A 274,433-nucleotide genomic window follows, 5' to 3' on the forward strand; every position below is an offset into this window, starting at 1 on the left:
TTTAGTAAATTTGAGGAAAAAATAGTACGTTAATCAGTTAAGGCGTTTCGATTGTATTTGTAATCAGTGCAAAATATCTGATGGAAATATTTTATGCATCTGGGTACCTTCTTCATTAACCTAGTTCTCAACATTTATTCTACTTCGAAACAGCATAACTCAACCCTATCCGATCCGTAGGCGTCTTAAGCACGTCCTATACGGTCCCGTCAACAGACTCAATACCGCTCTATCTTGATAGGCAACACAGATAACACACACCGACCCCGCCGGCTGGGTCGAGGTCCCTCATTCGTACCAACACGTCGATGCCTAGGCCATGAATGCACACGTCATTCCTCCCTCCAGTCGACGACAGCGTCCTAAGCCGAGGTCCGGCCTCACAGGAGGCACTCTTAGGACGCGCGTATTCTGAGCCCTTAAGTGGGTTCTAAACACTAAGCTTGAGTAGTTTAGCTCGCCTACTACGCCCGGTGACGCTGTAGAGGTCATTAGGGCCAACAGCAACACACACAAAAAAAAGCATAACTTAGTATTGCTGTGTACACCACGCACAAGGGACATAATATCTTAGTTAGCTTGGTAGTACGACCCCTTACCAGGTGGCCTGAAAAACCATAAAAATATATACTTCCGAATTTAGTTCAAATTAATTGACCCATTGTATAATTATTATTAAAAAAGTATATTAAGACGTTTAGTACGTATATAGCAGTATTATTCTATTGATAATTTAATTGTATTACTATATACCAAAAACTTATTAAATATAGGTAATTATAGATCATAAAATGCTATTATCATATAAAATTGTATGTGCAATGTAACAGGATGAGGGGTTTTATTTAGTTCAATAGTTATTTTTTTATATTTTACGAAAGTTTCAGTAGAAAAGTTCTTATATAAATACAATAATTTATCCTTTATTTTTATTTTTAACTCTATCGAGTTAATCTGAGGTTGGTTTAAATGAAATGCTAATTTAAAAACTTATTAATTAATAAAAGTCGTTGTTATTTCAAGACACTATTTAAAGGAATAAGTTACAAGAAATTAAAGCGCTAACTTTGATAGCAATAGCAATAAAAACTAATTAGGTTTCGGGAATCTTGGTGCAAATTACAAGACAAAGTTTAATTAAATGTATGATTTATTTTTAACAATATTATATTATCAATTAAAAATTATTTTCGTACATTTAAATTTGTAAATGATAGATGAGAATATACAATCGAAACTCCTGGGTAACATCCCGGAGTCTAGAAGTTAGAATAAGAATAGAACCCGTGCCTCGAAAAGTACGTAAATCCATTGGTCCTGCGCCTCAACTATTTTCGGTTGTGTTGCACTTGTCGTCCTATCAGATTATGAGAGTGCGTGAATAAAGAGTGTAACTGTGTGTGCGCCCAAAATGGTGCACCATAATATGTCCTGCGCATGTGGCCCAAATCAATCACGACATAATCATCAGCACCATCGAATTTTTTACTTTAACAAAAATCAAATCCATGTAATCCAAATCAAATTCAAAATAATGAATCTTATAGTTTTATGAATGATTCAATCAATTACGGACGATTTTTTATTATACTAGTTTTAAATCAAAAGACCATATCATGAGTTTATTTATAGTAGATTTTGATTTTAGCCTATAAGACTGCAGATCCATTTTTCAAATCAAATAATGTTAAGAGACAAATCAAAATTTAAATTATTATTAAAATTGTACAATTATATACAACATGCTAATTAAAGCATTATTATTATTTTTATTATTACATTACATTAGCAGCCTGTAAATTTCACACTGCTGGGCTAAGGCCGCCTCCTCTCCCTTCGAGGAGAAGGTTTAGAGCATATTCCACCACGCTGCTCCAATGCGGGTTGATGGAATACACATGTGGCAGAATTTCGTTGAAATTAGACACATGCAGATTTCCTCACGATATTTTCCTTCACCGCCGAGCACGAGATGAATTATAAACACAAATTAAGCACATGAAAATTCAGTGGTGCCTGCCTGGATTTGAACCAGAAATCATCGGTTGAGATGCACCACTGGGCCATCTCGGCTCTTTTATTATTTTTACAAATAAGAAATATATTATAATCGCTTGCTTGAATGTTACTTGCTATAACTTAGTTTAAATATTTTGATAGTATATTTTTATGTTCGTATTCTGTTATAACTGAAAGATTGTATTGAAGCTTAAATTCTGTATTTAGCCAGAGAAAATATTTTTTATAAGCATTTATGAAAATTTACTCTGAAAGAATATAATTCGATACTCAATAAAGATATTAAAATATTTTTGAGTTATATAAAAATAAGAGGCTGTAATAAACTATTAGCAGATACATTTTATCATTAACATTGGAAATAAATATATAAATAATAATTATTAAATACTTTTTATATCTGTCAAACAATTTGTGATTCGATAAAATTTCATTTTCATTTATATTGTGTAGTTATTTTTTATGATATTCATTGAATTCGTTTTTTGTTTTTTCTTTTATTGGGCCGTGTAGTTTGTTTATATTTATTGGTAAAATGCATTGTTATAATATTTATGAGTATAATTGTAAATTCTATATAGATTATATGTATATAGATATCATTGGAAACCTATTGAAAGTATATGAAAAAAATTCAACGTTCAAAAATTGTGTTGTGTTTTTAATCATCATTAATATACTTCACGGCATTTAACGTAATTGTTAATTTTAAAGCACTACATTTTTTTAAGAGTCAAAAGTATGATATAGATCAATCGGTCGAAAAATCTAGGTTTCCTTATAAAAACACTTAGGTATTTAGATATTGTTTTACGTATAGTTTTTGGTTTAGTTTGCTCAATACAATGTCGTTATTAAAGTTGAAAAAGGTAATGCTATAAAAAAGGTTGGTATAATTTAAGGAGATATAAACTCAGTTTGGATTTTTTTTTGAAAAGTTTGAACTATGAAACCTTTTACATGCGTAGTTCGAATTTGGTGTGGTTTAAGGCATTCGACGCAATTTATGAAGTTAAAAAAGTTATTTATTGCTAACAAAGACAAACATTTTTTAAGTTATTTGAGAAAACGTAAAAATATTTTTTTATTTTTCAAATAGATCAGCTTAACCGTTTGACTCAAAAATGTAATCAGTTCTGTTTCGATGAACCCTACGGAACGTTGTTTCGGGGATCTCGGGGTTCTTGATATATTGTACGATAAAAATTTAAACACACGCATATGGGCGGACGTCGAGCTGTAAATAGTCAAAATGGCTTGGATCTCAAAATGTGGAGATCTGATGGGAATTTGTTTTCGAAAATCAAGATGAAAACAATAAATTCAAATATTTTTAAACCTATTTTTTGCCAAAAACCGGGAAGTTAAAAAAGGATAACAATATCGATTATACTCAATATTTATTCACGATATCGTAAACGTTTTTGAACTTATTTTAAGGAGTATTTTCATTGAATAATTATACGCTACGTATCACTCAACGCTCAAGAGGTTTACATTCAAAGTTGATGAAAAAAATCCACTTTGAATTGTAGAATATGATCCTGAAAGCAAGATCTATACGATCCTTCCTATGCGAAGACATTGATATTAAGAAAGCTGATTAGTTATTGTATGTATTTAAGTAACAATTATTTGAAATAATATTTATTACCAATTAATATTTTTATTATGAATGGGACAAATGTTGACGCGTCGAAGCGCTATATAGTAGCGAGTTTCACCAATATGGAAACTGTAATTTTCAAGATACTTAATTAGTCGAACTGTATCACGGTCTATTAAAGGCAAGGTATCCGTTTCTATAATAAAATTCCGCAGACTTTTTAACTTTGCCGTTTCATAAATTCAAATCATTTGTAAAAAATACGTTGGTGAAGAAGGTATATTATTCGATACAAGATTATATAGATGATAAAAAAGCGTGGAGTTGTTACTTGTTGACTTCCAGGCAGGATATATAACATACATATATATATAATTGTATTTAACTAACATTACTATATTTTTAGATGTTGAAAAAGATTAACTACTGAGTTTCTTGCCGGTTCTCCTCGGTAGAATCTACATTCCGAACCGGTGATAGCTTCACTTAATATAGTTTGTTAAAAGACGATTCAAAAGTTCTTGTAAAAGCCTACTTGAATAAAATATATTTTGATTTGATTACTTCAAACACATACACTAATATGCATTTTTATTAAGATTATGGACGTCTGCAATCTACAAATATCATAAAATACTAGGGCCACGGTTACTTAAACCGCTAAACTTTTCGAGTTATAACTTCATAATCGGTAATATATGTGATAAATGCTTTACTTTATTTGACAAATAAATTAATATAGATTTATAATGTAAAGCTTAATATCTGGTTTTGTTAAATTAAGTTTGTTCGAATCATATTTTCAGTTGGATTCGCAGATGATTTAGAGAAACCATTAACTAAAGCGGGAAGGATTAATTCTCTATTTCCAGAGCTTTGTATATGCTTTAGTTCTGTTGTATTTAGTTTGAAACAAAAGTAGATCAACTGGGGATACGCTGTAGGGAACTACATTTGACTATTTATTTCGGTAGATGTTTTGAGTGCAAAATTTGTACAACATTTGGATGAAGTTTTGGCTGTTTTAATGGCTAAGGGGATATTTGTGCAACAACAAAAAAATACAAAGTACATTTGTACATATAATTCTTATACATACTTTTTTAGTATCATTTTTTATATCCGCATATCAAACAATATATAAAAAAATACTTAAAAACTAACTGCGTCATTGAGTTAGTGGCATCCTACATACAGAGTCAGTTTTCTACTGAAACATAACGAAGGTTTTTCAACAACTTTTTATTTAGTAACAGTGTATTGAATTTGGGTACATTTTCTTGCTTTGGACCCAAAAATAGTTAATTAACAAGATACTAATAAAAATATGAAAATAGTCTACAAATAAACGATCGATAGTCTCAAAGGAATAACTGACACTGATATTTTTATAATAAAAATCAGAAACGTTAACAGTCAGTTACGTTTGTTATAAAGTAAAATGTATTTTATATACAGGAGAATAACTGCAGCCGTAGTAGTAAATAGTTGGATTTCGCTTTAAAGGAAGGACCCGAAACCTAATTCAGCACCTTCAATGCAGTTAGGTAAACATTGAGTTTCATTGAATGCAGGTTTCCTCACGATGTTTGCGCCCTCGCCTTATCTGACAAGATGAAACGTAGACAAATATACAAGCAGAATCATATAATTATCACAATAGAGTTCATTTTATAATTTTTATTAGCCCGTAATGGAAATTGGTTTCAATATATTGAAATTTTTAATTCAATTATAAAGTTTAACACTTATTTTTTTTTTAGTCAAAATTATACCAACCGTCGGTTTGAAAATTCCACCTTCCAGTTCTGATTCGTATCAACAAAAATTTTCTTTTTGTGCTCATTTTCATAATCAGTAACAACTTAAAGCAATATTTGCAGTTCCAAATTGTATTAACATCTAAAAAATAGAATTCTGACTCGAATAAGCCTATTTGCTAATTTTCCAAAAAATTCTCAACTTCAATTATCATTGTAAATTTCTCCAGATAAATTTGTTAGCATTCTTTTTTATGGGTATTAAGTTGTGGGAAACCTTATAAAATAACTACGTGAAACAAAAATAACGTTACATGGATTAATAAAATATAACAAATGTAATTATAAACGATGCCATACAAGAAGCCGTAACGAAGCAGAAACGTTGAACTAGTATATCGTTGATGATGTGGATATTAAGGCCATTATATGGCTAATCCAACATCAAAATTGCTAAACGGTAAGGTTTCCACTTGACGCAAATACTCGGCAAACAACAATAAATCCTGGTTGCGAGCCCGGATGTGCTATCTCGCTACAATGCAACAATGAAAACAGAACTACAAATTCTGCGAACTTTGTAATTTAAACTGCGTGAGACATTATGAAGAAATATAAGCGTAAATGAAACCACATCAATTGAAACTGTTATTTATATTACGTTGATACAAAATTGTTAAATTAATTTATGTATTTTTTTTTCATTTTAACATCCAAATTTTTTTTTAATCCATTGTATTTTTATAGAACTCCAAAGTATTGGCTTTAAGATAAGTTATGAGTAATAGGTATCCATTTGGTTAGACGGATTGCATGAAGACGTAATCTCCACAAAATATAATGATACCACATTTTTGCTCCCAAGGTTGTTCCCAAGGTTGGTGGCATATTGGCGATGTAATTTTTTTTAGGGCGTCAGTGTCTATGGGCAGTGGCGACTACTTAACATCGGGTGGCCCTTTCGCCTGTTCACCATACTTATGCTATAGGAATATATTTGAATTATAATATAAATTACTTAAAATTGATAATTGTATTGTATCTATCATTATATTTGATTTTTGTATTTTGTATGATGTTTGCTGTCACTGTTAAAATAAAATAAATAAATGTCTGAGTATATATTTCGTAATACTTGTTCGTTAGAAGCAATCAAAGAGAATAGAATCAAAGAAATTAACAAAAACAAACGGTTTTTTTCTTTCACAAATATTTCATCAACATGCAATCTTTGAATTACTTTACGCAGCGTATTTTAGTATTGTTTAATTCAAAATAAAACACGTTCCGTTCGTACGGCTTTTAATTAAATTTTTATCCAAGTCAACGTACGTGAAATACAGCTAAAATGAATTCCCCTCAGCAAGATAATCCTCAAGTGGAGTGTGAGGCTTAAAAAAATCGACAACGGATTTATAGGTTCAACCCTCCAGTTAGCTAGTAAACAATCGATGAATTATTATCACTCGGTAGCAGGCTTCAGGCCAATTCACTCACCGAGTTGAATACAAAGGAAAATATTCACCTGCTATTATTGCTCACACGAGTTATGAATAATTCAAAATGTGAGCGCTCTGATTTGAGCGATGTTTCGTTGCTTTTGCAAATTTTTTTATTTTTTTTTTTTGTTGTTCATATGCGTGGGCTTTGACGAAATACTGAGAGATGAAGTCTTATCACGCTTTATGTACTACATTGAGCTCATGTGCTTATTGTTTTAACAATTCGATAAAAAAAAAATCGAACTTATTATTTCTTGTATTTTTTTAAATATACAATTGTATTTATACAGATGTGTATGACCTTTAATTTGTCATCATCATCAGCCCGCATTCGTCCGCTGCTGAACATAGGCCTCTCCAAATGCACGCCACTGTGGTCTTTCTTGGGCAACTCGCATCCAGTTCCTGCCAGCCGTCTTGCGCAAATCGTCACTCCACCGTGCCTGAGGACGTCCTACACTACGTTTGCCGAGACGCGGTCTCCACTCTAGAACACGTTTTCCCCAACGGTTACCGGTTCTACGACAAATATGGCCGGCCCATTGCCACTTCTTCCACTATGTCGATGACTTTGGTTCTCTGACGGATCACCTCATTTCTGATGCGACCCCTCAGAGATACTCCGAGCATAGCCCTTTCCATAGCACGCTGAGCGACTTTAACCCGGTGGACCAGCTTTGTCGTGAGTGTCCACGTTTCGGCTCCGTATGTCATGACGGGTAGGAGGCACTGATTGAAGACTTTCGTCTTAAGGCACTGTGGGATCGACGATATGAAGATTCGTCGTAACTTCCCAAACGCTGCCCAACCTAGCTGAATTCTTCTATTCAACTCGTCTTTAAAGTTGTTTCTACCTAATTGCAATGTCTGCCCGAGGTAGACATATTTTTGAACAACTTCGAGGTCGGTACCGTGTATCGCAATCGGTTCCGGTAGAACATGTTCATTGAACATGACCTTGGTTTTATCCAAGTTCATCCGTAGGCCGATGCGCATAGACGAATCAGCCAGCTCATTCAGCATTTGTTGTAGGTCCTGCAGCGTTTCTGCCATGATGACGATGTCGTCTGCGAATCTCAAGTGAAATATGTACTCGCCATTGATGTTGAAGCCACGCCCTTTCCAGTTCCGCGTCTTGAACATGTCCTCCATTGCATTAGTGAACAATTTGTGGGAAATAACATACCCTTGTCTCACTCCTCGATGATGATGGTTGGCGATCGCAGGACGCAACTTCTCGCACCGGTGACGCTGCTGCCTGTCACCGGCCTGTGGTCTTTAGCTACGCCTATTTTTTTTATGGTTATACCGCCATCAGTCGGTCGCCAGAGCCTCGTTTGCTGGTCGGCAGGATACACCACGGGCAGGTGAGGTTGGCTTGGGGCGCTAAGGTGTAGTTTGCGCCCCCTTACATCCCTTTTTTTTAATTTGTATATTATGTTATTTTAATTATTTTTTTTTGTATTTATTGTAGTATTGTTGCATATTATTTCTTGTAAGTTTCAAACACTCTACTGTAAAGAGAATGTTTTAAACTTACCAACTTTGAAACTTCTATTGTTAAGAGTTAGTTCTACCACGCAGCCGGCTTGCGGGTATAAACGTCCATTAGTGAATATAAACATACGTGATTCGTAAGTTTCCGATGTACATATCAACAATAAATGAATAAATATTATTTAAAATTTCAAAAATAGAACAAGTCTTGTTTTTTATTGCGATTTTTTCTTCTTTCGACATATATTACGTAGGTTACATTATATTAAAAAATAAAATACTGTATTTGTTAATATCCGATGAATAGGCTTATTTTATTTGTATTAAGCTAGCATAGTTTTTTTACGTTAAAGTTAGGCGTGCAAATGGATCACCTCATGGTAAGCGGTCACCATCGCCCTTATACAACGGTGGTGTAAGAAATATTAACCATTCAATTTTTAAATCGCCAATACTCCACCAATCTTGAAAACTAAGATATTATCTCCCTTTTGGCTGTAGGTACACTGGCTCACTCACCCTTCAAATCGGAACAAAACAATATCGATTATTGTGGGGGTTTGATGAGTGGGTAGTAATTACGCAAACGAGCTAGCACAACGTCCTACGACTAAGTAGAGTAGATTACGAAAAATACGTTTAAAAGAAATTGGAACGAGTTCGAAAATTAAATAATTTTCCTGTTTTGTGTTTCGATGTAAACAAAAAAAAAAGTCAGAGTTATATGTATGTATGTATTTATACATGTATTTGTATTAGTTCACAAAGTGACTTCAAGTCTCTTCGACTTCATGACAGTGTCATCATGTTTGGACGTATAACGTGATATGTGGATGTTATGTTTATTTTCAAGTTTCAAATCCGCTATGGACGTGGACATTGACGAATGGTTGTGGGACAAAAAGGCTTATGTCATGTACTTTATACTAGAGAGAGTACGGTCTGACGTGCGTACTAGTTTACAACACAGGAAATGGGTACCATATTGTATGGTAACGGATATACAGCAGCGACAATTCGTAACCTTTGTGAAGTAGTACGTCGAGTTTAAAAGGCAATGCCATTTTTTATGAACGATGAAATCTCAAACTTTTTTATTTCGTAATTTATTTAGCAAAAATATTGTTTGTTTTGATATGACAACTAAACATACATTAAAAATAAACTATATGTGTCGTAGTGCATCCCTATTGGGGATAGCGTTCTAAAGAATTTGTTTTTGCTGTATATTTAATATTACACGATTAAATAATAAAAAAAAATGACAAGAAATAAAATTATTACGCAAAATTTCGTGTGAATCAAAACAATAACAATAACACGTAGAAAAATAGGGAAATGTCGCCTGGAGGGAGAATGACACTACTTCCTTACAAGTAAAAGAACTTCGGTCCACTATCTCGCTCACAATTCAAACCGAAACACAAAAGTACTAAGCAGGCAGAATATAAGGCAGAATATCTTATAAGTAGGATACGGATTTGCTTAAACCCTACCACCAAGTAAAAAGTAGGTCCACTAAGTAAATTTATCAATTTAAGTGTGAAATGTTAATGATAGAGTGTTAAGTGTGATATTTTTAAGAAATCTAAATGTGTCTAATAAAAATTGTGACACGTATATACACTTGGAAATAAGCTTCTATATATATATATATATAGAATCAAGAAGAATTTTTAAACATAGGTTACCGGATATAAGGGCAAAAGAGCCACCTCATAGTTCCATATATCGCCAATACGCGACTAACCTTAGGAACTATGATGTTATGTCCCTTTGACGACTCACTCATGCTTCAAACCAGTACACAATGATCGTATAAAATATAGCCGTTTGGTTGTAAATCATGCAATGTATAAATACCAGCTGTATTACACCCAGACGGACTTTTGTCGCGATATCTCCATTTTAAATTAAAAGTGCTGAAATTGACCATAGATTAATCATATCAATGAAGTGATAATTAAGAGATATTTTGATGAATCAATACTACAGAATAAATAGGGAAATAAAACTTCTTTTGTGTAAAACTCCTTTGTATTTCAAGAGGTTAATAAAAAAAAAACGAAATCAATTTATTATTACATCGTTTATTTTACATCTCTTATAAACTAACATTTTATATTCTAGAAACATTTCATACTGTTACGATAACTTAAAAACATTATTGGCTATAATTAATTTAATTTAATTTTAAAAACTTACATTAAATAAATAAACACGTAATATTTTCTATTAACGATTTTAAAAACATAAGTTAATGTCCGTTTCATAAGCAGCCATTTGCATCCTATCATAATTGATTCAAATTTCGAACATAATAACACATGTGTATTCAATAGGTACTAAGTTGTACAAAAGAATGGCCAATATCACGTGCAGCTTTAATTCGACATCACAAATAACAAAATAATTATTGGTGTAAGACCAAATCGAATTAAAAGAAATATATAAAATTTGAATATATATTTGAATATAGAATACATTCTTCAGACACGCAAAATAACTCTGGTAAACGTTCACCTAAGGTCTTCGCTTGGGTTGCCAAAATATTGGCTTATTTTATTTTAAGCTGTCAGGAAAATACAGTATGTGAACATACTTTGATTTCTCGGATTTAAAAAAAAAAACTAATTTATAAAAACTGAACAACTATTACATAAATCACGAGGCACTTTATATACACAATTAAAAAAAAAACATCTCTATGATCCATCCTGTCTTCTAAGAACTATTAAATTCAATTATTTACAAGCTTAATAAATTTTATAATTTATATTATATTTAATGAATTAATTAATTATTTTAATGCACCATCATATTCTTAATTTAGAAAGCAGTTAATTTTAAACATAAACATTAAGACAATTGATGTAATTTTCACATCGAATCGGCTGTACATAAAAATGCATACATCTTAATATTATAACTTTACGCACTAATTATAAACACAGCCTCATTACCTACTTATCGCTATTTAGTATAAAACATTGCGCTCAAGCGCTTTATATTTAAATCGGATGTTGGTATATTGAAAGAAGACAAGTACTATCTTGCTTAAATTGAGATAAGAGTTAAGGCGTTTCGTTTTCAACAACACTGACATGAGAGAAACGTCTTTGGTAACAATGGGTTATAGCCTAATTTAATTTTAAAATAATATTTATTTTATTATGTATGTAAATGCATTTATGGCTCAGTGGAACACTCTAAGCTGAGTGTCGAGAGTTCAATCAAATGCAAGTGTTATCGTGTTATAAGGGCGATGACATAATCTAGCTAGGATTATAATTAAAGTTAACAAGAATACACCCTGTACTTTTGTTAACTTTAATTATTGTTTATTCAACCTACCAAGAAACCCTTATGTGAAATAAATAAATTATTATTGTTTATTTTGTGCCTAATTCAATTCGATGATTATTCTATTCATTAGCGGTGCAGTGAACAACATAAATCAATCCGATTCAAAGTAAATTCTGATATTGTACAATCGATCAATCGGAAATTAAATGGCGTTGTGGTTATATTTGTGTAGTTTAAGTTTTCGAGCTTACACTGTAAGCCGTCTCAAATAGAATTAAATTATAGGAGTAAGGGAAAAGTAGTGCATCTGTGTATGCTTTTATCTACGATATAGTAACATAATATTTTATATAACCCTTGTCCTTTATTAACGGTAAGTCATTCTAGTACTTAACAGTCTAGCTCAACAAATGTTAGAAGTCTAGTGATTGTACCTCTAGCGTAAATTGAGTCAGACAGAATTAGTTTCTTTTGTTTCTTCTTTTGTTGCATTCGCTTTAAATTATATATCGAAGAGGAAAATTATTAAAAAAAAAAAATTTAGAAAACTGAGAACGTTAAAAAAAATCACCTTTTTTATTTTGTCGTTATTAGAATCTATAAAATAAATCTAAAGCGTTTTCCGTAGAAGAATATTCCCTTTTAATCAATAGTTTCATAAAGGAACTAAGAAAAATTCCAGAGGGCGTCCAGACAATGTATTCCCGTTGAGTGGATAGCTGGATACGAGGGGAGAGATCGCTTTGCGAGATTACTATGATTGATTAAAATATCTGATATATTATTACTGTATTTAAGACGATTTAATGTTCTTAATATTACTTATTTGACGGTGGTGAATATTTGTCTGAAACATCATAAATTTGAAGGATGAACATTCATTAGGGGTTAAAAACTAAAACAGTATGATCATATCATAATAATTCATTCAATGCATTAAAATATTTATGTACATTATTATAATTTTCGCGTAACACCTTTTGTTAATAGAATTATAACATATATAAAGATCGATTTTGTAACAATTAACAAAGTTAGATCTCTAAATTCATTTCCACTGGCTTATAAAGGAAATTACACACAAATACTTTTATAAATCCAAAAGAATATTACAGAAATTGACAAAGGTCTGGAATAAGTGTAGTTTCCATTAACGAAGTAATTTTTAGACATCTAAAAGGATACAAGTAAACATGACGAAAGAATGTTACTCAAATTTGAACTTGAAATTTTTCTCTCATTGCAGCCAAAGAAGTTTCGCTTCGATAATATTGACTGTCAGCTTGATATATCATTTTGAAACTAATTTAAAAGTATTTCGGTATGGCATGTCATAAAAAACTGCCTAGATTTAAATAAAATCATGTTCCACATTCGAAATTCTCCGACACCTTAGCCATACAATTATTTTACGGTTAAAATTATGTTTTTACTAACATTAATAGGAATTTAACGTTAATCATTGCTTGGTATATTCATAAATTATTTACAGAATAACAATTACAATCAACTGTATATACAACGTAAATTAATACTACAATATATAATCAGTCTATTTTAATATTAATTAATTATAACTGCTAATTAATTCAATTACGAAATTATTCAAGCTCTTTTACTAATTTAATCAATTGGGAAAATTGTTAATTACATCAATTGTGTATGAAAAAAGTGGCCGTAACCGGACACCCAGCGGATGTGAAACATCGCAATTTAAGTTCATTAAGAATAATAAAATAAAGAAAAACTAATAAATATTGAGTAAAATAAATCAAAGCTTCATTTAGTTAACAAAATAAATATGTTATTTATAATACAGGGCAAAAAAACGTATATACATAATATACATCAATCACGCAAACACAGGGAACAGAAAGCGGCGGCTTAGAGCGTCATGCTATTTTTGTCGTCACGGAATTCGGTCGATCTCACCCCAAAGACACCCCAAAAGATGTTTCACATCATTATACCGAATTTATATATAAATTAAATTATCCGATACATAACGTGAGCTTAGTAATTACCTGTTCCTTAAAGTACATCTTTTTTACATGGATAATCCTTAAAAATATTATTGACTAATTAAATTAAATTTCCTACACAATCAACATTGAAAAGAGTCGTATTGTCCTTAATATTACCAAAACAACATTCGAGAACCCTGACGTACTACACTTTTAATATAATTTATGAGATACAATATTTAATAAGCTTAATCTAATTTAAGAAAAACAGCTATCTTATTGATGTCTCGGTGTAACTTTCTACTAGAAATTTTAAAAAGAAATATATTAAAATAACAAGAATTGTCGGCAAACACGTTTTTGATGCAGCTCCTGAAAAAGATAAGATAACGTGTTACATTACATTACATTTTACATTAACAGCCTGTAAATTTCCCACAGCTGGGCTAAGGCCTCCTCTCCCTTTGAGGAAAAGGTTAGGAGCATATTCCACAATGCTGCTCCAATGCGGGTTGGTGGAATACACATGTGGCAGAATTTCGTTGAAATTAAACACATATGCAAGTTTCCTCACGATGTTTTCCTTCACCGCTGAGCACGAGATGCATTGCACAAATTAAGCACATGAAAATTCAGTGGTGCTTGCCTGGGTTTGAACCCGCAATCATCGGTTAAGATGCACACGTTTTAACCACTAGGCCATCTCGGCTCGGATAACGTGTTAAAATAACATTTTATGTATTGCGATTCTCGGACTTAAAAGCCCAATATATTCCAGTCGACAAAATTCTATGCTAAGATTCACTAACCAAATATGGTACATTGAATTCTGACTAAGCGCCACTAACTTTTCATGTTGTCACAATACATTTGGTATTCGACGATCATGACAAACATACGTGACAAAGCCGTCATGTGTTTGATACAGATAGCACTATTAAAGTATTATATGTTAGATATTTTTTTCACTATAACCAATAGTCATATAGAAAGATCAGCAGCACTTTTCTGCAAGAACTAATGTCGTAACAACCTAACTAGGAAATTTGTTAAATTCTATAATATATCATAATGCGTGTATCCCTTAAATGTTATAATAATTATAACAATTAATGTCGCATAAAACTTTCTGGAATTTCACAGTCGTGCTCTGATGAGTTTCGAATTTATTCTTACAGAATGTTTCTACTGTTAATAATGAAGTCACTGTAATTTTAAAAATCAACAAAATCGGCTTAATATTTCTGGTGATAATATCATTGCCAGTAGAAAAGAGATTATATTAACTCAAATTCGAAATACATTTTCATTCGAAAGTACTCTAAGTAATCGCTCACTATGCAATACGGGGTTTAAATAATACCTGTAAAACTCCGGCCTAAAGCGGAAGCTGGATTCGTATTTCGTTCACGGAGAACTATTGTGTGGCTTGTTGCTTTCCAAACGTCGAATATAGACGCTTCACATCTGCAACAATTCCAAATATTACTTTAAAAGCCACTTTAAGGTTTCAGATACAATGATGAAATGGATGTGAATTAAATTTATTTTTTAATTTTTTTAGTACGTATTCAGGTAACTACCGTTTATTTACTAGCTTATAAGTCTGTAGGTACCCAAATACTGGGTTTAAAAATATCGAGTTTTTTGTAGAGAAATTCTAAGCTGTCTGATATTAAGGAGGTAGAAGTCCTCTTTCTGGTTTTATCCAATTGCTGTCTTTTCGGATTTCTATAATCGAACCTACGTCTTTTTCGGATTCCAATACATACAATTTGAAATTTAATTTAAAGTCGTAAACGTAGATAAATATAACATCACACACACATATGTAAGTGAAGTGTGAATTTATTAAGCCCTTCTTGTTCCCAAGAAAGATATTCAGACTAGTCAAATCTCATTTTCTATTTACAATTCACGTAAAGTGCCTTTTATATAACGGCGTTCGAGTTATCCCAAAAGGTGCTTAGGAATAGACAGGTTAAGAAGAACTCTAAATTTCGGGACAGGAACAAAATTAGATAACCTTTTTTACATACAGCCAGTTGACTTTCAGAAAAGATAATATTCCATCAAAATCGAGGACATGAAAGGTTAAAAAAAATGACGATCAAATAATATAATGATTGTACCCAAAATAGTGATTTCATTCTTTTTAGAGAATCATGATTGTCTTATATCCGTTACGTCTATGATGCTTATTTACGACTCCCCCAAACGTGTTTTTCGTTTGGTCTATATATCTCGGTAGTCTATTTTCTTCTTCAAGTAATGTATTCGGCATCCTGAAGTTTATTTTATGAATAAGGACTAGGATCTTTTCAATATACTTTTATATTATCCCTCGTACATATTCTAATGGATTTACTTTAATGTTATCTATTGATAAGTACATATTAAATTTTAGAAGGAAAGAAGAGTGTTTCTATGCCTGATATGTGTTTTTTATTGATTTAATTAATTAGATTAGAAACATTTTTAAAACTAAATCACTAGAATTGAAGGAAAACTATGAATGTACATAAAATTAAATGAATTTAAATGAAAAACTACGTGGTTTTTTTCAAGCCAGTTGAAGCTTTACTCAACAGAGATAATAATCACTGGATTAATGAATGAATGATTTATTTGGAACATAAATAAAGCAATTTGAAATAAGAAATATTTTATCGAGGAAAATTGAGAAGAAATTTTATACCGTATCATAAGCGTGGGTACTGGAGATAAGACTGCTGCTTCTAATTCTAAAGTGGACAGGCTCGAGGCGTAGCCATTGCTGAAGTTCAAAACGTGATTCGCTGTAAAGCTAGGGACCTGTAACAATGGAAACTATTGTTAAGGAACTGTATACACGGCTTACGAACCGGTTCAGTAATGACAAAGTAATTATTGGTTTTATGTTCTTTAATTTATTTTTAAAATCTGTAGTATTGTAGCCAATCACTGCCGTTTGAATTCGAATACATTTTTAAATATAGTTTTTTCTTTTAATTTGATTTTTTTTTTTAAATTGACGTTATCGTTTATATTCATAGCCCGCGGCTTTTCTCGCTGTTTATAATAAAGTCTTTTATTACTGAAATATCATGTAGCCTATGTTACTTTTGAATAAAAAAGGATATTAAAACGGGTTAGCGCGTTTCATAGTTCATCGATTGCAAACAAACTAAAAATCTATCCTCTTTACAATATTAGTATCGATGTAGATAGAGTTTGGGAAGTTTTCGTAAAGTTTATGTAGACTCAAGAACTGTTATTTACAATGTCCAAGACTCAGATTATAAAACATACGGCAGATGGAGTTCGTGCAACTGTATAGTGAGGCAAAAAAAGCGAATACAAATTACCGATAGTAATAGCCAATAATAATTAAAGCGACAGACATTTTAAATTTGAGGCCCAAGTAGTTTGGGTTTCAATACTTTCAGAAAAGGTTATCTAGTAGATATTGACCTCTTTTGTAAATCATTCATATTGTTGTATCTTTTTTCAATACGTAACTCATAAGGTTTTTGTCAAACCAATATTTACTACTACACTGCATTTAAAAATATCAATGAAAAGAAACAACTGTAACGAAATTCGTTCTTAAATCTAAAAACTTTGTACCTTTAACAAGAAAAATCATATTTAATCTTAAACGAACTCGGGTAAGTTTGGACAAAGTTATTGCTTTGTATTATGAAAGTTCACCAAAAATAGCCAACTTTGTTTGACTAGTGAGGGTAAACTGGTGAACTAATTTGATTCAGTATCTTAAAATTTTCTCGTATAGTATTTTTAATAAAATATTTTCTTAGCAAAATATCTATCTAAGATATTTACTAAGATATTTCTACTTTCTTTTATTTTGTATAAGTAGGTGGACGGGAAAATGTGTCAACTGATGATTAGTGGTCATCATCACTAACATACATTACATCTGTAAGAAATATTAAGCATTCTTTACATCACCAATTTAGTAATTAGAGGAGGCCTTTGTTGCCGATCACTTTAATACAAATTAGAATCAGAATGTATATTTAGTTTTTAGCAAGCAGCAATAAAGGCTATTTTATTTTATTTATTTTACATCACCAATGCGCCACCAAGCTAAGGAACTAAGATTTTCCTTGTGCCTGTAGTTACTCTAGCTCACTCTACCTTCAAACTAGAATACAATAATACTAAATATTGCTGCTTGGTAGAATGTAATAATATATTCTATTGAATAAATCAAATTGAACGTAAAACAAGTTCATTGAAGTTCATCTTTCCGACCGCGAGGTACAGTTCAGTATTTGACAAATTGCTTTTAGACGCGGATGGGTTTAATGTGATCCGTTGATCAAATTGACCGTTGCCACGAATCAGAATTATGGGTTACCTTCGCCAGATTCGACGTGATATATGTAGATCACTTTTTAATTAATTTTAGCAAGACGCAATATATATTAAACTGTATTAAAATATAAAAAACTGACTTGATAACACCAGCTATCAGTATTGTTATTATAGAGATGACATCATTGTATGCAAGTAAAATATAGGTATTCAATATGACGTCATGATCGACGATTGACGAATTGAAAAATGACGTAGACAATTTTATTTTAAGCGATCAATCTGTTTGACAATGGTATTGCTATACAAATGACAAGTTTGACAAGTGACTTTAATATAAATAAATAAATAAATAATAAATATTGGACAACATCACATACATTACTCTGACCCCAATGTAAGTAGCTAAAGCACTTGTGTTATGGAAAATCAGAAGTAACGACGGTACCACAAACACCCAGACCCAAGACTTTTTCTACATCGACTCGGCCGGGAATCGAACTCGAGACCTCGGAGTGGCGTACCCATGAAAACCGGTGTACACACTACTCGACCACGGAGGTCGTCATCAATATTTTTATGCTATTTGGTTTTAGTTCTTACTATTTTTTATGATATTTAGAAATCGCTAATAAGAGATTCTAGTCGATCAAATGCAGCATCGAAGCGTCTGAAAAAGTCATTCAATATTCGTTGAACCAATTTCAAGTATAAATTTTATTTTTTTAAATTGTCACATGTTTAAGTTTTTACTGAGTAAGTTATGTTGGTTAACTTATTGTGATCGATGTGACTCAACTATTTAAATTTCGAATATTATAAGTCGAAGCTCAAAACAAAGGCAATGAAACAAAATAACGCTGGCAATTATAAACATATACATTTTTTGATAATTTGATATCATTTATATTTAGTGAGATTGCCTTCATTAAAACTTATTATCGTTATTGTAGAAGCGTGACCAATTAATTAAAATGTCAAAGTAATCCTTTCTCTGAACAAAATCAAAATGGCTGTCTCGTTACCATAGACGCGATGCTCTGCTAGAGTGGCAGTAACAAGACACACCGACCTATAAACTGTTCTAAGTAATATAAATTTATAAGTACATACAATATATAAAATATTAATTAATCTTAAATTTAAATCGAAGTATATAAATGATTTTTTAACTCACCATTTGTTCATTGACGTACCACGTGATATTCGCCGCTGGTAATGAAGGTGGTGACGTACAATTCGCCCGAATATGGTCACCACCTATGTACGTCATCCTATCTGATGTAACATTCGGGCTCAACAAGGGTGGTTCTGTGAAAACATAGAACAATTTACATACAATATAATTTAAAATATTAAGCTACTAGTTAATTGTGTATTGAAAATTGCCTTTAATCGAATAAAACAAATTATCATCTTATATCACTAATGTCAATGATGGCAAGCGGTCACCAGTTCTCATAGACATTGGCACTGTGAGAAATATTATCCTTACATCCCCAATCGTCGGAACTATGGTATATCTCTTGTGCTACACACTGGCTCACTTACCCTTTAAACCAGAAAACAACTAGACTATTGCCGTTTGGCAGCATAATATCTGAATAGATATATGAGAGGATGGTTCCTATCCAGACGAGCTTTTATAAACGGTTTCGTCATGATCAGTCTTCTCAATGTTTGATCACCATTTTGATATATAATGACGATTACATTATGATGTACGTGTGTTTTATTACAATTATTTCTTTATCCACTATAACTAGATGTTGAAAAAGAGTAACTACTGAGTTTCTTGCCGGTTCTTCTCGGTAGAATCTACATTCCGAACCGGTGATAGCTTTTCTTAAAATAGTTTGTTAAATTACGATTCAAAAGTGCTTGTAAAAGCCTACTTGAATAAAGTATATTTTGATTTGATTTGATTTAACATAGCGGATCAGCATAAAAATACATACTATATAAAATAACATAATGAGAACATTGTTTTGTTATATATTTGTTGTTTTCATAAGTATATACTGCTTAAATAAGATCGAAAACATTTCCATAATTTAGTCAATATTTAAATTTAACTATTGAAAATTATACGATGGCTTTAAAAAGCGATAACTTACTAACAGGGTTTGTTTTTTTAGCTCATTATTGTACTTGTCAAAATTATTCATTTATTATAGCCCGATAGTTATGGAATCTATTTTAATGCTGTAATTATGATGATTTATACAGTATGTTAATTTCATACAATAATAAATGATAAAGCGAAAATAAATTTTTAATTTTATATGCAAGTTATTTTGCCAAAAACGTTTTTGCTGAGCATTTTTTTATATTTAATTGGAGATACCCTGTCAGTATCACAGGTTCGTAGGTAAAGTAATTAGGCTACTTTTTCAAATAACCCTTAAATCTACGTTCTTTAACCTATGTGTATATATTTTTTTATTTTCAACTTAACTTTTATGATATTTTATTCATTTATTCTGTTTTTTTTTTTTTATTTTATTATTATGCATGTGTTCCATGTTATCTTAATTAGGCAGTACAAAATTTTCCACACGTCACTGTATCTGTAGCTTAGCTATTTATAATTACGAAACAAAAAGATTTTCTAGAAAACAATAGAGATTATTAAGCGAAGCGAATTTCCAAACCTAGTCGTTTCCTTTGAGTGAACAACCGTAGAAAAGTCTTTATTTCACGGTAAATTTCTACCTAGCGTCATTGAGAGGTGAATGAACTTTGCCCTTTTCCGATTTGTAAATATACAAATAAAACTAACCTAGAGATGTATTTCGTACTGTGTGATACTTTAAGTCGCTCTAAAATTGACGTCACATATTTTTAAATTTCGAATAAAAAAACAAGGAGATTTATTTTAAAGTAAGATGTTCGTCACAATGCGTTATATAAAAGTTTAATGGCTTTCACGGAGACGAAAAGTATGATGATACGTCAGAAAGTATGCGGAAAACGTGATGTCAGAAACTTTTTAATAACACGAGTCACGTGTGAAACCTCTTTTTTTTAGAATAAGATCCGGCGTCTAATTTTTGCAGATATTGGGTTATTAATAAAAGTAATTCAAATGTCAATGTAATAAAATAGTATTAAGAAATTATCAAGAAATAATATAATTTACCGAAATAAAGAATCTATTCAAATCAAATAACCTCCTACTATTTTTTTCATGAGATTCATAGGTTATTTAAAAAAACGCTGTGGGCTATTACTGCTGATTATGAAAACATTAAAACACGTTGAATACGTAATGCATATTAATAAATAACAAATTTTGATGGATTCATGTATGTGACTCAATGACGCCAGAACGGCTGAACGGATTTGAATGAAATTTAGTACAGAGATAGAATGTAGTCTGGAACAGTACATAGGTTATTTTTGTCCTGGGCTTATTTATCGAATGTCGCACCTTCTAAGCACACTCGGACTACGTCACGGTCGGACCCCACTCTATTCCCACTGACAACTGACACTTATGTTTTTAACTGACGTGAAAAGCGGGTAATTCAGTTTTTTGTTCATTATAAAACCACATCTGTATAATGAACTTGCACTACAATTACTTATCAAATTAAACATCAATATATCGCTGCTTGTTTTTGACCGGATACCCAATAATGTATTATATTCTCTATTGGAATTCAATTTCATCAAATAAACACGTATTCACAGGACTACGGTGTCGGATCTTAGACTATTAAAAAGTTGTTTGGAAAGCACACGAATTTTAAAATTAGAACAAAAGACCTAAAAACAAAAACCTCATGTTCGGAGATTGAAATCGAACTGGCCCGTTTGTTTTTGCCGAACGCCTCGACAAAATGCCAGCTGCGTTGTGAATATGCAATATTTCAGCAATCCTAATAAAGGATTCCTCGGAAAGGATAGAATTTTCGGGAAATAGGCAGATGGTTTCAACGCGGTTGATAGAGTAAGCATCTCTAATATGAGGCTTATCCGTTTATGAACGAAAACATTTAGATTACGAAATTATGAATGTATAGTGATTTAAAATAATATTTAATACTATGCATTAAACATAAATATTAATAAAAATGGTGAGTTGTTTTGCATACGCCTATGAAGGTTCCTGGCCTCAAAACCATTTTTATGTTTGTCGTTTAATTTAACGTTTTATATTATACGTTCACTTTACATAGATAATACATATGAATACATATGAATATTGGACCACATTACATACATTACTCTGATCCCAACGTAAGTAGCTAAAGCACTTGTGTTATGGAAAATCAGAAGTAACGACGGTACCACAAACACCCAGACCCAAGACAACATAGAAAATTAATGAACTTTTTCTACATCGACTCGGCCGGGAATCGAACCCGGGACCTCAGAGTATCGTACCCATGAAAACCGGTGTACACACTACTCGACCGCGGAGGTCGTCACATATTATATATTTATTTATTGTTACACAAGGTGAACATGCGCCTTTATTCGCGCGAAATTTATAAAACTTTCCCTATATTAGAAGTAGCCGCCTCAAGGGGTGGAAAAAGTGGTCTATGTTCCCGGTACTCAAAGTATATCCATACCAAATTTATATATAATAAATTTATATGAATTGGTTCAGCGGTTTAAGCGTAAAGAGGTAACAAACAGAGTTACTTTCGCACTTATACTAAAGTATAGCTATGCGAAGTCGGCACGGGTAACTTGTTAAATAAACAAAATTAAATTAAGCCAATAGTATCATACCAACGTTATAATCTTTATTGGTAATATTAAATACACTGAAGACTTCGAATATATTGGAGTATTATTATTAAATATATAAAAAATATTTTAATTTAATTAAAAAGCTTAATAACTGACTTAATGTATTTATTGATTTCATTTTTAAATTTATAGTCATGTTATTAAAAAGTATCTTATTTGGAAATATATTCCATTTTTCATTTGGATTGAAATTCGAAATAGTTTCGCAGCCATTTGTTGTCATTTTTTTGTTAATGATCATTTTTATTTCTTCATAATAATTAATAGTATCTAATGACTGCAACATCCAATCCGGTCAGAAATTGGATTTCGAAATATTAGGTCCTTACATATGAATTTAGCGTTTTGTCATACTGACCACTTTGATTTGAAATATCTCCTCTTTGGTTAAGTTAAATTAAAATTCATAAATTCATTTAGCTGGCACAATTGAGTTTTGAAACCAGTTATTCATTTGTTTTTTCCTTATAATTTTTTTCATTGGCGTCGCTTATTACCACACCATGGAAAATATGAAATATCGGTACATTTACGAGTACAAGTTCTATCGTGGCACCAGTGCTGCAGAAATAGCTACGGCTCTGGTTTCGCAAAAGCACAGTAAATTTTTGGTTTCAACGTTTTCTTTCTGGAAATTTCGACCTTCAGAACCAACCGCGAGGACGGCCGGAGACCAAAGTGGAAAATGAAGAATTAAAGGCAATTGTGAAAGCGGATCCATCACAAAGCACTTCAGAGATAGCTGCAGGCTAAGGGGTAAGTGGTAAACTGTATTAATCCACTTGAAGCAAATCGGGAATTAAAAAAACTTAAACGAAAACGAAAACTAGAATGGATACCTCATGTATTGAGTGAATCGAACTTGCAAACACGCGTCGACTGTTGTGTTACTTTGCTCAATCGCAACAATAAAATTAAATCGAATCATTACATGGGATGATAAGTGGATACTGTACGATAATCGGAAGTGCTCTTCGCAATAGTTGAACCCTGGAGACCCAGCCAAATCCTGCCCTAAACGAAAATTGATTCAAAAAAAGTTACTTGTGAGTGTTTGGTGGACTAGCGCCGGTGTCGTATACTACAGCTTTCTAAAATCTGGCCAAACGATTACGGCAGATATCTATTATCAGCAACTGCAAACTACGAAGGAAGAACTAGCTGCTAAACAACTGAGATTGGTTAATCGCTCTAGGTCACTGCTGCTTCACGACAACGCAAGACCACACACTGCACAACAAACAACCACTAAGTTAGATGAGCTACAATTTGAATGTTTACGACATCCACCGTACTCCCCGGACCTTGCTCTAACAGATTACCATTTTTTTCGGAATTTGGACAACTTCTTACAAGGAAAAAAATTCAACTCCGATGCGGCAGTCCAAACCGCCTTCAAAGAGCTTATTGATTCTCGCCCCCACGGTTTTTTTAGTAAAGGAAGCAATCAACTACTCATGAGATGGCAAAAGTGTATAGATAACAACGTTGCATACATTGATCAATTAAATATATTTTATACAAAAAAATATTATATTCCTACCGTATAAAACGCCAATTTCATATGTCATATACCTAATATTACGAAAACCGTAGTAAAATAATTAAATATTTATACCGTATGTCTATATGATAGGTAATTTATATGTATTAATGTTTTTTATATTGCATTATGTATATTATTTGACAAGACAAAATGTTGAACCTGTTACTGATTGTGTGTGTTCTAACTGTACTGAATTTTAAACCGGTTCCATCCAAGTGATTGAGCTGAAATTTGCACACACGAACTCTTGAGAATACTGGAAATACAAACTAGTATACAAAATGTTTTACGAGAGATGGTAGACGGATCACAAGTTTGAAGTTGATCAAAGTACTGTGTAAAATTATCAGTCCTTCATAATGTTAGATTCCATAGCTAACGAGAATATGCAAAAAAAAAGTCCTTGTATAAAGACTATGACTTACAAAAACGACTTCAAATCTATAATCAGGTCGATATACAAACTGAAGAAGACAGTGGATAAATGCTAAATTCACAAAGCCCATGAACGGCGGCGGTGACGCTTATTAAATACTGGTGAGTGAATAGATTATAAATTTAATTCGTTTTGGTAAATAGATTAAGATTAATTATGATAAACGGAAAGATTTAAGGGTGATTTTTAAATCCAATCTCATTAAACATTTTAAATACAAGATTTAAATTTACTTTGATATATTTTGGTATGAATCAAAAATAGAACTCAATAAAGGGACTTTAATATAACTTTAAGAGATGTTGCTATCTGAATCAACATTTCAACGAAAAAAGATTAAAATAAAATGTGTAAAAGATTAACAGACGAAAAGGACAAAATTATTTGACACGTTTATGAGAAATCGGTCCTTTAATTGAAATATACAGGGTTATTGGTGATTCGACGTATTCCCGATAGGAGGTGATAGGGGTGATTATTTGCGATAATTTTAACCCCTAAATGCATGATGCAAAAGTGAACCAATTTTGAGTTATCACGTTTTTTAGATTTTTTCAAAATAAGTCATAAATGCAACTTCAAAAATTTATTTAAAAAAAAGTATCAATTAAAATCTATTTTTTTCTTCTGATTTATAAAAACGAATAAACACTGGTTATTTGTCAATATTAATACAATAATTATCGGTCCAAATTTAAAAATGCGAGACGGAAAAAGATATTATTTCAATTTATTCATTTTTTTCCACAAAAATGCTAACTCTGTATAATAAGTATATAGGCCTTTTATATAAATTAAATAATTCTAAAAGCGTTTTAAATTTAGAACAGTTAAAATATAGATATAAAAATGTTAAATTACTTATTCTATATTTTAAAAATAAGAATTTTTAATAAGAAAAAAAATTTAAGTGAGAATCACCAATCAGTTCTTGTATTACAATCATACTTTCAATATATTTTGCATTTAAAATTGCTTTGTTCCTCTCTTCCACCAACCAAGAGATAATACTACAAATCAGATGTAAATTTTTTAATAAGCAGTAGTCATTCACAAGCCTGAAAAGGCGTAGTACATAATTGTTTATTAATAATTTCTCTTTCTCGCAAAAGCCTGAAATGTAAATAGTCTTTTGAAGTAACAATTCTACGAACTTTGAGTCTTTAATGTCAAAAAAAATATTTAGATGAAAGATGAATCGTGTTTATATTAAAATAAAAATTACTAGGGTTAAGTCTCGTAGAATTTGAAATAATTGAATAATCTTGCTTAAATTGCTATTAAGCAATACATTAAATTATGAAAGCTTATTATAATGCGGCTAGCAGTTTCAATGTTCTAAAAGCACTAATTTACACTTCCATCATTTATTAAGCCTTTCTATGTCAACCTTCCTTTCTATATACTAAGTAATAAATAAATAATACATAATAAATAATAAATATTGGACAACATCTCATACATTACTCTGATCCCAATGTAAGTAGCTAAAGCACTGTTGTTATGGAAAATCAGAAATAACGACGGTACAACATACACCCAGACCCAAGACAACATAGAAAACTAATGAACTTTTTCTACATCGACTCGGCCGGTAATCGAACCCGGGACCTCGGAGTGACGTACCAATGAAAACCGATGTACTTTTGTTGAGTTGAGTGTTACTCGATTATATTAAAGTTAATATTGAATTTAGTAAGATATAAAATGGAAATGCTATTTTAGCCCTGTTCAAAAAATCTGATGAACAAAATAGACAAATTAAACATAAGTTCTCAGTCCATTTGAACTGTATAACTAAAACATTCGAGCAACTTTGATTTAAATTTAGGTTAAAAAATAAACGATAAAGATTCGTGACGTTATTGAAAATTCAATTTGGCAAATCCTTCAGCAGATCGACTTCATTCGTAATGCTTGCTGAAATATAGTTTTAGATTTAGAGAATTTGAAAGGTAAAAAAATAATAGTAGCTAGAAAAACAGAAAGTGGTTTATAAGTGCGACTAGAAATAAACCAAAGAGCGCTTTACTAATTCAATCCTTGGGTTCTTCATTGGATTTCTCGCATCCGTTCTTTTTCTGTTGATTTAAATGTTTTTCACGACGTTGCTGGGAAATCGTGTTAGATGAAGGAAACTTTTACTCGTGAAAATTGAATATTTTATTATTAATAGGAATTACTTTTTTTTAATTTGCATAGTTTTTCAAATAATTATTATATTTAATAATAATGATTTAACGAGTACCTAAATGCGAGAAATATGTAAATAATGAATATTTCCCAACGTTAAAGTTAACGTTATTCATTAACGTTAAATCATTATTATATTTAATAATAACCACCTAATATAACTTAACCATAGATTTAGCTTAGACAAAGATATTTTGATGTATTAGAGATTACAACATTTTCAATATCATTTAACATTTGAAGTACGATATAGATGAGTATTACGTATCACCCTAGGCTAGTTGTTTTTAGGTTATTGGCATTTTCAGTATGATCTTCAACAAAACAGCTCCCATACAATGTTAAACCGAAAGCAAAATGCGTGGTGCGGTAAGTATAGCGTGTCTTAGAGGACGTATTGGGCGTGATAAAGGAAAACATGTATCAAGTTGCAGCGACAAGGTTCAACGACCTAAAATGGCTCATTATGCGGAAAATTGTATTTATGCGAGATTACGTGATCTCACTAAAGTGGGTTTTTGTGTACGAATTTATTTTCAGGCACTAAAAAATGTTCATTCAAAAAGAAATATAATTTTATATACAAACCGACTACCACCATTTCCGCAGACTTGATATCCGTATGGAATAATGGTGCATCGGCTGACACTTCACATTGATATTCCCCAGTTAGTGTGCGGTCTACTTCTGTTAGAACTACTCTATTCTGATCGGATGCTGCAACCTGGTAATTTAAATACACAACATATTTATTTACAATAACATTAAACTAGAACGGTTTTGTTACTGAAACTTTATATTGGTGGTCTAAAAGTAAGATCATTGTACATAATTATTGTAAATTATGCACATTTTTTCGTGTGCTCTGTAATTTTACTGGCTCACTAAAAAATGCTATAGTATTTCTACAACATTTGTAACGACTAAAACTCCATTAAATTTATAAAGCTTTTTAATAAAGTTAGTCGAATTGAAAAAGTAGTTGATTATTGTTCATTAAATATTCCGTGACAGATTAACTTCGACTAATTAAATTGATTCGTAAAATTCTTGAGAAGTTTTTACTTTAATTCTCTGACAAATTGAGTATTGATTCCAATATACTTACGTCGACTTTGATTTCTGCAACGGGAAAGACTTTAGTGGCTGGCGATTCCTTTGGTACGTATCGGTAGAATTCGATCATATTTCTGTACCAACGTATTGAGTAAAGTTGAGCGCCTTCCAACTCGTAAGTACACATTAGTGCGGCATCCCGACCAGTGAGAACAGCTTTTGGTACGTGAATCTGAAGAGACTTGAGCGTGTTGACTGTACCTGTGAACAAATAAATTACCAATAACAAAGTTCGATTCAATAATCCATTGGGATTGAACCGGGATCGATGTATTTACTTTGAAACGATATACGTAGATCAATGTGTAAAATCTAAATTAAATCACGTATATGTTCTCATATGTGTTTAAAATAACACGATCAAAATGAAATGATAATGTCGTTTCATTTTGATAAGGCTTAGGTAATATTCACGCATTGATTTATTTGTGACAAATGACAAACATAATCCTTTTTAAAAAATAAAAGTGATAATCAGGAATTACGTCTATAAATAATAAATCTTACGCTGAAGCACCGTATGTAATATTATTTATGTTTTACTAACTAATCAAGTTAATTTCCTCTTATTAAAAATATAATAGACAGTAAAATTAGCTCCATTATTGTGATTTTTATATAGAATAGCAATATAATTAGATTTTTCACATGATTTTTATTATAAAGTAAGCCATATGTAAACGAATCCAGTTTTATTTCCATTTCTGTGAAAACATTGCTTTGTTTTACGTGCGAGCCGCTGATGGTATAAAAAGTGAAGCGGATTAACTGAAAAACAAAGATCTCATTGGCAGAGCTGTAATCCACGTCATCCGTAAAAACGAAGATAACAAACCGAAATAGTACACAGCATAACCGGCTGTATTGTGTTTCAGCAAACGTCAAAATCGTATTACAATTTTGATGGTTGTTACTGTTGTTGAGTTCGGCTTTTTGACATAAGATTTTACGATGGCAGCTACAGTATATATCTGCCTTACCTTTGTCGAAGGTGAAGAAAGTAAATATCCAGTTTATGGCGGCTCGTTAGAAGTTTGGTCATAACGTTAAACGACAGGCGCGCTGTTATCGCTGCTTTTGCTCAAATCTTGAAGTTAATACTTCTTCGGTTTATGATTGCCTGGTACTACTTTGATATCAGTAAATCAAAGTTCATTTTTGTTCAATTTACTTTGCATGATATAACAACAGTTTTTGTTATAATCTGACGTAATCATTTTGTTTTCAAATAAATTTATAACTTTAAATTAAATTATGACTATTATTTTTAAAAATGGAATATTTACAAATTTATATACGTAATACTTTGACCCGTACACTAAAATTCAATTACCGAATAAAATATTGGAATCAATAGAGTTACACAATTCTGTGATGATGCACTACAGAATAATATCTTCCGATTCAGCTTTATTCTTCTAAAAGTTAAGACTCGTTCAAAATGTCCGACGCATCATTGAACACGATTGATAAATTCCCATTTTTATAGAGAAAAGAGGTTTCATTCTTAATAATATTTTTGTGAATAACAGAAATTTATAATTATTTTAGCCAGTATTTGTCTACATCTGTTAAACGATAGATACTTGTTTTTGGCATAAAAAGGGTGATTAACCAAACTCGTTAACTTTTTCCTCTTAAAAAGTTTAAGGCTATTAATATATATATAATGTCATATAAAATCAATGAATTATAAGAATTTTTTTAATTATATTTTTTTAATATTATTCTAAAGTCTACAAAAAATAATCTGAGTGAATCGCGATTTTTATTTTACACCGATAATAGAGCACTTCCATACAAAAAGATAAGGTATATTCAAGATAAAAATTATAGTTTTCAAGAAAATGTTGTATTATTCATTAAAGTTCGTCCAGACTATATAAAATTTAATATTAATTATTAATTAAGGAAATTGAATATTGAGTAATTACTGACTTTCTTTCCGTCTCTTCTAACTAGAATCTATAGTTGGAACGGTAAAAATTACCGCTGGTAAAATATTTTTTATAAAGTGCTTTTTAAAATCATTAAATTTATTTTGATTTCATATGATTCGAATTTTTAACACGTGGTTAACCCGTCTCGGTGGGTACTCACTTTTCGATCTCTCATTTAGTAAATATATTCGGACTCCTGTTTAAGGGGTAAGTAAATATAACTACAGGATATCGCCTTAGTTCTCAAGATTGTTGGCGCATTGGCGATGTAAGGGATGATTAATGTTTTTTACAGTTTTTTTTTTTTTCTGAATAAAAAGTTATGTTATCTGTGGTAGCGGAGACAGAGTAGTCAACTCGATGTCCGAACCACAATTACCTATCAATAGTGGTTCATCACAATAGTTCGTCGTTTTGAGGTCGTAATAACGTAGTGGCAATATTTCAGTGAAGTTGACTGTATATGCAGTGTCACATTTTATTTTAAGTTGATTTCGATAAGTTCATTAACCTCATGTAAAAAAAAAAACTCTTATTATTAAATCTAGTGGCGTTAAATGTATTCAATTTCCTTACGTGATTCAACAAAGAAGCGCTTTTTATAACGTAAATTCGCATAATTCTCTGAGGATAATTAATATGCCAACGCGAGAAATGGTTGAGTTTTATAAAGATAAAATGGGCGATATTTTATTTTAAAATGGAAGGGCGGGTTAACTTAGGGTTTTCATCTATTAAACAAAGCTAATTTAAATTTATGTCGAGGGTTTAGATACACGTATATTTATATAAGTTATAACTTATAGTAGGACATTTATCATGTTTAATATTAGCTTAGCACTTGAAAATTTTGTGTAAAATAATATTATATAATGGCATTACTGGTCATAAATTCTTAATTAAATAATTTTTTATATTTATTTTAATGAAAACTTATGAGAATATCAACAATTCCAAATCGATGATAGCCTTACATTCTATAGATATTAAGTTAAGTATTATTTTTTGTAATTTCAAAGATACATCATCTGGCCTAATTTAGGAACACGTAATCAATTTGAAAATTAAAATTATATCATGTCATATGTTCTAAAATAATTCGGGCATTTATACAGTATATAGAATACTCGAATCCCAAGACAAGTTACTACTTTAGAGACAACAAAGTTGTGAAATCTTATAAACACGAAGGTAACTCTGTTTATTACCTATTCACGCTTAAATCTCTTCAATAATTCAGATGTAATTTACGAAAATAATTTGTGTCCCAGGGAACGTCTTATGCTACTAAAATCAATAATCAAAATCGAAATATACTTTATTCAAGTAGGCTTTTACAGGCACTTTTGAATAGTCATTTTTACATTTTTTACATTAACAGCCTGTAAATTTCCCACTGCTGGGCTAAAGCCTCCTCTCGCTTTGAGGAGAAGGTTTGCAGCATACTCCACCACGCTGCTCAATTGCGGGTTGGAGGAATACACATGTGTCAGAATGTCATTGAAATTAGACACATGCAAGTTTTCTCACGATGTTATCCTTCACCACCGAGCACGAGATGAATTATAAACACAAATTAAGCACATTAAAATTCGGTGGTGCCTGCCTGGGTTTGAACCCGAAATCATCGGTTAAGATGCACGCGTTCTAACCACTGGGCTATCTCGGCTCGTCATTTAACAAACTATTTTAAGTAAAGCTACCACCCGTTCAGAATGTAGATTCTATCGAGAAGAACCGGCAAGAAACTCAGTAGTTACTATTTTTCAACATTTTAATATATAATAATGTTATATATCCTGCCTGGAAGTCAACAAGCATTAACTCCACGCTTTTTTATCATCTATATAATCTTGTATCGAATAATATGCCTTCTTTACCAACGTATTTTTAATTCACCCTCAAGGGGGTAAAATGGGTAAATTTAATGTCGCGCTAGTAAAGCTGTTGGTTTAGTTCTAATATGAAGCACAAAAACTAACCAACACGTTTTAAAATATTTTAAAAAATATTTCATGTTACTATATTTTTTTGTAACGAAATATTCTATCCTGTTATCTATTTTTATGTTATTTATTAGCTTATACTATATAGGCACAAAATTTGTGTGGGAACAAAATTTAATGTAAACCATTTAAAATACCCATATTTTCCGACGTCGCGTTTTATTCGACGTATTGCGGCGAACGCAGCATACAAAGATAAAAGCTTTTTAAATCTCCAAATTTACGGTTTGTTTTTACAAATGGAATACTATTTGGAGTATCTAGATATCTGCAATATTATTTTAATAGGCGATGGAACGCGTTTATGCGAACGCACGTATTCAATCGTTGAAATACGTGTGAGACTAAGTCACGGGTAAAACGATGGATCGATGATAGCAATGTAAGTAACAGCCATTTATATACTGTTACAGTTGAGTAAGTCATTCAATGTCGACCTCCGTGGTCGAGTAGTGTGTACACCGGTTTTCATGGGTACACCACTCCGAGGTCCCGGGTTCGATCCCCGGCCGAGTCGATGTAGAAAAAGTTCATTAGTTTTCTATGTTGTCTTGGGTCTGGGTGTTTGTGGTACCGTCGTTACTTCTGATTTCCATAACACAAGTGCTTTAGCTACTTACATTGGGATCAGAGTAATGTATGTGATGTTGTCCAATATTTTATTTTATTTATTAATGTCTGATAAAATCTTTGTATGATGAAACATTTCTACGTTATATTACAATAATTCGCCGTGTAAAGGTCGTAATAATATAGTTATGTATTTACGCACGCACACCAATCTGTTACCGCAGTTGACGACTACGGTCATCCCGTAAATGACATCATTATAAAAGCAGCTACATAAATATAAATCAATATGTATTACGTAAGGTTAGCTAGTAAGAAACTGATTTGTGAAGGGTAACATTTAAAAGCTCGGGTCCAGTGGTTATTATAGATGAATCCTAACCGAGATTTCAGGTCCAAACTCGGAAAGCAACCAATTCAATTTATGGTAATAATTCAGCTCATCACTCATACAAAATATTAATTTACAAATATATTTAATAATGTTTTATATACAATAAACTTTTTCTATAATTATTTATAAATAATTTTTTATAAACTTTTCAATGTCATAAAACCTTAACCAAGAATCCAATTAGTTATCTTTATAAACCATCATCATCATCATCCTCCAGCCCTTATCCCAATCTACTTGGAGTCGGCGCAGCAAATCTTCTTCTTCCATACTTCCCTGTCTGACGTCATCTCACAAGTAATATTCTTTATAAACCATTTTGGTAAATATTATCTTGCATTGTTTAACATAAATTGATGCAATAATATATAGTTCATTTTATTTATTATTATAAGTCACACCAAAGACGGGCTTAAAAGAAATAGCTGTGTGTGGGAACTACAAATAATAAATCATTATATATGTCATTTATTATGCACAATATTTACAGGAAGACGGTCGTTACAATTTTTTAACTTAATAATACCATTGTTGAAATAGTCACATTAATTATGCTTTCATTAATCTGTCTGTATGTTTAAGAATATGTTCTTTTTTAAATAAATCGTGCTTTGCACTGCTTTAATAGTTTTGTGAAGAGCGTGATAGTTTACATACTGTACCGTGGAAAATAAAGGTGAGTTGAAAACGCTTTGTTTGGTAAACTATTGAATTTTACTGAAAATACAAACGCTTGTGCTAGCACGCCTCGGAACTATTAATTCCTCTTTTAAAATATTTTTATTATTGGTGTTCTATGAGCGTGCATTTTAAATCATTGAATAGAATACCTAAAATAAATTACTATTCACGTGAAGCATCTATTGTCGCGCATCGGTAAAACTGACTCGTACGCCGTGACGGCAAACGGGATGATCTACTCTTACGGTGTCATGCCTGCCGCCGCCGCTCTCTACTGCCTTATGTGCGCCAGGTAAATATACTTCATTGTTATATACTATATTGTAGTATAATAAAATGTTTTTATTGATTTAACTCTCATTTTTTAATTTAACTTCCTTCATAAATCATCAAGTTCGGTGTTATTTTTTTTATTATGTATCATTCCAGTATATAAACTAAAAATGAGTATATTACATTTTAATTTCAAGCAAATAATTATATTGAATAAAATTATTATCAAACAGTTTATTTTTAGCAGTTTACAAAACGAAACCCCGATTTCTCTCTTTCATATTAAATATAAAAGTTAAGAAAAAATTTAATATAAACTTTAATTAATGAAGATAATATAATTTTCACAGAATATATTTTATGTAAAATATTTCAAGCTAAAAACGACCTTGATCGTTTAAACTTAGGGTATCAATTTATAATTACGCCGTGTTCCTTAAATCAAGTTTTGACACATTATAATGCACGTAATCTTCTATTCGATTACTCTCATAATCCTGTGGGGCAGAAAATCCGACAGGAACGGAAAGAAACCAGGTTCTGTCAGCTTTGCTTTACACGGAAGTGTAAATTGTAAGTGCTAACTTCTAATCTTCCTTTTTAGGTATATGGACCACCTGATGGTAAGTGGTTACCACCACCCTTAGATATTAGCGCTGTAAGCAATATTAACCATTCCTATCGCCAATGTGCCACCAACTATGGGAACTGAGATAGTATGTCCCTTATATGTTGTGCTTCTAGTTACGCTTGCTCATTAATCCTTCAAACTGGAATACATCAATAAAAACTATTGCTATTTAGCGGTAGAATATGTGATGGTACCTATCAATGGAAAAAAAACACAGAAGGAAAACTTAGGGTTGCTACTAAGAATTTCTTAAAACACGAATAAATCGCGTAATAACGTTTGAATGGCCAGAAAACCCTAATCCCAGTTTGAACCCAGGATCTCCGAATTTGTGCCCCCCTAAGCTAGCCACTAGAACAACTAGACAAAGACAGGATTATATAATAGTACATGCCTGTCTAGTACAGTTTGCGTTAGTGGTTGACGTTTATGGTTACTGTTCCACTCCTTGCGGTTTTGGCGTGAAGTTACATATAAACTTTCTAAATAAACAGATTATCCGAAGCAAAACGTGTTCGTTTCAACATGACACTGATACTTCCTGTGATTAACTTGGTTAACCCAACAAGCACTCCAAAGAAACAAATGTTTTTCAAATTTATAATATCGATATAGTTAAATAAGACAAGGGTATCTCAAGACTGATATGCGATTTGACTTTAGAATGTGAAAATCTCATCCAGGCTTATAAACAGAAGCACCTACCAAACAGTCATCATTTATAAGACCTTCAGAAGTTGAGAGTCCTAAAAGTATGCAACACATGCAGGTTGGTTCATAATTATTGTTCACGCAATGAATTATAAACACAAATTTCTGGTGGTGGCGTTGGTGGTGCTTATTCTTCTGCCTCGCACAACCACTCTGTGGAACCAGCTTTCGCCGACGGTTTTTCCGAACCGATACGACTTGGGAACCTTCAAGAAAAGAGCATACTCTTTCCTGAAAGGCCGGCAACGCACCTGCAAGCCCCCCGGTGTTGCAGATGTCCATGGGCGGTGGTAGTCACTTTCCATCAGGTGAGCCTCCTGCTCGTTTGCCACCTATGACATTAAAAAAAAAAAAAATTCGGTTTGATGTTGTGATCTTTGGTTTGGTGGTCTATGGTATTGGATATTTTTTGATAGAATATTACAGTATAGAATGTAGGGCGGATGACATATTACAATTGTAGGTATAAAATAAAAAATAAATTAAAAGAACGATACAATATATAAAAATACTATTAAAAATAAATCCGTATATATTTGAAATAAAATATTTTCTAATTCAATCGTGAGCTCATTTCGTAGTTACATAATAGACCTTTAAACTCGGTTCAAGACTATTCGATCTTCGTACACGACCTCACCACGATTTTATAAACAGATATCGTTGGGTCAAACTCACGAACAGATAACAGTTTTCTATATTTCACAGTGATGGGTAAAACTTCCTCTTATCGGCGTCAGTTTGAAAAACTGTTGTGTTTTGGCATACGATAGTAGTATCGACATCATACTGTTGAACACGTTCCAGATATACGCTTTTAGTTGTATGTTACGTTACTGATATTGCCAAAAGTTTTTTTTAGTTCCGTTATATTTTTATTTTATTTCAAATACAGTTTTTGAAAATAGAATTCGTACATGTCATTCGTTTTGTTTGTTAAATTTATACGAGAGGCGATAAAAAATTGGTTTGGTATTCTTTGTTTACGGTTTGATAATAATATAAACGTTTTATTATCTCGGTATTGGGGATTTGTATAAGTAGTATCAAATTTGTTATGGCAAAGGAACCTATACATGCTATATTATAAGATGCAATATTTGTAAGATATTATATACTCGGTGATTTGCAGTAAACTAACGTAAATAACCGTGCGATGAATAAGAAACATAATTAAAAATAAAATAAAATTGGTAAGTCTTTTCATTTAATTTACATGTGAGAAATAGTTATCTTGTACCACCTCATGGTACTATCACACTATATCACAATGTGACTTTGTAAAACGTAGATACTAAAAATATATATTTAAATTCAAATAAAAAAATAGTAAAAAAATACTTTATAGACGAAATAACCAAAGTACTCTGAGCAAGCAAACATCACTCAACTCAACCGCCCGTAACCAATGTGTTAATACGTGGACAGAAATAAATCGGCACAATTTTACAACTGTACTCGTTGGACCATTAACAGATATCTGGAGTGAAAAACAAAATGACATCACCAATATCCGAGCACAGCAGATAATCTAGTGCTCAATACAATAAAATGTTGTAACTATTTTTTTTGCCCTAATATGTGAAATGCCCTATTATAAGAAAGTACTAATATTCCTATTTACGCCTCCATTTAAGTTTTAAACATCTGCTAGTCAACCTCAAGAAGTACAATGTATATAATGTAATGTAAATTTTTTGCCCTAATATGTGAAATGCCCTATTATAAGAAAGTACTAATATTCCTATTTACGCCTCCATTTAAGTTTTAAACATGTGCTAGTCAACCTCAAGAAGTACAATGTACATTAATATTTTATAACTTCAAACACCGGGTAAATATATTTACTATGAACATGATCCTCTATGATAGTCGAGGAGCAATAGCGGCTTGAGGTTGAAGCCCTTAAAAACCGAGCAACGTACCGGTACTCAAGGCACCTTTAGGATGGAATTTCTGAAAATTATATATATACATCTTGATAGAGAGTAATGTACCTCGTCGCTTAATAGTATCAAGGAATGTTGGTTAATGTATTCGTAAATGACTCAAGTAGTGCTTTTCGAGACGCGCAGTCATATAAATTGAAATATCATATTATTTATAAGCATCTTGTTTGAATGGGATGTAAGGTCTCAACAAAGATTTCTTTTGAAGCTTATATCAAAAAGGCCAAGTGCTTCAGCAATGCGGAGCTCCGTGTTGGATGTAGATTTCAATGTAGCAAAGGTTATCAAATAGTTTTTCCAAGAAAACATGAATATTATGAAAATTCTTAGTAACGAAAATAACGCAATATTTTTAAATATGAATCCTAGATTCATTTGAATTTTCAACCGAGTTCAAATCAGGAGGAGATTGTGAGAATAACAACAATCAATCGTAAATGGCAGACCGATTCGCAAGATTTAAGTTTTATTGTATAAACATACGTAACGTTCGGGTCCCACCCAAGTCCCCAGGTATATCATACAATATATTTGTCGGCAAAGTTCCGTTGTATAGAAAATCAAGACAAAAACGACTGTCACATACATATTAATAAAGCTCATGATTTTTATTTCTACCTTAACTTTTATGTCAATCTTCTCGGGCACACTAAGAGATCTTTTAAGCCTCACTGAATATTATGATATTAATGAACGCCGATAAATAATTAATATTACGTGGATTGTCGCACATCACATCTATACAACGCGTTGCTTCAAAAATAATTCTAAAAAGAAGTAAGGTTAGTCAGTGTCAACCAAAAACGATACCTATGGGGTGGCTTTAGGTATCGTTTTTGGTTGACACTGATTAACTTATAAGCGTTAAGCGGTTTTGTTAATATAAAAAACCTTTGAATAAATAAACAAAAAATAGCTATATTTTACTCTTTAGTACATTTCATTTTGATTTTAAGACAGATTTCAGTTCAGATTTATTTACACGGAACCAACTTATACTATTTAGTGGAAAGAGAACCAAGCTAGACCAAGTAAGGAAATATTTTTAGATTTAACATATCAAGAACATCCGGGATTTGTTACCGATTTAAAATCGAGCTAGTTACTACAGCGGTTAATTAAGGTTTATTAATTAAATTAAGGAATCTTTCCTTTGTTTTATTGATGTACTACAAAGCAGATTTTAATGTGTTAAAATTAATTAAGATTTATTTCGGAACTTGCAAATAATTTTCGTTTTATAACACCGCATCGTGACTGCATCGGTTACAATTGCGAGCGCGTTATAATATTTCCAAATGATAAGCAAACTTTTACAGTTTTATATTGAAATAAAACTTAATCTTATTTAAATTCATAAATTTATATCGCATACTTTCTAGATCTATTTAATTACCTCTACTGTCACACGTTACACAAAAATAAAAATTATATGGATAATTATATAAATAAAACCAAAATCATAATCAAATTATACTTTGTCGTTTTAAACCGCCGATACCGCCGGTTCGGAATCTAGATTGATTGCTTCATTGATTGATACAGACAAAACCTGACATAGATATACGTACGAAGGCTATATTTGACAGAAATAGTATTTTTTTAAGTGAATTTTTTTTATGCGTGGTTAACAAATTGAAATAACTAAATCAGAATTCAAATCGGTATATGCAAATATTCTATATATATATAATTTTATATCTGTGACGTATTCAATTGTACGCGTATTGTCTTTTTTATTTTATACAAGAAAAATCATCAATTTAAAACCATGGTAGGACTTTATTCGGACTTCTCAGGGTAGGTACTACACGCTCATCAATTATTCTACAGACATTCGTATTTTCTACATACATTATTGTGATTTTTTCAAAATTGATGGAATTAGTAATACTCAAATGACCACATATCCTTTAGTTTTATAGGAATTAACTGCGGACCGCGACTTAGACAGTATCTTTTACCTATCAAGTGTTCTTAGGTTAGGTTAGCTTTGTATTAGTAATTAGTCAGGGTAAAAGTCTTCTCTATTCTAAATTATATTTATTTGAGTAACAAACATCCAAAGATAAATACTTTAGCATTTTTTCTCTATAAATGTAACAAATCATTTATAGTTACATCTTTGATTCCAAATGTGTGTTGTAATGAATAGTAATATCATGAACAGGTGTTCAGTACATTGTGAAGTTAACTGCTAGGGGTTGTTGTTCAATAGATCTAATAGGTGAAACATCTCATAACTTGGAAAAAATATAATAAAGAATGTTTCTGTCAGGTAATACAGTTGATAAGATACAATCGTCATTATAAATTTCAGGATTTTTATTTTGCTCTCATTGTAGCAATCCGTTATAACAAACTCAAAAATAACAAACAGTGTTTTGAAGCAATTTAAAGACCCATCCATACACGTCGTTTCGTATCAAAAAAAAAAAACAAGTTTACGTTTGAATGAAGAAATTCTAAAGAAGTATTTCATTTATAAAATTGCGTACAATTTCTATCTGTTAGGTCGTCCGCGTTTCACATTTTCCGACGTGTCAATTAGATAGCTCGTTCTATCAACCGAAGTAAAACGATGACTTTCTAGCCATTCAAATGTATATAAAACAAACCTTACACTCAAATTAAATCATAGAAGTCATCCAACACAATATATAAATATCAAGTTGTTAGTTTTATTCAAAACTCGTAACGCTGAAAGAGTTTTAGTGCGATCGACGTGAAATTGGTTTTCCGTTTTCGACGTTTACCGTCCATTTCATTTCGATAGCAGAGTGTCAGCACGTTGTTAAGTGGAAGGATGATGGTTTGGTGAGATAAATTACTTACTTTCTGCTTTTGATTTTGCTTTGAAGGCAAATCAATGTCAATGAGCTAATAATAAAAGCTCCTTTGTTAATTTTAAATGTATATTGTTGGCAACGAATCTAAAGTAACAAAAGGTAGGTTTTACTGTGTACCTTCGTATACCATGCCATTCTTTATTTTTATCGCTGGAAAATCTCTCTTGCGCTTTTTCCCACGCGAAGTTGAGGGGTATGTGGGGGTCGCCAGTGTTAAAGGCGCCGGGATACCCACTAAAAAACCAGCGGTACTCTCTCTTTTCAGGGGGACATCGCGGGATCGCTTGCGCATGCTTCGACGTCATTCGTTTTTCTGAGACAACACAAGCAGTTGAGGATTTATGGATGTTGAGAATGGAATGGGACGTACCTGACTGAAGAAAAAGTGTGTAAATAGCCTGATCAATTATTCGATTTCCAAAAATCAATTGCACAAACTATGCTCAAGTGTGCACGCAAGCACAGATGTACTCTCACGTCTCACTCTCATAATCTAATGGGATGAAAATCCAAACCAATCGGTAAGATTTTAGGTGGATGACAGGTTTTCCGTATTTTCCGAGGGTTGAAATTGCCACAAACTTTGAGTTGGCACCTCCTTATTTTAGGTCTTGATTCCAGAGCCTGCCAATCTATAGCTATAAGATATATTACTAGCTAACCACTAGAAAAGATAAATAAATTGCAAATAGGAATAAGTCGATTAAAGCAAACAAGATTTTATTAATAAGCATACCTTTGTCTATCAACGACCCCTTCATTTGTAAGTATGCAGCGCCACTGGTTGGTGGCCTTTTTTGTGCAAATAAATTTATATATATAAATATATGGGTTCAGTGTTCAACCACAGGTTTCATTAAATTTCTATTCCGTTGTTGTCGCGTAATGAATACTGTAGTTTATGAGAATATTAATAACTCTATATTATCAGTTGTGCGGTTGCCTCAGACGCGCACAAGTTTCGAATATTAATAACAGCAGTCATAAACAAGGATACACACCATATATAATATGTAATAAACATCTATGGAAAAATATAAATGGTAAATACAAAAAATGAAAATGACATTAATGTTCATTGTTGACGTGATCAATGATTGAATGTACTCGTAAAATAAATGATAGATCGAGGGTTTGAATTCGCAGTCTTCGTTAAAAATTAACACGCTCTAACCAGTGGCCTAAACCTATCTCAGCTCGATTTTGTTTAATATGTCTTAAATACTATTAAATTAAAAAAAACATTCCGATTAAATACTTTTTTTGGTTTAGTGGAATAGACGAGGAAAAGGTCAATCAATTCCCAACCAATTAATGTAAAAAATAATTAAGAGTAATTGAAAAAAGATCCTCTATTCTTTATTCCGTCCAAGTCTATTGTATCCTAACATTGTCTCAAAACATAATATCAAACAACTCTATATAAAATGAAATCTTATCACTTTCTAACGATTTATTATCGATAAAGACCTTAATTACGGTACGTACATAAACATAATCAGCCTGTAAATTTCCCACTGCTGGGCTAAGGCCTCCTCTCCCGTTGAGGAGAAGGTATGCTCCATGCATATTCCACCACGCTGCTCCAATGCGGGTTGGTGGAATACACATGTGGCAGAATTTCGTTGAAATTAGACACATGCAGGTTTCCTCACGTTTTCCTTCACCGCCGAGCATGAGATGAATTATAAACAAATTAAGCACATGTAAATTCAGTGGTGAAAAACCCGAAATCATCGGTTAAGATGCACGCGTTCTAACCACTGGGCCATCTCGGCTAATTACGGTATGCCGCTAATATTAATCATTATACTGAATTATTTGTAAGTGTTTGAGAAGTTACGATATAATTGAGCGCGCAAAAAATGACGATCGGCTATCGACACTTATAAAACGTATGTTCACATACGTTACATATGAGCGCACTGGACCAACACTAGTTGTATTTTTGCACGATACCGCCTAAAACATGCTTAATCATATATTTAAAAGACGAAGTATTGGAAAATTTCGCTGATGTATAAATAAAAAATGCAAAAATAGCAAAAATGAATAATATTGGAAAAAACAATCCGCAGAATACTATATTCTGGAAAATTTTCCAACTATAAATGGAAACATGAATAACTATCAAAGCAAAGATATATCATTCAAAGGGACATATAGTCTAATATTGAAAAAATGCAGTAGTTTAGCTCTGTGCTATTTATTTTTTCGTTATTTTTAGCGGACATTTATCTATTGAATATTTAAGTATGTTAACCACTGTGTAATCGTTGAAAGATAGCCTAACCTAACAAAAGTATTCCCAGAGAGAGTAGGCTCTAACGTCAGGCAGACTGAGAGGTATATTGACTATGTAGGATAAAGAATCGCAAACATAGGCGCACTCTCCATTCCGTTTATATTTGAGCTGTGTAAGCAGATTTCGAATAAAATTGCGAACTAAAAATCGATTCAATACCATTTTGGCTATCTTCTTGAATCGATTATAAAGATAATAAATATTAGTAGTTAATTGAATTTCATGAACTTGCTATAATCCGTTTCAGTGTTCTAGTAATTACAATGATAAACATAACGAAATACCAAAAAATAAATCGAAAAATATATACGAATACTTGAAAGATATTTACGAACTCGATAGATGTCATAAAAAGAGAAAAAAAACAAACGAATCGGTCCTAAAAGAAAAAGGTCATTTTTAAAAAAAGATTTATATCAGAACAGATATAACAGCTATTTGTATTATGAAGACCTTGTCAGTTCACGTGGTGATTAATGGCCGCTTTCAACTTTTGTCGCTTTGAGGGATCAGTTTTTAATGCTCCTTAGAACTTGCTGAAACGCTCTCACTTAAAGTTATTACAATATGTATTTAGGAGAATTTTTTCATAAAGCTGACATAGAAGTATCTGGATTAAAATTTTTATTTTTTTTTTTGTTAATCTGATTAAGGACTTCTTTTAATAGATTAATTAATATTATTTGATTTACTAAGAGTTTTATTATTTATTATTAATATTCTTGGTTAAAAGTTATATTAGATTAAAACCACATCATAAACGTACATCTTATGCTGGATAAATAATAATAAAATCGATATAGATATATTTGTATTAAAATGATTTATATGGTCGGGGTTGTATGACCGCCATTAAAAATATAGATTTTTAAATAACCTTATTTTAATGTCTAATTTAATTTAAACACTAAAACGTAATAAAAAGGAACGCAGAATCGATTTCTGATTGAGTTGAGGAGTTCTTGAGTGAAGGTCGCATATTGGTTCTGAGGGAACGAAGGTTTCGTTTCATACGCAAAACGGTGCCTTAGAAAATGTGCCAAATATTTGACCTATTGGCGTGGTTTGGGAGATGCCTGTATCCAGTATTCAAATCATTGAGTATCAATTAATTTAAATTATATTTTTTTATTTTCATTGTTATATTGTAATATATACTTGCACGTACATATACGGAATTAACCGTTTCGTTGCATATTTTTTTTAGAAATGATAATATCTTCTAAAATATTTATTCGAATGTTATTTATTAAAATACAATTTTATCTATATATATTATAATCTATATTGAGTACCCAGAATATTTGTCTTAAAAAAGTATTAATAATAAATTTGATAAATGGCCACTCAAACAACCTACACTTTACTTATTTGTAAAGCGACTTTGTTTTATAATATTTATAGATTCATTTATATAAAGATAAGTACGCCATTAGTTGCTAGTCGATTCATTGATGATTTTACACGTAACCGTCCATGAATTAATAAAATCGTTAAAACCACTCATTGTCGCATTTGCCAGAAAATTTATTGCGTATATCCTTAATGTTATTGCAAAAGAATTAATTTTTTAAGGCTTTTGTTTGATTTATCTTCTATAGCTCGCCCTAACCAAAGCACATTCGCTGATAAATGAAGGTACAAATAACATTTCTTCCTGTTACCATGGAAACGGAACCCTACCATCAGCGTGACCTGGCAAATAAGTTTTCCAAATGATTTAGATTTAATTTAGGAAATGGGTTTTTACTTCTCACTTTAAAGTTGTTGTCAGTAATTTTAGAAATATATGTATTTTAATGAAAACATGAATTCTTTCAAAATGCTATTAATATACATATATTATCGATGCTGTAAGAAGAATCACGTCATAGATACGTAACATTGTAGCTGTATGTTTAACAACTGACGTAATTAGTGCGAGACAAGATCGCCTTAAGATATATCAGTGGATATTTTTCATAACACACATAGTGTCTTCTAACATAGGTCGATTGTACATAATAAGAAATAATTATTTGATCTAATTAATATTCTTTCTTAGAAGGATCTTTTGTATATGACGGCGTATGGTCCGCCATCTTGTTTATTCATAATGGTTGGAAAAGAGTGTCGATGGGAGTTGAACGGCGCTCTAGTGAAGCGTCGCGTCGATGGTAGCGTGGCAGCCATCTTGAATTGACAGTTACATTCAAGATTTCCCGCGCACCACGTTTGCGACGAATCGCTAATTTCCAACATTATCTTTATTCTTTTGTAATAGATTCAGTGATTTATGTGTGTTTTTGTAAATGATTTATGAACGAATCGATATTGATGACTATTGTGAATATATCTGTGTAATTGATTTGTTTAATTAAAAACTAACTAAATTTGTGGATCGTTCATATGAAATCGTTTGAATATACGCCCACTTATCTCGAATAATCCTGATATTTCCAATAAAATGTCTATATATACGTTACTGTAAAAGCTCGAACTACGGTAAATCTTAAGATTATCCAGTAAAACCTGAGATTTACCGATTATGAATGGTAAATGTCCATAAAACTTTGGGATTCGAACTATTACCATCATTCGCTTGGTAAATCTTAGGATTTACATGTTAGGTTAGGTTAGGTTGGAATGGTAAAAGTCCGAAAAAGTCGTCCCTTTATAATAAATACTTACATTTACCAACTCATGTCGGTAAATCTTAGGTTTTACTGGAAAATCTTAAGATTTACCTTAGTTCGAGCTTTTACAGTAACATATATATCTGAAATATTAGATGTTGTAGTAAATATATACGTCCAGTTATTATTTGGTGGTAGGGCTTTGTGCAAGCCCGTCCGGGTAGGTAGCAACCACTCACCAGACATTCTGCCGCCCGATAGCAATACTTATTATTGTTGTGTTCCGGTTTGAAAGATGAGTTAAACAGTTTAACTATAGGCACAAGGGACATAACATTTTAGTTCTCAAGGTCAACACATTTCCGCATTAAGAGTGGAAACATTCAAAATAGTATTAGAAAAAAATAAATTCCTAGCTTGCAAACTCTAATTTCTATGAAATATTCAATAATTGTTATCGACGAATTTGTAAACAATTGACCGCTGGGGGATAAAAGTACAAAAAAAAATCGTCAAGGGTTTCGAATAAATTTTCTTTTAACGAATAAATTCGTCATTTCGTGATCTCAAATATGTGTGAATCTTAGTTCCCAAGGTCGATGGCACATTGATGATGTAAGGAATGGTTTTCTTACAGCGCCATTATCTATTTGTGGTGACCATTTACCTATAAGTGACCTATATGCCCGTCCACCTACCTATATTGTAAAAAGAAGAGTTATATTATTATCGATGTCTAAGCAATTTTTTTTAATATTACACTACCTCCACTTTATCACAGTGATCAAAGTCAGATTAAGTAATTTGTCTTTAGTCTGAACGCTCATTGGTCGTATATTACGTCATCGATTGCCACCGACCAATAACGATTAAAGACAATTTAGTTAATTTAACTTTAATTAGCGTTTAAGAAAATAGGTTACAATTCGTTACTGATTTTTAGTTACTGTTGTAGAATATCAAATCCGATGTATGGCTTTGTCTACGGAGTAGGAGGAAAAATTTAGGAGGCTTTTACTCTGCGGAGAGGTCCTTAATAATAGTGATTTGTTTTTGTATTTTATTTCGTGTTTATTTCTTATTGTTGTAACATAAATTGTTATTATTTTAATTTTTCGAATTGTATTAAATAATAAATTACGTAATTTTTATTAAGGAATACCCAAGGCTTTATTTTTTTGTATGGATTTGTTGATATTTAGGTGAAAATAAATAAACGATTACTTAGAAAAATGCAATGAACGTATATTGTTAATACAAAAGATTACAAGCTTACATGTCAATCGATTAAGAAAAAGAAATAAAATAAAAGTTGTCAACTAATAAACAAATAAGGTTGCGTTCTTATATGCCAACAGGATTTGTCTAACCCGTTTGGATAGAAACGAAATACTCATAAATTTTTGTACCGCTAAACAACAACAATCGGTATTTCTGTTTCGGTTTGACGGGTGAGTGAGCCGGTTTAATTACAGGTACAACATGTTAGATATCTTGGATGTCGATGCATTGACGGTGATGGAGTGGTTTATTTTTCTTTCAGTGAAATTGCGATTGATTGAAAATTAAAGTGAGCAAAGAAAAGTTTATTTAAATCATATCAAAAATTGCAGATAATATACAATGTAAATAAATAAATAAATGATTTATACTAAACAAATAAAAATGGTGGCTCTAGGAAAGTAATATTCTTAATTAATTGAAAAAATAATGGCAAATGAAATATAGGTATAATGCCAATTATCATAATATAATTAGGATATATATTAAGCTTTCTGCATCATACTCATAAATAATTCAAGTAGATATTTCTTAATAAGAAGATATCTCTATTATTAATTTTTTGTATTTGTAGATATCAAACAAATACACAAAAATACACACCATTATAATTGTATGGTATAAATATACTACCTTTACATTTGGACTGCCTCGTTGGTTTAGTGACTAGATAAGGCAGCAGATCCCGAGGAATTACTTTCGGTTGTGCCCAATTTGGCGTCCCATCGCGTAAAAAACTAATACATCACAACGGAGTGAAAGAAACAAAAATATAAAAGTTTCATCAATAAAATAAATACATTTGAATTGTTTTTTCATTATTCAATCATATAAAATAACAACGAATTATAGGCGCAACGCAAAAATATGCAGTTTTCCACTCTGTATTCGCCATTGCCGATTGTGTAATTGCAATCAAGAATCATCTTTAAATTTTTGCACAACTACGGCTGGAGCTCTTAAAAATGAGACCATAACCGATTTTCTATGTGCAGCTATCGCATAATTACTGGGACAAAAATCGGCTTACGCTGTTAATATATAAGATTTGGGATACATGTATCAAAATGACGTATCACCAAATATAAGTCTGTTGTCAACATTTCAGGAGTGAAATGCGAAGTCAATTCTTATATAATCAAACTGCTACTCGATTTCTCCTGTACGTTTTTCATAAAATAAATTATATCGCTTGGTATTGTTGTTGAAATATATTGATATTGGAGAGCATTTTGTAGGAAAATTAAAAAGTCTAGAAGTGGATAGAGTGCTTGTTTCGATCTTGTTTTATGAATCGTTTTACATATTATGAAATAGCGTTGAATTTTTATCAAGAATGAAAAGAAATTTGCTTCATTTTAAAATAACTTGATTCATTTCGATTCTAAACTGTTTTTTCATAAACGTAAATGAACTAAGTAAATTAATGAAATATTTCATTTTTGTTAAGAGTCATTCACATAGGTATATAATTTTACAATAATTAATAAAATTTACCATTGTAGTCTAATAAAACCAAGTAACTAATGTTACAAGTTGTGAAAAAACATTTCGAAAATATAAGACTAAATTTTTTTTTTGATCTAGGTAAGTGGACGTGCTAATGAGCTACCTAATGGTAAGTGGTCACCACCGCCCATAGATAAGGCGCTATAAGAAACATTAACCATTCCTTACATCGCCAATGTGCCACGAACTTTGATAACTAAGATTTTGTATCCCCGATTGAAATTGAGTCCCTAAATGACGAATTTATTCGTTAAAAGAAAATTTACTCGAAATCCATGACTAATTTATTTGTACAAATATTCCCCAGTGGTCAATTATTTACAAATTCGTCCCTAATAATGATTGAATACCTCATAAAAATTATTTGAATTTAGAAACATTTTTTTTCTATTACTATTTGAAACGTCCTTTGAACTATCAAATTAAAATAAGGAAATCGTCGGACAAACAGAGGAGAAAAGGGTACGATTGCCTTTGCCTATTTTATCTTTATCTTGCTAATGCCCGCATCACTCACGGATACTTTCACGTTGAGCATAATATGAGCTTCACGTAAGGACAAAAAACATGTGCACATATTTTCAAAGTAATTGGATAAAATACTCGTGAACTTATTGGTATAAGATCTTCCTACTGATGTACAAAGTTGGTTCTTTCTTGGAACTTTCGTGCATAATATATTATGTTCCTCGATAGGCTGATTATAAACCGTTTGATTATCCTTTACAATTCAGCCAGTTTTTTCATTTAAGCTTTATATATTATTATTTTATTTCAACGTCTATTACTAAAAGTTAGATTATATTTCCAACAGATGTTTCGTTTCCGAACATCATTCTATGGATATATTTTTTGAGTATAGGTTGTAGTTTTTTCTACTTTTGCAATATCTTCTAAAACTTTTCAGACTTGTATTAGAATAAGGTACGGTCTGAAGGGTCAGAACCGGAGAACTTTTTCAACATATCGGACAATTCTCTCTCAATGAGGTTGTTGTTAAGTTATTGTATCAAGTTACCCATTTTCCTTCAACATTATATTTTAATATTGATTATTTTGCTTCTACTATACAATGGAAATTAAAATATGAAGGAATTTATATTATACATTCTAACTATAATACGAGCTTTCTGGAATATTTGTGGCGGTGGGAGGTATTGGGACTAATTTTCCTGGTATTCTAAAAATCAAATCGTCATCAAATCCAAACCATTACAGCAATATAGGAGACTTAAAATCGATTAGATTTTGATTCGTTATTTTGATAAATATACAGATCCAATTTATCTCCCTTCCACTTCAGCAGCTCAAATTTACCAAAAATGATTCGCTCCATTAACTCCCATCGTTTACGCGACATCGAAAAATTTACGAAGAGTAATTTAGTACAGCTAACATAAATATTTGTGATTATACATATTAGGTACTTTATTTCTTACAAAAATCCAATAACTGGGTTTAAATTGTTCCGAATAGTTGCCATCAATCTTTTACTGTAGTTACATTTTTGATGTTGAAGGAAAACATAGTGAGGAGTCGCGTGTGACTTATAAAATTTTGCCACATGGAATTCAATCTGCACTAGAGCAACATGGTAGAATTATTATTAGAGTGGTTGCAGGTTGTCGTGCGGTCCATCAGAAAAGTGAAGTTTCTTATGTTTATGATTCTATGTTGTATAGATGTCAGGTTTTACTGTCTCTGAATGTGTTAAATATTATATTACCACAACCCACGGCTAAGTATAATCATGCTTATTTATTTAAAAAAAAAGCCTCAAAAATACTCTTAAATATTACCCGTAGAAATGCAAAACCACATTAGCGACCTAAAATATGCGGATCGCAAACTTTTCATCCATTGTATTCCGAAACCTCCTTACTCCAAACAACAGTTAATCACTTAAGTTTCTGATACAGTCTTACCTTCAACGGAAGTTCAAAAACATTTTCGTCCATTCATATATATAATATAAATTTAAATTGAATAATTCTTAGCACGCAAATATAATTCGTTCTTTCTGTTACGGTTGATCAGTACATTGTTTTAAGTATTAGAATTGTAGACACCAGGGTTGTATTGGTGTATTCCTGTATGCTCCACCGCCAATAGCCAAGGCGCACGAGGTGCCCAAGGTGGCACGAGGAGGATTGTGCTTCAGATGTAGTTTCGAAGGACACAAGTCAGCTACCTGCACCGGAATATTGCACTGCGCAGTGTGCACCGACGCTGGCAGGCCCTTCGAGCACTTGATGGGGTCAAGGGAGTGTAACCCACCCATCACAAAAGGAAAGGTGGTCGACGGCACCCAAACCACCAGTAACGGCGAACGGCGCCAAGCTGAGGAGGAAACTGCCATGTCATCATGAAAGACAAGCTAAGCTTCCTTCAGACGAATGTTAACCACTGCGCCGGGGCTCAGGACCTGCTACTGCAGTCCATGGTGGAGTGGAAAATCGACCTGGCTGTGGCCTGCGAGCCCTACATCATCCCTTCCCTACCTCACTGGGTAGGGGATTTGCATGGTACTGTGGCGATCCTAATTCGGAACGGAGCGGGTCCCCCCCTCTCACTCATTAAGAGGGGGTCGGGCTACGTAGTGGCGGGGTGGGGAGAGTACGTAGGAACGTATTTCTCACCCCACCGCAGCCTGGCGGATTTCGAGATCTTCCTCGGCTCCGTCAGAGCTGCGGTGTCCAGGCAGTCGTCGAAACCGACAGTGGTTCTCGGTGACTTTAACGAAAAATCACGTGCCTGGGGAAACCCTGCTACGAATCCACGAGGGAGGGCCGTCCAGGTGTGGGCCCTACTCTCTAACCTGTCCCTGCTTAACAGAGGGCAGGTACAGACCTGCGTGCGGCAACAGGGTGGGTCTGTGGTGGACCTATCGTTCGCCACCCCTGTTGCAGCACATAAAGTAAGGAACTAGAGGGTAGAGGAGGAGGTGGAGACTCTATCGGATCATAGATACATCCGATTTGAAATCTCCAACTCCGACAGGCCAGCGGATCCCCCGAGGGTGCAAACTACGCTCCCAAGGTCTCTTGGCCAGTTGAATCGGGAGCTGGTCAACGAAGTTGCCGTAGTGCAGCGGTGGGGTTCTCCTGGAAGGAGGGAGGGCGCCAGCGTCGACGAGATGGCGGGCCACATTTGCAGCGCTCTAAAAGAGGTGTGTGATGCGGCAATGCCGAGGACCCGGCGGAGGGTATCGCGCCGTCAGGTATACTGGTGGTCGCCCGAAATAGCAGAGCTACCGGTGACATCTAACCGAGCGCGGGGGGCATAAGTTCGCTGTCGCAGGCGCAACGGCCTCAATCCAGTCTTAGAGGGACAGCTGTGGGCTGCTTATCGCCAGTTAAAAAAGGAACTACAAAAGGCGATAAGTTGTGCCAAAAGAGAGACCAAGGGAGGAACTTCTGATAGGTCTGAACAGGGACCCGTGGAGGCGCCCCTCTCGTGGGCTGCGGCGTTCCGCAGGGGTCGGTTCTCGGTCCCAAATTGTGGAACGTTGGCTTTGACTGGCTCCTGCGGGCACCGACAATGCCCGGGATGGGGGTGCTGTGCTATCCCTCTCTCCACAGCTTCGGTCTATCGCATTCATATCGGAATACACCAACACTCTTGTCGAGTCGTTTGAAAATACAAATAGATTTTTCTAACTTTTTACTTCACTTTGCCTAGCAAACATAGTGTTAAATTTTTGAATTGAATTTTAAGCCAGTTCCAGCAAACCGATTGATCTGGCATTTCTTTTTTGTTTTACTTAAAATATAGAAGGAGGGTCTAAATACGGTTGAATTTTTTTTTTGTTTGTTGCGTCAGAACTTCGTCATTTATGAACTGAATTAGAAAAATCTTTTTTTATTCAGGAAAGTATAATTTCCATTTATATATGAAGAAAAAACTCCTAGGCTTTAAAAAATAAAGGATGAAATATTTTATTGGCTCGATTTTTTTATAAATTATTTTCTAGGTGATTAATTTATTTTTTATGCTTAAAACAACTAAAGATGAAACCCCTACCTATAAATGGAGTAAAACCGCGGTTGACAACTAATATGTGATACGTGAATAAATTATACAGTTCTTCGCGTACAAACTATCTAATATCTAAAAATTACATTTGGCCATAACGAATTTTTGACTTCATAACTAATTGATATGGAAAACCAAAATATGCATCAATTGTATAAAGCTTGTTAAATTTGAGTATAAGTTTTTATTGTACACCTGTAAAAAATCTTTGATCTGATTGGATGAAATCCAATGCCATCTGTTTAGAGACTTTGAGTTCTATATTATATATTAAGCTCAAGCTGAAAGTAGAAATAAATTATAGTAATCAAACACAACACAGATATACATAGGTACACACATAAATATACGTACTCTAAACATATTGTTCTCAGTATATAGTAATGTAGTCAGGTAAAACAATCTTAGGATCAAATTTTACTTTGAACATTTTGATAATAGCTAAGAATTAAATTTATCAAGTAATAAAGCGACTGAGTAACGAAGGAACATGTCGCGGGTCGAGTTTCGCGCACGCTCGAGGCTATGGTTTTTATTATTCAAAAGATTTGCTCTCGACGTTTTGATGAATGTTGTAAAGAAGTTCAAATTTTATTCCTCGCTTAAGCGAATGGGTGTTGTAAAATTTAAGATTCGAACGCGGTTCTGAATTACATCATCAGATGTAATTCGTAACATTATTTGTAATCGCAATCGAAAAATTTGTTTTAATTTCTTTTTTTAAATCGTGATATTACATCTTTTCTTCACTTCATTAATATCGTTCAGTCTTGTCAGGAGCTATTGCAAAAAAATTAAAGAATGCTAATCTAATGTAATCATTTTATGACTACTGTCGTCTATCGCTTGTATGCCATATTTATAAACATTAATGTATATTCATAGCAAAATAACAAAAAGGTTAGTTAAGCGTTCTTTTTTAAAATGTATCCTTGATCCTATTGATAAACATAACAAAGCACAATATATCATCAAAATGAAAACTGCAACAGCTACTTGCAAAATCTATCAGCTCCTGCTGATATATTTTGCTTCGTACAAAACAATATCAAACCGATCCCGAGTCATAGCGGCTCGCTAACGCCGAACGCAATCCGCGCTTGGCGAAGCCACTCGACCTCAAGCGGCCTGTAATCCGGATGGTTTATTATATAAATATCATTTGACTCTTTATACGTCTAGATAGACACCAAAGTTCAGATCATGTTGTGTTGGACCCTGAGTACACGCACATTAGTAAAGTAATATGACTTTTACGAATGCCAAGCGTAGCTGTCACGCATATCAAGATAGTAATGTTGGCTCGTTATGTTTTAGTTATTTTGTAGTGTGAACTCTATCTAGATATATAAATATTTTTTGTAAAATATTTAAAAACGAATTAAAACTAATAATAAAACGATTAAGATTAGACACAAACAGCCGGCTCAGAGAGGTAGACGAAATTTATAATTTCGTGGATTTATTGGTCAAAATCAAAATATACTTTATTCAAGTAGATTTTTATAAGCAGTTTTGAATCGTCATTTAACAAACTATATTAAGTAAAGCTACCGCTGGTTCAGAATGTACATCCTACCGAAAAGAACCGGCAAGAAACTGAATAGTTACAGGTCAATATGTTTAATTAAGAGAATCAGGTTTACATCCTAAAAATGACGATCTATAATATCGCGTTATATTTATATCTGTGGAGATATAAATACAACGCGACAAAAAACGTTCAAATGTTCAAGTACTCCCCAGTAGGAATTAGATTCCAGTAAACTCGGGAACCTTTAAAAAAAAACACATTCCATACATATTATTCCTTAAAAGCCGGCGACGCAACTAGAAGCCCCCAGTGTTGCAAAAGCCCATGGGCGGTGGTAGCCCCTTTCCATTAAGCGAGCCTGCAAACCCGATATTAATTACAAACCATACAAGGTATAGTGTGGTAAATTATGGAAGAAAACCCGTGCTTAGCCACTTTTCAAATGTGGAGACTACACTAAAATCAATAAGAAATACTGACGTGTTTAAATAAAATATATCCACAATAATATGACGCTTATATAATTAATATTTGTCGATAAGGTCTTTCCTATGGTGTGAACACTTTCAAATAATTCTAGTCCCAATTCACTGACACATTGTCTCGTCCCCAAGCATTAGAGGTTTTACTCAGCCCCTTTTGTTCCCTTAATTGCGACTGTTAAGTATCTCATTCAAGCCGCATGAACGGTGAATGGACTTTTTGGCTTTTGTATTTGGCTGTTTATTTAGACATAATTAATTTTCTATTTCATATAATAAATGATTTTATTAGACATAGACATTTTATAAAAATGTTATGGATTTTATGAAATTTTGTCCTGATTTTGTTTTATGGAATTGATAAAATTTTAATTTTGCAATATTTTGTATTCTGTTTTATTATTATACTGTTATTGATATATTTTCCTAAAAATATTTGTTATTATATATTTATAACTTTGTATAAATATGTGTCAGAAGAACATCAGATCTACGTTCACTAGTGTTGCACATCGTGGGTAAGTAGGTTATCGTGAAAAAAAAGGGATTTAAACACAAGTAATAATAATGAGAATGAATAACACTCAAAACACTGAAGGAACGGTAAGACAGTTCGTTGACCTCACACGACGAATGCGTTGCAGTAAGTATTCTGCCCAGACACGAGCGATGGCTTCACGACTCTATCGAAAGCGCACTGAAGTTAGCACCGAACTACACCGAAGTCAAGTTCACAACCGTAGGCGCGCTTTTTGTTCCATTAACTGACCGAATCCGTCGTAGGTAAAATTCTATTATTCAAAACTAAAGACATTTTTAAATAAAAGTACATATGTGTCAATATGTCAGTTATAACAGTTTTTAATTTGTGGTGTAAAAATGTTATTTTAATACATCGCAGCTGGTTACGTAAGTGTTAATATTCATATAATATATGTGTTTAATTACTATACTGTTTATTATGGCATCGTTTTGTTATCATTCAAAGACAGAATAAATGAAAAATTCAGTCAGTAGCCATTTTTAGCGAGCAATATTCCACTATATTTCGAAGCGAATCAATTGTTTCTGATAAAGGAATTATTCATTACTTTACAGTTGAAAATATTATTTATTCAAGTGTGAATTTGGTTATTTATAATTGATCGAAAATTAAAAGCAGTGTCTTTTTTTACGTATGTATAATATTTTATTAAATATAAAGTCATTGTAACTAGCACATCATTGTGGATATATATGTATTATTTTATAATAATTATTATACATTTCAATGAAAGTGATTGATGTTATGGTATTACTTTATTCGACGTCATGCCGTCTATTTATAGCATCTATAGACAGACTAATACGCCATTAATGGGAACTGAGTTATTATGCCCTTATGCCTTTGGTTATACTGGGTCACTTATATTTCAAACCAGAGAAGAATAGTAATAAGTATTACTGTTTGGCAATAAAATATATCAAGTTAGTCAACCTATCAAGACGTGCTTGCACAAACCGCTCCCACCAAGTGACTATATAATTCAGAATAATTATCTACACAAAACTTAAATTTCACAACGGCGACCAAATATAAATATTCAAGATTATATGGTTTATTTCAAAGTTTTAACCGATTCAGTGAATCGTAAAGTAGATTCCGAAACCTGTAAAGTAAGGAGTGTTAACAAACAAGTAACTGTGGAAGTTTGTACATCGAAGGACGCAATAAATCCTAGTAAATGTGGAGTTTTACTTGGGTACATTGAAAGAGTTACTAAGGTATTTGCCAATTGCGTACAAAAAGAAACAAAATTTATTGATGAATTTGTTACTGATCTATTTATTACTTTTGCCAGAATTACTTTGCGCTTTTTATAACAAAAGAATCGAATAAATTTCCACTTAATCAATTTTATTATTATTTAATAAAGTTGTTCGTAATTTCAAAGAGCTGAGAGGCTCGTGGGATGTATTTTGACATCGTTGCCAGGGAATTACTCGTGAGTCTAGTGGATAGTATAAGGGCGCAGATTTAGAGGTCATATGTTCAAGCCACGGACCATTAAAACGTCACTGGATTTTTTTAAAATAACAGTCTAAAAATTGGCTGTAAATTAACAGTGCCTAAACACCCTTCCCTTGGAACGTGCAAAACTATTTGCTGTGCGCTTTAACTTTTCACCTTTCGTGGATTTCCAGTCCCATCGTTTTATACAAGTAAGGAAATAAAAAGTGCACTTGTGATTTCGCGTATACTTCTGCACTATATTATATTCCGTGCTGGCTAATCAGTCAGAAGGAGAACTAGTGTTGGGCATAATAGTTCGCAACTAAGAACGCTCGGTTTAGGTCGCCGAACCTAAACGAACTAGTTCGCTCTTTTAGTTCTTCAGCTCCCAGCTGCTAGCCGACTAGTCGACTACCGAGCATCTGCGAGCTGACGAACAGATGAACTAAAACAGCGATCTGACTTTTATTGATTCAAAAAATGGGCAGATCTTTCGATCGTTTTGATACTGCACTTACTGCGACAAGAATTATAAAAAGATTTGGACTCTTAATAAAAGATAAAGATAAAAGATAAATGAAATGAATAATCGTAAAATATATTTTATTTATTGCAAACAAATATGTTTATTATTTAGGTAATAATTAAAGTACTCTTTTAGTATTTTTGCTTTTATATTTTTATTAGGTTTCAAAATTATAATTATATAAAATAATTTTCAAAATAATCAACGATAACTTATACATATTATCTTTCTTGACAAGCATATCAAGGGACCAGTGCCGCTACAAGTGCATACGCAAGTGTAAGTCGCCTCGGAAACGAAATGCAGTTCACTGAACAGGGAGCGAGTGACAGGTAGAATACCGCGCGAGCGAGCGAGACGACATTAGTTTATTGGCGCTACCTTTCCTCGTTCAGTAACGAACTAACGAACTATGGAACGAAAAATCGGGGATCTAGTTCGCGTAGTTCATGTGTGAGCGCTCTTTCGAACTAGTTCGTTCGCGAACTACACAACACTAAGAAGAACATCATCATCAGTTTTCTCATCACTTTAATCATTCTGTCAACTGAGTTTACTGAGTGACTGTTACTACGAACAGTGCTGTTCTGTAAGAACTCCCTTTTTTCTCTCGTTTCGAACATAGAATGTAAACTAATGGGGATACGGACGAAATTAAATACCTCTCATCTCTTTTACATTTCACTAACGTGGTATTCGGTAAATGTCGAGTGTACAAGATTACAGGTGGTCAAAATAATGATGAATGTTTTTATGTTAATATTTTAATACCTATAATATAAAAGCTTATATAAGATAATAATACTCGAATTCAATTTATTTTATGTTAAAATATAAATGCATTTAAAACTTAAAATACAAGAGTCAGTTCACGAACGATGTAGTTGAAAAGTTAAAATTGATGCAGATTTATTTATTTTCGTGAATGGTACATTTAATATTTCCTGTAATGCACAATTAACAATTGGATGGAATTGATGAACGGATACAATTTTATTCGATGATATGCATTAGGCAAAAATATAAAAGTGACATTAACTTTAGACACCTTTTTTATATTATACTTAAGATACTAATATTAGTAATATTGTGCAATTTAAATATCAACCAATCTGGATAAATAAATTAAACTACATGATCGCAATTTTAATAAAACAAGTCTTGTAAATATTTTTTGCAATATGCTTATGAAATACCACACTTGATGAGCAAATTGAAATAAAATACTAAATTACGATGAAATCTTTTTTTAAATATCGTTTTATGTATTGAGATACTTGGGTAGCTATATTGATCTAGTTCATGTGTGTACCCTACACACATGAACATTAATTATAATCTTTTTATTGGGGGAAAACAATATTTCGTTCCAGTGAAAACACTTCGCTTGACAGGGACTCAATGTAGAGTGGACTTGTCGAATACAAGAAATTTTAAATTTATCCGATTACATTTATATCGCTAAAATAAATATTTGTTAATTCGTAATAATCAAATTTAAATATGCATGAAATTAAAATATTGATAAATGCAAGCTTTTTATTATACTAGTGTTTTTAATCTGATCATACGTACTATTTATATTATGTATTATGTATACTGGCAATTTAACACTTGGCAACGTGGTCAAATAACGGTAAGAATTTGGCCCGCTCACTGTCACTGTAATAAATTTTAAGAATGTCTGATATTACCAATCACCAACTTAGGGAACTACGATGTTATGTCCCTTGCTCCTGTACTAACACTGGATCACTCACCTTCAAGCTGGAATACAATGATACTAAGTATTTATGTTTGGCTAAAGAATAAATGATAAGAGACAGGCTTGCACAAAGTCCTACTAATGAGTATTCTTATAATTCAATGGGATGCAAATTCGATACGATCGGAGAGGACTGTAAATGCCTTTATTTGCTTTTAAAGGCACGGTAGTGGATCGCTTCCAAATTCCAAACTTCGGGTTACTATTATTTTATAGACCCGATTATTTGCCCTTGACCCGATAGTAGACTAGTGGCTAGACAAACGAAAGTGTCAATTTGCAAACATATAATAATTAATATTCGTAATAAAATATTACAATAATCAAAGATTTAATATGAGCTAAAAGTATTAAGTGTTAATTTTTACTTTATAATTAATTTTCACTTTAAATTCAATTTAAAATATTTATTCACGTATTTTAAGCGTATTAGTTTTGTTTACAAATTATTTTGAAAATACGACGCGTTTTTGTCGCTCTACGTCGCAGAGATTTTATCTTTGTTTGTGTGCGTGTTATTGTGAGCCGCACATAAACGTATTTGAATAAATATTTTGTTTTTACTTTTCAATTTTATTTATTCTCTGTCGATGTATTCTGATAAGATATAAAAAAAACTCAATACTATTTATAAGTAACGAACTAATTAATTATTCATGATATATATTTAACTTTATAAAAAATAAATACGTAAAAAGACAAGCTTAAAATAATTCACCTCATTTGAGAAATGTTGGAAAATTCTAGAGCCAAAAAGTGTCACGTAAATTTACTGTAAGAGCAATTTGAAATCAAGATAAGTGCTGTGAGTTTTTCTATAAATATTTAATCCCTTTGCGGTAACATTCGTTTGTTCTTATTAACATAGCATTATATTATAGAATACTTTAAAAATAATTTTTAATTTACGTATAATTTTATTCACCCCGTTCACAGTGAAACAGTCTGTGTAGATAAAATTATTTTTGCGTTTATAATTGATTTGTAAAGCAAGTAAATTGGCTGAAAATGTTGTTAAATTTTAATTTATATCGTAAATAAATTTTGACTGTATGTTGCGTTAAAATTCTGGATCAAGCATTGTACAATTCTTGACGAGTAGTAAATGTAATTGAAAATAGTTTCACTTACAATAAAGTTGCAAGCAATACAAGTTTCTCAGTTTATAAATTTTTCGCAACGTTAAACATATGTTGAGACTGGAGGCTGTACGAGACTAAAGAGGAGAAGTAGCAAGGCACGATAGAAATCATAGTGATTTTTTGTAAGGTAAGAACTAATCTCTAGAAAATTATTACAAGTAACAATGGTCCAAAAACGTAAGACGAAAACTTATTTCGGATAACTCAATGTGGCTGAAATAACAGCATTCCTGCCCGCCGACTTTTACTCGTGGAGATTGGTTAGCTTACTTCAAATTTGCTTATCAAAACTAGTGTAATGAGACGTGAAATAAAAAGTTGACTAATGAAACCTGAGAAACTATGGAGACTAGAAATATGCTTAATCTGACCTTATGGTGGAGTATTCGCATAAAAATCACATTTATTCTCATAAATTAAATATGTTTTACGACGCCATAGAGTAACAGCCTGTAAATTTCCCACTGCTGGGCTAAGGACTTCTCTCCATTTGAGGAGAAAGTTTGGAGCATATTCCACCACGCTGCTCCAATACGGGTTAGTAGATACACATGTGGCAGAATTTCGTTGAAATTAGACTCGTGCAGCCTGCACGAGATGAATTATAAACACAAATTAAGCACGTGAAAATTCAGTGGTGCTTGCCTGAGTTTGAATCCGCAATCATCGGTTAAGATGCACGCGTTCTAACAACTCGGCCATCTCTGCTCTTACGACGCCTTACTACATAAGTTACAATATGAACGGTGCACATGAACACAGTTTACCATCAGTAGGTAATATATGTATATTAAAATTCACCCCAATCAGATGAATGACGCGTTAATGCTTAAAATACGAACAAGTATTGTTTTATCAAAAAATATAATCAAACATATTTTGAAGCTAATTTGTAACAGTTTTGTTTTCTTTTTAATATTATCCACGAATGCTGTTTAACTCAATAATTCGCTGTCCTTAATGTTAATGGGGCGAAAACGCTGACCTGTTTTTCATAACCATATGCAGGTCAGTGCACAATAAGCAAAAAGAAAACATTACACAGAATCCTTTAAATTGCACAATTGTTAAAAATGTATGCCTTTATGTACATATGTATGTATTAAAGAGCCGAGGTGGCCCAGTGGTTAGAACGCGTGCCTCTTAACCGATGATTTCGGGTTCAAACCCAGGCAGGCACCACTGAAATTTCATGTGCTTAATTTGTGTTTATAATTCATCTCGTGCTCGGCGGTGAAGGAAAACATCGTATGAAACCTGCATGTGTCTAATTTCAACGAAATTCTGCCACATGTGTATTCCATCAACCTGCATTGGAGCAGCGTGGTGGAATATGCTCCAAACCTTCTCCTCATAGGGAGAGGAGGCGTTAGCCCAGCAGTGGGAAATTTACAGACTACTAATGTATGTAATTTTTTTCACGAAATAGCCTAGAGGTTAGAACAAGTGAATTTTAGCAGCAGATTGCGGGTTCAAGACTCGGTTTGCACCATATAATATTTATATTCTTAATTAATGATTATGATCACTCACATGTTCATTGGTAACATGCTGTAATATTTAGAGATAGTAATGGAGTCCACAAATTGAAAGAAAATATTTGTTAGCATTGCGAAACAATATACGCTAATAAGTGAATATAATAGAATTTATCTACAGAATTAAAATATCAATATGAATATAATAACTAATTATAATAATAACGTTTTTTTTTTATGATATCGGTAGGTGGACGAGCAAATGGGCCACCCGATGGTAAGTAGTCACCACCGCCCATAGACAATGGCGTTGTAAGAAATATTAACCATTCCTTACATCACCAATGCACCACCAACCTTGGGCACCAAAATGTTACGTCCCTTGTGCCTGTAGTTTCACTGGTTCACTCACCCTTCAAACCAAAACACAACAATACTGAGTATTGCTATTTGGCGGTAGAATATCTGACGAGTGGGTGGTACCTACCCAGACGGGCTTGCACAAAGCCCTACCACCAGGTAAAACGTACCAAGTAAACGTACATACAATAAAGTTACATAGGTAATCAGAATATTTAGCTAGTAAATTAGCTATTATTATTTTTTATAGAACTGTGTTGGGTTGAGTTGTTATTACTAAGAGTCAGTAACTTACGTTAAAAATATTTAACAATCAGAAACAACTTTGGTGAGAAACTAATTCAGGGACTGTCATTAATCTGTATAGGTTGACTTGTAGACTGGCTAAAATGGTTAACCCCTTTAGGTTCTTTAACCTTATGGGTCAAATCGTTTAATCATTATTTAATGGATCAATTGTACAAGAGAACAAGTATTAAATTTTATTTGAATACTATTATGTAAGTACATTGCTGTTCCATCAGGTCATGAGAGTATTCACTTATACTTGTTTCGGTAAAAAACGGACAAAAAATTTGAGAGCCGAGATGGCCACTAGCCAAGCAAACGTGCATCTTAAACTATGAGTGTGGGTTCGAACCTGGCAAACACTACTGAATTTTCATATCTATATTATAATTTGAATTAAATCTATGATTAATTTATTTTAATTCTTGTTTATAATTCATCTTACACTCGGCGGTAAAGGAAAACATCGTGAGGAAACCTGTGTCTAATTGCAATTAAATTATGCCCCATATGCATCTACGAAGGGAGAAGCCTTAGTCCCTTAGTGAGATACCTTTATAAAAAAAATGTTCAGTTAGAAAAATGCAGAATGTTGTTTTATGTGCGTCAATAAACAATACTTTAAACAGTATAGATCCAAGTGATCTAAAGTTAATCAAATTAAATTTCAATCTGAACAAAATATTATTACAACAAAGTTTTGCAATTAATAAGATTTACAAAGAAAAATTTAATATTATTTTTAAGATAAAATAAATTACGAATAGGGATTGTACAATTGGGATTATTATTTTCATAACAGTATCGATTTTTAATATTATTTAATATATATATATATTCAATGTAACTATAATAAACTACAACATACATACTAAAGGATGCAAATAAATTTATTCAATAACGTTAATTATTGCAGGGAATGCTATCGTTTATGCAAATTCCGAATACTTTTTTTAAACAGAATTGTACTGAACTGAACGAAACAATGAATGAAGGGACTGTTCATCAAAATTAATGGTTTGGTTCCTTGCAAAGTTAAAACATTTACAAAGTTATTCATTGCTTTCATAGCTCGGGTTAACTTATAATGACAACATTTAAAACGTTCGAATTATATAATTTATGAAATGTATTTTGATAGCCGTATTTTTTTTAAATTGTTCTTTATTTTGGTTAACTGGACTAGATCTCATAGTAAGTGAACACTGACACCCACAGATTTGCTTGATTGATTCTCACTGCAAGAAATATTAATCATCCCTTAAATCACCAATACTTCACCAACCTTGGAAACTACGATGCTATGTCCCTTGTGCCTGTGATTACACTGGCATACTCAGGGTGAGTTAACTAAACTAAACATTGCTATTAACAGTAAAATACGTAATGAGTGGGTGATACCTACTCAGTCGAACTTGCACAGAGCCCTACCGTGAAGTAAACTCAAATGAGTCTAAACTTAAATTTCGCGACGACTTGTTAGTTTAGAAACTGGATTGGTACCAGTTTTGTCGAACCACATATAAAGCTCTACCCCAAAACAATTTATTTGAAAATGTTCGGAAAAACAATTAAGCTTGTACAGTCACAATCAATTCGAATCAACCAATACGTAAAGGCAGGATACAGTCGTCCACAAAAGTGAATTTAGGCTTCGGGCTTCGGTTAAACGGTGATGAATATGCAAAGTGACATACGTGCTACGCTGAATTTACATGGCGCAAAACGGTAATCCCGAAAAGGAATTTTGACAGCATTTCGTGACATTTTATATATTTACCTTATTTTATTTTATGAAATATTTTACAACGGCTCAAACAGCTATAAAATTTAAAGAATTTTGGTCGAAATTTTATTTAAAAAAATTCTGACTCTTTTAAACCATTCATAATCTAAGAGTTTATCTAAAGGTACATAATCGTTTCCTAAAATTCGAAAATTACTAAATTTCGAACAACGAAACGAAACAACGAAAAAATATTTCTTATTACTAAAAAACAGTTTTTAATTGTTATTTTATCGAGAAAAATGGCAGTCGTTTTATTAATATTTTCGCGTGATTAACAAAATAAACTTTCAGTCTCAATGAAATGAAAAAACCGCTGTCAGAATTCCCCTCAACATTGCAATAAAAATACTAAGATAAGATATAAAATAATTAGATATATATGAAGATACATTAAAAAGCACTTAACGGTACAGGAATATTTGCTATACTTCATGTATTTATTCTACTATAGTAGTTCTTCCCACTCGAGAACGGAATTGCAGCGTGTCAAGGAAACGCATGCCTCGGTTATGTAAACATTACTTAACACAAACTCTGGAACTAATGGAGTAATTGTTTCACTGAAAATAATATATTGCACATATATTTTTAGACTGGTAGGCTTTGTGCAAGCCTATATGGATAACGACAACTTGTTGGTTATTTTAGCGTTTTACTTGGTTTTTTGTGCAAGCCCGTCTGGGTAGGTAGCACCAACTCATCATGTGTCCTGACAAGAAGAAATAATTAGTAATGTTTTGTTCTAGTTTAATGTATGAGTGAGCCAGCTTAATAACAGACACAAGGGACATCTTGGCTCCCAAGGTTGGCGGCGCATTGGCGTTGTAAGAAATAAGTAATGTTTCTTGCAGTGTTAATGTCTACGGCCGGTGGTAGACGACCCATATGCCAGTTCACCTATCTATATCATAAAAAAACATGGATATTTTGAAAATAAGTAAAGTAAAAAAATACTCGTAGCTGTCTATTGTAAATATTGATGTGAATGTACTTTGTGTATTAGGTAATGAACTACTCTCCTCTTGGAGACACAATTACTCTCCTCTAGAAGAGAAGCTTATCCGATCACATTGCTTCAATAAATATTTGTGGAGATACATGTCGTAATTTTTTTTATAAAATATACAAATTTCTTCCAACGCGGAGCACGATACCAATTATATACTCAAATTACAAGGCTGTAAATTCATTGGGCTATATGAACTTACGCCCTACTTTTTACAACGTAGCTCTTATAAAACACCCATTATCATTATTGCCCATTTTCCAACTGAAGAGTAATTTTATTTGTTATGCACGTCATGCCTTGTAACACCTCTTTCAATTCCTTTATTCTTCGCTACGACTTGCACGCTACCTATAGACTGTTTATTGATAGTACGAGAAATATTACGCAAGTCCCAATAAAAACTAGTCAACTCGTTAACGTTATAAGTAGCTTTTCCGCGTTTTAGAAGTAAATATTTAAATGTTAAATCTTTAAAAATTAGTCTTTAATGTCCTTATTTAGCGTTAAAGCTTCCTTTATACCAAATTTTATCAAATTCAATTCAGTGGTCTGGCCGTGAAAGTGTAACAGACAGAGCTACTTTCAAATTTATAATATTATTATAAATAGAAATAAACTAGGTTTTTAATTGGTTAAAATAAAAATAAAAATAATAATATTTATCTGTTAGACGTTCCGCCGATGATGAAGCACAATTAACTTAGTGATTGAATAGTATTAAAGTTGATGTGCCCACTTTCATGATCTCTCCTAACAGTGTCATTGATTTCAAATACCCCTATCAATATTCATTTAATACATAAGATTTATAAGCTAGAAAGATTATTTATGTTTATTAGCTTACGACAACATGCTAAATAGCTCCAAGAATACAAAATGTTATGTATCAAAATGTTTTGTAACACCCCACTCTATAAGTCTCTGAGTTAACCTATGTGCTTTCATCCGAAGTAGGTTAAAAGCTAGTGCATAACGTGGCTTGATACTATACGTAATGTGCGCTGAATCCAGGCTTATTATATAAATATACCACAATACAATACCGAGCTGAAATTTCACCTTTATGTTAAATACATTTAGAACTATATAACAACATTTCAAAGCGAGGGTAGTTCGAGATTGTTGTTCACTCTGCTTTGACATTTCGTTACTCGATTTACCAATGCTCATTTTAATATACAAATATTTCCTTAAACTCGTTTTTATTGCTAAAAATATTTTTTATAAATATTTTTTAATATACTTTCAAAATGGTTTTTATACTTTCATAATATGAAGTACTTTATAGAGCTTTAGTAGTCACGGAATATTTGTATTTCGTACTACCTAATTTATCGTAAATTTTCGTTTAAAAATTCAATAATATGCATTTTGTTTAGTTATATTTGGAGTGTTTCATAGAGCTATGTATTTGTATGATACGTTTTAGTTTGATACGCGATTAGATTGATTAGGCCGGAAATTTAAAAGAGACTTAATATGCCCAAATTATCATATATAAAAATAAGGCCACAATTACAGGAAATAATAAATAAAAAAACATAATTGGCTAATCTTAGTAAATAGAAATAAGTTTTATCACATATTAAAAACATCAGAAAGCAAAGTTTAAAGGAATGTATAAAAGTCATGTATAATTTTTTTATGAAGTTATGTTGAACGCTAATCCAGACGACCCTTTGGTATGGAATGTTTAAGGATAAATATTAAAAGACTGCATTTTGATTTAGTAAATTCTCAAATTATATAGAATAAAAATCTCTGATAAGGATTGGTACTACTACTTGGCGTACTACAGAATTTAATCCGACACGTGCAGGACAACTTACGATCATTTCCTTGGCCATTATTTTATTCGATGTTGTCCTGATCGATTTCAGTCAAGGCAGTCCATCTTATGGGAGACTAGCCAACTACGCAGGACATATTAGTGAACAAGTGTGTGCACCAATATAGGTGCAGTCACTTACTTTCATAATCCGATGAGACGGAAAATCCGACACGACTAATTAGTTGAAGCGTATGAGCAACTAGAGAATACGCAATTCCAAATTCAAGACTCTTGGCTGTTACTGAGATAGGCCCGATCTAAAATTTGAACCTAGATCCTGGAGATCTGCGGTCTTATATCTAGCCACTACACCAACAAGGAAGTAAACTACTACATTGGTTGCCCGAATTCGAACCATCAACCTTCTGATAATACTCGTGTTCATACCACTGAGCTATAAAAGCGCGGGCATCAGTTTTTCATTCATCAATTTGTATGAGATCTTGTTATATATAGTTAATCTACTCTTTTTTTGTATCCTAATAGGATTTTGATATGTAACGAAAGGGTAAAAAGTAAATATGTAAGGATTATGCCCAAAGGACTTCAAAAAGCAACGACCTTTATATTTTTACTGCCAGATTTCATAGTATATTTTTGTTTCACTGAAGATTGTATGTATTATATCGCAAAAAAAATAAATATCAAAGCAAAATTTTCATATTTTTAACATAAAAGCAAATTGGCTATAAGTGGCCCTTCACGCGTAAATATTGGAATAGCACAAAAATATAAGCCATTTTAAACACCGGACTCAACTATTTGATACTCCGCGAGATACTTGTACGTATTGAACTAACATTCTTAAAAATAAAAGTATAGTAAAGATATGTTAATAACTTAATTTTCGGCAAAGACCATTCCAAATTTTAAGTCTCCATATAAGGCGATTTAATTCGTTTGGAGCTAATTCTACCTCGCTGTTCCAATGCGTGTTGATTGATCCATAACTAACCATGTAGCTGAACCTATCCGACACATGCAGGTTTAATCAATGGATTATCCCTTCGAAAGGTGATAAATCACGATGTTGTTTATATACATAATTTTTCGTTGAATTTCACACATGTTATCATCATCATCATCATCAGCAGCAGCCCATACTTGTCCACTGCTGGACATAGGCCTCTCCAATTGCACGCCACTGTGATCTGTCTTCGGCTACTCGCATCCAGCTCCTGCCAGCCGTCTTGCGGAAAACGTGTTCTAGAGTGGAGACCGCGTCTCGGCAAACGTAGTGTAGGACGTCCTCAGGCACAGTGAAGTGCCACATGCTATCGTAAACATTGAATTCAGTCCATGACAATTTCTCAGAACTAATCCCGGTTTGAACACGCAATCATCGGTTGAGATTCACGATGGACCATCACAGTTTCTGTACATTCCTTACTTGAATAAATTCAACTTACACTACAATTTTATTATATTGATATATTATATGTTATAATATCGAATATTTAAACTATATTCAATTATGAAAGGTTATCTTAAAATATTACACATGAATAATTATTATGAATTTTCTCAAATAAAAACTAAGTGTGAACGAGGCTTTCGTTACTGTTTATCCCGGATTACAGGGACCCATAAAACACACTAAGCCTCTGTCAAGACTCCATAAATAAGTCCCGTTCTTTCGTGTACTGCGAGTATTTGAGTAAAAATTACCATAATAAAAATACCTTTACAAATAATTCTGTAAATCCATATTTTCAACTACATTTGGTGATAAGATTTAAGTTTAAGATTTTTTATACATTTGTATTTAATTGAAAATTTTACTAAATTTAATGTTAGTTTGTAAAAAAAACAAATTTTTTTGGCATGGCTGGTATCTATAAATATATTTAAAAAAGATTGATCTTCAAATTGGGTACAAAAATCTAATTAAGGTAGATAATATTATAATAAGACTAGATCATAAATAATGAAGATATCAATAACCTTTGATTAAACTTATTATCAAGAAAATTGAGTATTAAATAAGTAGAATTAAGTTTATTGCCTTTTCGTAGTAAGGAACATGTATACTCAATATTTCAGACGTTATTAACTTTTTTTTTTATTGTCTGACAAAAGTCTTATACTATAAATCTAATATAAGAACACGAGTATGTTATAAATCATTCAATTTGCCTTTGAATGAGAAATATTAAAGGGAAAATCGTTTAAGAAAAAAAATATAGTAAAATTGTTTTCAATAGAAATTTTACTCGGGGATGGAAAACAAGTCTAACAAGTTGATAGTGATGTGATAATTATTTGTACTGATAATTTGTACGAAGAGGCTGGTTTCTGAATCGCGCTTGCGTTTGGTTCTCCCCATATTATATAGGGACTCGACTGTAAAAAAAATAGTATTGGCATTTTTGGAACTTTGAGTGTTTATAACAATTACCTCTTAGTGGTAAAAAGTGTCAACCAGAGCTGCGGATGGAGTTTTTTTGGATCGTCGTAAATTTTTTTCGTGATACAAACCTCACATGCAAATAAAGTCACCGATGGAAACCAGTATTATTTAAATTTAGATCCTGGTGATTATCAATAGCGGAGTTTTAAGAAAAATTGCCTGTCACTAACTTTAAATGTAAACAGTGTAGACTTTATTTAACGCCTCAATAATGATTATAAATTTATAAAAGAGTACATTTTTGTGACACTAGTTTTTATTTTAACAAATATTTAATGCTTTAAAAATGAACATTAATTGATATATCACTACTTTTATAACCAATATTCATTTTAAAATAACTATCTTAATTTAAAAAGTATGTCAGTGTTATTCCCCAAACACATATTCGACTATCGTATGAATAAGTATCCTTTAGCAAATTGCCGAAGTTGCCAAAGTGTGCCAATTCGTGACCGCAAGTGTAGGAAGTTCCCTCATATTTAATTTGGCACAGAGCTCGCCCGCTGAGATTATTGTTACAATGTTTTACTCTCTTACTTATCTTCGCTAATTCTCGCTTCTGACAAATTAACTGATCCTTTATTAGCTTGTTATTTTGATGGAAATCATTACACAGTATGAAACAAAGTCGCTTATCGCTGTCTGTCCCTGTGTATACTTAGATCTTTAAAATTACAAAACGGATTTTGATGCGGTTTTTTTTTTTCTAATATATAGGTTGATTCAAGAGGAAGGTTTATATGTATAATACATGCACAATATAGTAGAGAAACACTGATTACTTTAGAAGTTTCTAAAGTGATGTCGTAAATATACAATTTTTTTGCGCTTACATTGCAACGGTAGCTGATCCCTACGAGATAGATCATAATGTACTACACTATTGTACACCTTAAAAAGGTCTTCAAAAAAGTCCGCGATGGTATATGTATGTCTATCTCTTAGGGATAACCCACAATAACCATTTTTTATCCTTTACTTTTTACGAGAAATAATGGCTTATTTTCAAAGCGATATTAGACAATACATACAATAATTGAGTACCTCAAATACATTATGCATTTAATATAGATCAATATGGCCCTATACAGCATTTAATTTAAATGAATATATTCGAAGATATTACAGATTTAAAATGCAGGGACATAGCGGTTTGTATTGTCCAACGACAACGAATTTGTGAACGTTGTAAGATATTCTATAGTATATTTTGTATCAGAATTGTACCCGTGCGAAGCCGGGGCGGGTCGCTGGTTATGTAATATTTTACATTGTTGATGTTTTTTCACTTACAAAAATATAAAAGTATGATGTCCAAAAGTTTTAATGTTCTATTTATGACTAATTGTTTTTTTTTTATTATTTATATTATTTATTACATACATGTACGCATACCGTGTATATATGCATGTACAGGATCGTTAGTTTATAGTAATTGTAGGCAGATTGATCTGCCGATAGAATAGCATTCAATTTACTATACAACATATCAAATTTCGTTTACAATATCTCGGTTGGTTTCGCAGTTTTATAATTTAACTAAAATGGCCCGTATAATTTTATTTAACAATCTGCCTAGATTTATAATAAACTAAGTTACAATCAACCGGTAACATAAAATATAAGATATTTTATCTTATATATCTCGGAAGTATAGTAAAATTTGAAGCCAAATTGCTATTTGAATATTAAAAATCTCAAAATTTTCTATTTAGATTTCTATCTTAATACATTGTAACCCAACTTGAATATCAACTTAAGCACGAAAAAATACAAAAACTAGGACATATTTAGATACCAAATAGAATATCTTAAATGGAACAAAGACCATTAAAATACATTCAACAACAGCATGGTACTATGTGCTAAATTGAAGTACTTGATTTACTACAGAGCATTTTTTTTTGTTAACAGTGTAAATATATGGACATTACACGAGAAATATTTGGCTGAGTTTCAAGTGGATAGTTTAAGATTTTTTCGGTTTAATTTGTAGTAGCCATGAATTTAATCCCAGTGGTATCTTGCGCGTAATCTGTACTAAAAGGCGAAGTTAATTTGCTGTTGGCTTCGAACGAAGCTTAGTGGCTTATCAGGGATCGAAAGCGTGTATAAGTATTTGGTAATAAATCATTTATGACCGAATCTAGATTATTTTAATGAGACTGTAAATATAGTTTAATGAGGAATATTTGGGTAAAAATGGATGGTATTTATGTAACGTGTCGTAAGCTTATAAATCATTAGTTATAAGTTCTCATTCATATATGTTATTTAAATGAGAAATGTTTATTGTTTATTCTCGGATTTTGTGAATTTTTATTACATAGTCGTTTTATGATGTCCTGTTGTAATAATATCACTTTTAGTTTATAAAATTATTTCGTTATGTTAAAAATGTTGTAACTTAAATCTTATGGAGTTACAATATTATCTCCGACGAATATTAAAAACAAAGGTTTTAATTAGTAGATGTCTGCGATTTGTCTACATGACATGATAATAAAGAACAAAAATCATAATAATTGTTAAGACATTATCTTGAAATGCTTATGTTATTTATTTTCGATTGGCTCGTTAGTCTTGTCACTATGACCCCAGTGGGCCGATAAAAAATATTGGGTTTTTCTTTCAATCAATTCTCAGTATCAGCCTGAAGTCTGAAGTAGGTATTGTGTCTCTGAAATCACGTACTGTCGTTGGTCCTGGGCTGAATACTCCAGTCGTTATGGATTACCGTCCCATCGGATTACGAGAGTGAATAAATAGAGTGCATCTGTGTTTGCCTTAAAACTTGAGCCCCATAATATCTACTGCGTTGGCTTTTATTATTATTTTTTTTTTTATTATTGGCTATTTTTTTATTCAGAAATACCATCATCAATCAAAAATCCTCTAGGATAATATCATGATGTTCTTAGAGCAGAATCTTAAAAATAAAATCTTGCAGCAGCCATAATAAACTGACAAACTAATATTATTGATCATTTAGTGTGAATAAAGCCTAATGAAAAAATCAAAAATTAAAACCAATTAAATTTTCCTTGAAACATTTTTGATACACAATAACAAAAAAATATATTTTTACATAATGAAGTAATTTCTTTCCTCGATTATTCTAAGTTAATAAGCAAAATCGTGTAACAAAATACAAGGAAGGGAGAAAAACAATTATCTAGAGATTGAATTTTTAACGACTTCAATTAACGAATCAATCGTTAAGAGAATATTAATTTCATTAAGAATCAATCGTTAAGAGGAGTAGCTAATGGCACTTTTTAAATAAAAAATGCCATTAGCTAATAGATTCTAAAGCTAAGTTTTTAATGTGATCACTACCTATAATGCATAATAATTATATGTTTAAAATTTAAAAATTATATATTGTTATTGTATGTTTAAGTATTATATTGAATATTATTTTATATTGTCACAGGCCGTCACAACCACATAGGGTACCATTGAAAATCAGCATTGGGTTCTTGGAACCCAACTTGGAAGCTGAATGGTACACCTTTAGGACACGTTAACTGTCATTGTTTTGTTTTGTTGTTGTTGTTTTTTTTTTGTAGATTAAGTTAGTAGTTATAAATAGTATTTATTTATTGGTGTTTTTTTTTTTTAATTTTTTATACTTTTTATAATTGTGTCGTGTCCTAATAAACATTTTTTTCTTCTTTCTTTAAATTACCATTTATTAGAAAAAAATCTTCGCTTCTAATTCTATTAAGTTTCCTGACGGGTCTTCCTGGTATGATATATATTCTGGACCACTGAAGTAAGTTATATAGCCACAATTAAAAAAAAAAACATTTTGTTAGTATAGCTTATACCAAAAAATGAGTAATTTTTTTTCCTATATAATATTTTAAATTCTTGGAAAGGAATATGGTCATATAAATCTTGACGTTCATTGTAAAATACAGAGTCATATGAATGTAACAAAATAAAACAACATGTTACATTTCTCTTACGAGTAGCTCTATTCAATAAAAAACATATTTTATCTAATATTTGTATGGCTCAAACATTTAGCACGTGGACCAAAAAGCGTAATTCAAACCTAGTTCAGACACCAATGAGTTTCTATATTCTTTTTTTGTGTTTATAACAAAATTTGTAGAAAAACATCAATTTCTTTTATATGTATATGCACCTATTCAGGTTAGGAGGAGCGTGATGGAATAAATTCCAAATCTTCACCTCAAGAAGAGAACTACCCACTCATCAGATATTCTGCCGCCAAGCAGCAATATTTGGTATCGTTGTGTTCCGGTTGGAAGGGTGAATGAGCCAGTGTAACTACAGGCACAAGGGACATAACATCTTAGTTCCCAAGGTTGGTGGCGCATGGGCGAAGTATGAGATGGTTAATATTTCTAACAGCGCCAATGTCTATGGTGTAACCTATCACATAAAAACTAGCTTTAGTCTATTTGTTGCCAATTTAGTGTTACATTTATAGTTAAGTAGGCCATAATAAATTCTAATTAGAAAATTATATGTAAAATTATTAGCATACTTGATTTGTAATAACCCCGTACAATATTAAAATGATAAAATTATGTCTTTTTTTTGTTAAAAGAAGGCAGGCAGACTAGCAAGTGGGCCAAATAATGGTAAGTATTTACTAACGCCTATTATATAAACAATATTTTGTGTCTTGTGCCTGTAGTAACACTGGCTCAACAGGAAATATTTCTACTTTGCCGTAGCATAAGTGATGAGTAAGTGGTACCTACATAGACCAAGTACACGAATATAATATTTTAATTCTCTAAACTAATAAATTGTTCATATTTCATAAACCGCTCCGGATTTCGGATCGGTTGGAAAAAGCCGTGTCAGCATTTCATAATATCGCGTTAATCGCTTACAAATTACACAAGTGTACTCGAATTGACGTTAAAATCCCTATAATGAAAGTCACTGAACTTCAGGAACAAATTGTTTAAAACATCAGGAACCGCTATAAATAGCGGTTCCTGATGTTTTAAACAATTTGCATTAAAAACGAAATAATAAGTACATTTTCGAAAACGTTTTATTGAAAAGGATCTTTCTTTTCGATACTATATTTTGTGAAATTTCACGCAGATAAGAATCCGATATCACATAAATATGTGAAAAACATACAGCAGAATATGGCGCACCATTAAAACTTTCGGTTTGTCTGCGAAAACCTAAAAGTATTTGTCTATGTTAGAGCTTTTCATTTACTTTAAGTAGTAAGTAAGGTAACTTTCTGGTTTTTATCATGGTAAAAAGGATAATGACCTGCCGTGGTCCAGCGGTATACCTCCTTTTGAGGCTTGAAGCTTATATGCCGCTGGATATACTTGTTGGAGAATTTCGTTCGAAGCGCTCAGATTTCTTTACGATATTTTCCCTCACCGCCGAGCACAAGATGATTTATAAACACAAATTAAGCACGTGAAAGTTCAGTGGTGCTTGACCTAGTTTAAACCCGCAGATCGGTTAAGATTTACGTGTTCTAGCCAGTGAGCCATATCGACTCTAACTTTATATTAATAATAATTAATTAAACGTCATTGAGAATATAAATAGATAAAATTAAATAATGCGAAATATGCTTAGTAGCGTAAATAAATAATTTAAAAACATACAAAAATAAAGGAAGTCACACGAAAGCAATTATAATGTTTGACAGAATTATCGTAGTAATAAATAGTATCCTACCCAAATCGCCAAAAAGTTAAGAACTTACATTATATTACATTAGCAGCCTGTAAATTTTCCCACTGCTGGGCTAAGGCCTCCTGTCCTTTTGAGGAGAAGGTTTGGAGCATATTCCACCACACTACTCCAATGCAGGTTGGTGGAATAGACATGTGGCAGAATTTCGTTGAAATTAGACACATGCAGGTTTCCTCACGATGTTTTCCTTCACCGCCGAGCACGAGATGAATTATAAACACAAATTAAGCACATGAAAATTCAGTGGTGCTTGCCTGGGTTTGAACCCGAAATCATTGGTTAAGATGCACGCGTTCTAACCACTGGGCCATCTCGGCTCTTTAATAATAAGAAGTTAGCCTTGATTTAAATCCTTTTAGAATTACTAAGAAAACTATTTATTTATTCATTATGTTCGTGAATATATCAGGAACTTTTTTGAAGGTCATTTGAAGGTGTACAATACTGTAGTATATTATTTTGATCTATCTCGTAGAGTTCAGCCAGCGTTTGCAATGTAAGCGCAAAAAATGTGTTTATTGACGACATCACTTTAGAAACCCCTAAAATTATCAGTGTTTCTCTATTATATTGTCCATACATTTATTATACATATAAACCTTCCTCTTGAATCAATCTATCTATTAAAAAAAACGCTTCAAAATCCTTTGTGTAATTTTAAATATCTAAGCATACATACGGACAGACAGCTGTAAGCGACTTTGTTTTATACTACGAGTATGTAATGATATGTAAAATATAGATAGTGTGCAATTTAACACAGTTAGCTCGCAGAGCATAGTTTATTTGAAGTATTGATACAATACTTTATAGTATATAATATAATTAAATATATATATTACTTACTGTATACAAATAAATTAACAACCAAAAGTAAAATAAAATTAAAATCCCAAAATGTAAAAGCAATTTTAGAAGTGACTTTACAAATAGTTTATGCGTATTCTCGTAATTCGTTTCGTTTAAAACATGAGAAAGAAAAAGTATCTCAACTAAGTTTTCTTTGAAAGTGGTTAACTGCACGTTATTTCCTGATAAAATGAGTTGCAAAACGAAACGGAATTATACTTTCAGAGTTCAAATATTCTCACATCGCTATAAATTACATAAGCTTTATTGAAGGCTGGTTTATGTACACAGTTTCGTTTGTAAAGACCTCATTATCTATTGAGACTACGAAAATATTGATATTAATTCAGGTGCAATTCTTCCGAGTAAGGATGTTTTTCTACGAAAATTAATAGAAAAAAACAACAACAGATCAAACACATAGACAAAATAAAACACTTAAAAAATAAAACTATCAATGATAATTTATTGAGATAAATTGAAATAAACTTCCTGTATAATTCATCAAATATAATAACCATAACTGTATTAGCTCTCTAAAAGAAAAATAACCCGCTATACAGCTGTGAAAAAAAAACGCAAAAAAAAAGTCATTTAATACCTACAAACGCATTAACATTTCATTCCGTTAGCAGTGCATCAAAGGCGCAGCAACTGCATTTCATTTCTGCTGCAACCAATAAAGTGAAGCCTTTTCGAATGGAGATATTACTGTAATGGATTTCTAGCGAGATTCAAAAAAAAGCAGTTCATCGGAAAAGGTGAATGGAATTACAGTCAAAGCTCAATAAGTCCGGAGTTCATCTTTATTGTTGATTGCTCTTTAGAGACTGCTCAATTGAAGTACCACATTTGAAATAAGTTGAAAAAATATTTAGTTTATAAATATATATTTTTCTAAATAATTTGTATACTTACCTTACTATTTTTTATTTATTCCACGTTTAGCTACGGTTATTTAATATTAACAAAATGTTTTAAGAGCTAAGGTAGAGTTGTAGTAGTGGACAAAGAATTTGGTTTGTAACTTTTAGTCACAAGTTCAAATACTTAACTTAACTCAAGCTTCAATTGCTCAATCTATACGGAAGAGATCGTTGACGCGACTATCAACGCACATCTAAAACTACTGAGTCTGGTAACCATTCGAAACGTGAATTTTATTTTATAACGTAAGCAAAAGTCGTTTTAACAATTCAACCTTAAGAAGTTTAAGTACTAATTTTACCCGTATGAAGTCGAAGTACGAAGGGTAACAACTACACTATGTATATAATCTCATACTCAGCGGTGAGGAGTAAAATCAAGCATTCCGTATTGGGATAGTTTGACGGAATAAGGTCACATCCGTCACATCAAAAAGAGTCGTAGCTCACTCGTGAGATTAACGGATAAACTACAGCATAATCACATTTTTATTTATTACAATTATAAATTTATAAAGTAACAGTAATAAAAAAAATCACCCATATTAGAGACAAAAATAGTTAAAATTTTGCATTTAAGTGATTAAGCCGATTTTAAATGAATACACTGTTATAAACGAAATTTTTGTTTTATTATTTTCCGTCCTTACGATATTCCTTCCCTTCTTTGAAAATTCCGTAATTTTGTTAAGCAATTCGGTGTTCTTTAGTATATTATAATGAACATACCTTTTGTTGTTTTCACTTTAATGTGTTTAGATTAATTCAACGACGACTTAGTGAACTTCCTGTTTGTTAGTCAGTTTGTACTTGTATTTATTAAGGTATAATTTTAAAGAAATCAAGATATTAACTGTTTCTTCTCAACATATATTCTGTAATGTTATTTACGGCAAAATATTAATGATTTTATGAGAAAATGTGATACTCATAGCATTGGTGCAAGGAACAGAAACAAACTTGTTACTCCTGTTACTCGAATGCATGAGTCAGTAACTCCTTTGTGGGGCATGTATGCGTTCAAAATGCCTCTGTTGCCAAATTAAAAAACATTTTTAAGAAACTCTTGTGTGCGAAATGTTATTATACAATTAGTGAGTTCACGATTGATAGCACACCTTGGGAATGAAACGAACGCCTCCTGGCTATTTCTATTCATATTCATTAAATGTAAATAAGTAATAAAATTGACAAAAAAAAAGACTCGCTGAGTTTCTTTCGCCGGGTCTTCTCAGGTCATGGTATTTTATTGTCCGAATTGGTGGTAGTGTTTAATTTGACTATTAATAAGTAAGTGTAATGATTCTATATTGAATAAAGGAAGTTGAGTTTAAGTTTGAGTGCATAAGTGAGCGCCCTAAATCATGCGCTCTCTCTCTTCCGTCACACTTATAGACTCCAGGCTGTTACTGAGAATTTTTGCGACACTAAAACTTTTACCTATCTGTGGACTGATATCAAGGCATTAGACAAATGAGGCAGTTATTACAAATTAATAACAAGGATTTTTGTGACAAATTCGAATGCATTCCATGCAAACAAAGCGAGTTCCACTAGTAAGATATTACAAGTCTCAAGAAAATTTAAAGATATAAATATTAACCATAGTAATTCTACCGGTGGCACTTTTGTTCTTCTCGATGCTCAATCTGCCCCTATCTAAAATAATTATAATATTCTTAATTATACAATTAACAACAATTACTTTATATTCAACGTCTAATCAACACTCACTAAAATATTCCACTTGCAACAAAGAGAAGCTGATTAAGTAGCTAAATCAGCCGCATCAATTATATAGAACACTATTTAGGCAGAAACAGACTGCGTTAAAATGCAAATCAGGTTTCAGACCTATTGTATGCAATGAACGTATATCTCTCATAATACTATTGTAGTTACGGTAGCGGTTTTTGATCGGACTGAAGCGGATATTATATTTGATTATTTCGTTATGTGCATACGTTGTTTAGTGTTTAACTTGATGTTTACGTAAACGAATACGTTTACGTTAATAATATATTACTATAGTTAATTAAGTTATAGTTTCATTTTGTGTATTGATTATAACAAATTTCTACTCGTAGCTGTCAATTTTTATTTATTTAAGCATTTGATGTTGTTCTGACTGATGTCAACCGCGGCGGCAAATTTACTAAACTACACAGGACAAATTATAGTGTACCTGTGTTCGCACAAGCTTGTGGTGGGCGCAAACATTGGTGCACTCTCTTTTCCGTTGTTCTCATAATTCGATAATCCGGCAAATCTGACACGACCACAAAAAATTGAGGCTCAGGACCAACTATTGACGAGGCACGTAAGTCTGTTAAGCTTCGACGCTCCCGGCTGCTGCTGAAAATTTTGATTTCTTATGAAGGGTTTGAATCCAGGAACTCCGCGGCCTATACCATATTCTAGAATGGAAGACTAAATGTCTTACCTGTTTATTTGCCTATTATTATCGTAAGACATAGAACCACTATTTACACCTTAAACATATTATGCCTCAAATTACAATCGTTCTTTGACCTTCAAGCGAATCATAGAAATCAGAGTATTGATAAGAGGACGTCCTTATTCAGACTACTATTCGATTCTAGTTTATACAAAAATGTTATAATGCGCGGCATTATATTGAAAATTGCGTACTCTATTATCAGAAAATAATAAACGTGACGTAGGTTGCATTTCTTTAAATATTAAGATATCATCATTTCATTTTCATTCAGCGATTGCTTAAGAGCAATGGAATAAAAGAAAACATGATGAATAAAATTACCATAAGAATAGATAAGTTAAGACTCTTTCCAGATTACCTGAAACGAATATATACGAGTATATCAGACATTTTACCCAACTCTATCAAAAATGCTAGATGTAATGAATAATAACATAACCCAATAAAATATCTTTGTGAAAATACTGTAAAAAATCTATGAAATTCCAATATAAAAACTGATTGAAATACGATCGTGTATTTTAAAACAGCGTGCTTTCTTGTTATGCAAACGACACAGTTATTATCTTAAGCTTCGACTTTTAATAAAACGGATTTTCTTTGATCTATACGTAGTACTTATAACAGTATACTCTAACCAAAGTACACCTTAAAAAATGTATTGTAATATGTATTTTTTGAATGAGTATTAAACACATTGCAATAAAGTACTTGTGATTTGTAAGCGAAGTTCTCAATTTGCTCATAAAAGAAGTTTGCTCATCAAGTCCCAAATAGTAGCGCGCAGAAAAGTAAATGCGTGTGATTACGCGTTTTTTCGTGCGAATCAATAAATGCACCATAATTTAAACATTGTGGGTTTTTCCGCTCTGCGCTTGGACAGGTATGTGCTGCCAAATATATTATATTTGATAATGCGTGGCAATTTATTGACACCTCTCTGATAGCCATATTTATTAAAATGTTCATTGCCAAAAGAATTTATATTTACTTATTGTACGATTTTCTTTTTGTTTTTAATATAACAATTTCATTAGCCTTATTAACGAAAAATGCAAACCAGAATTAAAGTTTCATTATACGATTAAGTTGGTATGAAAAATTTCATGCAGACCGGCTCTCAAGAGCCACTTCAGCAGAATCAACATAATCCGTCGAGAAAAATTACCAAACGCTCTCCGCTCATACTCCATATCCTCACCATATTTTCCGCATATAAATTAACTCATAACTCAGCAGCATATTCAGGTCAAGCTACGCTAAATCATTTGTATACGAGGTGAAGACTCGAGTTATTTCTGTCAACTACCCTCATTTAAATTATTATCATAATGCCATCTTCGTACCATAACTGTAAAGAATCGCATACAAAAGACCTAGATTAGAAATTTTTCAATTGTTTTATTTAAATTTTATAAACAAATTTTTTATACATATTTATTTACTTGTTGCAATCAATGAAATAAGTACCTAATCAATTTGCAATTGATATTTATAAGTACGTGAGCATTATTTTGGGTTATCATTCGAAATTTGATTCTAGCACACGTTGATATAATATCTATTTGATTCTATTATGGGACGATCTATCTTTCTCTATCAATCGAGAAAATAAGAAACAAAATATAAAAATACTGTTTTTAAAAAAGTTTACTATAAAATATCCAACCCAAGAAATATATTACCATAATATTATATAAGACGTTTTAATATACGTTTAGTTCAAGAAGACTAGAATAAACACAGCTCAATCTGTAAATATTATAAGAATCTATTATTAGAATTTTTGCTTAGCGCAAACATAATTTGAGAATATGTAGCATATGTAATATATTGGCTTTAAAGCATCACCAAAAGATATCCTAAGGAAGACGAGTAACAGCCACTGCTCATCAAAAGTCTGTCAATTTTTTTTTAATGTGATCCCAAATAAATGGGATATGGTTAAACAAAGTATGATGATGACGTTGATAAGATAAGAAGAGTCCGACAGGCTTGAAGTCCAAACATTATTTTATTTAAATACATTATACAGAGGCGAAAAACTAAATATTCATTGTTACTTGACTCAAATATGTACAAATAATCAATAAAATTTTACCAGCAAATATATATATGTATATTTAAATGAATTACCAGATCATATTTCACGAAACAGTCTCAGTATAATGGATTGATGTTAAAACATACTCGAATAGACAAACAGACCATTACTAAATTGAGACGAGTTAAGCTGTCCCCACTTTAAACGAAGTTACGAAGCTCCAGCGGGCAATTAATTTTGTTTCACGTTCTGTTTTAGATGTTAATATCTCGTTTGAGATTGAGGATAGTATTCTGTTATGACTTGCGACGACTTGGGTACATTAAAAAACTTATTTGTTATTTATAAGAACAAGTTTTACGCAAAAGTCGCTTACGTCATTACGTACGTAGTACGACTGTCATCATTTAATTATTATTTTTGGACAAAATTAAAATCACCGCTCCTCGTTTATTTTGAATTTTAAAAATAAAGCCGCATCTAAGTGAGCTCAAGTGAACATGTCACTGAAAATAGAATTGAAATCGACGAGCTTAAGAACCGGAATGAATCCTTAAACTCAATCCGAATAATCACCGTTCTTTTGGATAGAATCGAATAAATTCAAGGGTTAACGTTCGTTCAAGATAGTCTTTTAAACGTCCAGCGTAGTCCGCACTTTGAAGATTGTTACCCGCAGTTTTCTCAAGTGGGGTTCAGACCTCATTATTTTTTGAGCAAAGCATTTGCAACACAGCGCTTTCGTTGTTTGAAAGTGGGCGAGTTCTTTTTGACGCCAAGCCTTCAATTGTGGTAAAGACTGAAATAAAATTATGCCAAACGTTTTACCTGTACATAGTTATTTGGACTGTGAACTTATGTTGTTATAAATATTAACAATAGTTTCGTTCAGTTTTGCTAAATATAAGATAATGTTATCGATTCTAAGCGTTTTTTTAATGCTCGATGAATAGTGTTGCCAGTTTCCATCGTAAGCTATTTAAATTATTTCAATAGCTCGTGACTTCAACAATTTATATTGGACAAGATCACTCCATAAATTTTAATTTTCCTTTATCTTTCCGGATATTGTATCATGAATTTCTTTATAGATTGAAAAGCGGAGATTCCAATCAGGCCACTATCTTTGTACAGACGAACAAAAGAATAAAAATCGCTGCAGACGAGAAAAATGATACCGATAAAAGATGCAATTCTTATTTAAAAGAAACGCTTCGAGGTTAAAGCGTTGGTGAAGTTATTTAGCGGAGTAAAAACATCTATAAAACATTAGGCTAAGGGAAGCGTTCACCTCAAATTTCCAATATAAAATTAATAAAAAAATATTTGTGTTTATACAGGCTCTATTTTTGAATGTTTAGCCAACATAGCAGATAAAGGTAGATGTTGCCATCCTATTTAATAAAAAAAAAGTACAGAATATTAATAGTAAGCTATTATATAAAAATAATATTTGTTTCTCAATATATTTCAGAACGCGTGGAAAATCGCAACCACGCATAAATCGATTTATAGAAACCGATAAACTTATCAGAGAAAACGTCGCGTTCGACATCGTATACTCATTTTCTATTATTTCTTATAAGATGCTGAAGACATAATTATGACACGTTTGTGGATTATTGTTACATTTTGAAATGCCACAACGCTGTGAACTTTGAAATATTTTAAAATTTGGTTATTAAATTAAAATGGACGATATACGACAAAGTATTCGAACAATTGATTCGCAGCTATATTTGATCACATCGTACAGAAAAGTATTTTAAGACTTTAAGGTAACGGCGAAAATTTCTAGGTGAGACGTGTACTTTTATAGACTTGAAATGCACTATAAATACTGACAAACGTATACACAATTCAGTATACACACACACTGGTATATAAGTTCTTATTCTGAAATAAATACGTTTGTGGGTTGTATCCGCACTCAATGTCCAACAACACAATTTAAGTGTGATCATATCAAGAATCAAACTACCGTGATTGGCATTAAGTGATGACTAGACTTTAAATGTCTTCCTTTACCTATTTTATACTTATACTATAACCTATTAACGTATTTAAATGCCATTGACTTTCCTTTTTAATAAACGAATGCGCGCAATCTACTGTACTTTGTAAACGATAAATAAAAATAAAAAAACATAAGCAGTAAGATTAGATCGAAAAAACACAATTTCTCCTAAATAACATCGAATTATAATCTCGAAGTGCGTCATTTTTTAGGTTTTAGATTAAGGACAAAATGTTGAGGGGTCGTGCCTTGGAATTAATGAGGCTATTTGTCTGCGGGTACAGTAACGGCATCGCAGTATTCAAATTGAAAGGAATTCAATTTATTGGTAGCGTTAAGATGGCAAAGGTTACGGAGCTCAAGTTTATTATACGGCTTTTTAAATATGGATGACGCTGAAATACTTTTTATGGTATCTTATTTCATTATACAAACAAGTTCTTTCGTAACTTTTATTGAGGAGGAATATTAGAATATTAAACTTACCTCTCAATAGCGTTGCAGGTAAGTTTTTTTCGGTTAAAAACTATTTAGATTATTGCCGTTCAATATTTATTAATTCCAATCCACTTGTAGTATTGAAATAGACAGAAACTAAACAGTTATTTTGCGCTGTGCGTTTTGCATACATAGTCTAAAGATTTTGAAAGTAACTCAATTTTTGTTTATGTACACCCCGGGATTTGAATATTGTACCTCTAGCTTTACAACCTACTAATCCAATGAGGCAGTAATTTAAAATAAGTTTGTACATCAAAACTGGGTGTCATATTAAATATATTGCCTGTTAATGCCCCACTGCTGGGCTAAGGCCTCCTCTCCCTTTAGAGGAGAAGGTTTGGTTTGGATATTTGGTCACATGTAGTATAATTTCATTGAAATTAGACACATGCTGGTTTCCTCACGATATTTTCCTCCGCCGCCAAGCTCGATATGAATTACAAATTAAGCAGTAACTTAGAAAAGCATAACACGAAAACGAAACTCATACTATGTAAAAACAATCTTCGTACCAGATAATTAATATTAGCGAAATACATTCAAGGCATGAAAAATGAGCTGCAAACGAATCGAGTAAACAAAGTACGACCGTACAAATTACTCGAAATTGCAATTCAATCGTTTTCACTTTACAAAGCGACGAGGGAACACTAATGTGTTTTACAACCAAGAAATGAAGCATTTAACCTTGTCTTTTATTCTATATTTCTTCGAGAGTAAATGAGATGGAAGATATAATGGAAATCTCGTTAACTTCCACCGGTAACCGTAAGGGCACTGGTGGTCAGAAACTGGTATTAATACTTCGGAAGTTTATGATTGGGATTCGATCGTAAACTGCAACTGTGGCTGTTACCACTCCATTCTATTAGCTAATGTTTCCAACTTGCTCTGCGTTTGGGAATATTCAAGTTCTATCTTACACACATAAATTTGATTATGCTTGTACCACACTGTGGGAAATTGAAAAGTTATTATGGGTATAACGTTATTACGAACACACACTTTAAGTTTTTCACAATCTATTACCATACTATTAGTTGACTGTAGTGATAATATTATTTACTTAATATCGTGATAATTAAATTAATCTCTATGTTGATACCCTTTTTTTATTTAATGTACTTTTCTCAAGTCGGGTCTTTTATGCACTTTTAAATCGTCATGCTTAAGGAATAATTGAATGTAAAGTTGCTAAAGTGTAATTTATTCCTGTAGAACTGTAATACTAAATTGGACCAATTACATTTTGAATTATAAATTAGATTTTTACACAACGGGGAAAAGATGCTACCATTTCATACGGTTGACGGATTAAGTAAGAAATGATTAAATTATTTATTGTATGTTTTAATCGATTCTGTAATAACAATAATTAAGATTTAAATTAATTTTGAATTGTATTGATAACATTGATATAATAAGACGCTACTTTGACACGTCTGTTCATTATTGTGAATAATTTGATTTGTAGTGAGGCTTATATAGGTGAAGTAAGCTCCTTAGAGAACACGTTTTCCTGGAGCAGCAAGGTGTGAACATTTTAGGTATGATATGATTTTGTGATAAAGTATGAATAATCAAGGTAATTACTATTAATGTAAATATTAATTAATAAAATATTACGATTACTACGGCTATTATAATGCTTAGATAAATATTTATGCTTCGTATACTCTTTTATTGTCGTATAACCTCAAAATATTATAAAGTAATGAGGGCATAGAAACGCTTCTCAAAATATTCAAACGTAATGTGTTAAGTCATCGACATAGCCCATTGGATTAGTAAGCTGAAGTGGCAGTAGGTCGGCCATATTTGTCGTAGAACCGATAACCGTTGGGGAAAACGTGTTCTAGAGTGGAGACCGCGTCTCGGCAAACGTAGTGTAGGACGTCCTCAGGCACGGTGGAGTGACGATTTGCCGACGAGTAGCCGAAGAAAGACCACAGAGGCGTGCAATTGGAGAGGCCTATGTCCAGCAGTGGACGAATATGGGCGGATACACAGATAAATAATAAAAATATGCTTAAGGCTTCAATCTGAATAATACTTATGCAAATAAATATATTGGTATAAACTCAGATTTCAAAACAAAAGGAGTGTAGTGACGTCACGAAAACGAATACATGATCAAAAGCAATGAAAATTCCCGGTAGTGTTCTGGTTTTCCGGTTTTTTTATTACGTCAAAACTGACTCTTACTGATTATTAACGTTTTAAAAAAAAATCCGCGTTGCTTCTCTGTACCGGGAATTTAATCCCCAGATTGTAATATAAAATAAAAGGCAGATGGAGCGTACGAAATATTTTAGTGAGTATGAATATCAACGAATCAAACTACACGCTTTTTACGTATGAAATCTTTAATCGGGAAATAAGCCTTATGTATGATTTTTTTTAACCGATGATTTAAATTCATTGTTATGGCAAGTTATCTGAATTATCTGAATATTATAATAGAAACGAATACCGAGCCACATTATGGAGGTATTGACTTTGTTTTAAATATAGTTTATTATTTGTGGATCGAATAGTTCAATGAAATGGACCTGAATCAAAAACCTAGGTTTTTGGCACCCTGGGTTCTCCCCATGCTATTTGAGGCCCGCGAGGCCGACTGTCGAGGCGTCATGGTAGCATGCGCAAGCGATCTTTGACATCCCCCGAAGATACAAAGTGAGTAACGTTGTTTTGTTAGTGGATATCAGGACCGATGAATCCCACATATATAAGTGGGGTTCATTTCACGCGGGGGAAACGCGTAAATGCATTTTTCATCGTGGAAAAAAAAAGTGCTAGAATGGCTTTCCTTTAAAAATTATATTATCTGAGAAAAATTATACGTGTCAAGTGAATGAAACACAAGTGTGAAATTGTCAGAATATAGCCAGATGTTCAGTGTTCACACAAATTGGTAAAAGAAAGATTGAGCGTCACGCAATTCATTTGTTTCATCAGCCATCGCGCACACAAAAGCGTTATAGCGTAAGTGACTAGCATTTTGTTGTATAAGTCTAGATTTTATTATTGCAGACTATCCAAGCCAGTCTAGTAAAATGTACAATAAAGAAGATTATTCCAAATCATCCTCTTATATAATATGAAATTAGTTAAGCCAAAATTGAGTTTTTCTTAGTGTACATATTAAAAGAAAAAAGTAATATTTGAAATGCCGAGTTATAATTTGAAATATAAATAATAAAGGAAACACATTTTTCGGTATGAGTATTCTATAAATTTGTTTTGTAGATTTTTTCAGCTTAGTACAAAAATATCTCCTCGTTTACTAATGTAGAAGATAAATTAGATCAGTCCGAGTACTTTTTAGGTCTCAGTTCAAATATATTTCATCCAATTGTAATGGTCCTTCGTTTTATTTGATCTAACAAATACACTAAACGAACTATCTATTCGAGGACTTTCTAGATCGCAACTAAAAACCTCGACAAACTATTTTGGTCCATACAAATGCTTTTTCCATTACACTTTATTTATTCAATGAAAGTATTTTACAATCAAATGTGTACTTAAACCGCGTTAACATCATAAGTAAACTGTACCTAGACTTGAATGAATTTATAGCGTTATTACAGGCAAAAGGGACACAACATCTTAGTCCCCAAGTTTGGTGACGAATTGGCGATCCCAGGGATGGTTATTATTTCTTACGGTGCTGATGCTTTCGTTTACCATGAGGTACTTACTGCATTTGTGAGTCCCCATATCCGTAATAAAAATATGTGTTATGTGCACGTGGAAAGTTGTACTCCTTTGGCGTAATTAAATATTAATATGAATATTGTATGTAACAAATAAATTCAGTTTAATTTATTTGTTATACAATATTAATATTTATTATGATTGAACTATCGTTAAATCATTAGAGTTCATTAGTACTGAGTGATGCTCGTGGTTGTTATTTATCTTCGTGTGACAGCAAAAAAGAATGTAAATCAGTTTATATGATTACTTTTGTTTTTAAGTTTTACATGGATGAGTGCGCCTTCGTTAGTGAATATATGTATTAGAAATAAAAGACGCAGGGTGTGCGGTTACTAACATATGCAAATAAGATATTTTAAATATTGAATTTAACTAACAACAGTTTCAAATGATGTTATTTAGATTTTGCCATTCGATATTTTGGGAAGTCATTCGTGTAATTAATACAACGATAAATCGCTGAATATGTAATATAATTACAAAGATATATTACAACAAAGGAGTCGTCCTTCTTCAAATAGTTCATTTTAGAAGTCTTTGTATTAGGAATTCAAAGAAAGTTTCTTCCGAATCTTTACAAATAGCGCACTGTTCGCTTAAGGCGAGTACTGCTAATGCTTCGGAGAAAAGACACAATTTCAATGGACACCATAACCATGGAATATACTAAATTATTTTTCTCTATAGATATCAAACGAACACTTGGTGTTAGGGCTCTATCATATTCAATATATAGTGTGGTAACTATACTAGTTTTGGTTGCTAGATTTATAGCAACCCACCTGCATTAGAGTAGCGTGGTGGAATAACCTCTAAACCTTTTCCTCAAAATAGAGTGGAAGCCTGAGCCCAGTAGTGAGATATTCATAGGCTGTTACTGACTTTTATAGTAGATTACTGAGTATCTAATAACTTAGTTAATTATTAAAAATGAGTTAATTGCTTCACATGAAACTAGATGGCGTTAGTAGTTGATTGAATCGCGCTATCGTTATGTATTTTTTTAATTATATAGGTCATATAAATTTTCGAATAAATGCCTGTGCGTTCGGGGTTTAATCTTTCATTTCCTCTGGCTTTGTAGCACTGAGACAGTGAGCATTGATACTTAACAAGTGACGCATTGACAAATGCCCGAGACCACTTACCACATGGCAGTCAACGGTCAACAATTAAAAAAAAATCCTATTGATATTAAGAGGCTACCTTCGCTAATACAATTAGTATAATAATAAGATGATATGTTATTAACAAAACGGAGACAGATGTACCGTAGCATAAAAACGTTTAATTACGGTCTAAGACGGTCATTGTAATACATACTTCTGCATTTCTTTATTGTTGTCTTAAATTATAATTTCTCTAGAGAATTTTCCTTGAGCTCGAGGCTACCTTCGGGATTTTTTTCATAAAGTGGGTATACTTATAATTGTTTGATAATATGCTTACAAAAATATTATGTGTGTTCTCAATAATGTAGATCTTTTTGAGATAAACTGTAACAATAATTGTATATACACAACCTTCCTGGACACTGTATTCGTTTCTATAATAAGATTCCATAGTTATTTAATACTTGGCATATTACTCAAAACAAGATAATATTAAAGATATAAAAATGTTGGTATTTATTGATTTCTAGGCAGGATATATAAAAATAAATATACTTTACTGACGCGCAATGTAATCAAAATTGTGTAAATTAATAAATACTTAGTTTTTTGCCGGTTCTTCTCGGTAGAATCTACTGTGGTAGGTTTACATTTAATTCAACATGACGTTTCAATAGTGAATATTTTTATTTGATTTGATATTGCACCTTGATTTAGTTTCAGCTACATTACATGCGTCATTTTTGTATTGTTTACATTTATTGCGTGCATTGTTTAACTAGTACTGGGCTTTGTAACATTCAATATGATTCTTTTATACATTTTGTTAACATTGTATTGAATTTCAATACTTGTAGAGCCAAACTTTGAATAGAATCTTTTAAATAAATAATCGAGGCAAAATAATAATCCTATTTACATTATTTTATATTTAGATCTTAAATTTAAAAATGGAATTTCATATCTGTTTAATATTGATAGACTTTGAACTAGTTTGAAGAATCGACGCGAACAATGACATAATCGTATATGTAATAAAAAAAACGAGAAGTAATTACATGACAATGATGTTTTTTTTTTAAACAAAATCACGTGTGAAATAATAAAATAACAGAAATGAGTCTAATTAATAATAAGACGGAGAGAAAAAAAAGAGGGGAAAGTCGCTTGGAGGGATCAAATCCCTTTTTACTGACGTCATGATTTAGTCAGTACTTTTTATAAGTCACTAATGAACAATTTAAACTCAACATGAATGATGCCTGAAACTTACGAAACCTTTTTTACAAATTCAATTATAAATTACGCCTCGTAGATCGATTAACCATTTATAAGCAAAACGTATTATATATATTGTTATTAATTAAAAATAAAATATACAAATATTTAAAGCAAATTCTCATACTTAAATTACGAAAAGATGTTGTACTATTATTTTAATGAAATCTAAGGAGGCTACATAATAAAGGTTTTATATAATTCAATTGTTTAAAAATACAAACCTCACTTAGGACATTGATATCGGCTTATACAGATTAAATAAGGTTACATGCCACACGCGTTAGGTTTAATCCACGATTACATTGTAGGTTGACGTCAAGAGACTAATGACATGACGATTCTGTGTACTGAAAAGAATGATATAATCCTAAAATTCACATTTTAAGAAAAGTAATTTCCAATTGTTTTTTTTTTTTTTGTGTAATAAGTTCTATCTGGATATTGTTCATAAATTAAGAACCACATAAATATATCTAAGCTGTACTGATAGTACAGACATGTACTGTACATTTATAAGTGCTTATATTTTGTAGGATATTTATAAAACATAAATTGCAAATTATAAAAACTCCTGGGGAACAATATTAGTGTCTGTAATAAAAGACTATAAACATTCTATTGCTGGGCTAAAACATCTTCTTAATCTTATATGTTTATTAGATTTTATATGTATCTTATCTATTAACTGTCAAATCTATCTAATCCAAGTCAATCTTTTTTGTGCGCCTTATAAAATACATTTAAATAAGAATATTTTAATAAAAACAATATTGTTTCTTCTCGGTAGAATCGTCTTACCTAACTGGTGTCAAAATTGACATGAGTATTCAAAAGTACTTGAATAAAGAACATTTTGGTTTCGATACTAAAGCGATTTGGATTCATTGATACGATAACGCTTCTTAAACTCAGTATATAACAACACACAAACAACTTTTTCATTACACCGCATTCTATCACAGAGAAAAATAGCTTACATCAAATGGGGGTCCTCAAACACAATCCAATAATAATAAAAACCGCCATAAAACGTGTATTATTTATCGTCGACTGTAACCCGTAGTCAACTCAAAAGAATAATGGTCCCACAAATGTACCGCTAAACTAATCTAACCGAGATGGGATTTATGCTTTGAAAGAAATATGCCACGTTTTGTCTCTTTGGGCACTATTCAAAATTGTTTTTAACCTGATCTTTTTTAAACTATGCTCAACATATTTTGATAAATCGTATTACATTGTTATCGTTCTAAAGTATGAAGTTTTTGAGTTACATCAAAGGAAAAAAAAGCTCAAGCGCCAAAAAGGTTCTATAGAAAATGACATTTATTATAAAAACTATAAACTTTATTTTCCAAAAATAAACTTTTGCAGTTTCAGTAGTTCATATGTATATTATACAGTTGTAGTTAAATTACACTTGTCTCAAAAACTACTAGTCGAATTGGAATATTTATTTCTACATTACATAACCTCCTCTTTGTGTCGAGAAAATTATTATAGTGTTCATATTAATCCCAAAAAATTCACATTTATAGGTACAGAATATATTTAAGAATATGGTACACACAGAGGAACGGAGAAGAGGAGAGCGGGAAGCTACGAGTTCTTCGAACTTAAAAAACTTGTCAGCAATCATGATATGTTATGTTATGTTATGGTATGTTATCCAATATACCATATTGGTTAAAAATATTTTAGTATTATATAAAATTTGACGAAGATGAAAGCGTGGAACACTATCACTTTATATTAGTAAATTAAAATGTTTGTATAAAAAAAAATTATCTTTATACCATCTAAATAAAGAATATCTAATTATATATTCTCTTAAATAAAATTTTTAATTTATATATTAATTAAAATAAAAAAAGTAAACACCCTACTGCTGGGCTATTACATAGAAAAGAAGGTATTAACTTGTAGGTAATGTTTGGAGTTTTTTATAGCATGCTTTAACGTAGGTTATGAAGCAAGCTTAAATTCCAAGGAAGGACATAGGCATAACATTTGACGACTAACCTCTAAAATACGAGAAAAGCCGCAGACAACAACTATTATACATAATATTAATTATTTGGCAATATATGTATTCTGAACTTAAAAACAAAAACTAAATGAAAATATAACGAATATGTAAACAAAAAGAAATCCTTTGTTTCCTTACCCGTATATATTTACTTTGCCCTATCAATAACTTTGTTCTTACGCAAATAATATTAATAATATCGATATGTATCTAATATAAATATCATCGAATAATAACGCAAAGTTCTTATGTAAAATCCTTTTACCTTAACGCAAAAACGGAAAACTTTGTTGTAATGTGAGGCATCCCTGTTCATCTTATCGCGAGGGTATTAACTTAGAACAGACAAAAGGTGAAGTTATATATTACATTTACATTTACATTAGCAGCCTGTAAATTTCTCACTGCTGGCCCTTAGGCCTTAGCCTCCTCTCCCTTTGAGGAGAAGCTTTGGAGCATATTCCACCACGCTGCTCCAATGCGGGTTGGTGGAATACACATGTGGCAGAATTTCGTTGAAATTAGACACATGTAGATTTCCTCACGATGTTTTCCTTCACTGCCGAGCATGAGATGAATTATAAAAACAAATTAAGCACATAAAAAATCAGTAGTGCCTGCCTGGGCCAATATACTCTATATTGTCGATATTCCCACGTATTTGCCATTTAAAAATACAATGAGCTGAAGTTAGTTGAAAGCCTGGCTATTTAGAGTTACGAAATTTATAATGTTTTTTTTTATTTTGTGGTTACGAAATGATCAGTCACCTTTGCTCGTGGATACTAGTACTGTAGAATTATAAACCTTTATTTATACTGTCAATGAAGAGCCTACTACGGCATTATATATATACACACTCTAACCAATCAAATCACACCAATAATTTTAGTTAGTTTTAGCACATAAATGGTACTCACCCAAAGATGCCTGCTAAAGCTCAAGAACCGGTAATAAAAAATACTTAATAAATAAAAAAAATATATTTAGGTAGAAGATATCGCATTAAAGTTTTGCATTTTTGGTACTTAGCAACCGTTCCATAACTAACTAGCCACGAGATGATACCATTTCTAAAATATTACCGTCTAAGGTAAGTATATAATACGTACCGGTACTAAATATATAATAAAAGTTTTTCTCCTCCAAACAAATAAGGAAAAACCTCTTTATTCTAATATTTATGATCGTTAATAAGATAAAATTGAATTGTATTAAAGTAACGGTATATTTGTGAAATATTTGCGGTATTCACTAAATCCATATTGGCAACATTGTCGATGTTCCTAAATTAGCTGAACGCCAATTCAGACAACCTTATTTTTTCTAATTGAAATATTGTCTTCGTATACCAGAGATGGCCCAGTGGTTAGAACACGTGCATCTTAACCGATGATTGCGGGTTCAAACCCAGGCAGGCACCACTGAATTTTCATGTGCTTAATTTGTGTTTATAATTCATCTCGTGCTCGGTGGTGAAAGAAAACATCGTGAGGAAATCTGCATGTGTCTAATTTCAACGAAATTCTGCCACGTGTGTATTCCACTAACCCGCATTGGAGCAGCGTGGTGGAATATGCTCCAAACCTTCTCCTCGAGGGAGAGGAGGCCTTAGCCCAGCAGTGGGAAATCTACATGCTGCTAATGTAATGTAAAATGTAAATACCAAAGCTTAGGTTGAATACACCTGAATTATCAGCCTCATCCAAAGCCTGTCTGTCTGTTTGAACGCAATAAACTCAAAAACTATTAAAAGGACTTCCATACTGTTCTCCCCAAAGGACGCAGTAATTCATGTGAAAGGTTTAGGCGTATAATTAATGAGGGTTTTGTTTAATTTTCCTGAAATATGATTTTTGAAGATGTCGGCAAAAATTCTTGCGACGTTGGTTTACACACACCAGTAAGCTCCAAGCCTTACTGGCGTGCGTTGGCGTAAATTTATGTATTATAAAGGCACAAATACTCTACTATACGTGTGAATCTGGGACTAGTTGCTATACGATTAATAAATAATTTATAAATACCATATTAAAGCGACTACTTCATAATAAAATATGTTATTTTTTAATCAAAGTGATCGATAATACCGTACAAGTGAACGATACCTTTTCATAAAACTCATAAATAATGACTTTTCTATATACATATGTATGTATACCCGCTAAGGGCGTTGCGGCGTACATCAATCAATCAAGAGACTGACGATGTTACATAGAGTCAATAAAGATGAGATATTTCAAACTGTATTGGAGTAAAGGTTCTTAAGGTGTAAATAGAATTAAAATCCAAGTTGGATTTGAATGCTACCTTGACACAAATTCTTATTTAATAAAGATTTTATAAATATATTTTTCGTTGTGAGAACTCACATACTACACCAAGTACCGTAAATTGTTTTTATGGGAGTTGAGATTTAAATATCAAATGTTGTATCTTAATAGTACTTGAACGTTCCGTTACTTAAATTAATTTCTATTTTTAACTATTATACATTCTTCTCGTCTGTATGTCACCAAGACTCTCATCTATTTGCGTGTATTTCTTGACTTGAAAAACGTTTTATTTGCAACACTTTATGCGATAAATCTTTTCTTCGCTACGTCATTTGTCAATCTCAATTTAGCGATAAAAGCCTTATGATTTACGTTGTATGTAGTTTAGGGTTTTTTCAAGGCCACTGAATATATTTGGATAAAATTAACATTAAAAATATATTTAATTTTCACGCATACAAAGAATGTGTGGTCGTTGATTTACTTTTAATAATATCGCGTTTATTTTTATTTTTTATTTGGAACTGCATATGTATATATACATATTTCTTAAATTATTTAATAATATTCACTATTTTTACTTTATGTTTTTATTTGTTTGTTGCGATTAACAATTATTATCTTATTGACTAAACATCAGCAGATCTTTGCTGGGGTTGGAGCTCGCCGTTCTTCTCGAATGACGTGGCCCTCACACAATTTACAATATATTTCACTATAAGTTCACCGCAATCTAGCGGACCCTGCTCCACGCTGAATCATAGCTCATAGCCGTAGCTTCGACGACCGTGATGTCGCATTGGTGGATAGACCTACATAGAGACCTACATAAAACGTTTTCATCGTAATACGTAATATAAATCTCGGTTTACGCAACGCCAGTTTAGCTCCCAGTCGGCATGAGTTTCCCCAAAAAATTCAACAATCATTGTCATATTTCTGCCAATCTACAAAAAACCATTATATACGTAAACCTTACTCATTCTCTCTCACTCAGACTCACTCAAAATATTATATATATTGGTGAAATTCGTATGAAAATCCGTCCGGCTTTGAATTCTGCGCGTTCAGAAATACAGACATATGCATACCATTTTTTTTTTATAATACATAAGATGAGTAAATCATGTTTCATATAATATGTATCCACTCGTGATAAATTATGCAGCAAATCTGTTTAACAATAATAATAAAAGCCTCGCTAGTTGTTTGTTGCATCTTCTCACGCACACGATTACATAAGATGACGATGTTTAAAGTTTTCCAAGAAGAGATGTCACTACATATTCCGAATCGCGATTTTATAAAACAAAAATCTTTAGTGTCGGATTTGTCTTTTTGTAAATATCGTATTTAATAGAACTTTGACTATTGTTGCAAAAACAGTATCTAAAAATAGTTACATTTTTATATATAAATATTGTGTATTGGTCAGAGTTTTAAGTTTATACTCTTTTATTTTTCTTCACGTATAAATATTTCATTCTTTATTATTTTGACTTGTCATATTATGCTAATACACAAGTGTAACATGCAATACAGTTCAAGAAAATATATTGAATTTCACGTTATCGGACTTAAAATAATAATATGCAAATATAAGAAATATAAATTAGTTAGTACACACTCATATTCATGACACTAATAACCTTATTTTAATTTATTTAATAGTCTACCAAATGAAAATATATTAGAGAATATTTAACGCATACACGTAACAGAAATTAAATCATGTGTACGTCAAATGCAGTGACATAAACACTCACCAGAATATAACTAGTAAGGCAACAATTAAATGGGCCAACGCCATGGTGCCCTTAGAAAAATCAACCATTCCTTACATCGCCAATGCTCCACCAACCTTGGGAACTAAGAAGGGATATCCCTTGTACCTGTAGTTATACTAACTTATTCACCAGAACCCAACAATCCTAAGTACAGTTTTACCCAGACGAGCTAACACTAGTAGTAAGTTGATTATAAAATATTATAACTAAGTTATAACAACAGGACCATGATAGAACCGTTATATTGTAAAGAATTCACGATTTTATCTAAATTGTAATCTTCTCGAAAGAGTATCATTTAACAAACATTAACTAAAAAGTAAATTTAAGCTTACAAAGGCGGGCTTATCCTAATTTGGAATCTCTTCCAGTCAACTTTTGAAAAAGGTTTTTATCAACAAAAAAAAAAGATGTGTCATGACACTACGTTGGAACGAAGCTGCTTTCTCTTTATAACATGTATATAATAACAAACACAATGAAATAAATTAACAACATTCGAGAATAGTATAATTATATAATTATATGTTGGTATAAATAATAATATATTTAGCGTCAATACCGCAATGGTTTACGGGCCGCCTAGCGATGTAAAATGTCGCAGGATCGATCCTGAACCCTTGCTATTGCCGTCCCCGCTCCTAACACAAGTGATAAGCTTAAAAGGAGGGATAAATAGGAATATTAGTAATTTCTTAATTAATCTGGTATTCTTTAAAAAATTATAAGTAATAAATTGTTACTAAAAATCCCGTGTGTATTAAAATAATTACAAAAAAAAAAAAAATTATATAAAATCAGAAACAAAATATATTAGAAAGAGGCAGCGAGAAAGAGAGAGAAAATTTGACGTATTTTTCCCTACGTAACGATTTCTGCTAGTTCACTCTACTGAAAGCCGCGTAAAAGAACTTCGTTCCAAAAAAATCGTATACCATAGAACTCTCTACTTTTGGTATATCTTACTTTTTTTTTAACTATATTTTGCATCAGAATCTATTCACCAAGAAGACCTAGAAGTCTTGAATATTCAATTAAAACTATATTTACACCCTAAGAAGTTTCAGTTTAAAAAGTGGCCATTTTTAGTGCAAAATAAATTGCGTAGTGTACTCATAGGAGTACGCAAATACTAATCTAAAATCTCTCACTCAGTCCCTATACTCTTATAATTTAACAAGACCGAAGAGATCGGGTACAGAATCAATCGCTTTTCATGTTCCTGAGGCACGGGACAACACTACCAACTATCAAATTTCAGGCTACTGTGAATTTACAGTCTGAAAAACACGTTATATATTCATAAGTCCCTTTTTAACCTAGTGCTTCAAAATATACAGTAAAGTAAGATAGTCACTAAACGAACGAGCCAGTCATTCCATGTTCCAACCAAACGCACTAAAATTAACGTTATGTTTGGATCATAATTTATAGAATATTCATTCTTAATTGCTGTGATGTAAAAGTTATCAATAAATTTAATATATTTTAATATGAAAGCACGATGAATCAAGAACAGAATTGAAAAGACCCACGGCTACCAAGTGAAGCGGGTCAGTAATTAATTGAAATTTAAATGAAAAATAACTGATAGTTTATTATAAATAATAAATAATTGAATAACAATTGGACGTTAAACAGTACGTAAGCTGATTATCGAAAATAATATGAATTCGTTTGTGCGACATTAAATAAATTTGTTACATTCACTTAAATATGGAGAATTAAGAGTTAATAATTGAAGGATCTGATTGAAAATAACTTACTCGAGGGACAAGTAACTGAAGTAGTACAGTAAGAGAACACCTGGTTGAATATCATACACTGCTAAGGAATCCAAATTCCCATTAAGACCAATGACATCATATAAAAACGCTGGCATACATTTTGTATTAAAGATATCGTATTCATATACAAATTTACTATTTATTTTCATAAGAATTATTCATATGAAGGCCTAGATATATAATTAATATAATAAATAAGAAAGTAACTCTGTATGTCTGTCTGTCTGTTACGTTTCACGGCTAAACGAAAGAAATGAATTTGATGAAATTTGTTATGAAGCAAGTTTGAATCAAAAAGAAGGATAAAAACACGAAGGCGAAAAAAGTTCAAATAAATAACAGGAATAGTTACTATACAAATCAGATCGTGTAGAATTGTTTGCATAGAAATAGTGTATTGTCATCAGTAATCGTCAAATTTATATTGTGCTGACTGTCATAAATAGATGCAGATTAAAAATAAAATCCCGAATATAGACATCATAGATCAAAGTTAAGGAAAATATATCAGTGGACATGAATTATAAAAAAAAAGATGAGTTAGACAGAAAACGTTACTCTGAACTAAGATATCAAGTTTAATTCCGAAAAGACATTAATTAGACAAAAGTCACCGCAAATGCGCAGAAAACCTTCATCAAGACATCTTAACGTATCAGCTTAAAACTCTATCACATAATCATAGTATAATCAATCACAGTATAATCAATAGTTAATACGAGAATCGTGGTTAAGCTTCGAAACCTTATCATTAAGAACAGGTCTTTGCTCGGATGGGATAGTTAGATGCACGATCATAAAAGGAATAAAAGCATGTTAAGCTTTATAATATATATACGTATATATTATATCTATACTTCTGCATTTTAAGAAAATATACTTTTGACTACGAGGAGGACTAAACATTTTTTTTTTTAATAATTTAGAATGGTGAACGTGAAAATTATATAATCTTTTTAAAGACCAGCATCGCTCGTAGAGACAATCACTAGGTACCCTAAAAATAAACCGAGATGGGTAATGGTTAGAACGATTGCATCTTAACTTATGATTGCGGGTTCATACCCAGTTAAAGCACCACTGAATTTCAAGGTGCTTAATTTGTGTTTGTAATTCATCTCGTTCTTGGCGATAAAGGAAAACATCGTGAGAAAATCTTCTGTCTCGTGTTTACCCACCGACCTGCATTGGAGCAGCTTGATGGAATAAGTTCCAAACCTTCTCCTCAAAAGGAAGTCTTAGCCCAGCAGTGGGATATTCACAGGCTATTATTTTACCATAAACTAGGAAGAACCTTATCTTAAGGACTAGAGTTATCCCATACATTGATTACATGATACATTATATTACTATGTGTATGTACGAGATAAAAAAAACTTTATAAGATGTTAACGTCCCTCATGTATTTTATATAGAATGTTAAACATACCGAAATAACCCACACATCCAAACATTTTTCATCTAATAAAATCCCATTCTATCTAGTTGACGTAACAATTTAGTATTCGTTGACTAAGGTTATACGGATAAATTATTACGGTACGATAAATGTAGGGATGATGTAGGATTAGATAAACGTTTAATTTAGTAGCATTATACATATGAATCGTCTGTCATGTTAATATATTTTAATCTCTCTCCAATTTGCTTTTTTGCTTTTATTAGTAACTATTATAGTGGATGATGTGGATAATGTACTGTGTGACGCAAACTGGTCTTTTTATTAAAGAAAGTTTTATGATGTAAAAACATATTGACCTTTAATAGGTACTGAAAAAAAATTGCTTTATATCATAATATGTAATAACAATAAATAAATGCCATCAGTTTAATTTGTCTTATTTTAGTTTCCATATCTTTAACAAAATTACTCGTGATGGGATATGTATTGATTGAATTTTATTTATTTATAACAGCTTTGTACAGCAAGTAATTTTCATTGTAAATATTGATTTATGCCATTCACGATGTCAACACTTATCAATAGTATTCTAATCATTATATACATTTACGCATGTATATAATGACTAAACTACGAGTATAGAGCCACTCTGTAAGAAATAACGCGTAACTCACGCACAGAATGCGATCATAAAATGTCAGAAAGTGATATACATTTGCTAATCATTAAATATATTTAATAAAGCAAAAATTTGTATTGCACAGTATCATTATAATTTCATCCTCTTATTTAAATGGTACTTAGAGGTCTGTGCAAGCTTATATTAGAAGAATATAGGATCGTTATTAGGGCCTTGAGCATGTTTGTGGATGGATATAGGGGAAGGGGACGACCGAAGAAACGATGGATAGATTGTATGAAAGACGATATGGCCGGAAAGAATATTACTTATGAGATGAAGTTTGACAGAGAAGTATGGAAGGAGAAGACATGCTGCGCCCTAAATAAAATTGGGATAAGGGGCCGAGGATGATGATCGACATTCAGTATACCTATCTAGTTCCCAATATTGATGGCTTATTGTGATGTAAAGGATGGTCAATAACTATATTTATGGGTAATAACCATAAAATCACCAATTTAATAATCACCCTTTCTATTTTAAAAATAAAGTAACATCAAGAACCGATGCGAACTAATGCCTGAATGATTATAATAATGTAAATTTAAATTGAAATAAATAAAATGAAGTACACATTTTCTTTCCAAAAATTTCATAAAGTCAGAGTTAAACAAAAAATAAACAGAAAATATAACTTAATCTAACTTCATCTTAAAGATCTTGAAAATCATCGACATCAGATAATAAAGGCATAATCTAATCGCAGCCAATTACACCAAATAAAAGATCGTCCGTGACAAAAATACTTGAACAACTGCAAAAGTAGCTCCGCTGCCAGCGAAACTTTTAAAGAGGCAAATTGGTGCTCCAACTACTTTCTTGTTTAATAATATTAAGCCTTAAACAGTCCATAAAATTAGGACAGCTTATTTTGTACGAAACACTGTCGTAAACAACAGAGAGCGAAATCTTTGGTTGACTACAAAATGTTCTCATTCTTAAACGTTTAATCTCGAGTCGAAGTCGAATTTGTCGGACCGAGTAATAAATTAACTATATAAAGCATTTCATTTTATTTAAATACTACAATCGCTCGTACAAATCGTTTTCTTATTTATTCTATATTTAGAGTCCATATCGCAGATTGTTCCACCGCTGGGCAAATAATAGTCCAGTGACGTAGGTCTGAGGGTTCTGGGAACTATATTAATAAAATAAATTATAAACACAATATCTTTTACAAGGCATCAAATTTGTACGCCCACGTGTTTTATTGAATGAGTCGTTTCGATTCTAAATTTAAATTTCTAAAAAAGAGATCCAATATGAATGATAAAAAAAAAAATATAAGGTATAATTAACAACTCAAAAGCTTAGTATGAAAATAGATTTTATGTAATCATTACAATTGAATAGTGTTTTCGCAGTACCAAGTTATGACGTAAGTATGATTTTTCTGTAGGCTTGAAGGCTTATGGGCCATACAGGCGTAACGAAAAACTCAGCTCCATTTACAGTTTATAGGAGTTTTACGATAGTAGCAGCTTTTCATGTAATATATAATATGGATCGGTTTTTATTTATGATGAAAAATATTCCGCATTTTATAAATATAATAAGGACATTTTTAGGAGACGCTCATGAGATATTTCATGAAACGAATAGTTGTAAAACAGGACGCCAATACAAATTGGTTAAGTTATTCATATCTTTATGTTTTTTTTTAATCTATATAATTTATATTATATGAGCCAATCATTCTAACAATAATTGTGGGGGTGAGAGAATTTTGTTTGTTCCTGAGGTGAGCTACGTCGAGCCACGAACAGAGTATTGCATGGGAGAGGATGTTTGAGCTCGAATTGAACTTGTCCGATCATTAGCGAAGACGCCATATCAGGTATATGAACGGTTTTATCCAGGAGCTTGGATACTATTTGGAAGACCTCACCAGCATGAAAAATATGTAAAGAAATGTGTAGTGATGTCATATCTATTATGAAAAATACTATGAAATAAATATAAGGGCTAGCTTAATGACTTTTATTATTAAATGAAAGAAAACATTTTAAGGAGGGAAACTTCAAACCGGATCCGAGCTATAAATACTAGAAAAATCGTTGAATTTAAGAAAATATATTTAAGTAAACTTAACTATACAATACAGTATAATTGATAAGTTATTTTGTACGATGAGAAGGAACCTATTCGGACGTATTTTATTTATATTCCCCCAACAAAGAGACTTTTAACTGTTAGTCATTTATGCAAATAATATTTATTTATTTGGGAAATACAGAGTAATGTCAATTGATATACAGAGTATCTAATTCTACATATACATCAAAATCTAAGTAATATTACGATGTACATAAATATCTATATTATTGTTACTAAAAAATCTTAATATATTATTATTATGATTGCAGGGTAAAATAGCGTGGATTGTTTTACCCGTCTGCCTTATGTGTGTCGTAGATAAGTGCGTTTACAAATAAGGATAACCTACGTCTTACTATTCTACTTTTTACAGCTCAGCGTTAGACATACACGATCGTGTATCCACTGTCTTCGATTTCAACTAAAGCATCTTATTGGCTGGAAATTACAACTCTAAATTTTCTTCTTTTTAACGTAGTTCAAATTTCGAAATAACAAGCCTGGAAGCCGACGGAATACACACGCCATATTTCAAATTTGTAGGATCTGTACATTTTGCTATCAGATCGTACAACCAATAACGTGTTATTTGGGTGTAATTTTATTTATTTCTCTAAACATTCTCACTTGAAAATTGTAAATATTTTTTTAAATATAAAACTGTTATGTCCGCGTACAATTGCGTATTACTAATAAATCAAACTACTAAGTCCATTTCCAAAAATCTTTCTTTTTATTTTTTAATTTATCTAATGTACTATATGTTTAATTTATAATGTACATATATTCTACTGCCAAGCAATACTTAGTATTATTGTGTTCCGGTTTAAAAGGTTAGTGAGTTAATGTAATTTAAGGCTGAAGGGACATACAATTTCAGTTCTCAAGGTTAGTTACGTAAGAAAGTATTAAAATTTATATGGCACCAATGTCTAGAGGCAGTCGTGACCTCTCACTCGCAGGTAATCTATTTGACCGTCCACCTATCGATGTCATAAAATAAGCTTAAATTGCCAGCAAAATCTTATTTTACTAAAAAGTTTGATTACGAAGACATTATTCAGAAACCCACCGAAGTTTCCTTAATAACTAACTCCGTGGAATCTTTCATACTAAATTTAACTCCCTCATAGGATGAAGTGATCTTTTTAAAACACATTACCGATTATTTTTTTCTCATATATAGAAGATTAAACACCGAATTTCATATTTACTCGTATAACATTATTTAAGGGTAAACTTTTATAAAAACACTCACCCCCATTCAACCATCTCAGGAGATGAAGTTTGAGAATACGTGCGTACTACACTCATTTAAAAAATACATCGTGTACAATTTCTATCACTGGAAAAGGTTGAACTTACCACATATCTGAAGTCGTAACATCTGAGTATTGTAGTACACAGCTAACATAAAACTACTAATAAAATAATATCACACTTAATTGTATTAAGCAGGTAAATAAAAGACTATCTTTAACGACTCCCATTCAGAATTTATGAAGGTCTTCAGAATTTAGTGCTTTATTATTAGAACAATAAAAAGAGAAATAAGAAAAATGTCTACGCAGTTAACAGAAAATAATAAAAGCAAAGCTGTTTTTATTTCTTCGTAAAGATTTATTTTATATAAGAGTACTTGGTTACATCAAGTACTTAAATACCTGTTGAGTTATTATTAAATTTTCTAAGTCTATTTTTTTTAACTTTTATTTTACGATATGCCTATCTTTCAATTATTATGTTGATAATCAAAACGGTAGTATGCCTTCGCCCACAAATGGTGGGTTTGTATAGGCTCATTTATGCTATAATAAGATTCCACGGTTATTTTTAACTTGGCATATTAAAATATTTAAAGACAAAAAAGCGTGGAATTAGTATTTATTGACCTGTAGGTAAGATATATAAAATTAAAAATCGTACTTTACTGACATACTTTAAAATTTAAATGATGGAAAAGAGTAACTACTGAGTTTCTGGACGGTTCTTCACGGTTGAATCTACTTTCCGAACATAGCATAGATTTACATTTTTTCAACATAGTAACATGACAACCCAATGTTTTAATGAGCCTACTTGAATAAATAATATTTTCATCTGATTTGATTAGTTATTCAAACCCGTCTTCTTGGTACTTGGTGGTAGGATTTTGTGCAAGCTTGCCAGGGTAGGTATCATCCACCCGTCACATATTCTACTGCTAAACAGTTATACTTAGTATTTTTGTGTTTCGGTCTGAAGACTGAGTGGGCCAATGTAACTACAAGGACACACATAACATCTAGTTCCCAAGGTTGGTGGTATTTATTGGCGATGTAGTGAATGATTAATATTTCTTGCAACGCTAATGTCTTTGGCGATATGAACTCTCACTCAGATAGCCCATTATCCGTTTGAGCTTACTAGCAATATAATAAAAAAATAAGACTTATTTCAGCCACACGCAATGCTCAACGAGTAATATTGTTAAATAATATAAACTGTAATTGATTTATTTGATCAAATTCTAATTGTTATTGATGAAAGGCGAACATCAGAGATAGTGAGACGTGACGGTAAACGAAACCATCTTGAGGAAATTCGAACGCTTTGGATTAAATTCTACAACATGTACTGAATTGAAGGAGCGTGGTGAATAAAGAACTAAACCTTCTTCTCAAAAAAAGGACATAAGAAGCTTTTAATGATTTAGTCATAGTCCCTTTCGCATTTATAATATTCCTTTTATATACAGTCGAATGATATTTACATAATAATATTTAATTTTACTGATTATAGTCTACAAAGAATTCTGACGTCGCCGCTCGCCGTATATAGTGTTACCAGCGTCAAGCATTACTAGAAAATATATAAGCGTTGTCTACAAATGCCTTTACTTGTCTTATTAAGTTGAAAGCTCGATTCGTATATACAGGAAAAAAATATTCTTGCGACTATAAAATTCATATTCTCTTGAGAAATGTTTTATGTAATTTTCGATTTATGTGAAATAACACTTATATTAGGATTAAAATAATAGTTTTGATGATATTAAATAATATGATATATTACATTTAATTTGACTTTATTGAGTGAAATCTAGTAAGTTTAAAATATGAAATATATATATATATTATCCCTCTACTGTTGTATCTTATCTTCTTATATATAAAAATAACTCAAGAATGGGCTCATCTATCCAAACCAAATTTTCAGGGTTTGTTTGGACTATTTAGTAGATGGTTTATGTGAAGTTTGCACAAAATCGGTCGAGTGGTTCTTCATTTATCACATTTTTTGTAACAAATGATTTCGATAAATGGCGGGTCATTTTGTTAATGGAGATTTTTTAGACGGTTAATTGTCTGTCAAATTAAAAGTAAGTATCAATTAAAAATGAGTACACTCATCCACCAGTTTCGATAGGTAATACGTCTTAATTCAATTTATTATTTCCAAATAACCCATGGCATAGCATTAAATACTGGCATGTAACACAATTTATTATTTTAAAAATGATTGAGCTGTCATTAGAAATAATACAAAAATCAGTTAGAACATCGATTTATTTCTTAAAAAAATATATTACTTAATTGCTAGCTATTTAAAAAATAAAACCATAGAAATATTTATTTACGTTTGTCGATTTAAAAGTAGCGTGTACTTTCAATTTTTAAATTTTACTCAGTTTTTTAGTGCGCTATATCGCGCTATCGATATCTTGCGGGAAAATAACCACCAATATTTCATCCCGTATATTTCCAGACACACATGTATAAATACTGATACACCACTATTAATGTAGCAATTTGTTTTCAATTTCATTTTTTCTTTTGTATATGAAGGATGAAGGATCAATGCCACGAGCCAGACGAGCAAATATAGGTAAGCGAACGCGTAATACAAATTATGTGACATCACAAAGACGATCACAGACTGCAGATGAACGCACACAAGCTAATGCATCGCAGCGTGAACGTAGTTCACGAAATAGATGTGCTGACCCTGTGCCTGTACTGAATCTTCCACGGCAATCACAAATACGTCGTGCTACTTTGACTGAGACGATGTGTGCTGCTTTTAATTACAATATATAGATACAACAGTAGAGGGATCTGTTTACACGATAACACCCAAATAATGTTTAAGCAAATTGACTTTACTAACCAATTAAACATAATTATAGAATTTAACTCTTAGTCTGTACATAAGAATTATACCTATTCTTCATATTTAAAACTTTCCATAAATATATGTTAATTAATAATAAATATATCATAGAAATTTACTTGGTCGCGTCGCTTTGTACAAGCCTATCTGGGTAGGTACCATCCACCCATCATATACTCTACCGCAAAAGCAATACATTTTAATGTTGTGTTCCAATTTGAAAGGTAAATGATCCAGTGTAATTATAACATTTTAGTTCCAGAAGTTGGTAACGTACTGGTGAATCAGGAAAGTTTCATACAATACAAATATCTATCGGCAGTGGTTACCACTTACCATAAGGTACCAATGACCAATACATATACCTATATTATACGAAATGGCAAATATACCTAAAATACTGACCTAAAAAAGTATAGTCACTAAAAAATACGTATGTGTATGCGGAAAAAATAAGGAACCTTTTTTTATATAAGTTATTGTAATTTTTTTTTTATTTAGAATACAATTGCAATTGTGTCTGGCTAATATAAAACAAATTATTAAATCAAATTAATATGACCCTGAAAATATTAAAACAAGTGTATTACTTAGTGTTAAACTAAACGATGCTTTCAATTTAAAGAGACCGTCTATATAAATATAACCAAGGAAATTCGTAAGAGAAACACGACATAATACCTTGACACGGTAATGATATATCGCATCTTGTGGTTCACTAACAATGTACGCCTTTGAGTATTCCGGTAGAACTTTTTGGTGAAATTATTTTGGAAGGCCTCGAATATTCGGTCCGGAGGGTTGGCACGTGGTGCATTCGAAATATGAAGCGCTTTTTGCTTTTAGCTCTTTTGTGTTGGCCTCAGGCTGTACTTGTGAAGTTTGTGCGTTAAAATGCTCTTTTTCATTTTTGATTTCGCTGCATATTTTGCTTTAAATGCAAATATGATCTAGAATTTTATCATGACTTAATACGTGTATGAATAAATTCGAATCAAATTTAACCTTAACTATAAAACAACTTATGTTTAAATGAACAACTTTGGATAGTATAATGCAGAAAAACGTTTAAGTTATATACTTTATTTTTTATTTAAAGAACTATTTACTTTATTTTAGTTAATTTTTATACTCATTAATACATAACAGCATTTTATCATGTATAATGTTTAGTCTGTTGTTAGATATATCTAAATAAAATTGTAGATTTAAAATTAAAATTCGTAAATGCTATCAAGACTATCAAAATTTACCAGATCTAACCTCCAGATCTGCAAATTATTAGTAGATCCCATAAAAAAAATCAATAATGTATATTTTATATATAATTACTTTTATAATATTTAATCTAATGTATTTATAATGGGTTATTTATATCCCTTGCAAAATCAACTACTATAATTCTTCTAATATGATCACTTTTCATTTACTAAAGTATTAACAAAATCATAAGTGTATACATGTATATAATGTTTTTAACTAGTGTAATTTCAGTAGTTCGGGATGGCAATAAAATTATGTTTTTTACAATGATGCTCCAATCTCTCTATATATCTTTTACAATCCCTCACAATCCTCCAATTGTTTTCCTTATGACAGCTCAATCATTTTTAAAATAAGAAATAGTGCTACATGCCAGTATTAAATGTTATCCCATAAAATAATATTAACTAAAGTTGTACAAATTATTGATCAATTAATTACAATAATAATTGTATATATTTATAATATATGATATTATTAATTATATAATTAATTATAATATCCTATGACGTAGCACCGTATGGAGGCTAGGGCTAGTCTCGTAACACTAGGTATCCAAACATTGTTGACTTCATTTTTTACAATTTCATAATGCCTAATATATGTTATATCCTGACTATAATACGAACTTTATACGGCATAAAATTCCTTCCAAACCCTCGTGAGTTCAATATTCAAAGCGAGTAGAAGTGGGACGATTAAGTCACGCATCATAGGTGCTTTGCACACTAAAAGTGGTACACGAGTACAGGTTACATCACAACAGGGAAAATATATAAAGCTTTGGGTTTATATTTTTCGTGTTGAGTTAAAATTTGTATGGTTATTTTTGACCAAAACTTTTGTGGGCGATGTAAATACAAGGGTCTGTAGGGTCGAATTTGAGGGCGACTATTTTATTTAATACTTGTGTGTGTGTGTAGTGTTTTTCTGACTTAAACAAATATTAATAGACAGATAAATAAAATCTTATAACTGGAAATGATGAGAATCAACTAAATAAACAGTTTTAAGTGTGTAGCAATCCACTGCCAATATGTGGCATGTTTCGATACTCGGAAGCTAATGACATTTTACAAATTGCATAGGACAGACGTATATCAGTATAACATGGTAAAGAAAATTTATTATAATATAATAATAGTCAAATGTAATAAAGTTGTATGAACAGTGAAGCTTAAATATTTATTCTGTATTATTCAACTTTAATTCGATCAATTACTAAGGGTATACTATAGAGATAGAAAAAAGACTGCTTACTAAATTTACACTAATATATAATTAAGGTTAAAATTTTAAACGCGTTAACTTAAGGATATATATTAGAGTTATATAATATGTTAAAAATGCAGTTATTCGTGTTGATAGATGAATATGACAGAAACTATATTTGGAAGTTCAGAATTGAGAATAATATTTATGCAGTGGTAAATATTAATAATAAAAAAACGAGACTTACGTCATATGCGATTACTGCATACGACGAGTAACATCAGATATCTCACTTTGGTGATAAGACATGTACCCGCTCGGAAAATAGATTGGTACCATCTGACGCCCAAATCAAAAACTGCGCACGCTTATTGGTCAAATAAAATAATTCGCGCTACTCTTTTTGTTACATACTTCCGTCCCTTTTTAAGAAATCAGTCTCACATATTGCAAGACAGAAAAAAATTAAGTCAATTTCACAATCTAACCGATGTTAAAATTAAATTCGATAGTTTAATTTAAAAATATCGTCCTTAATACGAAGTCAAACTAATTTTATTTTATTTATTTCATTTCAATGTACAAACAGTAATTACTAAAATTTATATTACAGAGCACTTTACGAGTACGGTATATTGGAGTAGAAAATAGAAATATTAGTCATTATCTAAAAAGACATATTGCTACTACTTTTATGCAAAAATAAAAATCAATTTAAACATATAAACTTTTTTTTGAGCCGAGATGGCCCATTTTAGAAACAAATTTTCATACAGTAATTTCATAGTAGATTATTTGTTACCAATACCAAAAATTATGTCCAAAATTTCAAGTCAAGCGTGTGAGTTAATTTTGTTTAAATGTAGTAGCAGTATTTGAATCACACGCGAATTAAATAAATAACTCACTTATTTTAAATTAAATATGTAGAACCTTAAAAAAATTCAAGGTAAGTAAATGCTTGTTTATTGTTTAGTAAACAATGTTAATATCAACATCATTATAACGCAATCCAAACATGTGGAAATGCAGAACTGAATCTTGATATTGTTACACCAACATATAACTATCAAGGTGTAGTTATTCATGAACATATTCCAAGAGCTGTTGTGAAATTTCACTAACTAGTTGATACTGCAAAATGAGAACAAACATTCTCAAATATCACACACACAAATATATGATATACAACTATGCCATTATATAAAACAGCTTTTGTTTATTTGTTGTACTATCTCAGTAAACAATTACGCCTTCTCTTGTAGTAGTTTATATGGCTATAGTTTTCGAGGTCCTGCAAACAAAACTCAGAACAGTCAAAAAAAATCTTAAGTTTTTGAAAGTAGACCATGCTTAAATATCGGTGACTAAATTATACCTAGTCGTTTCGAAACGCCACGCAGTTATTAATAATACAGAGCGCACTTGTGTTTACGCACATAACTGCGCACTTTTATATCTCCCACGCAGTCGCTTAGACAACATCATACTAGCTATTTATTGATCTATTAACTCAGGAAGATGTACACCTGCACGTTCAGTTATCAACGATCTTTGATCTTTTTTGTATTTGACGGTGCATGGTGCGCCATCTTTTTTATTTACACTGGTTGGAAAAGAGTATCAGTGGTAGTTAAACGGCGCTCTAGTGAAGCGTCGTCGCGTCGATGGTAGCGCGGTGGCCATTTTGGATCGACGGTTACATTCAAGATTTCCCGCGTACCACGAATGCGACGAATCGCTAATTTCTGACATTTCTTTAATCTTTGGTTACTACAAAATATTTCAGTTTGATTGATTGACATTTCAGTGATTTATATGTGTATATGATGTATTAACGAATTTATATTGATGGCTTTTGTGAATTTATTTGTTTAATTAAAATCTTACTATTTATGATGAATAATCCTGATATTTACAATAAAATGTCTATATATTTTCTTACTGTGCTCCTAATGATTGAATAGTCTCACACACATAAAGACTTTTTGTAAGCAAGCGTATACCCATAATTTAAAGTGTAGGAGCATGCCTCCGTAGTTGAATAGATCTATACCACACTTGACATTGTCATGTACATTGACAATATCTCCAAAAAAATTAAAACTATCTTTGGAATTTGGAACAGTTTTTTTTTTAAGTATGTGATCTGCTTTCTTATTTTAATCTGAATATAATTAATACAACTTACCTATAAACTGCAAAGATATACAGGTCATGCAGATTACGAGAGCTTGAAGTAGAACTGTCATTTTGAACATTTTTTCTTAACACTTCTAACACTTTTGGTACTATAATTTTCACTGTTTAATTTATCACTTTATTAATATTATCAACTAATTAACTATCGTTGTTTATATCTTAATTATTTAATCTTTCGAATTTATCTAATGGTTTTCCATCAATTTTCCTTTTGCTATTAACATTTTATTCACAAAATACTTTTTCTTTGTTGCCGTATCTGATTGCATCCTCGCCAAGATTCCATTTTAGAATTACACATTATCGGTTTCAATTTCGGCTCTGAAACAAAATAAAATATATTTAATACGAGAAGACTGAAATTCGATTTCAAAATAATCCTATCGTATAGAAATTATAAATGGATGGATATAATTGATTCAAATTCACGATGACAGTTTGAAAAATAACAAATTCAAATCGTGTTTAAAAAAAAAACATAATAGCTTTCCATATAGGAGCAATTGAATAACAAATATCTTCAACTTAAGAAGAAACAACATATGAAGCGAAACGAAACTGTTGAGTAATAAGACAATAAAATTTACTCTAATTCATACATAGCTTAATTCGTTATTATAAATCTATTTACTTATGTTTTCTAAACAATTATTATTGACATCATTTTACAATATAAATTTAAAGTTAATTAAAAGAACAATTTATAGGCAAGATCAGGTGCACGAGTGGAGCTGTGGTATACTACAATTGGGCCCGACGGATTAACATTCTGAACGATCTTATAACATATTCTATCAATACTTTGTATTGCTTTGTGCCGCTAAGAATGAGTGAGCCAGTGTAATAACAGGCTCGAGGACACCACTACTACTTCCCTGATTTAATTGTCAGCAGCGTTTTTTTTCTTTTTAATATACTTATTTATTTCTTTCAACCTTTTTTCACTCCCTTTTGAGTTTGCTTTTATTAATATATACGTGTTAATACTGTCACAGTAACAGCCTGTAAATTTCCTACGGCTGCGCCTCCTCTCCCTTTGAGGAGAAGCTTTGGAGTATATTCTACCATGCTGCTCTAATGCGGGTTGGTTGATACACACGTGGCAGAATTTTATGACATTAGACACATGCAGGTTTCCTCACGATGTTTTCCTTCACCGCCGAGCACAAGATGAATTATAAACACAAATTAACAGAAAATCAGTGGTAATTGCCTGCGGTTAAGATTCATTCTAACCACTGGGCCATCTCGGCTTGATACAAGTGTTGAAATTTTATGTCTCCTATACATTCTTATTATTAATCGTGTCTTTGGTTCGTCTACTACCAATTTCATAATCTAACTCTTTTATTTCCTTGTAAATATCACTCGTTTCATCCGGACTTGAACAGTTGATGTTCGTTTAAATTCGCGTACAATATAAATTCTTATTATGTCATTATTAAATTTTATGAGGAGAATAATTTTTCTTTAAATAAAATACAACGAACAAAATGTATATACTATTTTAATGGTTAAAATAATGAGTTTGAACGCGATTCTTAAGCTGTTATATACAACGGTACTCTGGAATTCTTCCAAATTCTCCGGAATAGTAAAATGTTTGTTTTGATGTACTGTAACGATCTACACGTTTGCTATCTCCGCAATCGCGTGAAATGTTGTGCCTTTCTATTATAAAAATAAAACACAGTGTATATGATGTTTAATATTATGTATTGTTTTAATAAATTAATTTTGAATATAATATAAAGAGGTTTTATTTTAGGTTATCATTATTTGACATCTACCTTCATATGTTTTTAATCGTCACGATTGTGATTTCATAAAGTAATTACGGCCTATAAATTTCCCACTGTCTAGCAGTCCTCTCCTCATGAGAAAACGTTTGGAGATTTTTACTCAAATGCGAATGGGTACTCATATATTTGGTGTATCGTTCACCGTAAAATATATACATTAAAATTGATTGGTGCTGGCCCGGATTTGAACCCACAATTTTCGGCTCAGATTCGGAGTTTCTCAACGCTGGGACTTCTCAGTGAATTGAAATTAAGTTTAAGTGTTTCAAGTTGAATTTCATTGAAAGGTTCTTATTATTAAACATGTATTTTTAGCATAATATCTTAATAGTAGCGCCAAAAACCTTTAGTTTTTTTTTTCATGATAGGTATGTGGACTAATGACCCACCTGATGGTAAGTAGCCACCACTGCCTACAGATATTGGTGCCGTTAGAAATGTAAACCATACCTTAGATCACCAATGTGCTATCACTTTTGAGAACGGAGGTATTACAATCCTTGTGCCTGTAGTTATACTGGCTGACTCTTCATATATAAACTCAACAACATTGCTGTTGGCTAGTAGAATGTATAATGAGTGAGTGGTACCTACCCAGACAGGCCTTATTTATGATGAGTTATTTACTTAAATCGTTGTCGCGTTTTTCAATAAACATTTAAAATATGTAACAGATATTACAGATATGCAAATTCATTTTAGTGGGATTTAATTATTAACAGTCTGTATAACACATAATAATTTAACGAAATATGTATAATTTATCATTCAGACTGTAACTTGTTTTGTATTTTAAACAGGTGTCCAGCCTAGTTTCGGTGGTTTGGCAGTGGCTTACGAAACTCGTTAAAAACTTTGACTTTCAAATTAAGCGAGTCTCATATAGAAAGATTTTTATTAAAACTTTCAAATGCCGTCCTTACCAGATTTAAGTTCTTCGAATTTGTACATTTGATTTTAAAGTACACTTCTGAAGTAATGCATAGAGAGTGAACGATAGTTTTGAAATTTTCTACATTAAAATATTTAAACAAGTTTCAATATTTTTGTAGTTGTTATCGAGCTTATAACTAGCGAGCTATAAAGGAGCGAGCCCGTGAGGCGCAAATAAAACGTTCTATCACTTATACTATTTTTTAAAAACAAGAAGTAAAGAAATTACATTTATCCTATCTATCAAGTAATTAGCCTAGTGTCTACTGCTCGAAGGGTGAGCCAGACGTGAAGTCTCCTTCATACTCGGTACCGACGGTTACCAACGATTCATCGGTGTTCTTGCTGTTGCAACTCTACGATTACGATTAGTTATGTGTTACGAAGAATTATTGAAATCAGGACGTCTTTGTGTTGTATTCCACAGAATGCTCGAGTAAGGTTTTACGAGAATTCTTAAATGTGGAATGTCGATGAGAAATATATTGTGAAAAGTATAGATCGCTGAGTTATTAATATTCTAGTCTAGTGTATTTATAACAAGTGCACATACACGAGTTGCCTATTTACTTTATTGTAATTCACTTCGATGTAGAAGCGGTAGTGATGCCATTTAATTGTCTCTATGTGGTACGCACCTATACCATATTTTTCGTTAAAATCAAAATATACTTTATTCAAGTAGGCTTTTACAAGCACTTTTGAATTGTCATTTAACAAACTATATTTAGTGAAGCTACCGTCGGTTTGGAATGTAGATTCTACCGAGAAAAACCGGCAAGAAACTCAGTAGTCACTCTTTTTCAACATCTAAAAATATAGTCATGTTAGTTAAATACAGTTATATATGTATGTAATATATCCTGCCTGGAATTAAACATAGTTACAAGTTAGATACTTTGTTTGGTTATTTTTGCATTTGAGATTTCATTGCAAGTCATCTGCACGTACGCTACAATGGAAAATCAAGTGATATCAGATAAGGAATGATGTGTATCCTCCTACCCGCCCAAATATTAAATACATAATATTTAAAAAAAAATTAAGCGGGCAAAGGTCGGTGGATACACAAGCTTAATTTGATCCTGCCGGCTTTTAACGATGTCTCCTTTACTGACGAATACAATTTGAATAATAGACACAAATAAAATACGTGTTTGTACTCTTAATAGTGCTTATCGGAATTCGAGCTTGATTTCTTTGATTAAGATCTACGTCATTTATACATCGCGGCTCTTTAAAAAAAAAATAAGACAATAGTAAAATTTCATTCATTTCGTCATGTAAAAGTATTAAATATTTTTTCCCAAATTAATAAACAATATATATGTTATTTCGATGTAACTAGTTTTAAACAATAATTACTAATTAAATCAAGTTTTTTATTACTTCTTCTGTTTAAAATAATCTCTTCCAGTCTTAAATTTACATTAACAAAAATGTTTAACGGAAACATTAAGTTTTGCTATATTTTTTACTATTAAGAAAGTCAATTAAATTTAACTCAAATATTCTACTTATAAATCTAAAAGCAGTACGAAAGCATAACTAACGAGGTAGCTCAAGGACCATCTAGTTTTGACATATTAAACTTGCGAGCTCAGAACGTAGAATAAAAAGTTTATAATATTCAATAAGGGTTTTTATCGTTATAAAAAAATATAACTGTACATTTGTACGAAGGAAAAAAAACAATGAAAGATATAAATATTAATATTAAAATAAAATAAAATAAATGTTAGTTGTCTGAATCATATAGAATATTTTACGGTCTTTATACCTAGGTCTAGCGTCTAAATTTTAAGGCTTTGCATCCAGAGGTCCTGACTTTGAATACAGGATCGGGACAACGACTTATTGATCTTCTATGGAAAAATAGAATCCCGTACTACGTTTGAAGGATTAGATTTGTCTTAACCTTTCTCCAGTCGGGTTGTATAGCTGTCCTTCGGAATGTGAGAATAGGCAGTGCTCCTGTTTTTGCACACATGTGTATGTATATAAAAACTTGTATAAGTCTCTTCTATATATATTTTGTTCTAGAAATAGACCACCGTTAACAAAATTCGAACATAATTTATTTTATAACGATTTCACACATACTAAGCAAATGAAATAAATCGTATTATAATATATCTCAAACAAAAATTTCATTTCTATTTTTAAATGGTAATTGAAAAAACAGAATTGTTGTTGCAACTCTAAACCATTGGAGCTGTAAACAGCTGAAGGCTGAGCGCGGTAATGAGTACCGATTAATGGAACCAGTCGGAGTTAATGTATCGCAAATGGATGTTACAAATACACGAGTCGAACGATACGACTGTTTGTATCGAATGAACCTTGATTCCATCGATACATCACTAAGTAAACCTTATAGCCTGTATAGTTTAGTGTAAGATTATTATTAAAATCGATTAAAAATTACTACTTTATACAATTATTAATTAAATCGTTATTTTGATACTATTTTAGAAAAAACTTATTTTTGAAAACTCAAAATTAAATCAATTGACCGACAGATACAGTTTGACTGATAAGCACTTTGACAAAAAACAACACGCGATATGTTCTGTCCCTTTTATTTATATATGTATATCTGTCTCTTACTAATATATACTCAAAAGCAGGACAAGACAATTCAACAATCACAGATTAACTTGGTCATGGAATACAAAGCAGATTTTCAATTGCAGATACGAGGATCTTCTATCTGATGATAAACTGGGATTTTGTTGGTACTCACTTATTATTTAGTCTACCGCTAAACGGCACTATTTTGTAGCCTTGTGTTCTGGTTTGAAGGGTGAAGAGCTAGTATATAGACATAAACGTGACATAACATTTTAATTGCCAAGTTTGGTGGCGCATTGGTAAGGTAAGGAATACGTCTTATCTCAGCAATCTTTCTTAGAAAATGCTATAATCTGTTTCAGATGTTAATAAAAAAATATTTCTCAAATCAAACACATTAATTTAACATGCATTTTAATACTCGTTATCAACTCATTGTTGATTTATCAAATTAAATGTTTCGAATGAATTAGTCGAGCGATACAATTGTTTGATCGAATTTAAATTAAATTTTAACGATACGCCTCGATTAGATATTTAGTCGTGAATTTCAATTAGTTGATAATTGTGCCGAATTTAATTTCATTACTAATGTAATATTTTTAATGTACTAATTATTTGTTAATTTTTGGTTATGTTGGTTACATATTCATAAATAATTAAAGGATACAAATACATCCATAATTATAACTTATATTTAGGACTCATGTATGGTATGATATGATTTTGACCAGACCGATTTCAGCTATAACAAGTATCAAGACTAACCTGCGCAGGATATGTTATAGTCGGACCTGCGCAGGATACGTAAGTGTACGAAAAAAAGTGTAGCCTCTATTCCCTCTAATATGGCAAATCTGATGACCGAAACAAGTTCTAATTATGATTTCCATTAGACGGGAGTGTCTGCAGACTCCAGATTCCGGGCGCCGACTAAGAATTTCTCGACAGAATTACTCCACTTATTATTGGTCCGCGCATCTACAGTTGTTTATAGTATATTGTTCATATAGTACATACAGATGTGGGTATCCCTGATTTCCTTTTCTATTTCCGCAGTAGTTGTGTTCATGCATTAGTCTCGATTGGGATAAATTATTTTATAAGTATAGATTATTGTTATTACCTAAAAACAATTTTCGGCTAATACTAGTTTCACGCATATGCTGACAACAATTTTGTGTAAAATATTTCATTCATTTCATAAATTTTCAGGGAATTTCAAATGTATATCCCCCCATTTTACACCCTGGAGGGGTGAATTAAGAAAAGTTGCCTATGACCTTCACCGGGACTTAAACTATCTCCATACTCCATTTCATCTAAATCAGGACAGCAGTTTAAGCGTGAAGGGGTAAGGGAGTGAGTTACTTTCGCATTTATAGTATTATGTATAGACTGGGAGTATTTTAAAAAGTGACATCATAAATTTTAATAAAGTATAGAACTTACAAAGCAATTTGTTTTACAACAGTATCGTATCATTGAAATTAGAACTGAATAATGGATATACAGTGCCCGATGCTTCGCTAATGGACGTAAGACTATCGCAAGTGAAGCATCCGTTTATTTTGAATAAACTTCGATTGTGTCAATGAATCTCACTTCGATTAATTATCTTGTTTTACTTTGTTTCACTATATACTAAGCTACTGAGATTTCAGTGTAAATATTTTTGGATGACAGATCTCTACATTTTGAGATTCCATTCTGTCTTTATTATCTATAGTATGTCTGTCTGCCTGTCTGTTACGGCTAAGCTACTGAATGGAATTTTATAAATTAAACAAAATATTTTTACTTTAATTACCTTATCAAAAATCAAAATCCTCTTTATTGTACACCAGTAAACATAAAGTTGAATCACATTTAAGAAAGATGCACAAGAGGCGGCCTTATCGCTAAACAGCGATCTCTTCCAGGCAACCTCAGGGTAGAGGAAAGAAACAGATATAGAAAGAGGTAGGGGTGTACAAGGCAGATATAAACATAATATATGAATACATTACAGTGAAATAATAATATATTTAAAATAAAATAATATACAGTACCTGGTAGCTAACAAGCATACATACATGTATGTATCTCGTTAGATATAAATTATATATAAAATGAAACTAAAATTCTCTTGAACTAAATACAACATTAAAGTGCAAGATAATATTGTTTCAAGATAGTTTTAAATGAAGCAAGTGATTGTACACGTCTTACTTCAACAGGAAGAGAGTTCCACAGACGAATAGCCTGAACAGTAAAGGAATTTGTGTAGAATGAAATCGAATGAGGAGGAATTTTTAAAAGTAAATTATCTTCAGAACGAAGCGTTCGATTATGAGTAGTACATAAAAATTTTAAATTCTCCTTTAAATAGAGTGGAGTTGAAAGATGAAAAAGAATTGAGTAAAGTAGATGGAGAATATTCCTGCGATAGCGAATTGGGAGCCACTTGAGCTTTTTGCGAAAGTCGGAGATGTGATCATATTTACGAAGACCAAATATGAAACGAATGCAAAGATTTTGAAGACGCTCAAGCTTGTTTAATTGCTCCTCTTTTAAGTCAACATAGCAAGTGTCAGCATAATCGAGAATTGGTAACATGAGGCTCTGTGCAAGCGAAATTTTAGTGGGAATTGGTAGAAAGTTTCCCAACCTTCGGAGGACCCTACAGCAGAAAACATTTTTTTACTTAAGATACCTATATGTTGTTCCCACGATAAATGTTGATCAATAAAATAACCCCTAAATTTTTACAATTTGTGCTAAAGGGTATGTCAACATTATATAAGCGAACAGTGAGTAAGTCTGAAAAAGAAATGCGCGATATTAATTTAGAACTCCCGATGATTAAAACTTGGGTTTTTGTAGGGTTTACCTTTACTAAAAGATTTTAACCATTTAGCAATTTTATCTAAATTGTCATTCACTAAATAAATAGTTTTAGCTAAATCCGAAACTTTACTTAGTGAGTAGATTTGAAGATCGTCCGCATAGAATTGGTAGAGAGATGTAATATGAGAGGAGATAGAATTAATAAATATTGAAAACAAGAGAGGGCATAACACGCCACCCTGCGGCACGCCAGCAGTTATAGGAGACCAGTTAGAGAAAGAACCGTTAACTCCAACACGCTGCCGACGCCCACGCGGGTAAGAATGAAACCAATCAATTACTTGTGGAGATAAGTTAAGAGAACCGAGGACAGCAAGAAGGATATCAAAGTCCACGGCGTTGAAGGCATTACTAAAATCATCCTTATCCTTTATCGTAATACAATTAATTTTTATATTAGTGCTGGCGGTAGATACTGAGTGAATATCCCTGATGTAGTTTCTGAGATAAACGCAATGAAACATACATACAATCAATACATTAAAAATTTGTTCTTTTATCCTAAGAAAGATACGAGCTAAACCTTTCTTAAAATAATTCTAACTAATATGTAAATGTCAGTTTGACACCAAAAGACAGGGGTACCTACCATTTGACTCACTCGAGCTGATCAAACAAACTCACTATCGAATTTATAATATCACTTATATACACTTCATAAAGAGTTTTTTTTAATCGTATGGAACTACCAAGGCGTTCTCAGACTATGATGAAATATTTGATTTTTTATATTATGTCTAGACTATAGAAGCTGAGAACGCGTCAAAAAAAAATAGTGGCCAGCAATTGGTTACTAAGAACACGCATACTTGTAAAGTAGAATGACATTTGGGGATGTCAAGCATAGCCCTCACGCACCTATATAGATAATAAAGTTGACTCGTTTTTTTTTTTTTTAATTTCTTTAAAGTGCGACACTATATATATAATATAAATATACTTTTTCTTTATTGTAAAGTTGCGGGAACGAAATTGTTTGATCTTGTTGACAGATTTAATTGCTACTAATTAGAAGATATTGTCTGTTTAAAAAAGTTAAGGAAAACCTCCTTTCATAAATCTCTTTGGAATTTGAGGTAATTAAACCAAACTTGATATGCACATTTAAATAAAATATCACTTAAACTTTTTAAAATGACAATAGTAATGAAAGTTTATAAAAAATGCTTCAAAAATCACTTCTGAAACTTGTTACAAAGTTACACCGTTTCTGAGTTACGAGTCAATTTAGTTAAAGAAGTGGAGATTTTTTATTTAAAACTTTCATAGTTCGCACCCGCCTTCAGTCGGTTGAAAATTCACAATTGATTTTAAAATACATTCGTCGAATACGGTATTTTCTAAGATTTTTTGTTGGTAAAGAACAAATTTCAAACTTCGAATAGTTCTTAACCCAAAAAATATATCCAGCTCAATTCAATTGTTAGTTTGAAATGTGAAATCATTGTATACCTACTGACTTTTATAAAAGACTAAATTATATCACTTAAACCCTCTTATTATACGTAGGTTTTACAAATGTATACAGTTACGAACTTAGCCTCTTAATTACATACTCTTTACTTTTTTGGTGCTTCATAGCGTTTAATAATATGTTATAATCATACTTATTTCATTTATATAATTTGAGAAAGTCGGGGACTCCTCGATAAGTATAATAGCACGAGTTTATTTTATGACTTTAATGGTACTCCCTAGCTGAATATATTGTAACCCAGGTTTATAATAAGTTAAGGAAATAATTGGTTTAAAGAATTTATTTCTCATAAAAACATAACGTTCACTTACAATGAGATACAATCAATATTCTTTAATAGCATGTGACAATATTTATACCTCTTGAACGCTTAATGTAAACATTTGTAAACAACGCTTCATTAAAACTGATTAAATTGTTTGTACGTATTCTTTTAATTTTGATTTCTTAATTAATCATTTTTATAACAATTTTCAAACACTACAGTTTCATATTCATAACTTGTATTTCGATGTTGAAAACATCGTGCATTCGTCCGATGAAACTCAAGCTCAAGCTTTCTCCTCTTAAGGAAAAGGAGGCCTAAGCCCAGCCTTGGATTATTTACAGTTTAGAAGTAAGAACTTCTCTTGTTAAAAAATATGCCTTAATGTAGAAGAGTTAAGGCAAAGTTTATAGAGTACAACTTTCGAACATATTGTATTTAAATATTGACTGCCTCGTTGGTCTAGTGGCTAGATTTCGAGATTCTGGGTTTCACCCTCATATACGGTCGATAAAAAGTAATTGGGTGTTTCCGTCTAAAAATTCTTAGTAACATCCCGGAGTGTGGAAATTGGAAGTATATTACCTCCCGTCTGTCGGAAAGAACGATAATTCGTTAGTCCTGCGCCTGAAATATTTCCGGTCGTGTCAGATTATTTTCATATTTATCTTAACTGCCTAGTTAATTGGGTTTTCTTGTAAAACAGCCCATGCATACACTTGTGAACTTTAATGTCCTGCGTAGTTGGCTGGTCTTGGACATGATCGTCATCATTCCAATATGGTGTCCGGTATTCAAATGTATCTCTACTAAGAAGCAAAAACAATAACAGAATAAGTTTACAATTAAATATGAAATTTATAATACATGTATAAGCTGCAATTAATGTTAATTGCAATTATGTAGTACAAAATAATCTCGGCAGCAAAAATAATATATACGTAACTTTTATTCAACCTTATGCAACCATTGTTCATTTTGATAAACAAATTTAAATTTAAATAACTTTATTTGCAACACACAAGAAGTACATGTGTAATCACACTTTGCAGTACTTGATTGTCTGCTAATATTATTAACTATCTGGAGCCGCGACTTTACTCGCGCGAAATTTTAACACGCGTTAGTACACAAACCTTCACCCCCAGCAATTCTGCCATACATTCTACACAAAGATTTTTTAAAAAAAATAATCATCTCCTAATTAAACTAATTGTTCAAAAATACACAAACATTATATAAATTAATGAAAAGTTAAATTATAATTAGTTTTATATTCCTGAAGTAAGAAATAATAGAATCCCCATACAAACTTTCACCCTCCTTTCCACACCCTGAATTGTTGACTTCCGTGATAAAAACTGTGTCCTTCGTTTAGTGGTATAAATCTAATGAGGAAACAGACATAGTTTGCCATTCATAATATTAATCGGGATTTCTCATATATAATTATAATAATTGCTAAGAGCAGAATAGATCGCAAGTAATAAGTATAAAAATTTGTCTTATGCCGAGATAGCCCAATGGTGAGAACGCGAGCATCTTAACCGATGATTGCGTGTTCAAAGTTCAAGAACCACTGAATTTACATGTGCTTGATTTGTATTTATAATTAATCTCGTGCTCGGCGAAGAAAACATTGCGAGGAAACCTACATGTGTTAAATTTCAAAGAAATTCTGCCACATGTGTTTCCCGCTTTGAAGCAGCGTGGTGGAATAAACTCAAAACCTCCTCCTCAAAATGAGAGACTGTTACTTTATATATATTATGATATTTCTCCTTCGTTATCTACATATATAAGTTCCAAGCTATAATAATAATTACTTTTACTAATACTTTTAATAATAATTACTGCGAGCAGAACAGAGCAAACTGTTAGAGATCATGAGCACAGTTTTCGTGTTTATACAAAACTATTCAAATCACTCTGAACTGTTACTTGCCAAAACATCGATATTCAAATTAGACATGATCATAGTTTCCAACAGTTATTGAAACAGCACAAAATGGTAGTTTAGAGATCGTAACAGTGCTTTAAATATCTTTGTATGTAGAGGGGGGTATCTGGCGGACTCTAATTCGATTTCGTGGTACGTGTTATATGCGTCAGTATTTGGATATACGAGTCATATTGATTTGATATGCTCCCGTAAATCCGCTAGCTATAATAAATTCAATTTCGATATGCATTCAATAACAATTTCGTGTGCATTCTCAATTAAATCTGTATGTATTTATTTATGTAAATACATTTAGGACTAAATAATGCTTTTTGTCGGTTTTAGGATGCCGGTGACGTTATTAAATTAAAAATCGATCATTTAAATATGTAAACGAAAAATGAACTGTATTTGTTCATGAACTGAAAATGTTTGAACGTATATTCTAAATATATACATAAAATGATTAATTTGTATTCCCTCCTATCTATGTAAGAAGCCCGTGGTAATATATTTATATACAATTTAGTTGCTGGTCTTGTACTGCTTGAAAACAATTGGTCGTTTCTAAAACAATAATGTATGAAACGAAAACAGCTTATCCGACCGCGGTCTAAGATAACGCCAGATGTGTTCCGTACATAGCAATTACATAAGAGATACATGGAGTGTACGGTCAAAGTAATAGCGGACGATAAATCACTGAATTAAATGGCTCAACAGGATTGCTATATAATGTAAACATGGCTTTTTTGTATTACGTTCTAGCCTTTTAACTATTTCAGTGTTTGTATACTAATCAATTTCTCATGCAAATAAATCAGACTTATATATATATATGTATGACCATTAGATATAGCCCAAACCAGATAATTATTGTTGTATTTTTTCTGAATTTCTGAAAAATATAACTATAATATCATTATTATAATAAATGTATTCAACGAAATAAGTATTTGAAAAAGGAATACATTTGATAAATTTAAAAAAAAAAAAAATTTTAACAACGCTATCACTTCGACCGAGTTATTTAAATTTGAGCTTCATATCAAGTACTTATAGGGCAAAAACTTTGTGATGAGGCCCGGTATCCGCGTTACCTTGATGCTTCTAACTCCCCTCTCATTATTACGGAGATTCCAGGTAAATTTATCCCAAAAGTGCCTTATCATTATACATTAAGATTTGAATTATTAGGACGAAAATTATAACAGATTTCTCGTAATATTACGTAATCATATTCTTTTTTTTATATCATACGTAATCCGACTGGTAAAAATACTTTATGGTAAGTGGTCACCATTACCCTTAGACATTGCTACTGTAAGAAATAATCATAATTTCTCTGGTCAATCATGCATCACCATCCTTGGGAGCTAAGAATCAAAATCAAAATACTCATTATCCAATTAGGCTCATAAGATCACTTTTGAATCTATGTCACATTACAGTGTTTAATTAAAACCTTTAAATTACCTCAAGTTCGGAAAGTAGATTCTACTGAGACAAAACTACAAGAAACTCAGCAGCTCTTTTCCACCACTTTATTTACAGAGTATGTATTTTTTATATCCTGCCTGGTAATCAATGTATACTAAATCCACGCTTTTTTGTATTTAATGTATACTTGTATTGAGTATATTTTTGTCATTAGCTTTAATTTTTTTAATGATTAAGATGTCATGCCTCTTCTGCTTGTTTCTGTCATATCAGGTGTCTAAGGTTTTGTATGAACTATAGTTTTAACCTTTTGACTGCGAATAAAAGTAAAAAAGTAAAAAGTAAAAACGTCCAATGTTGGGCTAATACGCCGAAGGTAAATAAAGCTAAAGAAAAGTAACACTTAATTTTCCACTCATAAGCAAAGATCTTTAATTTTGAGATGTTACTTCTTTTGGAGGTTTTTCCGTCACACTAATCGTATGCAATTTTTATGCACGATGCTGAGAACGAGATGAGTTTTAAAAATAAAGTAAGCATGAAAATCTGTGGCGCTTGCTCGAACCTTACCCCATTCGAATAAGATTAACGTGTTCTAATCACAATTCCTTGATTTGATTAACCATCAATTTTGGAGCATCTTCCGGGATAATTACGTATATACCCTACCTTAGCAAGTTTCACTAGATTCCATTCATCGAATTTCCATTTGGTATTTCGATCAACTCAAAGATATTCGCTGTTACCATGATTGATGAACCCAACTGTCATTTGAACATGTTTCTATCATGACGTATAAATCATTCTACGACTTTGTTCGAGTGAACATTTGATTTACAGATTTTTAATCAACCCCTTGGAAACTGTATCAACTTTAGTGTATTTTATACCTTTGCACCTTTGGAAAAATAAATTTGCAAGAGTTGCATATTTGAAGTCTGCTAAATTAAAAAAAAAAAAACTGCAAAGGTTCGTTTAAATGCAAAATATACGATTAGTGATTTTTATATTGCACACTTTGGCAGTATTTAATAAATTTAAAATATTTAGAAAAATCAAATATAACCAAATGAAAAACCACTAACCGCTTTATTGCAGAAAGATGCTATTAAAAAAAAACTTTGTTTTGGATTTTAATATTGATTGTTTCTTGTTTATTAATAAAATAAAAAAAGTCTTCATTAAATATTTCGAAAAAAAAGTCGCACAAGATTAATATATATAATCCAATATTCAAGCAAGGAATCAAAGAAAATAATCTAGAAGTTTGAATTACATTATTAAGACGCAATAAAATAATTATCTCGAATTCGAGATTTTTTTAAATCATTCATTCTCATTCATAAAGAAGTTTTGATGCGTCATTCCCTTCATATCCTCTTGAAAATAATTCAGTTTTAAAGTCCTCCACAATTTTTATTGGACTTTCAAAAGTATGAATGGTATTAAGCGTACCCTCAAGAAGCCTTTTATAAAACGAATTTCACCTCATTTCCTCAACGAATGAATAGGAATGACGGACTTTTTCAACTACCCACAAAGCTGGATGCTACTTTTCAAACAAAATACTCTCAACCATAACGCTCTGTATGAACATTTCATATTTGATTCACAGTGAAATATTTGTAGTCAAAGCTTGTGGGACTGTTTTTGGTACTTAATTTCAGTTGAGGAGAATGTTTTACTCACAGTTTTAAGAGTAGCTAAGGCAACAGCGACGTATTTCTAACATATCAAATTGATATATGTTTTGTGTTTTAAGTTATACCGTTTCTACATAAAACATATACTCCTGCCGTGTACGATGAACTGATTTTCTTAGTGTCTTCAGTCTTCAAAGCCCTAGGCTTTAGGCAAGCCCGTTTGGGTAGGTACCACCCACTCATCAGATATTCTAGGACATCACATCTTAGCTCCCAAGGTTGGTGGCGCATTGGTTTTATGTAAGGAATGGTTATTATTTCTTACAGCGTCAATATTTACGGGCGGTGGTGACCACTTACCATAAGGTGGCCCGTTTGTCTGTCCGTCTACTTATTACATAAAAAACACACACCAATGGATGAAGTGATTCATGAGAAAGGTTAAGATATTTAATAAATTAAGGTTTTGAGTAAATTAGATGAAAAATTACGATGCTTAATGAAGATGTCGGAAAAATGTATGCTGACTGGGAGTTTTACTGGCTTCCGCCTCTATAAGCAATAGAGTCATATACATTCCTGTGCGAAACTGGGATGAGTTAGTATATAATATATAGAGTATAGTATAGTAGTTAGTTATATAAAAATGTTTTTCTTCACGCATTAGTTTAGCTCTCTTCTTTTTTTTAAGTATTAAGTAAATAATGTTCTCATACAATTCTGGCATTTAGATGACTTAATTATACGTGACAATTTTGCCTGAAGTTGTTAATGAAGGTAATAATCCGGTAATGTCATTTTACAAAGCGATATCTAGAAAAAGTATTCGAAATACTTAGGAATTTAAGAAAATTTTGTATTTGATGAATCGTATATTTATCTATATATATATATAATATTGAGCATATGGTTAGGTAAACTGTTGATACGAATGATTTATCTACCAATCGACTTAAATAATATTTAGTCGATATTGTGAAAAACATAGATCAAGCGTGGAAAAAATTCTCGACTCATTTTATGGAAAAATTTTGCTTACAAACCCACTTCGATTAAAAACTCAAGTGATAAATTTTGACCCGACACATGCAGGTTTTCCTAAAACCTTTGAATCGATCTTCGTTTAGGAACCAAATATTCTAACCACTGGATCATCTCGCCTCATTACACTAATAAAACTTATTCAACATTAAATATCCAATACAAGTTGTTACATCATAATATAAACAGACATCCGCGCAATAAATTAATGGGAAATTATATTGGCAGATTATTTGCCAGTACATTAGAACTATTGCTGTAAGAACTAACTCGAAACTCGCTGCAGAATACAAACGTGAAATGTCAGAAACTGATATGCAACATTAACTATTATTATTATAACATTTAAAGGATACATGCACAGAAATACCATTTCATCATCAGTAAGGTGAGGTGAGAAGCGAACGAGTTATAACAGAATAGCACTGCTTTACATTTTTTTATTACATTAGCAGCCTGTAAATTTCTCACTGCTGGGCTAAAGGCCTCTTGTCTCTTTGCGGTTTGGAGCATATTTCACCACGCTGCTCCAATGCGGGTTGGTGGAAAACACATGTGACAGAATTTCGTTGAAATTAGACACATGCAGGTTTCCTCAGGATGTTTTCCTTCACCGCCGAGCACGAGATGATTATAAACACAAATTAAGCACTTGAAAATTCAGTGGTGCCTGCCTGGGTTTGAACCCGAAATCATCGGTTAAGATGCACGCGTTCTAGCCACTGGCCCATCTCGGCTGTTTATATATATAGCACATATAATAAACAATACTATGTATAGTATTGTTTATTATATAAAACATAGTGTAATATTAAAGTATTTATACGTACCCAAATCATTAGACTCGAGATAAAAATTCGTTCGTATTTACTTGTATTCAAAGTCATAATCTTTATTCAATACAGACGCGTCAAACCAGCTCATTGATTTTCAAAAATCTATCACCGAGTCGTAAATAACCTCGGACCTGAAAAGAATCTGCGAAAGAATATCAGCGGTGTTTCTTTTCCATCTCAAATTTAACAATAGTAAATTACAATAATTTTTTTTTTTTAATCTGATAGCACTCGGCCAATACGTCTCTGTTGTAAGAAAAAGTCCGTCGATCCGTGTTTTTAAATAACGAATTATTGCAATGGTATGTAAACTTGAAGAGTTGAGGTCTCCTCTTCTTCTGAAAATAATGTTTTTACCCTAATACCGACACTACTCCAATGCGAGTTGGTAGATACAATACAACGGCTTATTTTCATTTGACACCATGTTCTCCGTGGTGTTTTGTTGCACGGGGTAAATTACAAAGACATTAAGCATGTGAAAATTAGAGTCCTTGCCCATGTTGAAATTGCAATCTTCGGTTAAGATTTACGTGGTGTAACTATAACATAACTAAAATAAATTTCATTCATATTTTTTACACGAGCATACCTAGATTGCCTATCTGTTAAAAAAGTGACTCTTAAAAGAAAAATGTGGTTTCCAATGACAGGCACGCGTTTATTGCCTACAAAATATAATTAAATATTCTCAACAATTATTGAGAAATTGTTTATTATAAATACATGTTATTACGATCTTTTCATTAAAGTGTTATACAGAAATTTAATAAAAACCTTCAGTCATTCATATATTTCTTCGACAAATATACGTTTCTCGTAGATATACAACATATCTTAAGATCGAATCTTGTATTCACGATAGCCTACGTATATGAGTTTCTTTACAATTAATTTTATTTATAAATTTTTTTTGTTCACATTCTATAAACGTTTTTTTTTTTTTATTATTGTTAAAGCATTAAAGGTGATAAGTGATTATGCCTATTTAGTAATATTAATTCTCATATTCGCTATTACCGATACAAGAAACAGTCTGTCTATACATACAATAAAACCTACACAACCATATGTATAACAATCTAGATGATCCGCAGTTTCACACGCTTGGAGTTCATTTTGTGACGAAAATGCTTCAAGAATTTGAATTTACAACCCTTTATCCCTAACATTACTCTCTGAAATGGTGAAAAAAGTAGCCCTTGTCCGTGCTTGGGGTTCAAGATTGTTTCGCACCAAATTTCAACAAAACCGAGTTTTTTAACCGTGAAATTGTAACAGACAGACGGGCAGACAGAGTTACATTCGCTTTATAATACTTATATAAATCTCATACACAAATGAAACCGAAAAAAAATACAAACATAGTTTACATACTAGAATTGCGTTCATGAATTCATTATGCTATATATAACCAAATTATAATTTATAATTATAAGAACGTTTTTCTATTCAAGTCAAATCAAATGGAATAAAATAATAATTATAATACTGATCATTTAAATCTTCCTCGTACTCTTCAAATACATTACTAGCATTTTGCACATTATAACTACCTGCATAATGTTTAAAAGTAGCCGAAGCGTAAGCCGACTTAGGGCAATTGACTACTTATTAGACCGTATTACATATTTTACGTGTTCATGCCGCACTACGCCTCTTACAAAATAAAACATACACATAACAAAGTGAAGGAGGGATAACCGAAATAAATAAATAAATATTGGACAACATCACATACATTACTCTGACCCCAATGTAAGTAGCTAAAGCACTTGTGTTATGGAAAATCAGAAGTAACGACGGTACCACAAACACCCAGACCCAAGACAACATAGAAAACTAATGAACTTTTTCTACATCGACTCGGCCGGGAATCGAACCCGAGACCTCGGAGTAGCGTACCCATGCAAACCGGTGTACACACTACTCGACCACGGAGGTCGTCAAACTTTGATGAACCTCGATACTTACATCAGCATATCTAAAGGTTACCAAAATTGTTTTTTATGTTTAAGGTAGGCGGACGGCCAAATGGATCATGTGGTGGTGAGCAACCATTTCTTACATCACACCAATGCGACGCCAACTTTACCAACGTTGGCGTATACGATAAGAAATAAAATACTATATGATCACAACAAAATCAGGAATAGACTCCCTGTACCCCCAATAGCCAACAAATATATTGTACAGAAAAGGGAGTCTTGTACGTGTACACGAGAAAATTTTAGAAGTAAAGTTTTAGAAACTGGTTATAGAATTAGAACTTGGAGTTCAATGACAGGTAAAGCATGCGATGAGAAAGAAGGACGGATACACAAGAAATTTAAGCTCATACATAATCATCGAATTAAGGATTCGATATTTAAATTATTTTAGTTTATCGCAATAATTTATGAAAATATTTTCCATGAAAACCAGCTTAAGACCTCAATAATAATGACTTTATGAAATTTCGTGTAAGTTTAAATTGTTTGCAGTGACGATATTTCAAGTATGAATTTTTCCCAAGCGTTTTACTCGCAAAGTGAATTACTAGAGAAATGAGATTACCGAGTTCACACAGGGAGGAAATAATACTTTCATTTAAATGAAAACTACGTGTACATGTATTTATATTTTTCTGTGAAAAAAAGTACATACTTGATCGAAATAAATTAAGTACTGATAATACTAGTAAAACTATAAATATAGATAAAACGGCAAATGTACACATAATTTGCTCAGTAGATAATAATGCTTAAGAAATATGTATGTGATTACCTGTAAATGTTCTACTCTTGGCCGAATGACAATAAGGAAAATGTCTTAGTTTACGCTTGTTTCTCTTCATTATGTTATTATTTTAAACACCATTTCGTGTAACATAAATTATTGAAATAAAATGCAGAGTTGAGGATAAATATTTCTTAAGTAATTTTAAACAGTTTCGTTTTCTGAAACGTACACGAATATATATTTAGTGATACATTTCTTTTAAGAACTAACATCTTTTTACAATTGGCACTGATAACTTTAAATTGAGAATTTGTTTTTACAATTATTAAGTACACATGAGCCACCAAGTTATACTAACGACCGACTAATATTGGCGATGTAGAAACATAACCATTCCTTACATCCTTACTTTGGACTATATTAAATCTCTTGTACATGTAGTCGCACTAGCTCACTCACCCTTGAAGCGAAACGTTAAAATACAAAGTATTTCTATTGACGATAGAATATCAACAAAGTCAAATATTTCAAGATTACCATAAATCACTGCAACGCTAATGAGTTATGGCGAAACATCATTTCCATCTTCATTTCAATGTTTGACATCAGCCGGAAAGCCCATGACAGTCATAATATTTTGGATCATGGCGAGTAACCTAAATACAAATGACATTTGAGCTCATTGTACATTGCATTATTTCAAAAATAAATCAAACTGCTCTGGATAATTTTATCGCTTAAGTGCTTCTGCTCCGTCAACGTGTATCCTAAATTGTTATATAATAATCTACATAGATTTATCTCCAATAAATTTGCCATGAGACGCAAAAAATATTATTTCTAATCATATTAAAAGATCTTGTATAATATGATAAGTTCCTTCAAACAATATCTTCATGATGAAATCAAATTGATAATGTAAAATAAAAGTAATATTTTTTCGAACGCAAAATATTTAAGTAACAAAAGTTTTTTTTACATTTTATTTACAACCTGATAAAAATATAATAATATTGAATCAATCAACATAACAAATTGATATTCAAGTTTCCAAGACTGCAACGAGAAATTGCCATTATTAAAATAAAAAGTTTTTCAAAGACTTCAAAAGCGAAATTGTAAATTTAAAACGTGACCAGCGCCGCCTTTTCAGTCGAAACAAATTCTTTCATAAATTAAGTTGTCGTGAATGTTTTGTGATGAAAATTTCTTCTTAAATTAAACTCCAAGGAAACTGTAGGTATTGGTTAAGCTATTAATTACTTCTTGTGTTATGAATCAATCGTCTTTGATAGTATCCTTGACGATGATTGAATTGTCAAAATTAATAATCCATTTCAATTATGAAGTCGAAACAGCTTAAGTTTGGCGACGGAATGTTACGAAACTTTGTAAATGATGATCGCTCCGATAAATTTGGTAAATAGTCAATATCGTGACCAATGAACAATTTAAGGTATATGCTGTACACGTGTCGGTTTATAGAACTTTATAATACGTACATATTACGAAATTTCAAGGGTGTTTCAACGAATGAATATCTTTTTTAAACTTGAAGTAGTGGTTTGAGTGCAATCGTATCATGTGTTGATGGAATCTATTTATTATTTTGGATGTAATTAGTCCCTTTTTGTGTTCTTATACACTGTATACTAATATAACGACCTGTTTCTTCCATAGATTATCTCGTCTTATTAGCTTCACATATAAAACGAAATAGTAAAACAATGGACATTTGCCCAGCTGGCTTATACCATTATATACCATGATAATCTTACGTATAGATAAGATTCCTTATATTTTTATTATAATTAAATTCAATCTGAAATAGCAACAAATAATAAAAGTGTTTATAAGTTAGTAATTAATGTGCTAATTTACACTTTTTTTTATATAAGAGAAATCTACTATTAGAGTTAACTTGTTTCCATTTCATGTTATTTTTGTAAAGAAACTAATAGAACGGCAGTTTATATTGTATAGAATATTAAATAAGTCCACTTATCTCGATTCAGTTAAGGAAGCCTACATCAAGAACTATCGTGATAAATATATCTCTCGATATTTAGTCAGGTCACGAGCTTTATCACAAACCGTTTCGCGCCAAAGACGTCTTGATTTTATCGGCTACAGTCCGAGTTGAGAAAATCTTTAATGAACCATCTGATAAAAATACATTAATTGATTTTAATTTTACATGTCTTGATCATCCGAAAACGATATTAAGGAAAGATATGAAAGGGAAGAATGATAACATGAATAAAAAATCGATATTTCGAACGGTTTTTGATGAAAATGCCAAATGGAAACATATCGCATTCGAAGGGTTTTAAATAAAACCATATCCATAAACAAAGAAATCCCTTCATCTTCTATATTTCACTGTATAAAAAATTCAACTCACGTCGACAAGCTTAAAGTGTTTTTTGTTCATGTGGTATAATCGGAGCCTAAGTAAATATTGGAAGGCCAATTTTCGGCTGAACACACCGAGTACTACCATCGCATGGAATTCGGTTCTTCATTTGTTTTTCGTGATGAACCATCTAATCTATCTGGCTGGATAGACCATTAGGTCGGCGTTTTCCAGGATCGTAACTTAGAAGCCTTATTTGGGTTTGAAGTATAATTTATTGTCTTCAATTCCATCTGTAAAGGAGGAAAGGTTAAGCAATAAATTGGGCGCAGCTGTGTTACGGACATAAGCACGGAATTAGGTAACAAAGGAGCCGATTTGCGAGCGTTTCTCAGCGATTTGTTATGGCTACAAAAATTCGGATATTGCGCGGTATTTACCATTGAATTCCCGTTTGGTCCTGATTTATATGAATTGTGTCCATTGTTGTTCCTTTAATACAAAGGAAACGTGTTAACGGAAAAGAAATGAAAGGAATTATCGAACGTCGTGGTTACTCTAGTTTTTCCAATCTTTGACACAATTTTTGTAGTCTGACCTTTTGCTTACTGGATTTTTTCTTCAACTACCCCATTTGGTATTAAGTACGTAGCTAATAATATAACACAATAATAATTCCAGAATGTCATAAACCTTGTATCAGATAGGACCATGCTCCAAAAATTGTTGCCAAAATTTCACATTTCCAACAACACGCCTGTTCAGATTAAAGATAACTATGGTCATAATTTAAGGGTGACCAGTATAGAGCTTATGGTTCTGAATACATTAGTTGTTTTCTAACTTATATGGCCATTTGAATTCATGCTAGTAGTTACGCTTTAGAAATATACTGTGTTACGTTATTGTTGTTTGGGGAAACATTTCATACTGAAATTAGAGATAGAAGCTGTTTTGCTGAAAACAATGCGGTTACATTGATGCTACAAAAAATGTTCGAACAAATTCTAAATGACTGAAATACAATATTTTCTTTGCAATTGTTTTAGAAAATAATGTTTATTATATTTTTTTATTGAGACAGTTATTTTATGTTATAATTTGTTTTTTAATAATATTTACATATTTATCATTTACGGCCTCGTTGGCCTAGTGGCTATATAATGGCCTATATAAGGCCTCGTACCCCTAGATCCTGGGTTCAAACCCAAGGTCCCAACCCAGAAATCGGTTAGGTCGATAAAATTTAGTAGCTACACGTTCCAGCTTCGCACATAGAATGAGGATTTACATTTTACATTTATTGGTACGCAGCTCCCAGATAATATGTTTTTTTTCCGACATCTTCAACGATCATCGTAATTTTTCAGCCAATTCACACAAAATCATAATAAATTACCTACTTCGTGAGCCATTACGTCTATCAGTAAAAACAGTATGAAAACATCTTCGGTAATTTTTAAATTTAACGCGTTTAGACGTTGCAATAAAAATAGCAATAATTTATTAATTATCATTATCATTTATTAATTTATTAAGAGACATTTGAATTTACATTCCAGATTTATTAATAAGAAATTCTCATTAAGAGATAGATACAAAAAAATATATTAGAAATTTAACATACGCCGAAAAATAAATATTCCACTTTTGAAGTCGCTTTAAATTCTGAAACATTTTGTACAGTAAACTCTAAACACAAGTGTCGTTCTACAATTGACCTATTTTTTACTCTTACACGGGTCCTAATGAAGTTTGCTTTGTGAGAGACGGAGATTTGCTGTGCTCTCATTACTGAATACGTCTCAGAAAATAATTTGAAAATACTACATGTGATATACAAAAATAATTAAAGTACAGGTTGTAAATATAAAATCTCCAAAATTTTACTTATATTGTTGAGCGAAGGCGCTCTTTTATAGCAATACTCATATATAATAGTTTCAGTACGAGCTAGTATACTATACAAAATGAGGTATAATTATACGTCATATCATGTATGACGTATGTGCCGAGATAGTCTCATGATTATAAAAGAGTGTGGGTTCAAATTTGGGGAAAACATTGAAATTTCTATTAGGATCGAGTTCCAAGTATTCTCACAAAATTGAAGGCCTTAGCCCAGCAGTGGGAATTTACAAAATTTTGATTCTACCCAGCCTACGTTTAAATCGACGATTTCCGATTATGATCTACGTCTCCTATTGACTGAGCCATTTTAATTCGATAATCCTTTAATGAGTACTTGTTTATATACTATCAATAAGCACTGGGTAACTTAAATAAGTCAATTCCGCTAATAATAATAACCACCAATCACTAAAGGTACTATTCGAATAATAAAAAAAAAAAAAAAAACAATAAAAAAGTAAGTGATTGCTACCACATTCTTATTAAATCTTAAAAATAAAGATCTCAACCGTAAATAAATATATACACAAGTTACTCTCATTAGGAGTTTCATTAACATTCAGTATAATTGTTAGATGAAGGCGCATTGACGATTTTCGTCTTTTTTATATCTCACTGTTACTTTAAACCAAAAAAATATGGTAGATTTTTGACAATTAATAAGCAAGTAAAATACGTATCACTAAGTTCTATATTTGAATTAAGATTTAGATATTGATGTATAGTTTATAAGTAAGCCCCTCATCAATGAGATAAACTATTAAAAAGTATATTTTCTAAAGTATATTTAAAAGAATAAAACGTACACTTTTACAAGCATATTGTATCGAAGTTTAACAAATTTATCACGTCATTTTAACGTAAAGTTATCACCGGTACACATCCTGCATAAACATTTATGTAATTTATTACCGTCAATGAATATTATAATATATCTCGATTATAAATGATTTTTGTTATAAAACGTAAGTATGAAATTATTTTATTATGCAAATAAATGTAACAATTCATTAAAAAGTAAATGAAAATTATAACGAGTTTTACTGTGTGTTAAAAATAAACAAGTAATTTGCATAATAATAATTAATTACATTTTATTAACAAAGACAATCGCAACAACAGCCGACCTTTTAAGTATTACCAAAATTCAATCTGAGTATAAGCATTATAGTGTTATTCATAAATTCAAATAATTTGTTAAAAACACATTGGTAAAGAAATCATATTATTCAATACGAGATTATATAGATGATAAAAAAGCGCGGAGCTAGTACTTGTTGACTTCCAGAGAGGATGTATTACATGCATATAAATATTGTATTGAACTAAAATTACTTTGTATTTTTAATTGTTGAAAAAGAGTAACTACTGAGTTTCTTGCCGGTTCTTCTCGGCAGAATCTGCATTCCGAACCGGTAGTTTCGCTTATACTCACATAGTTTGTTAAATGACGATTCAAGAGTGCTTGTAAAAGCCTACTTGAATAAAGTATATTTTATTTATACATATATATATATATTGATTTTAGTTATAAAAAATGTAATGCAAATATGGCGCCCGATTATATGGGTCATCGTAATAAAAAAAAAACGGAGAACCAGAACACTACCGGGAATTTTCATTGCTTTTGGATCATGTATTCGTTTTCGTGACGTCACTAGACTCCTTCTTTTGTTTTGAAATCTGAGTTTATACCAATATATTTATTTGCATAAGTATTATTCAGATTGAAGCCTTAATTAAACACAGATACACAGATAAATAATAAAAATAGTTACCGTATAATTCATGACCGTGTTAGATTTATTTATAGTGACTTAACACATTCATCATCATCAGCCCACATTCGTCCACTGCTGGACATAGGCCTCTCCAAATGCACGCCACTGTGGTCTTTCTTCGGCAACTCGCATCCAGCTGCTGCCAGCTGTCTTGCGCAAATCGTCACTCCACCGTGCCTGAGGGCGTCCTACACTACGTTTGCCGAGACGCGGTCTCCACTCTAGAACACGTTTTCCCCAACGGTTATCGGTTCTACGACAAATATGGCCGGCCCACTGCCACTTCAGCTTACTAATCCGGTGGGCTATGTCGATGACTTTGGTTCTCTGACGGATCACCTCATTTCTGATGCGATCCCCCAGAGAGACTCCGAGCATAGCCCTTTCCATAGCACGCTGAGTGACTTTAACCCAGTGGACCAGCTTTGTCGTGAGTGTCCACGTTTTGGCTCCGTATGTCATGACGGGTAGGACGCACTGGTTGAAGACTTTCGTCTTAAAGTACTGTGGGATCGACGATGTGAAGATTCGTCGTAACTTCCCAAATGCTGCCCAATCTAGCTGAATTCTTCTATTCAACTCGTCCTCAAAGTTCTTTCTACCTAATCGCAATGTCTGCCCGAGGTAGACATATTTTTGAACAACTTCGAGAACGGTACCGTGTATCGCAATCGGTTCCGGTGGAACATGTTCATTGAACATGACCTTGGTTTTATCCAAGTTCATCCGTAGGCCGATGCGCATAGAAGAATCAGCCAGCTTATTCAGCATTTTTTGTAGGTCCTGCAGCGTTTGTGCCATGATGAAGATGTCATCTGCGAATCTCAAGTGAGAGATGTATTCGCCATTGATGTTGATGCCACGTCCTATCCAGTTCCGCGTCTTGAACATGTCCTCCATTGCATTAGGAACAATTTGGGGGAAATAACGTCCCCTTGTCTCACTCCAATTGTTTCAATTCAATTCGCAATGGTATGGGATTTGTTTACTGATTCTGTACTTGGACGGACATGGTGGCGGCTTTTTAGGGACATCTCATCACTTGGAAGTATCGCCAATCGACTTGGCAACGCTCTCTATGGACTTCACATAACCCTAATATGTGCCACCTAATTTTCCCAAGTTCCACCTCGAGTTGCGCTAGATGCGAGTCAAGCCGTAGCGTGCGTCCATTGTACGTCACTAGGGTCAGTCGGGTGTGGTGGCCTCCCGTAGCCCGGTGATTCTTAGCACTCCCCGTCCCGCCGTTACCATCGTCGCCACCATGACGAGGAATATCGGGGCCGCCGGGAACTGGGCGTGGCCGTGGCTTGCATGTGTTCTGCATATGAAGGTATTGCCCGTAATGGTCACGCTGGGCAGGCGGGTTGTCTATCGCAAGACGCAGCTTCTCGCACCGGTGACGCTGCTGCCCGTCACCGGCCTGTGGTATTTAGCTACGCCTATTTCTTGATGGTTATACCGCTATCAGTGGGTCACCAGAGCCTCGTTTGCTGGTCGGGTGAATGCACCACAGACAGGTGAGGTTGACTTGGGGCGCTAAGGTGTAGTTTGCGCCCCCTTACATCCCAAGGTGTAGATTATATGGGGATAACTTGAAAAATAATAATAATAAGATTAATATTTTCAACCATTAGATTCAAAATAAATAAGTAAACTAATCTAACATTAAACAACATATTTAAGTTACACACAGACCAGCAAAAAACCAGTTTTGGTCACCAAGTCACCAACAACGTAAGTCCAACCCTGGGAACTCAGATGTTACGTCCCATGTAATTACGCAGGCTCAAATTTAAAAGCTGATCACACCAACACAAAGAACTATCTGTCTGTTAGAATAATAAGTGTTGGATATCAATCCAACAATTATATACAATTATTTTACCGATAAATTTAGATTCCCTCGACATTTTCTTTTATAAATAAAATCAATCTATCGACGATTAATAATTTCATAAAAAATAATAACACAAATTACAAGAACTCAATAAATTGTTTGACATTGATTTAATAATCACGTGTACGTTCATTTAAAACGAATACATTTTCAGAACAAAAGATTAGAAACAGAAACGTAGATAATTTTCAGTAAGTAAAATTGGATGGCTATTTAAAATGCATGTCTCAAGAAACTCGGTAACTTATATTCTTACATTTCAAGTTACTTCTGTTAATTTATCGACTTGTGCTACGGTAAAATTAGATTTCCTTTGGGATACCTCGGCTTACATAATGAGAAGATTGGCTTGAATCAGTAATTCATAATTGCCTTAGTCCGAACTTAAGCCAGGGTCGTGAAATTATTCGTATATTACATTTACGACTTACAAGAAAATTTTATTGAATATTCCGACGTCCAATGGTTCTGGTGCTATGAGTTAGTAATTGTAATATTATTGAAATGTATTAAATTACATAGAACAATATTATATAAATAATTACTTATTATGTCATAGCAAATATAATGTATTATTTTCTAGATCCTCTCTCTTATTGCCTCATACTATTTATTAGATATTTATTTTATTTTCCAATCCTCAAACCAACCAACATGTTTACCAATGTGGTAAACTGGGTATTTTTCCTGATATTTTACACTTTTTTTTTATATAATAAAACAATTTTTATGATTATAAAACAATTTTTTTAAACATTCTAAAGATCTCATTAGTTTGATTTCATAACTTATAAGTAAAATATTTAAGTTTATTTCAATTTCTAATATACCGTTTAATTTGATTAAATTTCAATGATTATGTAATTTAATTATTAAAATTTGATTTTTAATTTTTATATATATTACATTAGTTTGGTTATTATTTAGGTTTTGAAAATGGATGTGGATGGATATAGAGGTAGGGGAAGACCTAAGAAACGATGGATGGATTGTGTGAAAGACGATATGGTTAGAAAGAATGTTACTAGTGAGTTGACGTCCGACAGAGAAGTATGGAAGAAGAAGACATGCTGCGCCGACCCCAAGTAAAATTGGGATAAGGGCAGGAGGATGATGATGGTTACATTAGTTTGGTTTATATTTTTGAAGGTCAATTACAAGGTCCTATATCAGTTGGTAAGTTTAAGAGTTTAGTGCGAAATGATTGGTGTTACTATTATAATATTATAAAAAATAATAAAAAATATAATAATATAAATATTATGCTTGTGTTGTAATCATACGAATATTATAAACACGTCTATGTTGTTTGATAAATTGTTTCGGCGTAAATAATGATATTCCATATAATATGGAATATTCATGTTTTGATAGTTTTTCGTTTTGAGTCAGACAAAGGCTATATTTCATTTTAATAACATGCTATATACTTAATTCCGTTTCGTCGTGATGCAGTAGCTAGCATATTCGGTCGCAGGTCGTGAGGTACTAGATTACCCGTGTGAGCTTAAAAGTTTCCGTATTTTTTTTAATGAAATTTCGCATAACTGCTCAGAGAATTCTACCCAAAAAAAGAAGTTATCAAATCGTTTCTTCAATAAAATATGACAGACTTCTGGCGTAAAAAACATTAATAAAGTATAACCGGATTGATAATCTTCTTTTTGTCGAGCCGAGAAAGCTTAAAGAAAAAAAAAGAAAAGAAGAGAAAGACGATTGCAGGTCCAAACCCAAGTAGGCACCACTGAATCACCATATGCTTAATTTGTCATAATTCATCTCGTACTCGGCGATGAAGGAAAAAATTGTGAGGAAACCTGGATGTGTCTAATTTCATTGAAATTCTGCCACATGTGTTTCCATCAAGCTGCATTGGAGCAGCGTGGTAGAATGAACTCCAAAACCTTCTCCTCGATAGTAGAGGAGGCCTTATTCCAGCAGTGGGACATTTACAGACTGTTAAAATTAAAAAAAAATGTATATTTATTGTGTTAAAATACTTAACATAATAACTAAATAAAGTTAGCTCCTATTGAGAATGTTAGCTCAGACAGTGTAAGTAGATTGTACTAAAAAAATACTGAAGGTAAAGCTTTTGATCGCAGCCCTCGATCATCGCTAAGGTAAAATTAAACGCAACAGAAGTCAGTCAGGTCAATGTTAACAACCAGACGAACCAATTTCAATTGCCTGACACTCAGTTGGATTGACCACTATGCCAAATTACTAAATAATCTGCTCCAGTTAGCAAGACTGTGGTCAATTTTATATATGCATCATTGATATCATCCAATTTAATTTGAACTTGCAAGCCATTTGCGTTAAAAGTTTAAAAGCTGTTTATAAAATAGTTGGGAAGTTTATAACATTCTTATAAACAAGAAGAAATAAAATTACACCTTACACCAGTTAATTCAAGCCATTTAGATATATATGAAATGTAGCTGCCTGCTTTCGACAGCAAAGATCAAGAGAACTATTTCAAAATTGATGATGAAACCTACAGATGGTAGAGCAAGGACAATATGATAAACGACCTAGTTAAAGATATAAAAAAAAATAAAAAGACCTACGTCTTTTTATGAACTAGGTAGGTGGACGGGCCACCTGATGGTTAGTAGTAACTATCGAACATAGACATTAGCACCTTAAGAAATTTTAATTATTCCTTACATCTCCAATGCGCCACGAACCTTGGGAACTAAGTTATTATTTCCCCTGTGCCTGTAGTTAAACAGGCTCACTCCAAAAAATAAAAACCATAGTATGGACTGTATAGTATTGAGATTGATAAACGCAGTAGAAACGGGTACATTAAATGATATTATGTAATAGACAAATTTATTTTTATTTGTAGAACATAAACTTTGATAACATTCAGTGATGGAAGATATCCATGTCGTGAAATAAAATAGTAAGAATTTATTTGTACAAAAGATTTCGTCTCACAATAGTCAATTCCCATTTCTGTTTTATGTGTTCCATTAGCATATTATACTCCATAAAACTCAATGAATATAATAATTTATTATAGGACATTTTATCTTCAATAAAGTGTTTTTTTTACGGAATTTGTTTGGTCAAATATTTTAAACGAAACTAGGTATGTATTTGTTGATTCAAAACAGATACAATTTGTCATGACAGTACATTATGTAACTGAAACAGGTTTGTTTGGTTTTTATTATTACACAGGTGTTCGGGCAAACATGCCTGATGGTAAGAGTATCACTGCGCAAGACATTGGTACTGTACCAAACATTTACCATTTCTTAGATATTCTATGCACCAATAAGGGTGGGAGCTAAGATGTTATGTCACTTGTACCTTTTGTTACCCTGTCTCATTCATCCATCAAACCGGAACACAACAACACTGGGTATTGCTGTTTAGGGGTAGAATGTATAATGAGTGGGAGGTATCACCATGCGGAATTGATCAATGCCCTATCACTATATATTTAAGTAAGGTTTTTTTTTTTATTTTACTTTATTGTCAAGCTTGGTATATGAGCCCATTTTATAAGTTTTAAAGAAAATCCTTAAGATCTACTTACCAAATTAAACGTAAAGAAATATTTACAAGAAGAAGATCATAACCAGTATCAATAAGAAATATTGTTATGATTTTTAATAATTTACCAGAAATACAAACATACTTTATTCAGATTAAAGCAAATATTAATAACGTTCTCGTAGAATATATTTCTGGACCCTATCTAATAATATAAAATTATAAAATAGAAAGCAGGCTATCAATTCCTTCGGTTATGGGATCGTCAATATGTCATTCGACTAATGCGTTCAAACGGTTTGTTTATCGACTTTATTCCAAACTACTTGTCACACGTGGCTACGCTCACCTATTAGTTGTTGGTTGTCAGTTGTTAGGCGTAAAAGTATATATCCTTCCTTGGAGTTCAAGCATTTTTTATACCAAGTTTTATCAAATTTGTTTCAGGGGTTAGGCAATGACAGAACAACAAACAGACCGTCAGACTACTTTCGTATTTATAATATAAGTATAGACTAGTACCTCGCTACTTTCTATACCTAATAAGTTTTTCTATTTATATAAAATTCGTATTAAATTAATAACATGCATTTATATATTATATATTTATTGAAATTGCTCATTAGTTATAAAATCCGAGATGGCTCAACAGTTGTGCCAACGTGTGCAATGTTAAGCGATGATTGCGAATTCAAACTCAGAAAAGCGCTGAATTTTCCTGTGCTTAATTTATGATCATAATTCAAGTAAGGTAATCTGCATGTACCAAACCTGATTGGTCTTAGCTCAACAGTAAGAAATTTACTGACACTTTTTATGAAAGGTATTTTTCTTACATTATTGTTCTAGCCAAATTAATCAGGATGGTCTTTAAGACCACTCGTTTAGTCGTCTACGTGTGTCAATGTTTTTTATATAATTAATCTCACGTCATGTCATGGAATGAAACAAACAATACTTGCCATTATATAATAAACCCTACCTAACCTTAGCTATTTTTACAATGTATGTAATTGATGTCAATATTTTTTTTGACAGATTATATTGATTTTATAATCTGCTAATACGTGTAGAACGTAAAATAAAATAGCGTGATACAAATTACGTCATATATTTACCACTGTATTCCATTATGTTTAGGATAAAATGTTGCTGCGTATGTGAATACTTCTGGGAATTGTAATGGAATAATATTTGGGCACAAAAATGTCCAAATCATCGTTATATTTTAATATACCTTCATAAAATATGTATACCATGTCGAGCTGGACAAACAAAAATCAGAACTGTTTCGTATAAATGGCTTTATACGTCAGAAATTCATTGGTTATTTGGGTTTATGAAGCATCGGAACGGATCATTTAGTTAAGTGGGTAGGGTATGTTTTCTCCAGTGTCATAGTATTCCCTTTCGACTTTTTCTTTTATTCATACGATTGTTATCAAATGAGTTTACTACGTCAGCAAACAACGTTTTAATTCTGGCCACGTTATATGTTTCTTTATAGTATGCCTATAAGAATATATTATAATAGATATTTAGAAAACTGATATCGTTTTTTTTGTATTTCGTATATTAGTTATAATTAGTCTCAGAGTTTTTGTTTTGCTTAAAATAGGATAGCAGTAAAGCTGTCTGATGATCTTTTCTGCCCATAGACAATGACAGAGGTGACCATTAATTTCGTAAAACATGATGACAAGTATTCCCTTCCTATATTACAAATAGGAAAACTTCTTAAAAAACGTCTTGATGGCAATTGAAGAAAAATAATAAGGATATATTAAGATTTGAAAATAGAATGAGATAATGTCGTAAGGCATCCTTCACTAGATATGAATTGAAATCTTTGTATAAATAAAATATAGTCAGTGGGTAGTAAGAAATGTTAAAACGCCAAAACGGTACTTTTGGGAAATGAAGTTTACTAACTTAGCTTTAAAACTCATTTTCCAATAACATTTTGGTACTTTAGCCATTATGCCTTACAATGACGATATAATTGATGAAGCCAAGAGGTTCAACACGTGAATCTTCGCCGAAGATTGCGAAACTCAACACCGCTTTTTATGTTCTTAATTTCTGTTAATAATTTATGTCGTACTTGTTATAGAGGAAAAAACGTGGTCAGGAAACCAGTACATGTCGGATAAAATTCTATGACATGATACTCTAATTGATATTTTTGGGGCAGTTACTTTATTTTACATTATACACCTTCGAAACGTTCTACAATGAAGAAAGCAATATTTAAAATTCGGCTTAAGAACCTACCTAGACGATCCGTAAAAAGCTGGACGGTATGATGTCGAGACTACTATTTCTGTTTGCTAAAACAAAACTCAAGTTTGTGCTAAAAGTAGCTACAACACTATCCAAAATGATAGTTAAGACTTTGGATCAGGGAAATTTAAATCGTTTAGAATCTTTATATTTGTTAAACTACCTGCAGTCGCCATGTTACTTAAATTTAATAGATAGTCATGAATATATCATCAAATATTGTAAGGACCGTTATTTTTTAATAAATCTAGCCTTCTTGTAAATTATCATAAAATTATGAACGGCGTATATGGTTTTTAATATAGCTACCCGACCCGACTTCGAACTGGTAGAATAAGGTTCTACGTAAAAAGGTTTATATCGTAATAGTTTATACGGCATACGCGAGTAAAGATTTTGATTTTTGATTTTGTTATATTCAATAATAATCGTCATTTATTTTAACCAATTTATGCAAAATATTAATGATTTGCACCTATACATAAGTTTTCCTCATGCATAACTCCTTTTACACACAAAAACCGTATTAATTTTTTTTAAAGATCGTACCAAATTTTTTATTTTAACGCGCTCAGAATGACAGAATATGAAGTGATATTTGTTTATTTTTTATTTAACATAACAAATACATACATTTTTTAATAACCTCAGAAGTTTATTTTATTATAATATATTATTCATATTTAAGTTTATCGAGGATCGTGTGACAAAGGTCGGGAATAACTAATGTCCCTATTATCACGGACGGTCCGTCTAAATAACATCGCTGACTCTCTATTAGGGGCGTCCGACCATGATGATGGGATTATGTATTATTAAAACACTTAAAGTTATTTTTACGTATTGCTATGACGCATGTTTTGTTCTAATCCTTTTTATCGCATAGTACCTATGTAACTTCCTTAATACATGTAATAATAAAATATATACATATTTATGTATCTTGAGCCGAGATGTTTCAGTATTTAGAAAACATGACTCTTAACCGAAAATGACGGGTTCAAACCCAAATAAACACTAAATCCTCATATTTTTGTGTTGATAATTTATATCGTACTCGTATGGTGGGGAAGTCTGCATGTGTCGGGTACAATTCTCCAGATAATGTTGTCCTAACCGATTTTGGTCAAGGCAGCCAAATTCACGGACAACAGCCATATTATAGTGCACAAATGTGTGTCAAAGTGGGTGTCAAAAATCTACCACCAGAGAACGGATGAAAGAAACACAACTGGATATTTTATGTTATATTTTATAACAATATTTAGCCTGGAGGAGATCTTCTCATTCCCAAGGTGTGGAATCAATTAAAAGTTATTAGTTCCGTAATTGTACAAGATTATATTAAATCATTATACTGCAATAATTACTGTTGGATATAATGCTCAAATTAATGCTTGTCTACCCACTTAGTACTGAAGAGTGGTCTGACAGGCACCTCAACCACTCAAGTTGGAAGTTTGTACATATATATAAGCGTAGTCATCATACGGCAGAGAGTTAAGGGGATGGTGGCGTCTTCGCTTGCTTCTACGTTAAGGTATATTGGTTAAAGATCGCGAGTGCTCTCACAGACCACTCGTCAAACATTTTAATATTTGTGTATTTATGAGCTTTGTTTTCAGAATTGTTTTTTGATTTGTTTAAGATCAGGCGTACGGATATGAAAAGTAAAACATCTGATGTTGATTCCTTCAAAACTTTAGAATAAAGACCCTACAATTAGGCGTATTGAAAAACGATAAATTAATCTTGGGTCTTGTATCTGATGGACCAAAATACACAAATACAGATAACGATAATAAAGCCCATAAGATCAGAATAAGTGTTATTTATATATGCCCTTCTAAACTTAAACACTCAAACAGCTTGAATGTGTGATGTATGGATGAAACATTATGTATTTCGCTTATGGAGCAAACCCATGTGCAATTAATAATTGTAAATTTTAAATTAGCATATAAGATAGTGCCTTGCAGATTACTTTAATGTAACACCTTGGGTTATTATTTGCAACCTGAAATATATATAAAAAAATATCTTATTAATGTTATTTTCGTCAATTATAATTTGTGACCTGTCAGATCAAGTCTCGGTTATGTCATGTTAATAGCACCTCGGTACTAGAAGGCGACAAAAATGCAGTGGATATACACAATCATACGGAGTGGCCCGTTGGAATAATCACTTAACCTTCCATTATAAAGGAGGTATATGCCCAGCAGTGAAACATTTACAGGTGATAATTTATACTAAAATATCTATTAATATTACTGAATAATCAAGAATAAGTATATCACGGTAAAACCATTAACAAATTACGAAACGTTTTTGTTCAATTAGTTCATAAGACATTGGCATTTAATTACTTAGATTTAAAACGGGCTAAGGAACAAGTAAAGTTTGAAAGGGCTTCACCGCTACTGAGAAATCCTTTATCGTTGAAAGCAGTGAGAAACTAAGTTAGTTTCCTTTACATTTGATTGTTTCTTTTTAATTGATTTTTCTTCTTGGTAGGTACCAACCATTCATCACTTACTCTACCTCTCAACAGGACTAATCAGTATTGCTGTGTTCCAGTTCCAAGGTGAGATATAATATCAGAATATTACTTATTTTTCCTCAGAGTCGGTGGCGCATTGGTGATTTAAGAAATCGTTTATATGTCTTAGATAGCCAATGAATATGGGCAGTGATTACTCTTCATCGAGTTCCCAGTTGCCAGTTCCACTTAGTCTATTACCTATGGTGACAACTTACAGTACCATTCGCCAGTCCGCCTTCCTTGTTCATTGAAATCCGATTTGATGAATCCTCTCAAATTAAAATATACTTTATTCAAGTAGAATTTTGAATCGTAATTTTACACTAATGTATTAAAAGTGAAGTACCAGATCGGATTGTAGATTTGACAATGCAGCTCTGAATCATGACTAACTTTGTCAATATACAAATGCGTCTATGGATTATGTTGATTGAAGTCAGTTTGAATATATCAAATAAGTCTGATTGAATGACCTTAAAATGAGTTTAATTCACTAGCCCTTGTATTACTTATGTGTAATCTGCATGAAAAACGAATTTGGCACATTCCCCGTATGGCAAGTGGCATACCTAATGTCAATTTTCATTGGGAATATTTCTGCTGGTGGATTGATTTCTCGTTAATAGCTATTTAAAGCGCTTGCATGATAGTAAAAAATCAAAATTAAAATCTTTAGTAAACATAGTGTTATACTTGCTAGACCAAAGCGGCATTCATGGAATAATCCAAACCAACCCCTTTATAGGCTCAACTCTATCAGACTCGTTCCATTTTCTAGATATGTTTTTTTTTAATGTCAGGGAAGTGGACGGGCAAAAGGCAACCTGATGGTGAGAAATATTAATAATACTTCATGTCACCAATGCGCCATCAAACTGGGGAATTAAGCTGTTATGTGCCTTGTGCTTATAATTACACTCACTCAACCTTCGAACCAAAAGACAACAGTACTAAATATTGCAGCTTGGCCGTGGAATATATGATCAGTGGGTAGTAGATTCCCAGACGGGCTTGCACAGAGATAGGGTACCAGGTCCAATGGAATGCAAATCACAAACATATATTTTTCATCTCACGTGAAACAATCGTTGAGAACAAGTACATGCTCGTAGTTGAGATCGTAAATCTCCGTGTTAGGTACACATAACACGTCTAGAACCGATCCAATCAATATGTTAACAAGAGTCGTATGCGGCGTGCATATGTCATTTGTCCACGCTCCAATTCCTTGTGAATACCGTTAAGGCTTTCAAATGTATTCTATGATAATTTATCTATCTATTTATATTTATCTGTTTTATTTTTAACGAAACAAATAAGAAAATGTTCCATGCATCGATAGGTTTACAATTATTGAGTTAATTATTCGTTTTTAAAAAAATAAGCTTCCACGTGAAAATAAAAATTAAATATATTTGTATGGATTTTTAATATGTAGAACAAATGTTAAAACAAATATTTTTGTTTAAATATATTTAGTAAAATAAATTCTAAGTAAGACATAAAAAATAATTTGGAAGTTTTAATCAAAACATTTACTAAAAGTGATGTAATTATTTCTGTCATCAAGATACATATTTTAAAGGTATTAAAAGTTATAAATGCCTATTAAGTGGCTGAGGGTTTTGAGATTGCAATAAATGGGTTAAGGTTGTGATCCATCACAGAGCTAGTTAAAAGCGTTGATCTTGGCTTTAATAGCCAACTTTATAATAACGTTTTATGCCAGCTATTTTTGGCGAGTGCCTTGAGTAACTTGGCTAATGAAAATATCTATAAGAGGAAAATATATATAATGACCATTTTTTTTTCTACAAGTGTATTTTATGATATTGTATTCGTACCCATGTACCTTTGTTGAAATAGTCAAGGTCAAAGTCAAAAATATTTATTTAATAAAGAAGCGTTACTCCCTCCTATTGTTAAAAATCTACCACAGGTTCGGAAATAAACACCTCGGACCTGAGCAGAACTGGTGAAAGAAAAACAGATAAGAAAATAAAAGGCAAATCAGATATCTAACACAAGTATATTACGAAATTAAAGAATAATTACAGTTCCCGGGATGCCTGGCAGAATGTCTATTGAAATAATTTATAATTATAAATCGTATTTTAATAAATGCAGAGTAAAATAGATAAAAATATTGAATTTCGGTACTAAAACAAGTATATATTTGTTATTATTATTATAAGTACACACACATGCACACACAAGGGAGTAGAGAATGGAGGAGAACATTGGAGAATAAGGCTAATGCCACGATAATTCGTGTCATAGAGTATCGTGACATTTGCTGTAACGGCATTCGAGGCCCTGAGGCGCGCCAATAGATTTTAACCATCTTCAGCTGTAACTATATTCCAGTGTGCGGTAAGACTAAATTGGTTGAGATGAAGTTAGTTAATCAGAGGAGCCCAGCGCGCATTTATCAGCGAACTCTCTCTTTCACTAGCAAATTTGAAGCGATTAATAAAATAAAATGCTCCATAAAATTACATTCGATTTTAAGGTTTGAAATATTATGTTAATACAAATCATGTGTCGTATACTGGCACCCACAGATGGCGCACCCACCCACTTTTTTTTGCAACTATGGTATATAATTAATTATAGCCTAAAAAATATTTGTAAGATGATCAAAAAATTAATAGCCCTTAAATTTCATTTATCTTTTGATTACATCGAGCGCAAAGATATAAACACAAATTCTTTAGAGTAATTACAATAAAGTATTAACGTTAATAATATGTATTTATATTCTTTGATAGAAAGATTATTAATTTTAAGCCAAAAAAATAAATATATATTTTTTTAATCTGGAGCACAATTAAGAATTTGCTTTGTAATAATGTATTCCATTATCTTCAGCATATATTTTTTCATATTTATCATAAATATTAATAATATATTTTACTTATAAAAATGGGCTTTCTTTTAGTCTATAAGATACCGGCGTTGAACAACCAACTATCTTCTAAGATGTCATTTTACAACGAAACTTGCCATATTGAGATCCTTAGCACGTACTGCACTTGAGACTTCAAAGGATATATTAAGTAGAAAAAGTATTAGTATATGAGAAATAAGATCGAAAAGATATTGAACGGGCAGAAATGTTTAAAGTAAGATAATAATCATTTTATATTAAAGTTTATATATACATAAAGTTTGATGAAATCAAAATACACTCATGTTGAACTACGCTTGATGGAAGATAGATAGCAACTGAGTTGATATGGCCTAATGGTTAAAACGCTTGCATCTTAACCGGTGATTGCGGATTCAAACGGTGATAGCTTCACTTAATATAGTTTTGTAAGATGACGATTCAAAAGTGCTTGTAAAAGCCTACTTGAATAAAGTATATTTTGATTTTAATTTTGAACCTAGGCAAGCACTACCAAAATTTGCAATTGCTTAATTTGCGTGTATAATTAATCTCGTGCTCGACTGTTAAAAAAAATATCATGAGGAAATCTGCATGTATCTAATTTCAATGAAATTCTGCCAGATATGTATCCGCTAACCCGTTTTAGAGTAGTGTAGTGGAATTACTCCATACCTTATCCTTACAGGGAGAGAAGACCTTAGCCCAGCAGTGGAATATTTAAAGGCTGTTACTTTACATTGGAACATTATCGTGTTTAAAGAATATACTTATATAAATAATTAATTGTAAGAAAAAGTAACCTTTTACCTTCTTTACTATTTTATAGATAAAAAGTAACATTCAGAATTTGTAGTGACTTTAAATTTTATTGAATAAAGGTCCTAGTAACATAAACATCCCGATGGGAGCCGAGGTTATTAACAGCTTTGTTTTATAAACTAAAAGGTTTCATCTATTGCGAAACATTAAAGTTATGTTCCGTGAGATATAAAACAATGAAAATAAATGAATTATACCAATCGAGCAGTATCAACATCAGTTAGTTCCCTAACTTTAACCGTGTATGCTTCGGCACTGGGTCTCTCAGCTATGGCCGATAAATGAGGATTCCATTGAAGTTTCGAGTTTTAAGTGATACCCTCAAATACCGGAGCGTCGATTACATTGAGATCACTACTATTCAATGTTAGCTTGAAATTTTGCGCCGTTAGATGCTATCTAACATGTAGGTTTTTGTTTTATTTTTAAAACTAATGAAGTAACACCGTTTCTTATCTGTATTAAATTAAAAAATATATAAAGTATTGTCTTATCTGTATTAAATTAAAAAATATATAAAGTATTGTCACCAAACAATTTACTATAACAAATACTTATAACATAGAAATTATCATTTATAAATATAAGAAAAAGAAAAGGACATACAATTGATCCTTATGGTACACCCATTATTAATGTAAATTCAAAAAAATACGTTTGTACTGCTTGATGATTTCTTACAGTTACAATGTGGTGCTAACTACTTACCAAAGAGTGTCCAATCTGACTACCTATAAAATCACACAAGATTTTTGACCACTGCTTTGATTCTCAAATTTAGAAAACTTTGGAATATAGTATAGAGCACGAATATATGATTTACGTAAAATCAATGCATTTAAATGTTTTCTAAAGCACGAGAGCGTAACACTGTTAACTTTAAAAATCGGATAAAATACTATTAAACTAAAAGAGAAGTTTAGTAACAAGACAATAATATGAAAAATTCGACTAAAATATTTTGCTAGGTGTATTATCCAAGAACCCTTTTATATGAGAAAAACACGCGTGGCATGTGAACGAAAAACCTTTTAAACGAGCCGTGTGGAGTTTGTGTGTGGAGTAATGTGTGTTTAAAATCCCCACCTGTTTACGACTTACGTAATAAAATATATCTTGTAACGCTTAACAATAAATAGCAGAATAAGAATAATATAAGAATTGAAAAGTTAACATCATGTGTATATCATACTAAAAATCTCACTACTGGACAAATTCACATTAGCCAATAAAAAAGAATTTAATTACGAGATTTTACTACGAAATACACGTCGCTACTACGAAATTTTACTTCGAATTGCACGCAACTCATCGTCTCGTCTTATTTTTCTTAACTACCAAGAATGGAATGAATTATAAACACTGTTTGTTTATATGTATAAACCATTATTCAATTAATATGCCTTGAGTTATTTAAATATTTCTCTTTCGTTTTATATCATATGATTATTTGTCTGTTCACGACTATGGTGAACGACAACCAATGTAAACATTTGAATTAAACTGTAATGAAAATTAGTATGCCGTTTGTCTATAGAATAAAATACCTGTGAGTTTTTTTTATGGCATAGGTTGCAAATGATCAGGAGAAAGAGATGATACAATTGATCTGATCGAAGTGATGACGGCCGCCCATGGACATTTGGAACACCGAAAAGTTTGCAGGTGCGTGCCGGCCTTTAAGTAATGATAGTAAGTACCTTCAATGAGTAAGCTATTTTCTTGAAGTTTACCAAGTCATATCGGTTCGGAAAAACCGCTGGCAAAAGCCTATTCCACAGAGTGGTAAAAGCTAATTTTAAATATAAAGAAAGAAAATCAACCATCCTTGAAAACAATCTCATTTAAAATCAACATAAATTCCAAACATACATTCGTAACAGCGTTATCCCAGGCCCAATCAGAAAACGCCGCTAACCGCAGCTGTAAAACCAAAAATCGGATTAAATTCCATAGGGCCCTAAAAAGTCGAAGTCATGACAAAAGTAATTAGAAATGTTAGTTTCAGCCGAGAGAGGCACGTTCGCTCATTAATATGCTAATACCGTACCGGGCATCGAATACCAAATTGTTAACGAAAAGAACCCTAGAGCTAAAAAGGCTACATTCTCTAACCCATATAATGACTGGGTTAATTAATTTTGTGGTTTCATCCTTGTATCTTATTTTTTCGGATTTAAAGGGATTGATATACGCTTTAATTGAAAATGTGGTCTAGATATAAATGGTCTGTTCCGTATGAATAGCTTCGGGTTCGAGTTCAAAATTAAACAATGTCTTGAATTTTATTTGTAAATTAAATTTATTTTAATTAATTGATTTTGTTTTATTAAATTCATGGATCCATTCATGTCCCAGTTGCTGGAATATGTAAATATTAAAGTAGGATTGCAAGTTCAGATCCGGGCAAATACCACAAAATTTTCAAGTACTTAATTTGTGTTTATAATTATTCGCGTGCTCATCGATGAATGAAAACATTATACGGAAACCTACATCTGTCTGATGAAAATCTATAATATGTGTATTGTGTAGCCACCAACCCACATCGGAGTAGCGTGGTGGAATGTTACTTTACTTTTAATTAATACTTAATTCTTTAATTAGAATCGTTTTTGTTGTTTTGCACTTAAATGTATATATTTCGTAACTTCATTACAAATAACATTGTTCATTGGAGTGTTAATTTGTTTTTAATAATTGATGGTTAAATTCCATTATTCGATTCGATTAAATAAAAAAGCTCAATGCAGTATTCTTGCGTCGAAATGAAAGCTCTTTTTTAAAACGTAATAAAATAAAAATTGAGTTGCAATTTTATTCGATGTAGATTTCGTTTCTTTCAATAATAAAAATTTATACTTTAATTTATTACTTGAATTATGTAAAGTCATTATTCGCTTTACATATGAAACGGATTTGCGTGTGATTAAAAGTGATAAAAATCTACGATTATTTTATATTTTTTTGAATATTCAACGAGAAAAAGGCAGGAAAGGTTGATTATTATATATAGAAAAAGAATGATTATTGTTCAATTCGTTTCGACCTGCGACCTCGCCTGCATGTGCAATGAATCATGTCAGATGTCAGGTACCCTATGACCTATTCTGTACTGTAAGCATCTTGATTTTTTCAACTACATACTACAATTCTTATAGTAGTATATAGTTGAAAAGAAAACCCATGAAACATATCAAATGCCGTTCTCTTTATATATGAAGTTTTATTTGACAATCATTATGAGATCCCCTTCCTTTTTATTTTTGCAACTACTAGGGTAACCAACATTTTAGAAAAAATGTGAATACGGGATTTATTCATAGTTTTTAGAACACCAATAAAAAAAACCAAAATCTATAAATTAGTACGAAATTCTCTCCTCTTCAAGTCGTACTTGACCGTTTTATAATATAATAAATATGATTTTAACGCTTATGCGAAACATAGGATACTATTTAAAAAAAATGCCGAACAATACTGCGGACAACAAAGTCAATATATAAAACTGCGCTTGCAAAATCAACACACATTTTTATGACACGATAATGATTAACTTCATAAAATACATGTATCAGATCCACATCAAGTTGATGTCACGTTTCCCAATTACGAGAAAAGTGTAATAAAAGGATATCGTTGGATTTTCACATAAAAATTTAAATAAAATGTGCATTATCTTCCGCTGCGATCAGCTATTCGATGCTTCGTATATATTTTTCAGAACAAATGACAATCGCTTTACGCTGAATGAATAATACAGTCGAAGTTATTAATTCGAATTTCAAATCAATTAAATTGCCTTTGTACTTTACAGTTTATTGTTTTATTTAGTTTAAGTTTTCAATCAAGAACAGCTTACAATAGCAAATGGCGTATGATTTATGATAATTTCTTTTTAATGGATTCTTATTAACAACAGAGACATTTCTTTTAACTTAAAGTTAGAAGAAAGGCTGTCAAATGGTAAATGCTTAACACCACCCACGGGCCTGTTGTTACACTGGCTCTCCCACCCTTCAAATCGGACTACAATTATACTAAATGTAGCTGTTTTGCGATAGAATTTGAAATTAATGGGTGGTACCCCAGACAGGCTTGTATAAAGCAATCAAGTGAATACACAAGTTTCACATGATATTATAAATATTAAAATAATTCTTTGTTAACGTTCCCGGAATTTTCCAGTAATCCCTATAAATTATTAGTTTTTAATACCGTATAAGCGAACCAATAACGCGGTGACCCGTCTTAAACCGTATCAGCGTATGGATTAAAATTCAAATTATCAGATTAACAGACGTTTTTAATATAAAACTTTTTCGTATATTTATATGATAAATATTTATTTTTTGTCTTTTGTTGTCATCACAGGACGAACCGTCATATTAATGCATATTATATTATATTATATTAATTAGTGTAATTTCCCCTTAAAATTCCGAAAATTTTCAACTTGTATTGAAAATAATTAAAAAGATCGAAGGGCAGAAACTATACTTAAAATTTGTGACTTTGGTCCTTGTATTAAAACTAATCTCAAGCTCAAATGGTCCAAAAATATATCTATGTATTGTTAATAGGTTTTTTTTCATCATAGTGGGCCGCCAAACACTAAATATATATCGATTCAACTCCACCCATTTCTAGTTTCAAGTAGACCATTGCTAGCTTTTTAACTTTAAATTATACTACAGTTTTTTTAATTCTTTTTATTTTAAGAATTTTCTAGAATTTAAGTATCTGAGTATCATCTTACGGTTACATTATTGAACTGGTGGATTTATCGTAGTTTCTTCCGACCGCTAATAATAATTTCAATCTTTTAAAAGATCAATTCTTCGCAACACCACTAATAATAATTTCGATATTGTAATAAAATATAATATATGTAATATGTTTTTTTAAAAGTATGATAATAGACTATTTCTATAAGGTATGTATCAAAAGGGGGATCCATTCATACAATAAAGGACATACAAGAAATACCTGAACAAAAAATTACTCTTAAAAGAAAATGATTCGTATAATTTTTCTTCCATTTTACTCGGAGCCCTGTTATAAATCTCGCTCGTATTAGCCGTGGAGAACTGATGCCGGTATTGTGATCACATTTTTAACCGATTTCGCTAAAAGTGTTATGGGATTTCATGCTTTTTTTCCGTCTGAGAATGATTAGTTTATTATATCTGTTCACTACCATTTAGGTGATAAAGCGGTGATCAATGTCTGGACATAACGTACATGTAGAACAATAAAATTAAAACTCAGAAAATATATTTTGAGAAAGTCACCCTATATATAAAGTTATATGTATATATAATTATATGTATTGTATTATAAACATTACCAGCACCATTATAGCACCAATGCAAGGGCTTTGTGCAAGGCCACCTCAATAGGGACCACCCACTTATCAATTATTCTAACTCCAAGCTAGCGTTTGTTGTTGTTGTATTGCGGTTTGAAGGATGAGTGAGCCAGTGCTACAACATTTATAAAGGATTAACATTTTAGGTACCAAGGTGGAGGTGGTGGTTAGTGGCGCATCCGCGATGCAAGAAGTGGTTAAAATATCTTACGGCGCCAATGTCTATGGAGGGTTCTACCATCAGTTGACCGAGAATATAATATGAGTGGGCGGTACCTACCCAGACTTGACGATCAAACACTGCCAAAATGACAAGATCTAGACCGCTGAAATTTAAAAAAAATATCTTATCATATACCCCAAGAATACGCTTAGATAGAATATTTGAAAATTACAACACTAATTTAATACTTTATATCATTTTTACCCATATGAAGTCGGAACGGACAGTTTTAATATGATTATAATTTAACAAGCTAGCCTGCCCGCTTCGCAAGGCGCGATATAAATATATTTATAGTTATCGCGTTCATTTATAGAAAAATAAAAAAAATATTTATAACTAATTGTTTAAAAAAAAAAATTAAAAAAAACCTTTACTTCTGAACTTCAAAAATACAAAAATTTCTTTTAATACTAATTCCTTGCAATCTTGAAGTGGGTTTATATTATGAAGTAACCTTTGCCTACCATTAAGTATTTAATATTTCTAATTCCTTCTGTGTTATTACTAGGAGTTAGTATTCATTCAAATCTGTTAAAATTTTTAAGTACGGTAGAATCTATTAATATTTTTGAATTTCGAAAACTATTTAATAATTATTAATTATATTTTCAAAAGCCATGCATTAAGGATGTTAACAAAACGTACTGGAACATTAGATTTTTTTATGTGGTTGTTTTTAAATTGACAATTACAACACGAAAAAGATGTGTCGTCCGATTGAAACGAATGTATCAAATAACAGACAAAATGTAATAAAAGATGGAAGTACTTCGATCATTTTAAACCTTTTACCATCCCTTTTATCCTACTAAAAGTAAATTTTAATTATATTTTATTTTGTAAATATCTTCATTGTAATAGAACATTCAATTTTAAATTATGTATAATTTGTAATTAAAAATTTGTTGCTTTATTTGCTTGTATATTTAACATTCCCGAGACCGCCTTTAAAAGATGAACTTTGTTAAAAAGTCCCTTAAGTATTTTTGGATGATAGTAACTGCGTGATAAGTTTTTCACTTAATAATGAACAATATCATTTTGCTTCTAAAAAGGGTTAGTCGTCGTGATTACCTTACTTTTAAAACAGTCTGCAAGTTTTAAAGTTAAAAATAATTATTTTGTGACGTATATTTCGAGAAAACAATTCATCGGTAATCATTTACGATAAATAACATATTTGTAAAACGAAATGTAACGTCAGATTTAGCGTAGAACTATGAATAGGGAATATTTCTATCTACTGTATATTATATGAAATAGTTCCAAGAAATAGATCTTGGAAAATGAAATATTACTTTTTTTTAGATTTGCAAGTCATGCAAGGACAATTACATTAGTTGATGTATTATGGGTCAAGGAATGAAATTGTTATTAAGAATATTATAGAAATATTTTTTTGTGATTTATACGAAATCTTTTTTATTTATGATACATACCTATATAATTTAGTCAGCTGAAGCGAACGAACGATCAAAATATTCGTGTCTTATTCCAAATTATGTCTTTGTCCCATTTACTGTTGAAACATTGACCTTGGAGTAGTAATGCAAAGAGCTTCACTAAAAGTATAACACCTCGCCTTATTGCCACCACTGGTGACAGGAGCTGGTTCCTTTTTTGCCCAGAGTATCGGAATTGCGATTCAACGGGGAAATGCTGCTAGCATCCTTGCCACCATTCCTCGCGGTCATAATTTATACAGTAGCTATATTTAAATCACATTTGTATATATTGAACTTAAGGTTTAAGTCAAAGTCAAAAGTCAAAAATCTACTACCGGTTCGGAAATTAACACCTCGGACCTGGGACGAACCGGCGAAAGAAACTCAGCGGGATATACGAGTATTTTTTTTTAAATTTCATTTTAACAATTATTATTGATTTTATGTACAATAACAATCAATATACTTTCGTTATTTGAAACAGCTTGGAGGCGATCATCTCATTGCCAAGGTGTGCAATCGACTAAGAAGTTATTAGTGTTGTAATATCCTTTAGCACACAAATGCTCCTTAACGATTCTTTTAATAATTCCTATATTAATAAAGATGCATGTAGAATTGTAGACTACTTTCAGTGATTTGTAATATGCTAGTCAGCTAGCAATATTTTCAGATGCCTGCTCCTGCACCCACTTATTAATATATAAGCAAAAAGATTCCTAAGCAAAGGATACATATTTTTTGCCTTTAGTCATAATTCTTGATTTAAATAATATTTATACAGCAGTTAATAATTATGAAGAATCAAATACATTTAATTTTTTTGAAAGTCGAATATTTCTGTTTACGAAAATTAATTAGTATTCAAAAACTGTTTAAACGCTTGAAACATTTACTAGCTCCACTCAATGAAACAAAAATAAAATCAGAGTTTAATGTAATATCGCTTCTATGAATTGCTCGTATAGCGAAAGAGTAGTTTTAAATACAAGAAAATATTTCAAAGCAAACGTAAATTAGAATCTTTATTCATTAAGTTAAGCACAGTTAAGTAAGATAACATTATGAATTTTCTTACAGCAGTATGAGTTACATATCAAAGTGCCGAGTCTGATACGCCATTATCTAAATGCCTACTCAAAAACGAATTTTCGTTTAATTTCTGTATACATTAATCAACAAGATTAAAAAAGAATATATTTAGAATTATGTTCCCATAAAACACGGCTATGCATGATTGCAGTTTATTACAAAAAATGTTTGATATAAATATAATTCATAGCACACAGGAATACTGTTGATTTTTACTAGAAAGAATTAGTTCCTGTTGCGCATATAAACAAACAAATGATACATATTTTTATAGTAAAGATAAACAATAATTACTGTATAAATATTTTTAGAAGGCACACCTTTTTTACTAACATCAAAAAGACAAACATCTCATGGTAATATCACGTCTGTGTATAATGATTACTGCTATCATGCAATGATTACTGATATTACGCATTGTACATTAGACAAAGCTTTTATTAAATTATTATTAATAATATAAATCGATTCACTCACAACATCAATGTTACATGGGTTCTTCTACTGCAAATTATTTATCAATGTTTGTATAGGTATTAATATATCTACTATTGTATGGTTTTAATGGTGAGCTAGTGGAAACTTCAATCTTATGGGTGACTGTGAATTAATATAGTAGCGAATGATTTATACTTCTTGAAGTGCGGCGATAAAACGGCTAAAATTCATTTAAACGATTGATCCGCCGCAGTTTTATTTGGAAAATATTAAATAGTCTTATTGAATTCATATCTTGTGATTGTTGCCGAAATCGATTTGATTTATAGTATAATTATTTAGATAGATTTTATTTATGATATACAAGCCGACGATAAATAAGTAATAATGTCTTCGGAAACCAAATATTTCGAAGACAAAGGTTTGATTGGCTATTAATTAGTGGATTCGTAAAATTATTTCGTAAATTTTCGCCCTATTTATTTTGAACAACCTTTCTGACACCGGTCGAAAAATTATCATAATTAAACTTAATAAAGGGAGATTAATTACTCTCAACGGTCGTATTGCTTGGCATATTCATTACTCTGGCATATTTTTATAATATTGCTTAATTACTATTTTCTTGCCGCGCCAATATGACACAGTGGTTAGAACGCGTACATCTTAACTAACAATTGAGGGTTCAAATACAGTTAATTTGTGTCTATAATATACATATGCTCGGAGATGAAGGAAAACATCTTGCATGTGTCTAATTCCAATGGAATTCTGCCTCATGTATCCACCAACTCACAATGGAGCAGCGTGGTGAAGGATGCTCCCAATTTTCTCCTCAAGAAGGAGTGGACGCTTTTGCCCAGCAGTGGGATATTTACAGTCTGTTACTTTACCATATTCTTGTCTACTGGGAGGAGTGAATTTTATATGCTAATAAAAATCCATGAGAACAAAAAACTTTAACCAATTCGTTATTCCGTGACTCCGTTTAGATTATTTGTTACTGAATAGGTTGAATCCTTTTGTTCTATTCAATGTTGACTTACGCCGAGCTCTATTAGAATTCAATTACGCTTTAAACAAACGGACTAATAAACTGTTGTTTTTCTTTTCAAACGATAGCGAAAAATACGTCGATAAAACAGAAATCTTGTCTGAAGATAATTCAATTCAGACATTTATTCGGACAAACCACTATATATCAATATATGTATATTTATTTTTTATATAAAATAACATGTCCTAGCTGACTGATTCATCATCGCCGAGAGTAAACTATTAAAGTAACTATTAAAGTTAGGGTCATGAAATTTGGTGAGTAGGATTTTTTTATTCAGTACACCACCAAAGGAAGAAATTTTGGTAATTCTACCCCTAAGGGGATGAAATAGGTGTTGAAAGTCTGTATGAAAGTCCGTCATTTTTGAAGTTATGAGCATGAAACTTTATTTTTGGGATACTGATTCAAAAACGGTAGATCCGCATTTAAGCGTTCCCGATGTTTTACCCTAAGAGGTGAAATACACACCGATGTGGTATACAAGGAGGTCTTAAATTAACGTAATATTTTAAGTTAACCTGTAAATATATACAACTTCCACGCGAGCCAAGCCGCGGGCAACTGCTAGTCCTATATATATTATTAAAGTGCTCGGCGGTGAAGGAAATAATTTGTTAAGAGTCACGTCTTCTATGCTATACTATCTCAGCTCATTGACCTTTATTTGCAGAATTTGTGAGTCGACTGTATTGTGGGCCTATGCAATAGTCACACTTTAGTCAAACATAGTCTTTGTATTAAATCACATTCGATGTAAATGGGTTTGTCTAAAACAAAGTTGAAAAGGGATAGACCACTACTTGGAAATGCTCTATCAATAAAACCATCGAGAAACTAAGTTCATTGCCACTTGTTTCCTTTGAATTTGCTCCTTTATCTTTGAGAATAAAGATAGTATTAATAAAGTGAACGCTTGAGATCAATACGTATGATAATTGCGAAATATCTCGAATAAGTAACAATTCCTTTCGTTTTGTATCAATTCGGACTCGGCAATATACCATTCATGTGTTTCGTCAGCATTTCCTACTGAAGTTTTAATATGTCATATATATATATTTTTTAATTTATACAATCTCACTCAAAGATATTTATAATAATGTATTTCACAAAGACGGTTCGGTTTGTAAGTCAACCAAGTGAAAACTGAATTGAGTTCGGATTATCAATTAAACTTGTTTGATTTATCGTACTTTGAATTTACCTTTAACATGTAACGCGTTAGTAATGATGAAAAAATTCCGAAACGTAAGTAGACATTATTAATACATAAACTTCATATAAAAAAATACATAAGTTCTAGTTTTTATTTACAATATAAAAAATTATTTTACCCGAAAACATTTATTATGAAACAGATTAATTTCTCACACATTTGCATAAAACGCGTAACCGTAACGTGGAACTCGAACGCGTAATTCGACGAGTAATCGTAGCGCGTAGCCAATTTTCCATACTGTGCCTAAGTAATCTTAATCTTAATAAAATTTAAGTATTATATACGTATGTATTTAAACGAAGTATCTAAACGCAAATAGAAACTATTAAAATAATTTGATAACATCGACTTCTAAGTAAAAATAGAAATGCTCAAATCACTTACTAGAAATAAAATTCTCCTTTCAACAAAGTAGACAACTTTTTCACAACTCTTCGCCGTTATGAATAAGAACCGCTGCATTATCGAAATTTGCGTTTTTCCTCTCTTTCGAACTATGGAATATGCAAGGCTTTTGAATATTTATAAAAATCTGTTATCATATAACAAAAAAAATCTAGATTTATTATTCTTCATTCAATTTAAGTTTTCATGTTTAAATTTTACTTTTAAAATATATGTAGGTTGGTAGACGGACAAATGTGCCACCTGATGGTACGTGGTCATCACCGTCCTTAAACATTGGCGCTGTTAGGAATATAAATCTCCCCCTACATCAAAATATGAAAATTAATACTAGAATACATATTTATTTCTAAACACATTTTCAAAAGGCATATTTAGTTAGAATTTGAGTATTCGAGTAAAACCCGTTAATCGAACTTCAACTTTTTTTTTTAAATTTTAAAATGTTCATGCTCTACAAAACATACGTCAAACTAATATCGAAAAAAAGTTTAAATTTATGAGTTTTTTTTTCCGTAGTCACGTAAAATCTAATCTGATTAGTTTGGAATTTTCACATTATGAAAAACTACTAATTCAGTTAATCGTGATTATTTTTAATAGATATTTGGCATACTATTCGTATTATTATTTCTAAAATATTTTTATACTTCCATTTGATTTTTATGATGACATTAAAGCTTTCCTAGCTTTCCTAAAAAAATGTGAAAAACAGAGAATAGTACTGCTTTGTTTAGTCTTTATCATTATATCATATTAATCTTAAGCAATTCGAATAAATGAAAATTGGCGTCATACTATCCAATTTGGATAGTGCTTTAAAATGTATTGCAAGATTAAATTTATTAAGTGCATGTAAAAAACCGTGAATTAGAAATAGCTTGTCCCGATATTGTTTGTATTATATTGTAATATATTAAATATTAGATTTATTTAAATAAATTAAACAGTTGAATGTTTAAAATAATTAATTACAAAATAGACATATTCGCTATACCAAGATAATCCCAGAATCAGATCAGAGAAAAAAACAAAAATTTTCATAATTATAACACCAATCTCGTATACCGTCGAAACTTACAAAACTATATTTTTGGGAATGACATAGTCGCATTCGGATCATTTCAAGTAAATTTATAATAATACTAGTTGTGCCCGCGACTTCGTGCGCGTTTGAATTTAATAAAAAAGCGTGACTTTATTATTATTTTACATATAATTCTAAAATAAAAGTAGCCTATGTTGCTCCCTATTACATCAGCTATCTGCCAGTGAAAGTCCCGTCAAAATCGGTCCAGCCGTTCGAGAGATTAGCCGGAACAAACAGACAGACAGACAGACAGACAAAAATTGTAAAAAATGTTATTTAAGTATATGTACCGTGTATACATACATATGCATTTAGTAAAACGCGGTTATTTTAATATTACAAACAGACACTCAAATTTTATATAGTATATATATGTATAGATGAATTTTATTGTAAACAAAATTTTCCCGATTTTCTGTTTCCAATACTTCCCAGGTATATATTTATCTTTCCGAATGGGTAATTGATTTACTCAATAAGAACTGTAACGCTTCTTCATACTTAATAATAGCACAAGTTTTACACAATTATTGCGGAGTTTAATCAAAGTGAAAAGGTTAACAGAGAAAAACCAAATCACACAAAGCGAAAAGATTGAAGATACAAGATAAAACTTATGCAAACTGATTCCATTGGTGATAAATTCGCATCGCGAGACACTTTTTCCTTCTGTTACTATTTTTCTCGTATTTATTCTGTAATTTTGTTGCCTACTTTTATCTCATACCAGCTCTAGTGACGCGCAAATTTGTATAAATTTATTGTTAGCTTTCAGGGCGACACGTACCAATAACGTCCTTCGAACGAGATTGTTGCAGCGTCCTTTAAAAAAATATTTCTTAAGATCCGTTCTTAGTGAGTCATCAATAAATTTTTTAATAAAATTAATAATACTTCGTAATAAAAATATCATCTGAGAATGTTTATTTTATAATCTTGTATCTTCTAGAATATTCTATTTAGAATACCTTTGTTTTCATTAAAAAAAATTAAAGAGAATTACATACTGTATATGTATAACTATACTTTGAAACAAAAAAAAAAAAAAGAAAATATACTGTATTGCACAGATCATTGACATTACTGCATACAAAAACAAGATCAAGAAGGATTAACCACCGTCAATTTGTAAAGAACAATACTATTACGTGCTTGTAAGAGCGAGGGCAAATTCCTCGCAATCGCATTAGAACGCCAATTAGCTTATCCTGCATCTGCCGGAATTCACTTCGTGTCTCACTAAATTATTGAAAATCAACTTCCGATAATACGCATAATTATTACAGTCAATATCTTATATCACACAAATTCCACGATTATGTTCTGTGGTTCGAATGTGTTCTTACCGAATAGCTATTGTAATTTCTGCAGTTCGGGATGGCAAAATAAAATTATGTTTTACAATCATGCTCCAATCTCTCTATATTTCTTTACAAACCCCTCACAATCATCCAATTGTTTTCCTTATGACAGCTCAATTATTTTTAAAATAAGAAATAGTGTTACATGCCAGTATTAAATGTTATTCCATATAAAATAATATTAACTAAAGTTGTACAAATTATTGATCAATTAATTACAATAATAATTGTATATATTTATAATATGTAATAATAATAATAATGTGATATTATTAATGATTTAATTAATTATGATATGCTATGACGTAGCTCCGTATGGAGACTAGGGCTAGTCTCTAACACTATACTGTACTTCAATAGTAAGTTGATTGGCGAGCGTCGCAATCGATGGTTTAAGTTTTTTGTATCGTGAATCCTCTTCGACTAGTACAAGAGCCAAGAATAATTATCCCTACTAATATAATAAATGCAAAAGTAGCTAGCTCTGTTAACTCTTCACGCTTAAGCCGCTGAATGGATTTTGATGGAATTTCGCACGGTGATAGTGTGAGACCCGGGGAAGGACATAGGTTAGTTTTACTATTGAAATCATCCCTCAAGGGTGTAAAAAAGGGGGTGAAAATTTGTATGGAGATTTTGACATAAAATTACTACTAATTTAACTTAAATATGTTTTTAACCAATTAATGTACTATCAAGTTTTATACATTTTGCGCGGGTATTCTGCTAGTAGAAAATAAACAAATAAAAAAATAGCTGTATAGGTTAATTCAAATTTTAAGTCGTTTATATATAGGAGTCTATCTGTCTAACTGTAAGCGTAGCAAGTGCTGGGCTATATCTCATATCATGTTGAAGTCTGGATGTTGCTATTCCGCCGTACCTCAGAGGATACGTCAAATTGTCAGTCCTTATTATTGTTACACCTGAAACTCTTTACCAAGTTTAAACTTAGTGGAATATTTATTCTAAGCCAGCGTGTAAATAGGTCATCTGTATGAAAGGATAATAATCATTTTATGCAAAAATATTGTACTTTGTGGTGATAAAAATATACATATTATGAATATAAAAATGTTTGTACACAATGTGTATAAGCCACATACACTTTTGATATGTGTATATGTGTGAGCTTATGTCAACTAAAAATAAAATATTAATAATGTTATTATTAACCAAAATATAGATGGAAAAAAAAATCTCAGAGGTAAGAGTTTGTCCCAAAACGGTTATTAGCCAATCAGTAGCTTCAATATACGGCTTCAAATTGGATTTTTTACATACACACTTTTTTATATGAGGGGTGCTTAAAATGGAACTAATTATATTTTATATCGATTTAAAACAACATGATAAGAACTAATTATTCTATTTAAACTATATAAATAACTAGATAACAACTAATATGGCATAATTTATCATTAATCCAAACTTAACTAATTATTAATTATGGAAATTGCTTAAAATTAAAGTTATACTAGATTTTCTGATTGATATCATATATATATATATATATGATATCAATCATATATACCAGTGCTATTATTTAGTAAAAAAAAAAAAGACTAAAATTTTATTTTATTTGAATTATCATGCATTTAAGCAAAGACGAGTTAAACAACAGCCTCCTCTCAAATCGAGGAAATACTTTGGATCCACAATATTACGCCACGCCGCAGTCCAGATTGGAAGACATTCGACATATCTAAGTGTCCTTATATTTTTTTCTCTGCCGAGCATGAGATAAATACTCGTGATCACTCAATAGTACTGGAACGGACTTGAAGTGTGTCTGATACACTGTACCATCTTGCTTCGATCAATCAATGTATTGTAATTTTAAACTAATGACTGAACATCCATTTATGAGAAATATGTAGACTTATAGAGTAGTATAAATTGGTTTATTTTCAAAGGTTTGTTTTGTAATGTAGGTATTGGCGATTTATCGAGGGAGGCAGCTACTGGTATATATACGTATCCGGTTTCAAGTTTCAAAGAAAACAAAAGGTCAATTCATCCTGGGATTGTGTTCTCTTAAACGATTTTTGGTAAAAAATAAAGAATATGTTTATTTTATATTGTAACTAGCGGCCCGGTACATGCTTCGCTACGTATAAAGTGATATAATATAAAAATGAGTTAGAACATCGATTCATTTCTTAAAAAAAAAAAAAATTACTTAATTGCTAGCTATTTAAAAAAATAATTCAAAACATTTGGATAAACAATATTTTTGGTTTTTCTATTTTGAGTGTGAATAAAGAAACGGCTGGGGGTACCGACTCTGGAACAGGCAACATAAAGTTGGCCGTGTGAAAAACATGATTCTTCCAAATTCACACCACAAACGTGAAGTGTTTGCCCTTGGACCTTGTTGATGGACATCGCAAATGATAAACGAACAGGATATTGTAATCGTTTGAACTCGAATGGCATATCAGTTTGAATCATAGGGATACGCGGTATCAAACAAACTTCACCTTTAGATTTACCAGTTAAGATCGTAGCTTCGATCAAATTTGGCAATAACTTTTTCACTGTCAATCTGGTGCCATTACAGTTTTGGTGGATTAATATTTCGCAATAATATAATTAAAGAACCAACTTTCAGATTTAAGCAGTGCGGTGGCAAGAGCTGAGATGGCCCAGTGGTTAGAACGCGTGCATCTTAACCTATGATTTCGGGTTCAAACCCAGGCAGGCACCACTGAATTTTCATGTGCTTAATTTGTGTTTATAATTCATCTCGTGCTCGGCGGTGAAGGAAAACATCGTGAGGAAACCTGTATGTGTCTAATTACAACGAAATTCTGCCACATGTGTATTCCGCCAACCCGCATTGGAGCAGCGTGGTGGAATATGCTCCAAACCTTCTCCTCAAAGGGAGAGGAGGCCTTTAGCCCAGCAGTGGGAAATTTACAGGCTGCTAATGCTAAAAAAAAATGGCATACTAGCCGGTTCCAATGAATTTAAAAATTCAACTGGAAAGTTCAATGCCTCATCTTGATTCATAGCACTGTCAATTGATTTATATGTCGTGAATACACCTGGCAGTTTCTCTTGAATTTGAAAATTAATAGCATTGATATGAATGTTCTTTGGTGCTAAAATGGCGCATTCTCTCAACCAATCATGATTTATATAATTCTGAAGAATATTCGGAAAAACACATTCAATCAATTCATTTATCGATTGCACAATAGTACAAAAATTGTTCGATATAGCGATCAATCCATTGGTCCTATCCATTTGTATTTTGCCATCACCAATTTCTAACAATTGTTTTGAAAACTCATGGGCAGCTGGATCATTGTGTAGGTTAATACGCATATTAATGTTTAGTGCCAATTTTTGTACATATCTCCAATTAACTGATGACTTCAAACAGGCATTTATTTCATCAGCAGGAGTTGATCGAGGAATGACAGGCAATGTTTAACGAAAATCCTCTGACAGTAATATCAAAGCGCCACCAAAAAGCTGTTGATTACCACGTAAATCTTGCATTGTTCGATTAAATTCTTCTAGTGATTTTTTATTCGACATTGTACACTCATACCATAAAATAATTGACGTTAATCGCAGAACTTTTGCCATAGCAGAATTTCTTGAAATATTGCAAATTGGAGTTTCAATCATCTGTACATTCAATGGCAATTTTAATGCAGAGTGTGCGATTCGACCACCTTCTAATAATGTATGAATGTTCTTTGATCACCAACAATTACAATTGCAACCTCATCAATTGTCGGTGCATTGAATCGCCTGGCATGCTCTCCAAAAGGTGTTCTATCAGCCCTTATTACGATTTTGTGATTATCAGATGGCATACAATCGAGAGCAATTTTAAACAATTGAACTAATGCGTTATTATCAGCAGCCTGTGAATTTCCCACTGCTGGGCTAAGGCCTCCTCTCCCTTTAAGGAGAAGGTTTTGAGCATATTCCACCACGCTGCTCCAATGCGGGTTGGTGGAATACACATGTGGCAGAATTTCGTTGAAATTAGACACATGCAGATTTCCTCACGATGTTTTCCTTCACCGCCGAGCACGAGATGAATTATAGACACAAATTAAGCACATGAAAATTCAGTGGTGCCTGCCTGGGTTTGAACCCGAAATCATCGATTAAGATGCACGCGATCTAACCACTGGACCATCTCGACTCATTTGCAATGCGTTATGCTGATGGAAAAACCATTGTAGCTCTCGAATAATTTCTCGTCTTGTATTAGAAACAATTGTACAACGTTGATCCAATTCACGATTTTTATCACCAATAAAATAAATTAGCAAAAATTGATGATCAGCGTCGGGGTACGGCAATAACGAACCAACTTGATGATAAATCTGGCCCTGAATCTGTAACATGTATGCAATTTTAGGTTGTTGGATAAGAATTAAAAAACTATCGAATACTTTACGATTAAGATTGATATAAATATGGGATAATCCGGTTGAAGTATTTACCTTAAACGTCGTCATGAAATTATCTCTAATAATTTTAGTAGCACCAAAAGAAGTCATTTGAAATGCCGAATTGTATTGTTAAATATGACTCAAAAAATGCTTCGATGTTTGAGATGTCCCAGATATTAATGAATATAATGGTTCGGGTGGAATTTCTAATGCTGCCAATCTAACTTTGCCATTAGCACAACACATGCCGGGCGTTTCACCTGAAAATTTTGCCGCATCACAATGTGGACATATTACGTCCATCATTCCAATGTATCCGTACATACTATAATCAATCTGACTGTTGTAATTAAAAGCAGCCCACATCGTTTCAGTCAAAGTAGCACGACGTATTCGTGATCGCCGTGGATGATTCAGTACAGGCACAGGGTCAGCAGATCTATTTCGTGAACTACGTTCACGCTGCGATGCATTAGCTTGTGTGCGTTCATCTGCAGTCTGTGATCGTCTTTGTGATGTCACATAATTTGTATTACGCGTTCGCCGACCTATATTTGCTCGTCTGGCTCGTGGCATTGATCCTTCATCCTTCATATACAAAAGAAAAAATGAAATTGAAAACAAATTGCTACATTAATAGTGGCGTATCAGTATTAATACATGTGTGTCTGGAAATATACGGGATGAAATATTGGTGGTTATTTTCCCGCAAGATATCGATTCAGTTTCGCGTAAAAATAAAAATACAAAAGGAGTAGGTATTGACTACTAAATCAATTCTTTGCGGGAAAACAACCAACAAAATTTCAACCTGTACCTATATAACTGCATTCGTTGTCAATGTATAAAAAATGTCAATAAAATAATCCATTATAAAATAATAAAATACACAGCCTGTGTTTTTCAAATTTAGAAACACGCATACATGTAATCACTTCAACAGTTCAAAACTTACCGTTTGTATAATGCGTTTGACAATTTAATTCAAATAAAGCCTGCTAACTACATGAAACACCGACAGCGCACTAAAAAACTGAGTAAAATTTAAAAATTGAAGTACACGCTACTTTTAAATCGACAAACGTAAATAAATATTTATATGATTTTAGTTTTTAAATAGCTAGTAATTCAGTAATATATTTTTTTAAGACATAAATCGATGTTCTAACTGATTTTTGTATTATTTCTAATGACAGCTCAATCATTTTTAAAATAAGAAATTGTATTACATGCCAGTATTTAATGCTATGCCATGGGTTATTTGGAAATAATAAATTGAATTAAGACGTATTACCTATTAAAACTGGTGGATGAGTGTACTCATTTTTAATTGATACTTACTTTTAATTTGACAGACTATTAACCGTCTAAAAAATCTCCATTAACAAAATGACCCGCCATTTATTGAAATCATTTGTTACAAAAAATGTGATAAATGAAGAACCACTCGACCGATTTTGTGCAAACTTCACATAAACCATCAACTAAATAGTCCGAACAAACTCTGAAAATTTGGTTTGCATAGATGAGCCCGTTCTTGAGTTGTAAAGTGACAACGAAAAATGCCACTTATTTTTATATATAAGATTGTAATATCGTTAAATCTCAAAAGTATTATTACATTTTTCATTATTATAATATTATTTATTCCTGTAAATGAACTTTGAATAAAATCATCTTTAGTGGAATTAAAATTAAACTACAATAAGCTTTCATTTCATTATTATCCAAAAAACTTAAAAGTAGCATTATTTAATAATAAGGAAATATTTTTCCACTGGATTACATAAGAAGTCTCAAACTTTTTAGTCTTAAAATTTTTAGTATTCTTTAGTGCAGTCGCTAAGCATATTAATGTAGCAGCGACGTAGCGGTGTTGCTACGCGAGCTACGCTCACGTAGCATTGCACAATTCGTAGACGCTTCTTTGAAACTGAGAAGAAAAAGGTTTTACTAATGCCACTTTGAGATAAGTGTTGAATGAAATTAATTATAAAACAAGTATTTTATATTTTTCTTTTATTTTATAAATAAATAAAATATATAAATTTATTTTCATTGGTTTCTAAAATTGTATTGATAATTAATATTATGTACAGAAAAAAATACTTAATATTATATAATATATGGATAGATAATAATATTTTAAAGAGTTACTTCTGTAACTAATATAATATTAATAATTACTGATAATAAAATGACTAATTATATATAATGTTGTTATATATTTGGTTTTAAACAAAGACCAAATTACATTACACAAATCATATACTTTGTATCATCCCATCAGGTTACTTGATAAAATATTTTGTACAAAAATAAATCTAATAATCAATAATATGTATAGATTAATAATAAATAGCATAATACAATAATAATAAACAAATAACAAAACAAATCCATTCGAAATTTTTTAATTATTTTTATATCTCGCGACTTCGAAATATCCAGTCAAACGCATTGAAAGTATTACACATTGTTTGATAACTCAAAGTATAACTTTGACAAACTATATCAATGTGTAATGTTTTCATTTAAAAACGTTTATCCACCAGTTATTAATTAATTACTCACCGTAATCACATCCTTCAATCTATAATATCACATTAACTCTCACATCACATACATTTTTCAGTAACTGAAATATCGGAAGCGTTTTCTATGTAAATAATCCACGATAACGAAACAATTAAAAGTATATTCACGTATACCTTATCGGAGTAACAGATACAGTCCCGATATAACACGTCCGAACTCTACGACGACCGACGTCAAACTGAGTCAGTCAGCTAAAGTGTTTCAGTTCTTGCATTCATGTATTCTTTATGCGCTCGATTTACTTTTTTTTTTTTATTGCTAGTTTGATAAGGTTATAATAATACAGTTTAAGAATGGTGAAGGTGGTGCGATACTTACATGCGCACTAGTTTCGGATACTATTATAAGAAATATAATCGAACATTACAAGGTCTATCATTGTACATTTTTTTTATCTAATTAATTTTATGTCACTAAAGAAATAATGTTTTGTTAGCTTTAGCTGATACTGTAGTAAAATTTGTTGAATCGTTAATCGCTCTAATAAAGTTACACGGATTCCCTCATATGAAATATAATAGTTCTTTTGTACTTTGCAAATTAGACATTTTTTAAGGCTTCTTCTTTCTTAAAGTGATTGAATTACAAGTTTCTTATAAGCTACTTTTTAAACCCACCTTTTTTCTCTGAGCAATTTCAAATGTTTTTTTTTTTAAATTATACAATGTAAAATTAAAATGGTTTGCTGAACACAAGACAACATTTAAAAAAATATGATAAAATAGTTCCCGCTGAGTTACTTTTGTCGGTACTTCTCGATCAGGTATTTTCTTTTCCGAACCGGTGGTAGTTTTTAATTTGACAACCAATAAGTGAATGTAATGTTACTATATTGAATAAAGGATTTTGATTTGATTTGAATGGCGTTAATTTGACTATTATAAGTAGATCTAGTAGATAGAGAAAAGAGGCTGATTCTGGAAAAAGGAGAAGCATCTTCTTTAAGAACATTGCAACTTATTCAAACATTCCGTTTATTTCATTCATTTTGTGTCAACAGTCGCTAGAGCAGTTGCAATGTTTAAAGTGACTACATCTTTACTCGGACTAAAATGCTCAGCTGCGGAAAACGGAAGCCAGATTCTCATACCGAACAGTCACTTATAATTTTAGATGTGTTTATATTATAAACTTAAACCACAAGTTAAGTGTTTTTACGTATTTTTTATTATACAAAATTCCCGAGTAGTCTGTGTGTTATATGTCTAATTATCTTCTAAGTATCTAAACTGTGAGATGAACTCTCTGAAATGAAAAACAATTACTTTAATACATTGTTTTACTGTAAATTATCTGGTTCGTATAATCAAATGTTAATGTATAGTAATTTTAACTTTATAGGGACCGATAAACAGCAAACCAACAATGTTAAGCCTCTTAAATGAATAAGTAGGCTTTTAATTGCGACTTTTATTACGCGTCAACGTATCATTATGTATGGCATTAACAGCTGAAACATAAATAACTTATGTCCAGTCAATGAATGAACAAAAAATACGCATTTTTGCCATTAAAGATTATAAACAAAAAAATTATCTGAAAAAAAATTTTTTTCTACATTTTTAAATCTAGCGCCTTTATAAAAAACATCGTTAGATTAATATATGGGTAGATTAATTAAAAAGTGGTAAATTGTCAAACTGAATGATCAATAGTCATAACATTGAGAATGTATTGATTGATTGATTGATGTATTGATAATAAGGTAGACTAATTGATTGATATATTGAATGATTAATAGAAGAAGAATAAAAAGAGAAACCAAACGGATAGTCAAAATAAAAGACGCGTGAAAAGTAAGACAGTCAGAAGAATATGCGAACTCTATCACTTCCTATTTGCTATTCCATCTTTTCATCCTACCATATAATAAAGAACGCAAGAGAAGTAAAAAAATAAAAAATACTTCTGTTTATAATATAATGCCATGGGATGGTCACCACCGTGAAATATTAAATATTCATTTTGTCATCGCATTGTTGATGTAAGGAATAACCTTACATCGACAATGTGCTATCAACCTTGGCAACTAAGATCTTATGTCCTTGTACATGTAGTTACTCTGGCTCACTCACCCTTCAAACCGGAATACAGCAATAATGAGCATTGCTGTTTGGCGGTAGAATACCTAGTAGGTGGTTCCCACCCAGACGGATTTTCACAAAGCCCTACCACCAAGTAAATATGAAAATAGCATAATTAATAAGTTTCGTAAATGAGCCGAGATGGCGCAGTAGTTAGAACGCGTACATCTAAACCGATGATTGCGGGTTCAAACCCAGGCAAACACCACTGAAATTTCATGTGCTTAATTTTTTTTTATAATTCATCTCGTGCTCGGCGATGAAGGAAAACACATACATGAGTCTAATTTCAACCAAATTCTACCATATGTGAATCCACCAACCCACATTGGAGCAGCATGGTGGAATATGCTCCTAACCTAATAAGGCCTTAGCCCAGAAGTAGCTAAAGTAAGTTCCGCAAAGAATATAAATTTATTTTGAGCACGCTTTGTCGTTAGCAGAGGAAAAGTTACGGAACGCCTATGACTTATGGGATACGAGTTACATACATTATAGGTCTTCATATTGATCACTCATCCATTCTTAATCTACTTCCTCCACGAAGGTGTACCGAAACTTCCAGTACTTCGCCTTATTCACTCTATGACTCGTCTGATCTAATCATCAGACTTTAAACGCTATACACAAAATGATTTTCGAGTTCTCCGTACAGAATATCTCTACAGGATGACCTATTTCCGCATTCATCTTCTTAAAATAAATTTAATGAGTTCTAACGAAACGCGTAAGAAAACGTAAGGAAACGTAAAGCCTAAAGAAACTCAAAAATACTTCAAAACACAATAAAGATAGTAAAAGGGAAATTTAACAAAATTACAGCTTTTGTGATCACAGAGATAACTTCAGTACCGAGTAAAGGGCAAACTTTTGTCAAAGATACAATAATATTTCTTCACTGGCAATAAAATGATATTTAATTCTTCTAAAAGTATACGTTTGAATTTAATTTAGTTTTTATTATTATTTTATGGTCATATTTATATTTGAAAATGTTTTACAAAGTGATCATTTCAACCGATTATTACTGCTTACATCGTATTTATTTAAGTTGTAAGCTTAACTACGCAGGGTATATTATAGTGTTTTATTTCGGGCAGGAGGCGCACCTGATGGACAGTGACTACTACCGCCCATGGACATCCGCAACATCGGGGTACTTGCAGATGCGTTGCCGGCCTTTAAGGAAGGTGTAGGCTCTTTTTTTAAGGTTCCAAAGTCGTATCGTTATTGTTGTATTTGTGTGCAAGCTGGTGTTCCCATGGTATACTTGAAATGAACACTACAACTTACTTCAAACAGACTGCTTGATAGACCTAAATATAATATACATACATATTAGTCACAAAATAAGGAGACACCTCAGTAAATGTGGAATATTCGCATTTAATTTCTCCGTATATATAGTTTTAGTACCAATAAAATAACAATACGCTTCCTACTATCATCAATAATGACATATATTACTTAGTGTACGGCTTTCTGCAGATCCACAAAGGTACTAACAACTCATTCGATTTTCGACCGCCAAACAGCAATACTTAGCACTGCTGTTTCGGTTCACAGGGCGAGTGAGTCAGTTTAGTAGTAACTACAAGCACAAGAGCCATAAGATCTTAATTTCCAAGGTTGGCGGAGAATTGGTGATGTAGTGAATATAATATTTCGAAGTTTGTATACATTCCTTACCTAAGATTTAATTACTCATAGTAATATCTAAACAGCCTTCATAGCTATTTAATTATTTAAAAAAAAAAAACTTAATTATATCCTTGAGAACCTAAAAAGCTTTTCGTTTGAAGCAATCAAAACTTGATAATTAGCAACAAATCCATATCTAAAATAAAATAATTAATCTTACTAATGAGATAAAGTCGTTTCTGTGCAATCAGTAACTCTTCAAAACGCTTAGCAGATATAACTTTATTAAAATCTCTCGTGCCAATGAAAATAGGTTCTTCTTTTTCTCGGTGGTTAGGCTTCGTGCTGGCCTGTCTAGATAGGTACACTTACAACTATGTTACACTTAAAACAATTTCTTATGAAAGACAATTATAGATATTTACATAATTTGCTTAAAAACTTATCGTCAATATTTTTCTTATATACATGTAAGCCACGCTTAAAGGCACTTTGCCGAAAGTCCAAATAAATAATATAAGAAAAAAATCGTCTCTTTTATGCCGTCGGGATGAAAAATCAATTTAACCAAATATAAATATCAAAACAAATTATTTTTATTGTAAATAACGAAAGTAATGAATTCGATATATCAATGCAACATTATACCTACTTGAGCACTTACAAACAAGTACTATAAACAATTGTTACGATCCAGAGCCTATTTCTGATGAAAACGTCCGCAATGTTGTATCGACAAGTAGGCCCAATCGAATTACCCCATTACGTGTCACAACTAACAAACAACCGAACAGCCTTGTCAGATAATGTTTGTATGGTACTCACACATAAATATATATATAAATACTGACCGATTTTTATTAGCATGAGGAAAACCACGTTGTTAGAGTTATTAGTGAGTAATGTAATGTCTTTAAACCTGTATAATACTTCTTGTAAAATTTTTAATGGGTTGAAAAAATAAAGCAACTAATTGAGATTATTGTCTTAAGACAGGTGAAATTATTTTATAACGTATTTTTTGATTAGATTAACGTATAAAAATGTGTTCTATATTTTGTAAAGATTTTATAATTATTTGATCCATTTAAATCATGAGAAGACTGTGTATAGGCTGTTACAATGTTCGCCGACATGAACCAATCAAACTCAATTGCGAGGGCGTGTTGAACGACAAAAAAAAAAAAAAAACTGCGCAAAACTAATTGCGAACTGAAGCCGAGTTACAAATTGATACAATGAACTGGTTTCTTCATAAAACGGTTTTAATTTATCAAAAATCAAACAAAATATAGATTCATTAATAACTTTTGATTCTCAAGTGATTGAATTGAATCGAACCGAAACTCATCACTAAAATGAAATTTTAATAAAACATACATCAATTATAATTTCTTTTAACATATTTCTCGAAATAAATTAAACTACTCTTATTTCCAGTTTATTTTATTGAAAAGCGCTCGTCAATATCTCGTAAACAACAAAAAAAACACTCGACAAATAGAGGAGAAAAGGTACCGAAACTGTTTTATCTCTGTCTATTTATAAATAGATTCTATCGCTGGCTAAAAACACTTCTACGATTTTTATATTACGTATCAAAAGACGTATATTACGCCTTTGAAACTTGTCATCACTGGACAAGCATTGGTGTAAGGAATTGTTTAATCTGACGAGTGATCACTTATACTTAAGAACCAATTAAATTTACGGCGTCTTAGTAAATTAAAAACTTAAATTATGATAAATGTCGGTAGGTGGATAGTCAAGTTTCTTACCATTACATTGGTGTTGTAAGAAATATTAACATCGCCAATGTTCCACCAATATTGAGAACAAAGACATTATTATAATTCTTTTGCCTGTAGTTATACTGGCTCACTCACCCTTCGTACTGGAATACAACAATATTTAGTATTGATGCTTGATAGTCAAATATATGTATGGTAAGTGGGTTTACCCACCCAGGTGGGCTGCACAAAACCCTATAAGTAAGTTTATTTCTCAAAAACAATTGCATTGAATTAATAAAGTGTTCTTTTGAGGTATTTTCTGTTGCAACTACTCCTAGTAGACTGCTCAACCTTATCCTTAGCTAAAACGTACACTGAAAAAAACATTTCTTTACATCATTTTAACATGATAGAATTAAAATAATTACAAACATTGAACTGTTGTGTTTATTCTATGATAAACGATTGCCTTTTTTAATATGTACTAAATATAACAAAATTACCATGTTCTTGCCAAATTAGATATTTTTATGATTACTTGGCAACATTTAGGTATGTTTTGGTGACAGCAAAAAGCTAGATAAATGGATAATAAAAATGATTTACTTAGTTTTCTCTTGATAACTTCGTTATGATGACTTTAAAGTTACTTTCTAAAGACCGACGTTGATGGATAGTGTACAAACGGGGCGATAGGTATCATAAAGGTGCTTTCATAATGTGTTAATTCAATTTAAGACATCGTTAGAAGTTTTCTGAAAGAAAAATACCATTTTTTGCTTATAAACTCCAATAAACTATAGTTTATTATAACAAACTCAACCTACTTCGCTTTTTACATAATCGGTTTATATTTATAGGAAAACAAATATATTCATTCTACAGTATAAATTGTCTAGTGATTTTTTTTTCTAAATATATAGTATACACGTTTATATTAAATAATAAGATTATAAAAAATAAGAGAAAATAACTGAAGATTAATTTTTTTTGCCATATTATTCCGCCAGTATCTTTGAAGGTTAAGGTTTTTTTTTTTTAAAAAAAAGATCGTCGTTTTTAAAAACATTTACGTTTTATACATTACACATTCTATGTATTTTATTTTCTGTGATAAAAATAATATAATAAATAAAATTTAAAGGTTGAATAACATAATTTAATAAATGTTAAATATCGGTAGCACGTTTGAAGCAACTAACAATTAGAGACTTTTTAGTCAGTTACGAAAACGTAATATATTTCATTAAACTAAGGCAAGACTTGCGTCGACATTAAGTCGTGTAATAATAAGTTGAATTGAACACGCCCTTATCAAACTTGCTTCAATTCCCTTGTTTTATGAAATATGGAAACCTCTATTGACACTGATGGTAATTTATTGAAATGTCACGTGCAGAGGGCGATGCGGTTCTTAGTCAATGTCACCACTAATCGCCAACTGGTTATATTAAACAGAAGAATTTACGACGATATACATGACGTTCGATACTCTGTATTGTTTTTTACTTTTATTTTATAAAATAAACAAAGTATTATTAAAATAAACAAAATAAATCTCTTCTTTCATTTAATTTTCCCCTTGATTTTATTGTTTTTTTTTTTCTTTTTTAAATATATTGAACTTTTTATGTTTTAGTTTTACGTTGTATGGTGCAAATCATATTGTTTTAGGGTATTTTCGGGTTGACCAGATGATAATGCTGGCATTACGTCTAATTTTGCATTCATTGTGCAATTAAAAAAAAAAAACTTAACCTAGCAGTTTTTGGCATTACGTTAATACAAATATTAAAGAAAAGAAGATAAATATTTAAAAAACATTGGGAACATTTAAATGTATTTAATTTATTAAGAGCGAGATAAACATTTTATGGTACTTACAAATTATCATACAAAACAGCAAATATTTTGATTTTTATACTTATGTCATTATAATAGATTTATTTTCCAGCCCAGATGTTATAGCAAGTGAACATTAACTGAAAATTACGGGTTAAACGCGAAACCTCTAAATTATCACATAATAAAATATGTAATACTAGTTGCCCGCGGCTTCGCTCGCGTTTAAGGGGGTTGGTTGTCATGTGTTGGGCAAAAAAGTAGCCTATGTCCTTCCTTGGAGTTCAAGTTTGCTTCATACAAAATTTCATCAAATTGGGTTCCAATGGTTTGGCTATGAAAGAGCGACAGACAGACAGACATACAGAGTTACTTTCACATTTATAATATTAGTATAAAAGTATAGATAATATAGATTATGAACAACCTTTTTTTATAATTTATACTGTCTATCTTTTTTCGTATAATTTGAAAACGCTGCATGAATCTAAATTAATCTGGTCACAGTCTAATGTAGTTATACTATAATTATTTTAACAATTAATTTAATAAAAGGGTCTACTTAAATTCAACGTTTTATTTATGTGTATATTGAGATTTATAAAATTTCACCTGATTAAAATCCCACCTCTGGGCTTGGCTTGCTTTCCTAAATACAAAGATTAATGGCTTAACCCAATGCTGCGCTAATGCGAGCGCTAAGCATTCACTTCATCGTTAAACACAAGATGTATTGTAAATATAAGTTAAGCTTTTAATGGAAAACTCACAGGAAAGACAAAATTCGTTGATATTTTTCTATCATTTACAAATACTAGTAGTCGCTTATGGCTTCGCTTTAGAGCTGTTCATGAGTTGTTATATGTATGTCCTGTTCTGGGGTTCAAGCTTGCTTCATACCAAATTTTATTTATATTATATTGCACAACATCACATACATTACTATCCCAATGTAAGTAGCTAAAGCACTTGTGTTATGGAAAATCAGAAGTAACGACGGTACCACAAACACCCAGACAAAAGACAACGTAGAAAACTAATGAACTTTTTCTACATCGACTCGGTCGGCTATGAAACTGCAACAGAAAGACGGGTTTACTATCACATATATAACATTTAGTATAGATTCCGTAAAGGTTCCTGGGCTAAGGCAGGAGGCCTGCCTTATTTTTGTGAAGAATTTTTGAAGATTATGCGTTCAGACGCTCATCCGATACATGCAGTTATCTTCACGATCACCGCACGCAAAACACAACACAATTTGACACACAAGCAACTCTGTATTTCTTGCCTTGTTTCAACAAATAATCAGCGTTCTTATTATTGTTTAACACAGCTCTGTTATAATTATAATAAAACTAAAAGCTTTACATATTAGCAAATAATATATTGTTATATAAATGATAATAATTATTATTAAATATACATATAAAAGCAGATCATCATTGGTTTTTTATAAAAACATAATGAAGGTTTGTTTTATATTTCGTTAATCAGTTATATTTTGAAATGGATATCAATTAAATAAGTGTATCTAATAAAATTTTGAGTAGACCAAAACAATATTTCGTAGATTTAGAAAATAATAAATGTTTATTTTTAAATTGATTTCATTCAACACCTTTATTTTGATTCCACACACAGATGCAAGTGTGCAAATAAAAACACTAGTATGATATTATAACCCATTACTATAACACATTTTAAAGTTTTTATTTTTATTACTCGTTTAGGCAAAATGGTTGGACAGATTTATACGAAATTTATAATAGACACAGCTTTTTATTTAACGCATAGACAAACACCTGAACCCCCAACACACAAACTCAGGCGAAGCTGCGTGCAGTAATTACTAGTAAATAAAATACTAGTAAGAAAAATAACAAAGCAATATTTCAATTACAATTCCTCAAACGAGTTTCGCTTACACAAGCTTATATTAAAAAATGTAAGAATTCACTTAATGTTTGTTTTAAACGTTTAATTTTAATGTGTAATGCGATTCAGAATTCCTTTTCCTTTCGAAAATAATTACAAGTTCCTTTTTTAAATTGAATAAATTTCAATTATCACACATACGTATCCGAGAGCACACATGCTTAACAGGTGAACATACTTCATTGTACACACACACATAAGCCACATAACATAACAATATAAATAAACCGAACCACTTGGACCAAACGCTAAGGTAATAAAAGGACAGAGGTTCCAGGGATAATAAATAATGTGTCATTTAATTATAAGAACAAACGAGCTGGCTAATCAGATAACGTCTTAATATCTCATTAGCCTGTGTTACTGTGAGGAAAAATAATAGATATAATCAATCGCTTATTTCCTTTCTAACTGTAATATACTTACATATTAAGCAAACTTGAAGAACTTACATTGGAATCTGTAGACCTTTATAAAAATGTACGTTAAGTTAAATACTGATTCATATATTTTTTCCTCATTTATGTAAAATAAAAGAATAAATATTAAAGGCTATGTTTGAATATGGTAATTATCAACTTTTCTGACCATATTTTCGCACCCATTAAAGGTACAAATGATTTCAAATGCTGTACAATACGGTACAAACCTAGTACAATCGAACGGTAGTCATAAAAATAATTATTGTATACCTTTTGGTGACATATTTTCGTACCCCGAAACAAAATGCGGTACAAACCGGTTTTCAATTCTCTTAGGCCTAATCAATAAACAATAAAAAACTTTTATAGGTGAAGGCGAATATCGTATCGTATTGAACAATAACAACCAACAAATGATTGATCTTTTTAAAAGTTGACAACACTTATACTCAATCAAAATCAAAATATACTTTATTCAAGTAGGCTTTTACAAGTATTTTTGAATCGTCATTTAACAAACTATATTAAGTAAAGCTAACACTGGTTCGGAATGTAGATTCTACCGAGAAGAACCGGCAAGAAACTCAGTAGTTACATCAACATCTAAAAATACAGTCATGTTAGTTAAATACAATTATATATGTATGTTATGTCTCCTGCCTGGAAGTCAACAAGCATTAACTCCACGCTTTTTTATCATCAATATAATCTCGTATCGAATAATATACCCTCTTTAACAATGTATTTTTTACAATTGACTTGAATCTATGAAACGGCAAAGTTAAAAAAATCCCTAAATAATGTTCCACCAGTAGTATTATTTAAATTGTTAAATCAGGTAGTAATTAAGATTCTAAAAAATGTATAACCAATACTGACAAAATATTTTTGACGTCCTATTTAGTGATTTATTTCAAGCGCTTGATTGTGTCCAAAATGAAACGCACAACAAGAAGCTACGGCGTTATTGTATTATTATTTTAAGAAGGTATATAAGTAAACGGACCATCTAAAGCTGATTCTCTATTTAAAAACAAAAACACCAAGATTTAAAACCATTCCTTACATACTCACGTTACTAAACATTACAGTTACTCACTCAAATTTACATTGCAACGATTGTAATAGACGACATTGCCTTAAATACGATAGCAAAAATTTTCATATTGCCTTTAAAACATTTTCACTTGAATTATACACAATTTCAATGCATAATATTGAATAGAGATATTTATAATATATTTTCTAAAAATTAATCTAAAACCAATCTTGTTACATTTTTATATTCTAACCGTATTTTCGAAATTAGCAAAATCCTGGAATCAGAATGACTTTCAAATTGACCCCGTCTAAGAATCCAATTTTCTTAAAGACATGAGCTGACCTGTCAAAGAAACTAATACGGGGTCAACAGTTCCAATATAATTGGATTGCTTTGTTATATGCCGTTGTGGACGTCTAAAGTGACTCTTGCGGTCGAACACGTAACTTAAACATGTTTGCATTTTTTACCTTCTTGTTCAAAAGCTTGGGGATATTCATTTTTATTGGCAAGGAGGTTTTGTTCAGTTCAATATCTATCCAGATTTATAAAATCAAATTATATCGAAGTAGATACATTTTCATAAACTATTGAAATATTGACCTTTAAAAATCAATTAAATTATGAAGCTACTAGTGGAATGTCTAAGTCTACACGTTTCAGCGGAATCTATGGCGATAGAACCAGTATGAAACTCAAAGTATAGAATTTCTTACAAATTACAAATCAGACTTTTCCTCCCTAGTTTCCACCCGGGGCTCGTATGTGTGAGAGGGCTGATGTATATGTATTGTAGTGTTCAGAAATAAAACACGGACCTCGATGCATAACCTTATACTGCGCAGACACGAATCCCCCGTCACACATACTTTGTCAATATTAGCCTCGTTACAATATACTATAATATATATGTACCTTTCCTACTCCTTTGTATGCAAAATTTATCGGTGACCAATTCAGTAGTTGAGACGTGTAAGCTCAATAAACAAATGAACTCAGTTTCAGGTTCATAATATTATTAATTGATATTAATTGATATAAAACATTTATAGGTTACCTAAGGACGACTTCAAATAGTTCAATTTAATCACAATTTGTTGTACAAATACAAATAATAAAATAAGTTAATTGCTCTAACGCTTTCTGCAACTCTGTTTATGGATTTATAATAATTTAAAATTTTGTCAATTATAATATTTATGGTTTATACCATATTTTTTACTTGGTTCCATTTTTAAAAATCATAATGTGGACAAATCTTCTGGACTGAGTTTAGCACGCTATTTCGAAATCAATCAATTAATATCAGAATTTTTTTGAACTCCCTTATTGGCCCAACCTCGTTATTGGGCTTTATGCACGTCTTTATGGGTTAACAGTAGTCTCGTTGTGTTCCGGTTTTAAAGATGTGTGAGTCAAAATTACGACAGGCACACGATACCTAACATCTTCGTTCTCAAGATTAATGTCGCATTGGTGATGTAAATAATATTACTATATTTTACAGAAGTTATGTCTATGGGCGGTGGACTACTTACCGCCGGGTGACCCATTGGTCAGTATATTATCAATTTAATACATTTAGTTAATTCTAATTTTTAAAAATAATACTGCCTATTTAAACAATTTATAGGTACATGATATATTAAAAGGCAAAGGCAAACTATATCAGATGCAACTGCAACTGTGTTTTTTCACACAGAACCCTATTTTAAAAATAAAAATTCAACCACATACAGAAGTCTCTTACAAGGTCTAAAATATTTAAAGGAGAAACAGAAAAAAAAAATTGCGACGTACGTGTTTTCCCTAAATTTATGTCGTTCTCATCAAAATTCGGAAGAATAAAACACCCCGAAGCGGTTCATAATTTATTTTCCTCGGGAACCCCTTTTTTGCTCTCGAACGAAGAATAGGTCGGGCCACATATTAAAAGCTATATTTATCCAAGATAATGGTACTTAAAAGAACCTAAAGCTATCGAAATGTGCTCAAGAATATAGTGTTGTTAATAACATATTTTTCATAACAGTTTGTTGAAATATATGTACTTAACATTCAATATGAGGAATAAATGCCGCACTATTGTGTAGGTAGATTTTTTTATTTTTGTTATACGAATTAACCTTATTATTTTTCTCTTGACAGATCTCACTAATGGTGATGTAACAATATAAGAAATATTTTCTCTTGATACAAGACTAATTAATTTTAATTGTATTCCAAGATAATTTTAATCCAGAATGTAGGCTATTTTATGCTTTACATTAGCAGCCTGTAAATTTTCCACTGCTGGGCTAAGGCGTCCTCTCCCTTTGAGAAGAAGGTTTGGAGCACATTCCACCATGCTGCTCCAATGCGGGTTGGTGGAATACATATGTGGCAAAATTTCGTTGAAATTAGACACATGCAGGTTTACTCACGATGTTTTCCTTCACCGCCGAGCACGAGATGAATTATAAACACAAATTAAGCCCATGAAATTCAGTGGTGCCTGTCTGGGTTTGAACCCGAAATCATCGGTTAAGATGCACGCGTTCTAACCACGGACCTCGGCTCATATTTTATGCTTACCTAGTAAAAAATATCCAGATATATTTTTTTTCTGACTTGTGTCCAAACTCTTTACCGTTACGGAGAATTTCTTGACTGAAATTCCCAATTATTATTGTTATTTAATAAAATACTCAAGATAAATATCACATATACAATATGTGTAATATTATTCTGTATATCTATAGTAGCGTCGATATTTCCCAATTGTTAGACCACGTGAATCTTAACCGATGGTTACGGGTTCAGGCCCAAAAAAGACCACTGAGCTCTCACGATCATCACTTGTGTTTATATTTCATCTCGCACTCAATGGTTAAGGAATAAATCGTAAGAAAACCTGCTTATATTTGATGTATGTCTATCAAATTAGCATTTGAGCTGCGTGGTTGAATCTTCTCCGAATCTTATTCTCATAAAAAAAATAAAACCGTTGTCGAGCAGTGGCATATTTACCAGCTGTTCCTTGTACTTTATAGGTATTTATATGTATTTAAATAAAAATCAGGATATGTGAAGCAATAATGAATTCAATCAACAAAAATGTAGGTTTAAATAGTTCCGAGCTCGAAACTAATGAGTCGGATTAAGATTAAAACTAAAACGAAGATCCAACTTATCGAACGGAGCTCACATTGCAACATTACGCTTCGTAAGTTTCTCAAATTGCCACCATTAAAATGAGCTTTAAAATAATCCTTCCAGCAGTTCCAAAGAAATACTGCCATGCGAATGCTCTTTCGACTCAGCGCAGATGTGACCTCCTCTAAACTTCGCTTTGGAGACACTTGGAGCGTTTCTACCATTTCCTTAAAAAAACTTTTATTTTATTTAATACCAATAAAATCATTAAAAATGTTACATATTGCAATAAAATTAATTGCCGATGATTTTTATGTAGCTTCCTTCTTATTTAGTTTACGAAATATCAAATACAGGATATAATTTTATTGGCTCTTTACGTAATTTTCCGTATGATCTTCGGCTAGTATTGATACAATTATGATTGTATTTTTTTATGAATAATTTTTGCTTAGATCGCCTAGAGCAATACGGAAATCTTAATTGAAGAAGCGGGTTCAACCCCGCACAAAGAACATTGAATTTTCTTGTAATATATCCTCTCGTACAAGCCTTTAAAGGAAAACATTCCAAGGAAATCTGTATGACTGTGTCGAATAATATTTTGCTTCAAATACGTCTTAACAATTCGTATCGAAGTTTAATGAAATACGCTCCAAACGTTCTTCTTAAAAGGAGAGAGGGGACCATCAAAAATATCTCTAGTGGTAGGACTCTGGGCAAACCCATTTGGGTTGATACCACTCACTTATTCTACCGAAAAATATCAATCAGTCAATGTAATTACTGGCGGTGCATCGACGAGGCGAAGATAAATTTGTATTTCTTGAGACGAAATCGCATATAATATTAATTTGTTGGCCTACATTTTTTTTTTTATTATTATTAATAAAAAAAGAAACGTTCGTTTATTGAAATGCCATCAAATACAATAGTCCTTATAGACAATGTCATAATGCACTACTTTTCGGGCCTCTGTCGCTTTAATCGACAATGTAGCATCACGGTATTCTTATATACAAAAGATTCATGTCAAATCCAACATCAGTTTTATGTGGAGACAGTTTTAATACTGAAGTCCTAAAGCTATATAAAACTGAGGATAATAATTTTTCAGCGCGAAAGAATTTATAAAAGTTTTCAAATAATATTTTAAGCGATTTACGCTTAAACTTCGTTTATTATCATATAATATTTTTCTCTTTTATTCATTTTGATATACATTTGAAATTGTATTATTTACTTACATTTATGATTTTTATAAATAACTTTTTATGACTTAGATGTTGCTGGTTTACTGAGCGTTTATAAATTATAAATGCTTAGAACATTTCATGCCTTTTTAAGCAGAACAAATCTCATTATGAGTGAGAAAATTCTCTTCAAGATAACACATTTGGAGAGAAAGTGAGTATATTATACGGATGTACCAAAGATATACCGCCTGATTCCCTTGAGTCACACCTGTGTCGTGTACAGCTACACAATTTTCTCATTCGATTATAACCCTTATTCTCAACGGCTTACGAAACAGGTAAGCTTGTCGAGTTCTGCATAAACCTGTTAAGCGATTTCATTCTGTTTATACATACAAAGCACGCGTCAATATAAATGAAGCCGGAACAGTTTATAATGTTAATTCTGTTTCAGGTGAAGTGTATTTTTTAATCCAAAGATCGTATGACTGTTTAATAAAATATACTTAGTATAGCTCTTAATTTAAATACCTAATTTATTCATTTTAAAATGAATAAAACTATACACATAATATAACTCACAGTATGATATTAACTGTATAAATCATGACCGCGTGGAATGGTGGCATATCCCGTTGAATCGCAATTCCGATCCTCTGGGCAAAAAAACGGACTAGCCTATTACCAGTGTAGACAATAAGGTGAGGTGTTATACTTCAAATAAAGCTTGCACTACTACTACAGTATTAGTAGAACACTTTTGATAATTCATCCGTTAAGGATGTAAAATTTTGAATTAAAGTTTGTTACCAATAAATTCTCATACTTAAGAATGTTTGGTTGGCTTATCAAAAATGTTTCTGGATATCATCGTGTATACGTCTAGTCGTAATAATAATGTAGACCTAATTGTGATATATAAATATAGATTTTTATTTGCCCTTTTTTCCTTGATCGTTTGGAAAGGTTATATAGGCTTACATTGCTATAAACCTGTTAGAAACAGGCGGAAAGCCAATTTTCCACGGATAAGGAAACAAGAATTTCTTGAGGAAATAAATCTATATTTATAAATAAGGAGACGTTTCTTTATACTACCTGACTGAAAAAACTACTAATGTACGAATAGCAGAATGGTCTGGAACGAAATCAAAGACGCGTCCATCGACAGAATGCGATTGAAAATTATCGTAACAGCTATTTTGCCGGTCAGGATGAATAGGTAGGATTTAAGTTAGAATATTTCAAATATTAACATTAAAACGCTATTGGACGACAAAGAGAAATATATTGTTTCTTTTTTTTCAATCTAAGTGTCATTGTTTTTTTTTATTATCTCACCGAAAAACATACTTACTTAACCAATGCAAAATTCGCTATAAATGTATATATTTATAAAGTTTATATTATGTTTATATAAATACCCAAATATGAATGATACAGAGAAAATAGTACCGTAAAATTTGTTAAATAAATATAGTTTTAGTGAGCTCGAGACTACGAATTGTATCATACAACTAAAATTGAGATTTTCCAAAAGTTTCAAATTATACTCAGATAGAACTTGAAGTATTCGCCAGAGCGTTGAAAGCAGCATCTGCATCCGTATGCATACAATACGCTAAGTATTTATATATACCAAACTAGTTGTTGTTATATTAAACAAGATACTATAATAGTATTTAGTTCTATCGAGAAAATTTCAATATGTTAATCCTACCGTAGATTAAAATCCTGGTTGAGTTAAAAATGTTATACTGATCTGTTAATATTAATTTTGCATTCCTTGCAATTGAGATCCGAGATGGCCCAGTTGTTAGAACGCGTAAATCTTTAACGATGATTACGAGTTCAAACACAGACAAGCACCACTGATTTTTCATGTGCTTAATTTATGTTAATAATTCATCTCGTGCTCGGCGGTGCAACCCACATATGTCTAATTTTAACGAAATTTTGCCACATATGTATCTACCAACCCGCATTAGAGCAGCATGGTGGAATAAGCTCCAAAACGTTATCCTCAAGGGAGAGGAGGCCTATAGACTATTGTAAACCTATAGTACTAATCTTGACCCCTCCAACCAAATCAGATTGCTATTAACTGTTAAATTCATACATAAATATAAAATGGGCAATTAATATACTATTAATCCACTGGAATCGGTCGTGCAGTTTTTCTTGAGACATGACACTGCGCCTTAGAAGAGTGAAGTACGCCCGAGCAAAGTAACGTACGAAGATTTTTTCAAAAGCAAGCAAGGGAGGCAGTCATATAATATTTATGTTTTCATTACTCTTTCTATCAACTGTGTGTGTGTGTCACGTCAAGTATCAAACTCGCTCATCAAAATAATATGATAGTCACTGTGACACACAATTGTTAAATCACAAAGCAAGCAAAAATCTCTTTGTCATATTTCGATGTGACACGATATTACTTAAAAGTAAATATATTACAAATTCTCTTGGTCTTGAATCGAGTTCAGTTTAATAGAAATATATAATGGCTAAAGTTCGGAAATCTTTATCATAAATCCGATCATTAAAGTTTAATTTTCTTAGATACTTAAAGTGCTTTTTACCTTCCTTGATATAAACACTAACACTATAACTACTGAACTTTTTATACTCCTCTAAAGAAAAAAAAATCTCATAAGATCACTTCATTGTCCATCTATTGAGAGTTATAAATAAATTATTACCAAATACTGAGGTCTTAAGACCCTTGGAGCTATGAAAAAATCAAACCCTTAAGTCTACGCCTACGCCTTTGACGACCTGTGTGGTCGAATAGTGTGTACACCGGTTTTCATGGGTACGCCACTCCGAGGTCCCGGGTTCGATTCCCAGCTGAGTCGATGTAGAAAAAGTTCATTAGTTTTCTATGTTGTCTTGGGTCTGGGTGTTTGTGGTACCGTCATTACTTCTGATTTTCCATAAAACAAGTGCTTTAGCTTACATTGTGATCAGAGTAATGTATGTGATGTTGTCCAGTATTTATTTACGCAATCTAAAGATATGGTTATTTGTCATACATTTTCAAAGGGAATTAAAACATACAAAGTACTTTCCGTTGACCTAGAATCATTAAATTTGGCAAGAAGCAATATATTGTATTACGGAGAGAAAAAAAAAACAAAAACTGTATATCAGTATCTATTTGTCTATCTATCTGATGGTACGGAACTCGCAGTGTACGAATCGCACTTGCCCGATTTTTTCTATTCCAAGATACTACCAATAAAATAATATAAAAAATAAGATAACATTTTATGACTGGTATAAATCTAATAACAATGCGTAAAGTCTACATAGCGCAATATTCAATTAATATTAAGTTTACCCATAGGATTCAATTAAAATTTGTATTTATTCTGCATTTTATTTCTATAAAAAAAATAATAAATTAAAAGAGAAATTATTACTTTCGTATTTTATTAAATTGATGAAGTACCAAATCAACTACTGTCTGCCAAATTAATATCCGCGATACCAAACTGAATTGGAATAAATTCTAACATTCCATGAATATGCAAGACTTCGCATGGAACATTTGAAAACTCTTGAAATAAACTCGGAGTTAAGTTGAAGCGCTCGAGCGGATAACAGCGCCATCTGCAACCATACTGACTGCATTCCTATATAATTGTGTCTACGAACGTGTTTCTTATATTCTATATTTAAATAAAATAAAATACAACGGTACAGTTTTCGTAATCTTTGTTTTGATTTGTTTTGTAAGCTTTCATTGTTAGAAAACTATCATCTGTTCCGTACGGTTATGGAAAATTTAATACATTTCAGAGCTTTTGTTATTTTTTCGTAAAAAATTATAAGAAATTAGCTAAAGTGAATTTTAATTTGTTATTATTTACATTGATATACGATTCCATCCCTATATTGACTTTATAGGTTTACACTTATAACCAAAAATTTTAGCGTGACTCGAGAACTTAGTTTGACCTTTTCAAATTTCCAAAATTGATTGACTGTAATAACAAAGTCGAGGAGAAGATGAGTTAAAGTAGGTCATTGAACTTCCAGATTTCACCCTCCAGGAAAAACAAAAAAGTCGTTGAAGTAAATCATTTATGTAAGACGAGCTACCTCTCGCGCTGACCACACTGATGATCAACCAGCGATAAATAATGATAACAGTCATATAGTATGTTCGAATCGGCTTTGAGAGTGTCTGAAAATGAACGGCAAGTGGATAGATAAGGAATGCAACGAGTTCCTGCACATCAAACATAACAACAGCGAATACGACACAATAAACAAGAACAATTGCGATGACGCAGTGCTCCAGTGAAACAGTTGATAAATAAATAAATATTGGACAACATCACATACATTACTCTGATCCCAATGTAAGTAGCTAAAGCACTTGTGTTATGGAAAATCAGAAGTAACGACGGTACCACAAACACCCAGACCCGAGACAATATAGAAAACTAATGAACTTTTTCTACATCGACTCGGCCGGGAATCGAACCCGGGACCTCGGAGTGGCGTACCCATGAAAACCGGTGTACACATCACTCGACCACGGAGTTCGTCATCGAGGTTGAGGAAATATAATTCGTTTATCCGTATTGTAAATCGTTGAAAACCACCCTTGAATCTCCTAGATTGTGTTGTTCCGAAAAAGCGAAATAGCCACAGTTGATTCCACCACCAGATCGATAATTTTCTGGTACAGAAACAAGTATCTATCAATTTTTTGCCCAACAAAAATTTTTTCCAAATTACGTCGTTACAATGCTGACAATTGTTCTATTGTACTGTGCATCAATATTGCCTTATATTGTGTATCGTTCTAAGGCTCTATCTTTTTGAGGCTAATATTAATGTTGCAAACTCCGTCAAGTCGATCAAATACATATGTAAATATGTAAACAACAGCGGCAATATACAATATTATAGCGGGTATAAAAATATCAAATGACGACAATTGGTCGCTAAGTCTGCGGCAATGAGTCCATTTGTCGATTCACAAAAGACCCTATACTAGTCTACTTAGCAGTACAAGAAAAAGAAAAATCAATTGGATAAGAAAAATCGCAGTGGACCGATCGTCACGGCCACCATCGACAACATTAACAAGCTTCTTCTCGATTTGTCAATCGAATGCTTTCGCTCGCACTTTGTGGTAGGCAATAATGCACTAGCGCATGGTACATGGAACGTATCATTAAAATCGTTTCAGCATCGAAAACAAGGAACACCAATCGTCGCTCTGGGTCGCATATACTATATAGATTGAAATCGTACGTGATACGAAGTCAGGGACGTCTATTGTAATGATTAAATTAAAAAAGGAAGGATCAGTATTGGAAGTAAAACGAAAAATCAAATATTGAATGTACCTAATGCTTTAAAAGAATGTTTAAATCAAGATGTATATAAAGATATTTTAAAATTTAAAATTTTTAAATGGATAATTATAATCTTATATTAAAAAAGTGGATAGTAAATAGAATATTTTAAAAGCGACCTAAGATAAGAAATAAAAAAACTATACTAGAGATATTACAGAGGAAACTGAAAAAAATCCAGTAAAAAAAAAACGCTGAAAAGTTTTTGTGTCAGTAACCCAAAAATAAACATAAAAAAATATTAATAAATTAAAAGTACTATCGTATCACGTCTTAACCGTAGTCGCGTCAAGAAACATCTCGGGAACAAAGGAAGTATTAAAAGGATTGTCTCTCTCATAATGTCAGCCAAAAACAAAATACAAATAATTCAGACCGAGTCTCGTATGCAAAATATTCAAGTTCGTTTAAAGAAGGCGTTAACCCGGGGTCGGAAACAATAAACAAACTTCCTTGGTTCGTGATATTCCTTTGTGGAATAAGACGGATGCTTTTGGCCTCAAGTCTTTTCAACGTTTGCTTTTACTTTGGTTTATAACAGACATATTCTAGATGGAATGATATTTACTTGGATTCCGTGATGAAAATAGTTTTATATACGTTTTTAATTTTTTTTTTTTTGCTGTGCTAAAATCTATTTCGCATTACGGGAATTAGTTATGAATATCATACATTTTTATCGCAATATCTCAGTTGGCTTGTTAAAAATTAGGCACGAGTGTGCAAAGCTGGAGTGGTCAGAGAGAGAGACATCAGATTCAAAATTTATAAACTAAGTTTCCTATTACACTTGCCTAAATAATCGATAAAGAAGTTGAAGAAGTAAAACACCATACCGTCTCATACTAGGACCGTACTATGAACGTAAACGTAACATATCATATCATTATGGTTCCCGGTTTTTCAGTTGTAAAAAAATATTATCATCGACAATTGTCGACAGTTGTGGGCATAATCGTACTTATCAATACAAAGATAATTTTTTTGTGACACATTCCGAGCACGGTCATGATATGAAACGGTGTAGTGGGCAGGCTTCTTTAGCTTCATTTTCTAGTGTCTTATAAAAACTTATCTGAGAATATAACTTCAGACCGGCCAACTTAATATGCTCCTATTATAGTAGCAGTAGTATTGAAGCGTTTGTATCTTGTACCATGTTTCAATTTCAAAGCAAATTCAGCCATAGAATAGTATCCGCAGCAAGGACAAGGAATAGTACGAGTATCTCAAAACTAGTATTGAAAAATGACGATATAAAAAATGTAAACTATTGCTCAGAACGCCAGTAAAGCAAGGTTGAAGACTTATTTAAAATAGGTAGGCAGACTGGCAAATGGTAAGTGAGCTATACCACAGGTATTGGCACTGCAAGAAATAGTAACAATTCCTTACATCGTTATTACGTCGCCAGCGTTGGGAACTAAGATATTATATCCTTGTGCCTGGAGTAACACTTGCTTAAACAACCTTCAAATTGGAACAAAACAATATTAATTATAGCTGTTTGGCAGTAGAATATGTGGTGGTATCCACCATAACGGACTTGCACAAAACCCTAGAACCAAGAACCCTTAGATTAATTTCAACTATTAATATCAAAAATATATTCCAAATAAAACCTTGAATTCATTAATTAACTGGATTATCCAACAAAATTGAATATGACCTTTGCTTGTAAATAAAGCTTTTGTTCAATGGCATGGAAATTAATTCAATTAAAATATTTTAGGTCGGTTTTCATTGTTCGTAACTCACAATAATATTTTACTTCTAAATTTTAGAGTTAATTTATTTAAGCATATCAATGTCAATAAAATATGTATGTATTGAAAAAAGTATAACATTAATCGTACATCTGGAGAGGGTGAAAATAAGAAAACTTCAAAAATTTCAATCACCAAAAACAGTTTATGTAAATAGGTAAAAAAAACAACAAATATGTCGGTAACTATTGGAGCCCGTAATAGCTGGATGCTCTTGAACGCTCCATGCCAACTCTGGAAAGTTTTCTTTTAACCCTCAAATTCTCACTCTGAAGTGGGCTCTCTGGGTTACTCCTTCGTGACATAAGATCTGGACATCTGTGAAGGAACACATACTGACTGTAAATAATGTAGTTTTACAGGCAAGATCAGTCAAGTTGACCTAGTGGTTAGAATATGTGAATTTTAGCCAAAGATTGTGGGTTCAAACCCGAACAAGTCTCTTCTGTTTATAATTTGTGTCATGCTCGGTATATTGATCTTGACGAAACCTGCATGTGTCGAATAAAAATCTCTCACGTTTGTTACAACTACCCATCTCATCAGCTTTAGAGACGAAACTTAGCAATACACGAAATGAGATTTTTTTTATAAGCACTATTTTCAACGGGGATATAGATCTATAGTAATAGAAAATGCAAACGTAAACTCTGTCTATTAGGCTCTCACGACTTCCACTCATTGAACCAAAGTTAATAAACTTTCGTACGAAGCAAGAACAAAACCAAGACTTTTTTACGTTTAAGGAGATTTTGTAGATGACGGGTTGTGCGCGCGGGTGATGCTACGGGTTCAACTCGTACATATATAAAATAAATACTATATAAATGATGATGCGTGGAACAGTACAAAGTGTGCTAGCATTTCCTCGTTAAATTACTGTTCATACAAGTTTTCAAACTATCTTTGTCTTGTTCTGACATACAAAACATAAAGTTTGAACAATATACAGTTCTGACTGGAATACGTACTTTAAAATTAGTAATAACCACTAATTTCCTAACGATTTATTTCACTCCAATTTATTTGAATAAACAAATCATTTTGTCATGTAACTAAATATTGATAAAAAATATCTAAAACTGTTCTACATTGAAACGCTATTTTGATGCGTGTATGTTTAGATATTATACAGATTTATAGTTGATGTCGCATATCACTGTTTAATTGAGAGTTTGGCGTTGCGTTTGTTCATATAAAGAGCAAGCGAATCTATCACATCCTAAGCTTAATTAAATATATACCTAATTACATTTAAAATTAAAATACAAACTTGTAAATTTCAGTAGTTATATGATTATCATTCTTGCATCTGTTGGTCCATTGCGTCCAATACTTAAAGCCTTCCTCGTGAAATATATTGACAGCGCAGGCTGTATCGTCTCTAATGTCGTCGTCGAGTAGCGCTAAAAAAAGATTTAAATTATTGAATTAGAAATATATACTTGATCATGAAAGAAAGTTATAAGTTCTTAGTTCTATATTATTTATGTAAAATTCCAAATTACACAATTTAAATAAGCATTAATTATAAAGTAAAATTACATAGAGAGTTTCAATATGTATGAACGTTATCAACAAGGATCGTTAAAAGCTACAAATATAGAGTAATATAAAAATAAACATCGAGAGTGCTCAACAAAATATTAAAATATTATTGTATTTTTGATGGCACTCCAATTAATATATAAATTATATAAATAAATATTAACATAACATATGTTATATGAGGTGCTTCAGGCGGCCCTATTATTAAAGGTATACAATTACTAAAATAATAAAAAATAATATCCATATAAATATTGTTCAGAATAAATTAATAAATTTAAAATTTCGACTTATTTGACAAGTTTTTGTCGAAGATTTATAGTAAAATCTACAAAAAATAAAACGAAAGCAATATAAAACAATTCTTTCAAATACAAAATTGCTAGACCAATGTCCAATAAATTGAAATTCAAGCAACATTGTAAGATAGTTTAAATAAAATCACTTTTAAAATAATACTAAGGGTAAAGATTGAGCGCTTCAGCGGCTTGAACGAAATACAGAGCATTTTATGTCACTCGTAAAATACAACGTTAGCTTCAGACGAGTACGTTTCGTAATCATCTTTATCTGCAGTATTTTCTTGTGGCGTAAAATAATAGTTTTACAGGATTCAGAGTATATTTTCTCAATCCGTTGATACTTAATATTGACCGATACAAAGTCTGCGTTGGAAACATAAAAATGATCGTAAAATATAATACTTTTATGTTCGCTGTCTCCACAAACGATGAGCAATGGTATGGCATATAAAATTTATCTTTCACTTACAGGCGGTTTGAAGTCTGAATATTTAAGTTTTAACGCCTATCGTAAATTCAAGAATACAATTATTTTTGCTTAAATTAGTATTACCTTCTTTATAAAATATATAAAAAAAAACATATCTAACAAAGAGCACTTGATTCATGATAATTAAATTTAAAGCCCTTTTATTTCTTAAGACCTTTTTTAATAATAAATAAGATTTTAATTCAAAAACGCAGACACACATATATAATATATGTAATAATATGATACATGAGCTATAATTTCTTTTATTGACGATTCTGTCAGCGTTTTACTTTATAACCAAAGAAATCCATAGCTTTTGTACAAACATACGGAAACGAAAAAAGAATACATTTGGGCATACGACATCCGGTCAAGATTCACATATTCTATTTACGATATCCTATTGGACCAGCTGATAGTTTGAGTTCATATTTAACATTCTATATAAATTTTCACGTTTTCATAATAATAATTGTCAGTACTTTAATAGATAAAATTTTTATAAATAAACATTAACGTGCAAAAAACCTAATTTTATAAAAATCTCATTCTACATCTGAACGATATTCCAAAAAACATATGAAACAAATTCACACGACTAGATTTTTAAGCCTCGAAAATTTAAAGTCATTTTGATTAAAGCACCGAAATATATTTTAAACCTAAATTTTTTACCTAGCTTGCGTTATAACGAATAGCATAAAAATACAGGATAATTAAACCAGTTGGTTATTCTATGCGTCAATTTTATATCACGTGTGTCATCTAGAAATCCAACTAATTTTTAAATTTCACCATATTTATATAAGAGTTGGCCTAGTGGTTAGAACGCGTGCATCTTAACCGATGATTGCAAACTCAAACCCAAAGAAGTACTACTGAAATTTCATGTAGTTATTTTTTATTTATAATTCATCTCCTGCTCGACGGTTAAGGAAAACATCGTGAGAAAACCTGCATTTGATTAATTTCGATCAATTTCTGCCATCCATTGAGGCAGCGGTGGAATAAGCTCCAAACCTTGTCTTTAAAAGAAGAAGAAACCTCATCTCACGAGTACGAATATTTATAAACTGTTACTTATATAACAGTTATTTTTCTAAATCAATATTATAATATATATTTTCTTTATTCAAAGATTAAATGATATCATAATATTCTATATGTTTTTATAGTTAGTCATTCAGAAGCCAGTAAAGTTACCACTGATACAGTAAACAAAAGAAAATTTGAGATTTATATTCCCTTAAAAATACTCAAGTTAAAAACTAAACTCTAAATTCCAAGTTGCTTAATTATAATAATCACTGTACTGAATTATGGCTATACCTATAACATCACTCATTGAAAACTATTTATTAAGATTGTTTAATATTTAGATCGAATTTTATTACATTCTCATTTTTGATAACGTTATTAAAGATTCATGGATATTATTGTGTTAGTATAAAATTGGTTCCTTTGTCAGATTTTTGATTCCTCTATCAGACTGTACAAAGTGTTAAAGGCTACTTTAATATACCCCATTCTATTTATATAAAAAAAATGAATGCCTATTGCCTCGGTTAGGCCATCACGCGTGAACGGCTGAACCAAGTTTTTTAGACTTTTCTAAGGTAACATCATAAACGTGTTACGAACATAACTATCAGTTGCTTGGCAGTTGGCCCCATTGACAGTATGAGCAATGCAATATCGTTTAAAACTTATCAAAATCATCGTCATCCGTCGGAATTATATTGATAAAATAATTTACTTATTATTCCTTAGTGAACATTTCACAAACTATATCAATTCGAACTTAGTAAGCCATTGTTAAGACAGGACAACGTATGTCGGGCTACCCTATGTGTTCAAATCAAAACAGTTGAACGTATGTAACATTTAAACCCTCACGTAAAGCGAGTTAAGTACCACTCTAACAATATATCTATCGGTCTGCATTAAGACATAATCGTTAAAATACGATCAACTTATCTTACTAAGGCTCGGAATTATTTTGATGAACAAAACTATTTCTTAAGACACAATGTGCATTAACAAGGCAAAGATTAATCATATAACTTACATTCACATGCTATGTTACAGTCGCCTCCTTTTTTACCCTCTCTGCACCATCTGCTCGGTATCTGGAAATATGCAAATTATGTATAATTTTTAAAAATATTGTTTTATATATCGTGAAATAAGTGTGTATTTATCTGTTCTGTAGGTAGGCTTTTAGGATGATTTAGGCCGTTTGCCACCTTTGGGTTTCGGCCAGTACATACTTTTATTTCTAAATGAAATAAAATTACGTATTGAAAAATGGAAACATTTGCATATCATATATATTACAATACTCTAATTGTCTAGACAATAGACCTGGAAAATAGATTTATTTTTTCATTTGAATTAAAGTATTAACATGATTCTTTTACACTCATGTTCAGAAGTGTGAAAATAAATCATGTTTTATTACAGCCCAAGCCGATTATAAAGTACATAATCGGTTTGATATTAATCTATATAATTAAAATCTCATTTTTATAGCCCGTTTAATACTGCATTGCTGGACACAGGCGTCCTCTCCTTTTAAGGGAAGATTTGTAGCTTCCTCCACTTCACAATATTTGTCGTAATTTAATACAACACATGAAAATTTCCAAACAAAGTCTGCTTTATTACTGAGCACCAGACAAATTATTTATAAGGACACAAAATCTCTATGAAATTGTATATTAGATTAACAAAATATTAATATATTTAAAAAATAATCTCAAGAATTATTAATCAAAAGATTTTTTTAATTTCTACTATAAAAAACTCACGTAATAAATACCTGATACAGTCCATAAAATTTCTTTCCACTGGGAGTCACTACGAAGGCTTTTGTGTCACGGTTGCTTACTTTTTCTATGAGGCAAACCCCTGTAAAAAAACTAATATTTAAGAATTGTCTTATAATAAGTTTCGTAGTATTCTTTATCATAATCATTAATGCCACTCTACCACCAAATAGCAATACATAGTATTTTTGTGTTCCAGCTTGCAATTAGTTTTCACTAATTGTCATTCGCTTATTGCTCACAATATTATACGAAGTATTAAAACTTCCACTTAAACTTACTTTGTTTACAAAAAAATAAAATAAACAGTCTAACTTTACTATATTTGTGTGCGAGACAGCTACCCTAATTTACTAGTTTGCATATTTACTGGCATTATCGTATATAAACACATATATATAATCAAAGTCTAAATACGTTTAATTCTTTATTCGCTTGCTTCTGATGCCTTAATAGCAAGTCATTTGTAGCTTCTGAATTACCCCTTGTAGAAAATTCCAAGTGTTTTCAAAACTATTAAATATATAAAGATGGGTAGGAGCGACATCCTTCAGCCTCTCGTAAGAGGTGTTAAAGGAAATGGGACCGGTATCTCATACATTCGATTATTATTATTCAAATTAATGAAACAAAATATTTATATTAAAAACGCATTTAAAAGATAAACCTGTTTTTATTTGACTCTATAGTCGATTGAACTTATAATCTCTGACGCTCTAAAAGAACACGGTTATTACACAAAGTCAACGTTATATGGATCCTAACTAACTAGACGAAATCACGAGCCAAACCGATATTTAAATATAAAAAATATAAACGTAAAATTATATTTTAATTAAGATAGGCAGGGAATAGTCACAGATATACATTTTGATAGCTGATGTAGCGAACATTATGGTGCGTCTTCGACTTTAAATTTTAAATACCTACTTTGACACTGGCTTTCTTCTTCATATAAATCGAATATTTTTGCCTCACTTAAAAACCATTTTCCTTTTTCAATAGTAACGAAAGTTAAATTGTCGAAAGTTCTGCCTTTGGGATTTTTTTATAATTGGTTTCATGTTTCAAAGGGTACCAAACTAAAAACTACTATTGTATCGTACCAAAAAAATACTACGTAATTTCAATCACCTTTTTTTATAGGTTACCCTTGCCAGCTATCAAAATCACTGTGAGGATAAGTCATCTGTTGGAAAAACCAACTTATTGTAATACGGATATACATACACATATGGTGTAATTTATACAAATTATTATTCGAAGAATATGATAGGGCTGTAATCCAAACACATTCAAAAACCACAAGGAAGATTGGAATCACAATTGGAATTTCACTTTCGTTAAAGATAATAATGCGTTATAAATGCAAAAGTAACTCTGTCTATCCATCTGTCTGTTGCACTTTCACGGCCAAATCTCTGATACAAATTTGATTAAATTTCTTATGAAGCAAGCTTGAATTCCAAGGAAAGTCATAGGTTTTTTTATGCCTAATACCTTTACCAACTCTAAAAAAAGAAAATGTAAGTACATATGTGTTATACCTACTATGAAGCAATGTGACAAAACATATTTCACGTTAAAGACTACAAACGAATGTGAATTCGTGGAATTCAAATTTTTTGACCTTTGTCCGTGTTTTCTTAGTATTGCTGTATAGCTTTACATAAACGTTTTAGTTGTTTAATGGAAAGATATACAAAGATTAGTCAATTCAATTATTTTCCTTTGCAATATGTAATTTTTTAATATATTTTTATTGTAATAATAGTCCAGGGAAAGAAATGAATATATCAAAAATGATTTACCTTTTTTTAATCACTAATATAATTCTTACTAATAATACAAATGGGTTAGTGAGTTTATTTATTTGTTTGTTACGATTTCACGTCTTAACTTAACCTTACACGCAAAGCCGAGCAGAACATAGTAATAAAATAATGTCATTAGCATATATTTCTAAGTTATTAACAAACATCTTTACGAAAACCCGAGCCGAGATGGCCCAGTGGTTAGAACGCGTGCATCTTAACCGATGATTTCGGGTTCAAACCCAGGCAGGCACCACTGAATTTTCATGTGCTTAATTTGTTTATAATTCATCTCGTGCTCGGCGGTGAAGGAAAACATCGTGAGGAAACCTGCATGTGTCTAATTTCAACGAAATTCTGCCACATGTGTATTCCAACAACCCGCATTGGAGCAGCGTGGTGGAATATGCTCCATACCTTCTCCTCAATGGGAGAGGAGGCTTTAGCCCATCAGTGGGAAATTTACAGTCTGATTATGTTATGTTATGTTACGAAAACATTTCTTTATTAAAAAATCAATTATTATAAAACACGGCAAGGCTAAAACTATGAGAGTTTTTTAAAGAATTCATGCAATTTCTGTTAACTGTGGAACTCCAACGCCGAGCTCGTATTTTACCTTTCTCTATTCAAATTTTTAAGCTTAGTTAGGAGAGCCTTAAGGGAAAAACGAAAAGTAATATAGAAAACGTTTTAACTTTTATCGAACGATAGTTTCATTACGATGAAATTCTTACGACTTTATGAACCTTATTTAATATAACAATCAGTAAATCGATTTTAGCAAAGAACGCTAGTTTGAAATAACGTACAAATAACATTACATCCCTATTTAAAAAAAAAATTAATCAAATAAACAAGATAAGATGTACAGGCAGTCTTTTTGTAGATAAAGCGATCTCTGCCTGACTTCTTTGGGCATAGAACTTGACGTATAAATATACACATTGAGACAGTACTTGATTACTATTGGTCCATGAGATGCAAATATATGTGTAAATAAATATTTACTAACTACATAAAAAAATATCAAAATCAAAATACAATTCAAGTAGACCTTTACATGAACTTTTGAATTGTCATTTTATAGAACTTAGAACTTAGAAATTAAGCAAAGCTACCATCGGGTTGGAATGTAGATTATACCGAGAAAAATTGACTGAAAAAACTCAGTAGTAACTCTTATCCAAGGTTCATTTTATATTGCAGTATAACAGTACAGTGATTAGAAAACAAAGACATTTACATACTTGCTAAAATATTGGTTTTGTGTGTTAATTAAATTTCAAGCTGAGAGAAATGTCATCAGACTTTTATACACCAGACAAAATAGCATACACTCTGGATCTTCTCAGTTACTTTGAAAAACACAATATACACTTCATCGATACGTTTGATAAAATATGTGATTACCGTAAAATAAATAGTTTTAACATGCACATTAATTGTTCCTCCCATGTCTTATTTAGACCAATCACAATCGTGGCAATTCATATTTCTTTATGACAAAACTAAAAAACACTTCGACTAGAAATTCTATTCGATAATATAATTTAAAAAATTACTTATCAAAGTAATTGTTGATTTTTGTTTTAATGTTATAAATTGTGTGTGTTTATGTTCGTTCTCTTATAAGTTTTCTTCGTTTACTTTCACTATGGTTAGCTTGTGCCGTGTTTATATTTATGTTTTATAATAATTAGTCAAGTTTATCATTATTATACGAGCTGTGGTTCTAGTTGAAGGAACACATTTGTATTATGCTTTAGATCTATCATTACATAGTCATTGTATATATTTTGTTGTTCAACATGCAAATAAATAAATCTAATATCTATTTATTTAGAATAACCAACATAATAAACAGTAATAATTAGAAGTTAAAAATATACTTGAAATTAATTCTAAGAGTAATACTTTTTTTTATGATATCGGTAGGCGGACAAGTAGGTCACCTGATGGTAAGTGGTCACCACCGCCCATACACAATGGCGCTATAAGAAATATTAACCTTTCCTTACATCACCAATACGCCACAAACCTCGGGAACTAAGATGTTATGTCCCTTGTACCTGTAGTTACACTGGCTCACTCACCCTTCAAACCGTATCACAACAATACTGAGTACTACTGTTTGGCGTTAGAATATCTGATGAGTGGGTGTTACCTACTCAGACGGGCTTGCACAAAGCCCTATCACCAAGTAAAATTGCTGTACTTATAGATAACTACGACATCAACCATATTAAATAATAATAATTATTAAAAAAAAAACAATTTCGGAAAACTATACTGTCTATAATACGTAATATTAGTAAGTCATCAAGTAACGTTATCGAGTTAACTTCAAGAGCTAGTTTTAATGACATAGGTAGGCTGGACAAATAGGGCTCCTGATGGTAAGTGTTCACCACTGCTCATAGCCGTTGGCACCATAATAAAATGAATCTACATGTCCCACCGACCGTGGGATTAAGATATTACGTCTATTGTGCCTCTTGGAACACTGACACACTAACTCTCGAAACTGAAACCGTTTTTATGATCGGTGGGTGATACTTACCCAAACGGTTCTGTGCAACGCCCTACAACCAAATAAATACAAAGTAAGTTGTTTGTAATGATTCATACGATAAAGAAGAAACTAGTAAACACTAATTAAGATATTGTAAGCAGTTAGCTAATTATATTTTAATATACTATATATATGTCTAAAAAATCGATACAAAGACATTGTAGCGAACTGGAAATTATTAAGCTCATCTTCGACGAACGAAAGTATATTTGTTGATATTCGACTAATTATTATCCCGTCATTCAATTACAACAGATAATTAATATTAATTAATTAATCAAGTATTATTGTTAAATTAACAATTACGTAGTAACGGAATTCTCATGTATATAAGATACGTATATGCTGTAACTAGTCATCGTACATAATATAATTATTATCATTGTGTGTTTGTTTTTGGTAATTATTAGAACACGAACACTCAGGACCTAGACCAAGCTGTTTTAAAAAAAAAACATAGATAGCCCATTTATATAGCCCATAGATGATAAAGCTTTTAATTTACCAGCGACCTAACCCGGATTAGCACGGGTGCAATGCTGATACTAAATATACTACATGCATTTCAAAGCTGTAATATGTTCGAAAATATTCATTTAAATTACATGCTGTAAAGGGCCATATTGATCTATATTAAATCCATAATGTTTTAACGTGCTTAATTAGATAAGGATTAATGCTGTATTGCTTAAAATCGCTTCGAAAATAAGATTATTTCTCGTAAAAAGTAAAGGATAAGAAATGGTTTAATGTGGGTTATCCCTAAGAGATAGACATATACCACCACGATATTGTTTGAAAATTTTTAAGGTATGCAATACTGTAGTACATTATTTTGATCTATCTTGTAGAGTTTGCAAAGTAAGCGCAAAAAATGTGTTTATTTACGACATCATTTTAGAAACCTCTAAAATTATCAGTATTTCTCTACTATATTGTGCATGTATTATATATATAAGCCTTCCTCTAGAATCAATAAATCTATTGAAAAAAACCGCATTAAAATTCGTTGTGTAATTTTAAAGATCAAAGCATACACCAGGTCAGACATCGGTTACCGTCTTCGTTTTATACTAAAACACCACGCTATGATCCACGGGGCAGGGAGATAACACTTTGCCTTAAGATCTAACCTTGCTAGGTTTTGGGATGAAATAAATGTTCACCAGAATTACTGGCATTATGAATGACTGTATAACTACACAGAACTCTAAGGATTTTTTTATTAGATGTGGTTATCACTCAATATAACATTATTTGTTTGTCTTCCAATCACGATTCAATAAACAATATCCGCTGCCGAGTAATAACGGTCATCGTGACCCAAATCGGATGTCATGAACTTTCAAAAACATATCATATTTTTAATCCTTGGCTGCCTCGTTTGTCTAGTGACTGAACAGGAGCACAGATCTAGAGATCGTGGGTTCTTAAAAATCTAAATCTACGTAACAGGCTCGGAAAGCAACCACAAAAACCGTTGCTCCTGTGTCCGTTCCATCTGCTCATTAGAGTGAGGGATCGGACAGTGCTTCTGGGTTCGAGCACATACTTGTGCACGATAATATGTCCCGTGTAGCTTTCTAGTCTCTCTTGAGATCGGGCGCCGTGGCCAAAATCATTTAGGACGACATCATCCTTTTAAGCGTGAGAAAATGGAGCGTTTTTGGATTCATACTAATATATAAAGTAGAAAAAAGTATAATTACAATAAGATAAGCATTATTCTATTCTCTTCTATTATGCACTATTATTATTACTATGTTATATATTATATGTTTTCAATATACATAGTATAGATCAATATTTATTTTGTATATACGATATGGGTATGTAAGTATATGTTTCTTTTTATACTTTTATATATAAATGTGTACATATATTGTTATATATTTTTAATTAATTATTAATAACCGCCTTCATGGTTTTCTATTTGACCTAAAGGTTGACTGGCAGAGAATGCCTTCTGGCATTAAGTCCGCCTTTTGTCCCATTAACTTTGTGGTGGTCAATATAGTATGTAAATTAAATTAAAAAAAAATAAGAAACACAAAATATTCACATAAATAACATATGAACATTGAACGATGTTCTATACCCAGTTATGTTACTTAATCTGAATGCTCCTTAACCTTTCACTGTGCATAAATGGCTTTAATTATAAATGTCGTTTAAAGAGAAACCGTTAAACATTGATGTGTCCTCTTCTTTCTAATGTCAAATCAATTATGAAAGAAAGAGATGATAAGTGTTCAAATAAACACTACACAGAGTGAGGAAACTATATAATCGACGCTATTATATTTTATAATACTAAATTAATTCAGTCTTACATGATTTTATAAATAAATATATTATATGAATACTTATTACGTTCTTCAAACAAAAATAAAAGTTGTTTTAAAAAATAGTACATCATTTTAAATCTGCTTTGATAAAAAACACTCAATGCATTACAATTATAAATTATTAAAAGGTTTAAGTGTCTCACGCAATTCAAATTTATATCTGTGGCACACCAAAATAACTGAATTTATTACCGTCAGTTGGAATTAATTTTATTAGCTGTAAAAATTTTATTATACGACAATTAAAATAGCTTCAAATATTATCCGACAAAATAATGAATGATACTATATAATAATGATTACTCACATTGTCCTAGAAACAAGTGTTGTGGTATACCCACTTTGACCAGTTCGCGCACCAACTTGCATCTCGTCTCGAATATCTTACAACAAACTAAACTAAATATAATACAAGTCACGATTACGAAACACGCGTACCGCATGGTGAATACAAAATAATGAAATCGAACGGATCCAGTTGAAATGTCAATGTCAGCTGATTTAGTTATACTAGAGGGACTATTGCGTTGTTTAAAATACATTGACAGTTATCTATGAAACGCAACTTTAAGAACGTATTGTGACTGTTCGATGAATGGTTTTCCTTTCGATAATGTCTTAAATGTTTTGTTTTGCATTAGAAGGTTTGAACTGAGAAAAAACAATACAAGAAATACACTAGCTTAGTAAAAAATACGTTTTGTTGTTTTTATAATAATAAATATTTAAATTCATATAAATAAGCTTGTCATTCACAATCACCATTTCATTAATAATAAGTTTTTATTACAAGTTCTTGAAAAAAAAAAACAAAATACGTAAATATTTTTTTATTGACAAGGACTTTGGTTTGGCAGAAATATAAATTGTTTTTAATTTAGAATTTTAAACCAAACATTTAATATGATAGCATATTTTGTAATGAAAATGTATAATGTCGAAAATTTTCCTTAGCAAGTTTCCCTGCGATCATTAACTCAATTTCCAGTAACTAGCACAAAGAAAATTACAAAATCCGCTCACTAATTACCGGAACGTAATAATTAAAATAACAATTTTTATCACGACTGTACACAGCTCGGTTTTCCCAGAGGTTGTTTTGACGATGTGCTCAGTTTTTTGTTCATTTCAATGTATAATGCAACTTCAATTCTCATTCTGTAAATATAACAACAATATACACTCACACATACAAATCCACGTTACACACACATAAGCATACGCATGAACGCACGCATGAACACGTTCACATCTATTTACTTATGTATATTATTACTTTAATTTGTAATGTTAATTTAATTAAATTAAATTTAATTAAAGTATAAATATTAACCATTCTATACTTATTTTGGCTTTATTTCCGAGTACAATTATAATTCATGAATATAAGAAGTTTTTTATACAAGCTGCTGTATTTTTCCGTTTTCTTTTTTTGTTTTTTTTTTTCGATTGCCTTAATATACTCTTTAAGTCTGTCTCGTTGCTTTAGTAATCTCAAGGTCCTAGGTTCAAAATCCAAGTCGGGCGGATAAAAAGTTATTGGATGTTTCTATCGAAAAAATCTCAGTAATAGCCCGGAGGTTGGAAGTTGAAAGTGTATACATTCCCGTTTCTCGGAAAGCTGGTAAAGCCGTCGTTCCTGCGCCTGAACTGTTCCCGGTGAGACCGGATTTACCGTCCTATAGGATTATGAGAGTGAGCAAATAAAGAGTGCACCTGTTTTCGCGAACACTTGTACAATATGCTGAATTTAAATTTTGAACATCGCGTCAAAATTCAAAGTTTCACCTGGATGTACGAAAATTCTCAACAGTGCGATTTTTAATGCATCTTCTGTCTCACACAACCACTATGGAACAAGCTTTGGGCGGTTTTTGTGAACCAATACAACTTGGGAATCTTAAAGAAAACAGCTTACACATTTCTTAAAAGCCGGCACCACCTGCCAGCCCCCCGGTGTTGCATATGTCCATGGGCGGTGGTAGTCACTTTGCATCAGGCGATGAGGTGATTCTTGCTCAGTTACCATCTATATCATAAAAATATGTCTTACGTATTTGTCTGGTCTACCTTAAGATTTGCCACAGTGGCTGCAATCAGTCAAGTGACATCATCTTCCCTATTTACAATTCTTTTAAGTTACATAATTTTATTCTATGTGTTTGTCAATTGATGGTCCGACTTTCTATTTTCATTTGTAATCATACAATTATATATCAATATATTGACAGGCTTTAAATAAGAAGTTTGAAAAAAAAAAATAACCGACTTCAAGTTTAACTGGGACAAACAGAAAGTATACGTTCTCAAACTATAATAATAAATCACGGTGCTAAGGTAACAAACAGTTCGACCGTATTGATAAACTAATCCCTTTTTTAAAGACGATTAAAATAATGGATATAAAATTAGAATAAAAATAATTGAAATTACAAATTCGTATAAAATGTTTTAATATTTATAAATAATAAAGGTCAAACTTCGGCCACCGGTGGACCACAGGTGGACACTAGTCACATGATTTATTTATTTACTAATCTATACTTACTAATATTATATATGTGAAAGTAACTCTGCCTGTCTGTCTGTCTGTCTGTCGCTCTTTCACAGCCAAACCAATGAACCGAATTTGACGAAATTTGGTATGAAGTAAACATGAACTCCAAGGAAGGACATGGGCTACTTTTTTGCCCAACACATGACAAGCAACCCCTAAACCGCGAGCGAAGCCGCGGGGACAACTAGTATTATATAGGCGAACGTTTGTATGTATGTTTGTTACTCTTTCAAGCAAAAACTACTGAATCATCAGAACTACATCAGAATAACACACAGATTATAATTTATAAAGATGTTCTGTGAATAATAGCTGACAACCAACCGCTAAAATGCGAGCGGAGTCTCGGTATTATCGGTAGTAAAGTAGTATTAAATAAAACACAAACAATTATGTTTGAAAATAAAAATGATTGCAATTAGAACTATAGAATATGATAAAAATAATTTGCTTTAGCTAGCAGCAAAATTCTAGTTAAGTAAGTTAAGATTTTGAAAAATAACTAAGTGTAACTAAGTTTAAAAGAAAAATGAAGAATAAATCTCTTTTAAACAGTATAGTCCAGTGAATAAAGACATTTCACTTCGGAAAAATTCGGAAAAAAGCTGGATTTTTGGATGAACCTTCCTTTTGTGGTTCTAAACAAAAACTTTGGGTTTTTGTTTTCCCCATTGATTCATGTGCCGCTCAGAAAGTTGTCCAGGGTCAAAAGTCGCGACAAACTGTTTTTCACGATTATCTCATGAGCGGTCATAATTAAAGCTTAAGCTTTAGCTTTAGCTTTTAAAATTTCCGGTAAAAAAAATAATATCACTTTTTCTCGGAAAACCGTTTTCGAGAAAATTTGATTTCAATCATACATATAATCCAATTCTAGGGCAGAAGGTTCATCCAAAACTCCAGCTTTCCCCTAATTTTTCCAAAGTTCGGTCTTTATTTTGTCTTTATTCACTGGACTAGTAATTAATTTTTGATAATCTATATTAATAATTTCGTGCGGGTCTACGATAGATCCGATCGAAACCTATCTACAATTATAGATCACTAAAAAATTAATATTTTTTAGTCGACAACATGTATCCACAAAATTAGTATAAGCGACATATTTCGATATTAAATCCATAAAATTTAATGACATGACAGTTCAACGGGCGGCCATGTTTGATGTTTACGGATGATGTTATTGTTCTTCGATAATCACGTTTATGAAAAAGTTATATGTTATATGAAAAGTAAATGATAAACTGTATTTATTCAGATCTATTTATTTTACCTGAGCGAAGCCGGGTTTTTATCTAATTAATAATATACTATATCTTAATAGTCTATTTCTATACTAATATTATAATGAGGCAAAATTTGTTTATTTATATATAGGCAGTAATATAAACATTAATTGGTAGAGGGCTACATTTTTCTGAGTGCTATAACGTATATAAATTATATTTATATTGCATTATTTTCTTTTTTATTAAATTGCACGCGTGCGAAGCCGGGGTGGGTCGCTAGTTTAACTACACTTTGATTCCTCTGTTTTGTTTTTTTGTAATATCTCGTATCTTGTTCGATGTTGGTTATGTACACGACTTACGTTTACTTAGTGGTAGGGTTTGGCGAGCACGCCTTTTTTATGCCTCATATGTCTTGGTAGGTACCACACAGTCATCATATCACAACAGTCGATCACTGACTGACAGTCGGTGACTGAGCTAGAGTAACTACTGTCACAAGGGACATAACATCTCAGTTTCTTATGATTATCGATTTGGCCGAGTAGACCGCACGCGTATATAAAAAAAAACTTTTTGCTTACAAAACAACATGCACTGTAAGTGTTCAAACTAGTGTAATAATTGTAACCTATCATTTTCTGGTACATACGATCGTATTCTGCGATGAGTTTCGAGATTGTTCTAAAGAATAGTACATCCAACAGTTAATTGTTGAAAAATGAGACATATTCTCCCCATTATTATTGATACCAATTTATAATGTCAAAATTACATAAAAGATAGAATATTTTTTATATTTAATTATATTATTATTTTGTAAACCAGTAAAAAGTAGTGTCAACGAACTCATCAACGACTTTAATTTTCGTAATGAATTTACCGTCTCAAGCTGTTTAATTGAGACAGCTAAGTAAAACTCTAAGTTCGTCAACATAATTGATAGAATGATACTTTGATTTAAGAGAAGTTAAATCAGATCAGAAACGCCCAGTATTAGGAGCTTTATGCGTCAATCAATATGAAGTTATAAGGCAATTTTTGCTTGTTGACTTTCATATGTTATTATGATTATGTTTATTATGACTTCCAGGCTGGATATATAAAATACATATGTAATTTTATTTAACTAACATGATTGTATTTTTAGATGTTGAAAAAGAATAACTACTGAGTTTCTTGTCGGTTCGTCTCGGTCGAATCTACATTCCGAACCGGTGGTAGCTTTACTTAATATAGTTTGTTAAATGACGATTCAAAAGTGCTTGTAAAAGCCTATTTGAATAAAGTATATTTTGATTTTGAATTGAAGTATATATTATACTTTTTTTTAAGGAAGAATATTTGGTCAGCTTAATAAAAATAATTATGAAACGAAAACATATTGTGGTTGTAACTCGACACGACGGACACTCTCATAGTGTCGCACAACAAAATTGCTCAAATACTTTTCGATTTTCCCGACATATTTTTTAGTTTCAAAAGGTGATATCATAAAAAGCACTTTACAGCACTACAAAGCAACAGCGTTTAGTATTGGTATAGAAAATTTATTTTTGTAAATTATATTATATTTAGACGGAAAACACATTTTATGTAAGTGTCTTTCGAATAACTTCAGTAAGTTATCTTTTTACAGATCGATATTTTTTTATCAGTAATCTTTAATTTAATCAGCCATGACGCAATATACTCACTTCTAAGATTACGCTGTATACGAAAACAACTTTACTATAGAATATATTACAAAGAGTGATGTTAAAAGTCGCAGATTCGATCCTGACCCCTTGAGTTATAATCGTCTCCTCCTAGGACAGTTTTAAGCTTAATTGGAGGGGTAAATAGATATATTAGTAATTCCTTAAAAAGTGTCGTTGCTGGTATTCTTTAAAAAAAAAATCTATATTCTTGGTTTTACCACCGATAAGATACCACGCATTCACCACGTATTATATTATAAATAAAAGTATCAAATTTACTCGATATTCTATAATAGACTTTCCGCGTCTCTCTTAGAGCGTATTATTTAAATTCTCTTATTGCTGAATTAAGTCACAATCACAAATGCAATATGTTCTATGGTATTGCCTGTGTTGCCAAAACTATAAACAGTTAATTTAATAATACATTACATTTCTAAATCATTATATTAAGCAGGTAACTGTCTCGTTTATTTATTAGTTTGATAGTTTATGAAGCTGCAGAGATCAAATCAAGATTAAGAGAAAGGGGTATGCTGCGGAGTCCTCATGGGTAGATTTTGAGGCCTCTGCTGTGGTGCAACCTCGCGTACAACGCAGTACTGAGCATCACTCTCCCTGAATATATCGTTTGTTATATGGAAGAAATATTGTTGCTAGCATCTGAGAGAGCAAAAGTAGTGAAAAAAATATAGCCGATATTTGTGGACACATAACAAAAATAATGCTTGAGTTTAATTTTTATGGCTTCGTGTTCAGCGTAGGGCTTCTTGCACGCCTGAATCAATCTACCGCTAAACTCCATGACTTTGTTTTATATAGATTATAGATTTAAACACAGTAAACTAGTGTATACAAGAATGTATATCTTTTTTAATATAATTTTATAAAGGCAAAAAGTATAGTCTTAACATAAAACAATTTATAATAGATGTTGATAGAATTTTAACAGGAAGGATAAGCTAGTCAGTTGAGTATTTATAATAAAATATACATATATGTTTTATTCGTGTTTTAGCCGATGAACATTTATGCATGGATGATAATATTATAAACTTGATGAAAACCCGACTTCGCTCGTGTAAAAAAAATAAAAGTAAACAAATGAGGTTTAACCTTTACTTTCATTTAACATATAACTTTTTTATAAACGTTGATCTATATTTTATTTTGGAATAGCGACCCGCCCGGCTTCGGCACGGGTGCAATTTTGATAGACCTTTTTCAGTTATACAATACTGTAGTACATCATTTTGATCTATCTCGTTTCAGCCAGCGTTTGCAATAGAAGCGCAAAAAAATGTTTTTTTACGACATCACATTAGAAACCTCTAAAATTATATAATAATTTCTGTGTCTTAATTCTAATTAAGAAAAGTATTAATACTATTTTATAATAATTGGTTCTGGGGGCATTCTGTGTTACAACCTCAACACATGAAGTAGTCTAATTAAATTAGTATTAATATTTCTAAAATAAATTTGTGAATTAAAATAAATTCACTTTTAAAGTACTTTCGGTTTTTTTTAAGTCCTTCGGCTGCGAACGACGTAATTAGCTGCCAATACGGACTCAGTTCGTGCGCCTTTCTTCGAGTATGAAGTATTTGCTCCTTAACATTTTTGAGTGTGTTCGATACCTAAGTCCACTTACTTCGTTAATTGTATAGATAATACTTTATGAGTGAACGTTATTTTTAGATAGCTGTACATTTTCTCAAAGAACCGCGTTATAAGAAATATAAATTAATTAAAAAAAAAAAGTTTTAAAAAAAAGGTTTTTTACTATCTTCATTTGTTATAGCTAGCAAATAGAACACTTGATAGTTAGTGGTCACCACAGCCAAATACATTGTAAAATATATTTAACATTATTTACGTAAATCACGTCACTAAGCCAGATGATAATCTTTTTAAAGAGGAACACGACACTAAAGGCAATGATTTTAATATGATGTATAAATCTAACGCATTGATTTAGCTTAACTCATGATTGACAGCTTGGAGAAAAAAACTAAGTAGTCGGAGTGGTATTACACGTGTAAGAGAAAAATATCTGAGGAAATATACACGACTTACACGACACGACCAAAAAAAAATTAATTTTTAAATTCGAAAAACAACGTATACATCAGTTAAACAAATACAATAGTTTAAAAATACAATTGTCATTTAATTCTATATGTCCACGAAGTATAATTGTAATGGATTATTATTTGATACATGATTAGTCGCTGTTTATAAATAACGTAATAACATAACCGAGCATTGGTTCTTACCAGTAAAATATCAATGGAACACTTAGTTCCATATTCAAGTTTTACACATATATAAATACAAATTGTTTTTTACACTGTACATCTAAAATAGCTCTTATTGCGCGACAATAAAGTTTACAAAATTGAAGCAATTTAATCGCTTGTTTTCCTCAAACATTTGCTCAAAGGTGTCATTTTCGTATATAGGTATATATCGCAAGAAAGAAATAATAAGCGATACTAAAAGATCAACAAAAAAAGAAGAAAAACAATATTTACTTACATAAAATGTACGTCTATGCCCAGTATGCCTATTGATTCGTTATGGGTTTTTTATAAGGATTATGGGTTAATTTAGACACACTATGTTATATTACTAACATTAATTTTATGTAGTTAAACACATAAAAATAAAAAAATTAAACATATAAAAAACATAATCAAATACTTACAATTACCCAAAAAGGTCTTTTCGATAAATTTCGTTTTAATTAATTCGGTGGCCAGTCTGCATCTTGTGAATTTCTTCGTCTCACTTCCAACAATAAAAATTACGAATAAAATGTACGAAAATAACTTCATATTTTTAAATACTATTTCTCGCACAAGTGGAAACGTCTATGGAGTAACATATTGTATGTGGTTTAGGTTAGGATTTAATCAGAGGTGATAAAGTAGTACTATAAATACTAAAATAGCTCACCAGTACATATGCACGGTGACGTTTATCACGCTATTGTCTATAACGCTTCTTCGCTTAAATTAAAATTTTCATTCAAAGAATAAATAATATTTTAAAATTAAGGTAATTATGTACTTACGTTTATTTGATACTCTTAAGTCGATCGCCAGTTCGGAAAGAACAGAGACTTACAGAAAGAGAAAGGAGAGCAGCGAGATTTTTTTTTTCAACAACATATATTTTTTTTAGTATAATATTTGTATTTGAAACGGCCTGCAGGTGATTGTTTAATTCGCAATGATGAAAAAATCTGTTAATAATGTTACTTAACGATTTATTTTGAATTATACAATTGAACATTTTACAAGTTATATACTTGTTCTTATAAATAAATTGATATATTGAATATGTACATTGTACATATATGTATATAATATTTCATCATATACTTGTACATAATAATAATGTAATTTTTTCCTTTCAATATAAAATATTAAAATTGTCTTGAGAACAGACACCATCTTTAATAATTATGGGGTTAAATCGAATTTGCGGATAAGCGTCACGTACACCGTTAAATTGTTGAAATACCAAAGGAGGCGGAGTTTTTCTGCATGCCAATTACAATACATAAAGTATTCTACCACCAAACAGTAACATTTTGTATTGCCGTATCCTGGTTCAATTCATGTTTCTTATCAAATAACCTACTAACAGAAACAATTACATGACATGAAGCATTCACGTCTTCGATGTGATAAATAAACCAATAACGATGACGTGGGTCAAATGAAACATAAAAGAAAAAGATAGGCTGATTTTTTTTTAAAGTTTGCCTAACAAAAGAAAATTACATTACATTGGCGAATTTCAAGTAACTCCAATCACATGCGTAAGACATATTAGTGCGCAAGCGTTCTGTCGCCAAGCAGTAATACTTAGTATTCTTGTGTTCCGGTTTGAAGGGTAAGTGAGCCAGTGTAACTACAAGTACAAGGGACATAACATTTTAGTTCCCAAGGGTGGTGGCGCATTGGTGATGTAGGAAAATTGTTAATATTTCTTACAGCACCAATTTTTATGGTGACCACTGACGTGGCCCATTTGCTCGTAATTTAAGAAAACATATTATTATATATTTTCTACTCGTATTTCCATTTTTTTTTTCATTATAACTCCAACACATGTGACTGCTTAGTGACAATATTTACAACCACAAAGAAGGCTGACAAACGGAATAAAAGGAACAGCTGTGTGATTCTGTAAGAAATCACTTCATGCAATATCACACTTGTATCTCACTCACACTCGTGCCCACAAATATTGACAAGCAACATATCGACAAGACGCCATTTGGAATCTTAATATTCAAATCTTCGTTTACGAACATAATTACATCGTTTCACAGATACGCCCGTGTGAATAAGGTAACTTGGCATTTAGGAGTAACATAGCCAACTACAGGATACTACTACGAATTTCTTGATGGAAAAACTGATTTTTTTTGTTAAACTATACTGGGAATTTGTATCCAAAATCTCAGAATCTGTCTCATCAAGACTATTGAGGCAGTTCAATTCCTTATAAGAATAAACGATCAAAATCACTTAGATGTATCTGTAGTTCCTGATATTTCAAGATATCTAAATCAGTTCACACTAATTTAAAACGATCTTTGAATCCTTCGCAATAACAATTGATATGTCAAATCAAATGTGAAATCATCAATATTTCAAGTCTACCGTTTCGGAAAACACAAAAATACTTCATTGTAAAGAGTTTCGGAAAGCGGGGAAAAACGGCAAGGAACTCACAACGTTGCTCTTTTAAATAATTCAGTCAAAACTTTAATTATTATTTTATGATGTTATTCGAGATTGCAACGAACTGGAAACATTTCCATAGCCAAAGAGAAAGTCTCAAAAATAAGTAAATAAACAAATACCAGGTGTGGAACTCACATTCATTTCGAATAAACCAGTTCATTCGACTCGTATGTAGAATTACTCTATCTGTTCCAGGGAAACACTGATAATCTAGAGGTTTCTAATGTGATGTCGTAAATAAACACTTTTTTTGCGCTTACATTGCCAACGCTGTCTGAACATTGCGAGATAGATCAAAATAATGACATACAGTATTGTAAATATTAAAAAGGTCTACAAAAAAGTCCACAATGGTCTACAAATATGTCTCTTAGGGATAACTCACAAAAACCATTTTTTATCCTTTACTTTTTAAGAGAAATAATGGCTCATTTACGAAGTGATTTTAAGTACTACAGCAATAATCATTATTCAATTAAGTACCTTAAATACATTGTGCATTTAATATAGACCAATACGGCCCTGTACAGCATGTAATTTAAATGGATATTTTAGAAGATATTACAGATTTAAAATGCAGGACATAGCGGCTTGTGTTGTCTAATAACAAAAAAAGCTGTGAACGTTGTGTGTAAAATCATTCTGTAGCATATTTAGTATCAGCATTGCACCCGTGCGAAGCCAGGGCGGGTCGGTGGTATATAATAAAAATATATTAAAAAATATAAACAATAATGGTAGTATGAATTCATTATAAGTTTTTTCAGTTGTGTAACGGATCATAAAGTCAAGTGGATTACTCTCTGCCTCTTTTCTTACAAGTTGCTCAAAGTCTACTTCTCTCTTACCTTAGCTTACTTTATATTTAATACGATAATTAATGTTATACTCGACTTTTATGTATTATGATGTCTTAAATACACCAAAATTCGGTTTATTACTTATTGAAATTACAAATGTATTTCTCATCTGTGTATTGTACTCTATATCTAAACTTATACTATAAATGCGAAAATAACTCTGTTACCTTCTTCAAATTTGGTATGAAGACAGTTTGAGTCCAGGTGAAGGGCATAGGCTACGATTTGTCATTCATATATTTCAGTTGAAGGTGTAAAATAGGGGGTGACAGTTTGTGTACTATAGGAATAATTGTATAAATTTTGCAGGAAGAGCCGTAGGTTCTGCTAATATGTTATAATTGTATTATCGTTATAAATTCTTCCTGACTGACCATGACTGTAAGTAGTGTTACAGGACTCAAGGGCAAGTGAATCACTGTTTGACTCATTTCTTAGACGCAGCTAGGTATTGTCTTAAGCCGACTATTTAATTAACAAACGTTTGTAATTCTCTAGAAAGTCACCAAAGTTACATAATATTGGGTATTTTTTTACGTCACGACTTTAACTAGTAAATTATGTACAATAATATAAAAAAATCGCGAATCGATACGGTGAGTTTCGTATGTAAAACACGGGATCGAGTGTCGAGTGCACATAAAACAAATAAAACAAATATTAGGGGTGAAAGTGACAATGGTAGTGGTGATCAGTGTTTACGCAGCAAACGTACGCGAAAGGGGGTAGTCCGATATGGACACTTCTAATGCCGTCAACACCTACCCGCAAACTTCAGTCTCGTGAACAAGACATTCGTAGATAATGTCGAAATATCGAGCTCCACCAAATAAAAATAAAAAACATTGTAAATATCCCGTTTTAAATACTGATAGTAAATAATCTGAAGTTGCTTTACGAAGAAAAAATAATTCCTTTAATTAGCTATATATGTATATATTGATGGTTAAGTGATGATGCCTACTGACTCTTTAAATTAGTAATATAACCAGGAAATGGTAGTAGATAAAATTGATCTTTAACTTTATAAATATAAAGGCCAATTTTATGTACAAAAATTTTAGTAGTTTATAAAGAGAATCAGTTCAGTGAAATGATAATCGTAATTATAAGAGGCAGAATAAGGGGAAAATTACTTGAGTATTAGATAACAATTAATTTACTTTTATTAAGAACACTTATATATTTAGTAAATAATAATGAATTAAAATAAAAAAAAAACAATCGCTTAGGCTATTAAGAAATCTTAAGACTAAAACTTAAATATTTTTTTTTAAACTATAACAGTACGAAAATGTCCTTTTTTTGAACAGCCTTCTCTCCTCTCAAGGAGATTGGTTTTTTCCACCACATCGCTCAATAACGGGTTAATAAATATACATATGACAGAACAAAGTTCCCAAGACGTCCCAAACTTTTTTACCTACATATTTATTTACAGCTAGGATTAAACGCACTGAAGCTATCTTTAGCCAAGTATAGATATATCAAAGACCAAAAAAAAACAAACTGTATTTTACATTCAAATTTTATTAACAAATATTCTTATAATTACTCTGTATACAAATAAATCGAGCATGTGCAAATGTAATTCTCTCTTGATGTCAATCAATATAATTACATTTGTATAAATTTTGACACGACTAATGTATAGGAGATAAATTGTTTCATAAATTTCTCTTGATATATGCTTATTAAAATTTATGTTGCTTTTTTATGGCCTAGGTGGTAAACGAGCAGGATCTGATGGAAAGTGATAACCACCGCCCATGGGCATCTGCGACACAGGGCTTACAGATATGTAGCTAGATTTTAAGAAATAATCTCTTCTCTTGAAGGTTCCCAAGTTGTATCGGTTCAGAAAATCCGAAGAAGAAAGCTGGTTCCACAGAGTAGTTATGCGAATCAGAAAATCTTAAAAATTTCGCTGTTGAAGATTTTTGGACATCTAGGTGATCGGATAAAACTTCGTAATGCACTGTTATTAGTCTTCACCTAAAAAGCAACTATCTCCGAATTTGAAATTAAAGGTCATTTTTCAAAAAGATACATATCATATTAACATGGTATGCAACTTATATCCGTCATAACTATAAGATATAATAATGCGAAAGTTTCGCGTCAATCGAATAAGTAAGTAGTTATCGCGTGAGTCCGAAGAAAACAAACAAATAAATCTTACCTAACAATGCTACTAGTATAATCTTTGGTTTTTGTTTATTATTTAATATTTATATTATATAATTATATATAATTTTTCTGTACGTGTGTATATAACTGAGCTCCTAAACGGCTGATCCGATTTTGATGATATTTTTGCGCAGCAGCAGCAGCAAAATTTTGTTTGTTCAACACACGTAATTAGTTCTGCGATGGAGTTTCAGGATTTTTATCTTTTAACCGTACCAATAGGAACTCAGGAAGGGCCTCTAGATTTATCAATCTGTTATCATATAGATAAAATTGACATAAATGATTTAATAAGATAAGTTCTCAAATATCATGACAAAATATTGTACGGTAACATCTTTTGATTAGATAATTTTTAAATGTTTACGATTATAGTAAAATCTATCTTAGTAATATTTTACGGAGAAATATTGCTCATCCAAAATCCTTCGACCGAGTTGATTGATATGAAGTATTTTTCGTAAAGATAGGTTGCTTAACATGCATCCTAATCTTTATCTATACTAATATTATAAAGAGGTAAAATGTTTTTATCTATGTACCCTATACATACATAGGGTATATGTTTATCTTCCGAATTGAAGATTCATTTCTATTAAATATTTGTCACTAGTAGAAAGTTAGATTATTCCTGAGTGCTATATGGTATAAATTATATATATATAATATGTACAAATTGCATCCGTGGACCCAGACCGGGTTACAAATATATAGATATATATAATTTCTCTGTACACATTAACGGTACACTGAACTCTTAATTGGCTGAATCGATATTGAAATTCGTATGTTTGAGGATCCCTGTACTGTAGAAACGACACAGTCGGTGGCACTGCGGTCGGATTCAAAAATTTTCTAGTTATATAAAAAAAAAAAATTCACCCTTATGAAGCCACGACGAACAGCTACGAAGAAGTCTTAATACAATTTGTCTACTAGTTGAGATGAAAGATAATAATAACATTGTATTTATATTTGTTAAGATATCGCTCATTTTGTAATTGGGTATAACAGCACATAAACTAATACCTTATATGAAAGAAACATGAGAAACCATACTTAGTGGTAGGGCTGTGTGCATCCCCGTTTCGGTAGGTACCACCGGCGTATCACATATACTTACCGTTAAACAACATTACTAGTTAATATAATTATAGTATAAGAGACATAACTTTATTCGAAATAAAAAGAGACTATGGTGACTATTTACTATTAGGAAACTATTCGAGTCCTATTATAAATAAAACAAAAAAAAAAACTTTTTAAATTTTGAAACAGTCGATTTAGATTTTTGATAGCCGCAATTTATTTCTATAAAATTGACTTACATATTTCTATAATTTTTAACACGTCTATTCCGTTATCTATTAACGGATCTAAGCAACTCTTAATACACTTAATATAATAACTAATAATATATATCATAGGAACTCCCGTCTTAAGAAGCTGCGAAGTTCCATGATCCTATAATCTTCCCTAACAAATCGCACTTGATAACGATAACTCGGCTGAAACTTTTAATTAGACAGGGTAGCACACCACACCTGAAGGCATGTAGCCTCCATTATTTCCTCTACAAAACATCTGCTCATTAATCTTGATATCAGCACCTAATTAAGATGAATAAATCTTTGACCTTTAATTTCTACCATCAAATCTCTAATAAATGTTTTTTTAGGATATTTTACTAATATTTATATACCAGTTTCCGCCCCCGGCTTTTCCTTATATAAGTTAACCTTGGGGTCCAAGCTTGCTTCAGCTATGAAAGCGTAATAGGCAGATATAGTTACTTTCGTATTTAAAATATTAGCGCTATATGTGAATCTTCTATCTAGAAAACCAGTCAAATACCTTCCTTAAATCATTGTGGTTTACTATTGTGTTGTTAAGGCTCAACCATTTGCAACCACCCGCAATGGAACAGTGTGATAAAATGAGCTCACCAAACCTTCAAATTTAAATAAGAGGCTAATATATAGGAGTGGTATATTTATCTGCTGAAATAAAACAAAATTTATGACGTTCTCTCTTTACAGGTAGTCTTTTTCGTGCAATCTACGAGAAAATTAGTGAACTTTCTCGTAGATTGCACGTTATTTTTTCCAATGTAAATAATTTTATAATATTTCTTTGTACAGTTTGATTATTTACTATAACTTTGCGTCGCATCAATTTAGTAACATTTTATTCGAGTTCCCATAGTGACGGAATGTCGTATCAGAACACAAAAAAGAGCTACTAATATTCAACGAAGCCATCCGTGATGTGACAGGTATTTGTATTGAAATAAAGTATCAGGTGGTAAGTTTACGAAAATGACATATAAAATCCCTTTTTTCTGTCTCCATAACGCATATGACCTTATGAACATTTCAGGGCGTGTTTTTGCGTTGTGTATAAGACGAGTGACATCTTGAAATGAAATTTCTTCTTGTGGTAATTTTGGAGAAGTTTACTTGATGGAAGGGCTTTGTACATAACCTATCGCTATAGGCGGTGGTGACCACTGATCATAAAGTGGTCTATTTGCCCGTCCCCTTACCTGTATCATAAAAATAAAAAGCTTAAGTTTTAAATGAACTATATGTTTTAATAGACTTCTAATGTCTCTATTTCATAAAAAAATACAACCAGATTACGCTATGATCACAGGTTGCTTTTAGGTATGGCAATAATATTGTAGCAGAATTTAAAACTATTTAAATAAACAAGTACATTTAGAAACATTACTACAAATTGATTATTCCCTATTTATGTCATAACGATATTTATTACGAAATCTATGTAAAGCATAACCTAATTCTTGCGAGCTACAATACATAACTACTAATATATATATAATATAGCTAATATGGTTAAATGGGGTAACCTAAGAAATAATAATTTACACAAAATCACACAATACGTTTACATGATCTAGATACACATCTAATTGCATCTAAACTCTCAAGAATATATAATAATTGTATACAGCGTGTTTCCTGTCGACCTGAAGACCTCTCTAAATTATACCTATTGTAGATTTTGACACAAAATTGGTGCAATGTGCAATAATGTAACATTTTATTAATAAATTACAACAGTGCGATGCCGGGATTGGTCGCTATTATTTATTCAAAATTAATATATTTAGTAATTACTAATTTAGCCAATTAAGAACAGTTTGTAGTAACCAAGACCTAATTATTTCAAACATGGAAAAGCCCCTGCTTTTATAAGACTTAAAAGACTTGATCTTTAATAGAAAAGTAGGTATTACTATTAACAGTTCTTAACAAAAATATTAATGAATGTTAATTACATTCACAATCGGTCTTCCTCGATGAATATTTTGTAATCAAGTTGAAAGATAAAATCAAAGTGAATACCCTATTTTTTAGTAAATTAGATTTTGTCCAAACTTTAAATTGATTTTGTTCATTATTTAATGTTATCTAGTCTGTCTTTTGAGAAACGTTATAAGTTATATAACTTTACGCTTCAACCGAAAGGAGCAAAGCCGCAACGACAAACGTCAATCAAAATAATAAACTGTAATAAGATGCACATAGTCATGTGCTTATATTGTGTTTAAAACAGACATTTATAATTAAAATTTAATGCCAGTGAAGCCGCGGGGCACCGCTCATATAATTAAATTTATACATTAAAAAAAACGAATATTCACTGAATGTACTCTTCAAATAGAAACTTGATGATAAACCAATGATATGGTGGAACCAGGCCACCCAGATTTACTAATCTAAACACAACGGTAGAAATCGTCAATATTGGTTCATAACTAGATAATATAATATACCGCTATGTTAGGTCTTCTTGAAGGCGGTCAAAAGTAGATTAACATTGTGCATTTGTTAAAAAATATTCCATCTATTCAAAGAACTGAAAATAATTCAGCGAGAATCGTGTTTCAAGACACGAGAGCCTCAATAAATCAACTTCTTTGATACGCCAAATAAAATACAACATATAATACAGAAAGGATTACATCACATGAGTAGGCCTGTTTGGAATATTTATGAGTTATTCGTGCTTAGACTTTCTTACATATAATGTATTTATTATCCGTCACTTTTAGCTCACTTTTCTTTTAGTCTGAATGTATATATTTTTATATATTAATGCGTGAAAAGAAAACTTTGTAACCCTTTTAATATTGCGCGCACAGAAAAGTATGAGATTTGCTTTGACTTAAAGTTTATATGGAGAAGCAGTGTAAACGGCAAAGGTGTATGCATTATATCTGTTATAAATAAATTACATTAAATTAAACATTCATAGTTTACATGTCAAACTATGTCTATGTCAAACAAAACAAATCGTAAAAAGTAAAAGTATCAGCATCACGGACCTTTTTTAAGACATTTTTAAGGTGTACAATACTGTAGTACATTATTTTGATCTATCATGTAGGGTTCAGCTAGCGTTTGCAACGTAAGCGCAATAAAATGTGTTTATATACGACATCACTTTAGATACCTCTATAATTTTATCATTGTTTCTCTACTATATTGTGCATGTATTATATACATAAACCTTCCTCTTTAATCAATTTATCTATTGAAAAAAACCTTCTACACAGGGACAGACAGTGGTAACCAAGTTTTTTTTTTTTATGTTAAAGTGGCAAACGAGCAGGAGGCTCACCTGATGGAAAGTGACTACCACCGCCCATGGACATCTGCAACACCGGGGGGCTTGCAGGTGCGTTGCCGGCCTTTCAGGAAAGAGTACGCTCTTTTCTTGAAGGTTCCCAAGTCGTATCGGTTCGGAAAAACCGCCGGCGAAAGCTGGTTCCACAGAGTGGTTGTGCGAGGCAGAAAATGTCTTAAAAATCGCGCTGTTGTGGATTTTTAAGAACTTTGTTTTATACTACGTAATGATATGTGATGATTATGTGGCTTAAGTATAAAGATGGCTCATAAAAATATATTAAGTTATCTGTTGGAAAAAAATGGAAGTACTTTGTTAATAACCTATTAGCAATGGGCCCAGACAAGACTATTTTTACTAAAAGGTTTTACGTTTTAAGCTGTCACGCACACTAAGATAAACAAAGTTGGGTCAATTATTTTAAGCAGGGTGTTTTTTTTTGTATTCAATCTTACCAAAGTTAGCATTGAGAGATTTTGCAAGTTTAGCTTAAACATCTTTTATTCGTCATAACTATTTTAGGTCAATCATCAGACAGGCCATTTTATTCGTTTATATTTTTAAATTAAAATGAAAAAAATGAATTGATTTTTGCTGAAACCATGCAAAAGCCTCTTGTGCTGTTCAAGTTCTATAGAAAACTAGTACTAGTTTTCTATAGAAATCTTTTGTAGTTAAAATAATATAATTAAAGTTAATTTTTAATATTTAATGATGATACGAGTTCATAGCTCATACAATCGTATTATTTATATTTCTTTCAAACTTATAAAAAAGTTATATCAAAAAAGTATTTATAAATATAAAAAAGTCACAAGTCAGCTTGAATATTACTATTTTCAATACCAACGAGTTCTTGAACAAATAACTTTTTGTATTGAACGAACAAGATGTATATTGAATATGTTTACGCCTTTTGACTTTGTGACATTCTAAAAGAGAAATTGCTATATTTCTCTTTCGAAACGTACTTTGTCTCGAGTGAAGATTCTCTTAATAAATTTGTAAATTAGATGCAAAGCTAAAGCAATATTTTATCAAGACTTATCAACAATTCATTATTGCAAGCTCGAGGACAATACAATCCAGCGTGTAGGCGTAGTATAATCGTATCAAATTCAGTCCACAAAGGAAGCCGACTCAGATTTCCGTGTCCCATACATTTCCAGTTCGCTAACTAATGTGTTTGAATCTGAAACAAGTCATACGTCTTGTTGTACGGTTGAGTAAACGACAAATATTAGATAATTTATAAAAGTGATTCGTTTACAATTTCGTTATATATTCTGAAACAAAATCTTTGTGAGATTTGGACTCAAAATTATATAATTCATAATGAATTATAATATAATTTTGTATGACAATATTTTAAGTCATACAATCGATATTTTGTATGCGTGATTGTTTGTTAGTGACACACGCTCGAAAAACTATTATGATTATGAAAGTATTATTGTGCAAGAAAATTATCATAACATACTTTTTTATATGCTATTATATAAAAAAAAACGTTGTTATAATATAAATTTTTACTAAGAGCTAAGAGGCGTAGACTGAGCACTAGAATAGTTTGTTGGAATAAGCTACAAATCTCCTTTTGAGATGGTTTTGGCCACCATTGGAAAACTTATTAATACTTTAAAAAGAGAAAAAAGTCATTATTATTGTATATTAATATTTAATACTTTTTATCTGGAGGTATTTAAATTAATCCCGAAATTAATAGAAAGAAAGAATTATAAGTAAATATTACAAAAATATTTTATTTTTATTTACTTCCTTGGTTCCATTCCCAATGATGTTGCACTGTTGTATTCTCCAATAATTTACAATATCAACACAAAATAAAAATATTTTATTGTACACAAAAAACGGAAATCAAAATGAATAAGGAAAAAAGTTTAACGAAAGGCGATTTGTTTGCTAAAACAGCGACCCTTTCCAGACAATCTTTGGATAGATTTATATTTTTATTAAAAAATTGTAAGAACTGGTAAGTGGACAACACCGCTCATAAACATTGACGCTCCGTTTGTTCCAGTTTGATCCGTTTGTTGCAACATCATAATAGTTAAGTTTATAGTGTCAGGGAGGATCAGGCTTCATAGAAAGTTAATATCGACATATTTGAAGAGCGGATTTCGGGTGGAAGCATTAATATATATATTTTAAAAAACTGTCATAGATTTGTAGGTAGTTATGGTGTAAATATGAAAATGAACTAAACCTATCCAAACCAGCGATCTGACCATAGCATAAGTTGCATGCCAAGTATTGGTTAGGCTTCGCTAATTATTTAACGACCACAGTATCCAATGCCATAATTACAAACATTTTATATTATAACTACGGTGTCATAATTTGTACGATTAACCATTTATAAAATGGTATGTATGCTTTTTAAAACCAAACTATCAACTTTGTTTATTTATTTAGACGTATTAGGTAGACAGACTAGCAAATCTCTTAGTAATAGAGCTTTGTGCAAGACTTCTGGGTAGGTACCATTGAGTAATCAGATTTTCTATATTGTTGTGTTGTTGTAACTAGAGATACAAGGGACATAACATCTTAGTTCCTAAGGTATTGATAGCGCATTAGCGATATAAGGAAGAGTTAATATTTCTTACAATGCCAGCCATGGCCATGGCAATCTGTTCATACGTGGTCAGCACCCCCATAAATATTTCCACTGTAGGAAAAATAACCACCCCTTAACAAAAAGTCTTTAAACTTAGAATTGAATTTATTCCATGTCTTACATTACCAATGCCAACCTTAGGAATTAAAATTTGATGTCCCCTGTGTCTACAGTGACACTCGCTCATAAAACCTTCAAACCAGAACACGACAATACTAAGTATTGCTGTTAGGCGGTAGAATATAAGATCTCCTTATTAATTGCAAGGTAAAATAAAAAACAAAATGTAATCCTAAGCAATATTGCGATACTGAGTTTTTTTTATTGGATATATTTCGATTACTAGTACAATATATTTTCTATTTTTTTTTTCTTATTTCTAAACGCGTACTAATGACTTTAATATTAAAGGACTTTTTCTATTCAATGTAAATTCGTCCACGGGGATGACGCTATCGAGGATTTCGTTCTCATCGAATATGTAAATGGCAGGTAAAATTGAAAATACCTCCCCGACGTCGATTAGTTTCTGAACGTCAGCACTGGTAATATTACGCTTTTTGGCTTACTTAAAACAATGGTGAATTAAATATTATTTTATTTAAAATTAAATTAATTATTTTAGTTAGGTTTTAATATAGTACAATGTTATTTCTTCAAACAACAAATAATAAAAAAAAGGAAACTGTCAAACGTGTTTTAGCTATAAAGTAGGACATTTGCTATCCGCCATTTTGAATTGCTGGTTATTAATTCGGATACTTTTAAGATAGTTTCATAATACCAACTATAGTCTATTTCTGATTTATTAAATATCAGCCAGAATTTAGTTGATGAGCTTAGCAGATAAACAAAATCGTAGAACATAATTTATATGTTTATAAATAGTACAATATTAAAACCTCATAAATATTAAGGAATAATTAAAGGATTGTTAAATACATAAATGATTTTGATATTCACCTTATAGATCTTCACCTGTTTTTCTCTCTCTCTCTCTCTCTCTCTCAGCCGAAAGACGTCCACTGCTGGGCATAGGCCTCTTCTTACTACATTTATTTTTTCTATTAACTCATACTTAAAATCCGAATATCTTAATACATTTTATCTGATTCATTACTGACTTCAACAAAGCTTTATCACCAAATAAAATACCTAAAGCTATACACAAATTAAATCTCAACAATCATTTGTAAATGGGACTTCGAAATAACAGGTTTGTGGTTTAAATTAAACTAATAAAATTACTTACAATCTAATCAAATAACAAAGCTATCGAGACAGAGGTTAGAAACCATTTACGCAAATAGTACTGACAACGCATTTTAATTAGATTTCCCTAACGATCCCTTTATCTTAAAACATCTCTTTTAGAACAGCGAGGGATTGAAATTAAATTGGAGTCAAATAAATAGTGCTCGGAGGTTGTAATTACATGAGAATGGGGACTGAGACTAGAGATTATTCAGTCTACATTATTTTTCTCAATTTTTTTAAAGCGCTTGCAGAGCTATTATTTATTATTTAGACATGAATTATATATAAGTTTTTATGTAAGTAATGTCCCATTGTTGGGCTAAAGCCTCATCTCTAGTAGATAAGTTCTGGAGCTTATTTCACCTCGATACTCCAATGAGGGTTGGATACACATGTGGCTAAATTTCATTGAAATAAGACACAAGCAGAGTTCCTCGCGAAACATCATGAGGAAAACAGCACCCTTCACCGCCAAGCACGAGATGAATTATATAAACACAAATTATGTTTACATGTAAATTTAGTCGTGCTTGCCTCGCTTTGAACTCGCAATCATCGGTTAAGATGCACGTGACAGATTAGGTAAGAAATTATTAAATAATTGGATGATTACAAAAAACCACTTACATTATTTATTGTTTGTTTTAATCAATTCTGTAGTAATAGTAATTTGATTTCAATTATTTTTGAATTGTATTGACAACATTGATATTAAATAAGACGGCGTTTCCCAGCTGTGGGAAAATAAATGGTTTTGTCTTTGCATTTTACTTTACCATATTTACTTTACTTTGAACATTAAACAAAATACTCGGATTATTGTATAAAATGTGTTCCGGTCGACGTAAAGAGGTGCAGCTTTGAAATATGTACGTTGTCGAGTTTACATTTTTATTGTTCACCTACTGTACTGAGACCGGCGCGTTGTAGAGGTTTATCCAAAGATATAGATAATATGGAAAAGATAAGAAAATACATTAGTCACACAAAAATTCTTGACCAATTGGCAGTAATTAGTAGGCAATTTTGTATTCCGGTTTGAAGAGCGAATGAGCTATAGGCACAAGGAACATAACGTCTTAATTCTCAAGGTTGGAGGTGCATTGACGATGTAAGGAACGGTTATAATTTCTTAAAACACCCGTCTATGGTCAGTGGTGACCACTAACCATGAAGTGTTCCATTTATCTGCCTACCTATTTCCTTTATTCTCATTTTAAGAACCGAGCCACTTGGGTGACGACTGACTTTTTTTAATTTATGTTAGATTTACTATATTATACATATTTTTGTCCCTCTATATATGTTATAAGAATTAAAACACACGTCGTGTTATTAAAACTAATCTAAGATTTTCTTTATATATCCGTTGCAAGGACCTGTATTAAATATCTTATAAATTATATATCTTAGATTTGTGGAACATTGTATTAATATTATGGTTTATGATATGTTCATATCGGATGTAAATCCACATGTGTATTGACCAGTCTGTCTTAGTAATAAGTGAAATAAGCGCTGAAAGTTTTTCTCAAAGGGAGCGGAGACTTACTCAACTGTGAGACATTTAAGACAGTATGGACGCAGCATAAATTAAAAAAAATAATATTATACGCTTTTTATTTACTTACTTAAAAACTGAATATACAGCTTAACTTTAGTTTTTATGTATCTATTAACGTTGCAGTATAAAAAAAGTATCATAAATAGATGTATTTGTGTGGACCAAAAGTCGTGGGGAAGAAGCGATCGAGTGCAGTCAAAATTGCTTCTAATAATAAACTCGTAACCCTAGTTGTCACGGCTCTGACCGTGGAAATTTAATGATAATATATATCACGTTTAATGCTATATTTTTGTCGTGAATAAAGAGTCTTGCAATTGGTTAATTGAATGAAGTTGGAGATAAAAGAGACGCAACGAAATTCAAACGTTCAAAATTTCCGAAACATAAAATTATTGTTTTTTATGTCATGTAGGCAGGTGGACGGGTTTACGGCCTAACGTAATGAATGTGATCACAACTGTCCATGACCTTGAAGATCCCTTTCATATGGAAAATCATAAAATCCTTTCGTTGCTATTTTAGTGTTAAAATACACGTATAAGTTTATACTCGTAACTATTAATGCTGTATATACCTATTAAGTGTTTGAAATTGTATCTGTCATTTTATTGTATTCTTGTTTTAAGTGCTATATTTCAAATACTGTGGTGTATCGATTAAATAAATAAAATAAAATAAAATAAAATACTTAAAATCTGTATTAATAGAAACTTAAATTTTTCATCACCAAAGTAACGTGTGATTATGTTTGTTTTATGATCTAAGATTCATACCAAAATTCATCAATAATCATGAAGTTTAAGTACGAAGCGGCTATTTTTAGTATTAAGAGGTTATTATAAATTATGTCACTGCAAACGACATTTGTCAGATAAAAACGATTTCCATATAAAAAAAGCAGATATATATTCGTTTTGCTTGTAGCACATACGAACGGACTAACGTTCGCATATAATACATTAGAAAGGATGTCAAAAACATTATTTTATGTTTGCATAAAAGGTAATAAGATCGTTGCAAGGTATTTGACGATGAAATCGCATCTTTTTCACGTCTTCGTCGTGTTTAGTTAAAGAATGGCTCATTTATTTTTCCTTGTCATCTGTTTCACTTCTAGAAAAGTTTATGTACGCATAAAGTCACCAAGTGGAAATAATTAGGACAGTCACAAAAACAATTTGTGACCCGTAACGGATACTCTGAAACAGAGCGGTTTTTGTCCCCCACTACGGATACTTTCATATTTCCTTTCAAATTATTTATAAACTTGCTCTTTTGATATGTAAATTCGTAAGTACTATTTAAAATAACAGAGTTAAGTAAGCTTGGTGGGTAGTACACGTGAAATTCCAATTCGAGGTCGCGGATTCAATTTCAAGCAGACCAAAAAGGTTTAACTATACTTTAAATCAATTTTGAAAAAGAAGACAAACACGCTAAGTGCAGATTTGTCATTGCTCAGGGCAGTTTTGAACGTTATTTTTTTTGTTTTTTATTCTCAAATTTTGTCCCACTAAACAGCAATACTACTGTTCTGAACATGAACTTGAAGGGACATAACATCTTACCTCCCAAGGTTAGTGGCACATTTATTTATTTATTGGAAAAAGTTACACCATCAACTTTTCACTAAGCACTTAAAATTAATATCTGACTTGGGTAACATACAAAGTGATACGTCTTTAAAGGTGTAAACAACATTGTTGTGATATAATGAATTGTTATTATTTCTTACAGCGCTATTGTCTATAGGCGGTGGAAGACATGAAAAAAAAAAAACATTTTACAATTATTTGTTTATAGAACGCCACTGAAATCCGAGAATAGAAGATAATGCAATAATACTTTTGTATCGTTAAGTTAATAGCAATCCGTAAACAACAAATATCTTCGTTTTAGTTGTGTTCGACGTTGAGTATGATAAGGGTCTGTTCGGTATCTATTTGAGTTTGCCACTTTTTGAATGTATTATCTATCTCCCTCCCACTTACTAAAACTTGAAATGGAGTGAGACAGAAAATGTTGGAGTTAAGGTTAGCCGTCAAAAGCATTCCTCGTTCAAATAGTTGTATCCATTGAAATGTGGATTTGTCGAATTATGTTATATGACTTTTAGTACAGCACATTGACTGTGAATGGCTTACAAGTAGAGTGTTGTCAAATTGTACAATATCAATACTAATAATGTATCTAGTAAAGATTTTTCTGTTTTTTTGACAAAATATCATTACAATTTTACAATATGAGATTTTTCTTAAAATTTTACGTGCAGTTAATAAGTTTTTGGTATTGGAGTGAGTTTTAGTTTACTTCTACACTAAAATTAAAAGGTTTATTTTATTACAGTATAATTATCACAACAACTTTTTTTTTCTTAAGGTTTTGTGGCGTAGCAAATAGACCATCTGATGGTAAGGAGTTACCGCAGCCCAAACGTTGTTACCCTGAGAAATATCAAGCATACCGTACCAGCACTCACTCTTAAACTAAAACCATTAAACGAAAAATTTAATTGAACACTCTCAGACACTCTACTTTGTAATAATCACTGTTTGATATTATTATTGGACGTATGTAATTTAATTATGTTATGATTTGATATAAGATTATTAATACAAGTTGTTAAAGTCACACCCGCTGACTTACTGTACGCATTCGTAATACTTAGCAACACAAAACGATATTTTTTCTTCGGCATATTTTATTGTGGTATAAATTTCTATATGACATGTAATTACATTAAAGTAAATTTGCCATAGCTGGGCTAAGGGTTCTACTCTTGAGGAAATTGTTTGGATAGTTTCAAAAACGCTGCTGGCATATGACTGGCAAATTGGTCACTTGATGGTAAGTGGTCGCTACCGCCCATACACACGGGTACTTGAAGAGTACTCATATCATACATACATTCCTCATATAACCAATCTTCCAGAAATCTGTGCACAAATCAATCCACAAATAGTTACACTAGCTCACTGACTTTTCAAACCGGACGAAAATATTGCTATATGGTTTGCTATTGGTTGATTCACGTGTGGAAGGTTCATTCGAGACTTATAGGTATATAATATTTAATTACAAAAATAAATATAAAGTTTTTTTTTTTTTTAATATTGTGAGGCATGGGCTCACGGTACTCATTGGTGTTCCATAATTAAATTAATTGGTGTAAATTATTCATTTGGGCTTACACATAACACACATTACAATTTTATTAAATGCTAGCTATTATTAATTAATATTTCAGTCTGAATAACCGCGAATATGAAATAAACAACTAATTACCGTTTCTTAGAGACGCTAATGATATTAAAAACGTAGAAACTTTGATTCTTAGTTTCCAGGAAATTTTATAGACATCTTTTCATTTTACAACTTAAGAGCACTTATTTTTTATAGCATAAGAAACGACATTTTTATTGCCGCTTTAATTAACTTTATACTGTTGTATAATGAAGGCTTTATGAAGATGGTAAATGGGCCCCATGGTGAGAAGTCATTACGTCTTTCTTTAAATATAGGTACCGATAGACATTGTATAGTCAATTATTGTTCATTGTGCGATTCCACTCATGTTAATCAAAAAACTATATTAAGAGTTACGTTACATCAGCATAGTACAGGGGAATTGATCAGTAAGCGAATTCGTATCTCATGCGTTTAAATACCAATAGATAAAATAGTACATTATATAATTTGTTTGTAAGACTTGCTCACTTATATTTTAACTTAGAGTACAGCAGTAATGTTTCAACCTATTTTATGTAAAACCAATTTTCGTCCACGGATTCGCCCGCGTTTGATAAAGTTTACAAAGTCAGGTGTTAGATGAAGTTTTCAAAATTCGTGATGAACGGTTGAGTAGTCAAGGCGTGAACGAAACAAACAAATTCACTTTCCCATTTATAATATTTTAAAGTAAGAATTTTTATGTAAAAATATATAAATATATTTATTTATAAAAAAATTTCAAAGACGACTTTATTAATTATAAGTTTTCACTTCCAAGTAATAAAATCGATATATTTCTTTGAAATCAGGACATACCTTATTTATTACGAAAACACTTCCTTAGTTTACCAGGTGGAAGTGCCACGCTGCATACCTTCGGGTTGCAGCCGAATGGCCCGGCGAATTCAATGGGAATTTTGTGCTGGACACATTTCATTAAAATATAATGTCGGTTTTAAATTATCCATCGCTGGGAAATCAGCTTTCCCCAGCGGTTTTTCTGAATCCGACACGACTGATGAACATTGAAGAAAGATCCGACTCATTCCGTAAGGCTGACAATGGACCTGCAAGCCCCTGATGTTGCGTATGTCCACGGGCCGCGGTAGTCACTTTCCATCAAGTGCCATAATTTGCCAACTGTACCATAAAAAAAAGTTTGCGTGTATTAAAAGTACATCGTACTTATACACGTTTAACCTCGACGGGCCATTTGTTAATATAAAAATAAATATTGAAAGAAATTGAATACAATTACATTGAGACAAAAATTTATTTATAAAGAAAACAATGACAAAAGAAAGAGAAGCCTTAATCAATATCATCAGGATTCGCGCAGACTCGGTCTTTTTTTCCAGTTCAGAATATGTATTTAACAATATTCAAAACAAATATGAACAATGAAAAGAAAATTATATAAATTATTGTACAACATAAATATTTTATACAACATAAATGTTTTTTGTTTTTTATTTCTTAATTTGATATTCAATATTCGTATTTTATTTTATAAAATGATCTATACTACTATTATAAACTCTAAAGTAATTATCTGTATGTTTCACTATAACGGCCATACCACAGAATCGAATTTGATGTATTTTGGTAAGAAGTAAACTTGAACGCCAAAGAAGTCTTCTTATACCTACCTAAGCACTGACGAACAATCCCTAAAAGGCGAGTTTAGCCGCTGGCTACAAATCGTTTCATTATGCTTAAGTGAATGTTCATTCTACTACAAATTTATGTTTTGAATTTATTTGGGAATAAATGTCTTCTTAGTATTACTACACTGCCTTCTTGCCCCTTCTTCGCGTGTTTAATGTAAGGATTCCATCCATTGGTATTCAAACGAATGAGATACAAATTTTCGTCTAACGATCTATTACCTGTTTTTTTTTTTCACGCGATGGAGGCCTTCGGAAAGGTACTCGAGCCTTTGCGGAGGAAAAACGGCTTATGTGGGATTCTTACCAACTAAAACCATTGCGATTGCCGTCCTCTGCACGGATCGTAGAGGCTGCGGGAACGTGTCGATATAACGCATCCGTGGCTCCTATCACGCAGTAGTCAACTCGTGGTTCTTCTTTCTCTCTCTTGACGGAGCTCTTCTCAGTGGGCGAAGGTGATCTCGCTCCCGTACTCTTCGCTAGTGCGTACGACAGCACGAGGTCATACTGGCTGCCGTCCTCCTCAGGACCATCTGAAATACAAAACGTGAGGCCCCCATCTATATTTACCTAACTTTTAAGCCCTGGGCCCTGGGTAAAAGTGACATGCATATCTATAAAACCACAGAAGATCAGCCTTGTAAAACAAAGTTTCTAAACATATCTTTAAACTTTATCCTCTGAATAAATTTACTAAAATTAAAAAGATTAGCAAAAACAGTCACAACCAAGCTTAGTTGACAAGAAAAATGAATTTCGCAAAAATCATTGACATTTGAAGTAGCACTGCTTTACAATAAACTGACCATCACACATAAAATGCACGCGCCACATCAATCAAAACTGATCTAGCCGCAATATTTAGCCTCAAAGTACTGTCAGCAAAGGAATGTAATGCTTGAGTGGCCTTTAATCCTTTGCAATGTTTAATATAGACGTAAATAAAATTTATTTGTTTATTTACCGTAGTATTTAAATATAAATTTAGTGAACATAATACTTTATTCGTGCCAAAGGGGCCACACTTTCATAATCTGTACTTGTGTCATAATGATACACATAGTATGTTACATAAAATCAGCAACAAAGAATTATATATTTATTTAATATAATTATTATATATTTATTTAATATAACTTCAAACTGTTTCAACTATTTTCAAAGTGTAGCTTAGCTTACCATAGTATTGTATTCCGGTGCGTGGACCAATGTAACTACAGGTACAGTGGACATAACATCTCAAAAACCCAAGATTTGTGGCACATTAGTGTAAAGGATGGTTAATATTTCTTAAATTGCGGATATCTATAGCGGTGATGACTGCTGTCCATTAGGTGGTCCATATGTATGTATCTATACCTAACTATATTATTAAAACAAAATGTTATTCGTATTAAAAATTATTGAACCCTAAGCATAAATAAATAAGCATTACTTGCTGGTAGGGCTTTGTGCAAGCCCGTCTGGGTACCACCAATACCATTAGATATTCTACTGCCAAACACAACAGTACTCAGTATTGTTGTGTTCCGGTTTGAAGGATGAGTGAGCCAGTGTAACTACAGGCACAAAGGACGTAACATCTTAGTTTCCAAGGTTGATGGCGCATTGGTGATGTAAGGAATGGTTAATATTTCTTACAACGCCATTGTCTTTGGGCGGTGGTGACCACTTACCATCAGGTGGCCCATTTGCTCGTCCGCCTACCGATATCATAAAAAAAAACAGGAAACTTTCTTTAATAGCTATTTTTTGTACATGGAGTATTACTAATTATTAAACATCTTACATTTTTCCTCGAATAGGTACCGAAACACTTGAATGCTCGCTAATTCCTAATTACCATTCATAGGACCATAAAAAGGTCGTTTGCAATCAAGACTACCGGCTTCTGTCTTAGAGCACGTTCACATTATAAGAAAACGACGCGGTTTTTTTAAAAGTTAAAGTTCTGATAAATCTCTTCGTCTTTACGCGACTAACTTTGGATGATTTAAGTCGTATTTTATAGGAAGATACCTGTCTATGTATGGGTGTTTGTTTGAAAAGAAGAAAATGACATGTTGATGAACGTGACGGACGAATTTCTTATTTTGTACACAGCGCTAATAAAGCTATGTACATTATATAACTTCAGGGTGAAATTATGACACAATGCATTATTTAGGTTTGTAAATTTTTAAATAATTTCCTATTTTTGATTTCTAATATGAAACTACACATATTTTTTCATGTAAAATATGATGAAGTTTATCGATCAAAAAGTTCTAAGGCTGCAGTCGTAAAATATGTAAGTATAGTAATCATTGCGATTCCTGTATGCAGAGAACTTGATTATAATTATATACATAACCAAAATCAACCAACGCATTGGTAATACGAGAAATGGCTTATACATCTTTTTTTTTTTTATGTCATTGGTTGTCGGACGGCATATGGGCCACCAGATGGTAAGTGCTCACCCCCGCCCATAGACAAAGGCGCTGTAAGAAATATTAACCATTCCTTACAACACCTATGCGCCACCAACCTTGGGAACTAAGATGTTGGGACATAACATGTGCCTGTGATTACACTGGCTCACTCACCCTTCTAACCGGAACACAACAATACAGTGTACTGTTATTTGGCGGTAGAATATCTGATGAGTGGGTGGTACCTACCCAGACGGGCTTGCACAAAGCCCTACCACCAAGTAAAATTATCTTAAATTGCGAATGTACTATGAAGCTGGTGTCTTATCACTATACATATAAAAGCGAAATACCACTCACTGGTAGTTTCCTTATAGGATGTAAACATCCGCTAAGAACGGATTTTTACGAAACTCCCACCCCCAAGGGAGTAAAAAGGGGGTTGGAAGTTTGTGTTTTATAAATTTCGCACGGGTAAAGCCTCAGGTTCATCTAGTTATAAATAAAAGAAAAACAAGAAATAAATACAGAGACTTAAGGTCGTTACTAAAAATGTTATTGTTTTAATAATGTTGCTATACATATATAGCATACATATAAAGTATATGGTATATACAGGCTAAGGCGGACAGGAATATGGCGGCTTAAAAGTCACGAGTTTGCCGTTACAGCATACGAATAGTCTTACCCCCGAGGAGCACCAAAAGATGTTTCACATCAAAACCGTTTTCTCCTCCTTTCTTACTTTTAATATAAAAAAGGAATAACAATTTTCTTTGCATTTCCAAACAAATTATATATTTTTTATTTAATAGGTAGGCGGTCAAGCGTATGGGCCACCTGATGTTAAATTGTCACCATCGTCTAGAGACATTGTCGCTGTAAGAATTATTAACCATTCCTTACATTGCCAATACGCTACCAACCTTGGACCGTGCCTGCAGTTACACTGGCTCACTCACCCTTCAAACCGGAACACAAGAATTCTAAGTATTCTGCCGCTAAGAATATGATTTAAATGTTTCCACTTATCTCAAAAACGAATCGACTATAAAATATAAATAAAAAAGTCGGTTAATAATGTAATAATGAAAACGTGCACTAATAAAATGCAATTAACTTAATTGGAATAGGCTTTATTCTCTTTTTATGACTTTTTAGTGTTCTGCGCCAAGAACTGTGAGAATGGAACTTTTATGACCTGTATAGTGTTTTCTATAGTTTGATGGTCTGAAAATAGGTAACAATATAGGAATTAAACTTTTATATACAGTAAAACCTTTTTAGAAAAATTAAATGTGATTTTGTAAAGATTATTTTGTGAAAAATCATCTCGAGAAAGATCGACTGTTTAATATCACCATGTATGAGTATAAAGTATTAATATATTGTCATTATTTATACTAAGCGTTTACAACATTTAATAGGAAATGTGGGTTTTGGCTTAAAATCGCAAGTTTAAATCGAGGCGAGCAAGTTTTAATAATTCATGGTGATGATGAAGAAAATAATCCTGAGGAAACCTACATATAATAATACTTGTACACACTTTAAGAATTCACTTTTAACTAATTGCAACTATTTTATTAATACTTTGATGACAAGGATAGAGTATTCTCATAGTGACAAGATATCGAACCTTGCGTTGATAATGTTCTCCTCAAAATAGTTTAATTAAAAAAGTAAGTTCTTTTTTTAAATATTGAAACGGTATTTTGGTCAGACATTACAAAAAGAATGGGTATGACTACACTGGAGAATATACATATGTATGTATGATAAGACATTTTGAGTAAACCAGACGCTATCACATTAGGAAAATAGCAACGAAAATACTCATAAAATAGAATATACAGCAAATTTTCATGTTTCATCATTCAGACTTTTAGTGGTAATGCTCTTAGTTTCTCAATTTTAAGAGCGGACAGCGGCTTGACAAATTACATTACAGTATGACATCGCGACTGAATGGGGACGAGACAAAAGCTGGAGCCGGGTGACCTGTTTTGCGCTAAGACCAGACACGATGTTCTTAAACCTAAAACACATTACATTCTATAAATAACAGCACTTTAAATATAGCTAGATGAATTCGTATCTCGTTTGTTTGACAATTCCGCGAAATACAAAAACTCCTGATCATTGCCAAATATATAATTTCTATTTTATTCTTTGAGTCGTATTTGAGTTAATTTAAAATAATCAACAGTTATTAGTAATCATTTTTATTACGTATGTCATAAAAGCTATGTACTACATTTCTGTAAACATTAAGCTTTATAACCTATGTTCTTCTAAGGTATTTTTATCCGTATCCGTTAAGTAAGCACAATACTTATATAGAAGAAATTTAAATTTTAGTTTGAGAATACAATATATTATAAATTAATTCACTTTTGTGATATTGACGTATAATATCATCATTATAATACGATTTAAAATGCAAATATAATCAAGTCTTTATTAGCTACTGAGAACCTCAACATAAACGGGAACATATTTAAATCCTACTACACCTCCAGGGATAATAAACAAAGATATATAAAACGCCGTAACCGTGGCTTATAACTTGTAAGGCCTTAACCCTTTAAATGATTCAGTGAAAATCTAAAACAATTTTTTTAAATAAAACATATCTATACATTCTCCTGTACGATTTCTTTCATCCCACTTCCCAGTACAGAGCAAAATATTTTTATATAATTAAAGCGACCAGTACTAATTCTTTAAAATATCAAAATAATCGAGAAACATAGACCCTTAAAACATCATATCACATTAGTTGATACAAAACTTAAAGAAAATTTAAAACTAATTTTACTACTACTACTGTACATAATATCAGCATCACCATTTAGCCTTATTTAAGTAGTAAATTACTATAGTACACTTAATTCAATTAATCAGTATTTCTCACATATGAACACTTACAACGAACCGGTATAAGGAAATTCTTTATTGAAAACTGTATCTGAAATTATCATTATTAAACCAGAATCGAACTTTTTTTTCGAATTTTAATTGTTTATTATGACATGTCTCAATAAAACGAACAGCGAAATAAATTTGTAATACCTTGTTTTTATACGAATGACTGTAAATCAGAAAATGATGCATGGGGTAGTTAAGGACGCGCTCGACATTTAAGAGTTCACTTGTTTAGAGCTCAGCTATAAAAAGGTTGAGAGGCTCTTCACCGCATATTGCGCTGGAGAAAAACTGAATGTACCACTTATTGTTGGAGTATTCAGTCAAATGTAATTTGAAACTTGAGGTATTATTGTACTTTAAAACTGTTGAGTGCTTTGTTTGTACTGCAATAGATAGATACCTATTAAAGTTCCGTGTTAAAATTGAAGGGAGAAAACTCATATGCGCGATCACTTGGAGCTTGTTTATTTTCACGAAGCTATTTTTAGAGTTCTCTGTTTTAAGGTAGAAAACCGCTTTATGTATTTGTTTCTGTTTGTGTCTCAAGGTAGGAAACGATTAAAAATGAGTTACTACTAATGTTTATCATACTCCTGACTAAATTTAACTTCTTAGTTGATCTAGTCTACTCCAATCGTAGATAAACAAACTTTAGATTTGCTTATTCCATATGATTTGCAGATAGCTTACTATATTATAGACTGCAAACAGTTCTTGATTAATGAATCCTTTACTATAAAACAATCCAATTTCATAACTTATATTCACTTTAATTTTATTTCGAATGTTCCGACGCCGATATTCAAAACGAAATTTTTTCGGTAATCCATTTTGAATATATTATTTTATTTAAGATCGCGACAAATACTTTTCTTTGTCTTCATACTTCTTGTAATAGGATGATAAGGTTGTAATCTCTTTATTGTTTATTAATAATAATTTTGACATTTTTGTATTGTTTTTCTCCTTAATCTATCTAAATATCTGTCATACTTGGGCACTATAATAGTTCACGTAATCAAAATCAAAATATACTTTATTCAAGTAGGCTTTTACAAGCACTTTTGAATCGTCATTTAATAAAGTATTTAAAGTAAAGCTACCACCGGTTCAGAATGTTATGTCTCGTTCCTGGAAGTCAACAAGCATTAACTCCACGCTTTTTTATCATCAATATAATCTTGTATCGAATAATATACCCTCTTTACCAATGTATTTTTTTTTCCAATTGACTTGAATCTATGAAAAGACAAAGTTAAAAATGTTGGCTAATCCTTAAAGACTAAAGGTCATTGACATCGACCTTGACCAATATTCTCCTTTGAGGATATTGTTAAAGATATTGTATCGTATCATTATTATTATTAAAAATAATGTTATTAAATTTTTAAAATAAAATTTTAAATACTTAGCTGTCAAAACCAAAATTTAATTACAGAAATAAAATGAGTATTTGGCTTGTGCCAAATTGAATAACGTTTATAGTTTCTATGTTCCTTGGATAGCTAGTGTAAACTACGAGTATTATGGCCTTCCTCTTTAATGAAGAGAACATTTTTAACAGACAGACACACATTGGCGCTGTAAGAAATATTACCCATGCCTTACATCGCCAATGCGCTAACCTTAAAAACTAAGATGTATACTGTACCTGACAAGCCCTTGTAGACCTCACGCCCCTCAAACCGGAACACAACAATACCAAGTACTGCTATTTCGCTACCTACCCAGACGAGCTTGCAAAAAGACCACCAAGTTATCTAAAATCGGCAGTTGCGTATAAAGTAATAGGATTAAACATATGATACTCTATATATTTTTTCTAAAGGCAAAGTTATTTATTTTTACTATTTATATTATGATAAAATATACATAATCCAATATTCTACGGAACCCTCGATGTGTAACTTTATTAATTCAATAGATTTCCACGCGTATACGAGGAACGTAATTATAAGATAGCTAGATTTAGTACCGAGTACGAGTTCTTTGGAAAGGAAATAGAAGTTACATGTATTCAAATAAATTACACGTATGTATATATATATATATATATATATTTATATAATCTATTTATATTGTACTAGTTGTCATTTGCGGATACACTCGCATTTTGGGGGTTAGTGAGTATGAGTTAGGCATAAAGAAAACTTTTTTAAAGTTCAAGCTTACTTAGAACCAAATATCATCAAATTTTGTCCGATGGTTTGGCCGTGAAAGAGCAACAGAAAGACATACAGACAGGGTTACTCTCGCATATAATGTAATTATAGACGTACGTTTTATCCATCTTGTAAAATGACGATTAAAAGCTTAAATGTCTTGAAACCGTTACGAGGCTACTTGAATAAGACATTTTTTTAATTTCGCTTAAGTATACATTTTATATATATGTTAGTGCAACGGCAAATGAATCACTTGATGGCAAGTAGTCATAAACGCCCAATTGAAAGATTAATCAATTATATCGCCGATGCACCAATCATGGAAACTAAGAAATTTAATCTCTTTTGCTTTTACTTACACTGGCTCACTTATCCTTCAAATCGAAACACAACAATGCTACTTATTGCAGTCTGGTGTTAAATTGCTCAGACAGTCTTTGATACAAAGTCCCTACAGCCACCGAGTAAGAGTTAATTATTTTATTGTTTTCCATTGGCTCGAGACTATAAAATAATGTATTTGCTTTTTATATATAAGACGACTTGACTTATATACTACACGTTGTACCTAGCTTATACTCTCAAACTGTACATGACCTTGAGAAATAAAGGGTCATTTTCCGAACTCAAATTACTAAACATCAAATAACATTGTAGCGTGATAGAATAAGCTCAAAATCTTTGCAACATAGCAAAACAAAGTATGGCTATATGGCAGTAAAGAAATTAGCGAGTTTATTGTTACCAGATTGATCTAAACAAAGCGCTATCACCAGTCGAACTTGATGTTGATCCTTTATGACAGTGCCATTGTATCCGAAATCGAAGAGGATCATTAGTAGTATTGAACGAGATAACTTGCAAACGATACTCTCGCTATACTTCCTCATTAACACATTCAAAATTTAATTACAAATTAATAGTAACTTACATCCTAAGAAAAAATAAATTAAAACATTAATAGCGCAATGGCTTACGAGCCGCCTAGCGATGTAAAAATCGCAGGTTCGATCATGACCCCATGGGCTGTTGAACCCACTCCTAAAACAAGCTTTAACTTAATTGGAGGGTTAAAAAGGAATATTTCTAATTCCTTAAAATGTAGCATTGCCAGTAGTATTTAAAATAGATATATTACCAACCACTTTGTTACTTATATTTTTAAAAAAAGTATGAAATAGATGCCTGTCTCATCAACAGTTAAAACTTAAATCATTGACGAGACACAGTTAACAACATTTGACATCGAAATGACAAATCGAATTGGTCGAGCTTGAATAATCTATGATATGCATAATGACTGCGAAAAAATGACGTTTTGAACATTAAACAAAAAAAAATAATTAAACTGGATGTAACTAGTTAAGTGAAATAGAGTTGTATTAAAAATAAAGAAGTATTAATCAAGATCTGTTAGTATTGTATAGCTGAACTATAAGTAAATATAAAGTTTGTTTATCATCATCCCTTCTTCGATTGGAATAAACTATAAATATAGTTTTGTGAGAAATCATTTGAAATTTGAATAAACATACCAATCTATAGTCATACGATGTATGCGATGTTGAGGGAAAATGCTCTTTTAAAGTTTCTAGACCAAGTGTTCTTTTGTATTTTTAGATGACATACTTTTTCAGGTTATTGAATGATCTTGACCTTTCTGTATCAAATATCAAACAGGCGAAAACTTTTTTCTAGTTTTAAAAGTGATATCGATCTACTATCACGGGTAAAGTGAAAATTAATAATGCAATTTCTGTTACGACGCAAATTAATAACGAAGTTAAACTTCCAATTTTAGATATGAAAAATATTCATTAACATCTTGTTAATGAATGTTTATTATATCAAAACTGCTGCTATCCCACTGCTTGATCACAGCTGATTCTCGTTTTAAGGAGGTTTATAAATCCCATTCAACCACGTTACTTTAATACGAATGCAAGTTTTCATTTGACACATGCAGCCTTCCTCGCGGTACTACAAGTGAGCGCAATGAAATATCCACAAATTAAATACATGACATTTTAGTAGTGCTTACCCAGGTTTGACTCCGCCTTCTTCAGTTAAGTTTCACGTGTTCGAACCACTGGGTCATCTCGACGCGTTATGAAAAATATCATAGTTCATGACAACTTACCTTTTTATATACATAATTATGTATTTATGTAATACATCACGAGATCTTCAAAGCTATAAATCCAAATGACTTGAAATTTAGCATAATTAGCATAAATTTAGCTACTACTTAAGGTGACATTTTGCTGGTGCGAAGTCGGACTGGACAACTAGTATATATATATATATAGGATACCAGTGAGTCTTTTTGAAATATACTAGTGTTTTAATTACTGTTCGTTGTTATAATTATTATATGATGTTACGCATCGTTGTCTGATAGAGTTGATACTTTGTAGAGAAGTTGGCACTTGTGTGAAAGTTTCCGCCATTCATTTTCAGGCATTACCTTCAATGTATAGTTGATTGCGTGCGAGTTGACTTATTGCTGCCAAAAATTGTAGATACATGGATTTTAGTTTATAATAATTATAGAAAATTAACATAATTTAAATAAATATCTTTTTTATTATTAACTGTTCTAGTTAGACTTTCGTTCATTATTTTATGTTTATTTAAAATATTAATTGACTTTAAATCATAATTATGTATTTTTTTTTTTATAACAATTCCTCTATAAATCTCAATGTGTAAAAAAAAACAATGTTCCTTAAGCCAACATTGAGTTATTATTTATTACGTCTCGTAATTAGAAAATCATATTTCTTAAAACCACGTCAACCACCATTCGCAATATATAGTATGTATATAGTAATTATTTCCATATTGTCAACTTCTTATAACAAGCATTTTGTTCATGAGCTAAAATGGCCAAGTGATTAGAACACCTGCATCTTAAATGATAAATATATTTACAAATCAGGGCAACCAGTCACATCATTTTCTTAATTTAAATTTATAGATCTTCTCGTATTCAGCTGGGTCGTAGACTTTGAAAGATAACACTGTGAGTAAACCACACACATGTAAATACGTGATATATGTGTTTAAACCAATCCTCATTAGAACAGCGTGGTGAATATAAGCTTCCTTCTCGATTGGAAAAGACATCCTCTCCGGCTGATACCTATCTTCTCTCCTACCCGGGGTACAAATTGGAACATTCCTTTATACCGCAGGCTGGGGTAGCGTTTAAGTCAGAGATGACATATGCTCTCATCACCTCGGCAGCCTTAAAGGGCGGGACCTTTATATTAACTGCCTGCGTGTAAACTGCTATGATCATCCGCAGATCTACGCGTGCCCCTTTAGGTCCCACAGCTGTGAAGCCGAAACTGACCGACTCGTTGAATACTACAGATTGCCTGCTGCAACAGAACCTAGCCGCAGAGATAGACTTCTTGGCGATTTTAATGCCCATAACACTAAATGGCTTGGAATTTGTTTTTGTTTTCACTTTAGCATTTGATCTATTACAACTGGTCACCTCGTCGGCTCGAATACCAGATGTGGACGATCATATACCTTGAATTCTTCTGACTAATCATACACCTTCTGCTGACTTCTCACTCGGATAGCTAGCAGGCTGCCATCGATTGTTCTCTGGGTTCGTTGGACTACTGTCTCGTTCGGCTTATAATGCCGGTTGTCCGCTCTTACCAGTCTAGATTTGTATGTCACTATAGGTCAGCGGATTGGGATGGGATGTGGTCCTGGAAGCAGATATGTTCCTGCCGGTTGATCCAGACAATGTTGTCGACTAAGTCACAGAAGTGGTGCTTCAGGGTATGAAAAAAAATTTGTATTTTATCTTCAATTCCTCAAAATGGTAATAAGTAGGTCTATAGTAATAAAAATGAACAACAAATTTAAGTATATTGTCACATCTTTGTTTAAAAGCCTTCACAGGAAAACGAGGCGGTTCCGGTGATATTAACTTCGCCACGAAAGTTCCACTCACTGGCGTCACCGCAAGATACTCTGAAATGCCTGCCTACAACCCATTCAAATACAAAGAATGCACACTTTCAAACGAAAAACAAAAACAAATACAATAACTAAATTAAGTGTACTAGTACGTTTAACGTTTTAAATATAATTTTTGATAGAAAATCCTGTTATGAAAACAAAGCTATTAAATAGTTTATCTATTGTATGAAAAATTACATGGTTTCAATCGCATTAAATTTTTATTTTTCATATATCTGGAAGTTATATGAAAAAAAACGGTAGGTTCTATTGCTATAATAATTACATTAAAGTTTAATGATTTTATAATTTGTGACATATAACATTTGTGTGCGCCACAAAATTCTATGTAATGTCAACCGCACATACATATATTGATTAATAAGATATTTTTAAAATTTTGACTTATTTATATAAGTCAAAATTTTAATTCAGAGAAAATTAGGTATTTAAAATTAGAATATATAAAATTGGTAAACAAACAAGACAACATCTATACAACAGACTTATATATATAAATACTATATATAATAGAGGAAATATAAACGTTGCACTCTTATTTAGCGAATATACAACGCAGTAAGCCCGGCCCCGTTGAGCCGAAAACAATGAGAGGTTAGTTGGGCTCTTAGGGGCATATTGCAAGTCTTTGCCTGCATATTGCTACGCTACTTACTATCGAGTGTGAAGCATCTTGCCTTGCAGTTTTTGTTAACTCGGAACCATATTGTTGACAAGCAACGCAAATATTTTATAATGTGGTCATATTACACATAGTAATGTTGTTAATAAAATAAAAATAGTATAATATAGAGACAGCCAATGGACCAACTTATAGTTGGTTACCAACGCAGCCAATGCGTAGCCAAGGAGCTAAGGTGCTCTGTGCTTTGAGCCTGTGACAACTAATTGATAGGTAGTGATCAATTTTATTTAAAGGTTTCAAATCAATCCGCAATCTTATATTCTAGAATTATCTGCTATAATAACATATCAATTACTAGAGACCTTAAAATGTTGAGAATTTTCAACATTTTAACTTACAACAATCAAAGAAATACATTGCTCATATTCTTACAACAGCCTTATATTGCAAAGTATTATAATACGCGTATTAAAAAGAAATAAACAATCAATGTTTAAAAAAAAGTGAATATATGTGCCATTTTTAAATGTTGATTTTGTTTACAAACTTATCTCGTTAAATGCTGTGAGAAACATAGTGAGGAAATCTAAAAATACGATAAAACCACCTGAAACATGAAAATTTACCAACCCGCCTATGACGTAGATTGCTTTCAACCCTAGAGAAAAAAGGCCTTTATGTAACCGTAGAATATTTATTGGTCCTTAATGTGATGCGTTACATAAGCGAAATGTGTAAACAGGTTTTTTTTTTAAATCGAACGATCCATTCAATTAAAGAAATTCAAATAGAGCAACCTCTCATGTCTCGAATAGATTTTTTTTTTGTTTATTATCATTTATTTTAAAAGGTCTTAACTCAGTAGGCAATACAAAAATATAAACTCATTCTTATTTTTAGTATGAAATACTTTTTATAGGGATAAACTAAGAATAAAATTACGTGCTCGGCAGTGTGGAAAAAACATCTCAAGCAAGCTAGCATCTGTCAAATTTTAATTGTATATTTTGTATATTGAACTACTTCTAGTGTATTGTTACAATATCTACATTAACAAATGAGAGCAACGTTTTTATAGTAATACCTAAAAATCTACAACCACTATACATAAAACTTTTATCAGAAGATGCAACGCGTTTCGGAGAAGATTTTAGTGTATAAAATATTATTTAAATATGGAACTCTTCATTGACGAAATTGCACGTGCACTGCTAAATATAATCCTATTTGTTTATTGTATTTTTTTGCTTTTTTTTATTCTTTCATTTGTCATCTCACGCATACAAAGAAATACGAGCGTCACTCACTAATGCAAACAATTAAAAGTTGCATAGCGACGTTATGCAGTTTCACCCGCCTTATAAGTTACTGAGCTTGATTTCATGTTCATATATAAGCTTCAAACCTTTTCATCAAAAGAGAAGGAAGATGTATCTATTTTCTCATGAGGTCAAACACTTTGAAATCTGTAATTCAAATCAAAATAACCGTCAAAAATCCTAATACCCGAATTGCCTATCTTACAAAGAAATCACACAAATCTTGCTTTAAATATAAACCCACAGAATTACCCGCCTCAGATTTACTCAAATTATTTTCTTAGCCGATTCCTCCATTTGCACTAATGGAGTGGCCTCGTTATTATTTTCCTTAGAATTTCACTTGATAAATCTTATTGAGTAATCCTTGTTTACATTTGGTATGACGACCAATATTTATAGTAAAACCAATAAAGAGTATAATATAAGATATAGAAATACAAATTCTACCAAAACTAAACAAAGTTTGTTTTCATTTTCCATTGTTTTCCAATCTTAAGGTTCTGTAACTGTAAATAAAAAAAAAAATTTTTCAATAAATCACTTCACTGTCTGTCAAAACTCTTTTTGGAGATACCTCGACGCGTTCTTGAGAAAAAGAGCATATATGTATCTAAATTACCAATATCCAAGCACAGATTCATAATATTCACAATATTTTTTATTCAATTAGGCTTATAAAAAACACTTTTGAATCGTCATGTTAGCAGTGTTGAATTAAATGTTAAGCTATTACCGGTTCAGAAAGTAGATTCTGCTGAGAAGAACTAGCAGGAAACTCAGTAATTCCTTTTTTTTACACTTTGCGGAGTCGGAAACTTGGCGTTATTTTTTTTTGTGGCACTTTTTAGCTACAAAACTAAATGTCAGTACAATCGTTCCCTTAATAACATTTCCACCACCACCAATAATAATAACCTTATAATAACAACTTATTTTAACATAAACTAGTAAATCATTTTTGCCATATGTGAGTCGGGTATAGGCAGGGCGCTTTGAAAAACGCCGACATCCTTCAAATTTACATTCAAACGTCGCGTCAACTCCTGTCTCGTGGCAGCATTTCGGGCACATTTCACTAGAAAATGATGTATGTCATCCTCTATCCCACATAAATCACAGTTTGAAGAATTTAATTTCTGCATTAGAAATCGAAATTTATGGAGTGGAACATATCCAGAACGCAGCCTAAGAGCTATTACATTTGTTGACGTATCAACCTTAAGTCGTTGAACCACGGGATACGAGGAGGCACACTCTGTACCATATTCCCTTATTTTTTTATCTTTCGTCGAAGTTCTCTTTAAAGCCTTTTTCACATTACCTTTTGTTAAACATTAAAACAACCGAATAATTTGGTCTTAAATTTATTAGTGTCCTTGCAAGTAATGCCTGTTTTGCTAAAGTATCAGCCTTCTTCTCTTCAGCCTTGTAAAAATCTTAATAGTGAAATTATTGTTATTTTTCAGACAGCAAAAGTGCCTTACTGCATTTCATAGGCTGCGTTAGGGATAAAAGGGGAAAAGGGCTTACAAAATTTAACATGCACTAATTAAATTACAATCAAGCGGTAAGTCTCTGAAACTGCAATGGATTCCTACAAACGTTGGGCTAGCGGAAAACGCGAAGGAAACTTAGCGTTATAAGCGTATCTTTACGTCTCGTAAACATATTTATGTACAATTATTGTCACTGATTCTATCAATGTGATCAAAGTTACTGTGAATATACATAATATTGTTGTAAATAAATTGTGACGCAACTGTGAGTATTCCTACTTTGCTTAAAACATCAAAAAAAGTCTCTAGCTCCAAGATCATAAACAGCTTGGACAGCTCATTTTTTTCGGAAAAAAGAAACATTTTCAATATCTCAAGTATTACCCCAAAGCAAAATGCCGTAAGTCATAATACTATGACAGTAACCAAAGTATACTAATAGAGCGGTATCAACATCCGTTAGTTGTCTAACTTTTTTTAACATCAATAAATGAGGATTCCGCTGAAGTTTTCAGGCTTATATGATTCCCAAAAATACTGTAGTATCATTTACATTTAGATCATCATTATTTAAAGTTAACTTTCAATTTTGTTTTCCTACTTTAGGTAAGGCAAATAGTACGCATTTTGTCTTTTCGGCATTTAGAACTATTTTTTTTTGTAAGCCAACTTTGTATCAATGATAATAATATATTGTTTACATCCTCATATTAAGCTTGTTTCCTGACAACTTTAAAAAGTAATGAGGTCATTTACATATAACAAAAATAAAAAGGACCCAAATTTTATCCTTGTGGAACGCCCATTCTTAGTATAGATCTAGACATTATTCCATCAATAGACTTCTGTTAAATTCTTTGACTCAAGTAAGAAGCAATGAGATCAAGAGCTTTACCATTAACACCGTAATGTTCTTGTACAAAAAAGCTTCGTCCTACATAATCAATGGTCTGGTTAAATCACAGAATACGTCAAAATACTATTCTGTGATTTCTCATATGCAGTGTAAGCATTAGTTGTTGAGCGACCATTATTAAAGCCGAATTATTCACTATGAAAAACAGTATTTATACAAAAGTGACCTAAAGTTGATTGAACATATTTTTTTCTAAAATTTTACACAATGACAAAAGTATATATATATCGTATGTATATAGTCTAAGTGAGCACATATTATTATCAGAAAGCCCCTATATCCCTGACTGACTTCTATTTTGCATCATTATTATTTATATGTTTTTTACTACAGACATCAATATTTATTTTGTAGATACTATATGTGTATGTATGTTATTTATAGTTTTATACATAAGTATGTATATTGTTATATATTGTCAATTATTAATTACCGCCTTCGTGGTTTTCTATTTGGCCTAAAGGTTGACTGGCAGAGAATGCCTTTAGGTATTTAGTCCACCTTTTGCTCCATTTACTGAAGTAAGAATATTTTTTTTACCCACACAAAGTAGGGACAGCTAGCTAGTAAACATACAAATAAACTTTTTTTATCAAAATGGATTAACTTCACGCTTCATTATTCAGAGAAATTAAGCGAATACAAACATTATTAAACAAACAAAATATGTTTTAACAGCAACAATTCTGCACTTGCATTATGAGAGATTATATAAAATTATCAGTTAATTAAAACATTCCCGACGTGTATTAATTAAGGCTTATATCAGATTTTGGTTGTTATGCGTTTTACTATTAAAAGGTGATTTATTGTAAAATATCGAATGATTTAACATATATACAAAAGGAACTACCGTGCAAAATGTTATTAGTTCTAAATACGGACTTTTAGTCATTTGCGGGTATCATACAAACTTTTCTAATATATTTTAGGCTATTACTTATCTACAATGCCATTCTGTAAAAACTCACTCCGTATCTCACTCATTAAATATTGATACGTGCCTCATATATCGAATTACTTAGCACACATTGACGTTCCGCAATCGTGTTTTGTTATAAAATCATGAGAGTGACTTTTTTTAGGCGCGCACAGGGTGACACGCAACCTACATGATGAAATTGCTTCCTAAACTTATTATTTTAGTATATTTTTTTATTTGCCTGCAATAAAATCTATCCTTAATTACACCGAAGAAGTAGAACCATTTTTTTCTGTGGCAACATTCACAAATAAACGTTTATTCTAAGGAAGTAACGCCAAGGAGACAAAGTTATGAGGCTGAGAACTCATCGAACACGGCTCAAAGGATACAACGTCAAAAAAAAGGCACAAAAAGAAATATCGGACCTTATCGCTGCAACGAACGACCTGCTAGATTTAAATAAATACAAAACTCGGAGCGCTTTGACAGACTTATAAAAACTGTCCTTGTGAATTGAAAAGCCTTCGCAACTCAAAGGATAGTTAAAGGCAGAGTATTAATATAAGTTTGGGTCAGTTATCGCACACGAGAACTTGAAATCACTCAAAATACATAATATTTGTTACAAAAGTTGTTCTAAAATATATAGTTATAAATTGGAAACAAAATATACGCTCAATAACTCATATAAAGAACAGTAAACAACTATAGTAGTTATAATATATAGTACATGAACATAAAGAAAACACACACACACACTCACAGACAACAATAATTAGTAATAAGGCACTTTGTATTACTTTATAATATATTTTTTTTATTACTAACAGTATTTAAAACGGGATATTTACCATGTTTTTTATTTTTATTTGGTCGAGCTCGATATTTCGACATTATCTACGAATATCTTGTACCGCAAACGTCAGTCTTGTGAAGTTAGTACTGTTAGTAATAAAAATAACCATGTTCATTTAAAAACTTATATTTTTTTTAATTTTTAAAGTAATTATATTACAGAAAAATATTTATATACTAAATATAAAATATATTATAATGTTTACATTTAATTTTCAGAATCTGGCGCTAGTATAAAAAATATTTTTAAAAATGAAGTACCACATTTTAGAATTCTAATTATATTGTAATCGTCTTTATGAAAAACTAGTATATTTGTTATTGAAGCATTTAAGATTAACAACAATTAATAAATGACAAACAATTATATATATATTCGTTTATTGAAATAACATACAGCTAAAAGAGCTTAATAAATATTAAAGTGATATTTCCATTTTATATATGGCCTAATGAAATATAAATGTTAAAGGAATTAAAGTATATTTTATCCCTTTTGAACATTTTTTAAGATATAGGCAATCGCAGAAGGCTCACCAGATGAAAAGTCACCACCATCGCCATTTGATTAAATACGAAAATTATAAATAATACCAAAATGTAAGTTCAAAAGTAAGTACTTGTTAAAATGTACTTAATAAACTATAGCATAGATTTATAATTCTTATATGTTCTTAATTGATACAACTTCTTCTTAATTGTGATTAATCTTCTAACACCGACATCACTAAAGTGAAGAAAGACATCCCTGTCTTAATAAACTGAAACAAAATTAATTTAAAAAATGTTAATATTAGTTAATAATGATTTCAGTACCAACTGAACCAACAAATTGTGCAGTTAGATAACCACCTCCATAATAATATAATTATTTATATTTGTTTGTGTGTGTGCTTGCGCAAACACTAGTGCTCTATTTATTTTTCTCATTCCCACGTTGATTTAGAGGACCAAACGTTTTACGTACGGCTATCAATATCCAATTTATGAACTGTTAATGAGTATTGACTGAAAAACATTTTTTATTAGCCAAAACCGGGCTCGATCCAAAGATCCAAAGAACACATACATCCTACATCCCTAACCCCTTAGATATAAACAGTTGTCTTTTAAAACGGCTATTTAATTAAATTAATTTAGATTCAGATCCAATTTTTTTTCATTATCTGGCATCTTTTAAATTAAAAAAAAAACGGATCTCATCAAAACACTCTGTTATAGGTAGGTTTATACGTCGTAGATTTTCACGCTGTTTTCCTTCACCGCACTGAACAATTGAATTACAATAAATCTAAAAACGTGACAAAAAAACAACCCAACTCGCCCGATTTTAAAACGTTACGTTGGGATTTTCTGTCTACTGGAATATCTAAGCGTATCCACTTTTTCAACTTGATATTTTTCTTTTCGATAAACAAATAGTCTACTTGATACTAAATGCTCAACTACTCTTCGATTTGAGAATTTAATATTAGTAATGCAAACACAGTTGATGTGTTGCTAATTTTTCGTCCATATTCATTTTCAAAGCAAAGCAAACAAGAAAGCAAGCAAAGCAAAGCAAAAAGCAAATAGGCCGCCTAATAGTATGTGTTCATCACGCAACGACATCTGCATCGTAAGTAATAAAACCCATTCCTTACAACACTGATCTCAGTTATCAAACCAAAAGACAACAGTTGACATTATTACTAATTTGTTGTTGAATAGAAAAACAAACAAAGATAAACGGTTGTTACATTCTTCAATTTAATCAAGATTTATCATAATTCGTCTTTATATTCTTATTTAAAACAAACTTTAATAATAAATGTTCCTCGACCTCACCCAAGTAAATGTCGGTAAAGAAAGAGTTATAGAGCCAAAAATGTATATAGGCATCCTTTGACTGAGCGCTATTTTGAAGATTCGTACATTGACCTTGTGCTTAGAGCTGAAGATGTACCATTTTTCTGTAACAGCTGCTTCTAATTGTTCACTCTAAAAATAAGAAATAGGTAATTATTCAAGCAGGGAATTATTCTGCCACATTTGTACCTACCAACCCGCACTAGAGCAGCATGGTGGAATAAACTCCAAACCTTCTCCTCAAAGGAGTGAGGAGGCCTTAGCGCAACAGTGGAATATACACAGACTGCTACTTTAACAAAATCAAGTCAATGTCCAAATTTCTTCACAAAAAATTATTACGTCCCAATATCAATAATAAAAAAAAACTTATATTACAATGACATAATCAAAATCTAAGTATTTTTTATTCAAGTAAGCTCGTAAGAGCACTTTTAAATCGTTGTCGTTTCAGTGTTGAATAAACTGTAAAGTTGCAACCGATTCGGAATGTAGATTCTACCGAAAAGAACCGTCAAGAAACTCATTAATCTTTTCCACCATTTTAATTATAGAGTCAGTAGTCAGAGTAGATTATATATATCCTGCCTAGATATCAAAACAAATAACTAGATCCACGCATTTTTATCTTTAATATAATCTTGTATTGAGTAATATGCTTCACTTATCATTTTTTTGGTATGAGCTTTAAATTTTATAATAAACCAAGTTAAAAATTGCGAAAATAAAGCCAGTGTCAAAATATCTTAAAGAAAAATAAATAATTAAAAAATACTTTTAAAATTAAACAAATGGTTATATTAAGGCAACCAGGATTGTGTGCTCACCTCATTCTCGACTTGCTGGCCAAGATAACAAAACAGGAGAACAACTAAGATGAAACAAAACTCATGAACGTAATACTTCATTACATCTGGAGAAAGTTTATCCTGAAAATAAATGAACTTATTATAATACTGCATCTTATTAGTTTTCGAACAATAGCAATAGCTATATGCTTTGCTTATACCTATTGTTTAACTAAATAAACTTGGGAAATGCTGCTAGCATTCTTACCACCATTATGCAATAACTATTTCTTTGTTTATTATTAAGGAATTCGTGTAAATAATTCTTATACAAATACATTTAATCGGATAACGTTCTGAAATTGATAACAAACATATTGGTATAAATTTTTAAAAAAATATTCGATTAAAAATAGGCGGGTATTATTTAAATCATATCCTAAAAAAATATTTAATTACCGACAACATTGAAAATTAACGAAAAAAAATGATTACTCAGGATCCCGCAATTAAAAAAATATGGCGGATTAAGCTACGATTTTCCTCCTAATTAACTTACATCACCAAGTGATTTTAATCAACTTATAAATAATTAAGGCAGTCATCTAAAATCAGACTGATTTTAACTTGATTATGAAAAGCAATAATTTGAGTTCATTTTAAATATCTAAGTAAGTTTCATTGCGTGTCGTGTCCTAACAAATTTAAATACAATTAAAATTTATTAACAGGCAACGAGGTTTGCTAGTTTGCTCTCGATCTTAAACATTATCCTTTACCTTTTATAATTTAAAGGGAATCTAATTATTCAAAACACAATTTAATACATTCACTTATAATAATTAATTAATTGTTAAAAATATGACACTCGTTCGAAAAATACCTAAAACCTAAAAAAAACGACGACAGAAAATTAGTGAAAAAAAGTAGAGATTAATCTTCATAAAAATGTTTGTTAACTTGTATATTTAGTTAAGTAAGGCATTTTTTCTATTTCAAAATAGTTTTTTTAAGTCCCTTATGTCCATTGTGTCTGTAGTTAAGCTGGCTCACTCGCCCTTTAAGCGGGGACACGACAATGCTACGTATTACTACTTGGCGGTAGATTATTTGATCGATGGGTGGTACCTAACTACCTACTACCAAGTAGTATATTTATATCTATATAATTACGAATATTTTAGTTTTATTAATTGTAATAAGAGTCTAAGTAAAAAAATTACATACAGTATGTGTATGCACACATACAACGAAACATTATTGTTTCTTGGGACCTTCGAGGGTATACGCAAAGATGCTCATTAAATTTTTACAGCAATTATATGATTTGTTTAAGAACGCATATAGTACAAACAGACAAACATTCGCTTATATTTCAGATGAAGACAAGTTACTCCGTCACCGTGGCGTGATGTATTATAGTTTTTTAATCTTTCTCAATAAATAGTGTATCCAACGCAAAAATACTTTTCCCAGTTGGACCAGTAGTTCCAGAGATAGCACGTTCATACAAACAAACACTTTAGCTTTATCATATTAGTATAGATAGTACATACCGATATTGCAATCTTCACAGAACACACGCAAACTAACATTGTTGCGACCAATATCAAAGTTAAATAAAATGGCTGACATATTGCATTCAATCTGTTTGAAAATCTAAAAAAGGAATTGTATTAAGTGCAACATAGATCTAATAAGGTATTTTTAAATATTCAATACTAATAGCTTTTTCAGATCATCATTACACAGTATAAAACAAAGTCGCTTATCACCGTCTGTCCCTATGTATGCTTAGATCTTTAAAATTACACAATGGATTTTGATAAGTTTTTTTAATAGATAGATTGATTCAAGTTGAAAGCTTATATGTAATAATAATCCTTATCCAATTAAGTACCTTAAATACATTGTGCATTTAATATAGATCAATATGGCCCTTTACAGCATGTAATTTAAATGAATATTTTCGATGATATTACAGATTTAAAGCGCAGGAACAAAGCGGTTTGTATTGTCTAATGACTGAAAAACTGTGAACGTTGTAAGTCATTCTATAGTATATCTACTATCAGCATTGCACCCGTGCGAAGCCGGCGCGGATCGCTAGTATTGATTAATTGTAGAATATTGAAAAATCCAAAGTAGATCGTCATTATAATATAATTGAATGCACAAAGAAATTATACATAGCATTTTCTGTTCATTTTATTTTCTGTTAAACTAGCTATGTAAACATACTAGTCATTGTATCACATGTTCGGCACATGGGATACAATGACTCGATTATTTTATTTTACAAGCTCCTATTCAACATCTAATTTTAATTGGTTTCGGCCAAATCTCCCAAGCTGAATTAGAAACGCCTTGTAACTTATATAATTACAATTTTATTGGTTCAGTTCGAATGACAATGCATTTTAAGGGTGAGCATGATCCAAAAACCCAAGTTTGGCTCCAAGTGAAGTAACTCCTCAACAGTCAATAGGATAGACACGATATTTTGTATGTGGAATCTTATGTTTGATTTATTATTCATTAATTTATTTAAATATCGATAACTACCGCTCTTGATTGTTGCGTCGAGTTTTCTATGCCAGAAAATATTACGCAAATGCCAAAAATAATAATTTGAACAAGCGAACATCGATCTTCCAAACTATATTAAAAGTAACAGAATCCGTACATAAGCAAGCACTAATTATATATGAAGCAAGCACAAATCTTATATTACCTTTTAACCTTGATATAGTGATCAACGCATTGTGATAATATTAAAGAACAACCAGCTTGCCACCTCTCATCCCTATGTTCCACGAGCTCTATGACTATTTTATCCAGGTGCAGTAATATAAATGTTAAAATTCTTAACTGGCGAATTATTTGACCAATTAGTAGGATAATTGTACACTGCAGACCAGGATACGCTACAAGAATAATAAATTCACCACAAATAAAATAATCATCCTGCGTTTTTCTTCTGTTCTAGAATTGGAACAACAGCGGTAAATGATAATAGTAATACAATAGTGACTTGGCAAGACCAAATAAGACAGTGTCGATATCCCATAAATGTCAATACGACATTATTATTTATTGCAACAAATTATTTTATCAGAAAATTGTAAAATTTCAGAATATTAATTCACGACGGAATCTTGAACAAAAATGGGGTGTATGCTATATACTTTATGTTAGGGCTTTTAACAAGCACCTTCCACTCATCAGATATTCTACCGTCATACAGCTATACTAAGTATTGTTATTATAACAAGGGAAATAACATTTTAGATTTCAAGCTTGGTGGCGCATTGGCTGTATATGCAATTATTAATATTTCTTACAGCGTTAATGTTTATAGGCGGTAGTAACCACTTTCCAACAGATGGCAAGTTCACTCGTCCGCCAAACATATCATATATATTATAAAATAATGCAATTACTATGAACTGCGATAGACTATAAAAACTTATAGTTTCGAAAATACTAACAAAATAAATTCAAAACATTCAAACTCTATCACAGTAAACACATCCAGAATCCTGCAAATCGAATAAACTCCAGAAACACATGGAAATCAGTCGATATAAAGTAAAAAGCAAAGTTTTCAAATAGCGAGTTACCGATGCAGCACAAGTATCCGGCGTATGCGTGGAACAGGAACGAAGCAACGTATATGGTAAAGTTCTCCAAACCCCAAGGAAACCACATGTCGAACGCTGAAATAAAGCAAAACTTAAACAAAAGCTAAGCACGCGAATGAGTGTTATAATAAAAGTTGTTTCACCGCATGCCCTCGTTACGCCGGCATGAATATAACGAAAAGGAACAATATTTAGGTAAACTTGTGCAGTGTGCACGTTCCTTTTAATTTTTATGTTTCGTCATGCACGTTATGAAAAATATAATAATAAGGATTATTGTATGAGATTTTATTTTACTTGCTGTTTATTAAAAAAATATTACTCGACCAGCTTTATGAATTTCAAGCAATAATAATAGCGTATTGTTTAAATGAAATGCAGAGTCAAAAATACAGATCCTATTGTATTTATATTTCCGTTGTTCTTCATTTAAATTACTCGTCAGGGAGGATGTACTTGATAGTGTAATCATCTTATAAAAGACTGGCTGTGACAAACAACCTTCCCGTGTTTTAACCGTAAAAGGCGGTTGATTTCAACTTCTAATTTTACCCCGTGCGAAGCCGGGGTGGGTCGCTAGTATATTATAGATTTAAGGATGAGTTCTTCGGAGCCAATCCCTCATTAACTCGTAATAAAATTTCAAATTTCAAGTCGTGAACGTCTTTTCATATTTATAACTAAATGTATAAAAAAGTATTTATTGATAAAAAAATATATACCAAGCAAACGCAACGACTTGTCCCTCTTTATCCACATAGTGTATATCGGGCCACACAAATAAAGAGTTGCACACAGCCAAACGCTTGCTACGTAAGTTTTTAACAAAACCCTTGTAAGTCTGAATAATTTCTCCTGGGAGTATATTACCAACTCCTGCAACTCCTTCAACTTTCCTCGATTCAGTTTTAACCGCAAAATATTTTGTATCAGCGGCATTTCCGACGTACAGTCATTGAAAATTATTTCTTCCAGAAATGATCGGAACTTATTCCTGAAAACTAAACAAATTCCAAGCGATATGAACATAATGACTCCCGTCGTCCACACACAGGCACCCTGAATACATATCAGAAGATCAGAAGAGTTGGAGAGCACAAATCCTGTCGTGAAAACAAAAGTTAGAAAACCGATGAAAAAGTTAAAATACTGAAACAGCAGCCATTTTTTGGAATTCCAGTTTCGTTTAGCAAAAATTGGAATACCAGCAAAAGATAGTACTCGATCGAAAACTTGGATAGTTTCATCCATGTCGGAAACTGATGAAGAGAATTATGAAAATGGTACGCGACATTTTTCACACCGACTTTAAACGGGTACACTTACATACAAAAGTGTTTTGTTTTATAAGTAATTTTGCATGCAAATATTTCTGTATTTTTTGGAAACAGTTCAAATTATAAGTAAGTGGGTATGGCATTTTAACATGAAAAATGAGATCAGTGTTATGATATAAAACATAATTTGATAAATAAAAAAAAAAGAATATCCTCGCTAAGATTTCGCGTCTCAAGTTCTGAACTGATTGTCATGAAATTTTTCATGCACGGTATGAGTGGTACGGAAAAAGCCATCGAATACGTTCTAATAAAAATATAAAGTACATTACCATTAAAATTATATTAAAAAAAAAAAAAAAAGTGTTTTATCACGGCAAGAAATTTATCAAATAAAACGTGTTCTTCAAATAACTGTACCTGTCGTAGCAATCATCTTCATGGGTTGTTCTTCGAAAAAATTACAAAAAGCCACGTGGGAAAAAGCAAGTGTTTTTTGTGCCGTAATTGCTTTATTAATATAAGATTGACACCACTTTGATATATTTCTCGGCGTTTTCGAGATAGACAGGCCTTAGATTATACACTATCATAATAATTTCAATCAGAATATTAAGTTAAATTTTATTAACAAGACATATTAATGATATAGTTTTCAATTTTTAACTTTATTGTACGTTAAATGTTTTATCTTGTGGAAACTATGGCATATTGGATACTTTTAGAAGTGATTTCTTTGAATCTCCGAGCTTAGGTCAATTTTGTGCTGAGGCTCGATGCTTGGTATAATAGGTTGTGACCCTTGTGTTGTGTGACGTGGAGACATCGAATGTCCATCTTGATCAGATGATCCCGATGAAGACAAAAATCTTGTGCTGCCATCCCATACATTATCACTTCACTTCACTCACTCATTTTAATAGAATCAGTAATAATCATTGTATGAACATGAGAAATAAGTATATGCTTATAACGCCAAGTTTCCGACTCCACAAGGTCAATAAATCCTTCCTAGGGCAACTTATTCGTTTCTATATATAATAAAATTCCATAGATATTTTTAACTTTGCTGATCAATAAATGCAAAACAATTGTTTAAAAAAATATATTAATAAATTAGACATTTTATCCATCACAAGATTATATAGATAATAAAAAAGAATATCAGGCAGGATATATTATAGTTTCTTAATAGTTCTTCTCGGTAGAATCTACATACCGAACCGATGGTAGCATTACGTTTGATACAATTCTATAAAAAAGACTGAAGACTTAAAAGTACTTGTAAAATCCTATTATAATAAAGTATATTTTGCTTTTGTAATAGTTGAACCTTTGGACAGACGTAAAATGTTTAAACATATATCAAAACTAAATAAAGAGTCAAGAGCTGCTGAAACAATTATTTAAAATATATATCAAACAAATTAGGATAGAATCATAAGAACTGATTTCATATTTCTAACCCATACAAGAATACATTGTCATAACAATTATTTAATAAATATACGACGGACTTATGTAAAAATATAATGAGAATTTTTTTGGAAGAATTAGCAAAACATCTTTTAAATAATGTTTAAAAAATACTTTGATTTTAATAATTATATCCTAAAGGCACGTTTTGATGAAGCCTTAATTAATAAGGTACCGTCTGTTACATATTTTTACCTTTAGAATTGAAATAAAAAGAAATCTTGTACTTGAATAATAATTAGGGTCATCCTTTAATGTTCTTTGTTTCATAATCAATGGTATCTTACAATATTTATAAAGCATATTTTAATTACAAAAATAATTTTCGAATATTATTTAATGGTAAATATTAAAAGACCTGAGATAGCCAGTGGTCATAAATCCGGGCAACACCTCTGGATTTTCATGTGTTTGATGGTGAAGATAAATCGTGAATTCCATCGACCCACATTGGAGCAGCTCAGTTGACTAACCTTCCCCAAAAAGGAGTGCAGGTCTTAGTCCAGCAGTGCGATATTTACATGGTATAACTTTTATTTGAGCCGAGATGGCCCAGTGGTTAGATCGCGTGCATCTTAACGACTGGTCGACTATGTTTTATACTATGTAAAACTGTATAACTTTTATTTCAGAGATTTTAATACATATTTTTAAACCTTAAAAAAACAATTTACAGCTTATGCTTGTAAGATAAGAGATTAAGTTCCGTATTAATGTATTTCAAGATCACCCCTCGCAATCTTTCTTAAAGGGAATCGCAATTTAAGAAAACACCTACAAAATCATAACTCGTAAAAATAACATATAAATCGTACCAAATCTGTAATAAATACATCAAAATATCCTTATTTTTTCAAAATAAAAATACTATCCTAGTTAAGAATAAGACTTGTTTCATATACATATATTGTCTCTAGTGTTGTCCTGCCTGAACTATGAATATTGAATTCACACAGTAACAGCCTGTAAATTTCCCAATGCTGGGCTACGGCCTCCTTTTCTTTGAAGAGAAGATTTGGAGCATGTATTTGGTAGAATTTCGTTGAAATTAGAAACATGAAGGTTTCCTCAGGATGTTTCAATTCAGTGGTGCATGCCTGGGTTTGAGCCCGCAATCATCGGTTAAGATGCACGCGTTCTAGCCACTGGGCCATCTCGATTTCTATATTGAATTCGAATTGGTATAATTATTTAAATGCTTTATTATACAAAACATTCTCAGTTTTTTTTTTGACGCGTATATTAACAGTTTTGTTTATATTCAGACCCGGAAACGGGCGATACACAACTGACCATGTGATAAACATGGATTATCAAGATTGATGTCACAAACACTTAGCCCTTGCGATTTATTTTTCAACGTCGCAAATGCTAGCCGACTCTTTGTGCACTAATAAAATATATGTAACTATTTCATCAATCTATTTGTAGCATTCGGTCAATTGCGCCAACTATCAAATTATTTTTTTTTTTTCGGCTTTTTAATGTCATACCTGGAGGCGGACTGGCAAAAGAGCCATCTAGGGTTGAGTGGCAATACTTCACCAACCTGAGGAGCTAAAATGTTATGTCCCTTGTCCTTGTTATACTGGCTCAGCCTTCAAACTGGAATACAAGAATACTAAATATTGCTTTTTTGCGGAATTTGATGAGTGGGTACCGACACGGCCTTGCATAAAGCCCTCCCACCAAGTAATAAAGCTGTGATAAAAGTGTTTTTTTTTTATTATAAGGGATTCTAAGCAATAATTCCTCGTAAAATATTCGTGGTGAATTTAATCAAGAATAGAAAGAATAATTCAGGATCATGGCAAGTGAACTGAAATCCATAAATCTTTTATTATTTCTATTGTTATTTTCCTCCTATGTGTGGAGATGATTTATCGTGTGCCACAATTGAGTGCTTAAGATAATTGACTACGCTATCTGCTCTGAATAAATATTGATGGATAAATATTTGGGTATGAAAACAATTCTATAGGGATTCCAAATTTGTTAGTAGCAAGTGCAAAATTTGTCAATATCGACTTTAACAAAGTTATGTTATTTAAATTATTTGATTATCAAAAATAACTTTTATATAACGGAAACATATATTACTAATATTATATACCGGCGGTAGTTTTTAATTTGACAATCAATAAACAATTGTAATGCTTCTATATTAAATAAAGGAATTTGAGTTTGAGTATATTATAAATTTAATAGTTTACTAATCCATACAAAAACGTATGTTATTTATAAAATATATTCTTAAAAATAATCTATTTTTTAATATAGATTATTTTAAAAATACATATATTCATTTTTTTTATATACAGAAATGTATTATGAAATAAAAGGCTCGTCTCATTCGCCCCCCATTGTGACGTACGAAGCAATAACAAAGAATGCTTGGCAGTCTGAACACTAAAAATAAACATATGATCCTACGACGACTACTCTGAGTAACTTAGAAGAGCTGTTCTTAACGTGTATATAGTTATTTCGATAGAAACATTAAAATCAATAAATAATTTTACAAACAAAACACGACTTACGGTTTGTTTTTAAAACTCATTAAGAGCGTAGTTTGTAAGCGTGGGAATTAATTTTAGAACACACACATAGGTACTTTTCAATAATACAGTTGCATTGTGCAGTGTATCGTACGCATCCCCGGAGATAATTAGTTGCTCGTTTTCGGTGCAACGAATAAATTAAATTTTCATTGCGCGTTCATAACGTAGGATTTATAAAAATACATTTAATTACGAGTAATGTATTAGCTATAAGGTTGTCACTCGCAAACGCAATTATAAATTATTTGTTAGCATAGGGTGCGGTCAGAGTGCATTAAGATGCCAAATACTCATTATGATTTTTATTGTTTCAACTGCTTTCGTCTAACTAAATAATAATAATTATTTTCTTGATATTTTAAGGTTGGTAGATATACCGAATTAAATTAAAGTAAAGACACATTAAATAATCACTTCTTAAATTTTATAAATATAAATAACGAAGTTAAATATAATTTTTTTCAATACTCTATTTTTAAGTAAAATATTCGAAAAAAATATTTTAAATCAACTTCTCGTCCATTTCGGTACAAATACTATTTTTCATAGTGAGCAATTCGGTTTTACAAGAGGTCGCTCGACAACTGATGCGAGAATAGCACTTCTTAAACATATTTACGATGCTTGACAAAAATCACAGAATGCTATTGGAGTATTCTGTGATTTGTCTAAAGCATTTGATTGTGTAGAACACGAGACGCTTCTTTATAAGCTCAAATACTACGGTATTAAAGGTAAAGCTCTTGATCTCATTGCTTCATATTTAAGTCAAAGAGTCCAGCAAGTTTTCATTAATGGTATAAAGTTTTCTGGATCTACGTTATAAATGAGTGTTCCACAAGGATCAATTTTGGGTCCCTTTCTATTTCTAGTATATATAAATGATCTTCCTTTCTATGTTAAAGGTATTTGTGTTATAATGTTGTTTGCTGACGATACTTCACTGATTTTAAGGTAGACAGGAAAAAACTGACTATGACGATGTGAACGGTGCATTATCACAGATACACGATTGGTTTACAGTAAATAATTTAGTTTTGAATACTCAAAAAACGAAATGTGTAGTTTTTACCCTACCAAATTTTAGAAAGCAAAATTATAATATATCTTTAAATGGTTGCCGTCTTGATGTAGCCAATATTACGGTTTTTTTTGGGAATAGCATTGGATTCCAAACTTCAGTGGAGTCCTCATTTATCGTCCCTGACAGGAAGACTCAGCTCCGCAGCATAAAAATTAACAATTGTGTCCCACGACACTCGCGCCCCACCCTTATGCTAACTTGTCTATGTGTGCGTAGACGTTTTGCGAAATTATAAGAGTCGGCTCGAAATAAAAATTTACGTGCTCTCACCTTGGGCTCTGGGGAGGGACTGAAAATTTATTGACAGCGATGTCGAATAATAAGTCAAAACCGTCAAATGATTTTCTCCATACTAAAATGTATGGACGACGAATGCCAAAAAGTAAACAATATTTAAATAAAAATTACTATAATATTGTGAGATATAATAGAAATTGAACACGGTGAACTTATTATTTACACTTTCGTGTCCCCATTTAACCAAAAATACATGTATAAACTAGCCGCTAAATAGCTTAAAAAATTTTAATAGAAAAGGTCGATTTCAGTGTTTGGAGTGATGTTGACGATTAATTTACCAGGTTATTGATACAAATTTTATAAATATCATGCGGTGAAACTTGAGATATATCTATTGAGATACTGAGTGTATTTTGTTATCCATAATTAATGCTCCAGTTTTAAGATATTTTAAAAATAGTAAGCGCTATTTTGGCGTTCCGCAAGGACTGTCCTCTTAATTTGAAATCGGAATCAATTTTGTAAATCAGTTAAAGCGCTGTAGTTGAGTCTTTAAAAAAAATCAAATTTAAATTATAATTAAGAAAATTTGGATGGATGTTTGTTTACTGAATCAGAACGGCTGAACGGATCTGAGTGGAATTTGACACAGAGGTAGATTATAGTCATATATATACATATATGTATATACTACATAGGGTACTTTCCATTCTAGAAATGAACAGAACAGCTGACACAAACTCCTCACACGTAGACGGAGTCGCGGGTGGAAACCATCAAATACATATATCTGACAAATGTTCAAAATAAAAATGTATGAAAAATTGAAAATGTACATAGAAAGTGGTTCAAACGTCTCTATAGCAATATACGGATTGTTGTCTGTACAATTTATGTGGTACTAAGCAAAACTTGATGTACTGACTTAATATCACAAATGTATCGACCATCTCAATATTATATATAATATATACAATATATGGTCGATACATTATATATACAATATATTTATTGTATTATAACCCCGTTGATCCAGTTGGATATATAGTGCGTGGTTTCTAAACAAAGGTCGTTCCAAGTTAGAAACTCAGAACTAGGTCTTTCATATAGGTAAAAAAGCTTACTGGGTCGTACTTACCCAGATTGACATGCCCAAAGCCCTACAACCAAGTGAGTCTGACTGAACAATCAATGCAACCTCCTCCCGCACTGCATAGGTTTGCACTAAATTATTTGTTTATTTTAATCCCGCTAGGATAACATTGTAACGAAGCACGGCCGTACAATATATTTAAATCAATAGAACAAACATACTTCTCACAACTATTAAAAGAAACATATTTATATACTTTAGGTTCGTTGAGTTTTTCGTGGAATTTAATTTTTACTTTCTTATCATTATCAGTCCTTTCAACTGGCAAATGTCATTAATAATATCAAAAAGCTAATAAAGAGCGGCCATCGCATCATAACGAGGCATAATTTACTTCGGCAGAGTTCTAAAAGACAAGTTATGGATAACTTTGAGACCTCTGTCGTTTGAATAAAATTTCAATAAACTTCCATAAATGAGTTTGACAAATTTTGATTGATGAAAAATATTTTGATAATTAAAGATATTCGAATATCTCTTCATAAAGTACTCGTATGATCTCTTTATTGGTCTGTTTAATTTAACCTATTTTTTCCTTACCAAACACAATATCATAAAGAAGAGAGAAGAAACTTATTTCCACTCTAATTTTACTTCCAAAGTTTCGTTAACAGAATCGTCGATGTTCAAACTCCATTTATTCGAAAATCCATAATAAATATAATCGATTATTCAAGCTCGACCTCGCCTTAAAACAATGTCAAATGTTGTTTATTTAGCTTTTGTCTACTTGTGGTTGGAACAGACTAAAAAATACTGCTACTTGAGGGTAATATTATTTTTTTGGAAATATTTTATCAGCTAAAAGTTCAACTGTCTTTTACTCAAATTGATAAATACATTTACTAAATTGGTTAATACCTAAGACAGCTACATTACTTTATTAGAGAACATACAGTAATAGTTTAATAAAACTTAACGGTTAATATTTGCTTAAGTACCAGTGGAAACGCAAGAACATCCTCAACACCAGTTATATAAGGTCCATGAAATCTCAGTCTGTGTTCTAAAATTCGTTATTTTCCATGAAGAGGCCAAGAGGGAGGAGGTCACTTTAATTTTGACTTGCCATTCTCAAGGCGACGCATTTTCAAACTTAGAACAAAAGTTGTGTCAATGAATTTGGAATGAACTTTCCGTGTACGGAATAAAGTTCTGAGTTGCACACTAGCTTTTACACTAAAGTAATATTGGGTGACGAAAGGGCTACAAATGTCCATGGAGTAGATCGTAAAATAAAATTTTAAAATTTTGATAAGTCGCGAATAAAATAGGATATTATATCATAATATATATTGTGACTTTTATAAGCCAGCCTGAGTAGTAATTTATAAAATTCAGTATATTTCATTAGAGCTCAATAATACCAAGTTGTGCTAGGCTTTACTTGGTGGTAGATCAATTGAAAGATAACCATAAATTAACTCTCGATTTTGTTCGGTTTTCTTTCTTAGTAACAACTCTAATATCCCATTGCTGAGCTAACCCTTCGTTTTGTATTTTGTAGAAGGTTAGGTGTCCAATACACTAAGGATGCTGCTCCTATATGGTCACGTGCAACATAATTTCATCTATCACTTGCTGGTATTCTTGTGATGTTTTTATTAAACGCGGAATACGTGATGCTTCCCTGGATTTGAACCCAAATCTTTGGTCAGATTTACGTGTTCTTGCCACTAGCTCATGGCGGCTTTATCAGTTCTGTACAATTTGTATCAAAGTTAGCAACAATCTATACGATCTTTATTATATCCCCAGTACATGGACATAACCTTTTAGCTCCCAACGTAGATGCAAACAATGCATTGGTGATGTAAGTTTACCTTATTGCACCAATGTACACATGCGTTGATAACCACATTCCAATCGATGGATCGTTTGCCCAACTTATATAATATGTCGAAGACTTCACAATTAAAGTAAATGAAAACTGAAAAAAGGCGTTCACTATTATTATTTGTAACCAAAGTTTACAACGATCATATCCGGCGATCGACAAACTTCCGATTATTTTAAAAATAATACAGAGCATCATTCGTCATCTACTTTTATGTGGATACTATGATTTTAAATCCTCTTTTATATAATCGATAAGTGCATCTCTTAACATTTCTATGTTCCAGCCTCGAGTAGTTTTATCACGCGTTTGGCAGTCGGCATAGCCGTTACATTCGCTGCGGTGCAACCGAGCTACTGAAATATGAAAATTGAATCTTGTTACTCGTGTTTTTACTTCGCAATCTATATATATTAAAAATCATTCAATTGCAAGACGGCTAATATTTTCGTATATAATTTTTTTCACTAGTAATTTTCTGATCACGATTTTTCCTTCTCAATGGTCTCTGTGGCTGTAGTCAGTGGTAGGTTATAATTTGAGAATCAAAAAGTGTATTGCTTCTACATTAAATAAATTAATAATGTAGATTCAATAACATAGTTATCTTGTAAGATTAGAGAAATTGATAGCTGTAGATTTAAGGAAAAGATGGCGGTGAAGATGGAGACAGTTAAACGAGAAAAGCGCTAAAGTAAAATAGTTCTTTGATTGTCTCAACAACAAGTTATATGAGGTCGTAGAAGGAGACAGAAGACTTTATAGGTAAGGTTCGAATGAGTGCAAAAGAGATCTCCAATCTAGCATGTAAAATACACATATGTCATAATTTCGGCCACATATGTCATAATTGTAACTTTTAGTATCATTTCATGACGATGACATTTTTACGTCCATAGTATATTTTTAATAAACATAAATCGTTTTTCTGAAGCAGAAAATAAAAACATTTGTAAGATATACAAGAAAACATATCTTCGAAATTATAATTTATTAATATACATATTTCAGTTAAAAATTAAATTTATAATTGAATATAACTCGTGAAATTCTTAAAATTCAGAAAGTGAATTTGTTTCATTCTAGTAATTAAGGAAGTTCTGTGACAGCAACAATTGCTACAAAAGTAAAATCGGGTCACTCAAAAACTTTCTGACTTGTTAGAGGCATCAAATTTGAAATTTCAAACAGTGAATAAGACAGGATTTCCTCCGGGATCCAGAGAGAAATTACACTTGTAAAATGTACTGTTTATTTTTAAATCAAACAAACTCAATGTTTTATATATAAATCATTGCTTTTATATCAGATATTATATAAAAAAATAAGATTCAAATATGTTTACTAAAATTTTGAAAAAAAAAACACAACTTATATTTTATGACTTTAAGTGATATTTGATCTCGGTTTGATAGAGGTTAAAATATTACTTTTACTAAGTTGTCTTTTCTACAATCAAGCCTCAATTATAGAAAAGGTTAAGAACTGATCAGGTAGATTCAACTTAGACTAGCTGAAATCGATTTTTATACTCTGGAATATCGAATTATAAATATATCTTATATCAGATAAGTCTTCTTCGATTAAATTAATACCCGTGTATTTTAAGCACAATAACCATATTACTGGCCACAACTTCGAACAGTCTGAAACTAAAGCAAAACTAACCCCAAAATTCTATAACTTCGCAAATTCCCCGTTTATTGTTATTGGCAGCATTTTAAGTTATTAATAGCTCTTAATGCATTTGAGATAGAGGTTATAATGCAACTAAGAGTGCATCTCGATGTGTCTTACATAAAGTATAACAAGTCCTTATATCCTAGAGGGCCAGCTCCAGATATTGTGCTCGAGAGCTCTTGGGTAACAAGCGATAACAGGTTAACTTAAGCACAGAGAACTCTCTTATTATTAACTAGAAGCTTATTTAATTTAAAATACAATCTAAATATAATTTTTCCAAAGAAATATACTACGTATGACATTTTATTTTTAATATGGCAAGTTTTAACTCCATTCAGAAATTATTTTAAATGACCGTTGGTTAGTGGTACTATAATATATACTACTAGCGAACCCCCGGATTCGCACGGGTGCAATGCTGATACTTAATATACTACAGAATGTTAAGAGATTCTGTAGTATATTATATACATTAGAGTCATTAGACAATACAAACCGCTTTGTCCCTGCCTTTTAAATCTGTAATATCTTCGAAAATATTCATTTAAATTACATGCTATAAATGACTATATTAATCTATATTAAATTCACAATGTATTTAACTGGATAAGGATTAATGCTGTATTGCTTAAAATCGCTTCGAAAATATGCCATTGTTTTTCGTAAAAAATAAAGGATAAAAAATGGTTATTGTGGGTTATCCCTAAGAGATAGACATATACCACCGCCGATTTTTTTTAAGACCTTTGTAAGGTGTACATTACCGTGGTACATTATTTTGTTCTATCTCGTATCCAGCAAAAGCGCAATAAGCGCAAAAAATGTTTTTATTTACGACATCACTTAAGAAACCTCTAAAATTATCAGTGTTTCTCTATTATATTTATGACCTCCGTGGTCGAGTAGTGTGTACACCAGTTTTCACAGGTACGCCACTCCGAGGTCCCGGGTTCGATTCCCAGCCAAGCCGATGTAGAAAAAGTTCATTAGTTTTCTATGTTGTCTTGGGTCTGGGTGTTTGTGGTACCGTCGTTACTTCTGATTTTATACAACACAAGTCCTTTAGCTATTTACATTGGGATCAGAGTAATGTATGTGATGTTGTCCAATATAATAATAATAATTGTGCATGTTTTATACATATAAACCTTTCTCTTGAATCAATCTATCTATTAAAAAAAACCGCATCAAAATCCGTTGTGTAATCTTAAAGATCTAAGCATACATAGGGACCTACAGCGGTAAGCGAATTTGTTTTATACTATGTAATGTACTATAAATATAAGCAGATTTTTTTTAAAATTACAAATGTATAAAACAAACGAAAGCTCAAAGAAGCCTTGTTTTCATTTGGCAAATAAGTACCGAACGATACATAAATGTTCTGTTAACGAAAATAACTCCTCTCCAGACAGAAAGGGTTCCCTCATTCGAGCTTCTCATCTGTGAGTTAATAAAATAGACCAGACCTGAAAAATAAATAATAAAAATACTGCCGAAAAAATCTTAGTTGTTTTTTTTTATTTAGAAACAATTGTCAGTTTTATTTGTGTCAATAAGGCGGAGATTATGTCGCCAATGTCACGTGCGATAAACACCGTGGAGATTGATCGATTACAGGCTAATTAAATTTCGAAAGCATAATATATACGTCAATAAATTTTGTTCTGAATTCTAGATCACCGATAACGTCTCCGATTATCGTCCCATAAGATTATTAAAAATGGTAGCAAACAGAGAATGTAACAGAGCAACTACTAAGTTCTCTAGACACAGAGTAATATCTTAATTCAGAAAAAATAACTCTCCACGTAAACCAATATCTCGATGATAACAAATGTAATTCAAAACTACGTACAACATATGTGTAATAAGTATAACGATAAAAATTGTCTGATAATTAAATATTAATTAAAATAATTATCGTGATTCCAAAATATTTTTATGAGCAACAAATTGCAAAAGTACAGATTAACACACTATTGATGTGATTAAAAGTTTGATGTGAATTTTTGATCTGTTTTATTAAATTGAATTTATAAATAACATTTCTCTACATTTTAGATACTCTATATCTCAGAAGGGTGGTTTTCAAAGACGTTCCTGTATGATATTGTCTCACCGCTGGGAACCGGCGATTGTGTTTACATCTTGCAATTACTGATATTCGTTTAAAATAAGCAGCAATACTCGTGGTACTAAGACAAATTTAAAGAGATATTAAAGTGGACAAGATGATATATAGAAATCCAGAATAGTTGGAAATTAATTCGATACAGTATAACATTTTTTGTGTTTCCGTAAAATTTTAAGGATCGGCAGTTTTTAATATATTTAGCCAGTTAATTTTTTTTTTTTAATTGAACTTATTTATTAGTTTAAAAAACATTTTTTGACACTTCTTAGATAAAGTGCAATGATCATGATTTCTAAAATACAACAATATCGATTCTTTGGTAACGGAACGTTGGAGGCGAACGTTTTTGCAATTTGCTGCAAATTTAAGCTAAATACAAAGCAGAAAATTATAAAAAAAATACGGATTAGTCATACCTGTTATTGAACTCCTGGTATTCCTGTAAAATTTTATATTTATATATTTTATTTATTAATCTGTTTTAATATACGTTTACTTTTATTGGTATGTATCTTATTAATATACATTATATTCAGAGCACCGATACAAGGTGCGAAATAAACAAACGGTACACGAACTGATTCGGTTCGGTTACTACGTAATTCTGTCACCGCTGCATATGACCTTTATGTACAATACAAGCTAGCTCATCCGGCAACGAGCCAGATCGAAACATGGTATTATGTTATTATTTATAAGCTCTTTCGATTGTCGGTCCAAAAGATTTATTTTATATAGAAAAAATTGGTTAAAATTTAAAAAATAAATTTAAATCTTTGTTAAATTATAGACGTATGCCTTATAAGGAATATTACTCAACACAAGATTTTATACATTATAAAAAAGCGTGGTGCTAGTCCTTGTTGACTCTCAGTCAAGATATATTATATTTTAATTGTAGATATTATTGTATATTTGATTGACATTACTTTGTATTTCAAATGTTGGAAGAATACTACTGAGTTTATGAGATATATTCGATAGGATCTATATTCCACAATCACTTTTATATGCCTAAACAGATTTTGATGTATGGGTTATCGTTAAAATACTTATAAATAATATTATTCATTGACTCTTTAGGGGCAGTCATTTGTTTATTTTTTTTAAGTTTAAAAAATATCATATTATAAAAGATACACCCATTGTTACTGTGGGTCGGATAAAAATACTCTAACCAAATAATAAGGAATTAACAAAACAACCGCAAAAGAGCGTAAACTTGAAAGCTGTGTAAGGGATTACTGAATAAATAAACAGGAAAAGAACATTCGCTAACAATCGTTCACACTATATCCTTTCTACTTTTATATTTGTATTGAACATTAATATGTTTTTCATAATAATTAAAACTGAGTTAGTGACGCCTGTTTCGGTCAAAATTAACTGGAAATAATATTAGTATTAATATCAAATTAAATTACATATAATGTTAATATTAATGATATTATTTATAAAACTCGTTAGAAACTGAGTAATACAACAACAAACACTGAAAAAACTGCGGACACGAAAGGTCAGTTGAGTCAGCTGCTAAAAAATATTATAAATAAAATAAATTATTAGTAAAAAAAACTATTTTATAAACGAAATTCTGTAAACATTTCGTGTATAAAATTTCGTATACATGACCATTGAGGAGTCCACCTCTGGAGCTAACCCGGCGTTTAAAATCAGGTAATACGTTCCATAAACATTTTAACATCAAATCTGAACCAACATGTAAAATTTCAACCCCGTAATTTAAGAAAAATTGGTTCTATTTCAGCTTGCAAGATTAGATCTAACAACAAATAAACATTGCAAGTTAAATAAAACCTTGTGAAAATATAATCCATTCAATTGTAGAAGAATAATGAATAGTTAATAAAAAACATACATAAACATAAACATAATCAGCCTGTAAATTTCCCACTGCTGGGCTAAGGCCTCCTCTCCCGTTGAGGAGAAGGTATGAAGCATATTCCACCACGCTGCTCCAATGCGGGTTGGTGGAATACACATTTGGCAGAATTTCTTTGAAATTAGACACATGCAGGTTTCCTCACGATGTTTTCCTTCACCGCCGAGCACGAGATGAATTATAAACAAATTAAGCACATGTAAATTCAGTGGTGCCTGCCTGGGTTTGAACCCGAAATCATCGGTTAAGATGCACGCGTTCTAACCACTGAGCCATCTCGGCTCTTAATAAAAAACATTTACAGTAAATACCAAGTGTAGGAAAATACAGAATTAACTGTTTAAGGATGAATGTTTCTCGTGAAACTTCGTGTAACTCTACCGATGATTGCAGATTCAAATCGAGGTAAGCACCAATTAATTCATGTACAGATTTAAAACGTCGCGAAGAAACCTGCATGTGTCTAATTTTAATGAAATTTTGTCACACAATTATCCACCAACCGGCATTGGAGCAGCATAATAAGCTCCAAACCTTCACGAAAGGAAAGGAGGCCTTAGCATAGCAGTGAGATAATAACTTTAGTCATGTACATTTACTATTGTTTTTTTTATATATTTGTACAAACTATGTATATATAACAAACATAGTACTATACTTGAATTGACTATAAATTATTTCTTAAACATATCACTGCCATGCCTTTCTCACTAACCTGACGACAGCGATGTTTAATTAACGCAAACATTTGTGTAAAGTTTCGTGCAAAGCTTGAAGATGACCTTGACGAATCTCTGGTAACTAATATTAGTCTACGGAACTGTTAAACGGTATGCGCCAGGTTACACAAACAAGTTAATGACTCAGCCTTACCACACTAAAGTTTGTAAATTTATAAAAATTTAATTACGTATTTTGTTACTACGTTCCTTCTTTATGTTCTGTTCTAATTTATTAGTAGTAGGCAGTGCCGGTTATTGCCGGCCTGTAAATGCCTTACTCTGACCTAAGGGCTCTCCCTTCGAGGGTAAGATTTGGAGCTAATTCATATGCGATATATGCAGGTTCTCTTACGATATTTTGCATCCAAGCCGAGCATGAGCTGATTTATAAAAATATATTTGTGTAATCTGTAAAATGATGTAATTTTATTAATATTATTTGTTTCGATATCGTGTAAACGGGCTTTAGATAATACATTTTATTAGACAAACCGTACTTACGGACGTGACCTTGCATGATTTCACTTACATCTAAATTTTGCAAGATTTAATGGTGCTCCTACTCTCCGTGGAAAATTAAATATAACGTTAAATAATGTTTGCACTGAAGTAGCTCCTCGTTAGTATTTTTATTATTTATAGTTTGATATATATTGAGGACCTCCGTGGTCGAGTAGTGCGTACACCGGTTTTGATGGGTACGTCACTCCGAGGTCCCGGGTTCGATTCCCGGCCGAGTCGATGTAGAAAAAGATCATTAGTTTTCTATGTTGTCTTGGGTGTATATGGTACCGTCGTTACTTCTGATTTTGCTTAACACAAGTACCTTACCCACTTACATTGGGATCAGAGTAATGTATGTGATGTTGTCTAATATTTATTTATTTTTATATATTTTTTTAAATAATTATATTTTTTTCAATTTAGTTTACTTTTATTTGTTAATATTAATAGCCACACATACTTTGTGATAGGACTGTTAAGATATGTAAGGAAACTTCTATTTACCACGCAATATCTAATAATCAGTCTTCTCGGCTAACATGCATTTATATACCATTTAATGCGATGCCATTGTATTAATATAGAATCAATATTGAGCATTAACAATTACATATTTTAAACTATTCTTCTTATTTTAACATTCAACAACAATTAATTTATAACTTCAAATAAAAAACAAAGAACTATCATTGAAGGCTATTTTAGCTAGCTTTGAATCGAAGGAAAAATATCATCATAAAAGAGTTCACGCAGCTGTTATTATTGTAGTAACAAAAAAATAAGAAAAAGGTTTAATGAAAGTAATTTACAGAGTAAAACAATTTATCGTTAGAATAGCAATATTATCATGCAATTTTATTATTATTGAAAATGAGAATCATTTAATGAAACGTTATTAAGTTTAAAGAATGAAGTTTTCTAGTTTCCAAGGAATTTTTCAATATTCTGCCTTTGAACAATTTTCAGAGTCATAAGAGCGTGTCTTCAAGTAGTTTACGGGTTTAATATAGACGTTCCATTGTAAGGTAAATCACTTAGCAAAGTTCTATTGGGTATAATTATAGTTTTTGGTCGTATTCAACGAATAATTTCAGCCAGATTCTGATTAAATAGAATAGCACTCCCGGATTAAATGCTCTTGTTCCGTTGTTTTAATTTACTATTGACTTAATATTCATTATATAGATTTCAATAAGAATATGTAATTTTTCAATAAATGGGTAAAAATAATATGAAATACTCCAAAGGATTGGCTACGACATTTTCATTTTCTTTATTTAAAATAGGCAGGCAGGCTGGCAAATTTGTCCAAAA

The 274,433-nt window shown here is 31.6% G+C and overlaps 3 protein-coding genes across 4 annotated transcripts; all 3 read right to left on the minus strand.

Moving 5' to 3' along the window:
* Positions 1–13,696: 13,696 nt before the first annotated feature.
* Positions 13,697–170,391, minus strand: LOC113401928 (uncharacterized). The gene is made up of 8 exons (XM_026642006.2): positions 170,191–170,391; positions 109,911–110,242; positions 28,028–28,236; positions 27,508–27,643; positions 19,155–19,288; positions 16,353–16,468; positions 15,018–15,121; positions 13,697–14,026 (listed from the first exon to the last, which is right to left on the minus strand). The coding sequence occupies exons 2-8, from the start codon at positions 109,978–109,980 to the stop codon at positions 13,926–13,928; spliced, it is 870 nt and encodes a 289-aa protein (XP_026497791.1). The 5' UTR covers positions 109,981–110,242; positions 170,191–170,391; the 3' UTR covers positions 13,697–13,925.
* A 22,128-nt stretch (positions 170,392–192,519) lies between these two features.
* On the minus strand, positions 192,520–212,726 carry LOC113401867 (lysozyme-like). Of its 2 annotated transcripts, none has more exons than XM_026641942.2 (5): positions 212,478–212,726; positions 197,538–197,626; positions 196,785–196,845; positions 193,668–193,800; positions 192,520–192,712 (listed from the first exon to the last, which is right to left on the minus strand). In XM_026641942.2, the coding sequence occupies exons 1-5, from the start codon at positions 212,605–212,607 to the stop codon at positions 192,580–192,582; spliced, it is 546 nt and encodes a 181-aa protein (XP_026497727.2). In that variant the 5' UTR covers positions 212,608–212,726; the 3' UTR covers positions 192,520–192,579. The 2 variants fall into 2 exon arrangements, with proteins under 2 accessions (XP_026497727.2, XP_026497725.1); XM_026641940.2 differs by lacking the exon at positions 212,478–212,726 and adding an exon at positions 204,589–204,740.
* Positions 212,727–250,966: 38,240 nt separating this feature from the next.
* Positions 250,967–257,794, minus strand: LOC113401876 (odorant receptor 85b-like). The gene is made up of 7 exons (XM_026641950.2): positions 257,265–257,794; positions 256,522–256,617; positions 255,633–255,825; positions 254,455–254,557; positions 252,938–253,039; positions 252,090–252,242; positions 250,967–251,023 (listed from the first exon to the last, which is right to left on the minus strand). Exons 1-7 carry the CDS (start codon positions 257,791–257,793, stop codon positions 250,967–250,969), a joined length of 1,233 nt encoding a protein of 410 aa, XP_026497735.2. The 5' UTR covers position 257,794.
* Between the last annotated feature and the right edge of the window lie 16,639 nt (positions 257,795–274,433).

The sequence above is a fragment of the Vanessa tameamea genome, chromosome 23, assembly GCF_037043105.1.
Source record: "Vanessa tameamea isolate UH-Manoa-2023 chromosome 23, ilVanTame1 primary haplotype, whole genome shotgun sequence".
Classification (NCBI taxonomy): domain Eukaryota; kingdom Metazoa; phylum Arthropoda; class Insecta; order Lepidoptera; family Nymphalidae; genus Vanessa; species Vanessa tameamea.

Coding starts and splice junctions, on each gene's coding strand:
- LOC113401876 (XM_026641950.2), bottom strand. CDS start 257,793: ATGGATGAAACTATCCAAGTTTTCGATCGAGTACTATCTTTTGCTGGT. Junction 256,618..257,264: donor CAAGTCGTTGCGTTTGCTTG/GTATATATTTTT, acceptor GCTTTATTTCAG/CGTTCGACATGTGGTTTCCT. Junction 255,826..256,521: donor CGGATACTTGTGCTGCATCG/GTAACTCGCTAT, acceptor TTATTCTTGTAG/CGTATCCTGGTCTGCAGTGT.
- LOC113401928 (XM_026642006.2), bottom strand. CDS start 109,980: ATGTTCAAAATGACAGTTCTACTTCAAGCTCTCGTAATCTGCATGACC. Junction 28,237..109,910: donor TATATCTTTGCAGTTTATAG/GTAAGTTGTATT, acceptor ATTTGTTCACAG/GTACAGTCAACACGCTCAAG. Junction 19,289..27,507: donor TGCGGAAATGGTGGTAGTCG/GTTTGTATATAA, acceptor ATGTTTTCACAG/AACCACCCTTGTTGAGCCCG.
- LOC113401867 (XM_026641940.2), bottom strand. CDS start 204,724: ATGCGGTACGCGTGTTTCGTAATCGTGACTTGTATTATATTTAGTTTA. Junction 196,846..197,537: donor AATTTTATGGACTGTATCAG/GTATTTATTACG, acceptor GCATATTTCCAG/ATACCGAGCAGATGGTGCAG. Junction 193,801..196,784: donor CTGTAACATAGCATGTGAAT/GTAAGTTATATG, acceptor ATCTTTTTTTAG/CGCTACTCGACGACGACATT.